This window comes from Podarcis vaucheri, assembly GCF_965113315.1.
Source record: "Podarcis vaucheri genome assembly, chromosome: Z".
Classification (NCBI taxonomy): domain Eukaryota; kingdom Metazoa; phylum Chordata; class Lepidosauria; order Squamata; family Lacertidae; genus Podarcis; species Podarcis vaucheri.
This window is the reverse complement of record NC_138758.1, coordinates 48,403,700-48,662,012: the sequence shown is the minus strand read 5'-3', so window position 1 is coordinate 48,662,012 and position 258,313 is coordinate 48,403,700. Positions and strand designations below refer to the sequence as shown.

Sequence of the window (258,313 nt, the reverse complement as noted above, 5' to 3'; positions counted from 1 at the left end):
AGTGGAAGTGATGGTATTCCAGCTGAACTGTTTAAAATTTTAAAAGATGATGCTGTTAAGGTGCTACACTCAATATGCCAGCAAGTTTGGAAAACTCAGCAGTGGCCAGAGGATTGGAGAAGATCAGTCTACATTCCAATCCCAAAGAAAGGCAGTGCCAAAGAATGCTCCAACTACCGCACAATTTCACTCATTTCACATGCTAGCAAGGTTATGCTTAAAATTCTACAAGGAAGGCTCAAGCAGTATGTGGACCGAGAACTCCCAGAAGTGCAAGCTGGATTTAGAAGAGGCAGAGGAACCAGAGACCAAATTGCAAACATGCGCTGGATTACGGAGAAAGCTAGAGAGTTCCAGAAAGACATCTACTTCTGCTTCATTGACTATGCAAAAGCCTTTGACTGTGTTGACCACAGCAAACTATGGCAAGTTCTTAAAGAAATGGGAGTGCCTGATCACCTCATCTGTCTCCTGCGAAATCTCTATGTGGGACAAGAAGCTACAGTTAGAACTGGATATGGAACAACTGATTGGTTCCAAATTGGGAAAGGAGTACGGCAAGGCTGTATATTGTCTCCCTGCTTATTTAACTTATATGCAGAATTCATCATGCGAAAGGCTGGGCTGGATGAATCCCAAGCCGGAATTAAGATTGCCGGAAGAAATATCAACAACCTCAGATATGCAGATGACACAACCTTGATGGCAGAAAGTGAAGAGGAATTAAAGAACCTTTTAATGAGGGTGAAAGAGGAGAGCGCAAAATATGGTCTGAAGCTCAACATCAAAAAAACGAAGATCATGGCCACTGGGCCCATCACCTCCTGGCAAATAGATGGGGAAGAAATGGAGGCAGTGAGAGATTTTACTTTCTTGGGCTCCATGATCAGTGCAGATGGTGACAGCAGTCACGAAATTAAAAGACGCCTGCTCCTTGGGAGAAAGGCGATGGCAAACCTAGACAACATCTTAAAAAGCAGAGACATCACCTTGCCAACAAAGGTCCGTATAGTAAAAGCCATGGTTTTCCCAGTAGTGATGTATGGAAGTGAGAGCTGGACCATAAAGAAGGCTGATCGCCGAAGAATTGATGCTTTTGAATTATGGTGCTGGAGGAGACTCTTGAGAGTCCCATGGACTGCAAGAAGATCAAACCTCTCCATTCTGAAGGAAATCAGCCCTGAGTGCTCACTGGAAGGACAGATCGTGAAGCTGAGGCTCCAATACTTTGGCCACCTCATGAGAAGAGAGGACTCCCTGGAAAAGACCCTGATGTTGGGAAAGATGGAGGGCACAAGGAGAAGGGGACGACAGAGAATGAGATGGTTGGATGGTGTTCTTGAATCTACTAGCATGAGTTTGATCAAACTGCGGGAGGCAGTGGAGGACAGAAGTGCCTGGCGTGCTCTGGTCCATGGGGTCACGAAGAGTCGGACACGACTAAACGACTAAACAACAACAACAACAATAATGCATCAAGCATTAAAAGCTTCCCTAAATAGGGCTGCCTTCAGATGTCTTCTTAAAGTCTGGTAGTTGTTGTTCTCTTTGACATCTGGTGGGAGGGCGTTCCACAGGGCGGGCGCCACTACCGAGAAGGCCCTGTGCCTGGTTCCCTGTAACTTGGCTTCTTGCAGTGAAGGAACTGCCAGAAGGCCCTCGGCGCTGGACCTCAGTGTCCAGGCTGAACGATAGGGGTAGAGATGCTCTTTCAGGTATACTGGACTGAGGCCGTTTAGGGCTTTAAAGGACAGCACCAACCCTTTGAATTGTGCCCAGAAATGTACTGGGAGTCAATGAATATCTTTCAGGACCAGTGTTATATGGTCTTGGTGGCCGCTCCCAGTCACCAGTCTAGCTGCTGCATTCTGATACCCTGTATAGCTGCTGCCAGTCAGTGTACAGAAGGTCCAGGCCAGAGAACTTAGAATCAACACTGTTGAGTTGGAAGAGATCCATAGGGTCATCTTTTCCATGCCCCTACAATGCAGGAATAACAGCTAGCAAAAAAACACACACCCTAAAATGAGCCCACCACCTTCTGAGATAGTCCATTCCACTGCCCAACAGCTGTTACTGTCAGAAAATTCTTCCTAATGTTTAGTCAGAATCTCCCCTCTTGTCATTTGAATCCATTGGTTTGGGTTCTCCCCTCTGGAGGAGAAAGCAAGCTTGCTCCGTCCTCCATGTGACAGCCTTTCTGCTTCTTTCCGTCAGCGCTGGTAGATGTACAAGGAACTAGACGCAAACATGGATGGAATCCCAACATTACAGGATTATAGCATTTATCTTTGTGGTGATTCCAACTCTCATCAGCTCAGCTGTGTGAGAGGACAGCTGCATGGCAGGAGTTATAAAGGAAACTGCCTTATGCCAAGTCAGAACGCTGGTGCATGTACCTCAATATTGTCCACTCTGACTGGCAGCAGCTCTCAAAGGTTTCATAATGACATCAGAAGTACCTATTGGATCAGGCCAGTAGTCCACCTAGTCCAGCCTCCTGTTCTCACAGTGGCTGAACAGTTGCCTGTGGGAAACCAGCAAGAAGGATTTGAGCGCAAGTGCCCTCTCTCTTCCCTCTTGTGGTCTCCAGCAACTGGTATTCAGAAGTGCTGCTGCCTCCAACTGTGGAAGCAGAGCAAAACCACAACTGCCCCTGAGGCAAGAGGGTAACTCCATCAAGTCCCCTCCAATGGGGATTCTAACTGCTTTCAAGACTCAGGCTCCATCATGGCAGGAGCTGGCCTCTCCTGGATCTGATCAGCTGTGGAGGTGGGTGGGTGGGGGCAGAGAGGATGCTTGTGTGGGGAGGGACTGCTCAGGAACAAGGCAGACGGAGCCACTGGCATGGGTTGCAACTTTAAGGACTGTAAGCAATAAGGAGAGCCAGTGTGGTGTCGTGGTAATAATAATAATAATAATAATAATAATAATAATAATAATAATAATAATTTATACCCCGCCCATCTGGCTGGGCTTCCCCAGCCACTCTGGGTGGCTTCCAAAAGAATATTAAAATACTATAATACATCAAACATTAAAAGCTTCCCAAAACAGGGCTGCCTTCAGATGTCTTCTAAAGGTCTGGTAGTTGTTCTTCTCTTTGACATCTGCTGGGAGGGTGTTCCACAGGGCTGGTGCCGCTACCAAGAAGGCCCTTTTCCCTGCTTCCCTGTAACTTGGCTTCTCGCAGTGAGGGAACTGCCAGAAAGCCCTCAGCACTGGACCTCAGTGTCCGGGTAGAATGATGGGGGTGGAGACGCTCCTTCAGATATACTGGTTAAGAGCAGTGGACTCGTAATCTGGGGAACCGGGTTCGCGTCTCCGCTCCTCCACATGCAGCTGCTGGGTGACCTTGGGCCAGTCACACTTCTCTGAAGTCTCTCAGCCCCACTCACCTCACAGAGTGTTTGTTGTGGGGGAGGAAGGGAAAGGAGATTGTTAGCCGCTTTGAGACTCCTGAAGGGGAGTGATAAAGCGGGATATCAAATCCAAACTCTTCTCTTCTTCTTCAGTGCTGGATTTATGTATAGGCTAAGTAGGCTGAAGCCTAGGGCCTCTAAATCTAGGGGGCCTCCCCAGCCCACCTCCCCCCCAGCAGGCAGCCTCCCCTCTCCCAAAATTGCAAACCCAAGACTTCACGCAAGGGCAGGGCAACTCAGGCCCAGCAACTATAAGACTCATAGCCAGCCAGTGGGGCCCAATTTGAACTCTGGGGCCCAACTTAAAAAAATAATAGTGGGCCCCCGTTCACAGCCCAAGTCTGCAGAATCTTAGAGATATAAATAAAATCCATCTAGATTGCCCTGGTGCAGGGGGGCCCTTAGGAGCGGCCTGCAGGGCCCAGTTTGGCCCCATTGCTTCAATTGCCTTCAGGCCAGCCCTGATGAGACTGTGCAGCAGTTGGACGGACAAGTCCTGCCCCTTTAGGTCCCTGGTGCCACTATTCAGAGTACAAACTCCAGGACTCCAGAGCTAGCAGGCTCAGAGTCAACAACCAGCTGCACAGCCTCAAGGGTCAGGTCTGTAGTGGTCAGTGGGAGAGTCGGAGTGGGGGGCCGGCTGGGGCAGATAGACCAGGCAAGCAAGCTCTGCCAAGTCCCTTCCATTCCTTCCCTCCTCCTTGTCTTGAACAGAGCAAGGCAAGCACATGTGACTGCATAGGCGCCGACTCCATGGGGCCTGAGGGGGCCCGAGCCCCCTCAAAAATTCGTTTGGGGGGCTCCGCCCCCCCAATAATCTTGGGCGCCCCTCCAGCAGAGCGCCACCGCCGCCCCTCCCCCAGCCCAAAATGCACAGGGTCGGGCTGCATGCCTCCTGCCCTCCCTCCCGAGCAAAAGCTCCACCCAATTTCCTTCAGAGCTGATTAATAGGCGCAGCACGCTCTCCCCTATTCGCTCACGAGGCGGCGGCGCCACTTTATCTGCATATTCATGAGCTTTATTATTATTCATGAGCTTTCGCGGGCTCCCCCAATATTTTTTATAAGTCGGCGCCCCTGTGTGACTGGCACTGGCCTCACCCCTCCCAGGCAAGGAAGTCTATGTTTCACGCTGCACAGAGCCCTGTCGGTGCCTGCAGCATGCACTGCAGATTGCTCACAGGCAGAGAGAGGCCTTGGGGATCAGGGAAGGCAGCAGTGGGAAGGGATCCTCGGAGGGATCCAGAACTACCTGTAGAAGGCAGGAGGCCAGGCTGCAGGTTGGTAACTGAACCTCATCCCGAGGGAAAATAAGTGTAGGGATCAGTTCAGGGACAGAGGAACTGTGGTTTTTGTCTTATTTTATTTGTGCCCGGTGGTGTTTTCCTTTCTGTGTTTGGTTTAAAGTGCCTTTTTGTGTTTAAAATCCTGTTACTTGTAAATAGTCAATAAAATCTTTATTCTTTGTTTAAAAGCCTAGTCTGGTGCTGCTCTGACCACGGAGTCTCCCCCGCTCTGTCCACTACCAGTGCCTTAATAAGGGTCCTGGGAGGGGGAAAGCCCAAAAATGTGCAGGTGCCAACCCTCCAGGAGAAACCCAAAGGGGTTTTCATCTCCAAACCCCAAGAGTCAGCCAGAAGGGTCTCACTGCCCCTCAAGAAAGGCATAGGGAAGTCAGTGAGTGGTGGCAGCTACTGAAGAGTGGTAGAAGCCCACCAAGTTTATCCAGTTGATATTTTTTTTAATTTTTAGATTCTAACCTGAGCAAGAGTAAAAGATTTGAAAGTGGTGCTAGCAAGTGCAAGAGACAGAGACTCAAAAATGCTATGGTGGTGAAGACCAGTCACTACTTTTGTGCATCAACCACCCATTGAAGCAACAAGAGCCAGCAGTGAAGCTATCCAGCCTGAGCCAAGTACTAGCATGCAACCAGAAAAAACCTCCCTGAAAGACTTAGCTGGATATATATTACCTTGAGTAATATCCCCATGTATGACTTATCTCGTGGGTAGGCAAACTAAGGCCCAGGGGCTGGATCCGGCCCAATCGACTTCTCAATCTGGCCCGCGGACGGTCCAGGAATGAACGTGTTTTTACATGAGTAGAATGTGTCCTTTTATTTAAAATGCATCTCTGGGTTATTTGTGGGGCATAGGAATTCATTTTTTTGTTTGTTTGTTTTTCAAAATATAGTCTGGCCCCCCACAGGGTCTGAGGGACAGTGGACCAGCCCCCTGCTGAAAAAGTTTGTTGACCCCTGACTTAGCTGGATATATTATATTACCTTGAGTATGACTGAAGTGTTAGTTCACCCTATAATTCTACATGGGAATATTATACAGTGATACCTCTGGTTACATACTTAATTCGTTCCGGAGGTCCGTTCTTAACCTGAAACCGTTATTAACCTGAAGCACCACTTTAGCTGATGGGGCCTCCTGCTGCCACCGTGCTGCCGGAGCACAATTTCTGTTCTCATCCTGAAGCAAAGTTCTTAACCCGAAGTACTATTTCTGGGTTAGGGGAGTCTGTAACCTGAAGCGTATGTAACCTGAAGCGTCTGTAACCCGAGGTACCACTGCACATCTCACTGTAGTGGAGAAGACTGCTCTGTGTGTTTGTGCTTAGTCTGCTGCCAAGGTGATATCTGTTGATGGGCAACTTCAGTGCCCTGCTCTTCCTTCTGTATCTTTCAGCCAGACCTGGAATGCACAGCCATTCAAATAGAGGACACCTTCATACAGAGAACTGTCACCTGTCCACATCTTAAGCCTCTGATAGCCCTGAAAATTGACAACTGTCTTCTGTAAAATAGGACTCCTGAGCGTCTTATATTTGCTGTTCTTCTGCTGATGAGTGAACGTGATGCCATTTCTCTTTCATCCCGGCTTTTTCCACATTCTGCATAATCTAAATAGGATCCATTTGTTTGTATATTTAGGTTACTTCCTAAACAAACAATGCAAATTAAGAGACAGTCTTTATATATATATATATAGTAAGTATTTTGTTCCCTGTGGCTGGGAGTGCTAGGATGAGAAGCACCCATGTAATCCACCTTGTCTTAGACACACACCAGTGATATATCAGGGGAGTACCTTGCTTGATTTAGTTTTTTTTGGGGGGGAGAGATGGATAAAGAGATAGAGAGATAGGTTGCATTGGAAGTAAGCAAGGGCACCGCAGGGACTTGAACCCCGTCCTGGAAACCAGGAGTGCCAACCACCAGCGCCTTTTGCTTTTTTTTGCTTTTTCTTTTTTTGGCAATGCAACAAGGTGAAAAGCAAAACCTGAGCGAACACTCTGAATATTGAATGTTCTCTCAGGAAAAAGAAAACCCTTAAGAGTTATGAAGTTGCAGACAGAACACAATCGAGGTTTTATCCCTTGCCAAGCAAGGGATATTCTTTTTTAAAAAAATATTTTTTATTTTTTTTTTTACAATACAAGGATATAAAAACACATAACACAATTTTTCACAAATACATTTTTTGGAGTTCCCTCAGCTTCTCTGCAAATCCTCCGTTTTAATCCTTCTTCCGCATTTCTTAATCTATTATTGCCTTTTATTAAAAGCCTCCTCCCTCTTATTCCCTTTTTTACAATATTTCAAATATTATTTTCACAGAGCCTCTTGCAAACCTACAAACGTTAATTGTTCATTGCAAATACTTTCCAAATAGTCTACAAATTTACTCCAGTCTTCAGTGAATCTGTGGTCTCGTAGGCCTCGGATCCTTCCTGTTAATTTATCAAGTTCAGCGTATTCCATTAACTTCATTCTCCATTCTTCCATCGACGGTAATTATTCTTGTTTCCATTTTTGGGCTAGCAGTATTCTTGCCGGCCAAGCAAGGGATATTCACCTAGATGTGTTTAAGTCACAGAGTGCCATTTTGACTGCCATTAATTTGCAGGGCAGCACAGAGAGAGAGGCTGGTTCCAGTCTTAAAACTCACCTTTTTGTTTGTCCCTCTGAAGTGTGAATTCATGGGCCTGGAAGTTCCTTCTGCTGGTCTGTGAAAAGCAATCTGGACTCATTAGCTTGTCCCCAGCCTATTCCCGCCAATTCCAGAGAAATGTTCTTACCAACCTGACTTCTGCAGGAGGAGCTGGCTTCCCCTGAGTATGGTGGGCTCTTGGACAGAACTGTGAAGAGATCAAGCAAACGGAAATGCAGAAGCCAGCACAAAAGGATTGTACTGAAAAAGATCACTGAATTGTGGAGTGTGAAGTTCACTTGCCGTTAAGTTTCCTGAAGGTTTGCAAAATTCAATTTCTTGTGTCACTGGGATGCACCTGGAAGAGACTAGGGTCTTCAGCAGCCCTCCCCTCCAGACACAGAGGAGCAAAAACAGCAGGTTACCTAAAGCAGTGCAGTCAAGACGCAGATATCTCTCAATCCTATGCTGCAGATGTTCACTTGATATATCAAGAGCTCTGACGCTGCCTCTTACTTGTCAGTTGAGCAGATCTGCTTCAGGCACAGGCAGCTCTGTGAGGTCTGTAAAAAAAAAAGCTGGAACAAAGCAAGGATGCCTGTCCCGCCAAAAGATGTACCTTATTGTGTGGTGATGGCACAGGAAAGGGCCTCCCTTGCAGTGGTGTCCCGACAAGAGAAGTCCCTCCAGGTAGAAGCACGGAGAGTGACTGCATTAGGCTTTCGAGTTTGCAGCTCTTCTGAAAAAGTGATTGAATAACCAACATTGCTCAATACAAGCTCTTTGGAATATTTAGTTTGCATATTTGATGTATTATTCCATTTGGAGCCTACCTTTTCTCTAACGGGCTCAGGGTGCTTGAATGGTCCCCCTCACTGCGACCTGAAAGTATCTTTGTACAAAGAGTTGCAGGCAGAACACAACACATATTTTCACCTCAGCCAAGCACAAGATACTCACCTAGTTGACCTTTAGCCAGAAGACACACAACTGTATTGCTGCTATAATTACAATAGAGCAGTTAGAGATTAAAGGTAAAGGGACCCCTGACCATTAGGTCCAGTCGTGGCCGACTCTGGGGTTGCGGTGCTCATCTCGCTTTATTGGCCGAGGGAGCTGGCGTACAGCTTCTGGGTCATGTGGCCAGCAGGAGTAATCTGCATCTGGCGAACAAGAGCAGCGCACAGAAACGTTGTTTACCTTCCCGCCGGAGCGGTACCTATTTATCTACTTGCACTTTGACATGCTTTCGAACTGCTAGGTTGGCAGGAGCAGGGACTGAGCAACGGGAGCTCACCCCGTCGTGGGGATTCGAACCACCGACCTTCTGATTGGCAAGTCCTAGGCTCTGTGGTTTACCCACTTGCGTCCCACTTAGAGATTACTTGTTAGTTATTATCGCCACCTCTGATAATACAAAAGTATTGCAGCTGAAGGTAACTAAGTGAGACGTTACAGACAAAGGAAGACAACAATCAACCCTATCATGCAAGTTATCACCAAAAAGCCAGTAATACAATTTTGGACAAATTAAATTTCTAATAAATGAATCGTGTTTCCGGCATTAAACAGACCTGTTTGCACCCCAGGCAAAGAAAATTGGGAGCTACATGCCTCCTTTATCTACAGGATAAAGGGGTACAGATCTCTATTCCAAAAAGTTTCACAAATGTGGGTTGTTATGATTTTGCGTGCCCCATCTGGTCACTAGTGGAACAATCAGCCACCCTCTTATTTATGAGTGAAAATGGCCAGTCAGGATTCCTAAGCTTTCAATAACTTCTCAGTCAGTTCAGCCTTATCTTGTGTGTCCCACCACACCCCCTCTGGTCATAAGTGGAACGTTCAGCCACCCTCTTATGTATGAGTGAAAATGGCCAGAGAGTTTCAAATATTTCAGCCTTACCATTAGCAGACAAAGTTTTCTGCCCTTTATGTACAGGAAAATATGGTCAAGGCTCATTCCTACTAATTATGAATTTGTATGTGCTTAAACGTTTGCTGGACTTTAGCATGTTTGTAGTTTTGCTTACAAATGGCTGACAAAATGGTGGAAACCCCTAAGTACCCACTCCAATCCTTGCAGACACATTTCCTTCCATACAGCCACAGATTTGTAGGGTTGGAAGAGACCCTGGGGTCACCTAGTCCAACTCTCTGAAATACAGAAAACCCAGCTGCCATCAACCCTATCATGCAAGTTTTCACCAAAAAGCCAGTAACACAATTTTGGACAAATTTAATTTCTAATAAAGTCTCAGCATTAATGGATCGTGTTTCCTGCATTAAACAGCCCTATTTGCACCCCAGGCAAAGAAAATTGGGAGCTACATGCCTCCTTTATCTAAAGGATATAGGGGTACAAATCTCTATTCCAAAATGTTTCACAAATGTGGGTTGTTATGAATTTGTGTGCCCCATCTGGCCATTAGTGGAACAATCAGCCACCCTCTTATTTATGAGTGAAAATGGCCAGTCAGGATTCCTAAGCTTTCAATAACCTCTCAGTCAATTCAGCCTTATCTCGTGTGCCCCACCACACCCCCTCTGGTCATTAGTGGAACGTTCAGCCACCCTCTTATGTATGAGTGAAAATGGCCAGAGTTTCAAATATTTGCACCCCAGGCAAAGAAAATTGGGAGCTACATGCCTCCTTTATCTACAGGATATAGGGGTACAGATCTCTATTCCAAAATGTTTCACAAATGTGGGTTGTTATGATTTTGCATGCCCCATGTGGCCATTAGTGGAACAATCAGCCACCCTCTTATTTACGAGTGAAAATGGCCAGTCAGGATTCCTAAGCTTTCAATAACTTCTCAGTCAGTTCAGCCTTATCTTGTGAGCCCCACCACACCCCTCTGGTCATTAGTGGAACGTTCAGCCACCCTCTTATGTATGAGTGAAAATGGCCAGAGTTTCAAATATATGCACCGCAGGCAAAGAAAATTGGGAGCTACATGCCTCCTTTATCTACAGGATATAGGGGTACAGATCTCTATTCCAAAATGTTTCACAAATGTGGGTTGTTATGATTTTGCGTGCCCGATCTGGCCATTAGTGGAACAATCAGCCACCCTCTTATTTATGAGTGAAAATGGCCAGTCAGGATTCCTAAGCTTTCAATAACTTCTCAGTCAATACAGCCTTATCTCGTGTGCCCCACCACACCCCCTCTGGTCATTAGTGGAACGTTCAGCCACCCTCTTATGTATGAGTGAAAATGGCCAGAGAGTTTCAAATATTTCAGCCTTACCATTAGCAGACAAAGTTTTCTGCCCTTTATGTACAGGAAAATATGGTCAAGGCTCATTCCTACTAATTATGAATTTGTATGTGCTTAAACGTTTGCTGGACTTTAGCATGTTTGTAGTTTTGCTTACAAATGGCTGACAAAATGGTGGAAACCCCTAAGTACCCACTCCAATTCTTGCAGACACATTTCCTTCCATACAGCCACAGATTCGCAGGGTTGGAAGGGACCCTATGGTCACCGAGTCCAACTCTCTGAAATACAAGAAACCCAGTAGCTATCTACCCTATCATGCAAGTTTTCACCAAAAAGCCAGTAACACAATTTTAGTCAAATTAAATTTCTAATAAAGTCTCAGCATTAATGGATCGTGTTTCCCGCATTAAACAACCTTATTTGCACCCCAGGCAAAGAAAATTGCCTGGGGTGCAGATTTATCTACAGGATATAGGGGTACAAATCTCTATCCCAAAATGTTTCACAAATGTGGGTTGTTATGATTTTGCGTGCCCCATCTGGCCATTAGTGGAACAATCAGCCACCCTCTTATTTATGAGTGAAAATGGCCAGTCAGGATTCCTAAGCTTTCAATAACCACTCAGTCAGTTCTGCCTTATCTTGTGAGCCCCACCACACCCCTCTGGTCATTAGTGGAACGTTCAGCCACCCTCTTATGTATGAGTGAAAATGGCCAGAGTTTCAAATATTTGCACCCCAGGCAAAGAAAATTGGGAGCTACATGCCTCCTTTATCTACAGGATATAGGGGTACAGATCTCTATTCCAAAATGTTTCACAAATGTGGGTTGTTATGATTTTGCGTGCCCGATCTGGCCATTAGTGGAACAATCAGCCACCCTCTTATTTATGAGTGAAAATGGCCAGTCAGGATTCCTAAGCTTTCAATAACTTCTCAGTCAGTTCAGCCTTATCTCGTGTGTCCCACCACACCCCCTCTGGTCATTAGTGGAACGTTCAGCCACCCTCTTATGTATGAGTGAAAATGGCCAGAGAGTTTCAAATATTTCCTCAATCATTTCAGCCTTACCATTAGCAGACAAAGTTTTCTGCCCTTTATGTACAGGAAAAAATGGTCAAGGCTCATTCCTACTAATTATGAATTTGTATGTGCTTAAACGTTTGCTGGACTTTAGCATGTTTGTAGTTTTGCTTACAAATGGCTGACAAAATGGTGGAAACCCCTAAATACCCACTCCAATCCTTGCAGACCATTTCCTTCCATACAACCATAGATTTGTAGGGTTGGAAGAGACCGTGGGGTCACCTAGTCCAACTATCTGAAATACAGAAAACCCAGCCCCCATCAACCCCATCATGCAAGTTTTCACCAAAAAGCCAGTAACACAATTTGGGACAAATTAAATTTCTAATAAAGTCTCAGCGTTAATGGATCGTGTTTCCCGTGTTAAACAGCCCTATTTGCACCCCAGGCAAAGAAAATTGGGAGCTACATGCCTCCTTTATCTACAGGATATAGGGGTACAGATCTCTATTCCAAAATGTTTCACAAATGTGGGTTGTTATGATTTTGTGTGCCCCATCTGGTCACTAGTGGAACAATCAGCCACCCTCTTATTTATGAGTGAAAATGGCCAGTCAGGATTCCTAAGCTTTCATAACTTCTCAGTCAATACAGCCTTATCTTGTGAGCCCCACCACACCCCTCTGGTCATAAGTGGAACGTTCAGCCACCCTCTTATGTATGAGTGAAAATGGCCAGAGAGTTTCAAATATTTCAGCCTTACCATTAGCAGACAAAGTTTTCTGCCCTTTATGTACAGGAAAAAATGGTCAAGGCTCATTCCTACTAATTATGAATTTGTATGTGCTTAAACGTTTGCTGGACTTTAGCATGTTTGTAGTTTTGCTTACAAATGGCTGACAAAATGGTGGAAACCCCTAAGTACCCACTCCAATCCTTGCAGACACATTTCCTTCCATACAGCCACAGATTCGCAGGGTTGGAAGGGACCCTATGGTCACCGAGTCCAACTCTCTGAAATACAAGAAACCCAGTAGCTATCTACCCTATCATGCAAGTTTTCACCAAAAAGCCAGTAACACAATTTTAGTCAAATTAAATTTCTAATAAAGTCTCAGCATTAATGTATCGTGTTTCCCGCATTAAACAACCTTATTTGCACCCCAGGCAAAGAAAATTGCCTGGGGTGCAAATTTATCTACAGGATATAGGGGTACAAATCTCTATTCCAAAATGTTTCACAAATGTGGGTTGTTATGATTTTGCGTGCCCCATCTGGTCATTAGTGGAACGTTCAGCCACCCTCTTATTTATGAGTGAAAATGGCCAGTCAGGATTCCTAAGCTTTCAATAACTTCTCAGTCAGTTCAGCCTTATCTTGTGAGCCCCACCACACCCCTCTGGTCATTAGTGGAACGTTCAGCCATCCTCTTACGTATGAGTGAAAATGGCCAGAGTTTCAAATATATGCACCCCAGGCAAAGAAAATTGGGAGCTACATGCCTCCTTTATCTACAGGATATAGGGGTACAGATCTCTATTCCAAAATGTTTCACAAATGTGGGTTGTTATGATTTTGCGTGCCCCATCTGGTCATTAGTGGAACGTTCAGCCACCCTCTTATTTATGAGTGAAAATGGCCAGTCAGGATTCCTAAGCTTTCAATAACTTCTCAGTCAGTTCAGCCTTATCTCGTGTGCCCCACCACACCCCCTCTGGTCATTAGTGGAACGTTCAGCCACCCTCTTATGTATGAGTGAAAATGGCCAGAGAGTTTCAAATATTTCCTCAATCATTTCAGCCTTACCATTAGCAGACAAAGTTTTCTGCCCTTTATGTACAGGAAAAAATGGTCAAGGCTCATCCCTACTAATTATGAATTTGTATGTGCTTAAACGTTTGCTGGACTTTAGCATGTCTGAAGTTTTGCTTACAAATGGCTGACAAAATGGTGGAAACCCCTAAATACCCACTCCAATCCTTGCAGACCATTTCCTTCCATACAACCATAGATTTGTAGGGTTGGAAGAGACCCTGGGGTCACCTAGTCCAACTATCTGAAATACAGAAAACCCAGCCCCCATCAAGCAAGTTTTCACCAAAAAGCCAGTAACACAATTTTGGACAAATTAAATTTCTAATAAAGTCTCAGCGTTAATGGATCGTGTTTCCCGCGTTAAACAGCCCTATTTGCACCCCAGGCAAAGAAAAATGGGAGCTACATGCCTCCTTTATCTACAGGATATAGGGGCACAGATCTCTATTCCAAAATGTTTCACAAATGTGGGTTCTTATGATTTTGCATGCCCGGTCTGGCCATTAGTGGAACAATCAGCCACCCTCTTATTTATGAGTGAAAATGGCCAGTCAGGATTCCTAAGCTTTCAATAACTTCTCAGTCAATTCAGCCTTATCTTGTGAGCTCCACCACACCCCTCTGGTCATTAGTGGAACGTTCAGCCACCCTCTTATGTATGAGTGAAAATGGCCAGAGAGTTTCAAATATTTGCACCCCAGGCAAAGAAAATTGGGAGCTACATGCCTCCTATATCTACAGGATATAGGGGTACAGATCTCTATTCCAAAATGTGTCACAAATGTGGGTTGTTATGATTTTGCGTCCCCGATCTGGCCATTAGTGGAACAATCAGCCACCCTCTTATTTATGAGTGAAAATGGCCAGTCAGGATTCCTAAGCTTTCAATAACTTCTCAGTCAATTCAGCCTTATCTTGTGAGCTCCACCACACCCCTCTGGTCATTAGTGGAACGTTCAGCCACCCTCTTATGTATGAGTGAAAATGGCCAGAGAGTTTCAAATATTTGCACCCCAGGCAAAGAAAATTGGGAGCTACATGCCTCCTATATCTACAGGATATAGGGGTACAGATCTCTATTCCAAAATGTGTCACAAATGTGGGTTGTTATGATTTTGTGTGCCCCATCTGGTCACTAGTGGAACAATCAGCCACCCTCTTATTTATGAGTGAAAATGGCCAGTCAGGATTCCTAAGCTTTCAATAACTTCTCAGTCAATACAGCCTTATCTTGTGAGCCCCACCACACCCCTCTGGTCATTAGTGGAATGTTCAGCCACCCTCTTATGTATGAGTGAAAATGGCCAGAGAGTTTCAAATATTTCAGCCTTACCATTAGCAGACAAAGTTTTCTGCCCTTTATGTACAGGAAAATATGGTCAAGGCTCATTCCTACTAATTATGAATTTGTATGTGCTTAAACGTTTGCTGGACTTTAGCATGTTTGTAGTTTTGCTTACAAATGGCTGACAAAATGGTGGAAACCCCTAAGTACCCACTCCAATTCTTGCAGACACATTTCCTTCCATACAGCCACAGATTCGCAGGGTTGGAAGGGACCCTATGGTCACCGAGTCCAACTCTCTGAAATACAAGAAACCCAGTAGCTATCTACCCTATCATGCAAGTTTTCACCAAAAAGCCAGTAACACAATTTTAGTCAAATTAAATTTCTAATAAAGTCTCAGCATTAATGGATCGTGTTTCCCGCATTAAACAACCTTATTTGCACCCCAGGCAAAGAAAATTGCCTGGTGTGCAGATTTATCTACAGGATATAGGGGTACAAATCTCTATCCCAAAATGTTTCACAAATGTGGGTTGTTATGATTTTGCGTGCCCCATCTGGCCATTAGTGGAACAATCAGCCACCCTCTTATTTATGAGTGAAAATGGCCAGTCAGGATTCCTAAGCTTTCAATAACCTCTCAGTCAATTCAGCCTTATCTTGTGAGCCCCACCACACCCCCTCTGGTCATTAGTGGAACGTTCAGCCACCCTCTTATGTATGAGTGAAAATGGCCAGAGAATTTCAAATATTTGCACCCCAGGCAAAGAAAATTGGGAGCTACATGCCTCCTTTATCTACAGGATATAGAGGTACAAATCTCTATTCCAAAATGTTTCACAAATGTGGGTTGTTATGATTTTGCGTGCCCGATCTGGCCATTAGTGGAACAATCAGCCACCCTCTTATTTATGAGTGAAAATGGCCAGTCAGGATTCCTAAGCTTTCAATAACTTCTCAGTCAGTTCAGCCTTATCTTGTGTGTCCCACCACACCCCCTCTGGTCATTAGTGGAACGTTCAGCCACCCTCTTATGTATGAGTGAAAATGGCCAGAGAGTTTCAAATATTTCCTCAATCATTTCAGCCTTACCATTAGCAGACAAAGTTTTCTGCCCTTTATGTACAGGAAAAAATGGTCAAGGCTCATCCCTACTAATTATGAATTTGTATGTGCTTAAACGTTTGCTGGACTTTAGCATGTCTGAAGTTTTGCTTACAAATGGCTGACAAAATGGTGGAAACCCCTAAATACCCACTCCAATCCTTGCAGACCATTTCCTTCCATACAACCATAGATTTGTAGGGTTGGAAGAGACCCTGGGGTCACCTAGTCCAACTATCTGAAATACAGAAAACCCAGCCCCCATCATGCAAGTTTTCACCAAAAATCCAGTAACACAATTTGGGACAAATTAAATTTCTAATAAAGTCTCAGCGTTAATGGATCGTGTTTCCCGTGTTAAACAGCCGTATTTGCACCCCAGGCAAAGAAAATTGGGAGCTACATGCCTCCTTTATCTACAGGATATAGGGGTACAGATCTCTATTCCAAAATGTTTCACAAATGTGGGTTGTTATGATTTTGTGTGCCCCATCTGGTCACTAGTGGAACAATCAGCCACCCTCTTATTTATGAGTGAAAATGGCCAGTCAGGATTCCTAAGCTTTCAATAACTTCTCAGTCAATACAGCCTTATCTTGTGAGCCCCACCACACCCCTCTGGTCATTAGTGGAATGTTCAGCCACCCTCTTATGTATGAGTGAAAATGGCCAGAGAGTTTCAAATATTTCAGCCTTACCATTAGCAGACAAAGTTTTCTGCCCTTTATGTACAGGAAAATATGGTCAAGGCTCATTCCTACTAATTATGAATTTGTATGTGCTTAAACGTTTGCTGGACTTTAGCATGTTTGTAGTTTTGCTTACAAATGGCTGACAAAATGGTGGAAACCCCTAAGTACCCACTCCAATTCTTGCAGACACATTTCCTTCCATACAGCCACAGATTCGCAGGGTTGGAAGGGACCCTATGGTCACCGAGTCCAACTCTCTGAAATACAAGAAACCCAGTAGCTATCTACCCTATCATGCAAGTTTTCACCAAAAAGCCAGTAACACAATTTTAGTCAAATTAAATTTCTAATAAAGTCTCAGCATTAATGGATCGTGTTTCCCGCATTAAACAACCTTATTTGCACCCCAGGCAAAGAAAATTGCCTGGGGTGCAGATTTATCTACAGGATATAGGGGTACAAATCTCTATCCCAAAATGTTTCACAAATGTGGGTTGTTATGATTTTGCGTGCCCCATCTGGCCATTAGTGGAACAATCAGCCACCCTCTTATTTATGAGTGAAAATGGCCAGTCAGGATTCCTAAGCTTTCAATAACCTCTCAGTCAATTCAGCCTTATCTTGTGAGCCCCACCACACCCCCTCTGGTCATTAGTGGAACGTTCAGCCACCCTCTTATGTATGAGTGAAAATGGCCAGAGAATTTCAAATATTTGCACCCCAGGCAAAGAAAATTGGGAGCTACATGCCTCCTTTATCTACAGGATATAGAGGTACAAATCTCTATTCCAAAATGTTTCACAAATGTGGGTTGTTATGATTTTGCGTGCCCGATCTGGCCATTAGTGGAACAATCAGCCACCCTCTTATTTATGAGTGAAAATGGCCAGTCAGGATTCCTAAGCTTTCAATAACTTCTCAGTCAGTTCAGCCTTATCTTGTGTGTCCCACCACACCCCCTCTGGTCATTAGTGGAACGTTCAGCCACCCTCTTATGTATGAGTGAAAATGGCCAGAGAGTTTCAAATATTTCCTCAATCATTTCAGCCTTACCATTAGCAGACAAAGTTTTCTCCCCTTTATGTACAGGAAAAAATGGTCAAGGCTCATCCCTACTAATTATGAATTTGTATGTGCTTAAACGTTTGCTGGACTTTAGCATGTCTGAAGTTTTGCTTACAAATGGCTGACAAAATGGTGGAAACCCCTAAATACCCACTCCAATCCTTGCAGACCATTTCCTTCCATACAACCATAGATTTGTAGGGTTGGAAGAGACCGTGGGGTCACCTAGTCCAACTATCTGAAATACAGAAAACCCAGCCCCCATCAACCCCATCATGCAAGTTTTCACCAAAAAGCCAGTAACACAATTTGGGACAAATTAAATTTCTAATAAAGTCTCAGCGTTAATGGATCGTGTTTCCCGTGTTAAACAGCCCTATTTGCACCCCAGGCAAAGAAAATTGGGAGCTACATGCCTCCTTTATCTACAGGATATAGGGGTACAGATCTCTATTCCAAAATGTTTCACAAATGTGGGTTGTTATGATTTTGTGTGCCCCATCTGGTCACTAGTGGAACAATCAGCCACCCTCTTATTTACGAGTGAAAATGGCCAGTCAGGATTCCTAAGCTTTCAATAACTTCTCAGTCAATACAGCCTTATCTTGTGTGCCCCACCACACCCCCTCTGGTCATAAGTGGAACGTTCAGCCACCCTCTTATGTATGAGTGAAAATGGCCAGAGAGTTTCAAATATTTCAGCCTTACCATTAGCAGACAAAGTTTTCTGCCCTTTATGTACAGGAAAATATGGTCAAGGCTCATTCCTACTAATTATGAATTTGTATGTGCTTAAACGTTTGCTGGACTTTAGCATGTTTGTAGTTTTGCTTACAAATGGCTGACAAAATGGTGGAAACCCCTAAGTACCCACTCCAATCCTTGCAGACACATTTCCTTCCATACAGCCACAGATTCGCAGGGTTGGAAGGGACCCTATGGTCACCGAGTCCAACTCTCTGAAATACAAGAAACCCAGTAGCTATCTACCCTATCATGCAAGTTTTCACCAAAAAGCCAGTAACACAATTTTAGTCAAATTAAATTTCTAATAAAGTCTCAGCATTAATGGATCGTGTTTCCCGCATTAAACAACCTTATTTGCACCCCAGGCAAAGAAAATTGCCTGGGGTGCAAATTTATCTACAGGATATAGGGGTACAAATCTCTATTCCAAAATGTTTCACAAATGTGGGTTGTTATGATTTTGCGTGCCCCATCTGGCCATTAGTGGAACAATCAGCCACCCTCTTATTTATGAGTGAAAATGGCCAGTCAGGATTCCTAAGCTTTCAATAACTTCTCAGTCAGTTCAGCCTTATCTTGTGAGCCCCACCACACCCCTCTGGTCATTAGTGGAACGTTCAGCCACCCTCTTATGTATGAGTGAAAATGGCCAGAGTTTCAAATATATGCACCCCAGGCAAAGAAAATTGGGAGCTACATGCCTCCTTTATCTACAGGATATAGGGGTACAGATCTCTATTCCAAAATGTTTCACAAATGTGGGTTGTTATGATTTTGCGTGCCCCATCTGGTCATTAGTGGAACGTTCAGCCACCCTCTTATTTATGACTGAAAATGGCCAGTCAGGATTCCTAAGCTTTCAATAACTTCTCAGTCAGTTCAGCCTTATCTCGTGTGCCCCACCACACCCCCTCTGGTCATTAGTGGAACGTTCAGCCACCCTCTTATGTATGAGTGAAAATGGCCAGAGAGTTTCAAATATTTCCTCAATCATTTCAGCCTTACCATTAGCAGACAAAGTTTTCTGCCCTTTATGTACAGGAAAAAATGGTCAAGGCTCATCCCTACTAATTATGAATTTGTATGTGCTTAAACGTTTGCTGGACTTTAGCATGTCTGAAGTTTTGCTTACAAATGGCTGACAAAATGGTGGAAACCCCTAAATACCCACTCCAATCCTTGCAGACCATTTCCTTCCATACAACCATAGATTTGTAGGGTTGGAAGAGACCCTGGGGTCACCTAGTCCAACTATCTGAAATACAGAAAACCCAGCCCCCATCAAGCAAGTTTTCACCAAAAAGCCAGTAACACAATTTTGGACAAATTAAATTTCTAATAAAGTCTCAGCGTTAATGGATCGTGTTTCCCGCGTTAAACAGCCCTATTTGCACCCCAGGCAAAGAAAATTGGGAGCTACATGCCTCCTTTATCTACAGGATATAGGGGTACAGATCTCTATTCCAAAATGTTTCACAAATGTGGGTTCTTATGATTTTGCGTGCCCGATCTGGCCATTAGTGGAACAATCAGCCACCCTCTTATTTATGAGTGAAAATGGCCAGTCAGGATTCCTAAGCTTTCAATAACTTCTCAGTCAATTTAGCCTTATCTTGTGAGCTCCACCACACCCCTCTGGTCATTAGTGGAACGTTCAGCCACCCTCTTATGTATGAGTGAAAATGGCCAGAGAGTTTCAAATATTTGCACCCCAGGCAAAGAAAATTGGGAGCTACATGCCTCCTTTATCTACAGGATATAGGGGTACAGATCTCTATTCCAAAATGTGTCACAAATGTGGGTTGTTATGATTTTGTGTGCCCCATCTGGTCACTAGTGGAACAATCAGCCACCCTCTTATTTATGAGTGAAAATGGCCAGTCAGGATTCCTAAGCTTTCAATAACTTCTCAGTCAATACAGCCTTATCTTGTGAGCCCCACCACACCCCTCTGGTCATTAGTGGAACGTTCAGCCACCCTCTTATGTATGAGTGAAAATGGCCAGAGAGTTTCAAATATTTCAGCCTTACCATTAGCAGACAAAGTTTTCTGCCCTTTATGTACAGGAAAATATGGTCAAGGCTCATTCCTACTAATTATGAATTTGTATGTGCTTAAACGTTTGCTGGACTTTAGCATGTTTGTAGTTTTGCTTACAAATGGCTGACAAAATGGTGGAAACCCCTAAGTACCCACTCCAATTCTTGCAGACACATTTCCTTCCATACAGCCACAGATTCGCAGGGTTGGAAGGGACCCTATGGTCACCGAGTCCAACTCTCTGAAATACAAGAAACCCAGTAGCTATCTACCCTATCATGCAAGTTTTCACCAAAAAGCCAGTAACACAATTTTAGTCAAATTAAATTTCTAATAAAGTCTCAGCATTAATGGATCGTGTTTCCCGCATTAAACAACCTTATTTGCACCCCAGGCAAAGAAAATTGCCTGGGGTGCAGATTTATCTACAGGATATAGGGGTACAAATCTCTATCCCAAAATGTTTCACAAATGTGGGTTGTTATGATTTTGCGTGCCCCATCTGGCCATTAGTGGAACAATCAGCCACCCTCTTATTTATGAGTGAAAATGGCCAGTCAGGATTCCTAAGCTTTCAATAACCTCTCAGTCAATTCAGCCTTATCTTGTGAGCCCCACCACACCCCCTCTGGTCATTAGTGGAACGTTCAGCCACCCTCTTATGTATGAGTGAAAATGGCCAGAGAATTTCAAATATTTGCACCCCAGGCAAAGAAAATTGGGAGCTACATGCCTCCTTTATCTACAGGATATAGAGGTACAAATCTCTATTCCAAAATGTTTCACAAATGTGGGTTGTTATGATTTTGCGTGCCCGATCTGGCCATTAGTGGAACAATCAGCCACCCTCTTATTTATGAGTGAAAATGGCCAGTCAGGATTCCTAAGCTTTCAATAACTTCTCAGTCATTTCAGCCTTATCTTGTGTGTCCCACCACACCCCCTCTGGTCATTAGTGGAACGTTCAGCCACCCTCTTATGTATGAGTGAAAATGGCCAGAGAGTTTCAAATATTTCCTCAATCATTTCAGCCTTACCATTAGCAGACAAAGTTTTCTGCCCTTTATGTACAGGAAAAAATGGTCAAGGCTCATCCCTACTAATTATGAATTTGTATGTGCTTAAACGTTTGCTGGACTTTAGCATGTCTGAAGTTTTGCTTACAAATGGCTGACAAAATGGTGGAAACCCCTAAATACCCACTCCAATCCTTGCAGACCATTTCCTTCCATACAACCATAGATTTGTAGGGTTGGAAGAGACCGTGGGGTCACCTAGTCCAACTATCTGAAATACAGAAAACCCAGCCCCCATCAACCCCATCATGCAAGTTTTCACCAAAAAGCCAGTAACACAATTTGGGACAAATTAAATTTCTAATAAAGTCTCAGCGTTAATGGATCGTGTTTCCCGTGTTAAACAGCCCTATTTGCACCCCAGGCAAAGAAAATTGGGAGCTACATGCCTCCTTTATCTACAGGATATAGGGGTACAGATCTCTATTCCAAAATGTTTCACAAATGTGGGTTGTTATGATTTTGTGTGCCCCATCTGGTCACTAGTGGAACAATCAGCCACCCTCTTATTTACGAGTGAAAATGGCCAGTCAGGATTCCTAAGCTTTCAATAACTTCTCAGTCAATACAGCCTTATCTTGTGTGCCCCACCACACCCCCTCTGGTCATAAGTGGAACGTTCAGCCACCCTCTTATGTATGAGTGAAAATGGCCAGAGAGTTTCAAATATTTCAGCCTTACCATTAGCAGACAAAGTTTTCTGCCCTTTATGTACAGGAAAATATGGTCAAGGCTCATTCCTACTAATTATGAATTTGTATGTGCTTAAACGTTTGCTGGACTTTAGCATGTTTGTAGTTTTGCTTACAAATGGCTGACAAAATGGTGGAAACCCCTAAGTACCCACTCCAATCCTTGCAGACACATTTCCTTCCATACAGCCACAGATTCGCAGGGTTGGAAGGGACCCTATGGTCACCGAGTCCAACTCTCTGAAATACAAGAAACCCAGTAGCTATCTACCCTATCATGCAAGTTTTCACCAAAAAGCCAGTAACACAATTTTAGTCAAATTAAATTTCTAATAAAGTCTCAGCATTAATGGATCGTGTTTCCCGCATTAAACAACCTTATTTGCACCCCAGGCAAAGAAAATTGCCTGGGGTGCAAATTTATCTACAGGATATAGGGGTACAAATCTCTATTCCAAAATGTTTCACAAATGTGGGTTGTTATGATTTTGCGTGCCCCATCTGGTCATTAGTGGAACGTTCAGCCACCCTCTTATTTATGAGTGAAAATGGCCAGTCAGGATTCCTAAGCTTTCAATAACTTCTCAGTCAGTTCAGCCTTATCTTGTGAGCCCCACCAAACCCCTCTGGTCATTAGTGGAACGTTCAGCCACCCTCTTATGTATGAGTGAAAATGGCCAGAGTTTCAAATATATGCACCCCAGGCAAAGAAAATTGGGAGCTACATGCCTCCTTTATCTACAGGATATAGGGGTACAGATCTCTATTCCAAAATGTTTCACAAATGTGGGTTGTTATGATTTTGCGTGCCCCATCTGGTCATTAGTGGAACGTTCAGCCACCCTCTTATTTATGAGTGAAAATGGCCAGTCAGGATTCCTAAGCTTTCAATAACTTCTCAGTCAGTTCAGCCTTATCTCGTGTGCCCCACCACACCCCCTCTGGTCATTAGTGGAACGTTCAGCCACCCTCTTATGTATGAGTGAAAATGGCCAGAGAGTTTCAAATATTTCCTCAATCATTTCAGCCTTACCATTAGCAGACAAAGTTTTCTGCCCTTTATGTACAGGAAAAAATGGTCAAGGCTCATCCCTACTAATTATGAATTTGTATGTGCTTAAACGTTTGCTGGACTTTAGCATGTCTGAAGTTTTGCTTACAAATGGCTGACAAAATGGTGGAAACCCCTAAATACCCACTCCAATCCTTGCAGACCATTTCCTTCCATACAACCATAGATTTGTAGGGTTGGAAGAGACCCTGGGGTCACCTAGTCCAACTATCTGAAATACAGAAAACCCAGCCCCCATCAAGCAAATTTTCACCAAAAAGCCAGTAACACAATTTTGGACAAATTAAATTTCTAATAAACTCTCAGCGTTAATGGATCGTGTTTCCCGCGTTAAACAGCCCTATTTGCACCCCAGGCAAAGAAAATTGGGAGCTACATGCCTCCTTTATCTACAGGATATAGGGGTACAGATCTCTATTCCAAAATGTTTCACAAATGTGGGTTCTTATGATTTTGCGTGCCCGATCTGGCCATTAGTGGAACAATCAGCCACCCTCTTATTTATGAGTGAAAATGGCCAGTCAGGATTCCTAAGCTTTCAATAACTTCTCAGTCAATTTAGCCTTATCTTGTGAGCTCCACCACACCCCTCTGGTCATTAGTGGAACGTTCAGCCACCCTCTTATGTATGAGTGAAAATGGCCAGAGAGTTTCAAATATTTCAGCCTTACCATTAGCAGACAAAGTTTTCTGCCCTTTATGTACAGGAAAATATGGTCAAGGCTCATTCCTACTAATTATGAATTTGTATGTGCTTAAATGTTTGCTGGACTTTAGCATGTCTGAAGTTTTGCTTACAAATGGCTGACAAAATGGTGGAAACCCCTAAGTACCCACTCCAATCCTTGCAGACACATTTCCTTCCATACAGCCACAGATTCGCAGGGTTGGAAGGGACCCTATGGTCACCGAGTCCAACTCTCTGAAATACAAGAAACCCAGTAGCTATCTACCCTATCATGCAAGTTTTCACCAAAAAGCCAGTAACACAATTTTAGTCAAATTAAATTTCTAATAAAGTCTCAGCATTAATGGATCGTGTTTCCCGCATTAAACAACCTTATTTGCACCCCAGGAAAGAAAATTGCCTGGGGTGCAAATTTATCTACAGGATATAGGGGTACAAATCTCTATTCCAAAATGTTTCACAAATGTGGGTTGTTATGATTTTGCGTGCCCCATCTGGTCATTAGTGGAACGTTCAGCCACCCTCTTATTTATGAGTGAAAATGGCCAGTCAGGATTCCTAAGCTTTCAATAACTTCTCAGTCAGTTTAGCCTTATCTTGTGAGCCCCACCACACCCCTCTGGTCATTAGTGGAACGTTCAGCCACGCTCTTATGTATGAGTGAAAATGGCCAGAGTTCTGCCTTATCTTGTGAGCCCCACCACACCCCTCTGGTCATTAGTGGAACGTTCAGCAACCCTCTTATGTATGAGTGAAAATGGCCAGAGTTTCAAATATTTGCACCCCAGGCAAAGAAAATTGGGAGCTACATGCCTCCTTTATCTACAGGATATAGGGGTACAGATCTCTATTCCAAAATGTTTCACAAATGTGGGTTGTTATGATTTTGCGTGCCCGATCTGGCCATTAGTGGAACAATCAGCCACCCTCTTATTTATGAGTGAAAATGGCCAGTCAGGATTCCTAAGCTTTCAATAACTTCTCAGTCAATTCAGCCTTATCTTGTGTGTCCCACCACACCCCCTCTGGTCATTAGTGGAACGTTCAGCCACCCTCTTATGTATGAGTAAAAATGGCCAGAGAGTTTCAAATATTTCCTCAATCATTTCAGCCTTACCATTAGCAGACAAAGTTTTCTGCCCTTTATGTACAGGAAAATATGGTCAAGGCTCATTCCTACTAATTATGAATTTGTATGTGCTTAAACGTTTGCTGGACTTTAGAATGTTTGTAGTTTTGCTTACAAATGGCTGACAAAATGGTGGAAACCCCTAAGTACCCACTCCAATCCTTGCAGACACATTTCCTTCCATACAGCCACAGATTCGCAGGGTTGGAAGGGACCCTATGGTCACCGAGTCCAACTCTCTGAAATACAAGAAACCCAGTAGCTATCTACCCTATCATGCAAGTTTTCACCAAAAAGCCAGTAATACAATTTTAGTCAAATTAAATTTCTAATAAAGTCTCAGCATTAATGGATCGTGTTTCCCGCATTAAACAACCTTATTTGCACCCCAGGCAAAGAAAATTGCCCGGGGTGCAAATTTATCTACAGGATATAGGGGTACAGATCTCTATTCCAAAATGTTTCACAAATGTGGGTTGTTATGATTTTGCGTGCCCCATCTGGCCATTAGTGGAACAATCAGCCACCCTCTTATTTATGAGTGAAAATGGCCAGTCAGGATTCCTAAGCTTTCAATAACTTCTCAGTCAGTTCAGCCTTATCTTGTGAGCCCCACCACACCCCTCTGGTCATTAGTGGAACGTTCAGCCACCCTCTAATGTATGAGTAAAAATGGCCAGAGTTTCAAATATTTGCACCCCAGGCAAAGAAAATTGGGAGCTACATGCCTCCTTTATCTACAGGATATAGGGGTACAGATCTCTATTCCAAAATGTTTCACAAATGTGGGTTGTTATGATTTTGCGTGCCCCATCTGGTCACTAGTGGAACAATCAGCCACCCTCTTATTTATGAGTGAAAATGGCCAGTCAGGATTCATAAGCTTTCAATAACCTCTCAGTCAATACAGCCTTATCTCGTGTGCCCCACCACACCCCCTCTGGTCATTAGTGGAACGTTCAGCCACCCTCTTATGTATGAGTGAAAATGGCCAGAGAGTTTCAAATATTTGCACCCCAGGCAAAGAAAATTGGGAGCTACATGCCTCCTTTATCTACAGGATATAGAGGTACAAATCTCTATTCCAAAATGTTTCACAAATGTGAGTTGTTATGATTTTGCGTGCCCAATCTGGCCATTAGTGGAACAATCAGCCACCCTCTTATTTATGAGTGAAAATGGCCAGTCAGGATTCATAAGCTTTCAATAACCTCTCAGTCAATACAGCCTTATCTTGTGAGCCCCACCACACCCCCTCTGGTCATTAGTGGAACGTTCAGCCACCCTCTTATGTATGAGTGAAAATGGCCAGAGAATTTCAAATATTTGCACCCCAGGCAAAGAAAATTGGGAGCTACATGCCTCCTTTATCTACAGGATACAGAGGTACAAATCTCTATTCCAAAATGTTTCACAAATGTGGGTTGTTATGATTTTGTGTACCCCATTTGGTCACTAGTGGAACAATCAGCCACCCTCTTATTTATGAGAGAAAATGGCCAGTCAGGATTCCTAAGCTTTCAATAACCTCTCAGTCAATTCAGCCTTATCTTGTGTGCCCCACCACACCCCCTCTGGTCATAAGTGGAACGTTCAGCCACCCTCTTATGTATGAGTGAAAATGGCCAGAGAGTTTCAAATATTTCAGCCTTACCATTAGCAGACAAAGTTTTCTGCCCTTTATGTACAGGAAAATATGGTCAAGGCTCATTCCTACTAATTTTGAATTTGTATGTGCTTAAACGTTTGCTGGACTTTAGCATGTCTGAAGTTTTGCTTACAAATGGCTGACAAAATGGTGAAATCCTCTAGAATCTAGATACTCACTCCAATGCCTCTACCAAGCTGCCTCTACCATTGCTATCAGTAGGTTCACCATCAAAATGCCTTATTTGTTTTTTTCACACTGAAATCAGCAAGGCAGCTGTTACAAGACAAAGGAAGCAGGTTGATGCATCAGATTTTAAAATGGCTATTCTAAATGTATTACCTTGGGAGCAGAAGTCCTTGTGAGGATCCAAACCATGTTTGGATCCTTCTGGATTTATACACATCTGATGGAATAAAAACTCAGCAATATTTTGGTGAGCCTCTTCTGCTGTTGCCCAGTAACTACAATTAGGTATAATACTCTCACCCTTAGTTGGTTGTTTTTTGCTGCTGCTTCTTTTGGCTTTCTCGGTTATTTCTTCCTTTTTTTGCTTCCCCCAGAACCTAGTGATCCTAGTGGCTTCCAAATCTTTTCTTGTTCAATAGTTTTCATGCCTTCATTCTGTTCTAACTTCACCAGTCTGAAGTGGCTCCTGGAATGCTTGTCAGTTGCCTTGATTCCCATCAGGGAAAAGGGTGGGGTATTAATAATAACAATAACAATAATAATGCCTCTTCCTAGCTTCATATGCCAAATGCCACCACTTTTAAGCCAGCTGCTCAAGAGGGTTTGTTATTCTATTCCTTGGAAGCCACATTATAAATAAAATGAAGTTCTGCCCATTAGCAAAGGAGCTTATCTATAGTCCCCAAGAAGGTATCACAAAATGGCTGCAAAGCATTTTTGTCAACAAGGCAACCTGAGATAACATAAAATTAAAAGGAACTATGTTGTCTTCTTCCCCTCTGCTTTGCTCTTTATCACATGCACAGCCTTCTTTCCCCCCGAATCTACCTACCCTTCTCACTTCTAAGTCTTACCTATGTTAAAATCTTCCCAATCTTGGTTTTTCTAACTTCTGGAGTGAAGTTCTGGAGTGAATGGCCGCAGACCAGATCCAGGTGTTCTTGGAAGAATCTGATTTTCTGGATCCATTTCAATCAGGGTTTAGGCCTGGTTTTGGCACAGAAACTGTCTTGGTCACCCTGTGTGATGACCTGTCAAGAGAGAGACAAGGGAAACATGTCCCTGTTAATTCTTCTCGACCTCTCAGCGGCTTTCGATGCCATCGACCACAGTATCCTTCTGGAGCAACTCTCTGAACTAGGAGTAAGTGGCACCAATTTGAAGTGGTTCCAGTCCTACTTGGATGGTCGCTCCCGGATGGTGTTACTTTTCAGCCCCATGGAACCTCCAACAGGGGTTCCGCAGGCCTCAATTCTATCCCCCATGTTGTTTAACCCTGGGAGGTCGCCTGCTCTGGATGGGGTTACACCGCCCCTGAAGGAGTAGGTTTATAGCTTGGGGGTACTCCTGGATCCTTTGCTGATGCAGGGTGCTTAGATCACCTCAGTGGCCCAGAGTGCCTTCCATCAGCTTCAGCTGGTGGCCCAGCTACACCTCTATCTGGACAGGGATAGCCTAACTACTGTTGTCTATGCTCTGGTAATCTCAAGGTTAGATTACTGCAATGCGTTATGCATAGGGCTGCCTTTGAAGAAGGTTCGGAAACTTCAGCTGGTGCAGAATACAGTGGCCAGGTTGCTCACTGCAGCAAGACGGTTTGAGCATATTACATCAATCCTGGTCCAACTGCACTGGCTACCAATTAGTTTCAGGGACCAATTCAAAGTGCTGGTGTTGACCTATAAAGCCTTAAACAGCTCAGGACCACAATACTTCAAGGAAAGCCTCCTCCCATATGAACCTACCCGGACCCTGAGATCATCTTCTGAGGCCCTTCTTTGTGTGCCTCACCCATGTGAGGTCCAGAGGGTGGCAACACAAGAAGGGGCCTTCTCTGTAGTGGCTCCCCACCTGTGGAATGCTCTCCCCAGTGAGGTTTGCCTGGCGCCTTCACTATATACTTTAGGCACCAGGCAAAAACGTCCCTTTTTTAACAAGGCCTTTGCCTGACCTGATCTACATCCTATACCCTTTTTAAAATGCTGGCTCTCTTGGGGGCGGGGGTTATTGGGCTGTTATTGTTTTAATTTTGTGTATTTGATATTTTATGTGAACAGCCCTGAGACCTTCGAGTATAGGGCGGTATAGAAAACAAACAAACAACAACTTCGGCAACAGAAATCCCAGCCTTCTATTTTCTGTATTTATTCTTCAATCTGCTTGAAGCAGACTTCATATCCACCTACCGTCATTTCCTGTGCTCCTTTTCACATCCAAAGACTTGTTGGCTGAAAGGTAAATAAAGTTGATTTCGCCCCTCACATTCTTTCATTTATTAGTTTTCCCTTGTGTCTCTTTTTAAAGTTGTAAATAATAATTTTTCTGTGCCTTACAATTCCTTTGTTTACTTTAAAAAAAAAAATACTAGTTATAGTTTTGAAAAGAAATCTAACCTAAGCTGGTTTTAGTTTCCATTTTAAACCTATTCCCCCAGCCTCCCTCTCTGTTATGTACTAAGCTTGGATCCTAGAACAATAGGCAGGTAGGATCCTAGAATGCAACAACCAGATTGGCCTGCAGGAGCAGCCCAGTCAGATCCCAGGAAGAAGTTAATCAGCCTATTAGGCTGGTAGGGTCCTAGGATGCAACAACTGATTAGCCTGCAGTAGCAGCCCAATCAGGCTCCAGGAGGGAAACATAATCAACCAATCAGATGGGAAAAAATTCCTTCCAGTAGCACCTTAAAGACCAACTAAGTTAGTTCTTGGTATGAGCTTTCGTGTGCATGCACACTTCTTCAGATACACTGAAACAGAAGTTGCCGGACCCTTCTATATAGTGAGAAGGTGGGGAGGGGTATTACCCTTCTGAGTAATACCCCTCCCCACCTTCTCACTGTATAGAAGGATCCGGCAACTTCTGTTTCAGTGTATCTGAAGAAGTGTGCATGCACACGAAAGCTCATACCAAGAACTAACTTAGTTGGTCTTTAAGGTGCTACTGGAAGGAATTTTTTTATTTTGACTATGGCAGACCAACACGGCTACCTATCTGTAACTGCAATCAGATGGGACTCATTGTGTAAATAAGCCTGAGGTTTGAGGGGAAATTCATTTGCTGTTTTTCAAGCTGCAATAAAGAGCGTGAAATCACTCTTTGACTCCGAGTATATTTCACCCTCCTAATTCCTCTGCTTATTAACTCCTTCACCTCTGACCAGTGAGAGGGCTAAAACCAGTACTATAGCCAGGGACAGTCTCACTCACTAGAATCTGGCTCGCTCCTTCCACCACCTGTTGGTCATAAGGACACATAAAAAAGTCCCTCTGCCCATTAATACAGTGGATACAAATGTGTATTAGTGCCCACCCCAGTCCCTAATAACAGGGTTGCTGGGGTACCAACTTGAATAAAATATGGGGGGGGGGCAGTAAGCACCACCCTCCATAATCAATCACATGACATGGCACCCCCCCTATTTGAATTGCAATACCCATCAACTTTTGGGGGGGTCCCAACCCCTTCAAATATTTTATTGGGGAGGGGGCTTAAGAAGAGTAAGCTCTTAAAGTTGGGGTACATGTCGTTCCTGGATCAATGTCTTTGCTTGCTTTGCTATGTGTAGCACCTGCTGTGCCTTTGAATGGCATTTTGTGCATCTATCACACTGATCTGAGCATTAAAGATTTTGGTAGACTCTGCAGCCTGAGTTCGAATTCTTCACTGAGTGGGAGACGGGAAACTCTCCTCCACAGTGTGCTTTTCTGGAGATTCTCTTGAGCCTCCCATAGCCAGTTTTTCTTGGGGGGGGATGTCTATGCTCTTCCCTTTCCCTATAATAAGATGTTCTTGTTCCTCCCATAATTTCTACCCAGTTGTAATTGAACGTGGCACCATCAACAAACATCTCCCAAGGGATCACAGGTAGAAAATTGTCTTTCTTGCTTATATTTTTTAAAATCAAAATCAAAATCAAAGACTTTTCAATTCCGAAATTGGAAATATTATTTAACACAATATGAAGAGGTGTTGATGTGCCAGGTACTGTACAGGGAAACATTTTTGTATTGGATTAATTCCCAAACCCAGATAAAATAAAGTAACGGTTTCAATTCCTTTTGCCTTCTTAATCTCCTGAATCAAGATCAAAAAATGTTCACAGCAGTCCTGGTGAACAGTTTGAGTTGTAGCGCTCCAACTATAGGAACATCGCCGAGCTGAGAGGTGTGGAGGCCTCTCCCTACAAGGCCCTTTCTACCTAGCCTAAGGGGCAGGGCCCACACTCACCAGCCCCACTGAAGAGGCTCCTCATGAGGCCGGAGGAACATCGCCCGGCTGTGGGGCATGGAGGCCGCTCTCTGCAAGCCCCTTCCACCTGTCCTAGGGGGCAGAGCCCACACTCACCAGCCCCACTGAAGAGGCTCCTCATGAGGCCGGAGGAACATCGCCCGGCTGTGGGGCATGGAGGCCGCTCTCTGCAAGCCCCTTCCACCTGTCCTAGGGGGCAGAGCCCACACTCACCAGCCCCACTGAAGAGGCTTCTCATGAGGCCGGAGGAACATCGCCCGGCTGTGGGGCATGGAGGCCGCTCTCTGCAAGCCCCTTCCACCTGTCCTAGGGGGCAGAGCCCACACTCACCAGCCCCACTGAAGAGGCTTCTCATGAGGCCGGAGGAACATCGCCCGGCTGTGGGGCATGGAGGCCGCTCTCTGCAAGCCCCTTCCACCTGTCCTAGGGGGCAGAGCCCACACTCACCAGCCCCACTGAAGAGGCTCCTCATGAGGCCGGAGGAACATCGCCCGGCTGTGGGGCATGGAGGCCGCTCCCTGCAAGGCCCTTTCCACCTGGCCTAGGGGGCATGGCCCACTCTCACCAGCCCCACTGAAGAGGCTCCTCATGAGGCTGAAGGAACATCGCCCAGCTGTGGGGCATGGAGGCCGCTCCCTGCAAGGCCCTTTCCACCTGGCCTAGGGGGCATGGCCTACACTCACCAGCCCCACTGAAGAGGCTCCTCATGAGGCTGAAGGAACATCGCCCGGCTGTGGGGCATGGAGGCCGCTCCCTGCAAGGCCCTTTCCACCTGGCCTAGGGGGCAGGGCCCAGACTCACCAGCCCTACTATGTTAAATATGTATTCTGTAGTTGACCTCCTTTGTAATGTTCTATTTTTAAATCTTTAAGATAATATTTAAGTTTTCTGTTATGTTGCTTTAACTTTATTCTCTACATTTGACTTTCTTCAGACTGTCTTATTTATGTTTTATTTATTTAATATGCTGTAAACCACTTTGAGATTTTTCTTAAAAATATAAAGCGGTATAGAAATTTATAAAATAAACATCTGCCCACTTCCAGGCTTGTGGTTCTTGAAGATTTTCCAAAAAGTGTAACTGTCAGAGCTGCTTCCAGATCCTAGCTCACAGAGGATCACGCTAGCCAGCAATCACTTTGTAAAAGTCTTTATTGAGTTACAGTTTCCATTCTCCAGCTGCTGCGTGCAACTCTACGTCTTATGGGTTAGACCGGCGAAGCTCCGTCTGAGTCTCCGCCCCTTGTACACCAACTTAATATCCTAGCCTTACTCCACCTTTTCCGCCTGCCTGTTCTTCTCTGGGTCCCTCTGCCCCCCGGGGTCTCTTCCTTCCTGGATTCTTCTGACGCCGACCCCCCGGACCCTCCTGCCTCCTTGCGCCGGGCTTTAGGACCTGGCTCCCTTTCCGGGCTGCTTACTGTGCCACCTTCCTGTGCATTTGAACTTGGCGCGCGCGCCCAACCTTCCACTTTCCGTCTGACCGTTTCTTCGCTCCCCGATGGAGGTGTGGCCACTCCTGACTCGTGCCCTCCCTCCTGTTGTGAGCTGCCAGCGCTTGATACCTGACGCCCTTCCTCTCCCCTGCTCTCTGTTGGTGACGCTGGTCCCGATTTCCAACTGCTCCCCTCTGAGCCCCCTCTGGCCCTTTCCTCCTGGGGTGTCCCCCTAGGCTCCCCCCTTGCCCTGGCCACTGGTGCTCCTTTCTGTGAATCTTCTGATTCACTGGAAAGACTCGGAGATCTCGGGTCGTCGTCATCACTCAGCCTTTCTTCTGCCTCCTCCCCCTCGCTCTCTGTTTCCTCCCTTGCCCTTGCCTCTGCTCCTGAACCCCTGACAGTAACTAACCACTGACATAATATCTGCAAGTTCCTTTAGTACCCTAGGGTGGCAATTCACCAGGCCCTGAAGACTTGAATTAGTTTCAATGGGCTAAGGCTTCCTTTATCACCTCTTCACCTATCTTGGGATGCAACTCTGTCCATTTATCACTTAATCTGCTTTTATGAGGTCAAGCACAGTTTCCATTGTGTGAGAAGACTGAAGCAATCCTGTCTGCTCCCTGTCACCTGCTAACACTTCTCTGTCCCTCACAGCGTAAACCTACCATTTCCTGAACACAGCAAAACACACACACACACAAAACTACCCTCCTTTTGGTTATTTTGAACACTTCTAATAAGCCTTACACACATTGTGAGCTTCAGCCCTGCTGATAATCTGTACAAGCTTTGGCTATTTATCTGAAATTGTCCTCAGTGATTTTCCCTTTCAGAACTCTTTCTTTCTGAAGCTCAAGAGAATACAGTCATGCAAGGGTGTCGCGCCTACAGGTAAATTTTACAAAGTCAGAAGTTATGTGCTTCAACACACCTCCTCACACCCAAAAAGAACTCATGAAGGTCACCAAAATAAAACTTTGCCACACCAAGTTCAGATACCTAGCGGTACAAATAACCAGAAACCTCAATAAATTGTACCTCTACAACTGCAAGCCCCTGTGGCGACAAATTAACAAAGACCTAAAGAGATGGAATAACATGAATTTCACTCTCTCAGGCAAAATAGCCATGATCAAAATGATCACACTCCCAAAAATAACCTACCTATTCCAAACCCTCCCAATCTGGATCCCCTCAACCCAACTCCACAGTTGGCAGAGAAAACTACACTCTTTTATCTTCTCACATAAAAAAAACAAGAATAAGCCCCAAATATCTGCACCTCACTACCTCAGGAGGATGGGGAATCCCCAACATAGAAGCATATTACATTGCCAACCAAATACGCCATATAATCCCATATATACTAGAAGATGAGACAAAACAATGGGTACACCTAGAGAGGGACACAATTGAAAATACCTACACCACAACATATCCACTCCCCCCAAACAAACTAAAGAAAATTCATAGAATCATAGAATCATAGAGTTGGAAGAGACCACAAGGGCCATCGAGTCCAACCCCCTGCCAAGCAGGAAACACCATCAGAGCACTCCTGACATATGGTTGTCAAGCCTCTGCTTAAAGACCTCCAAAGTAGGAGACTCCACCACACTCCTTGGCAGCAAATTCCACTGTCGAACAGCTCTTACTGTCAGGAAGTTCTTCCTAATGTTTAGGTGGAATCTTCTTTCTTGTAGTTTGGATCCATTGCTCCGTGTCCGCTTCTCCGGAGCAGCAGAAAACAACCTTTCTCCCTCCTCTATGTGACATCCTTTTATATATTTGAACATGGCTATCATATCACCCCTTAACCTCCTCTTCTCCAGGCTAAACATGCCCAGCTCCCTTAGCCGTTCCTCATAAGGCATTCCCACAACACTTAACAGGTACACACAGACCATGCTCAAAGCATGGAAAACAGAAATAGGCAAACTATCCCCAACCCCATCCCCACTAATCCCCCTGGCGTACCACCCATTATTCCACCACGCAGCACAAAACCTCCAGATAAGAACCTGGCGAACCAAAGGCTTATATCGCCTAATAGACTTTTAGAAAAATAACAAACCTTTGTCAACACAAGAAATACAAGACAAACTAGAAGACACCCAAATGCACAACACCAACTACATGCCCTCTTAAACAACCCAACAGTAAAACCAGCAGCAACTAGGCCCCTGACAACCTTCGAAAACCTCCTCCTAACAACAAAGGGAAATGGTAAAGGGACGGTATCCGCAATATACAAAATACTACTCCAAAATCCCGCAAATCCCCTAGATGCAATCAAAAAACAATGGGAGAATGACATAGGCTACGAGATTAACCCCACTCAATGGACCAGAATGTGGTCTAAAACCCCCTTTAAATCCATATCAATGAAAGAAAAGAACTCACACTGAAACTCACCTACAGGTGGTACCTAACACCAAGGAAACTAGCGCTAATACACCCAGGAACCTCACCAAAATGCTGGAGAGGGTGCACCTCCACAGGCACATACCTCCACATGTGGGGGGAGTGTCCCAAAATCCAACTATTCTGGACAACAGCCATATGAGAAATATGTAAAATAACTAAGCAAGTATTAGACATCACCCCAGAATTGGCCCTACTAAACATCTTCCAAGACAACAATGCCCATTTACACCACAAAGAACTCATAGCCTACCTACTTTCAGCAGCCAGAAACACCATAACCAGACACTGGAGAGACCTGTCAGGAGTAAGCATGGACCAATGGTACCAAATAGTATGGGAAACAGCCCTACTAGAAAAATTAACCAATAAACTGAAACTGACACTGGGACAAACAGAAGAAGATGCCTTCACCCCGGTATGGCTCCCCTTTATCACATACACAGCTCAACAGGACAATGACAATAATCTGCCAACAGCATACAAATCAATATGGCTAGCCTGATCCAAAACACCCACCCACCCCACTCACACACGAAAACAAAGATCACCACAGCCAATCACAAACAAACCAATCACACCCTAGGTCAACCCCAACCTCTCTCACCACCAAAGGAACACAAGTGAACAGCATAAACAACGCTGACACCAAACCCTACATACATTAAGCATAATAGAAACATCGCCACCCGACCCCACCCCCACCCATCTTCCCTCCCTCCACCCCCCTTTTTTTCTTCTTCTCCCCCTAATGTCTCAACAAATGAAATGGATTTGTAAAAATGTTACATGGAAAAAATACGAGGCATTACACTTACTTCTGTAAAACAAGAAAATCTTTAATAAAAAAAGAAAGAGAGAGAGAGTACAGTTATACCTCGGGTTACAGATGCTCCAGGTTGCGCATTTTCGGGTTGTGCACTGCGCTGAACCCGGAAGTACCAGAATGGGTTACTTCTGGGTTTTGGTGCATGCACAGAAGTGCTAAATCGCGCTTTGCGCATGCACAGATGTGCCGAATCACGACCTGCACGTGCACAGACGTGGCGCTGCAGGTTGCGAACGTGCCTCCCACACGGATCACATTCGCAACCCAAGCGTCCACTGTAAAGTGGTACCACAGGTTACAGAAGCTTCAGGTTACATACGGTTCAGGTTACAGACGCCGCTAACCCAGAAATAGTACCTCAGGTTAAGAACTTTGCTTCAGGGTAAGAACAGAAATTGCACGGCGGCAGTGGGAGGCCCCATTAGCTAAAGTGGTACCTCAGGTTAAGAACAATTTCAGGTTAAGAACGGACCTCTGGAACAAATTAAGTTCTTAACCCGAGGTACCACTGTAAATATGTTTGGGCTGAACATATTCGGGGTGTTTCCAGAGTGGTCTCCCTGCTCTAAAAATCTCCTAGAAAAAATATAATTGTCCATCAATAGACAGTTAAGAATGAATCCCAGACTGTTTATATGGTTGTATCTACATAGATCCTCACTTTAGCCAATAAACTTCTGTTCCACCCTAGAGAGTAAACCTCTTGAGATCCTCCTCTGCTTCCTGATGTTAATCCGAAGTTTTAACAAATTTATTAAGACTCCTTCAAAGGGGAAATAGGGGCATATCAATTATTGCTCTGGGGTTGTGCTCTGGGGCAGGGAGAGGCAGTTCTGCAAGTTTGCAGCCCAAACTGGCTGTGGATGAGGGCACACAGTCCCCATACCACTGGCATGGCTGTGAGAAAGAAGTTGGAAGCTTTTGCTTGTGTTTCAGATTAAGCACAGCTTGCCATGTTGTTCAAACCAGACAAACTAGGCTATTTGAAACAGGCCAACATCAAGCCAGAGTTTACCAAGTTAGCTTGTTTCAACTAGCCATAAAGGTAAAGGGACCCCTGACCATTAGGTCCAGTTGTGGCCGACTCTGGGGTTGCGGCGCCCATCTCGCTTTATTGGCCGAGGGAGCCGGCGTACAGCTTCCGGGTCACGTGGCCAGCATGACTAAGCCGCTTCTGGCAAACCAGAGCAGCGCACAGAAACGTCGTTTACCTTCCCGCCCAAGTGGTACCTATTGATCTACTTGCACTTTGACGTGCTTTTGAACTGCTAGGTTGGCAGGAGCAAGGACCGAGCAACGGGAGCTTACCCCATCGCAGGGATTCGAACCGCAGACCTTCTGATCAGCAAGTCTTAGGCTCTGTGGTTTAACCCACAGCGCTACCTGCGTCCCTCAACTAGCCATAGTTAGGGTTAATTATGCTGTGTTCACACGACAGGTGAAACTGCAGGTAATCTGAAATGGGTGTTTATGATCTCTTATTTGTGGCTGCCTTGGAGAGGGGCATGGAAGAAGCCAGGGCTCAATGGGGCTCATTCTTGTTCTGTTAAGCCATCTGTAGCACATGAAGGGAATAGAGTGGCAGTGGCATCCTTTTGTTATTGGTGATGCACTCACTGGGATGAAGTGTGGCAAGGTGGCAGCAAGGCTCAGGGTGTGTGTGGCATGTATGCTTGCAGGACACCAAGACTATCAGGCTGCAGCTCCCCAATTTCTCTGTCTCTGTCCCAGTAAACTCAATGTTGCCACCAGGAGGGTGCCACTGCCACCCCACCCTGTTCACATGCCACTGCTATGCTAAACTGTGGTTTAATGCTTTATCTGAAACACACTCGTTATGCCTATCTTTGCTCTATATCAAAATTGTACTAAGTGCTGAGGAACATATGTGCAGCAAATAAACATGAATGCATGTCTACTGCAGGAAGGTACTGTTTCTGTTGAAAGTCTCTCAACATATTTCTGTCCATGAACCAATACAGTTGGAGAGAAATAACAAGTCTTTTTGGAGAGCTGAAAGCAGTTTGAAAGAGGATCACTGTTTATCGCAAACTTCCTCAACCTCGGCCCTCCAGATGTTTTAAGACTACAATTCCCATCATCCCTGACCACCGGTCCTGCTAGCTAGGGATCATGGGAGATGTGGGCCAAAAACATCTGGAGGGCCAAGGTTGAGGAAGCCTGGTTTATTGTGTACACTATCATAAGAATATACCCGCCAACATTTCTTCGATGAAAATAGGGACATCCTATTCAATAATAATAATTTTATTATTTATATGCACACACCATGTTGCCTCTCAGCTGTTTAACTGTAATGGCAAATAGCTTATAATTGATCCATTCTCCATTGACTTTGGCCTGAAGTCTTCAAAGCCCTCCTGTGCTACCAGTTACCACCTCCTTTTGGATCAGTGAATCAAATAATGCATTATGTGAAATGTTCCCAGTGGAGGACTGCAGGATCATATTAACAAAACTGCTTGTGGCTGGTTGTTAAAAGCAATGGAAACCATGGGTTGGCATTACATTTGAACCAGCTCCAAGAAAGCCAGGGGTAAGAGTGAAGGGATTTTCATCAACTGAGTTAAAAGATACTGACAATATTTGCAGAGAGATTAGATGGCATTTGCACCACACTTTACAATGCATTATCCCAGTGCTTTTTTCTGGGTGTACGCAGGGGTACGCATACTCCTAAACATTTTGTGAATCTTTGTACTTTTGTCCATTTGCTGTATTTATTTTCCCGGATTTGAACTATAGAATGGTGATTTTCTTGAGTCAAAATGAGAGTACCCCTAAACATTTCTTAAGAAAAAAAGCACTGCATTATCCCATCACTTCACTTATCGCCGAAAGTCCAATCTTTTGGAGAAGAAGGTTGTTACGCAAGACCTACAAATCAACTACAATTGAACAGCTTGAATTTTCCAATACAGTGGTACCTCGGGATGCGAACGGGATCCATTCCGGAGCCACGTTCACATCCCGAACAGAACGTAAGACGCGACAACGTGTCTGTGCATGCGCTGGTCGCATTTCACCGTTTCCGTGCATGCACATGACATCATTTTGACCGTCTGTACATGCACAAGCGGCGAAACCCGGAAGTAACGCACTCCGTTACGTCCGGGTCGCCGCAGAGCGCAACTCAAAAGCGTTCAACCTGAAGTGTATTTATCCCGAAGTATGACTGTAGGTGTTTGTTCCTATTTTGGGGTGGGATTCTATCTGGAAGCACCCTAAAAGTCTATCAAATTCTACAGTAGGTTCAATAGTCACACCTCTGCAGCGAACACTCTGTAGCTCTGGTGAACAGATTAGGAGTCCCCTAACAGCTCTCATGGCAAACTACAGTTCCCACAATTCTTTTGGGGGAAGCTCTCACTGTTTAATAATAATAATAATAATTTTATTATCTATACCCCCCACACATCTGGTATCATAGTGTTTTAAATGCATGGTGGAGATGAGGCCTGTGATTGTGGGGGCCAGATAGCAGAAGCTACTTGATGATCCCGTTGCTTGAATATGATAGGTATTATGCCTTGTTTGTTGATAGCACAGATAATCCTCCTTTGTGGAAGTATGGAGCTATTAGGGTGATTTGTGTTTTTAACTACTTCCCCTCTCTTTTACCAGCATAGACCAGTGTTTCCCAACCTTTTTTGGGCAAAGGCACACTTGTTTCATGAAAAAAATCTTGAGGCACACCACCATTACAGCCCCGTGACGTCAGCGCGCAGCGTCACGCCGGGAGGGACATGAATTGCTAGCAAATTACATAATCACCTCCTTGAGGGCTGGCTCATCTTCTCCGAAGGCAGAACCCCATTAATTAACAGGACAGACTCACACCATAGCCAAGACGAGGGGGGAAAACCTCAGTCATGCACAGTCATGCACATGTGGGGGCTAAATGAGGACGAAGACCGGGCAGAGAGCAGGGTTCAAATCACCCCACCTGGCCAGGACAATCCCTGGATGCTCCCTTGGGCCACTCGCCTGACCCACCTTGCAGGGCTGTTGTTGCGAGGATAACATGGGGAGAACCACGCGCGCCCCTGGGAGCTCCTTGGAGGAGAAAGCGGGCGATAAATGCAATGCACGAAATATATGAGAGGTGACCAGGTTTTGCAGGTGAGGGGCCCCCGCCAGCCTCCGCTTCCAACACCCGGCGCAACGACGCCGAAGTTTCCCCCCGGGCTCGGCTCGGGGAGCAGCGCTGCTCCCCCCCGGCTCCCCTTCGCCCTCCCGGCTCTCTCTGCCGCCCACTGAGGACCCCCCTCACCTGCCAAGTCCGGAGCGCTGGTGGAAGTTGCATGCATGCATGCAGGGCGCCGCGTTGCCATTGCATTGCACTGCACTCCATGCAACGCCTGCACGCATGCATTGCCTTGCACGCCCGCCAAGGGGTCTCCCCGCGGTCCGATGCGTCCCCCCCGGCGCGGATGCAGCATTGCAAAAATAACCCCCCCCCGACTCAGCCCTACCTGGGGGGCAGCCTCCGCCTCCGCCGCTCCGCCTCCGCGGGGATCCCCGGGCTCCATCCTGCCGCCCGATCTCCGCGGGGGCGCAGGCAGGCTGCGCGGGGTCTGCGCGGAAGAGCCCCTGCCCGCCCAGCCGCCGCCGCTGCGCTCATTCCATGGCCGGGAGAAGAGCGCTTCAAACAAAACGCCCGGCCCGCCAGGCCACGCTGGGAAACATAGTTTGCGCACCCTGCGCGGGCGCGGAGCCCAAGGGCGAGGGGACTACGGATCCCGGCAGCCCCCGCGCCGGGGACGGAGGGGGAGAGGCCGGGTGCAGGGATGGAGGGACGGGTGGGCAAGCGAGTGAGTGAGTGGCAGCCGCCAAGCCTTGGCCGAGAGCCAGGAAGGGCCTCCCCGGAGGAGGAGGAGGGAGGCGCAGAGCGGGAGGGAGGGAGGGAACCCCAGGGGTCATCTAGTGACGGCGCCCCAATCGAAAATTTGACTTTTTAAAAAAAATCTTTCGAATTTTTTAATTTTTCCCGCGGCACACCAGGCAACATCTCGCGGCACACTAGTGTGCCGCGGAACAGTGGTTGGGAAACACTGGCATAGACAATGAGGCCTATGAGGCACCAGCATATGAGAAGGTCACTTATTGGGATCAACTATCTGGACCAGAGGTCAGCAAACCTTTTCAGCAGGGGGCCAGTCATAGCTATCAACATTTCCCTTTTTTTAAGGGAAATTCCTTTATTCTGAATAGGATTCCTCTCAAGAAAAGGGAAAAGTTGACAGCTATGGGGCCAGTCCACTGTCCCTCAGACCTTGTGGGGGGGCCGGACTACAGTGGTACCTTTGGATGTGAACGGGATCCATTTTGGAGCACCATTCGCATCCAGAAGTGAATGCAACCTGCGTCCACGGGTCACGATTCACCGCTTCTGCGCATGCACGTGACGTCATTTTGATCACCTGCACATGCGCAAGCGGCGAAACCCGGAAGTAACGCGCTCTGTTACTTCTGGGTCGGCACAGCACGCAATCCGAAAATACTTATCCCGAAGCTTCTTCAACCCGAGGTATGACTGTATATTTGGGGGGGGGGGGATGAACGAATTCCTATGCCCCACAAATAACCAAGAGATGCATTTTAAATAAAAACACATTCTACTCATGTAAAAACACCAGGCAAGCCCCATAAATAACCCAGAGGTGCATTTTAAATAAAAGGACACATTCTACTCGTGTAAAAACACGCTGATTCCTGGACTGTCCATGGGCCAGATTTAGAAGGCGATTGGACCGCATCCGGCCCCTGGGCCTTAGTTTGCCTACCTATGATCTGGACCATCACATCCAGTCCAGGAACAAGCCCAGTGGAGCCCCCTCCGTGCAGCGTGGTCATTGAGCCTCCTGCCCACAGAGAGACTGTGGTCAAGGCATTCAGTGTCTCGCTGGCCCCAGGCACACGGCTGCCTCGGAGGCAGATCTGCAGTTGAGGTTCCGGCTCAGGTTACTCATACCGCCAAAACTGCAGCGATTTGTCTCGGATACCCATGAACTCAAAGGTGTTGAAGAGCAGGTGGGATGCCTGGAGCCCCTCACACCCCCTCCTGCTTATGAAAATGCAACTGTGGAGGTCTTTGAAAAATAATTTCAGCCCCCCAGGCTATGAGAACAGTGCACCGTGGACACTTCTTTATCAGACTTCCTTCAGTGGTCATCTTGTTGCAATCCATATAAATTCAGTAAATAAATAAAATAAACAAACAGTGGATTTGTCCTGGGGAAAGTGGCAGGGCAAATGGCAAAAGCCGCTCTCAAGACCCTTGATGAACTTTTGCGCTTTCACCTATAGGCTTACAGCAGAGCACTCTCTGTCTCATACAGACCTTTATCAAATTACATACAACAAAAAAATTCAGATGGCCTTTCCTAATGTGGAAGCAATCTTGCGGCTATTTCTTAGCTTTATGGTCACTAACTGCTTGGGAGAGAGGAGTTTTTCAAGACTCAAAAGAATTTAAAATTAATTAATGGCCACGATGTCTGAAGAGAGGTCCGCACTGAGCATTCTGTACACTGAAAGTGACAAACTTAGACAAACAACTTTTGACGAAGTTTTGGATGATTTTGCTATGAGGAAGGCGAGAAAAAAAAAATATTTATAGTCTTACTGTATTTGATGGTTGTAGTTTACTTCTTAATATGTATTTTAAAACTGACTGTTTAATGAGAACCTAAAGTAGAATCTAAAAGTGCCGCACTGTCAAGCAATCATGATCATATTATTTACACTTCTCAGGCAATATAATTTGTAAACTCAATGTTGTTGTTTTTAAAATAATAACATTACAACTTCATTTTCCTAAAAAGTAATGCTGATTCCACAAAAGGTTACAAAGTTCGGTTACTGCAGAAGTTTTTCAGTGCTAATTTTAACATTTATGCATTTAATTTTTTTTAAATCACCATGGTATTTAACAATAACATCTTATGTCCTTTAGAGGAGAAAAAGGTAAATTGCAAAATTTTAAATACCTGTCATCATCCTTGGCTTGACTCAGTTTTGTTTATAACACTCTTCCATTTTCTTCTAGTCGTGAGCGTGTGGAGCAGCCTAGGACCTCTCTTCATCTAGATCCAGCGCTGACTGAGGGAAGCGGAGTTGTGTATAAGCCACTCTGACAGCCTTTTCGGCTTAAGGGTGGGGTATAAATTCTGTAAACAAATAAGCTGCAAGTAAGGGGGGGGGAGAGCAGTACCTCTTCAGACTGTAGACCAGGTTGCAGCTCATATCTCCCCCCCCCCACAAACACACACACACAGAGAGAAAATCAAGGTTGTCCTTGACATTTTGAGATGTAGGGGATTTAGTACAGGTAGGAACATTTGCTCATGTTTTTCTTCACTTGGCATTGGGCGAGTGATTATCATGAGTGGATCTGTGTGCATTGCTGTTCTTAATTATGTTTAGAAATTGCCTCTTCTCTGAGGAGTTGAGAGTGCAGTATGTAGCTGCCATTCCTCCCCTTTTATTCTCACAACGTGGGTGTGTGGCCAGTCTAAGAACACTCTGAAATCTTCATGGCTGAGTGGGATCTTTTTTTTCCTTTTAAAGGTTTTTATTAGGAATATCAACATAACATTTTATCAAAACACTTATCATCCTTAATTCCCCCCCTATTTTTTCCTTCCTCCCTCTCCATAAAAAGAGCCCAGTCTCCTTCCCCCCCCCAGACTTCTCTCAGCTCCTCCCTCTGATTTTTTCAATACATGTACTTCTCTGCATATTATAAAATTATAAAGATCCTTAATTTATCGACCTATGTGTTATTAAAAATAAATTTGTATATGTTTATTCAAAACCTGCCAAGGAGTCCAATTCATTTTGTTGTTTCTTTAAATACTTTGTAAAAGGTTCCCATTCTTCTTTAAAGTCACAGTTGTCCTTGTCACACAGTTTGTGTGTCACTTTAGCCAGTTCCACATAATCCATCAGTTTCTCTTGCCACAGTTCTTTAGTCAGGATTTCTTCCTTCTTCCATCCTTGTGCTATTAAGACTCTTGCCGCTGTTGTTGCATACATAAAAATGTTCTTAAATTTCCTTGGCAGGTCTTTTCCTACAATCCCTAACAAAAATGTTTCAGGTTTTTAAACAAATGTTAATTGGAACATTTTCTTCAACTCATTATATATCATTTCCCAGAATTTTCTAATTTTACTGCAATCCCACCACATAGGATAAAAAGTAACTTCTTCTTCCTTACATATCCAAAACATGTTTGAACCAGTTTTGTACATTCTTTCTATCTGCACTGGTGTTATATACCATCTATACGTCATTTTCATATAGTTTTCTTTCAACAAAGAGCAATCTGTAAATTTTAAGTCAGTTTTCCACAATCTTTCCCAGTCTTCAAACATTATATTATGACCTATATCTTGTGCCCATTTAATCATGACTGATTTCACCTCTTCATCTTTTGTTTCCCATTCTAGCAGAATACTATATGCACCTTTCAATAGCTTTACTTTCCCTTCTACAACTTCCTTCTGAAATCTAGATGTGGTATAACTAAATCCTTTCTTTTGGTCTTCTTTATAGATCTCATGTAGTTGCCAATAGTGTAACCAACTCTGAAAATGGTCTTTTATTTCTTCATAATCTCTTAATTGGGACATGAGTGGCGCTGTGGGTTAAACCACAGAGCCTACGACTTGCCGATCAGAAGGTCGGTGGTTCGAATCCCTGGGATGGGGTGAGCTCCCATTGCTCGGTCCCTGCTCCTGCCAACCTAGCAGTTCAAAAGCACGTCAAAGTGCAAGTAGATAAATAGGTACCGCTCTGGCGGGAAGGTAAACGGCGTTTCCATGTGCTGCTCTGGTTTGCCAGAAGCAGCTTACTCATGCTGGCCACATGACCTGGAAGCTGTATGCCGGCTCTCTCGGCCAGTAAAGCGAGATGAGCGCCACAACCCCAGAGTCGGTCACGACTGGACCTAATGGTCAGGGGTCCCTTTACCTTACCCTTTTAATCTCTTAATTTCCATTTTCCTTCTTGATCCTTTAACAGGTCAACATATGTAAGCCACTTTCCCTTCTTTCCAAGAGGTTTGAGCAGTAAAGATCGCTGAGTTTCCTGCTTGGCAGGGGGTTGGACTCGATGGCCCTTGTGGTCTCTTCCAACTCTATGATTCTATGATGAACCTGGATCTCCCCTCTTCTACTCAAATGCTCTGATCACTACACCCCACTGCTGTTACAGATTGCAGTGTCCCCATCATGCCAACTCTCTGAATAAATACCCCTGGGACTTGAAACAAAATGCTTCACTAGGGAATGCTCTGTGTTCAGGATTCTGGCCTCGCATACCACCCCCTGCCCATCCACTTGCTCTGGTCTCACTCCCCCACCCACCTTTTCCCTCCCTTAATGATGTTATAGATTGAGAGAGGAGGAGACCCCCAAACCCTAGAAATTAATGAATGGTAGAATTTTGATTATTTGGGATGTGAAGGGTGTGATGCAAACTGCAAAGGAATTCCTGGGCTAGCCTATGCCAAATGACCTGACCAAGCTAAGGCCATTGAGAAACAGTAGTCATTGAGGGCTATTGGAAATGTAAGAGAACTGTGTTCCCCCCTTGCCCTGAGGTGTAAACAGAGATCGGGGAATGGAAGGTTGCCAGGGTAGGTGGACCTGAGGGGACAGGAAAAGAGAGGTTTGGGCAAGGGTTCCTGGGAAGAAGAAGTGGGGGAGACTGGGATCCATCTTTGGGCAGGCTGGCTGAAGGCTGGCTGCACTGCTGTGGGGAACAAGCCCCTCTCGAAATGACTATGCGGTAAGGTCTGGACTCCCTCCAGGTGTAAATAGGTGAATAAACCTCATTTCTCAAACAGTCCCCGTCATTTCTCGATCCTCCAAAGGAACACAGACCCTGCGTGAGTGCCTGGAGCCCCATGGACTCTTGCCACCACTAAGCAGAAAGAGGGGGAGGCATCCAAATTTAGTAACAATATTTTTGGTACTTCTGCAAATCTTGGGATTTCCCCCAAATCTGCTGATATCTCCCTCTTTTGTGCTGATTGTGCTGTTTCATCTGCAGAGCCATCACCACTCCACAGCCTGAACCGCAGAAATAGTGGGAATGGCAGCCTAACTTCCCGACTGGCTTCCATCAAGAGTGGCTGCTGCAGCTGCCTTCTTTTATTTTATCAGACATAAAACAAAACAAAACAAGACCTCCAAGCTCTGTCAAAAGCATTGCTAGGACATTAAAAGGGTTGGGGCATAGTGCCATGACACAAATTTGCACAACAGGTGCCTGCGTAAATTCAGGAACCTTTTAGAAGGAAAGCCACACTGTGTCAGCAGAGTAATAATAATAATAATCCTAAGGAAAAGGGAGGTAGAGACGGGAGATCTAGGGCCTGGTGCAGAAGATCCTGGAGTTGAGATTCCCTGGGCCCATGCCCTCACATCACTTCTGAGGTTTCCACATGGGATGACACTCCCAGCTTCCATTCACATCCCCACTGCCTGCACCCTTGAACAAAACCAGCCAGTCATTCCAGCCCATCTTGACAGTGTATCAGCAGCAAAGGGAGATAAAGGGGAGCCGGAGGAGAAGGGAGCTGGATGTAGTTGTTTGCAAGGTGGGGTGGAGCCACTGCATCACCTCCTTATTAGGAGCAAGAATAATAGAACTGTAGAGTTGGAAGGGACTCAAAGGACCATCTAGTCCAACCCCTTGTAATGCAGGAATAGGCAGCTGTTCCATATAGGGATGGGACCTGCAGCCTTGGCATTATCAGCACCACACTCTAACCAACTGAGAGAGAGTGGGGAGGTTGGTGCAGTGCAGATGCACTAGCAGAACTGGCTCTGCTGGTGTGTTTGCATTGAGTCAACCTCCCGGTATGCAACAGGGATCTATCCTTCCAGGAAGCTGTGTCTCCAGTGGCTCCAACACTTCCTGCTGACCACTTCTAGAACTTAAATGTTGTTGGCAGAGTAGGTGAATTGAAGCTAGGAAGCCAAATCATATGCAATACTGACTCTTTAATTGAAATTAAAACAATATCCAAACACTTATTAAAATATTCAAAAGCCTATATACTTGCAGAAAAGCCTAAACTTGCAGAGGGGGAGTGGGTGGCACTGTGGTCTAAACCACTGAGCCTCTTGGACTTGCTGATCGGAAAGTTGGCGGTTCGAATCCAAGCGACAGGGTGAGCTCCCATTGCTCTGTCCCAGCTGCTGCCAACCTAGCAGTTCGAAAGCATGCCAGTGCAAGTAGATAAATAGGTACCACTGTGATGGGAAAGTAAACAGTGTTTCTGTGCACTCTGGCTTCTGTCACGCAGTGGCGTAGCGTGGGGGGTGCAGGGGGGCCGGCCGCACCGGGCGCAACATCGGGGGGGGGGGGCGCGCTCACACTCGCAGCTCTCTGCCCCTAGGGCAGAGGGGGTGCAAATTACTTGCCTTGCCCCGGGTGCTGACAACCCACGCTACGCCACTGCTGTCACGGCATTCCTTTGCACCAGAAGCAGTTTAGTCATGCTGGCCACATGAAGCCAGCTCCCTTGGCCTGAAAGCAAGATGAGCGCCCCAACCGCATAGTTGCCTTTGACTGCACTAAACCGTCCAGGGGTCCTCTTACTTGCAGAACGTATAGCTAAAGAATAATATATGCAAAGTATTTACATTCACATGGGCTTAGCTTTTCTTAGTTGAAGATTATAGCTTCTTCCTTAAACATTCAAACAGTGTCTTTCTATCTTTCCAATACTTGCACTCAGCCTTCGGCACGTGACACAGCCAGGCCAGGCAGTTCCTTCTGAGAGGTTCCCACTCCTTCCAGCAGACCTCTCCTTACTGCTTCATTGGGAGAACATCAACTTCTGTACTTATTTCTGTCACACACACTCACACAGAAACATCAGCACTCTTCTCCTCTGTTGCGTTTAAAGGTAGAGTCATCCAACATTGTCTAGGGGGAATTTTCCTTTTTAAAATATGGCAACCCTAACATTGTCTCTTCTGCAGTGTTCAAGGAGATGCAGCCATTACAGTCAAGTCACTCCCATGTGACCAAAATTAAACAATCACACTAGTTACTGGGGGACAATCCAGAATTAAACACACAGTAATGCATTTAAGCATTCCCAATTTCAGTAAAGTAAATAACTATACTTTACAAATGTGATACAGCTATTGTTACGCACCACCCCAACCTCTAAGTGGTGGGAGAAACCAGGTTCCAGGCGCTCACTCAGGGTTCAGCTTCCTTGGCGTTAAGGGTGGTGTACTGTGTATTCAGGATAAGTGGCTTTATTTACACATATACATACTCTGAGCATAGGATGGAGGGGCTCACTGCATGAACACCCCAACAGATATTGCTCCTTCATTCATCACAATTTTGGATCCAGGCCAGATCAAGCACATCTTTCTGTCTCTAGCTCCTTGTCTACCAGCCACATGTGGGAGAGAAGGTCCATGCATTTGTCCCATGGCATAGAGCAACTTATTTGGCCATGCTAATGATGGCACTTGACTAGTCAGCCACAGTCAGTGCCTAGAAGGGGCTAGTTTGGCAAGCTTCCTTCCTTCCTTCCTTCCTTCCTTCCTTCCTTCCTTCCTTCCTTCCTTCTTCTGCCTTTTTCCGTGACAGGGACTGAAGATGGCTTATAGATAAAATAAAAACAGCTTTAAAAAGTTAAACATTAATAGAATTAAAACAATATATATGATCTATTAGGGACGCGGGTGGCGCTGTGGGTAAAACCTCAGTGCCTAGGACTTGCCGATTGTATGGTCGGCGGTTCGAATCCCCGCGGCGGGGTGAACTCCCGTCATTCGGTCCTAGCTCCTGCCCACCTAGCAGTTCGAAAGCACTCTTAAGTGCAAGTTGATAAATAGGGACCACTTTCTAGCGGGAAGGTAAACGCCGTTTCCGTGTGCGGTGCTGGTGCTTGCTCGCCAGAGCAGCTTCATCACGCTGGCCACATGACCCGGAAGTGTATCCGGACAGCACTGGCCCCCGGCCTCTTAAGCAAGATGGGCGCGCAACCCCAGAGTCGGACACGACTGGCCCGTACGGGCAGGGGTACCTTTACCTTTATATGATCTATTAAAACATGCAGATCAGTACAATTTTAAAAAATCATAGCACCAGTCCTTTTATTGAAAGCCATCAGTTCCCAAAAGCCTGTTGGAACAAGTAGATCTTCACTTCCATGTGGAAGCACAGCAAGGAGGGAGCCAGTCTGGCTTCTCTAGGGAGAGAGTTCCAGAGTCTGGGAGTAGCCACCACTGAGAGGGTCCTCTCCTCCATCCCCACCAATGGTGGTGGGACCGAGAGAAGGGCCTCGCCTAAAGATCTCAGAACCTAGGCAGGTTTGTATGACAGAATGTGGTCTTCCACTCCCACTGGAAGGGGCTCTGGGCATCATACAGACTGACACCCACCCACCCAAACTCACAACAGTATAATCTGCAGGGTAACTAAATATAAAACAAAGCAAAATAACATTTTTTTAAAGAAGACCCTGGCTGGCAGATTCAGCCAGCCTTACTGCAGTCAGAACACTATGCCAGAATGACTATGTCACGCTGTGAGAATGATGTGAAACCCACAAGGCTGGCCACAAAACCACAGCAGAGAGTGTGCTTGTGATGAGCCCATCACTACTTCAAGCCTGCTTCCGCTTCACTCTGTGTCAGCAAGGCATGCTTGGATGGTCAGAGGGCATACAGCATGTGCCCAGGGCCATCTTTTAGTAGAGATCAGCATCTGAGGGTTGATATCTCTGTTTGATGCTCATCTCAAGGAGAATGCGAAGCAGGGAGAAAGCATTTTCCGTAGCGATGCTCCCTTGTGCTGTTTGACAGTGGAATGGATCTCAGGAGGTTGTGGACGCTCCTTCCTTGGAAGTTTTTAAGCAGAGGTTGGATGGCCACCTAGTTGTTGTTGTTGTTTAGTCGTTTAGTCGTGTCCGACTCTTCATGACCCCATGGACCAAAACACGCCAGGCACTCCTGTCTTCCACTGCCTTCTGCAACTTGGTCAAACTCATGTTCGTAGCTTCGAGAACACTGTCCAACCATCTCGTCCTCTGTCGTCCCCTTCTCCTTGCACCCTCCATCTTTCCCAACATCAGGGGCTTTTCCAGGGAGTCTTCTCTTCTCATGAGGTGGCCAAAGGATTGGAGCCTCAGCTTCAGGATCTGTCCTTCCAGTGAGCACTCAGGGCTGATTTCCTAAAGAATGGATAGCTTTGATCTTCTTGCAGTCCATGGGACTCTCAAGAGTCTCCTCAAAAGCATCAATTATTCGGCGATCAGCCTTCTTGATGGTCCAGCTCTCACTTCCATACATCACTACTGGGAAAACCATAGCTTTGACTATACGGGCCTTTGTCGGCAAGGTGATGTCTCTGCTTTTAAGATGCTGTCTAGGTTTGTCATCGCTTTTCTCCCAAGAAGCAGGCATCTTTTAATTTCGTGGCTGCTGTCACCACCTGCAGTGATCATGGAGCCCAAGAAAGTAAAATCTCTCACTGCCTCCATTTCTTCCCCTTCTATTTGCCAGGAGGTGATGGCCCAGTGGCCGTGATATTAGTTTTTTTGATGCTGAGTTTCAGACCATATATTGTGCTCTCCTCTTTCACCCTGAATTACAGGGGGTTGGACTAGGTGACCCTTGGTATCCCTTCCAGGTATAAGATTCTATGATGCAGCCTAGAATTAAAGACTGTGCCTGTGTGATGCTAATTTCTCCTCCATCCTTTCAAGCCTCTTCTGGTTCTGGGGAACAAGGTGGGAGAGGAGCTTGTCACAGCAGGAAGGCGAGACACTTGTGCCTCTTCAGCGGCCAGACTCATCTCTGCCTCTTGGCCTCTCTCCTCTCCTGCTTCAGCTTCTGCCTCTGATTCTGGACTGCTCTCTGCTGCACACTCTCCCTTCTCACTAAAGCCTGTTACCTCTTTTGCTTCCAACAACTCTTCCCATCTTCTCCTTCTGACCACTCATTGTCATTCCACCCCACTCCCATGGCTCTTCCCTGGGGGTTACCACAGCTAGTTCCTCCCACCATTCCTCTGTTTCCATTCAGTCCCTGACAATGACAGGATTGACTCATGCTAAGCTTGTGTTGCACAAAGACCCCTAGATCCTTTTCACATGTCCTCCTAGCAGCCCGGGTGCCTCTCCATCTTAGATTTGTGCTGTTGGTTCTTCCTGCAGAATCTGGCATTTGTTTCTTTTGAAATTCATTTTGTTAAGTTTTTTTATAATTGTTATTAAAGATTTCTTAGTTTACAAAAATAAGTGTGCTGTATTATTTTTTTCAGCTTGTGTTTTCTACAGATCAGTTTCATTTGTTGTGAGACATTGATGCTGCCTGCAGTATTAGGTCGAGAATAAAAGAGAGGGGAAGAGGGGGAGGGGTCAGGTGGTTATGCTTCTATTCTTCCACTGAGTGTATGTGTGGGGTTTTGTGTCAGTGTCACGTGTGGGTTATTCATTTTGTTAGTTTCATCCAGGGAGGCTCACCTGGCGCCCCCTTTTACGAGGAAAACAGGAAGCTGCTTTCTGCAGAATCAGAGCAGCAGTGAGAAGAGAAGGGATGGCAGTAGCAGAGCCCAAAGAGGCACAAGCTTTTGAGCTACATCTCAGAAAAAGGAACAGTGCTGATGAAGGCCATGGCCTTGGAAAGGATCTTGCTGGGCAGATAAAGAGGTTTGGAGGGGTGCTTTCAGCCCAAGGCCTTCTATCCCTGTTAAAAGAAAAACAGTGATGCATATCAAGGACATAGAATGCTCTGACGTGCTCCACAAAGGATCAGAATAAACAGTTTGTCTATTCAGTGCTCTAACACCAGACAGGCCCCCCCCCCAGCCTGAAATATGGGTACCTCTGCAACCCTCAGTCTTTTTTTGGGGTGTGTGGAGGTTCATGGTGGCATAGTGCCACAGAGATGTTGGGTAGCTGCTGGGGCATGACAGGAATTCCCGACTTCCTTTGGTCCAGGGCACAAACTGATCCATTGTTTTCGCATCAGAGCTGAAAGATCTGATGGAGTGGGGAGGAAATGTGAGCAGATTGGGCCCAGCCTGAAAGGAAGCCAGTTGGTTAGGCAACCAGCAGAGCAGAGCACCGGTCTGTCCAAGGGTCAAGAAGTCGGCAAGCAGCCTGAACCACCCCAGGGAAGGGCCAGCGATTCCAGGATTGGCCATGTGTGTTGCTCTAAATGGAAATTCCCCCTTGCTCTGCCAAGGAATATGTTTATTCAGGGGCAGTGCCTTTCACCACTTAGCCTTCTGCCCCAACTCCACAAAATTAATAGATGGGCGATTAAGAGCTCAACAACAACAAATCTTCACGAGCTACCTGTTTTGACCAACTCCCCTCAACCCAATTCAAGCCTCCTTTGCTGTGATTTCAGCTTACGCTGCATTTGTCTTGCAGTGGCTGTTCATAACAACACTGCAGAGTTTTATGTTTTTCTCACTTTGGTTCTTTTAATATAACAACAACAACAACAACAACAACAACAACAACAACAACAGTACCCTGCCCATCTGGCTAGGTTTCCCCGGCCACTCTGGGTGGCTTCCAACAAAGATTAAAAATACATTAAAATGTCACACATTAAAAGCTTCCCTAAACAGGGCTGCCTTCAGATGTCTTCTAAATGTCAGGTAGTTGTTTATCTCCTTGACATCTAATGGGAGGGCATTCCACAGGGTGGGTGCCACTACCGAGAAGGCCCCCTGCCTGGTTCCCTGTAGCTTTGCTTCTTGCAGTGAGGAAACCATCAGAAGGCCCTCGGCGCTGGGCCTCAGCATCCAAGCAGAATGATGGCGGGTGAGAAGCTCCTTCAGGTATACTGGGCTAAGGCCATTTAGGGCTTTAAAGGTCAGCACCAACACTTTGAATTGTGCTTGGAAACGTCCTGGGAGCCAATGTAGGTCTTTCAAGACCGGTGTTATGTGGTCTCGGCAGCCGCCCCCAGTCACCAGTCTAGCTGCCACTTTGTGGATTAGTTTTTTTTTGGTTTTCCCCCCATTCTGGATTAGTTGTAGTTTTCGGGTCACCTTCAAAGGTAGCCCCACATAGAGCGCATTGCAGTAGTCCAAGTGGGAGATAACTAGAGCATGCACCACTCTGCCAAGACAGTCTACAGGCAGGTAGGGTCTCATCCTGCGTACCAGGTGGAGCTGGAAGACAGCTGCCCTGGACACAGAATTGATCTGTACCTCCATGGACAGCTGTGAGTTCAGAATGACTCCCAGGCTGCGCACCTGGTCCTTCAAGGGCACAGTAGCCCCATTCAGGACCAGGGAGTCCTCCACACCAGCCCACTCCCTGTCCCCAAGAGCAGTACTTCTGTCTTGTCGGGATTCAACCTCAGTCCATTACTGCATCACTGTCCAGTACAACTGCTGCCTTCCCAGGCCAATGGCTCAGGGCTCTGGCTTTTGTGTGGCCAGCAGGGACAGGTAACATGTTGCCCTCCAGGTGTGAATGAACTGCAGTTCCCATCCGTGTTTGGCTACAGCAGGGGGATGACTCACACTCATTGCTCCTCCCACGTCTACCTCTGGCCACACCCACTTTTGCCTCTGGCCCTGATCACCATGGATGACAGTTGCCCACAGAGAAATGTAGCGCTCAGGCTAAACAAATAACAGAAACAAAACACAACTCATTTTATTTAGCCCATCAAAGTGTCACAAATAGCTTTTGGCATTCTCAGAAACTCTGGATCAAGGCTGGATGGTAAACAGGTTGGGAGATGGAAATAAGAGTTGCCTGATGGATGGATGAACCTGCCTTTTGAGGGTACAGCACCTGTAAATTATGCAAGGGGGGGGGAGAACCCGAGTTAAAACAGAAGCAGAAATTTACCAGGGTCAGCTCCCCCTATTCCGCCCCATCTCATCTGTTGAACCCCCACCTTTCCTGATAAAAGGCGGCTGTTTGGCTCCCTCTTGAGGCCTGCGCGCTGCACTGCAGGTCCCCCGGCGGGGCGGGGCTTTCCCTGGGACCCGCCCCGCCCCGCCCGCTCGCCCGCCTACAAAGCCCGGCGTGCCTCACGGCAGCGAGTTCCCGTATCCCGGAAGTGGCGTTAGTGGCGGCGGGACGAGTGGAACTGCAGAGAAATGGAGCGGCCGGGCGGAAGCGTTCCCGGAAACGTGCCGCTGCGCCCCTCGGACGGCGGCCGGCGGCAGCCAGAAGAGATCAGGGGCGCCGGCTCCGCCATGGCCAAGCAGTACGACGCGGTGGAGTGTCCCTACTGCGACGAGGTCTCCAAGTACGAGAAGCTGGCCAAGATCGGGCAAGGCACCTTCGGGTGAGGCTCTGCCGGGCGCCCGTCCCCCCCCTGCGGGGAGCCCCCCGCGCCCCCCACCTCCCCATGGACCCCCCCCGCCCCCAGCAGTGTCCCCCACCCCCGAAAAAGCTCCCTGCGCCACAGGCTCCCCCACTGCTCCAGCCCCACGGCCTCCCTTATGGGCTCCTAGCACAGGCTCCCAACAGACGTCCTTCATGCAGGCTTCCCTGGGGGGCCGCCCCCTTTCCTCTCCCCTCGGGTCTCCCATTGCCTCGCCTTCATTCTGGCCTCCTGTACGGTTGCTTCCTCTGCTCTTCCTGTTCTAGTCCCACCCCTCCTGATTAGTTGCCTCCCCAAGTTGCTCTCCGGTCAAGCTCCCACCGCGGCGGCCTGAGCTGCCCCTTCCTTTCCCCCTTTAGCTCCTTGCTGCCCTCCCCAAAAGTCTTGTTCCTCGCTCGTGTCTCTTAAATAACTCCCCAGCTTCACACACTGAATTGCTTCCCCCGCACCAGCTCCCTTCGCTGATTGCAGACAGCCTTTATTAATTACTGTACTGATACTAAAAATAAAAAAATTCCTTCCAGTAGCACCTTAAAGACCAACTAAGTTAGTTCTTGGTATGAGCTTTCGTGTGCATGCACACGAAAAAGCACACGAAAGCTCATACCAAGAACTAACTTAGTTGGTCTTTAAGGTGCTACTGGAAGGAATTTTTTTATTTTGACTATGGCAGACCAACACGGCTACCTATCTGTACTGATACTATTTGTCCCTTGGAAAAGACCAAGGCAGCATAGGTGGTTCAGACCCACCCCCGTTTTATCACCTTAATAATCCCAGGAAGTAGATTAGCTGGAGAGAAAGTCTTGCTTCTGGATGCATTTCATAGTGCCTCCACTCTGATTAAGATCATAAAAGAGGTAGAATGTGGCCTGAGGGGACCCAGGTTCAAATTGCATGAGAGAGCCACCTTACTTGGAGGGGGGCACAACAACCATCTAATCCAGAGGTTTACAACCTTTTTGAGTCCACGGCTCCCTTGACCAACTCCATTCTTTCTGCGGTACCCCTGTGGGGCTCAGGAGCCTGGTTATGTCCCCCCTTGCCTGCAGAGCTGGCAGCCCCTGAACCCTTTTCAAACACCCTCCCTTGTGGAGTGTTCCCTCAGCCTCCTCTCCTCTCCCCTTGGGAGTCCTCTGAGCAGCTGCTGCTGCTGCTGCCTGGTCTCTGAGCTGCCCACCCTGCCCCAAAGAGAGGTGCCTCCTCACACTGCCCCACAGGGGCCTGGGAAGAGGATGCCCCCAGCCTTAGTGGCCCAACGGAGACTGGCCAAAGGTGAATGTGAGGCCAGCACCAGGCACTCAGCTCCCAGACAGGCCTTGCACACAGCAAGCACAAGAAAGGCCAGCACAGAACCTGCCTGCCTGCCTGGCCTCCCACTTGTCTGTCCATTCCCAACAGCAAGGGCTGGTGGACTGGCAGGCTAGGCTCCTTCACCCGCTTGCTTGCTCCAGGGCTGCTACAACAAACAGCTGCACAAGCCTTTGGGAGGCAGAGACATGAGAGGGCATCAGAGAAAGGAGGAAGGAAAAAGGGGCAGAGGACAGTGTTGCCCATGGCACCCTGACCATCATTAAAAGCACCCCAGGGTGCCACGGCACACTGGTTGAAAACCCCTGATCTAATCCATCTTTGGATCCATCTAAATTAGGTGCCACAGCATTTTCCTTGTGACAAGGAGTTTCCAAAGCTGAGCTTTCCTCAGGCCAAATACGTACATTTGTTCTGGGTGTATTGCAGTTCGTTCTCCCCATTTTAGGCAGAATTTACTGAGCTTTTAAGTGCAAAAGGCCTTTTCTTTCGTTTTTCTTTCTTCTCAGTTACCTATCTCTTATACTTTTGTCTACCAGACTCCTTTCACACTCTGCTTGCACCTTATTCCCACCCATACTCAGACTGCCAGTTTTTTAAATCTCCTTTCTCTGATATCCCCTTCCTTTCTGTTCCCAGCTTGTTTATTAAATTAGATATTATTATTATTATTATTAACCTTTCATCTTGCTTTCTAAATTCTTTCAACACTACTGAACTTGCCCTTTCCCCTCAGAGTAGAGAGATCTCTCTCTCAAATTTCTCTCTCCAACCACCTTTACTTGCATACAAGAAGTTGCTGGTTTTCAGGCCTTTTTCCAGACCAAAAAGCTTCACCACAACTAGTGGGTGGGACTGGTAAGTGAGGAGGTAGGGGAGCGGCTGTACCACTGAGCCCCCCTGAAAGTTCAGCTGTGGGTCCTGGCCTGGTGCCTGAGAAACCCTGTGGAAAACTAGTTAAATTTTTGACTAGAAGTGCCAATTGAGGCAGTGTTGGGACAGTACCTTCTTGATGGTGGTATCCTGTTCTTTTGTCCAGTTGCTCTCAAATAACATGTGTCAGCTTGCTTGGATTCTTCATGTTTTGTGTCGTTCTGCAAAACCTTCCATGTGCCTGACACAGGATAGCATCTTAACACATCTGCCAGTTTCAAGTCTTTCCTTCCTTCCTTTTCTTATCAGCAGGATACTGTAGGATTCAACTTCCCTCCCACATGCACCTTCTTACATCGGGCACACATATACTTTACAAAAAAAAAGAACAAAACTCGAGTACTTTTTGAATAGTGCCTGCTTGTTCCAAGGGTACCTCATCAAGTGGCAGCTTCACTCCATGTACATGTACCAAAAAAGCCATTCATCATGTGTATACCTTGGTGTGGGCTTTTTTATTTTTAGGAGGGTAGCTGCACTTTCCCTGTTCAATTACATGAGGACTGCACAGGAAGATAAGGGAGGTGCTGCTGGATTAGGCCTGAAGCTGAGCACGTGAAGATAGCACTGTTGTTCGTCTCCCAGCAACTGGTGTTCTGAGAGATGTTGCTCTGGAACCCAGGAGTTCTAGTCAGCATTTATCCAGCAAGAGTTAGTCAGGCGTCTCTGGGGAGTTTGCAGGTGGAAACACCTCCAGGTCCTTGGTGAATCTTAACACTTCCCATTTTCTCTACAGGGAGGTGTTCAAAGCAAAACATCGTCAAACAGGCAAAAAAGTTGCATTGAAGAAGGTGTTGATGGAGAATGAAAAAGAGGGGGTAAGTTTGTGCTGTGTTGGGGGATGAGGGGGGCAGTGTGTAAGGGTGATTATGAGCATGGGAGGTAAAGTAGCTTTGAGGTGCATCTTTGGAACAGAATGTGGGTGCAAAATTGGGTGCAGCAACCTGGATCAGGGGGAGGTGGATCCATCTGTTGTAGTGTTGTGTTTCAAAGAGTGGTCAGGCAGATGCTTCCAGGAAGCCCTAATGCAACAAGTCAGTAGTCTTCCTTTATTATCCTTGTGTTTACCATTCAGCGGTATGTTGCCTCTACAAAGACCTTTGGCTACATACAATAAAGGTGACTGGCTGCCTGGCCTCCAAAAGGGAAAGTTTCGTTGTGGCTCTCAGGACTGATCCCACTTGAGAAACGCACTCTGTATGAATTTGTGGCATCATTTTTTTAAGGCCATCTAAGCCAGTTGCTGTCTCACCATCTTGCAGCAGTGGATTTATTTTGCTGTATCATAATTCCTTCTGTTTCTGGTGTTCATGCTGAGAGGGGTTGATGCTTGTGTTGCCCAAATGGCATGTGGAAGAGAGGGCTGAGTCTTGGCAGGAACCCTAAGGCTTGCGGAAGTAGAAACAAATCTTTTAGCCAAAACCCCAAAGAGGAGTCCTTTCAACAGCTGCCAATTAGTTACTGGATTAAGTTCAGAGTACTGGCATTGGGGTACAAAGTTCTATACAGCTTTGGACCAGGGTACCTAGAGGATCGCGTTATTCCTTGCATACCCAACTTAACATTGCAGATGCCATTCTGTAAGGAGGTCCATTCCACACAGTGTCAGAATGGAGTCTTTAGGTTGGTGGCACCTACCTGTTGAGACTCCCTCTGGTTTCATATCAGACAGGAGCCTTCTCTGTAATCGTTTTGAAGCCTGCTAAAGACTCTTTCAACAAGCCTTTTAGAATCTTTGTCCCAGTTGGCATCTGTCTTGAATACAAATTGGTTTTATTTACATGGTGTTTTTAAAAACTGATTTTAATATTAATAATTGTTTTAATATATGCAGTTGTTTTTCTATGTATGTGATTTTTTATGTACATTGTACTATAAACTCCTTTGGAAGCCCTCAAGGGAAGAGATTCATAGATAAAAGTAAATAAAACGAGAAGAATCTTTGTAACCATTGGGTTTTTTTCTGAAAAGAAACAAGCCAGGTTTTATAGTTTGCATGTCATGGTAAGTCAAAGCTTGTGGTTTGTTGCTCCTGGAAGGGCAGAGCAACATGTTACAAACTATAGGAATGTGAACTAGTGCACTGCTGTTTTATATTAAGCTATGGTTTAGCATAGATCTCTAGCATTTATTAAAGTTTTCTAACTGACTGTCCGGGTTATTTTTTAGTTCCCCATCACAGCCCTACGGGAGATCAAAATCCTACAACTACTCAAGCATGAAAACGTCGTGAATCTCATTGAGATCTGCAGGACCAAAGGTAAGAATTGTGGCTGCAAAAAAGGCAGTTTTTACGATTTGCAAGTTCTCACGAAAGCTGGAGATAATAATCGCAATCCAAAGCATTGAGAAATCACTATCCCACAACTCATATGACATGATATGATTGATTAGATTTAGGCGTGTGCCATCTTTCCACACTAAAAAAAAAAGTGTTCCAGGACTGCTTATAATATATGAATGTAAAAACAGCAGCACTATAAAGATATGAATTTGGAGCGGGTCCTGGTGGTTTCTGCATTTGCTGTAGAGAGGTGCAGATGGGGCTCATGAACCTGGAAAGGTAGCCCGTCCAGGAGAAGGAAAACTCTGATCTTAAGCCTGTGCTGCGTTGCAGGATATCTTTGGGAGAAGAAAAGGCTCAGGAGCAAACCCTACACAAATTCAGAGTGGAATCCCTAAGGCGGTTGGGTGGGGTCTGTACGCCTCTTTCTGGCAGCTCCTGCAGCGAAGCTGGTGCCACATCAGTGGGGTGGGGGTGGTGATGGTGGTATCTTGTCATCTGGGCAGCCCAGGACCTCCAAACACACTGCCCAGCATCTGGGCAGCAAAACTATAAATTAAAAGCATTTGTGGGTGACTTAGTATTAACTTTAGAACAACTGAGCAAGAGCATACCAGAAGCGATATACAGATTTGGAAAACTAGCTGCTTTCAAATTACCTAAAGAAAAACCCAGATGATTGTTGAAAATACGGACAACCAAGCAAAAATGATCTAGATCAGGCATAGGCAGACTCAGCCCTCCAGATGCTTTGGGACTACAACTCCCATGATCCCTAGCTAACAGGACCAGTGGTCTGGGATGATGGGAATTGTAGTCCCAGAACATCTGGAGGGCCCAGTTTGCCTATGCCTGATCTAGAAATCATGTATGGGTGGAAAGGAGAAAAAATATATCTGGGGATCTGGTTAACAATGAATAACTATAATATTTACCAAGATAAATACGTAAAGGTTTGGAAAGAAATAGAGAAATTTGGAAATAAGGGAAAAAATGAAACTATTGTTATTGGGCCATATTTCAGCTGTTGAAATGAATATCTTTCCAAAAATGTTATTCTTATTTAAAAAGATCCCATTCGTTGACAAACCCTATGCTTCAAAGAATGGCAGAAAAATACATCAAGGTTTATCTGGCAGGGAAGGAAGCCCTGAATAAAACATAAAGTCATGATTGATATAAAAGAAAGAGGAGGCTTCGCCCTACCAGATTTCCAAATCTACTTTGAGGCGTCATATTTATGGTGGATAAAAGATTGCATATTGTTGGAAAATATCAGAGGTTGAAATTTGGAACGACATGATACACAATTTGCTTATGGTATGGAAAGGCAGAAAATTTATAAAACCTTTACAAATCATGTGATCAGAAAAAAATTATAGAGAGAATGGAAAAAATATAAAAATCTATTGGAGGAAAACCCCAACGTGGATATCCCTGATTGAAGCCACTGCAAGGAAAAGGACAAATATGGTCAAACAATGGTGGACATAAAAATAAATCCCAGATTTTACAGGACAGGAACCAAAGTTGAAAGATCCCAAAAAACTAAAAAAAAAATTAACAGATACACCAGATTAACAAACTGTTTAAGATGGATTAAAAAATTGGATTTGCAGAACAAAAATCCCAATTCACAAGGGATTTATTAAATACAAAAGTAGAAGTATTATCAAAAATGTACAAACTGCTGCTAGAGTGGGATACAAAAGAGGAATTTGTGAAATCAGGTATGATTAAGTGGGCACAGATGTGGGTCATAACATTGGTTATGAGCTGTGGGAGAATTTATGGACAGTAAATATGAAGGTCACGGCATGTTACGCATTACAGGAAAATATGAAAATCACCCACAGATGGTATTTAACACCTGCCAAACTAGCGAAAAAAATATTTTAAGAAGAAAAAAGTAAATGTTGAAAAAGCAATGAAGTAGAGAGATCCTTTTTCCACATGTGGTGGTCCTGTAAAGTAATCAGGGAATTCTGGGAAGTAATTTGCAATGAATTAAAAAAGATATTCAAAATAACTTTTCCTCAAAACCCCGAGGCATTCCTTTTGGGAATGGTAACAGAAGTCCCAAAAAAACAAACAAACAAAAAAATTAAAAGCCACCACTGCAGCTAGAATCTAATTGACACAGAGGTGGAGAACAAGTACGGTACCAAGCAAGGAAGAGTGGAAGTTTAAAATGCTTGAATATGCTGAATTGGCAGGCATAACGAACAGGTAAGAGAAAAAGACGATAAAGAATATAAGGCGGACTGGAAAATATTTATTGAATATTTTAAGAACCAGTATAAACAAGTAAATAACCTAGCAGGTGTTGAGCAGAATAGAAGCTAATAGAATTTAACAGAAGAAGAAATTTGAATATTAAAAATATGCGATTTAATACACGATTTAATAGAAAACTAAAGAAACCAGGATAAGGGTGGAAGGGAAGTCACCAGGTATTTGTATATTGAGATTGATATAAAAGTTGCACAACCAGGGGGTGGAGGGTAGGGGATGTGTGTTTCTCCCCCCTGCAAATAAATAATAATAATAATAACAATAGCAAACAAACTGCCCTGGCTTGCACCCTGGGGAGGTCACCTTGGTGTTACTAATGCAGTGGTTTGGCTTCACCTCTGGAGGCACACTCCATTGTCTCAAGATGGATGCCAACACCAACAAGTCATATGGTGCCTTCCAGAGGTTGCCATGCTCAGTGTCCGAGGTAGCTTTGTGTGTAAATTGTATATATTGCGTGTGTTTTGGTCTTGAGTACTGGCATGCCCTAAGGGATGTGGGTGGCGCTGTGGGTTAAACCACAGAGCCTAGGACTTGCCGATCAGAAGGTCAGCAGTTCGAATCCCCACGACGGGGTGCGCTCTTGTTGCTCAGTCCCAGCTCCTGCCAACCTAGCAGTTCGAAAGCACGTCAAAGTGCAAGTAGATAAATAGGTACCACTCCAGCGGGAAGGTAAACGGCATTTCTGTGCGCTGCTCTAGTTCGCCAGAAGTGGCTTAGTCATGCTGGCCACATGACCCGGAAGCCGTATTCCGGCTCCCTTGGCCAATAAAGCGAGATGAGCGCCACAACCCCAGAGTCGTCCGCGACTAGACCTAATGGTCAGGGGTCCCTTTACATTTTTAACTGGCATGCCCATCCCTCCCGATTGTTGGTGAGACTGGCAAGAGCTGATGTGCATTGCATTCCCAACAGCTTCTGGGGGCACCACATTGGCTATACCTGCCACCTGTGGGAGGTGGTTCTGCGAGAGAGGGCTGTGCAGAATGGCAGCATGACAGAAGCAGTTCTCATTTGGGGAGCTGGGGAGGATAGACATTTTGCTTTGCATTTTTGGGTGGATCTGCGAGTACTAAATCGTTTCCTTCTCTGCCAGATGGTTTTTGATGCTGCATCATTGTGCCTTAACCTGCCTTGAGCCTTTGAAGGCAAGACTGTGATTGCGGCTGCTTCCTTTTAATTCCTACAGCCTCCCCGTACAACCGCTGCAAGGGCAGCATCTACCTGGTATTTGACTTCTGCGAGCATGACCTGGCTGGACTCCTCAGCAATGCCCACGTCAAGTTTACACTTTCGGAGATCAAGAAAGTCATGCAAATGCTCCTGAACGGCCTTTACTACATCCACCGTAATAAGGTGAGGGGGTCTTCTCTGGTTGAGACTCTCCCCTACTCCTAAGCTTCTTGACCTGAAGGAAGTTGGGAACTGTAGCTTTGGAATTTTCTGCCTGCTTCTCAGGATGCACCTTGTAATAAATCTTTTTTCTACATCTACCCAATTGTTTTCCTTCTCCAGATCTTGCATCGGGACATGAAAGCAGCCAACGTGCTTATCACCCGCGATGGTGTTCTGAAGCTGGCTGACTTTGGTCTGGCTCGGGCCTTCAGCCTGGCAAAGAACAGCCAGCCCAATCGCTACACTAACAGGGTGGTGACTTTGTGGTATCGTCCTCCGGAGCTGCTTCTGGGTAGGCAATAATTTGGGAGGAGAATTGCCTGTTTGTGCTTTCCCCCTCAACCTCTTAAAGGAGCTTTTTCTTACTTGTCCAAAACCCGCATTCACTTGTGGGCAGCCTTCCAGGGGCTGGCATTCCAGTGATGGGCACGGACAGAGGTGGGTGCAGGTAGAGCAACAGATATGATTTTCAGGGGAGTCCATCACAGCAAGGCCTGTATGGGAATTGACCTGAAGAGAGGGAGCCTGCCCTGGGCAGAGTTCAAAGGGATGGAAAGAGAAAGGGCTGGAGGGTTTCATACCCCTGAGATCTTACTCATATAATAAAAAGGTACCGCTGTGGTCATGCAACAGTTTGTTTGGCTGCCAGCATTGCAAACTACAGCTTGACTACGGACCTGCTGGGAGGGAGGAGGGAGCCGGGTTTAATAATAATAATTTTCTTTATACCCCACCCTCCCCAGCCAGAGCCAGGCTCAGGGCAGCTAACACCAGCAAAATCATAATGGGGGGGGGGGACAGGACACCAATTTAAAATACAGGTTAAAATGCAATTTAAAATGCAGCCTAGTTTTAAAAGTAGCCCATAGATCAAAAACATAAGGGGAGGAAAAACATAAGGGTCAGACTGAGTCCAAATGAAAGGCCAGGAGGATGAGGTTTACAAGTTCCTTTTTGTGTATTCATAGGGCATTACGTTTTTAAAAAGATAATCAACTTTACTCCTGCATTTAGAATTGTGTGGGTAAGGCCTGAAAAAATAAAATAAAGATGAACATGCCTGTTTGCCGCCTTTCTCCTCAGCATGGAGGTCTTCACAACCACATGAAGCAGTGTAGTGCAGGCAAGCACTTACTGTTTCTGGCAGAAGGGGTCTAAATTGTGCTCGTTACAACTAGCCTTTCAGTTGACTAGTGAAAACTTTGCCTTCTGCATAGGAAGCTGCCGCCTACTGAGAGACCAATGGCTCCACCTAGCTCAGAACTGGCAGCACTGACTGGCAGGCATCTCTCTAGGGCTTCAGGCAGGGCTCTGCTACTTGGAGATGCTGTCGGGGATAGAACCTGGGACCTTCTACATGCAAAACAGGTGTCCTGCTGCTGAGCTATAGCCTTTGTGCAAAGCAAGTCTGGGAAAAGGGTTCATCACTCCATTCCTTCTCTGCTGGCCTTTTGCATTTCCATGCTTCCTCCCCCATCCTCTTGATCTTCTGCATAGAATTCCTCATCACAAAGCATGATTAGACAATCTGTAAAAAGAGAAGACTGTTATCTTGATTCTTTTAAAATTTGCATTGTAAATTGCTGATATATTGTAAAGAGGTAGCCTACTTGTGCTTTTCGTTTGCCTGAGGAATCTATGCCCCGCCTACTAACCAAAGTTCTTGGCACAGTTTAACAACCGTATTTAAAATGCAACACAACAGACAGTTTTCTATGGCTTTAAAGATCCACACAATGGGTTGTTAATCCTACTTAGAGTAGACCCACTGGCTAACTTGGGCACCTTAGTTGGATGCAACGCTAGGATTTCCAGTTGAGACTGGAAGCAAATTGCTAATGTGTTTTTGAAGCCGTGTTGTGCAGCCCTGGTTTCTTTTAGATTAATTAATGGGTTTCCTTCTTTTTAGGGGAACGAGATTATGGACCACCCATTGATCTCTGGGGCGCAGGATGCATAATGGCAGAGATGTGGACCCGAAGCCCCATCATGCAGGGAAACACAGAACAGCACCAGCTCACTCTCATCAGCCAGCTTTGTGGATCCATCACCCCGGAGGTAGGTTTTCTAATCTTTCAGGTTAGAAAATGAGCCGCCCCCCCCCCCGCAACCTGTGATGAAATCCTGCCCATCCATGATGGGATATTGCTTCCCAAATGCTTGAGCAAGAGCTGAATTTAGTAGCTATGGCATTTGAATCTCTGGATCATATTTAAACTGCTGGCATGATCTTTGCTGTTTTTAGAAGCATGGGAAGCGGCCTTATTTACGGTCAGAGAATTGGTTCATCTACTTCACTGCACTGAGCCTCTCCAGCTGTTTATGCCCCTGTTGAGAAATGCGGGGTGGGGGGGAGTGAGCATGGTGCCTTTTCCATGCAAAGCACAGCAGAGGCCCTCACATACTTCCCACGCTTTGATTATTTTAATTATGAGATTCATACACTCTTTCCGTTTTTTAAAAAAAGTTTTTCCCAGCCTAGGATAATTCATAGCATTTAAGGCTGCCCTCCTGGTCTCGCTTTCCTAGAAGAAGGAAAGTGGAACTTACCACTGAGAAAACCATGTTCAGATTCTGCTGTGGGATAAAGCACTTTGTTGTACAGTACAGCACAGCAAAGTAACATCCAGGCTAATTACGCTTTTGTGTACTGTTTTCAAAATTAAATCCGAAGGAGGGTAAAATATAGAGGCCTGGGGAAGCGATACAGCATATCATGTGAACTTCTCTGGAGTGATCATGGTTAAGGTTTCATGACTGAGGGCCTCTTCTTGTCCTTGCCATCTGCCTCCCCTTTGCTGGTGGGGCATTTGGAAGAGGGTCTGCAAAGAAGGTTTTAACTTCACAGGCAAGCTAATAATGGGGATGGGTCATCCTTGGGGACCAGGCATGTGATGTAGGCATCACCACCTTGAATTGTGCTCAGAAGCTTGCCTTGTGACCAGTGTAGCTGTTAAAGTTAGGACTGGGCAATGAGAGTTATCCTCCAGATGTGATGGACTTCCAGCTGTTATCAACCACAGCTGGTGACAAGGAACGGTGGTGATTATAGTCCTGGAGGGAGGCAGCATCCTCAACACCCTGGGTTTTGGCACTAGCAAGGCGTGATTCCCATTGCCCTTTAGCAGTCCAGCAGCGCCTCTTGAAGCTCTTGAAGACTGCAGTTTCTGAACACTCTTCAAGGGAAGCCCCATGGATTGCTAGGACAGTAATCTTAAGTGACCACTTTCAGTGTTTCTGTTAGTTTCTTTACAACTAATGGGTTATACCCAATGTAGCACTAAGCTGAAGTCACTTTGTGGTACAAACCCACAATTTGTGTGTGGCCACATTTGGGGGGATTGTGTATAAAGCTGAAATCATGTATAGCCTGAACAACTGCCGTGCAAGCATCCCTACCTTTTTGAAGGTGGTGCACTTAGCAGGCCTTGTCCGCCATGCGAGGTGGAGAGCTTAGTGGCTGTTTCTGCATCAGGAAAACCTGGCACAGAGAAAGCTCTCTGCCTTGCATCCAGTTTGGTGGCCATTGCTGTATCATGTGGGAACAAACCATAGTTTGGTTGTTCGAAGGAGTGCTTCCTTTTGCCTGACCTGATGGGGCTTTTTGACACTTGGAAGCTGAAATGGGTTATCAGTCTCCTTCCTCTGGATTTAATCCTTGTCCGGTTACTTCTTAGGTGTGGCCAAACATGGATAAGTACGAACTGTATGAGAAGCTGGACCTTCCGAAAGGGCAGAAGCGCAAGGTGAAGGAGCGGCTCAAGGCGTACGTCAAAGACCCATATGCTCTGGATCTCATAGACAAGCTGCTGGTCCTGGATCCTGCCCAAAGGATAGATAGCGATGACGCCCTGAATCACGACTTCTTCTGGTCCGACCCTATGCCCTCTGATCTCAAGAACATGCTCTCCACCCATAACCAATCCATGTTTGAGTACCTGGCTCCTCCCAGGAGGAGGGGTGGACATATGCCACAGCAGCCTGCCAATCAGGGCAGGAATCCTGTGGCGACCAATCAGACAGAGTTCGACAGAGTGTTCTGATGGCTGTGGACCAAGAACAAGAATGGAGTACTGGTTTCCAATGGAATAACGCAAATGATTTGTTTCAGCTGGTTATTTTTTTTTACTGTTGCAAAGCAAAGCAAAACGAACAAAACAAAAACTGGTTAGGAAGAGAACAAGACAGCTGTAGGTCTGTGTTTTAAGAGCTTACAGGGCTAGATTAAACACTGGAAAGGTGTGTAGAGTTCTGCCTAGCTGGGCTATCACAGACTGAATTGCAGCTTTTCTGTGCTTGTTGATTTCTAAAGCACTGAAACAATCTCGATGAACTTTTTTTTTTAATTCATTTGTTTCTATGAATTTGCACTGCTATGAAAGTGTGTATCTGGTGTGCAGGAGGATGGAGCAGACTGGGTAGAGTCTTGTGTCCAAGAACGACTGCTGACTTTGAATCATACTGTGGGGCCTGTCCACTTCTGCCACACATGTGTTGTGGCAGTGGGTTGGTTAGGGTGGCCAGGAAGGAAGCTGCAGATCTCCCAGGCTTTGGTAACAGAGGTAGCCTTCCCATGGTAGCAGAGAAGAACGTGGACCCATCCTTGAGCCACTGTAGGATGGCCATCTAACCATTGTTTCTTAAATAAAACAGCTGTTGGACTACAAGTCCCATCATGCCTGGCCACTGGTCTTGCTATGGTTGATGGGAGTCGTAGTCTTAACAGGTGGTGAACCAAGTTTGAGAAACACTGAATTCTGATCTTTTTGCTGCACCACTACGTAGCTCTGCCACGGATTTTGTAGGCTTCAAGCTTTTTTTTATTATTATTTAAAAATCCCAACAGCAGGCAGTAAATGCTTACTTACTTGGACCTAACAAGGCAAGAGGTCTGATGACTTTTCACCCTGGGTATGGGTGGGATACTTATCTGTATTATACTTTTATCATGTTCTGGTCTTTTTTCTAAATAGCTCAACTGTAATAAAAGGTATTTGCATAGATATCTGGTACTGTGTAAGAGCTGCTTTATTTTTTAGATTGCAGAGTTAGCCAGCGGTGTGGTAGTTAAAAGTCTCAGATTAAGAGTGGAGAGAGCAGAGTAAAAATTCTCCCTTTTGGACCTGTCTGTCTCTCTCTCTCATATGTCTGCGTGCGCACTTGTAGGGTGGATGTAAAGATAAAATGGAACAACTATGTATGTCATCTTGAACTCCTCTGAGGGAATGTGGGATAAAAGAAATCAATAATAAATAAATACCATTCTGATCAGGAGGTCTGGAACGAAGAGGGCTGATTGTTTGATCTCCTCTTGGAAGTTACACCTGAGATCGTTCTGTCCAGTGGAACATCCAAGGAGAGGGCATATTGGGGCAGGGAGGGGGCCTGTTGGGAAGGGATACACAACCTCCCCTCTGTATCACATCCAACCACCTGCCAGCCCTCAGATGATGGCTTTCAGACAGTCAGATCCTACCTCCACACAGCTCTAAGGGAATTACAACTAGAATACTTTAAAAGGAGTTAACCCACATTAATAGTATGGTTATATTGCTAGACTTTATTTGGTATTGTAAAATGTATATTAACTCTCAAAAAAAAAAAATTGGCCTGAAATTAGTTTAGAAGGTCATGAATTTCTGCCTTTGTTTCTACCTTTGGTTTTTGGGTGGAGATGATACTGCCAGATTACTGCACTAAAATATACTGGGAACCTGGTTTTATTCTAGGTGGCAACAAACGCTTCCTCACTAGTGAACCCAGCCAGATGGGAGGGGCATAAATAATAAAGTTGTTGCTGTTAATCTATATCAAAATGAACCACCACCGGCAGACAAATGCTCCTCATTTGCTTATTTTCTCTGTGGCATGTACTTCTCCCTGAAACGTCAAATCATAGATTGGATGAGAACATGAAACTAGTTACCAGGGTATTTTCTTACACAGCTCTGACAGAATAGTGCCTCAACATTTTACTCAAATCCCTGCTGCTGTCATCTCCAGAGATGGAAAAAAATGTGGCCACTAGATGGTCTAAATGGACTTTGGGTGGTAGGGTTAAAATGTGCAGAAGCCATCCAAAGCCAATGAGAAATTTAAGGATTTCAAATAGGTTTGCTTTGCAAGGTTGAGCCAAAGTGGAGAGAAATGTGGGACAGCGCTCACCTTGTACAGGGGAGGAAGACTGTCTTGGTATGTCAGAGGGTATCAGAACACAGCAGTAGAGAGGTACAGTGTAGTATAGTGGTTAGAGCAGGCTTCCTAAACCTTGGCCCTCCAGATGTTTTTGGCCTACAACTCCCATGATCCCTAGCTAGCAGGACCAGTGGTCAGGGATGATGGGAACTGTAGTCTCAAAACATCTGGAGGGCCGAGGTGAAGGAAGCCTGGGTTAGAGTGTTGGACAGGGACCAGGGTTCAAATCCCTGTTGACCTTGGGCCAATCACTCTCAGCCTAAGCTTTCTCTTAGGGTTGTTGTGAGGATAAAATGGGGAGCAGGAAAACTATGCTGCTTGAAAAAAGGTGGTACAGTGGTGCCTCGCAAGACGAAAATAATCCGTTCCGCAAGTCTCTTCGTCTAGCGGTTTTTTCGTCTTGCGAAGCAACCCTATTAGCGGATTAGCGCTATTAGCGGTTTAGCGGCTATTAAAGGCTTAGCGGCTATTAAAGGCTTAGTGGCTAAAAGGCTATTAGCGGTTTGGCAGCTTAGAAAAGGGGGGGGAGTGAAAAAAATCGCAAGACTCGCAAGACGTTTTCGTCTTACGAAGCAAGCCCCTAGGGAAATTGGTCTTGCGAAGCGCATCGAAAAACAGAAAACCCTTTCGTCTGGGTTTTTCGTCTTGCGAGGCATTCATCTTGCGGGGCACCACTGTACACAAATGTAATTAATCAGTGCTTTTTTCTGGGGGGATGCAGGGGTACGTATACCCCTAAACATTTTGTGAATCTAATGCGAGAAGAAACTAAAAAAAAAATGTTCCCTAGCACGGTGAATTGTCAGTTCTGTTGCTACGCCCAATGGCAGCTTCATTTCCTGTCACAGTGTTTCCTGAGTCTCGGATGGAAGCGAGTGTTTAATGTGTGAAGTAGGAGTTGGAATCCAGCACGGTGATTGGTTAGTTTCGTTGTTACCACATCCAATGGCAGCTTCATTTCCTTTCTGGGTGATTTTTCTTGAGTCAAAGTTAGAGTACCCCTAAACATTTTTTAAAGAAAAAAAAGCACTGTAATTAATAAAATAAATAGATCAGGAACATGCCTGTTTACTGGTGAGTATTGACTCAGTCATCCTGACTTCTTGGCCATTCAACGCGTGGGATTCAGATATGCCTTAAAAAATTTCAATAGCCATATATGCTCTTATATTAAATGCTTGCTTGGAGCTTTCTATTATTATTTGGTATTCTGTGGTTTTATATCTTGATTTTATTCTGTGAACCACCCTGAGACCCCTGGGTATAGAAGCCAGGGTGGCTTTCTAAAGAACTTTTAACTGAGTTAAGATTAAAAAAGGATGTGTACAAAAAAATGGCAAAGGGGGGAAACCACCAAAGGGGAATTCAAACAAATAGCCAGCACATGTAGACACAAAGTCAGAAAAGCTAAAGCACAGAATGAACTCAGGCTTGCTAGAGAGGTTAAAAGCAACAAAAAAGGCTTTTATGGGAATGTTCGTAGCAAAAGGAAGAACAAAGAAACAGTGGGGTCACTCAGAGGAGAAGATGGTGAAATGCAAACAGGGGACACAGAAAGGGCTGAACTCCTCAATGCCTTCTTTGCCTCAGTCTTCTCCGATAAAAAAAACAATGCCCGACCTGAAGAATTTGGAGCAAATGATTCAGCAGAGGAAACACAGCCCAGAATAACTAAGGAGATAGTACAAGAATACTTGGCTAGTTTAGATGTATTGAAGTCTCCAGGGCCAGATGAACTGCATCCAAAAGTATTAAAAGAACTGGCAGATGTGAACTCAGAACCACTGGAAGTCATCTTTGAGAATTCCTGGAGAACAGGCGAAGTCCTGGCAGACTGGAGGAGGGCAAATGTTGTCCCTATTTTCAAAAAGGGGAAAAGAGAGGACCCAAATAATTATCGCCCAGTCAGTCTGACATCAATACCAGGGAAGATTCTGGAGCTGATCATTAAGCAAACAGTCTGTGAGCACCTAGAAAGGAATGCTGTGATCACCAATAGTCAGCATGGATTTCTGAAAAATAAGTAATGTCAGACTAACCTGATCTCGTTTTTTGACAGAATTACAAGCCTGGTAGATCAAGGGAACGCAGTGGATGTAGCCTACCTTGATTTCAGCAAGGCATTTGACAAGGTGCCCCATGATATTCTTGTAAAGAAGCTGGTAAAATGCGGTCTTGACTATGCTACCACTCAGTGGATTTGTAACTGGCTGACTGACCGAACCCAAAGGGTGCTCATCAATGGTTCCTCTTCATCCTGGAGAAGAGTGACTAGTGGGGTGCCACAGGGTTCTGTCTTGGACCTGGTCTTATTCAACATCTTTATCAACGACTTGGATGATGGACTCAAGGGCATCCTGATCAAATTCGCAGATGACACCAAACTGGGAGGGGTGGCTAACACCCCAGATGACAGGATCACACTTCAAAACGACCATGACAGATTAGAGAACTGGGCCAAAACAAACAAGATGAATTTTAACAGGGAGAAATGTAAAGTATTGCACTTGGGCAAAAAAAATGAGAGGCACAAATACAAGATGGGGGACACCTGGCTTGAGAGCAGTACATGTGAAAAGGATCTAGGAGTCTTGATTGACCACAAACTTGACATGAGCCAACAGTGTGACGCGGCAGCTAAAAAAGCCAATGCAATTCTGGGCTGCATCAATAGGAGTATAGCATCTAGATCAAGGGAAGTAATAGTGCCACTGTATTCTGCTCTGGTCAGACCACACCTGGAGTACTGTGTCCAGTTCTGGGCACCACAGTTCAAGAAGGACACTGACAAACTGGAACGTGTCCAGAGGAGGGCAACCAAAATGGTCAAAGGCCTGGAAACGATGCCTTATGAGGAACGGCTAAGGGAGCTGGGCATGTTTAGCCTGGAGAAGAGGAGGTTAAGGGGTGATATGATAGCCATGTTCAAATATATAAAAGGATGTCACATAGAGGAGGGAGAAAGGTTGTTTTCTGCTGCTCCAGAGAAGCGGACATGGAGCAATGGATCCAAACTACAAGAAAGAAGATTCCCCCTAAACATTAGGAAGAACTTCCTGACAGTAAGAGCTGTTCGACAGTGGAATCTGCTGCCAAGGAGTGTGGTGGAGTCTCCTACTTTGGAGGTCTTTAAGCAGAGGCTTGACAACCATATGTCAGGAGTGCTCTGATGGTGTTTCCTGCTTGGCAGGGGGTTGGACTCGATGGCCCTTGTGGTCTCTTCCAACTCTATGATTCTATGAGGTATATAAATTCAAGAAATAAATAAACATAACAATAACAACAACAACATTTGAAATATATCTCAACCATTGAGTTCCAAAGGTTTTATGTCTGGGTCATATTGGTTAACTCAGCAGTGGCCAGAGGATTGGAGAAGATCAGTCTACATTCCAATCCCAAAGAAAGGCAGTGCCAAAGAATGCTCCAACTACCGCACAATTTCACTCATTTCACATGCTAGCAAGGTTATGCTTAAAATTCTACAAGGAAGGCTCAAGCAGTATGTGGACCGAGAACTCCCAGAAGTGCAAGCTGGATTTAGAAGAGGCAGAGGAACCAGAGACCAAATTGCAAACATGCGCTGGATTATGGAGAAAGCTAGAGAGTTCCAGAAAGACATCTACTTCTGCTTCATTGACTATGCAAAAGCCTTTGACTGTGTTGACCACAGCAAACTATGGCAAGTTCTTAAAGAAATGGGAGTGCCTGATCACCTCATCTGTCTCCTGCGAAATCTCTATGTGGGACAAGAAGCTACAGTTAGAACTGGATATGGAACAACTGATTGGTTCCAAATTGGGAAAGGAGTACGGCAAGGCTGTATATTGTCTCCCTGCTTATTTAACTTATATGCAGAATTCATCATGCGAAAGGCTGGGCTGGATGAATCCCAAGCCGGAATTAAGATTGCCGGAAGAAATATCAACAACCTCAGATATGCAGATGACACAACCTTGATGGCAGAAAGTGAAGAGGAATTAAAGAACCTTTTAATGAGGGTGAAAGAGGAGAGCGCAAAATATGGTCTGAAGCTCAACATCAAAAAAACGAAGATCATGGCCACTGGGCCCATCACCCCCTGGCAAATAGATGGGGAAGAAATGGAGGCAGTGAGAGATTTTACTTTCTTGGGCTCCATGATCAGTGCAGATGGTGACAGCAGTCACGAAATTAAAAGACGCCTGCTCCTTGGGAGAAAGGCGATGGCAAACCTAGACAACATCTTAAAAAGCAGAGACATCACCTTGCCAACAAAGGTCCGTATAGTAAAAGCCATGGTTTTCCCAGTAGTGATGTATGGAAGTGAGAGCTGGACCATAAAGAAGGCTGATCGCCGAAGAATTGATGCTTTTGAATTATGGTGCTGGAGGAGACTCTTGAGAGTCCCATGGACTGCAAGAAGATCAAACCTCTTCATTCTGAAGGAAATCAGCCCTGAGTGCTCACTGGAAGGACAGATCGTGAAGCTGAGGCTCCAATACTTTGGCCACCTCATGAGAAGAGAGGACTCCCTGGAAAAGACCCTGATGTTGGGAAAGATGGAGGGCACAAAGAGAAGGGGACGACAGAGAATGAGATGGTTGGATGGTGTTCTTGAAGCTACTAGCATGAGTTTGATCAAACTGCGGGAGGCAGTGGAGGACAGAAGTGCCTGGCGTGCTCTGGTCCATGGGGTCACGAAGAGTCGGACACGACTAAACGACTAAACAACAACAACAACAACATATTGGTTAACAGTTTCCTGTAAGATGAAAAAGGGAAGTTGAACTAGACACTGAAACAGCTTGCGGTTTTTAACTACAGCGTTTTGAAGTCAGAAATAAAGGGTCATCTCTCTCTCTCTCTCTCTCTCTCTCTCTCTCTCTCTCTCTCACACACACACACACACACACACACACACACACAAACTCAATCTTAGTGGGTACTGTGAATTTCGCAGTAGATTCCTGCAGTTGTGATAGGTATTTTATGGTCCTAGATATTTGGTAATGTTCATAAGCGTACCAACCAAGCACGTACATAGATCAGCACAGGAAGACCACCTGGAACCATTTTGATTCCGAAACTGAGCAAATGTTTTCTCTGCAAGGTCAAAGTGGGAAACCTCCCCATTCTCTCTTTCCTCACAAATCCTGTCTTAAGGGCACATTTAAGATAAGAACAGGGTGTGAGCCTGTGACCTGGCCCAGGAACTAAGTATTTATCATTACAAAAGAATGGCAATCCATTGCCCCAGGCAATCCAATCAAGTAACCTGCCAGACAGGAGATAAACAACAATATTCTCTGGTTGGCCTCTGTTATTTTCTCCTACCAATAGGGAACCTGTTGTAAGGACTCTATATGGATACCCAAAAAGGGAAAAGGGCATTTTTTGTTACAACACAGTGTTTGTGCTAGTGGGGAAACTTGGTTCCTGTGACCATGACTGTCCAATCTGAGCATCACATTCATTCATCATTTGTAACCTGCTTAATATTTTTTTTAAAAAATCTATTTAAGTGGTGTACAGCTAAAAACAACAACATCTATGGTTCTATGACTATGACAAAAAACAAAATCAAAACCAATAAGATAGCAATACACACACACATATGAGAGAGAAAAACTAAAAAATGAAAGCATATGAAAGTGATTAAAATAAAAGTTGAGGGGAGTCAAACCTGTAAAACAGAGTCCAAGCCTGAAGAAAAAGGTTTAATTTTCCTTCCCCCCTCCCCCTAATGTCTCAACAAATGAAACAGATTTGTAAAAATGTTACATGGAAAAAATATGAGAGACATTACACTTACTTCTGTAAAACAAGAAAATCTTTAATAAAAAATTAATTTAAAAAAAGGTTAGGTTTTCTCAAGATATCTGAAGGGCATGATGGTTGCTGCTTCACATACAGCAGAAGGTGATGGCTTTCCATAGTACAAGGGAAACAGCAGAAAAATGCCTGTTTCCCAGGTCTATGATATTTTGCAGCGCCACAAGTAAAATTTCTCAGGAGGATCAAAGCAAACTTACAGGTCTATACAGAGAGAGATACATGGTCTTTCTGGTAACATGGACCCCAATTGTTCAGGGTTATGTGCATAAACAACAGGACCTTGAAACATGGTCCTGTGTGCAGTTCCCTCAGCACTGGTGTAATATGTACCTGTCCAGGTGATCCACTCAACAACCTGGCTGCAGTTTTTGGCTTTTGTGACATTGTTAACGGAGAAATCTGAGGGCTCCCTTGGACAAAAAACAAGGACATCAGCCAGGAATACCAGAGCAAAACAGCAGCCAGTAGGCTTGGTCTTGATTGAAGACTGTCGTGACAGGACTCCCACCTGCCACAAGGTGGAAAAAGATGGAAGCCCCAAACAAAAGAGCCCCCAAACTTTTATTAGCTGCTAATCCCCATGTTACACCCCCCAAACTACATCACTAATACATCACGGTTACATCATGAAAGGGGAGGTCTGGTGGTAGTAATCTGAGCATCCTGGACCCTGCCCCATGGTCCCCCTTGCCCTCCGCAAAACACCCATCCAGTGTAACAAAAAAGATATTTACATTTCCCTGTTTCCCAGCCAAGTTAATCACACCCTTTTGTCTTCATCTGGGTTTGTTATTTCTGGAATGGCTACCTGTCTGGCACTCAGGTATTAGGATGCCAGGGATTATCACTCAGGCAGAGGGGCTGCTGAGGAGCTGAGCTCACATGTCTAGATGAATTTCTGAAGTTTTCCCAGTGAGCCAGTACACAGATACATTTATCAGTTAATTCTTACATTTGGTATCGTGCAGCAGAGGCCCTTTGAATAGATAGGAAGAAACCGTGATGAAGTGTTTTGTGGGGACAAATCACAAAAGTCACAAAAGTGATTGTGCTGATTTTGGTAGTGGGCTGCATGTGCATGATATCTGCTGGAGGGGCAACCCCCCCCAACCTATACATAAATTCCTGCAACAACCTGGACAGTCACAACAGTCCTGTAAGGTGGGTCAATGTTATTACTTAGTAGAAGGGGGTGGGGCAGCTGAGAGAAGAGTGACTTGCCTAGTGTGATAGGAATTTTGAGGTCTTAGATATATGGTAATGTTCATAAGTATACCAACCAAGCACGTACATAGATCAGCACAGGAAAACCAACCTGGAACCATTTTGATTCCTAAACTGAGCAAATGTTTTCTCTGCAAGGTCAAAGTGGGAAACCTCCCCATTGTCTCTTTCCTCACAAATCCTGTCTTAAGGGCACATTTAAGATAAGAATAGGGTGTGAGCCTGTGACATGGCCCAGGAACTAAGTATTTATCATTACAAAAGAGTGGCCAGGCTACCCAGGAAATCCAATCAAGTAACCTGCCAGACAGGAGATAAACAAGGACAGGAGAAAAACATTCAAATTTCTGTTACAGATGGGTAGCCGTGTTGGTCTGCCATAGTCAAAATAAAAAAATTTTCTTCCTGTAGCACCTTAAAGACCAACTAAGTTAGTTCTTGGTATAAGCTTTCGTGTGCATGCACACTTCTTCAGATACACTGAAACAGAAGTTGCCAGATCCTTCTATATAGTGAGAAGGTGGGGAGGGGTATTACTCAGAAGGGTGGTGGGAATCGGAGATTGGCAGATAGCTGAGATGAGTCTGATGAGCCTGTTGACGACTCTTAAGGACTGTAGTAGGTCTTACAGGAAAAGGCAAGGGGTGAGAAGGTGAGAAGTGGCTTAGTCATGTATAATGAGATAAGAATCCAATGTCTCTGTTCAGACCAGGTGTCTCCATTGTTTTAAGTTTGGTAATGAGTTGCAATTCAGCAGCTTCTCTTTCCAGTCTGTTTCTGAAATTCCTTTGTAGTAAAACAGCTACTTTGAGATCTTGTATAGAATGTCCTGGGAGATTGAAGTGTTCTCCTACTGGTTTCTCTGTTTTGTGATTCTTGATGTCAGATTTATGTCCGTTTATTCTTTGGCGTAAGGTTTGGCCTGTTTGTCCAATATAGAGAGCTGAAGGACACTGTTGGCATTTGATGGCATACACAATGTTAGACGATGAGCAATTAAATAGTCCCGAGATGGTATGTGTGATGTTGTTGGGGCCAGTAATGGTGTTGTCCGGGTGTATGTGGCAGCAAAGTTGGCATCTGGGTTTATTGCAGGCTCTGGTGCCAGTGTCCGTGTTAAGTCTGGTTGTAGTATTATTGTGGGTTAGGAGTTGTTTAAGATTGGGTGGCTGTCTGTAGGCAATGAAAGGTCTTCCTCCCAGAGCTTGAGAAAGAGAACTGTCATTGTCCAGGAGAGGTTGTAGATCTCTGATGATGCGTTGAACTTTTTTAACTTGGGAGCTGTACGGTATAAGCTTTGCAGCAAGACAGACCCAAAAAAGAAAATAACAGAACACCACTAGTCATCACATACAGCTCCCAAGTTAAAACAGTTCAATGCATCATCAGAGTCGTCAACAGGCTCATCAGGCTCATCTCAGCTATCTGCCAATCTCCGATTCCCACCACCCTTCTGAGTAATACCCCTCCCCACCTTCTCACTATATAGAAGGATCTGGCAACTTCTGTTTCAGTGTATCTGAAGAAGTGTGCATGCACACGAAAGCTTATACCAAGAACTAATTTAGTTGGTCTTTAAGGTGCTACAGGAAGAAAATTTTTTTATTCAAATTTCTGTTTTAGACTGCCTTTTCTGTGATGTAGGTATGATGTATCTGAGGGTTGGTCTTAGGTTACACCCCTTCTGTGATGTATGCATGATGTTTCTGGGGGTGGTCTTGATCTACAGGGTGGCATTTTCAAAAGTCTTGATAAGGTCTTGCATGCCATTGTTCTGGGTTCCTCCTCTCTCCTGCGGGTGAGGGGAGCACCCTGTTGCAATGGATCAATAAGGATCAAGCTTACTAGCTGCTTTGCTTCTCAATATTCTCTGGTTGGCCTCTGTTATTCTTTCCTACCAATAGGGCACCCATGTAAGGACTCTATATGGGCTCTTGGATACCCCATAAGGGAAAAGGGCAATTTTTGTTTACAACACCAGGTCTTCTCACAAGACTGTGGCTGAGGTGAGATGATCTGAATGGCTTCTCCCAAAAGAGTCCTGGGAACTGCCGCTCACTAAGGGTGCTGGAAGTTGGAATTCTGGGAGGGGTATATACAGCAGCTCTCAGAGTTCTTTAAATGCATGGTGTGGATGTGACTGACTGTCTTTAAAAAGCACATCTGAGTAGCATTGTAGTAGGACATGGCTCAAGCATATCTGAGTCATAGGCTAACCAAACAAACAAACCCAGGGTGAGACTCTGTACCGAATGCAGCCTCCAGTGACCTCTGTTTAGTTGTAGTTTAACTAGTTTTGGGAACTGTTAGGCTGCCCAGCACGCGTTCTGCCACAGGGCAGAAGGAATGATCAGACCTTCCTTCTGGAGAGTCATAATGGAAAGAAGAAAGTTCAAAGAAACATACAAGGTAAATTTGCCTTCATCCTACCTAGGTGGAGGTCTGAACAATGTGAAATATATTTTTAAGAAGCTTCACCAATGTGAAATCTGCCCCTAGAGATAAAAAAACAACAGATTGTGGTCATAATAAATAGTTACTGGTGGCTCCTGCTCAGAAAGGTCTTCCTAATGCTTAGTCAGTATCTCCTTTCTTGCAATTTGAATCAGTTGGTTCCGGTCCTGTACTCTGGAGCAGCAAGTTGTCTTCCATGTGACAGCTCTTGAGATATCTGGAGATCTGTATCAATATAAACTGCAGAACTGGCTAAACTCAGTGTAAACTCAGAAGGTGGAGTGGACTGTTCTCTACCAGAGAGTGAGTTTTTTTGGGGTAAAGCATTATCATTATTATTTCATTTTATAAAGTATATAAAATAGAGAGAACAATTATAACAACGGGCAAATATTAAAAGATGAAAAACAATCAAACGGCATGTAGAGTGAGTTGTTGCACATGAGTTTTAAAAACAAAGCCCAAGAGAAGACTATCAACTTGTATCAGGTCATGAAGTCAAGTTTCAGATTTGCCAGGCTTTTGTGATGAAGGTTGTATTGAAAGTGGTGGTTCTGGTGTATATGTCATAAAAGAATGCCAAATCATCTAAAATGTGTCTGGAGCTTCTAGTCCTTGTAAAAATTTCAAATTATGTCTGATTTGCTCCATTATAGCTATTTTCCGTTGTAAGATTTTGGGCTGTTTTCCACTGAGTTGCAACCACTCGTCATGCTGCCAAGATCATACACAAGACCAATTCTTTTCACAATATATCATCAAAAATATCTGTCAACATTAATTTTGGGCAGCGAACAATGCTTTAATTTCTGTCAAAATTAAATCCCAAAAAATCTCACACCAACCGACATTCCTGCAAATGATAATATGCACCAATATTATCACCCTCCAAGAATTAGGTGATATAAAACATTTCTGACATTTGCAAAGGGGTAAAATACCATTTGTGTAGTAACTTTAATGAGTTTTCTCTAAGGATTTTAAGGGTTGCGATTCCCAAATTTTATTTCAGTCCCTGGGAATAATTTGCGTGCCAATATCCAGCACCCTAACTCTTTTTGAGGAGTTTCATAATTATACTAAGAAATGTGATGTACAGTTTGAAAACCAATCTCTTCTTCCCCCAACCGCCACCGTGCTTAAATAAATTTTCAAATTGTGTTACGGGTCTCAGAGGACCTTGCGTTTCCACATGTTCTTTTACAACACGAAACTGTGAGTTTGATTGAAACAAATCCAGTTTGTGTTAAATGCATAGCTGTCAAAGTTTCCCTTTTTTAAATGGGAAATTCCCTTATTCCGAATAGGATTCCTCGCAAGAAAAGGGAAAAGTTGACAGCTATGGTTAAATCTGATCTGACACGTCCGCGTCCCTTTCACGGAGAAGCAGCCCTGCGCCCGTGCGCGCACCTCTCTGCCATTTCCTACCTCTACCTGTGGTTTGATTTATGGCGGCAAGTGAGGGACGCGGGAGGGGGCGGGGCAAGAAAGGGAATCGCCCTTCCCAAAGATGGCCGGGTTGGCTCTACTGGTTGCTTCTGCGCAAAACGGCCTGGGGCCGCCCCCTCTACTACCACCCGCAAAGATGGCCGCTCCGGCTTCAGGGCCGCTTCCGCGCCTGCGCGCAGCCGGGAGGGTTTCGCGGCGTGGTGCGGCCGCGGCTTACGATCGGCTCGGGGAAGTTGTGCTTGGGGGGGAGGCGCCTGCGATGGGCTCGCGCCGGGTCCGCGCTCTGCACCTGGCCTTCCTCCAGCAGCGGGTGCAGGCTCCCCGTCTGGGCGCCCGGAGGTGGCTCAGCGCCCGCCCGGCCCACGCGCCCAGGATGGAGTACCAGGTGAGAGGCACCGCCGGGGCGCCGGAGACCCCCTTGCAAGCCCGGCGGGGGGTTGCGTCAGCCGGCGGGCAGGCAGGGATCCTCTTCCCACGCTCGCACCTGCTGCAACTATTGGTCGGTGGGCTGGTTCCGTGAAGCGGGGGTACAAGCGACCCCCACTTCAAAGAAACGGAAGCCTCGGAGAGAGGCAGTAAAACACACACATGCAATTTCCCCCTTAAAGTTAAAGATATTAAACAAGCAAACAAAAAGACCAGTTTTGAAATTCGCACCAGCATTTCTAAGCGCCCCGGGCAGCCACGAATAAGCAGGAATGCTTTTTGCGCGCGCCAAAAAGATTGCGGCGTGGACGCCTGCCTGATCTGCTTCCCTGTTTTGCATTGTTTTATATTTCGTTTCATTTCATTGGTGTGCGCGTGGTTAGTGACTTCTAACGCTGGCACCGAATTTTAATTCTATTTCTTTCCGTTGCATTAGCTTTCTAGGCTGCAGTCCCGTTTTGTTTTGTTTTATTGGTGTGTTCATGGGGCGGGGTGGATTCTAGTGCTGGGTATTAATTCGATTTCTTTGCGTTAGTTTAATAGGCTGTCGCCCTACCTTTTATTTTTCAAGTTCAGCCCTGGCGACTTGCAGACGCGAGGAATGAATTTCATTCCAAGCCGAATGTATTGCACATTGCGGGGGGACGGGGACCCGACTTTATACTGTACTTTCTTGTGTAGTAGATTCCGAGCCAGAAAGAGAAGGAACAAAACTATAGTGTGGAATCTACTACTATTACTACTACTACTACTGCTACTATTTTGAAATAGGTAGTTGTATTAGTTTTCCCACAGATAAAACAGTAACCGCAAACAAAAGAAAGCAAAATTGGAGTACACGTTTGTCAGAGGCAAATCACTTTTAAAACAAGGGAGAGAGATATAGCCAGGTGATCAGAAGACCTGGCTCTCTTGAGGCATGTGCTTCCACATGTTTTTGGACTCCAAATCCCATCATCCTTTGCTGCTGGCTTTTCTGGCAAAGCATGAAGGGAGTCCAGCAGCGCCTGGAAGGTTGCACGTTCCCTGCTCTTAAGACCTCAGCAACAGATGTCTGTGGTCTGGTTTTTTTTTAGGTGGCAATTCTAGGGACTGAACTTGGGGAGGGGGCTTTTGTATGCAAAGTGGTGTGCTCTTTTGTTGATCTGGCTGGCCCCACAACCCAGCCTTCGCCCTCCAGATGTTTTGAACTGTTTCCATCAGCCCCTAGCAAACACATTTTGGACTCAGGTGGCAGTAGTAGTGCTCTAAGGAATCATTCCCTGTTCTCAGTGGTCGATTTTGTTGTGATTTTATGCTTCCCACTCCACAATTGGCCCCATAGGGGTTTTTTTTGTAGCCACCTACGGTAACTTGTTTCAGGTTAACATTCAATGCCTTTTTGTGTGTCCGTCCACCCATTTTAAACCTGCCTGTCTGGTGTCCTCAATATGTTGTTAAACCGCATCTTCCATCATTCCTGACCTTTGCCCAAGCTGACTGGGGCAGATGGGAGCCGGAGTCCATCAATATCTGGAGAGCCACTGATTAGCCACCCTTGTGTCAGTTGAATTTTTCAGGCATTGTCCACAGGGCTGGGCAATATTTGGCTTTCAACATCGCGATAAATCACTACCTAAACATTGCAATATTCCAGTGTATCACAATGTCTGAAACAAGGATGGAGAGCAAGTATGGTAATGTCCTGACAACTGCTACTGCCGCTACTAAAGCAGATACATTTTTACTAACCTTTAATCATAGTGAATACAAATAATCTGGGAAAATATTGAGGGGGGGTGTGGAATTAAGTTTGATGCATAAATGAAAATAAACTCAATGCTTTCATGCTTTAGCTAAACCATTAAAGATTTCTGGAGAATATATTAATGTTCTATGCAGTTTTAAGGGCATTAAATTTAGTAAACTAATGTTAATTACACACATACAATTAAAAAATTATTTTCAACTAATTTAAGAGTTATTTAAGTACAGTGGTACCTCAGGTTACATACGCTTCAGGTTACAGGCTCCGCTAACCCAGAAATACTGCTTCAGGTTAAGAACTTTGCTTCAGGATGAGAACAGAAATCGTGCTCCAGCGGCGCAGCGGCAGCAGGAGGCCCCATTAGCTAAAGTGATGCTTCAGGTTAAGAACAGTTTCAGGTTAAGAACAGACCTCCAGAACGAATTAAGTTCTTAACCCGAGGTACCACTGTAATTTACACAAACCACACACCCCTGACACCCCCCACATCTCACATTCCCCCCCCCCCTTTTTCTTCCAAAACCACCACCACAACCTCATGAGCGGCCTCCTAAGCTTGGGTGGGTAATTCTGGTGAGAGCGACTCTGTATCTTAGGAAAACATTTGACGTGCAACCTGGTTTGTGAAGCGGGAGCTGGCAGCAGATCTGTGGTTTTTTATTTGTTTTTAAGCCTAACCGGCTTCTCCACTCCCTTCACAAAGTTGTTGGAGGCAGGGTGGAAAGGTGGAATGAGGGTGAAAGGGATTTCCTAATCGATCCATTGCCAATGGGAGAGGCGTTAATAGGGAGAGGAAGCCAGCTCTGACAAGGGGGCCACAGAGGGGTGCATGCATTCTCACACCGAGAGAGAGGAGGGAGGGGAAGAGGCTTAAACAACATAACCTACCAGCCTGGTGCCCCTAGCCTTCCTCTAAAACAAAAAATCAGTGTCTGCTCTGAGGATACCATAGTTCCCAGTCATTCTGCCTTCATTTGTGAGCACCTGCTCTTGTGGTTTGCTGCCCCCTGCAGGAGAGAGCTAAGCCAGCAAAGCTATACAATTTGTGGGCAAAGTGACAATCACCTTCACTGTTTCCCCCACATGATTAGCAATATATCTCCAGGTCAAATGTTATGAAACAACTATCATGATGTGGCCTTTTTTTAAAAAAATTGGGTTTTATAAACAAGAATAATGTTATGCAAACAAGTATGCCATTTGTATACAGTCATACCTCATGTTACGTTTGCTTCATGATACGCTTTTTCAGGTTGCGTCCCACGGCGACCCGGAAGCACCGAAGAGGGTTACTTCCGGGTTTTGCCGCTCGTGCATGCGCAGACGCGCAAAATGACGTCATGTGCAGAAGCGGCAAATCGCATGTGCACTGACGCACCACTGCAGGTTGCGTTCTATTCATGTTGCAAACGGGCCTCTGGAACGGATCCCGTTCACAACCAAAGGTACCACTGTATTCACAAAAATAGCATAATAAATGTGGAAAAGTATCTACAACATATGTTTCATTATTAGTAGTCCATGTACAGGTTCTTGGTTCATGAATTGGTTTAAACCAGTGGTGGCCAACCTTGGCCCTCCAGCTGTTTTGGGACTACAAGTCTCATCATTCCTGACCACTGGTCCTGTTAGCTAGAGACAACGGAAATTGTAGTCCCAAAACAGCTGGAGGGGCAAGTTTGGTCATCACTGGTTTAAACAATTAAGAAGAAAGAAAGAAAGAAAGAAAGATGGGAAGGGGGAATGGTGAGTGGGGTGGAGTGGGGTGATTATGCTTCTATTCTTCTACTTAGTGGCGGGGTCAGCGTTACTTATATGGGCTCTCTTACTATTCACTTGTTGTATTTCCTTGGTGATGAGAGAGGGTGGACTTTAAACAATATATAGAAAGATTGTCCAGGCCTAATTGTCTTATCTCCCCGCAGATAGAAACTACACACATCAGTAAGAGAGCATCGAGTAAAAATCTATACAGTGGTACCTCGGGTTACATACGCTTCAGGTTACATATGCTTCAGGTTACAGACTCTTCTAATCCAGAAATAGTGCTTCAGGTTAAGAACTTTGCTTCAGGATGAGAACAGAATTCGTGCTCCGGCGGCGCGGTGGCAGTGGGAGGCCCCATTAGCTAAAGTGGTGCTTCAGGTTAAGAACAATTTCAGGTTAAGAAAGGACCTCTGGAATAAATTAAGTACTTAACCCGAGGTACCACTGTACTGATTTTTATTTTTATTTACTACATTTGTATCCTACCTTTCCTGTCTGCTTCTGGGGAACTATTTTCTGCTTCTTTTTAACATTGAGTATTTTTCCAAATGTGCAGCCTTAAGCAGTATAGTCAGTGCATTGTCTCATGGCCCTGCATGTGAATTGGGTAAGGTGGTGGAGAAGTGAGAAAGTGATGGATGTGGCCAGAACTAGAAGCAAAAGTGCTTTTAGCACATTGCCTGCTCCTGGCCTATTGCCACCCGAGGCATCTTTATCAACTTGCCTTTACAAGCATGTCACTCCCTGCTGGGATATTCATGGTAACTACTCAATAGAAGTTATATTGGCCGTACTCAATAGATACGTCAAACTAGGATACAGTGGTACCTCGGATTAAGTATTTAATTCGTTCCGGAAATCCGTTCTTAATCTGAAACTGTTCTTAACCTGAAGACCACTTTAGCTAATGGGGCATCCCATTGCCTCTGTGCAACCGCCGCACGATTTCTGTTCTCATCCTGAAGCGGAGTCTGTAACCTGAAGCACTATTTCTGGGTTAGCGGAGTCTAACCTGAAGCATATGTAACCTGAAGCATATGTAACCTGAGGTACCAGTGTATAGGGACGCGGGTGGCGCTATGGTCTAAACCACTGAGCCTCTTGGGCTTGCTGATCAGAAGGTTGGCGGTTCAGATCCCCGCGACGGGGTGAGCTCCTGTTGCTCTGTCCCAGCTCCTGCCAACTTAGCAGTTTGAAAGCACACCAAAAAGTGCAAGTAGGTACTGCTCCAGCGGGAAGGTAAACAGCGTTTCCGTGCGCTCCTCTGGTTTCGGTGTTCTGTTGCGCCAGAAGCAGCTTAGTCATGCTGGCCACATGACCTGGAAAAACTGCATACTAAACGCCGGCTCCCTGGGCCTCTAAAGCGAGATGAATGTCATTCGCGACTGGACTTAACTGTCAGGGGTCCTTTACCTTTACCTTTTTAACTAGGGTATATCAATTTCAGTGTGTCTGCTGTCAAGAAAACTTAGTTGAGTGAAATCTAATGTTTTTAATTGTTTTTAGAAGTCTTTAAAAAGTCTTTAAAATTATTAATGATCTGGTTGCCACCTGGGGCTCCTTCAGAAGGAGCAGGATATAAATTGAATAAATAATAATAAATACATAATGTGTGCTTGGGGCCTGAGATCTTTTACATAGCTGGCTGCGGTGCCTGATAAATTTCAAGTTTCACATAATTGGTTTTTGTTTTTGTTTTGTAAAGGACATGGGCGGTGGAGGAACAGACTCTAAAAGAGCCATTATCAGTCTGATACGATCTTGTGTACATTAAACATTGTCATATAAGCTAAGTAAGAAAGAATAAGGTAGACAGATTGTTTAATTTGATGGTTCATTTTTTGTTGCATCCTCACCTCTGCATCAGTGCAAATGTAAATCAGTGTGTGTTATTCCGTGGGGCCTCTTAAACTTGACACAGCAGCACCTTGGCCCTCAGTATGCCCTCATCTGGCCAAAGGACTGCCTGCCTGAGGTGAAACTCAAAACCCAACGTCCGCTGTACTAAATCTAGCTGTTTCTTTATTAGGCCACGCCAGCTGATCATAACCTATAATTTGGAGGTGGGAGGAGAGATAAGAAGGAAAACAGGAGAACACTACACTAGTGACATGTTGTGAAGGAGTGGTTGGCTGCTGCTTGGTTGCGTAGGGCGTGCGGGGGGAGTAATAGCTTCCCCCAGAATGCAGGAAGTTACCTTATCCTGAGTCGGACCACTGACAGTCTAGCCTAGTGACTGGCAATGGCTCTCTGGAGTTTCAGGCAGGGACCTGCCGGGGCCTTCCACCTGGAAGCAGATGCTCCACCACTGAGCTATGGCCCTTCACTGAAGGAGAAAATAAAATTCCAGCCCTCTTGCTTCTGTATGGGTTGAAGCTGCCATATTCTGAGCCAGGGCATTTGTTCCATCTAGCTCAGCATAGTCTACACTAGCCTTTCTCAACCTGTGGGTCCCCAGATGTTGTTGAACTGCAACTCCCACCATCCCTAGCTAGCAAGGCCAGAGCTCAGGGATGATGGGAGTTGTAGTCCAGCAACATCTGGGGACCCACAGGTTGAGAATCACTGGTCTACATCATGGGTAGGCAAACTAGGGCCTGGGGGCAGGATCCGGCCCAATCGTCTTCTAAATCCAGCGCACGGAGAGTCCGGGAATCAGCGTGTTTTTACATGAGTAGAATGTGTCCTTTTATTTAAAATAAATGGGTTATTTGTGGGGCATAGGAGTTCGTTCATCCCCCCCCCCAAATATAGTCTGTCCCCCCATAAGGTCCGAGGGACATTGGGCTGGCCCCCTGCTGAAAAGGTTTGCTGACTCCTGGTCTACACTGATGAGCAGCAGCCCTCCAGAGCTTAAGGCAAGGGATTTCCACAGCCCTACCTCGAGAGTCCAGTAATTGGACATGGGACCTTTTGCCTGCAATGCCTTTCTACTGAGTCCGACCACTTTCGAGTGGAGCGCGGGAATAGCCTGATCTTCACCTCGTCTCGTGAGCTCAGCGTGCGTATAGTAATTCCACATCCCTGTGCCAGCAAGTACAGTATCTCACATGCAAGGCAAATGAGGAAGTCGCTTGTTATAGCAGTGGACAGCCCGTTACCCACCAGCTTGTAGCAGAGATATGCAGCCTATTTTTGAATAGGCTTCTATCCCTGTCCACTTAAATTGCTTTTCTGCAGAAAGTAGGTAAGGAGCTTGTTTCCCTCCAAGGTAAAAGGTAAAGGTAAAGGACGGTTAAGTCCTGTCAAAGGCGACTGTGGGATTGCGGCGTTCATCTCGCTTTCAGGACAAGGGAGCTGGTGTTTGTCCACAGACAGCTTTCCGGGTCGTGGCCGACAGAACTAAACTACTTCTAGCACACCGAAACCAGAGCAGGGGCACGGTTACTCCATTCAGGAGTAACTCCATTCAGGACCAGGGAGTCTTCCACACCAGCCCGCCCTCTGTCCCCCCAAAACAGTACTTGTGTCTTGTCAGGATTCAACTTCAATCTGTTAGCTGCCATCCATCTGCCAACTGCCTCCAGACACTCACACAGGACCTTCACTGCCTTCACTGTTTCTGAATTAAAGGAGAGGTAGAGCTGGGTATCATCTGCATACTGATGAACACCCAGCCCAAACCCCCTGATGATCTCTCCCAGCGGCTTCATGTAGATGTTAAAAAGAATGGGGGAGAGGACAAAACCTTGAGGCACCCCACAAATGAGAGCCCAGGGGTCTGAACACTTATCCCCCAACACCATGTTCTGGACACAGCCCAGGAGGAAGGAGCGGAACCACGGCAAAACTCTGCTCCCAGCCCCTGTAGATGGTACAGAAGGATGTTATGGTTGACGGTATCAAAACCCGCTGAGAGATCCAGCAAAATGAGGAAACAGCTTTCACCCTTGTCCCTCGCTCACCTGAGATGATCAACCAGCGTGACCAAGACAGGCTTATCTGGATCAAACTTCAGGTTGTTGGCTCTCTTCCAGTCCATTACCATTTAACTTTTAAGATGGCAAATTTAGGATGATTTTGGCATTCATGTGGGAGGAGGCAGTTCTCTGGGGAAACTGACCTCCCAGCTGTTCTCAGACTACAACTCCCAGTATCTTTAGCGATGCTGACTGGGGCTGATGGGATTGGAGTTGGGGATGATTTTCTACCCCTGGTGTACATCATTTTGACAGAAAAGGAAGCTGCACTATGAACATTTTAAGTCCTTTTCAGGTTTATTAAAAGGACAGAATGAATAGCTAGCTGAGCTTTCCTTCTGGTCCATCTGGGGGCAGTTATTCAACACCACCTCCTTCATGGAGTTTGTTCACCATAATTTCTCAATCCCACTACAAATCTCAGCATCAGGCAAGCCATTCCCCCTCAGGTTCTTGGCCCCAGGTGTAATAATAGTGCTGACGTACCTTACAGGGCTGTGTGTAAGAATTAATGTGGAAAAGCCTGTGAAGCACTTTTGAGGACTTTGGGGGGCAGCTGTGTAATGCATATCATATAATAACATGTAGCTACCTCCCAATGATAATCCTTACAAAAGCCTTGTAAGGTAAAGTTTATTAAATGTTCAGCCTGTTAGCTGATAGCCAGGTAAAGTGTCTCCAGGCAACTTACAAAACTTAAAAAAGCATAAAGCATAGCATAAAAGTATGTGTTTTTTGGGGTGGTCCATATACAGTGGTACCTCGGGTTACATACGCTTCAGGTTACATATGCTTCAGGTTACATACGCTTCAGGTTACAGACTACACTAACCCAGAAATTTTACCTCGAGTTAAGAACTTTGCTTCAGGATGAGAACAGAAATCATGCGGCGGCAGCAGGAGGCCCCATTAGCTAATGTGGTGCTTCAGGTTAAGAACAGTTTCAGGTTAAGAACAGACCTCCAGAACGAATTAAGTACTTAACCTGAGATACCACTGTATTACATTTAAAAGCATACAGAAATCTGCAAATTGTGCCCTGTAAAACAGAAGAAAAACTTGGGTAGCAAAACAGCTTGGACCTGTTTACTCATGAGATTTCCTTACCCCACCTGTGCCCACTCGCTTTGTACAGTGAATTGGTGCGGCTACAGGTGCCAAACAACACCCGTCTTGCAATCGCTTAGTGTGGCAATGCCAACACTATGGAACTCCTGGCCTATTCAATTCAAGCAGGAGTCTTCACTGTACTCTTTTTCGTGCTTGCCAAACCTACCCGGATGCTTAGAAAGTAGAAGTAATTTTAATCTGTTTTAGGATTTTAACTCCTGTATACTTTTTAAGGTTTGGCTGTGTTTTTTTCTTGATTTTACTTTTTTTTGTAAATGGCTTTGAGGGTTGTTGTTTTTTTGTACAATCAAGTGGTGTATAAATCTTATGAAATAAATATGTAATAAATTAAACACATCCTGCAAAAATCTTCATAACTCTTCCAAAGTGCCTTAGAGGGAAGATAAAAGTTTTGTCTTCGGTCAGGGTCTCCTCTCTGATGCTTCTCTTGATCATAGCTGTCAACGTTTCCCTTTTTTAAAGGGAAATTCCCTTATTCCGAATAGGATTCCTTGCAAGCAAAGGGAAAAGTTGACAGCTATGCTCTTGGTTTCTTCTTCCTCCTCCCAGTCATAAGATTACTTACTGTATTTTTCGCTCTATAACACGCACCCGACCATAACACGCACGTAGTTTTTAGAGGAGGAAAACAAGAAAAAAAAAACATTCTAAACGAAACAGTGGATGTATGATTTTTGTGGTTCATGCTGTGGCCACTGACATGTGATCTGACAGTGAGTTTGGAGTAGCCCAATGCAAAAATCCTGAGGATCCATGTGGATCCATGCTTTGTAACCACGTTTTTGCACCACTGCGGCCCCAGGCAACAGTGGGTGTGTGATTTTTTTTTGGTGCAAGATGTAGCCATGGACATGTTATGTGATCTGATGGTGAATTTGGGGTGACCCAGTGCAAAAATCCTGAGGATCCATGTGGATCTGCGCTTTGTAACCACGTTTTAAGTGGGGAGGGAAGGGAAAACACTCAAGGGACAAGGAGAAGGATGCTGCTAATAATGCAGAAGTGAGGTTTACGGGGTGAAGGAACACGCGTGGGGTGGGTGGAGAAGGATGCTGCTAATAATGAAGAAGAGGGGTATAAGGGGAGAAGGCTCCTCTCCTCTCCCACTTTGCTCCTTTAAAGCAAGCAGGCTCTTGCTTTTCTCCCTCCTCCCCGCTCATCCCCGGCTTAGCGAGCTGAAAAACTTTGCTGCTATTTAGTGAGCTGAGTGGGGAGGAGAGAGGGACAGAGAGCCTGCTTGCTTTAAAGGAACCAACCGGACAGGAGCCGCTTACACTCGTGTAAGCGGCTCCTATCCTCTCCCGCTTTGCTCCTTTAAAGCAAGCAGGCTCTCTGTCCCTCTCTCCTCCCTACTCAGCGGCTCTTCTCCCGCTTTGCTGTTTCAAAGTGAGCCACGGAGGAGGGAAGGAAGGGGAACCACGGATCCTCTGCTCACGACTGCAGCAGATCCCCCCCGCCACCCGCAGGCATTCGCTCCATAACACGCACAGACATTTCCCCTTACTTTCTAGGAGGAAAAAAGTGAGTGTTATGGTGCAAAAAATATGGTAGCTGCCTTTTAAAATGTGCCTTCATTTTGTTCACATCAGCAGCTTTGCTAATAGCCACTGGGTTCGTATCTTTTTGCTGAGTCCCCAGCTCCTTGCTCTTTGACTGCTCTGTAGCCTGAGTTCATTGATGGCCGTGTTGACAATGTGCCAGCTTCCCTCACTGCCCTTACACTTTGCTTGGTGGAGGCAGGAAGAGCCTGTGCTTTTTCTGTTTCTGGGTTTTTAAAAAAATGTTCTTTCAGTTAACTGGTACTTTACGCCTTTACGCCCCTAGACATGTGATTGAGCTGTTGAGGGAGAGGCACGTGTGTCATAAGCTACAGGAAGGTCATTATCTTGTTTGGTTGGGGGGGGGGTAAACACTGACCACGTGCATGGAACTACTGGTGCGTTCAGAGGAGCAAGGAAGGCAGATTCCTTTCCCAAGAGGGATAGGGTGTGGATTCTCCAGTGGACCTGCCGCCTGTGGCAGAATTCAGACATGAAAAGGCAGAGGACCAGCTGGAAAGCAGGCGTTAAGAAAAGAGCTTCCTGTGCTCCTGTCCCCTGCCTTCTTGCAGCCACTGGAGTGCGCAGTGAGAACCTGGAACCGCGGACAGGGGCATCACAATTCCAGGTTTATTTTTTGAATGGGGCAGAGAGGAGATTGTTAGCATTGACCTGGAGTGGCTGATTTCTTGTTTTCCATAACAGAAGGCTGAAAAACAGGTCTTGCGTTCAGGCACCAGCCTGGTTGCAATAGCCAACAAAGGAATTGTGTGCAGGCGAGTGAGTGGGTTGGTGGAGGAAAGATGGGGTGCTCTGATTCCCTTCTATGCCCAGGATAGAAAGCTGGTGGGCTATAGCTCAGTGGGTAGAGCATGTGCTTTGCTTGTAGTAGGTTCCCAGGTTCAGTCCTTGGGATCATTAGGTAGGGCTGGGAACAACCTAGGGAGCATCTGCCAGGCAGTGTAGACAACTCTAAGGTAAATTAACCCTGTGGTCTCTGTACAAGTAAGTTCCCATGGAAGAAGGAGTAGTGCTTCCCCTTCCTCCTCAGCCAGCCAGGCAACTGTCTTTGCAGGCTAGTAACTGCTGTGTGGTTATTTACAAGGCCGACCAAAAGCGGGGAAGCAATTAACCACTGCCTCGTACGCCTTCTAGGATGCCATTCGGACTCTGAATACGCTCCAGACAAACGCCAGCTACCTGGAACAAGTGAAACGAGAGCGAGGAGACCCCCAGGCACAGCTGGAAGCCATGAAAGGTTTTTTGGAACGAAGTGGATTGAAGGTGAGGAGGTTGGGAAGATTGTGGGAGGCCGCTGGCCGTGATGCGATGCAGTCTTGATTTTTCTGGGGTTACTGATGGGATGGGGGAGAGGGAGGGCTGTCTATTAGCAGCCATTGCTGCCTGCAGTGATGAGGTGGGGCGGCGGGCAAGTACCAGAACAGCTAAACTGAAAGGTTCATTCACTTTTTCTCCGGCAGGTCGAAGACCTGGATCAACTGAACATCATTCACGTCACTGGGACGAAGGGCAAGGTGAAAGGGGTTGCAGGGGGGAAGCAATACCTGGAATAGCTCCAAAGGCCTTGACACACGGGGGAAATGTGGGGCAGTTTCCTGTGGGGAATTGAGAGTGCTCAGTTCCAGAGTGTTTGGATGATGTATGGCTTGGTGATATATCAATATTGTCCCAAACCAGTCTGAAGTCCACCTCGTGGTAATGGTTTCGTAGTATTTGATGTGGTGATATATCGTGAATCACAATGCGTGCATGTGCTATGCAAAAATCACGATGTGGGGAAAACCGTGAGTTCGGTCATTGCTCCTCTCCTCATTCCTGCTGCCCCTCAACTCTCCTCTGCCTCCTGCAACGAATCATAAGAGCAGGTGCTGAAGAAAGCAGCCTACCTGGGAACTTTATCATGAGCTTTTTTTAAGTGCAGGTGCTAGGCTGGTAGGCGGTTGAGGGAGACGCAGCTCCAAGCTTCTTGCTGGGAGTCCCTTTCCTTCCTCTGAGAGCCAGTGTGGTGTAGTGGTTAAGAGCTGTAGACTCCTAATCTGGGGAACCGGGTTCTTGTCTCCGCTCCTCCACCTGCAGCTGCTGGGTGACCTTGGGCCAGTCACACTTCTGTGAAGTCTCTCAGCCCCACTCACCTCACAGAGTGTTTGTTGTGGGGGAGGAAAGGAAAGGAGAATGTTAGCCGCTTTGAGACTCCTTAAAGGGAGTGAAAGGCAGGATATCAAATCCAAACTCTTCTTCTTCTTTCTTTGGGCTGTCTCTGCCTGCCCACAAGACCTGACACCCGAGCCATACTGGGGTCCTCACAAGAGCAGGAAGCCCTTTCGGCCTCGCCTCCCCAGACCCCCCCTAAGTTGTTGTCCAGCCCTGCCATTTGAACTGCTGCTGCCCTCCGCTGGGGCTTTCTTGGAAGTTGCTGCTAGTCCCGTGGAAAAATAAACTGGGTTATTTACTTCTGAGTTAAAGAAAATAAAAATAAACCTTGCCCTCTTGTTTAAGCTTCTTTAACAACAACAACTGTTGTTGTTGTTGTTATTATAATATTTGTAACAACAACAACAACTGTTGAGGGGGAGGGAATCAAATTGGCTCCAAGCCAAAGGCCAGGCGGAGCAACTCTGCCTTACAGGCCCTGCGGAAAGAAATCAGATCCTGCAGGGCCCTGGTCTCATGAGGCAGAGCGTTCCACCAGGCCGGGGCCAGTGTTGAAAAGGCCCTGGCTCTGGTTGAAGCCAGTCTAACTTCCTTAGGGCCCGGGACATCTAGAGTGTTGCTATTTATGAACCTTGAGGCTCTCCGTGGGGCATACTGGGACAGGTGGTCCCGTAGATACGAGGGTCCTAGGCCGTGAAGGGCTTTAAAGGTCAAAAGCAGCACCTTAAATCTGACCCTGTACTCCACCGGGAGCCAGTGCAGCTGGAAAAGCACTAGGTGAATATGCTCCCATGGCAGAGACCCCGTGAGGAGCCTCGCTGCAGCATTCTGCACCCGCTGGAGTTTCTGGGACAGCTTCAAGGGCAGCCTCACGTAGAGCAAATTACAGTAGTCAAGCCTGGAGGTGACCGTCGCATGGGTCACTGTGGCCAGGTCAGGGCGGGAAAGGTAAGGGACCAACTGCTTGATGTGGCGAAGGTGGAAAAATGTCGCCTTGGCTGTTGCTGTAATCTGCGCCTCCATGGAAAGGGAGGCGTCAAGGATTACACCCAAACTCTTAAAGGAAGGCAGTGGCACTAATTGGGCTCCCGCAAGAGAAGGGAGTTGGTCCCTCATCCCCATGCCATCCCGACCCAGCCATAGGACCTCTGTCTTCGAAGGATTTAGTTTCAATCGGCTCCCACGAAACCATCCAGCCACAGCTTCCAAGCATCTGGTCAGTGTGTCCGCGGCCGAGTTGGTGTGGCCATCCATCAGCAGATAGAGCTGAGTGTCATCAGCATATTGGTGACAGCCCAGCCCTAACCCCCAGATTATCTCTGTCCATGGCTTCATATAAATACTAAGATGCATGCAGGAGAGGACAGAGCCCTGAGGCACCCCACAAGTGAATGACCAGGAGTCCAAACATTCACCCCCAACACCACTTTATGGACACAACCCAAGAGGAAGGAGTGGAACCACTGCATAACAGTCCCCTCAGCTCCCAACCTGCTTAGATGGTCCAGAAGGATGCCATGGTCATTGGTATCAAAGCCGCTGAGAGATCCAGCAGAACCAGGAAACAGCTTTCACCTCTATCCCTAGCCCACCAGAGATCATCGACCAGCACGACCAAGACGGTTTCCATCCTGTGATGGGGCCTGAATCCCGAATGGAAGGGATCCAAATGGTCCACATCCTCCAGACATACCTGGAGTTGTTCAGGGACCACACAATCATCTTGCCCAGGAATGAAAGATGAGACTGGGCAATAATTGGCTACAAACCACCTGAAAGAGTCTCCTAGTACTGTTTTCTGCAGATACAGTAGAGGTGGTGAAGAAGGTCCTCTTCACCATGACTTTCTCCACTTGGTAGGCTAGATATTGAGCTCTAACCTATGTTTGGTCCGATTTGGAATGAGTTTTTCGCCACTGGCCCTCTAGCCATCTCAACAATAGTTTTGTTGCCTTCAGCTCTGGGGGAAACCACAGGGGCCTTCGAGGCTCCATGCAATTGGAGGGCACTTCAGAGCCAGACAGTTTGCATTCCAGTGTGCCACCAGGGAATCAACTGAAAGGCAATCAGCATGGGATAATACATCCCCTACTACTCTCTGGGAGCCATTTGGATCCATTAAGTAGCAGGGATGGACCATTTGAATTGGTCTCACCTCTCTGTGTAGGGGAAGGGTCATAGAGAAGTCCAGTTGCACCAGGAAGTTCTCTGACCGTGGCACTTCTTTTGTTTCACTGGAACTTAGCATCAGATCACCCACGTCCACAGAGGCAAAAGCACCAGATCTAAGTCATGTCCATGGCTATGAGTCAGGCCAAACTTATTGAGGGACAGCCCCATGGAGGTCATGCTTTACACGAAGTCCCAAGAGGCCCCTTGTAAGGTTATGTCGGCATGGATGTTAAAATCCCACAGGACAATCAAACTAGGCATCTCCAGGAGAACATGTGTCATGACCCGAAGCAGCTCTGGCAGGGAATCCTTGGTGCAGCGAGGAGGTCAGTCCACAATAGGAATGCTGTACTGCTCCTATTGCCCAAGTTCTAGAACATGCACTCAGAAAACTGGGTCTCTCTCCCTAGCAGGACACCTGGTGATAACTAATAGCTTCCTAAAAATCACTGCCACCCCCCCCCTTCCCACTCACATGCCCTGGGCTGCTGTGCATAAGAGAAACCTGGTAGACAAACAGGAGCAAGAACATCTGCCATGTCTAACCAAGTTTCTGTTACACCTGCCAGGTCAACTCCTCCATCCATGTTCAAATTATGGATGGCAGTGGTCTTATGAATCTTTGACCTGGCATTGCACAGCAGCACCTTAAGGTCATGTAGGACACCCTTGTTGATACCTGCATCCTTCTGGTCAGGACCAGACCTGCAGGCAATGACTAAACCTGCCTCCTTGGTAATGACATGGTCTGGCCCTCGAGTAACTCCTCCTCCTGCCAACCACCGAGATTGGGTATCCCAATGCACCCCCCCCCCCGTGGAACTTCCCCCGGACATGTTGGCTAGGACCCTCTCTTGGGACAGCCCTGTCCCTCTCCCCTTAAATAACTTTTATAATTTAGCTAACATAAATAACTAAGCTAAAAATACAAACTACCATATGGACATTTCACAATTACCCCCACCCCAAGAAATACACCCCCCATTAAAACTCTACATTAAAACAATTGAAACAATTAAAAACAGTTTAAAATATTTCACAGCCAATGGCTCCTTCCTCCCTTCTCCCTTTCTGTGTTTGTGTCTCCCTCGTGTCTGTTAGGGAACATTTTCTCACCTTGCGTTTGATATCTATGCTACTAATTACTCCTACAGCTTTAATTTTTTTGAAAATGTGCTAATTTACAAATTACCTGTACTATAAAATAACAGTTGTAGCAATATGTTAAAGGGAAGTTAAATTTTGTAAGTTTTAGACCCCCAAGTAGTAGCAGTTGCCAAGGGATTACCCGGGTTGTCTCTACAGAGTTCCATCCTTATTTCAGACATCGTTCTGTATCGGTATATCGCAATGTTTAGCTGTTGATATATCACGATCCTGAAACCAGACATCGCCCAGCCCTCATGCAGCCCTTTTCCTTTCTGGCCTCTGTGTATGTCAGATGCTCATTTCGGTCTGTCGGTCTCCACGCCGTTTCAAGTAGCAGAGCCTTCTCTGTTATCTAGGAGAGAGCATACAAGCCCTGCTTTTCCTGTAGGTACTTAATGCTGTTTCCAGTCCACCATTCTGTTCTCATTTTGACATAGCGCTATGCTGTTTCAGCCACCCAAAAATCCTGACTGCCCCTCTAGTGGTGGAGCCCCAGAACTGTACAAAAAGGTCCAATGGAACTACTGCGCTTTATTGTGGTTCTTCTACTGATGGTTTCTGAGAAACGAAGGTGTCCTTCAGCTGTGGGGCTTTTCGGGGCTTCTGTTTTGTTACCTCAGGAGAGCCATCCCTTATCTCACTTTAACCGACACATGTCTCTCATGTGGAAGGGGTTTGTGAAGACGGAACAATCCTTACTCCCCGGACATAAGCAGCGGGGTGTGTGTGTGTGTGTGCATGCATTTCACTCTGCTATTTTGCTGCAAGTGTATTGCATCTCCTAAGGACGGACGGAGGGCTCTGGGACCCTGCAGCTTCCTTCCCAAAGCCAGGCGCCTTGCTTAGCCGCAGTGCGGGATTTGGAGTGCTGGATGTTTCTCTGCACATGGTGCTGACATAAGGTGGTGTGAAATTGAGACGCTCCAGTTGGGGGCGCAATTGAGACGCTCCTGTTGGGGGCGCCAGATATTGGCCTCCACAGGCCGCCATTTTATGGAAGATTACAAAGACCCTTCCATTTTGTTTGGCCTTGGGAGGACAGTGCAAGGGCTCTGGGATGCTGTCAGAGCCCTGACACCACCTTCCCAAAGCCGGAAGTGGTGTTGAGCTGCTGCAAAATTGAGAAGATCCACTTGGGGGCGCCAAATATTGGCCTCACAGGCGCCATTTTATGGAAGATTACAAAGGCCCTACCATTTTGTTTGGCCTTGGGATGACAGCGCAAGGGCTCTAGGATGCTGTCAGGGCCTTGACACCACCTTCCCAAAGCCGGGGCGCCAAATATTGGCCTCCACAGGACGCCATTTTGTGGAAGATTACAAAGGCCCTTCCATTTTGTTTGGCCTTGGGAGGACAGCGCAAGGGCTCTGGGATGCTGTCCGAGCCCTGGCACCACCTTCCCAAAGCCGGGGCACCAAATTTTGGCCTCCACAGGACGCCATTTTGTGGAAGATTACAAAGGCCCTTCCATTTTGTTTGGCCTTGGGAGGATGGCACAAGGGCTCTGGGATGCTGTCAGAGCCCTGACACCATCTTCCCAAAGCCGGGGCGCCAAATATTGGCCTCCACAGGACGCCATTTTATGGAGGATTACAAAGGCCCTTCCATTTTGTTTGGCCTTGGGAGGATGGCACAAGGGCTCTGGGATGCTGTCAGAGCCCTGACACCATCTTCCCAAAGCTGGGGCGCCAAATATTGGCCTCCACAGGACGCCATTTTATGGAGGATTACAAAGGCCCTTCCATTTTGTTTGGCCTTGGGAGGATGGCACAAGGGCTCTGGGATGCTGCCAGAGCCCTGGCACCGCCTCCCTCAAGCCAGAAGTGGTGCTGAGATGCCGCAAAATTGAGAAGATGCATAAAAGTGAGGATCCACTTGGAGGCGCCAAATATTGGCCTCACGGGGTCAATTTTATGGAAAATTACAAAATCCCTTTTGTCTGGTTTTGGGAAGGCGTCACAAGGGCTCTTTACAGAGCCAGGCGGATTCGGCACTTTGGAACTTTTCCTATACAGGGGCTGTACAGGAAAGCTTTTATGAAAGATTATTTTGTCTGTGTCTCCCTCGTGTCTATGCCCCCCCTCGGTATGTTTCCCATTTTCTTCCCCTTACGCTTGAACTCTCCTCAGTTCTCCCCTAGCCCTTCTGCTTTCTCACACATTTGTTCCCGAACCCTATGCTGCTTTATGCGCTCCCCCCCCCGCTTCCCTTCTCTTCCCTCCCAACCACCCCCACTAGCGATTACACAGGGTTGGGGGGAGTGATTTTTGTTTTTATTTTTCTTGTGTTTATGTTGTTTGGTTTCCCCTGAATAGCTTCCCTTCATATTACAAAGCAAGCCTTTATTAAAAAGCAGGTTACCTCCTTGTTATAGAGTTCCATTCTTATTTCAGACATTGTGATATGTTGGTATATAACGATGTTTAGCTGGTTGTATATCGCAATGTTGAAAACCAAACATCGCCCAGCCTTAGTCTGAAGAGCTGACTCAGTCTGGCTTTTCTGCGTGATTGGATGCAGACCTGGATTTATTCATTAGTGTGTATATACAAGGGGTAGCTAATGTGACACCACCGGACACTGCTAAAATACAACTCACCTCAGTCCCAACCAGCATTTCTAACCATCAACATCCGGAGGACACCATGTTGACTATCTCTGATATACATGGACACAAAACATACTCTTTTAATCCAGACACTGTTTTTAAAGAAATGCCGTTCTTAAGCAAAACGTTCTAAACATTTTTAGTGCTTCTAGTTTTTCCAGTTGTGTTTATGGTTTATGGTTAGGGTGCCAAAAGGGCAGGATATAATATTGTTGCTATGTATTGTATTTCTTGCCAGCCCTCCACCAGAATCACATTATTATTATTATTATTATTATTATTATTTCCTGGGCTGCCCATTGTTTGGTCCTGGGCAAAATCTTTATCTCTCTCAGTTCTCCAACTGTAAAAATGGGAATAATATCCTTTTTCTTGCGAAGAAAGAACAAAAGGAAGAGTTCATGAATGGAAAAGCACCAGATATGTCCTAAGAAAGGTGGGGTGGTTAGAAAACATCCAGATGGTGGTTGATTTGCAGGCTTTAACCAGGCCAGATGGCTCACAGTATTCTCACTCCCCCACCCTCCCACCCACAGTGTAAGTTAATGAGCAATTCTAAATGAACCCCCATTTGAATGAGTAGCTATGTATATGTATTACTTGGGCTCCTGTATCAAATCAGCTGAGTTGTCTTGGGTAGCAATTTTGTCCAGATTCCGCTTGCCAGATAGATGTGTCCCTGTCCCGATTTCTTTTTTAACCAGCAGTGTGTGGGTAGAACTTGAGCTTGCCTTCCTACTAGAAGAAGGGACACCCTCCCTTCTTGCCTTTGTCCACTTGTTAATTTATTTCGCGCTTCTCCCCCACCTCAGGGTTCAGCATGTGCCTTCACAGAACGCATTCTTCGCAACTATGGCTTAAAGACTGGTTTCTACAGGTAGGTGCTGCTGAGTTAGAATCATAGAATCATAGAGTTGGAAGAGACCACGAGGGCCATCGAGTCCAACCCCCTGCCAAGCAGGAAACAGAGGGCTGGACTGGCTTGGCCCCTCTTGGTTCACATTCCCACCATACATTAAAAGCACGATGATACCAGTTTTAAACAGCCATTGCTTCCACCCCACAAAAAAAGAATGCAGGGGGCTGTAATTTGTCAAGGGTGATGAGAGTTGTTAGGAGGTCTCTATTCCCCCTCAAAGCTGCAATTCCAAGGATTCCCTGGGAAGAAGGGTTGATCATTAAACCACTCTGGGAATCATAGTTTTTTAAATTCTGTCAATTCTTTGACACAGGCCAGTTCTGTGTCCAGGGCAGCTGTTTACCAGCTCCACCTGGTACGCAGGCTGAGACCCTCCCTGCCCGCGGACTGTCTTGCCAGAGTAGTTCATGCTCTGGTTATCTCTCGCTTGGACTACTGCAATGCGCTCTATGTAGGGCTACCTTTGAAGGTGGCCCAGAAACTGCAATTAATCCAGAATGTGGCAGCTAGACTGGTGACTGGGGGCGGCTGCCGAGACCACATAACACCGGTCTTGAAAGACCTACACTGGCTCCCAGGACGTTTCCGAGCACAATTCAAAGTGTTGGTGCTGACCTTTAAAGCCCTAAACGGCCTCGGTCCAGCATACCTGAAGGAGCGTCTCCACCTCCATCGTTCTGCCCGGACACTGAGGTCCAGTGCCGAGGGCCTTCTGGCAGTTCCCTCCCTGCGAGAAGCAAAGCTACAGGGAACCAGGCAGAGGGCCTTCTCGGTAGTGGTGCCCACCCTGTGGAACGCCCTCCCACTAGATGTCAATGAGAAAAATAACAACCAAACTTTTAGAAGACATCTAAAAGCAGCCCTGTTTAGGGAAGCTTTTAATGTTTAATAGGTTATTGTATTTTAGTGTTTTGTTGGAAGCTGCCTAGAGTGCTGGGGGGACCCAGCCAGATGGGCGGGGTATAAATAATAAATTATTATTATTATTATTATTATTATTATTATTAGGGAGCAGGTGGGTCAACGTGTAGTGGCCATGCTGAGACTGGGATGAGGTAGGACAGCGCCAAACGGGGCGGAGGGGAGTTTTGGGGGTGGCAGCAGATACAGATGTGCATCCTTTCACACCTGTTACCAACTTGTTGCTGCTTTGCATCCTGGCATGCGACAGCACTGCTGCAGCCACGAGGGTGCCCAGCCTCATGCCTCAGCTGCCCTTCACCAGTTTGTAGGAGACAATGCAGCAGGGCATGCAGTGATATCTGGGCTCTACTTGGTGGATTCGCACGGGGTCTAGGGCTTAATCCTCTCTGTCTGTTTCTCTCCAAAGTTCTCCACATCTGGTTCAAGTACGCGAGAGGATCCGGATTAATGGGCAGCCCATCAGCAAGGAGCTGTTCAGCAAGTACTTCTGGCAGGTGTATAATCGGTTGGAGGAGAGCAAGGTGAGTGCAGCAGAACCTGTTCGCCACCAGTGTTGCCGTGTGAGGGGCTCCTGTTCACTGTCCCTGATGGTCAGCAATGGCCTTTTCCCAGAATCTCCCATTCCTTTTTTAAAATAAAATATTTATTAATTTTTTTTGAAATATAACAGTAAAAATGAAAAAGGAAAAAGAAAAATACAAAATAAAAACAGTTAAAAACATACATTTTTTCTTTTACCTATTTTCTTTTAGCTTATTTCCCGGACCTCCTCATACCTCCCTTTTTTGTATTCCACTTCAATTTATTGGTTCAGCAAATCCTTACCATTAGATTTTAACCCATTTATAACCCTTTTTTTCACATTCTCTTAAATCATTACAGCTGGAAACCCCTTAGTTGCTATCAGGGGATGATTAGCTGCTTGTGCTTAAAAGGGTGCCCCTTCAGAGTTTGTGCGGCCCCACAAACCTCTGTGTGTGACAGAGCTCCTCAGACATGTCTGCTCTAGTCACTGTTAGAGTCCGACAGTGGCTGTTTGCGGAAACGCCTCCAACAAAGAAGTTCCTTAACGGAAACACGTCTCCTGGACTCACGACGTGACAGCTTCCGACGAAGCATGGGTCTCCCTGCAATTGCTTCTGACACCTCCCCACTATTTTCACTGGACGTGTCTCTCACCCCTTTCTCCCCCCTGCTTCCTGCCTGCGTTGCTGCATCTCTCTCAGTATCCCTGAGACCTTCCTCCCAAGACCCCGCGCTCCCCCTGCTGGTCCCTGCTTTGGCTGTTGAGTCTCTCCCAGTCTCTGGGAGCCCTATCACCTCCTTTCCCTCTGATGTCAGTTCCCTGACATCCACCTCCCCTCCAGGGCCCCCTTCCCCCCCGCCCCCTCCCTCTCCTCTGGGCGGTGAGGATCTGAAACCCCGAAACGAATCCTCTTCATCTTCCGACGTCTCGAACATCTCCCTCCATCGGTCTTTGTTCCGACTCGCTGAATCCTCCTCCACCTCGGAATCAGAGAACCCCTCCAACTCCTCTTCTTCGTCTGTGGTGGCGAAGTATTCCCTCCGGAACCTCGCCACTGGCTGGGGTTTTCGAGGGAATCTCTGGTGAAAAGTTTCAATTAGAACCTCGTCATCTACATCCTCTGCCCTGACCCAGGTGTTTTCCGACTCCGGTTCCCCTTCCCACATTACCAAATACTCTACTTGCTCTCCCCTCCACCTGGAATCTAGGATCTCCGCTGCATGGTAACTGTGTTCTTTTTCCTCCATCGCTGGTCCCCTATTGACCCTCCCCTCTCTGTCCCCTATATACGGTGACAGCAACGATCTGTGGAACACTGGGTGCAACTTCATGTGGTTCGGTAACCGGAGTCTGAAAGCCACTGGGTTGACCTGTTGCGTGACTTCAAATGGGCCCAGTCTTTTGGGTCTTAACTTCTTACAACCTCCTTTAAATGGTAACCCTTGGGTGGACAGCCACACCTGGTCTCCCACCCTAATGCTTTCCCCTTCCCTTCTGGTCTTGTCTGCCTGCCTCTTATATTCCTCCTTCGCCCGGTTTAAATTAAGTTGGAGTTGGCGATGGATCGCTTCCATTTCTTCAACGAACTGTTCTGCTGCTGGAACGCTCCAGTTCTCCCCCTCCCCCCCTGGGAAGGCTCGGGGATGACACCCGTGATTGGCCAAAAAAGGGCTCATCCCCGTGGACACGTTCTCTGCATTGTTGTAAGCAAATTCTGCCAACGCCAGCTTCTCCACCCAATCATTCTCTCTGTCATTAACATAACACCTCAAATATTGCTGGAGGACACCATTAGCTCTTTCCGCCTGCCCGTTGGTTTCTGGATGACGGGCAGTAGAGAAATTAACCTCTACCTGCAGTAAGCTCATGAGCTTCCTCCAGAACCTGGAAGTAAATTGTTTCCCTCGGTCCGAAACCACCCTCAAGGGGGCGCCATGCAACCTAAACACATTTTCCACAAACAATTTGGCGGTTTCTTCTGCTGTGACCGCATGTGAGCAGGCTATAAAGTGGGCCATCTTGGTTAACAGATCTACCACCACCATAATGGCTGTTTTCCCTTTGGACCTGGGCAGATCAGTCATAAAATCTATTGCCACTGCCTCCCACGGTCTTTCCGGCGTGGGTAGTGGTTCTAATAAACCTGCCGGTGCCCGCCTCTCCCCCTTGGCTCGTTGGCATCGGTCACACCCTCTCACATATTCACGCACATCTTCCCTGACCTTGGGCCACCAGAATTCCCTGGTAACCAGCCACATGGTTTTGTGTTGCCCAAAATGCCCTGCTGTGGGGTTATCGTGCAGTTGCTTGAGTACCTTTTCCCTCAATTCCCCTTCAGGTATGTATAACGCTCCCTTGTAGTACAACGCCCCATTTCTCTCCTCAAAACCCCCGGGTTTGTCTCCCTCCCTCCTAAGACTCATGAGTTTGTCCTGGGCGTATTCATCCTGCCCCGTTCCCTCTACCAGTTCCCTTTGCCCCACCAATGCCGCCCCACACACCCAGCGGTCCTCGGGAATGACATGGGTCTCTTCGGGTACACCCTCTCCCTCCAAATATTCAGGTTTGCGTGAGAGAGCGTCCGCCCTAACGTTCTCCGGGCCTGGTACGTAACAAATCTCAAAGTTAAATTTGGAGAACTCCTGGGCCCATCTCAACTGCCGTTGGTTGAGCACTCGCGCAGTTCTCCAATACTCTAGATTCTTATGGTCCGTGCACACTTGCACCTTCTGTTGTGCACCAATTAGTAGGTGCCTCCATCTCCGGAAGGCCTCATAAATTGCAAGAAGTTCCCGGTCGTACACCGTGTAGTTCCTCTCAGACTTGTTCAGCTTCCGCGAAAAGAAGGCACACGGTCGCCACTCAGACCCCTCCTTCCCCGGCTGCAGAAGAAGCACCGCCCCTATAGCTCTGTCCGACGCGTCTGTTTCGACCCTCAGCTTTTTTTGTAAATCCACATGTAGAAGTTGTTCGCCAGAGGCGAAGGCCCTTTTCAGTTCCTCAAACGCTCGCTCCGCCTCCCCCGTCCAAACAAACTTCTTTTTGCTGCTGAGACAGTCCGTGATGGGCGCCGTCAGGTGGGCGAAGTTGCGGATGAACTTACGATAAAAGTTTCCAAACCCTAGGAACCTCTGCACATCCTTCTTGGTCTTGGGTGTTTTCCATTCCAGCACCGCTTGAACCTTGCCGGGATCCATGGCCAACCCCTTATCTGACAAGCGGTACCCCAGGAATTCCACCTCCTTGGTATGAAACTGACACTTCTCCAGTTTCACCCACAGTCTGTTGGCTTGCAGCCTGCTCAACACTTCTCTAACGTCTCTCACATGTTGCTCCTCATTCTCCGAATACACCAACACGTCATCTAAGAAGGCCACGCAATTCTTGTAGAGCAAAGGCCCCAGTACGTGGTTCATGAAAGCTTGAAAACACGCGGAGCCTGTTTGTAATCCAAAAGGCATAACTAAGTATTCAAATGCCCCCAAAGGGGTGAACATGGTGGTCTTCCATTCATCCCCTTTCCTTATACGTATCAGGTTGTACGCCCCCCTTAGGTCCAGCTTTGTAAAAATCTTTCCCTTCCGCACCCTGGTCAAAATATCATCAATCCTGGGCATAGGAAAAGCCGCCGGCTCTGTCACTGCATTTAGGGCCCGAAAGTCACATACCAGTCTCGGCTTGTCCGTGTTTTTTTTATCCACAAAAAACACTGGGCTACCCCCCGCTGCTTTGGACTCTCTGATGAAGCCCCTCTTCAGGTTCTTGTCAATGAACGCTCGCAACTCCTGCATTTCCCTGTCTGACATGGCATACAACTTGCCTACAGGAAGCTGTGCTCCAGGGAGTAAATTGATCTGGCAATCAAAGGGTCTATGCGGAGGTAGTTGGTCAGCTTCCTTCTCGCTGAACACGTCGCTGAGATCAGCATACTGTGGTGGCACCTTTCCCTTCTCCACTACTTCAGTCCCTGCCAGGGTGGCTTGGGCCCCTGCTGACCCCTTTTCCCCCCTGCAGTGTTCTAAGCAATGTGCGGAACCGAAGGAAACCACTCTTTGATGCCAGCCCACCAGCGGATCATGTAGGGCTAGCCAGCTCATTCCCAAAATAATGGGAGCACCTCCCAAGGTGGCCACATTGAAAGCTATCAGTTCTGTGTGCCTTGCCACCCTCATTATCATTGGGATGGTCTGCAAGCTGACTCCTCCTCCCAACAGTTCCCTGCCATCAATCGTGGTCACCTGCAGGGGGTTGCTTAAAGGGATAGTCTGTATCTGGTGTTCAGCAGCAAACTCCTTGCTCATAAAATTGCAGGAGCTGCCTGAGTCCAACAGTGCCTTTATTTTTAGGGGGTGTCCATTTTGCAGCTCTAGCGACACTTCAATCACTAGGGCCGGTCGAGGAGCTTCTGGCACTGGCACTTGGGGAAGGGGCACTTTCACTGCTCTTTGGCCTGGCTGCAGTGCCCTGATGGCAACCAGGCGTTGACTTTTACCTGCTCCGTTTCTCCCTGCTCTTTCCCCTCAACAGCCCCCACCATTCCTTGCCATTCCTTCCTCTGGGGGCAGACTCTGGCAAAGTGGCCTGGCTGTTGGCAGAGATAGCATTTCCGGGCTCCCTTTCCCTCCTTCTTCGCCCCCTCACTGGGCTTTGAAACTGCGCGCGCGCGGGCTGTTCCGATTTCCATCGGCTCTGCCGGCGGGAAAGCTGGCTCAGGAATGTCTGGAATGCGTAACTCCTTCCAACGTTCCCCTCTTCCTTCCCGCCTCTCTAAGGCTCTTGCCTCCTGGCGCGCTCCAATGGTCAGCGCAGATTTGGTCAGCTGATCCATAGACACCGCCCTGGGGCTCCTGGCTAGCTCGTCTTTCACAGCTGAAGAAAGACCTTCTTCAAATAGCATCTGAATGGGTGCTGCCGATAAATCCCACCCCAATCTGTGAATCAGCATGGTAAATTCAGTCCAGTACTCACGGACAGATCTGCTTCCCTGCTTGCAAGCCATTAACTGTCTGCGCACCAACCCTTCCTCAACGTCGCTGGAAAACATGATATCCATTGCACGAAAAAATTTCATAGTGTCCTTTAGGATATCGTTGTGCGTTGCCATCAGGGGTCGAACCCAGTCCCGCGCGCCCTTCTCAAGATGCCCAATTACAAAAGCAACTCGAGATTCCTCATCAGGGAACTCATCAAACTGGACATTCAGGGCATATTGCATTTCAGTCCTAAAGGCATGGTAATCCTTGGGGTCCCCCCCAAACTTCTGCACCAATCCTGGTACCTTTCTGGGGAACTGAGTGGTTCTCCCCTTCTTGTCTGCATCTTGAGCCCTCCTCTCCTCGAGCCTCGCCGTCTGCAGCGCCAGTTGGACCTCCAATGCTCGGCATCTTTCTTCCAAGCTTGGATCAGCTCCTCCCCCTGCTCCGGCTGGGTCGCTCATGATGCTTTCTCCTGCACAGGCAGCGTACAAAGACTGTCGGACTGCTATCAGGGGATGATTAGCTGCTTGTGCTTAAAAGGGTGCCCCTTCAGAGTTTGTGCGGCCCCACAAACCTCTGTGTGTGACAGAGCTCCTCAGACATGTCTGCTCTAGTCACTGTTAGAGTCCGACAGTGGCTGTTTGCGGAAACGCCTCCAACAAAGAAGTTCCTTAACGGAAACACGTCTCCTGGACTCACGACGTGACAGCTTCCGACGAAGCATGGGTCTCCCTGCAATTGCTTCTGACACCTCCCCACTATTTTCACTGGACGTGTCTCTCACCCCTTTCTCCCCCCTGCTTCCTGCCTGCGTTGCTGCATCTCTCTCAGTATCCCTGAGACCTTCCTCCCAAGACCCCGCGCTCCCCCTGCTGGTCCCTGCTTTGGCTGTTGAGTCTCTCCCAGTCTCTGGGAGCCCTATCACCTCCTTTCCCTCTGATGTCAGTTCCCTGACAGTTGCTATCCAACATCATTCTATCATTCATTAATTTTACAATATTTCTGTAGATAGTCTTTAAATTTCTTCCAGTCTTCTTCCACCGACTCTTCTCCCAGCTCTCGGATTCTGCCAGTCATTTCTGCCAATTCCATATAGTCCATCACCTTCATCTGCCATTCTTCCAAAGTGGGTAGATCTTGTGTCTTCCAATACTTTGCAATAAGTATTCTTGCTGCTGTTGTGGCGTACATAAAGAAAGTTCTATCCTTCTTTGGCACCAATTGGCCGACAATGCCCAGAAGAAAGGCCTCTGGTTTCTTCAAGAAGGTATATTTAAATGCCTTTTTCAGTTCATAATATATCATTTCCCAGAAAGCCTTAATCCTTGGGCACGTCCACCAAAGGTGAAAGAATGTACCTTCCGTTTCTTTACATTTTCAGCATTTATTATCGGGCAAATGATAGATTTTTGCAAGCTTGACTGGGGTCATGTACCACCTGTATATCATTTTCATAATATTCTCTCTTAAGGCATTACATGCCGTAAACTTCATACCTGTGGTCCATAACTGTTCCCAGTCAGCAAACATAATATTATGTCCAACATCTTGTGCCCATTTAAACATAACAGATTTCACCGTTTCATCCTGAGTATTCCATTTCAACAGCAAGTTATACATTTTTGACAAATTCTTAGTTTTGGGTTCTAGCAGTTCTGTTTCTAGTTTTGACAGAATCTCCCATTCCATTACCAGACTGCCAAGTCAGTTGTCATTCTCTAGCTGCTGATCATGCATAGTCTTTGTGGGCCTGTTTTGGGATGGTTTCAAGAGAGTGTTGGGGGTTTCTTGTGATACTGCTGCAAACCTTGGGGGTTCCCCTGGTCTGCTGATCCACTTTGTCTTGTGCATGGATGGTGGTGTTTAGGCTACATCATCAACGCCACTCACAGCATGAACATTAGAAATAGAAGGATTGATAAGGCAAAATGATTGTTTTCCATTAGTAGATTTCTGCCTAGAGTTGTGATTTTGTGGGTTCAGAGCTGTCACTTTTGCCATTTTGTATATATATTTAAAATTATCTTGGTTTATTTAAAACATTTCTCAGCCATTCCTCTTTTTAAAAAATCAAATAAAAGTATTCAAAAGTTAGCAAAATGTTGCTATAAAGTATTTCTGGAACTGTGTTGCATAAAGTTTGAGTGAGAAAATAGTTCACATAATTCGGATGTGTGATTGTTTTTGCTGTAAAAGCATTTAAATAAAAAAGAAACTTTTGATTGTTGTATGCTTTGATAGATTTGTGGTTGGTGGCTTTATATTGACATAGCTGTATGGAAATAAAAGACTACTGTCTGGGGAAAATTTTTTTAATTCTAGCTTTGCTGTTGGACTAAGCACAACATTTTGAAAGTCTCCTGCACTGTGGAGCCCAGAGTGCACATCTCAAGGAAACCCAGTTTGGCTGATTAGTGGTGAACAAAGAGAAGCTTTGTTTTGGGGTATAGATTGCTCATTGGTGAATTGCAGTCCTCCTAATCCACATCTTGCTTTCTCCGAAGGTTTCTGAACATCCAGCCATGCCTGCCTACTTCCGTTTCCTCACCATCATGGCTTTCCATGTCTTCTTACAGGAAAAGGTACTCCTTGCAGACTCATTCGTTAACGTTGACCAGAGTGAGACTAGGCTTAGACTTGGGGTCTAAGCCACACTGACACCATACATTTAAAGTACTATGACTCTGCTTTGAACAGCTGTGGCTTCCCCCAAGGAATTATGGGAGCTGTAGTCCGTTCAAGGTGAGGTTTGTTAGGAGGCCTCTATTCCTCTCACAGAGCTGCAGTTGCCTGAGTAGTTTAAAAAATCAGTCCTTCTTCACAGGGAACTCGAGGAATTGTAGCTCCCATAATTCTTTGGAGGAAGCCATGTTTAAAGTAGTATCATAGTGCTTTAAATGCATGGTGTATGGATACATCCCAGTTATGACATCTCGGCCTTTAAGGTGCTGGGCCGGACATGGAGGAAGTGGTCGTGCTTTGGGTAGGCATGCAGAAGACCCCAGGTTAGTCTTCAGGTTGGGCTGAGAGAGAACCCTGCCAGAAATCATGGAGAAGATTGCTGCCACTCAGGGTAGACAATACTGAGATAGGTGGGACCAGTAGTCTGACTTGGTATAAGGCAGCTTCCTATGTTCCTAAGGAGCTTGGTGGCATTGCTCGCATGGCCCTTTAAAGAAGAGGAGATCAGACAGATTAGTGCAGGCTTCCTCAACCTTGGTCCTTCCAGATGTTTTTGGCCTACAGCTCCCATGATCCCTAGCTAGCAGGACCAGTGGTCAGGGATGATGGGAGTTGTAGTCTCAGAACATCTGAGGTTGAGGAAGCCTGGATTAGTGGAAGATAGAAGCCTGTCAATGGCTCCTAGTCGTGGTAAATGGGATTTACAGCAAAATATTGCCATTCCTCCCTGTTCCTCTTAGAAGAGTACTTCTGCTTAGGGCTTGCACAGCCTGGAACAGGAGCCTTGTTTTTATGTTCTGTCACCACAAAAGAGGGCATAGATGCATACATATTAGCACATGCAAATATTATATGAGTCCGTGCAATTTTAGAGATAATGGCTGTAATTTCAATGGAAAACTCACCTTAGTGTGGAAGACTGTGAATGTGTGATTGGTTGCTTACTCTGCTGTCCAGGTGCTAACTATAGATGAACAAGGCCCCATCCTGTTCTTCCTTTGTTATCAGATTTGACTGGACAACCTTCCAACAGACGACACTTTCAAACAGAGGACTGTCCTCTGTAGAGAAGGACATGTGGCCACCCTCCTTATAGTGTTGTTCAGGTCTATCCAGTTTTCAGAGCGAGAGAGGGATAAAGGATGCCCCTCCCCTTCAGATTCCATGTTGCACTTTATGGTGCAGGGGTAACCAATATGTCACCCTCCAGAAGTTGCTGGAGACCAACTCTCACTAGTCCCAGAAGGTGTCTTTAAGGCCAACCTTCCCCCAGCTTGGAGGATTTCCATAACTCTTGAACCCGCATCAGCTCCAGCCAGCATGAGCCAGTGGTCAGAGACAATGGAAGCTGCAGCCCAACTTCCCCTGGCGTGTGCCTGCTCTGTGTACATGCTCTGTGTACGTACTTTGCTGATACGCACCTTTCTTCTTCCCAGGTAGACCTAGCAGTCATGGAAGTTGGCATTGGTGGTGCATATGACTGCACCAATATTATCAGGTAGGGCATGTGTGTACGGTTCAAAATGGCCGTCATCTTCTTGGTGGGAAATTCTTGGAATGCCATCTCATTAAATAAAGAACATTGAGCAGTTTCTTGCTTCCCTAATGAGTGGGCATAGTTCACCAAGCAGTTTCCTACTGGTGTGTGCGCTCCATTTCTTAATTTATATTATTATTGTTATTTATTTCCTTTCCCACCTTTTCTCTAAGGGGCTAATGATGAATGCACATGGCCCTTCCCACTCCACATTATATCCTTATAACAACCCAGTGCAGTAGGTTAAGCAGAGAGACCATTCCTGGCTCAGGTCCACCCAACTGAGGTTCATGACTGAGTGGAGATACGCCCCCAGGTCTCTCAGTCTTTTGCCCACTGCATCACACTGGCTTTCAGCATATCAGCATGTAGTTGTCATTATATATATAATTGCTTACAGTCTTAAGGGACATGGTACAAAAGGCGAAACAAATGTGAAGGAAGAGAAAGACAGGCAAGTTCAGGCAGCAGAGTGTGACAAGATTACGTAACTTAAGATGGAGAATGACTGCTGATACTGGAAGTTTTGGCAAGGGAGGAACCAAATTGGACAGTCGGTGCCATGCTAGCTGGTACACCTTTCAGGCAGTTCTAGAACCGGGTCGCCTGCCCCACATAGCATAATAGCACCAACTTGCAGGAATTGTGGACTAGCTTGCAGCAGTCCTATTCTCATTGTATGGGCCTGTCATCACGCAAGCTACCTCAGCAAGGCATGGCGAGTAAAGGGGAGGTGGAATACTGACCTCGGGGTTTTTCTCAAATGAGGTGTGTGTGTGCGCGCACTTGGACCTCATTGCCATTCACTGAGACTTGTGGTTTGGATACAGTAGAGTCCCCAAGCCCAAGGAGAGGGGGTGCCTTTCTCACACCTTCTCTTCCTTGTAGGAAACCGGTTGTGTGTGGGGTTTCCTCTCTGGGTATCGACCACACCAGCATCTTGGGTGACACCATTGAGAAGATTGCCTGGCAGAAGGGAGGCATCTTCAAGGTAAGGCCTTAATGTCCTTAGGTGAGACGTCTTTATTACCTCAGGTGAAACACAGGGCAGGAAATGGATGGGGAGGGGTCTGCTGCTGTGGGGTTGCTTTTATTTAGGGGGCCTATTTTTCCGTACAAGATTATTGGTTAGCTAGTCCTTGTTTCAATGTTGGAGTGTTTTATCGGAATGAGAAATGAGTGGATGGAGGGATGTAGTGATTGTAAGGAGAGTTGTTGTATATGTGGGGTTTTTGTTTATATTCGTTTTGTGTAGTGTGAAAGGTTTTTTGTAATTTGGATTCATGCATATTTTGTAAAAAAAATTAATTATAAATTGTACTTATGCTGCATTGTTTGCACATATGTCCATTTCCCTTTTTCTTATCCTTTGAATCCTATGGAAATATTGTGTTTTTAATATTTGGTTGGGAGCCGCCTAGAGTGGCTGGGGAAATAATAATAATAATAATAATAATAATAATAATAATAATAATAATAATAATAATAATAATAAAATAAATAAATAAATAATAGTGATGTATCTATCTATATCTGTCTATCACCATGTCTTCTATCTCTAGCTAGCTAGCTAGCTAGCTATCCACACACATACACACACACACACACTGATGTTTCACATTTGAACTGTTCCATTGTTTCAGGGCACATTCACACCTCTTGAGTCTGGACCTTTGAATGCTTCCCCAGCCTCTCACCCCCATTGGACCTGCTTTGCCCGCGGAGTGTTTCCCCCTGGCTGGAATATATCCCTAAACTCTCATAATTCCTTTTGCTTCTGTGGATAGATGAGGATAAGAGAGGGCTCTGCAAGTGTGTGCATAAGCTAGCCTGTTGTGCGCCCCTGGCATGTGGCCCTCGGGAGGGTTGTCCAGAAGGAAAGGTGGCCCTTGAGCTGAAAAATCATTTCCTATCCCTGATGTAACAGAACCTGACTTCCCACTCACTCCAGCAGCCCACACAGAATGTATGTTGGCACCTCCTGCTCAGCTTTGGCGCACTGTGCAACTTGGTGGAATATGCTCAGGCTCCATTTGGGAGCAGAAACTGTGTGTGTCAAAATAAAAAAATTCCTTCCAGTAGCACCTTAAAGACCAACTAAGTTAGTTCTTGGTATGAGCTTTCGTGTGCATGCACACTTCTTCAGATACACTTCAGTGTGTGCATGCACACGAAAGCTCATACCAAGAACTAACTTAGTTGGTCTTTAAGGTGCTACTGGAAGGAATTTTTTTATTTTGACTATGGCAGACCAACACGGCTACCTACCTGTAACTGTGTGTGTGTGTGTCCCCTTTTCTAGTGTTCTGAGGCTGCTGCTTTATTCTTTCTCGGCTTGCTTTTCAGCCTGGAGTTCCGGCATTCACTGTTCCTCAGCCAGAGCGGCCCTTAGATGTCCTGAGAGAGAGAGCTGAGAAGAGTTCGGTAAGAAGTCCCACAAAACATACCCCTATGTCCTTAGCCTCCTTCTCAGAACATGAGTCCCTCCTGGGGTGTGAAAGGTGTGTGTGTGTGTGGGGGGGGAATATGGAAACCTAGTTCCATGAAGAAATGCCCAAGGGAGTGGACACCTTTAGCTTGGAGAAGAGAAAACTGAGGTGAACACGGAGGTGAGCCCTCTTCCTGCACAGCTGCCTTCACCAGCCCTGGTGTCTTCCAGATGTTTTGGACCACAACCCGCACCAGCCCCAGCCAGCTTTAACCCAAAACATCTGAAGGGCATCAGGTTAGTGAAGGCAGCTGTACATGAAGGACTGCCGTGCTTGGAATAGGGAAATATATTTTCTCTCTCTTTTTTTTAAAAAAAGATATTTATTAAAAGTTTTTAAGATATAACAAGAAAAAAGAAAAATAAACATACAAAATAAAAAACAGTTAAAAACACACATTAATTTTCAATAACATAACTTCCATACACTTATTTCCTTGGACCTCCTCATACCTCCCTTCTTTGTATTCCAGTTCGATTTGTTAGTTCAGCAAATCCTTACCATTAAACTTTTACCCATTTGTGAAACCTCTCCCCCCCCCCTTCATATCTCTTAAAGCATTACAGCTGGAAACCGCTTAGTTTCTATCCAACATCCTTCTAACATTCATTAATTTTACAATGTTTCTGTAAGTAGTCTTTAAATTTCTTCCAGTCTTCCTCCACCGACTCTTCTCCCTGGTCTCGGATTCTGCCAGTCATTTCTGCCAATTCCATGTAGTCAGTCACCTTCCTCTGCCATTCTTCCAGGGTGGATAGATCTTGCGTCTTCCAGGGAAAGATCTTTTCTCTGGTATCACCCAGGGGAGGATAGGTAGATTTCAGGTGAACATCTAGAAGCTTAATGACAACAACACCAGTTCAGCAATGGGACAGTGCATGTTTGCAGCAGGGGCAACGCGAAGTTAGGGTTAAAAACCACTGGTTCATGTAGGGTGTTATCCACATGGGCAGTCCAGTTTCCTACGTGACTGGTTGGGACGGCTGGCGTGGAGTGGATAACCGGAGGGTAGAAGCCTTTGTCTTCTGCAGCCCTGTTTAGGGAAGCCTTTAATGTTGAATAGACTATTGTATTTTAATATTCTGTTGGAAGCCGCCCAGAGTGGCTGGGGAAACCCAGCCAGATGGGTGGGGTATAAATAATAAATCATTATTATTATTATTATTCAGTGCCAGCTGTACCTGTGCCCTGACCTGGATGCCTTCGAAGAAGATGGGAAGCCTCTTCCACTGGGATTGGCGGGTGACCACCAGCGCTCCAACGCTGCCTTGGCCCTCCAGCTCTCTCACATGTGGCTTGGACAGCAGGGGTATCTGGGTGAGTGGAAGGAGTCATTTTTCACTTTTCAGGGCGGGGCGGGGCTGTGCCCCTCAGAACAACTTCCAATACATTACTGGAACGCTCCGGTAGAAGATGGAGTAGCCGTGAGAATATGTCATGCTACAATGTTGGAAAAGTATACAACTCCACTGTCGTGTCTGAATTGACTCTGTACATAGCAGCAAAGCAAGGGTGGGGATCCACAGGCCTGGGAGCAGAATGTGGCCCCCCAGGCCATTCTGTCTGGCCCTCAGCACTCTTTCTGGGACACAGCCCATCCCCAGCTACATGTCTTGCAAGCCCTACCTTGCAGCCTCTTTGAAAGATTATTCTTGCCATGCTGGAATGTGTTCTTGGACTCTGATAATGCCTCTCGCTTGCCTGCATGGAAGATAGAGGAGAATAATAATAATAATAATAATAATAATAATAATAATAATAATAATAATATATTTATATCCCGCCCATCAGGCTGGGTTTCCCCAGCCACTCTGGGTGGCTTCCAACAGAATATTAAAATACAATAGTCTATTAAACATTAAAAGCTTCCCTAAACAGGGCTGCCTTCAGATGTCTTCTAAGGGTCTGGTAGTTGTTTTTCTCTCTGGTGGGAGGGCGTTCCACAGGGCAGGTGCCACTACCGAGAAGGTCCTCTGCCTGGTTCCCTGTAACTTGGTTTCTCACAGTGAGGAAACCACCAGAAGGTCCTCAGAGCTGGACCTCAGTGTCCGGGCAGAATGATGGGGGTGGAGACGCTCCTTCAGGTATACTGGACCGAGGCCTGTGCTAAGCATGTTGTGTTGTTCTTGCTTGTAAAAGCAGTTGGTGGCTCTTGTCGCATTAGTCAATGGGCCAGAGTGTCCTTTACTTTGACTTGCTCCTACAGTGGTGAGGGTAGCTGATGGGTCTCAAGCCCTCAGTGAGTTAGGGACTTGTCTATCACCTGCATGCGAAGACAGGCTCTAGCAGATTGATTGAGTGGATGGGTAGGTCCAACGGTCAAGGCAGTTTTTATACATGCTGGAGAGAGAAGTAAGATGGGGCTCATCAGCCTGGGAAGGTAGCCCATATAGGAGGAGGAAATCTCTGACCCTAAACTTACACAGCCTTGCGGGACATCTTCAGGAGAAGAAAAGGCTAAGGAGTACACCCTACACAAATCCAGAGTGGAGTCCATAAGATGGTTGGACGGCACCTTGTACACCTCCTTTTGGCAACACTGCAGCCAAGTGGGGGCCATATGCTTCCCTTTCCTTTGGACTATATCAGCGAGGCCGAGGGGGGTTCTTGTCGTCTGGGCATCCCAGGACCTCTGTACACACTGCCTAGGCTTGCTCCTACAGTCCCTGGGGCAATTGGAGCTGAGTGTTTTTTTCAGACAAGGAGGGAGCAAGTGAGCTTCTCCTTTTGGAGTGGTGGCCATTGGTTGGTCTTATTCTTCCTGGGAGTGAAGGGCACGTAGCCTCCCAGCGTCCCCTGGTTACCAGAGATTGCAAGTGGAGAAAGCGCTCTTGTGTTCTGGCTCCGCTCACAGACTTCGCATTGTAGCATCTGGTTGGCCACTGTGAGAACTGGGTGCTGGAGTAGATGGGTCTGTGGCCTGATCCAGCAACCAGGCTCCTCAGATTGTCCTTAGACACCAGAGTATATGCTTCTCTTCTGGCCACTGGAGGCTAGGCAAGCAGGGCCACGCCCCACAACCTTAGTCTGCTCTCGGCCAGCACCCATCTGCCTGCTTTCCTACTCTCATTGAGGCCAGGGGTTGGTGCTGACGGCAAGCCTCCTCCCCTTTAGTCTCGGTGTTGCACCTTGTAGAACGGAGCAGGAGGAGAATGGGGACAAACTAAGACTAGTTGGCTGTGGCGCCACCTGCTGTTTGCCTCCCTGCCTTCCACCCTACCAGCTCTAACAGACACCACCCATCACTGCTTCTGTTCTTCAGTGTCTGGGCATGCGGAAGATCACAGGCTCGATCCCTGTCATCTCCAGGTAAGGCTGGGAAATAATTCTCTGTTTGAAACACTTGAGAGCCACTGTCAGTAAATGCTGACTACATACAGGGCAGGATGGGCAAGCGGTCTCACCCGAGTAAGGCAGCCCCATATGGTCCTCACTCAGTTATGTGTAAATTTGACTTATTATCTTGACATTGTTGTGTTTTAATTTTGAAATTAAAACCACGTGGAGGGGGCTGTGTCAGGGTCTTAAGCCCAGTTTGGTCCAGCAAGTAGAGACATCTGGCATTACATTAGCCTGCCTCCCTAGAGCACGTGGTCTTACATAAGTTGGTTATTGGGACTGGCACCATCCACAGGTGAAGATAGTTGGATGTGTTGGAAACTAACTTTCCTTGGGGCTGTAGTTGGGAAGAGGGCTAACTGATACCAGTCCGCTTTGCAAGGTTGTTATAAAGGTCATGCCTTTAATTTTAAAGATTTAGGTCCTACTTTTTCTGTTTTAATCACAAACGCTTTAAAGTGGTTAAGTTTGATATAATAATAATAATAACAATAATTTATTATTTATACCCCACCCATCTGGCTGGGTTTCCCCAGCCACTCTGGGTGGCTCCCAGCAGAATATTAAAAGCATAATAAAATGTCAGACATTAAAAATTAGAGCATGCACCACTCTGGTGAGACAGTCCACAGGCAGGCAGGGTCTCAGCCTGCATACCAGATGGAGCTGGTAGACAGCTGCCCTGGACACAGAATTGACCTGCGCCTCCATGGACAGCTGTGAGTCCAAAATGACTCCCAGGCTGTGCACCTGGTCCTTCAGGGGCACAGTTGCCCCATTCAGGACCAGGGAGTCCTCCACACCCTCCTGCCCCTTGTCGCCCCAAAACAGTACTTCTGTGTTGTCTGGATTCAACCTCAATCAGCTGCCATCCATCCGCCTCCAGACACTCACACAGGACTTTCACTGCCTTCACTGGTTCTGAGAGCTAGAGTGCGAAAGTCTGGAGTTTTTGTAGAGTTTTGTGCCTCTCAAAGACCTCCTCCTTGCTGATTTTTAAAAATATCTTTTTAACAGTGACTTAAATGGGGCTCAAGATATAAACTCTATTAATTTAGTGATAGCCTCATCTGCTGCCTTTGATTGCTGTTTTTGTCTTTCTCATTAGCGTGTTTGTGCTGAAGGCTTTGGGATATAAATAAATGAATTTTAAAAAATTGGGATTGCATCAAACACTTAAGTGTTCACTAACAGAGAAGAGGGTGGCTTTTTCTGTGTCTGGACAGATATTGGTGAGCTGAAGGCCCCCTGGTTGAGATCAGAGCTGCCGGCAAAGAGATCTCCGCCATTGGCCCCTGTCTTCAAGCCAGGAGAAGCCATGCTGCAAGGTGAGTTTCTCCTTCTCTCTTAGCTCCTCCAGTGCTCTAAAAAAGGGGGTCACGGGCCTTTCTCTTGGCTGTTTTCCCACACACTGCTGTTGCCTTTGACTTTTGGCAAGCGATAGTTTGACCCAGTGTGAACATTTTGCTTTCGCATAAACTAAACAACAGCGTAGACACGTTTAGCCTCCTTGGCTTTCCTGTCAATTACCTCAAAGGAGGCAGCTCCCACGCAAATGGATGCGGAAGGCAAGGCGTGATACGAAAAGAATGAATTCAAAAATATTTAATTGCTCAAGGCAAGGTCGCAGCAAGAATTATGGCTTACCTTCTCTCAGAACTTGAGGAAACCAACAATGCATTCTTTTGAGGTAGCGATTCCTATCTTGGTGTGTTCTGCCTCTGTTCAGTCAGTTCCCACATTAGACAAAGGAGGAAGAGTGCAGAGTACGTGCTTTTCCCAGTCTCCAGCATCCACAGTTAGCGCCACGGTGGTGAACTTGCAGCCCCTCCAGATGTTGTTGGATTCCCAACTCTCGCCCAACCCAACCAGCATGGCCAATGCTCAGGGATGATGGCTGTTGTAATTCAACAACATCTGGAAGACCACAGGTTATCCACACACAGACACAGATGTTTTAAAGGATTTTGTATTTTGTGTGACTGGCTGGTTGACTTTTAAAGCTCATTTTCTGGTCCTAATGTTATGAAGGAAAACATGTAAGAAACAACCTCTACACTGCTTGATCCAGACTTTTGCACTCAAGGAATGGTGGCTGTAATATGCTAAAATAGGTCTTGCTGTGAACCTTTGTTACTTTAGTGGTTTTTGTCCAGCTGACCGAGGAGGCATAGTATTGAAATGTATTTTTTTGTATTTTGTATGTTGCTTTGTTGTTACAATTTTTTTTTTTTTGTAGTGTTTGTCTCTTTGTTGTAGGCCGCTGAGCATGATTTTTGTGTGTGGAAAAGTGGTATAGAGATGAAATTAATGAACGCATGACTGTCTTGCGGAGCACTTTGAATGGGACTTTGCAGGCACTGCCGGTCGGTCATCTGCTTAGCGGTTCCTGCAAAACTCCTTTCAACCAGGTTTTTTATTTGCCCCACACTTAATGTCAAATATGCTGTTGGGTGTAGGGGAACTGGGCGTGGCTCAGCTGACGTGGACCAGTCCAGGCTGAGGCGGCAAAGACTCCTCACCTTTGCTATGAAACAACTTCCTCTCAGGAGCTCATGCGCCACAAACTTTTTGGTGCTTCCAGCCTCTGTTGGAAACATCTATTCACTAGTACATTCCCAGACTATTAATGCCCTGATTTTTAGCACCCTGATTTCTGTGATTGTTAATAATTTACTAACATTTTATGGGTGTGTGATTTATACATTTTTTTATTACTTAGTGTTTTGTTATAGCACTGGTAGCAAATGGCTTTGGGTCCTCTCTGGAGTGAAAGGCTGGGTTTTTTACCATATTTTTTGCTCTATAAGACTCACTTTTTCCCTCCTAAAAAGTAAGGGGAAATGTGTGTGCGTCTTATGGAGCGAATGCAGGCTGCGCGGCTATCCCAAAAGCCAGAACAGCAAGAGGGATTGCTGCTTTCACTGCGCAGCGATCCCTCTTGCTGTTCTGGCTTCAGAATATTTTTTTTCTTGTTTTCCTCCTCCAAAAACTAGGTGCGTCTTGTGGTGTGGTGCGTCTTATAGAGCGAAAAATACGGTAGTTTGTTTTTCTGTCTCATCATGTACTCCTTTCCTCGGGGAAAATGGGGAAGATGTGAACGTAGCAGCAGATAAAGATAAACCTTTGTAGGTCTTGTTTTACAGGGCATTGTTCCTGCTTAGCCTCCACCTCTGTCTGTTTTGCTCTCCAGGGCTGCAGGAAGCCGTGTGGCTTGGTCGAAACCAGGTGCTGCACCATGGTCCCGTGACGTGGTACATCGATGGGGCCCACACCACCAGCAGTATACAGGCCTGCGTCCGCTGGTTTCGCAAAGCTGCCCTGAATGAGGAGAAGCCTGCAGAGTAAGCGATGGTTTGGCTGGGGTCTCTTTCCATTCTGAGCCTCTACTGCTTAGAGTAGCCTTATCCTGAATAAGTTACAGATAGGTAGCCGTGTTGGTCTGCCATAGTCAAAATAAAAAAATTCCTTCCAGTAGCACCTTAAAGACCAACTAAGTTAGTTCTTGGTATGAGCTTTCGTGTGCATGCACACTTCTTCAAATACGATGGACTTCCATTTCATGCGGCTCAATGTGGTGCCTTCCATGGTTTCTGAAGAAGTGTGCATGCACACGAAAGCTCATACCAAGAACTAACTTAGTTGGTCTTTAAGGTGCTACTGGAAGGAATTTTTTTATTTATCCTGAATAAATTTGCCTGATCATCTTTTAAACAAGTTGGTGGCCATCCCTATACCTTGTGAGATCTTCTGGCCTTCTGAGTGTCTGTCTTCCACTGAGCTGGGGTGGTGGTGAATAGATAATGAGACCTGACTCTTTCCTTGCATTTGCAGTGGTTCTGAAGTCCGGGTGCTCCTCTTCAACGTGACAGGCGATCGTGATACTGCCGCTCTGCTTAAGCTGCTGCTGGTGAGTTTTCTTGTTTGCTTCCCTCCCCCTTAAAAAATAGGAGGGGGGGGGAGTGCCTCACTCTGCTTTAACATGGCTTTCAGGACAACCATCAAACCATTACAAAGATAATAATAGTAATATTAAATGATTTGGAATAGAATTTAGAAACAAAGATCAGCAGCCATTAAAGCAGCAGGGGAAAATGTAATTCATCAGCTTATGTGCAGAATAAATGTAAGAGCTCTGCTGACACTGTGAATGGTCTGGGAAATAATATATGCTTCCCTGGTGGCAAAAGGACATAAAGTGTGCCCTCAGCCACGACTCCTTGAGGAAAACATTCCACAAATGGGGTTTCCTCAACCTGACCTCCCCCTTTAGAGGCTCTGCTTTCTGGCCTATCAGTTAGATTTGAAAATGCCAATGCAGCCTTTGCCAAGCTGGTGCCCTTGAGATGTTTTGGGACTGATAGGAGTTGTAAATCAAGACTGGTGAAGGCTGCACCAGAGACGGGGCCTTATAAGAGGTGTCCCCCTCATGTGTGGAACTTCCTCCTGAGGGTCATAGGGCTGGCTTCCATCATAACTGGCTTCCAAGTGTTTCAGCTGAAATGCTTCTATCATTATTTAAAGGTTAAGGACCCCTGACAGCTAAGTCCAGTCGCAGACGACTCTGGGGTTGCACGCTCATCTTGCTCTATAGGCCGAGGGAGCCAGCATTTGTCCGCAGACAGTTTTTCCAGGTCATGTGGCCAGCATGACTAATCTGCTTCTGGTGAAACCAGAGCAGTGCACAGAAACGCCATTTGCCTTCCCGCTGGAGTGGTACCTATTGATCTACTTCCACTTTGACGTGCTTTCAAACTGCTAGGTTGGCAGGAGCAGGGACCGAACAACGGGAGCTTACCCTGTCGTGGGGATTCGAACCGCCAACCTTCCAGTTGGCAAGCCCAAAGCTCAGTGGTATACACCACAGCGCCACCCGCATCCCCCAATCATTATTTACACCCTTACATTTACAACCTTTCCTTCAGCTGGTGCAGGATTCAGCAGCCAGGTTGCTCACTTGGACAAGACGGTCTGAGCACATAGATACTGGGCAAACTGCACTGGCTGTTGATTAGTTTCCAGGCCCAGTTCAAAAGTGCTGGTTTTTATCTATAAAGCTGTATGTGGCTCAGGACCCTGATGCCTCAAAGACCACGTCTCTTCTTATGTGCCCCCTGTAGGCACATATGGAGGTCTGCTTGTAGGTTGGCAACATGAAAACAAGCCTTTTCAGTGGTGGCTCCCCATTTATGGAATGTTCTCCAATGGAGGCCTGCCTGGTGCCATTAGTACATATATTTAAGTGCCAGACAAAAACATGCATCTTTCATCAGGTCTATGGCTTTTTTGAACAGGTGGGATCTTTCAAGGATTTTTTAAAATGCTGGTCTTAATGCATTTGGGTTTGGGTTTTTGCTTAAAATATGGTAAGTCACTTTGAGTTGCTGTGGCAAACAAAAAGAAAAGAGTGACTAATAAATTTAATAAATAAGTAAGAAAACTTTATTCCTGACATGCTGTGTTTCCACATGTAAAGGTTTGTTCGGGGTGGGGAACCTGTAGCCCTCCAGATGTTGCTGGAATGCAGCTTCACCATCTCTGACCATTGGCCATGGTAGCAGGAGCTGCTGGGGGCTGGCATTCAGCAACACCTGGAGGGGCCACAGTTTCCCTATCCCTGCTTTGTATATACTGGGGTTCACTGAGACATAAGACATGCTGTGGGGCAGTCCAAGCCAGACTCAACTTTTGCTTTCTCCCTCACAGGTGTGAATCAGTGCAGTGGCTGCTTTTATAATCTTTATTCCTCTTACATTTTCAGCCTTGCCAGTTTGACTATGCCGTTTTCTGCCCCAATTTCACCGAAGTGTCCACCGTGGGAAATGCAGGTCGGTCACAGGGCAGGGTTGGTAAATCGCTAATGAAATGTGGCCACATGGAGTTGGGCTAGATCAGTTGTGGGGACCTTTGGTCCCTGCATTGCAGGGGGTTGGACTAGATGACCCTTGGCTCCCTTCCAACTCTATGATTCTAGATGTTGAGGTGCAGCTCCTACCACCCCTGGCCAGGAGCTGATGGGAGTTGTACTCCAACGACATCTGGAGGGCCAAAGGTAGACCTTCTTTGCTCTGAATTCTGGCTATAATTATAATCTCTCTCCCACTCCTATTTAAATAAACTGCAAATGCCCCTCATTGGTTTTCATTAGCTTAAGCGTGCAGGGTTTTAATGCTGTATTGATTTTGGAATCATACAATATGACTTTTGCTTTAATTTACTTATTTTTTAGTTGTTGCTTTGTTAACAGTGTTTTATAGATTGTAATTGTTTTGCCGATGGCTTGTTTATTATGGTATATGATTTACACTGTATTTGTGATGTTCTATTACATTCTAGCATGTTGTTAATATTTATTGTTTGTAAGCCACTTCGGGATTATAGAAATATAATCAGTCTGTCTAGGAAATCTAGGATGGGAAAAGTGACCTGTCTGAGAGAGAAATGGGTTACCTTGTTTTCTTCAGGCTAAGCAGTGGGTCCTATCCTTACTGATCCACAGGGCAGTGGTGGTGGACCTTCGGCCTGTAGGCCAAATACTGCCCCTCAGCCCTCTGCATTTCGCCAGCCAGACCACACCCACCTGCCTTAGACAGGCAGTGACATCCAGGTGTTGGGCAGGTAAATGATGGGGCTGCGCTGAAAGGTTTCCAGGTGCCACAGAGCAACTTGTGGAGTGCTGTACCTTTGCCCGTGCAGAGTGTTCTGTAGTGGCTAGAAATGCCAAAGGCTTTTGAGACCAGGGTTCGAAACCCTACTCAGCCACGAAGCTCTTTAGACCAGTTGCTATCTTTGAGCCTAACTTGCTGGCTGCTGAGAAGATAAAATTTAGGTGGGGGACCATCTGTGCTGCCCTAAACATACACACACACACACACACACACACACACACACACAAGCCTTTAGAGCTGGCCGTTTGTCTGTCTAGCCCATACTCTGTTTGGCAGCAGCTCTCCAGGGTCTTGGACAGAGACATCAGCTACTTGAACCTTCCCAGGGCTGACTGAACTTGAGACCTTGTGGCATGCAGTGCACATGCTGTGCCACTGAGCTATGGCCCTTCCCCATAAATAAGAGCTCACCTCAGTTTCTGTTGGGGGGTGGGATCTCCAGGGCCAATGAAGCCCACCATGCCTCCTTGTTTGGCCTTTCCAAGGCTATTTCACCCAAGCCGTGCCCACCTGTCAAAGACCCTCGCATCATATGGCGTCCAGTTCAGGAACAGGTGGAGGGGTAGCTTCCTACCGGAAGCAGGCGCAGCTGACCACTGGTGCTTGAAGAGCCCTGTGCAGGTGAAAGGTCACCGGGTCCTATTGCTAAGTCAGGTGATTGACAGGCAAGTGGTTTCGCCCACCAGTCAGTGCTGGCCCAGGTAGGGAAGGTGACGTGAGAATTTATTTAGTTATTTATTGCACCCCAACTTTTTCTCCAAGCAGCCCCAAGCGGCCTGCAGGGTTACCCCCTTTCAATCTGAACAACAGCCCTGTGTGGTAGGTGAGGCTGAGATGCAGTGACTGCCCCACAAGGTCGCACACAGTGAGCTTCACGGCCTAGTAGGGATGCGAACTCCAGTCTCTCCCAGGTCCTAATCCAGTACTCTAATCACTATACAGTGGTACCTCGGGTTAAGAACTTAATTCGTTCCGGAGGTCTGTTCTTAACCTGAAACTGTTCTTAACCTGAAGCACCACTTTAGCTCAAGGGGCCTCCTGCTGCCACCGCGCTGCCAGAGCACGATTTCTGTTCTCATCCTGAAGCAAAGTTCTTAACCCGAGGTACTATTTCTGGGTTAGCGGAGTCTGTAACTTGAAGCGTATGTAACCTGAAGCATCTGTAAACCAAGGTACTACTGTACTACTTTGGCCAGCCATCCAAGAGAGGCTGCCCCGAAGCCGCGTTAGTGTGGGGCTGGGCGGGTGAGTGGCCCTGGCATCCCTGTGACTCCACCTCCTCTTCTTTCTATTCTTTTCAAAATGGTTGTTGTGTTTGGCCTTGCAGATCAGCAGAACTTCAATGTCACCCTGGAGAATGTCCTGACCCGTTGCCTGCAGAACCAGAGCCACTGGAACCGCCTGATGGAGGCGAAAGAGGGCACGGACCCCTGGCTGTCTGCCTCGCCGGAAGTGGAAGGGGTGGCTGGGTGGCTGAAGCAGGCCCCCCTGCACGGCCCCCAGCTCTTCTTCCCACCCTCAGCACGCCCACTCAACGCCAACTCCTTGGTCTTCCCTTGCATTTCCAAGGCCTTGCAGTGGATCACCCAAGGCAGGGACCCTCACTTCCAGCCTCCAGCATCCCGGGGGCTCCACCCTCACCCTGCAGCCAGCAGCGGGGCTGTCTTGCTCAAGGAAGCGGCCACTATCCAGGTCCTGGTGACGGGGAGCTTGCACCTGGTGGGCGGTGTCTTAAAGCTGCTCAACCCATCTCTTTCGGAGTAGAGGGTGCTGTTGGACACCCCTCTCTTGAGACCTGGGTTTGCTGCCTACTTGAAATGCCATTGGGAAGTTGGATCATGCCTTCACACTGATTTCACTGCAGCATGCAGATGGCGGGCTGCCTCCTGAGTCCATGGAACCTCTAATTCCTCCTTAAATTTTTCCCCCTGAGGAACATGGCTTGACACCTGAACAATATGGAATCCTCCTGGTCAGACATGCTATGCAAAGAAGATGCCGCCTCCAGCAACATTCTAGATGCCAGAATTCTCAGCCCACCCCAGCACTGAAGTTCTACAGGTGGGGGAAATGGCCACCAGCCCACCACCCAGAGAAGGAGATTCCTCTTCTTTCTCCCCAATTTGGAAATCTTCCTCTCTTCCCTCACCCCCTGCTTGCTTCTTTGTGTGTGGCTGCTGCAGACAAAGCCCCCCTCCACTACAAAGCAGAGCTCACCCGCCTGCCCCCCCCCAGCCACCATCCTGGGCCAAGCACAGTGTGAGTTCTCACTGGTTTGCTGGCTCTTTGTTGTCATCTCTACTGGTCTGACCAAGTCAAATGCATGGCTGGTAGCCTTTAACTGATGACTCTTGCAATGTGCCTTTAGAAAAGAATCTTACTGCTAGCCTCTTTCCTTCACCACCTCATCATCTCTCCTTCTGGAGTACTGGGTATCAACTCAGCATTTTGGTACGGTTTTAAAACACTGTGTTGCTTTTTTCAGTTCTAAACAATTCCTCTTGAGCGAGGAACTCCTGACCTTGCTGTTGGCTTCTGAGAAAGCCATTCAGTGTCCCCCGGAGAGCAGGCTGTGAGGCCAAAGTGATTGACTTGTGTAGAGTTAGGTGCATCTGCACACCACACGCCCAAATCCTGGTCCATACGGGAGGCTACCCTGACCCATGCAGTTGATGTTGGCAGTTAAGGGGCTGGGGATCATGAGATGGCCAGAGATGGCTTCCCAGAGGGTGTGCTGGAGATACAAGTGCCTGTCTCTTTGGAGTGGAGTGGGAAGAGAGCAACCACTGTGCTCCTGTGTGTGTGCTGTCCAGTCACAAAGTGCAGAGCAATGACTGCCTGGTGACTTGACGGAGCAACCTTTTTCTTCATCATCTTTTTAAAATACACCTCTTGGAGAGCAGGGCTAAGTGTTTGAAATGAGAGGTTTTATGCTGTGAATGCTGCAAGCCATCTACTGCTGCTTGGTTTCAGAGGCACAGCTGCAGTCTTTGTGCTTTCTCTGGTTGCACTGGGAAGGGAGCAGAGTGGGGGCCTTTTGGCTCTCCTGGTGCTGTTTGGATTCCCAGCCTTCATCCGCTCCACCCTGCGTGCCCTGTGGCTCAGGGATGCTGGCATTTGTAGTCTAGCAACAATTGGAGGACCACTTTCCACCTGCCATCAAATTGCACACAGCGAACAAAAAAGGAAAGGCCCAGAATTTTTTTCTGGGGGGTGGGGCACTGGACTCCATTGTGTGCAAAGCAGTTTCAGGGAGGGGGTCACTGCTTCATGCAGACTTTGACTTCAAAAATAATAATATTTGATTCATATTTGAAAATCTTTGGGTTGTACCACCCTTGAATATTCAGAGAAGTTTTCCACCTTCTCCCTGGTGTCTTAGCTTTCTTTGCATGGGAATGCTTTCGATGGAGGCCTTTCAGTCAAGCCCCTCCTGCATTCCTGAGTCTTATGATCTGGCTGTGGGTCCTGTCCCTTGCTGGATGGATGGATATGCACATCTGTTTGGAATCTGCTTGATTTTGACATCTGCCTGCAGGGTGAGAATAAATATGCCACTGGGAAACTCTTGGGGTGGTAGCAGAAGCAGAAGGGGGGAAACACAAAACACAAGACTTCTCAGGGTGGCAGTGGGGGCTGTTTCAAAATGGTTACTCTCTGCTTGCGATACGAAACAAACGAGTAATATTCAACATTAGTCCTACTTAAAGTAGACTTGTTGAAATTAATGGGCATAACTATCTGAGAAATTAGTAAACCCCACCCCCTGGGAACTAGCAATAATCCTCCAGATTTTTGCTAGCGGATCCTTCTGGAGAACACCCCCACCTTTTGATGTTAACATTCATGCCTTGTCTCTGTGTCCCCACCCCTGCTCTCATGGAGCCAGATATGCAGCAGAAAGCATCACCTGCTAGAGTTGCAGGAGCTGGGTACGAGATTTATTTATCCTGATTTTGTCCATGGTACTGCACTTTAGAGTTCTTAGAGCATTTCCCCCTGGTGGTTCTTGTCTGGGATCCACTCAGCCAATACAATGGGTCCAGTGCTATGAGCAGTAGGTTTGGGGCATCTCTCCTGAGCAGCGTGATCTGCTCACTGCCCACATCCTTTGTTACTTTACGACCAAGCAAGTCTCTTCCCTCCTTTTAGCTCTGTGCGTTCTAGAAAGACTCAAAACTAGTTCTAACCAAAATTCAACCTGGTTCTGAATTCCTGTTGAAGGTGGTGGTCCAGTAATCTCTCAACCTTCATAGAGCACATTACAAATAGTGATCACCTGCTTTTTTAGTTATTGTACTGCTTTCCGATACAAACACAGAGAGCTTTCCGCCCCTCTTCCCCAACCCCACCTAAAGGGGGAGGAAACTTAAATGGATAGTTCTTAAGAAACACTTTTAAAACTGGATTTTAAATCTTGTAACTGTTTTTCAAGTTTCTTGACTTGTTTGTTCCTTTATAAAAACAAAAACAAAAAACCCTGACTTTGTGTGTGTGTCTTGGAATAATAAAAAATGTTGTTTCTGCCAGACATATGTCGAGTCAGGAACAGGTGCTTTGAATAAAGAACTGACATACTAGAACTCTGCAGTTTGTGTCTGTTTCTCTGCCCTTGGAGCACCGTGAGATCTGACAGGACAACGGAACTAAAGAGAGTTTCTCCACTCATCAGGTCACCAAAACCCAAGCCCAGAGCGTGCCCTGTACCATGAGCAAGGCCAGAAATTACTTTGGAAAGACCCATGATTGTCATGGCAGACATGAAGTCCTGAGCCACTCGTGACAGGGGAGCCTCATATTGAATGTTAAAGCCCACCCCCCAGTATAACAAGCCAGAGGGGCTGCAGCACTAACTCCCAGGCCACCCTGGTTAGCTCAGAAAAGGAAACTGTTGAGCAGTGGGGTGGGTGCTACACTCAACAGGATCCCTGTTCTGTCCTGGCCACCCGTCTTCAGATACACTCTTGAACCCAGCAGGCTGTGGCAGAGGACACCTGGTCAGGGGGATGCAATCACGATAGACGTTTGCAACTCCACCTCTTTCCCCCCTCCAGATCTTGGCTTCTGCTGTACAAAGAACCCTGGTGGGCAAGGCTAAGAGAGACATTGATGCCCCTGCTCTGTTTCATGCAGCCAGGTCTCAGTAATACAAGCCAGGTCAGCGTGTTCCTCCAGGACCAAGTCCTGGGTAGCTGTTGTTTTGCCATTCGCTGACTTGGCCATGAAAGCATTTTCAGTCCAGGGAGACTTGCCAAGACTATCCAGGCTATTTGGATATGGGGACAGGCAGCCAGCACCCAGTTGTGGTGCCCCCTTAGATGATCATTCTCTCCCCCGCCCCCATATATATCTCTGCCTTCTACAACTCTGGTGGCTCTGAAGGTTGTGTACATGTTAGACAGGTTAAGGTTTGATTGGCCCCAAGTCATTCACCTGGATGTGCCAAGTTCAAGTACAAACAGCCTTCCTAGGGTTGTGCACTAGGTCTGGCCAAAGCCTGAATCCTGAACTGAATTGCATTGATTCCAGGGGAGGAGGCGGGATCCTGCCTTCACCTGAGTCCGGTGGAGAGAGCACCATCTTGACCTATGCAGAGCAATACAGGGCCATTGAGAGACAAGGTGTCAGGCAGGAAGAGCAATGAAAGGGCTTTTGAACAGCCCTGGACTGAACTTTGGTTTCACGTGACTGTTCCCTAAAAGGACACATACACAGTCAAACTGAGCAGGATTGAACCCTCCTGTCACCAGCTGGTGAGCAGAATATTCAATCTCTAGCTACAGATGTCGGCTTCAGTAGTATGTTCTCCCTAGGATGCCCTGGGAAAGCAGCACTTAGCCAGCCTGAACCTTTCTGCTCTCTGCTGTGCAGTTGGGGAAGGAGATGCAAGGAGACGCCATTGCAAAGAGGTTTTGTGTTTAGAGTTTCACCCACTTTGCATGAGGAAAAAAACCCACACATGAACTTATAAGCAACCCACAAGATATGCAGCTATTATTAACTGTGCTGCTTCAGTTTATTAAAACTAGGCTGTGTTTCCTTCCATCACTTCCTGGACTGGAACAGCCAGCAGTTTTAAATGCACTTCGACTTGCAAAGCTTTGAATGGTCACTAGGTGTTGCTGTGATTCTTCTAGTGTGTATGAAAGCATGAGCATACACTTCAAAACCTGAAGCGCTGTCTGTGCAAAGACATGTTCTCAATGACCACATCTGAATAATAACATCACCCCATTGGCTTCCAGAAAGGGGGCCTGTCTTACATCTGGAAGGTCCCAGGTTCAGTCTGGAATTCCTGGTTGCAGGTGATTCTCTGCCTGAGACCCTGGAGATTGACTGCCAGTCAGAGGTAAAGATGTCTGAGAATAATTGAATCATAGAATTGGAGAGTTGGAAGGGATCTTGAGGGTCATCTAGCCCAACCCTCTGCAAAGCAGGAATCTTTTTGCCCAGTGTGGGGCTTGAGCCCGGAGCCATGAGATTAAGACTCTCAGGTTCTACAGACCAAGCTATAGAAGTAGACATTCCCAATGTTTACTTGTCCCATGTCCAGGATGGAAATCAATCTTTTTTCTTTCTTTTAAAATATTTTTATTAGTTTTTACAAGAACAAATTTAAAATAATAAGCAAGAAAAAACTTTTAACATAGCCATATATGAGATTCTATGAATCTCGTGACTTCCCCCCGTTCCCTGCATGAGTCCTTAAAATAATTTCCCTAAGACTACATATCATTACGTTCTCCACAGTTTTCATCTCTCTAAATTATCCATATATTTCGTTTCTTTATAAGTTATTTTTAAAGTCCAGCTACAATGGTTTCGTTTACAATGGTCTCCTAAGTTATGAATTTCCCCCATTCTCTTTTAAAGTCATTAAAGCCAGTGTGGTGTAGTGGTTAAGAGCGGTAGTCACGTAATCTGGGAAACCGGGTTCCTGTCTCCGCTCCTCCACATGCAGCTGCTGGGTGACCTTGGGCCAGTCACACTTCTGTGAAGTCTCTCAGCCCCACTCACCTCACAGAGTGTTTGTTGTGGGGGAGGAAGGGAAAGGAGAATGTTAGCCGCTTTGAGACTCCTGAAGGGGAGTGAAAGGCGGGATATCAAATCCAAACTCTTCTTCTTCTTCTTATCTTCTTGATTCCTGAGTCTCCCAGACAGGATGGAAATAAATCTAGCAAATATTATTAGCATTCATTGCCCGTTTTTCAGTCCAAAAGTGATACATAAATAGAGACACATCCACCCCATTTGAATTACACTTCCTTTGCATCAAGACCAATGGTGTGGAATAGTGGAATGAATTGTGTAAAATTCTGCCTCAGTGGACAGTTTTTGTTAGAAGTGTGGCAGAATGGAAACAGCGCTGCATGAATGGACATGGGCCAGAATGGAAATCAGGGCCTTGTTGCATCCCTAGTCAGATTTATGCATGTCCCACTTTTCCTCCAAGGAGTTCAGGGTATTACACAAGGTTCTCCTCCCCATTTGATCCTCGCGGCAGCCCTGTGAGGTACATTATTATGATTAAGTGGAGAGTGTGTGTGTGAATGGCGGGAATCAAGGCCATCCAGTGAGCAATGAGATAGGAAACCTGGCCCAGGGGTGAAACTAGGCTTATTTCCCCCAGGTGAAATACCCAGATTGGCACACACACAGAGGCTGGAGTCTCAATGGCGCCCCTCTGGAGGCTTCACCCATAGCTATGGCTTTGCCTGGCCAGAGAATCCTGCTGTTTGATTACAATTTCCAGAAAAGAATCCAGGTTCCTGGATCACCCTGGCGTAAGGGACACCCACTATGGAAGACAGACAGAAATGTTCCTATTCTTTTTTGACCTTTTAATTAAATTAATAACATTTATTTGCTGAATATCCTCACTAGGAAACCAACTTCTGATCTGGTTGGCTAGACATTTTAAACCAATACATCCCCTCCACAGACACCTCTGTGATGATGCTGGCATTAAAATATCCTGTTCCTCTTCAATAAAAGAGAAAAAGGGAGGCCAGATCATGTCAAAGGTATCTTTTTTGGAGATGCTCTTGATTACTCATCTATGGTTTTTGAGATGTTTTGTTAGAGCAGTGCTCCAGATGTTAATAACCAAAGCTTCTATGGGTATATTGAAAGTTTCCTTCTGTCGTTGGGCAACAACTTGTCTAGTTGCTGTGAACAGAAAGGAAGCTTTAAGAGTAGAATTGGGGGTCAAGTCTAGTGATGATAAGGCAAGTGCCAAATTAGGAGGGATAGACTGCTTTGTGATTTTGGAGGTCAGATAAAAAACTTTTTTTGCAAAATGTGTGGACCAAGGTACACTCCACCAAACATGAAAATAGGAACCTCATTCTCCAGAGTCTTCCCAACATAATGGTGAGCTTAAAGAATTTATCTGTGCAAGGCATGTGGTGGTCCCATGTCACCAAAAGATAATTTTAAGGGAAATTTCCTAGAGACGAGCTGTCTCACATGGAATGAGAAAACAATGGCAACCCATTTTTAAAAGTATCATTGGTGGCATTGGTGGACTTGGAACTCAGTATTGGCTCCATCACCACTGCTGCCTCTGCTAGATCAGCCCTTATTTAAACACACAAATTTAACCAATTTGTAGATCTTGAAACAAATGTTTTCTATAGAATTAGAGGTGTGTTTGTAAAAGGTAAAGCAATTTTAATAGAGGACCTGGGACTCAGCTACATTAGTCAAAATACAGCAATATAAATCCCTTATGACACTGTGACACCAGATGGCGTTGTAGGGCTGAAATCGCAACTCAATTATATTTTCAATTGTAACTTTACAACTGTTTTTTGCAGAGCATATTCAGAGAGTCTTTTATAGCGGTTTAGATCTAGCCACGGTGCCAAAGCTGAGAGGCATAAAATAGTCCTGGTTCCAACTACGCACTTTTGCAAAGTATCTGGAATGAAGGAGTGAGGGCTTGAGACCATTGACACCTTTTGACTTGCTATGTAATAGGCCTAGCCATGACACAAAAGCGGCAGTCTCAATAATATATGCTATGATATTAGACAGCTTTTTAGGAAACACAAAAGATATTTGAACGAGATGGGAAACTGACATGGGAACTGAAAGCGAAGCGAAGTGAAAAAGCATGGAAATCTATACAGCGTAATCCATCTTTAGAAATGTTTCTATTTGAGGCTTAGGCAAATTAATGGCACAGGTGCTCCACAGATAAAGATGATCTGTGACAACTCAAATTCAACATGTAATATATATTTATACAACCACTGAGCTTACAGGTTTGTTCTACACAGAAATATTTACAGACCAAAACACAGATGGACCCCTTCATTGGTGGAATAACTGGCCTTGATGCTGCCTGGGTTTCTGAGGAAGGGGCTTCCTTTGACCCCCCTGCAGAAGGTCTCACAATGTCTCTTGGGCTTGCATTCTGTGCTCTAAGCAGCTCTCCTGGGTGTATGTGGCCCAGGAGGCTTGCTAACAATAGAGCACATGACTGCAACAGAGCCCTTCCCTGCTGCCTGCTGGGCAGATCTGACCGTTCTGTTTTCTCTCTGTGCTCCCCCTCCAACCCCACTCTGAAGCTCAGTTCTCCACATTTCAACATGTCTGCATTTTTTTAATATTAAAAAAGGCCATGAAAGCCCCATCAACATTTTAGTGTGAATTTCTCCAAATATACACATTTTTGCAAAACATTTCCCCCTAACTGAATATACTTCTGTAGGTTATTTTCCCTAGTACTTCTTCTGTAGGTTATTTTCCCTATGTTTTCTAGTGCACTTTCTACCCTAATGTATGCCTCTTTCTACAAATTACCGGGCTTGAGGACTGCATCTGGAGAAATGTGAATTTGGGGAGGGGGATATCGAGGTCAGGTTCCACTGGCCGCTGATAAATTCCCACAGCTGAGTGGCAGAGCGCCTGCTTTCCATGCAGAAAGACCCCTGGCATCTCCAGGTGGGACTGGGGGAGATCCTTGCCTGAACCCCTGGAGAGCTGCTGCCTGTCATTTTAGACTGAGCTAGATTGTCCCTGGTCTGACCTGGTGTACAGCAGCTTCCAATGTTCCTAGGACTGCAGCCTTGCAGCAACTATTCATCCATAACTCTGCAGTTCCATTTGTGCAAAGCTCCTCCTACCCACAGCCTTCTTCCTGTGCTGGGGAAGCTAAACCTGTTTGATGTCCTCCCCACTCAGCACATCCCAATGAAGGTTCTGCCTGTCAGTCTAAATGTACTGGGCTGCTTTTCTTCCAGTTTCTGACCTGCATTGGGTCAAGCACTCAGCTCAGCAAAATGTTACAGAAGTCTTTTCACAAATTGCCCCACATCTCAATATCATAAAACATATCCATAAGTGATTAGACACAGAATTATTTCCTTGTATACATGATTACAAAACATATTCTATGTATAATTATTTATATTTATATCTATATCTATATTTTGGAATAGAAAGGGTCCGGACTCCTTGCCCTTTGTTTTGGTAAAAGGCAGTGCTACCTCCCTCTCCCTCTTCTTGGTCCAAACTTCTCTCCACCTACTTCCTCATCAGAAGATGGTGGGACAAATTTACTGGCTCTACTTGTCCCTCAGAAGGTTCTTATACTGAGTCTTGTGGATGTGTAAGACTCCCAGTTTTGCACTTGTATGCAATTTGAGATTATGGGCAGAGGTGGTAGCTTAAGCAACAATGGTAGCCCTCCCTGAAGCCTGTTCAGAAACTGGTTCCTGTCTTGCCTTTCCTTTTATTTTTGGAAGCTATTAAGAAGTGTCTCCACCCAGACCCCAAGTTGACGATGGGCCAACAGCTTCCTTGTCCAAATTTCTCAGCCCCTTAATCACAGGTATTGAACAAACAACCAGCTTCTAAAACCAAAGGCATGCTACATTCTGTTTGTTGATCAACTTGCTCACACTGTATGGTTCTGGGTAGACACTGGTTCTCCTGGGATAGGTTTGCAGCCTTTGCAGCCAGAGGCAGGCTACTCTCGCACCGCAGGAGGTACAGGCCAGATGTCTTTACTTGTGTGATTGCTCTGCTTCTCTTGGAGATCTTGATGGCAGTCCAAGGAGTTGGTTTAAAGTGCTGGCTGAAAATAGTTACCCCTGAGTATTAGGAGCTTTGGGGTGGGGAGGGGGGAAACCATGAAACCTCTTTGCTTGTTTTCAGCTCTTTTCATAAAGGCTTTTCCTGTGCCTGACCCAGAGGAGTTGTCCGCTGTTCTGACACTGCCCACAAGGAGGTGTCGAGAGTCAGTTGTGCCCAGTCCTTCGTTTGGGGCCCCGCTATGCCATGCTGCTGGTGGAACAGGGGGTGCTCTGAGTGCTGCCGATGCTGTGGTTGGTGCTGCTGCTCTCTGAGGCTGGAGGGTTTGCTGAGACCGGTTGCATCTTGGCCATCGGACCTGGAATTCAATCACCAAGTTGCGAAACATGTTAAGAGGGATGGGGTGTGAAAGGGATGCTCTACAGCTGGCCTGACTAGGGGTTGACAAGGGGACAGAAAACACATGGTGGCACTTCCTTATTTGGACCAGACATCACCCTCGCAATGCAGAGATTAATCCCCCTTGTTGTCTAAGGCCTCCTTTTCCCAAGAAGGCGGGGAGATCTTGGCCCAGCTAATTGAAAAGGAAGACAAACATTTCATGATTTCTCTTGGCACTTTTACAGAGATTAAGAAATCGTTCTGGGTTCCAACAAGATGTTGCTGTACTTGGAGGAATGGTGGGAAAGGAGCGAAGGAATGTGAGAGAGCAAAGATAATATAGGCCAGCTGTTATTTGACATGGCTCATTGGTAGAGCATGTTTCGATTACAGAAGGCTCCAGGTACATAGCTGTCAACGTTTCCCTTTTTTAAAGGGAAATTCCCTTATTCCGAATAGGATTCCTTGCAAGAAAAGGGAAAAGTTGACAGCTATGCCCAGGTATAATCCCTGGTATTTCCAAGGAGGGCTGGAAACGCCCCGTGTCAGAAACCTAGGACAGCTGCTGTGTAGTGAATCCTGAGCTAGATCAAACCAATGGTTTAACTCTGCATAAGGCAGCTATGTTTTTAATTAAACCAGACCTTTATTCTCAACAATGAGAACTGTAACCTTAATTTATTAAGGGAAGAGCTGTAGCTGAGTGGCAGAGAACCTGCTTTACAGGCAGAAAGCCCCAGACTCAGTCCCCTGGCGTCTCCAGGTAAGGATGGGGATCTCCCCTGCCTAAAACCCTGGACAGCTGCTGCCTGTCAGTGCAGACAACACTGATCTAGATGGATCTATGGCCTGACTGAGCATATGGCTCTCACCCCCTAATTTCAAAACATGCATGTACATACAAATTGTCTTTCTATGCTTTTGGCCGCTTGCTTTTCCCTTCAGGGAGCCTCCCACCTCAATCGAACCCCAAATATGGACCAGAAAGACTGGAGTGGCTTAGAGGTACCTGTACTTACGAGTGTGAGAGTAGATGTACCACAGCGTTGCGGTGAGCATGACTCCGATTAAAAAGGCACCGAAAGTTATTCCCAGCACAGTTCCGATCCCCAGGCCTTGATTTGCACAGGAGGAAAGCAACAGTTAGGGCTTTGCCATTGCATGCACGCAGCAGCCTTATTTATTCATTTACTTCATGAAATTTGTATCACCACCTGGTCGCAAAAAAACTCAAAGCGGTTCAGAAAAAGATAGAATCAGGAAAAGTTTACGATACATTAAAACATAAAAAGAAGTTAAAATACTAAAACAGATTAAAACTCATGCCAGCATTTTTAAGCATCTGGGTAGCCTTGTCTAAAGAAAAATGTTTTTAGCAGGTGCCAAAAAAAAGGACAATGAAAGCTCCTGCTTGATCTCAAGTGGCAGGGAGTTCCGTAGTATATGTGCTACCACACTACACAACTGAGTTCTTACAAATGCTGAAAGGATATTGTGTGGCACTTGTAGTAGTGCCAGTTCCACTGATCGAAACAGTCAAGTGGGCCCATTTGGGGTTAAGGGTAGCCTTGCTCTTCCTCACCACTGTGTGTTAATTAAAAATGTTCTCCCTCCCAGCCATTATTATCTGCTGAGCTTCAAACAACAGAACATTAAGTATTGACCAGAATATTATTTTTTTAAGGGGGAAAAATGTTTTAGTAATTCAACCATCCCACACAGTTGTGTTTTGCATTTCTTAGACTAATTCCACCCTGCCCTCCACTGATTCCCACAGAGTCACTGTAGATTTTTATTGCCATTTCACCCATAATCATGTATTGTTTAATTTTGCTCACATTTGAGAACTTTGGCCCTAGGACATAACCAAATGCAAGGTGGCAAAACATTTTAAAAAGCTAGTTACAGGTGAGACTATTTCTAGGCTGTTGCCATCTTGCGAGTGGGACTGAATCACCAACCAGATTGTGCAATTAGTCCTGGACTTTTTGCCCAAGGAAAGCAATAGAAAAATGTGAGAAAACAATGGCTTGATAACTTCCCCGCAAACAAATGAGAATGTATGCTCAGCAAATTGTTGATGTCCTTTAACCTCCCTGCAAACTTCATGTAATCAAATCAGGATGTACATTCAGTAAATAGGTTGGAAGCAACCTGAATTGCAGATTTGCACAAAGAATGGCATAGCAGTGAAACAAATTTGCAGGGAAGGACAATTAGAAAGTTCTAGCAAGTTAAGAAGCTAGGAAGAGTTTGGCTGCTGGATCAGGTCAAAGGCCCACCTAATCCAGCATTGTGTTTCAACAGTGGCCAACCAAATGCCTCTTGGGTTTCGCAGCGCTTGGTATTCAAAGGCACACTGCCTCCGACTTTGGAAACGGAACATTTGCAACCATGGCAAATAGCCACTGAGTTTGCCAAGGCAAAATGTGAAATTCTCTCTTCTGAACAACTAGCCAAGAGGCAGTAGCCCTGCCCTCTTTTGCATATGGCCACCCTATGCTATGGTTTCCCCAGTAGTGATGTATGGAAGTGAGAGCTGGACCATAAAGAAGGCTGATTGCCGAAGAATGGATGCTTTTGAATTCTGGTGCTGGAGGAGACTCTTGAGAGTCCCATGGACTGCAAGAAGAACAAACCTCTCCATTCTTAAGGAAATCAACCCTGAGTGCTCACTGGAAGGACAGATCCTGAAGCCACCTCAGGAGAAGAGAAGACTCCCTGGAAAAGACCCTGATGTTGGGAAAGATGGAGGGCACAAGGAGAAGGGGACGACAGAGGACGAGATGGTTGGACAGTGTCCTTGAAGCTACGAACATGAGTTTGACCAAACTGCGGGAGGCAGTGGAAGACAGAAGTGCCTGGCATGCTCTGGTCCAGGGGGTCATGTAGAGTCGGACACGACTAATTAACTAAACAACAACAACAACACCCTGTTTACTTTGCCATGAAATGGCCATCTCTGCAAATAACACTTCAGTAAAAGCAATATATTTTTATTTGCTTTATGTGTGTGTGTGTGTGTAACTAGATGACTTGCTTCTTATAAATGGTTTTCAAAGGAGATGTATTTCGCCTTAAAAAATCTAATCTAAAGAGCTAGTCATCATTTGTTTTTCAGGCTGCTTTGCCAGACCCCTTGGAAAGAGGTCTGGTAGGTGTTCAAGGTCCTGAAGAAATAATGACCTGGTTAAGCCAACGTTAAGCCATGGTTTATTTAGTGTGGTTTGATACTCGAATCCATTCGAATAGAGTAGACCAACCAAAGTTTGTTTCTTTGGAAACAAGCCATGATGTGAAGCCATGGTGTTATATCCATGGTATTATATCACTGCATAAATAGGATGACTGTTCTCTTCCTTTTCCCGACCCAATCTCAATCTACTTTAGTTGGATTTATCAGTGGCTTACAAACCATGGTTAGGGTTGCCATATGTCTGGAATTTCCTGGACATACCCGGAATACTGCAGTCAGAAGCAGTGTCTGGGCGGAAATCGGCAAAATGTGCGGGAAAATCTGGACATCTGGAAACCTATGCTCAGTGGTTGGTTTTTTTTTTTTTTTGCGATTTCCCTTAGAAATAGTTCAGAAATGGTGAATTTCTTTGGTGATTTTGCAAAAAAAGTTCAACAACTTTGTGCCTGGATTTTCACTTTTTGAAATATGGCAATGCTAAACATGTCTTGCTGTTATGTCCAAACCAAAACCCTTGCTTAATCATGGTTGGAGTACTTCACCCCAGATGTTTTCCAAGCTACAGATGCATGATGCAAGAGTACCTGGAAAACGAAGCAAGCTCATTTGTGACACAATTGGTGCCTAGTCAAACAAAGCATAGCTTAGCATTCATGGGTGAATACTTCCTCCCCCACTGCCAGGCCAAGTCTCCTCTCCTGCCTCAAAAGCCAATCTGACACTCAAGCCTTCTAGATAAAGTTGTAAAAAAGCACATACACAAACGAAGCAAGAGACTGAGGGTCTAATGAAAGCATGGCAGACGTGTGTGATGTGCCGGGTGAGTCCCCACTGGGGCTGGGTTCGTGTCAAAAGCTTTTCCTTGCTTTGTTATTTTCCCGTCCTGAGGGAGACGTGCAAAACAGAGGCAGGAAGGAGAAGATTTAAGGTAGCAGGATGACCAGAATCCATCCATTTTTGGATGAGGCCAGTAATTCAATCAATTCTGCCTGACAAAGGACAGTAAGCAAGGAGGGACACACTTCACCCTGTCATGCAATCACTGGCAGAAATTACTTCCGCAAGGCTGCAGTGGTGTCAGGGGCAGCAAGGCAGGAAAAGCAGGATGAGAGAGAGGCTGTCCTGAGAGAGTTTTGTGACAGAAACACTTGAGCATCTACATTCAAACTGAAAACGCAGAAGTCCAGCTACTTTGGAGAGCATAAATACATTGCCAGGGCTAGGGGGCCCCGGCAGCTTCAGACATGTTCCCTGAATGTTTAGCACATTTTCTTTCTTTGTTTTTTGGAAATCTGCAGCCTTTTCCCTTAGGGAGATACATGTAAAAACATACAGACAATATTCTGCTTGGTAACTTGGTAGAAATTAAATCTGTTTCCTGCCTTCTGCTGTTCTGGCCAAGGAATGCAAAAATTCTAGTTGATAGGGTTGTATCTACCTGGTTCCTTGAGATTACCTGTTTATCGATCATTCATCCTCATTTGCTTGAATAAAACTTATGGGGAGGGTAGTCTCTACATGGTTTTTACTGAGCATTCATTTTGATTTGCTTGCATTGCATATATACATCTTACTGTTAATCATTCATTCACCCTACGCTTGTTAATTCATTTTCCCTTCACTTTTCTAACTGGAGAATATATGTGCAGTTGTGTTTTTTTTAAAGTGCATTTGTTCTGCTAGGGTGACAGAGCACTTTAAACCACTTTAATTGGACAAACCTAAATTTCTATATGCAGTTGAAACCTCCCTCCCCCAAAAAACACTTGCAGTCTGGAAGTGACCATCAAAATGAACCCAAGATACGCCACTTTCACAACATGCATTTAAATAATTACGTCTTCCCTCAAAGAATTCTGGAAGCTGTTTGTTAAATATCCCGGAGAATTGTAACTCTGTAGTGGGAATAGGAGTCTCCTAACAAATATCACCATCCTTAACAAACAACACACCCCAGAATTATTTGGTTGAAGCTATGAGACACAGGTGGCACTGTGGTCTAAACCACAGAGCCTAGGCCTTGCTGATCAGAAGGTCGGCGGTTCGAATCCCCGCGACAGGGTGAGCTCCCGTTGCTCAGTCCCTGCTCCTGCCCACCTAGCATTTCGAAAGCACGTCAAAGTGCAAGTAGATAAATAGGTACTGCTCCAGCGGGAAGGTAAACAGCATTTCCATGCGCTGCTCTGGTTCGCCAGAAGCGGCTTAGTCATGCTGGCCACATGACCCGGAAGGCCAATAAAGCGAGATGAGCGCCGCAACCCCCGAGTCGTCCGCGACTGAACCTAATGGTCAGGGGTCCCTTTACCTTTACCTATGACTGTTTAAAATGTTATGATGGTGTTATAAATGTGGTGTGTGTGTGTGGCCTTAGACATGTCCATATAATGGATTATATCCAAGCTTACTCCACTCTGATTCACTGAAGGCATTAGACCAAAGTTAGTCATGCCCTTTAGTTTTTCAATGAATCTTCTCTTAGTATGTCTAATGTTGGATGCAAAGCTGTACTCCCCTGCCTTTAAGATGCAGTTTGCTATTGAAATATTACATGATACATACTAGTCTGTTTTAAAATCTAGATACCCGCATTTCCATCTCAACCTCAAGGTAGACTTAGACTTCCCTACTACAACTTGGCATATAAATTAAGTTCCTAGGGCAGTTCCAATTAGTCTCTGCTGCAAACACACTTGAAACGCTATGTGCGGATCATGCACCTCAGCATAGATATTGTAGAGCTAGTTTTGGACCAGATCAAAGTGATGGAGCCAACTCTCCTATGTGGTGAGGTTATAACATTATTTTGGGCGTGGGGTGGGGGGGGGCTAGTTTAGAAAAAAGGTGAGTAAGGCGGGATGTGATAGAGGTGTATAAAAATATGCATGGTGTACATAAGAAGCCTCCCACAAACCCACCCCATTCTATAACACCAGAACTGGGTAACATCCAATGAAGCCAAATTACAGAAGATTCACAGAAGACAAAAGGAATTGAATTTGTTCCCACAAGAGGTAGTGACAGCCACCCACGTAGACAGCTTTAAAGGAGACTAGACAAGCCCAGGGTTTGACTGAATGCCCCAAATGGCAGCTGCTGGGAATGGCAAGCAGAGTGCTGTTGTGATCAGGTTTCATAGGCAGGCTTCCCAGAAGCACCTGGTGAGTCACTGGCCTGATCCAGTTGATCTCTTGGTGTGTTAGTTGCTTCTCTTGCTTGTGAAATCTTTCTTCTTCCCTCCTTGTCTCATGTGGGGGAAATATCTGGACAATGAGAATGGAGGCAGCTCCCACTAATTTGGATCAGACGGCAGTGGGCTGGCCTCGCTCTGTGCAAAGAGACTCCTTAATCTCTTGCATACGCTTATGGCTACATCCCGTTCCTTCACCCTTCTCTGCCTACCATGTGTCTTCTTTATCTGAAATTGCACAGACTTCTGGATCAAAAACTGTGTATTTTACATGTTGTGAGCAGGCAAGAGCTGTCAAACTGTATCTTGAGGACAGGAAAGGGGGAAGATAACATTCTTTGTCTTGTGCTGTCACTGGGATGCATCAAATAACTGATTCCCCAGTGCCATCAGCTGTGTGCATTCCTCTCTCTTATCATGTCCGTTTACGTTGGTTCCAACTCATATCCCAACTTTGCTTCCTCTTTCTGCGCCCCCCTCTCCCCCTCCCCCCTCCGCCAGAATTTCACTTATACAAAGGTCATGGCACACACCTTCCGGAACGTGCAACCTAGTCGCCATCTGTGGCTCCCACCAAGCTGCTGCCATGGAGACACAAGCACCACACGGCTGTAGCAGTGGCAGCAAGCCATAATTGTGCGGGGGGGGGGCAGAGTGACAGGAAATGCCTCCTAAAGTGCGGGGGGGGGCATAGGGAGTGAAGGGAAATGCTATAAATGAGGGAAGATAGGCGGCCAGCTTCTCAGAGGGAAATGGCAGGGATTTTGGCCAACTCTGCGCTCAAACTGACATGGCAAGCTAGGAATCTCTAGGAAAAAAATCCAGGCTGTGTGAGTTGCATTCAGCCAAGTCCTGCCCAGAGTGGACCCATGGAAATTAAGGAGCCCAAGTTATTTATTTCAGTGGGTCTGCTCTGAGCAGGAGCTTTCTTTCTGCTCACAGGATGTTTCGCAGCATAGCTTTGTTGAGAAACAAACTCCGCATGGTTCCTGAAAAACATCAAGCATGCAGCGCCTCAAAGCATTTATAGAGTAATTTCTGCTGATAAAGGTAAAGGTAAAGGGACCCCTGACCATTAGGTCCAGTCATGGCCAACTCTGGGGTTGCGGCGCTCATCTCGCTTTATTGGCCGAGGGAGCCGGCGTACAGCTTTCTGGGTCATGTGGCCAGCATGACTAAGCCACTTCTGGTGAATCAGAGCAGCGCATGGAAACGCCGCTTACCTTCCTGCCGGAGTGGTACCTATTTATTTACTTGCACTTTGACGTGCTTTCAAACTGCTAGGTTGGCAAGAGCAGGGACCGAGCAACAGGAGCTCACCCTGTCGTGGGGATTCGAACTGCCCACCTTCTGATCAGCAAGTCCTAGGCTCTGTGGTTTAACCCACAGCGCCATAGCCTCCCTCTAATTTCTGCTGATACTATATAGGAAAAAATGTTTTTGTTGCTGGGAGGAGGCAGGAAGTGGGCCTAGGGACTGTACCTCTGAGAATGTGCAGAGTTAGGTTTCCCCACCAACTTAAAGGTTGGCATTCTGCGATATGTATTCCCAGTGGTTTCCCCCCCTCTAAAAAATAAAATTGTTTAGGGGTCCTCTCATTCCATCTGAGTCTCAGGAAAAACCGTGACAGGAAATGAGGCTGCCATCGGGGGTAGCAACGGAACTGACGATTCACCATGCTAGAGAAGAAACTATTAAAATTTTAGTTTCTTCTCCTGTTAGATTCACAAAAAGTTTAGGGGTATGCGTACCCCTGCAAACCCCCAGAAAAAGAAGCACTGTGTATTCCATTCCATGCAGTTGCCACCAGTCAATCAAGTATTGCGTAATGGTGTGATGATTACATACAAGATCCCTTAACAGCAGCGATGGGGAATCTGTGCCCCACCCCCAGTGTTGTTGACTACACCTGGTTCTGTCAGCACCAGCTAGCACAGCCAAAAGTCAAGGACAATGGGAGTTGTAGTCCAACAACATCTGATGGGCTACAGGTTCCGCATCTTTGTTGATGGACCCAAATGTTCTGTTAGACCAGGGGTAGCCAATGGGGTGTCCTCCAGATGGCACTCCAGCTCCCATCAGCACCAGTCAGCATGGCTGATGGTCAGGGATGATGAGAATTGCAGTCCAAAATTTCTGAAGGGTACCACATTGACTATCCTTATGTCAGATGGTTAACAGGTACTTTATAATGAGCTGTGAATCCTGTTTGTGAAGCATGGAGAAAACACAAGGCACCATAAACAATGTAAATGTTGTACTCATAACATGCACAACTCTAGCCTGATGGTCCTGATCTGAGTCTATATAGCCTAGTTCCTTTTATATTAAATATAAGGGTCAATTAACTCACCGTGAGATAGAGAGGCAGGATTCTTGAGCATCACCTTTATGGAAGCATTATAGGAGCCATGCTAGAAGAGAAAAAGAATGGAGGAGGGGGAAAGCTTTAAAACGAGGCGAATATTTAGCTCATTTAACACACAGCGGTTCTGCTTTCCTTAGAGAACATTTCAGGAGTAGGCCAAAGGGTTATCTCTCATTGCCTCTGTTAATCTAGCCAGTTCAATATACTCAAACAGTTTGTCTTGCCTTTCCCTTTTTGTTGGCACAATTTCTTTTCCCCAGTTTTTAGCAATTAGGATCCTTGCCACTCCTGTGGCATAGAGGAATATTTTCTGATCTTTGTGGATATTTAAGTTATAATTAGAAAAATCTTAATAATTATTCATAAAGGAAACAGCTTACAAGAAGTAAATGAGGAGGCCAGATACAGGATAAAGGAAGTCTTTTATCTGGTTGTTGTATGTTATGCTTATTGTATGTTATGTTCACGTTTAATGAGGGTGGATTTCTGTATTGGGGGAGTGGGGGGGTTATGTTATGTTGCAAATAAAAATTAAACAAACAAACAAACAAACACATAAATAATAAAAATATTGACCTGGTTCTCCTGATCTGCTTGGCAAAAGAGTGTGGCTGACAAAGTTGAACGTTGTTGTTCTTCAGCCTTGTAGATGAAACTAAAGCGGTTGGTCTTTGTGTTGGGGGGATTCAAGATCTCCACAGAATAACTTTTTGGCATGCCACTGCGGATCAGCATCTGTGGGGCTGCTTGGTCAGGGATTTGCAGGTAACAGTCCTGGAGTCGAAGTGGAGAGTTCCCATCAGCTGTCTGGAACGACACCTATAGAGAAGGGAGGCAGAGAAAAGGCAGAATGTGTTCAAACCTGGCCCTTGAATTGAGAATCTGGAACTGGGATTTAAATGACTCAGCTGCTTTACTCTTCGTTCCCATACCTTCATTGCGGGAGTTGGGCCATATAGCTCAGGACTATGTAATTCCCCCTCCCCCACAAGGGTTTTTGATGACCCTATAAAGCAGCTCAGCTTTTGACTGAAAGTTTTTTTTACAGATTTTTGAAACTTTATAAAGTGGACATTACTGGAATTCTGAGGCCAAGGGGGGGAGAATCTGCAGGAGCTGTAATTTAATGTCACAGTTATCTCAATCACATAGTCATCGTGGCCACCTTCAATAATACTTGGAGAGATCAATCCTATCCATGTCTACTCAGAAGAAAGCCCAAAAGTGTTCAGGGTTGCCTTTAAATATTAAATTTATTCCTTATCCCAATGTACAGGATCAGCAGTACCTGGACGTAGGTGACTTTGTTAACTTCTACCACAGTGGTGGATGGTGAGCTGAAGTCAGGTGTCTGATAAAGATGGAGAAAGAGCTTCTCTGGGAGATCACATTGAAATGGCACCTATGAGAGAAGATAAAGGGGCAACAGACAGGTCCCATATTAACGCATCATTTTCTCTAATATCAAACTTGGATAGGGAAGCAAAATGGGGCCACCCCAAAACAAGGTTGTGCTTTCAACATACTCCAGAGGCTTTCTAAGTATGCAGAATATCATACGTTGTAAATTTAAATTATTCTCTCTTGTGAATGTTTGCATGCAATTTTATTGTTTAAGTGCATTGGGTTATGTATTTAGACATTTTACTGACAATGGGAGGGTTTTTATTGGCAATTGCAAGCAACTTTGATGGGAACAGACTTTGGTAATATGATGCCCTAAGCAAGGACAAAATTTGCCCCCCATGGCTTATTTACATGCCCTCCTCCCTCTCGCCTTCCATTCTGCACATGCTCTCAAGTGCATTACATTATGGTTCTGGCAATTCAACTGCCCATCTAACCGGGGCCTGACTTTGAGTAGATACCACTGTATAAATACATGTTGTTGTTGCTGCTGCTGCTGCTGTTTTGCACCCCCTTGGCCCACACTGCCCTAAATCTGGTGCTAACTTTGTGGGGGATGTTCCTCATATGGTGGTGTATCAATTTTTAAGTAAACTTTTTATGCTCCTCAAAATGGCCCATGAGTTTCCAGGACCTGCAAAATATTGGGGCCATAGAGATAAGAAACATGCCTATTTGTAAATAACTAAGAGATTTTAAAAACACCGTATGTTTCCAATGCTTTTTCCTCACAGAGAAACAGACTCACAAGGAAAGGAAATATTTCAAAGGCTGTCTTTGGAGTATCCTTCTTGACTGGGAAAATGGCAGTACAAAACAACTGTTTACAACTAAGCCAGCCATGAATAAATTGCAAGCTTAGAATTTAAAAAACAATTATCATTTTTTTAAGAACAGTTCCACTGCCTGGTTAATTGGGAACCTGTTGTTAATCAATCAAAAGGTTTTGACTTAATCTAACCAATTAATTGACTAAAAGTTGCAGCCTTACTGAAATAGAAAACAATAACAGCACAATACAAAAGATGATGGTTTTCAGCAGGAATGTATTTCTTACCATAATTTTATCTGGATGCGAAGCCAGGGTCAGGACCAGCTGATGGGACAATGAAAAAGAAATGTTAAGTAAACTATTAGTCCATGGATGCAGATGTTGTTGGGTAGCTTTGCTTTAGAGCTCATAGCAAGGAGGGACGGTTGCTGCAGACAGACTGCAGAGACCTTGCTTGAGTTCATTACTCAGCAATGAAGTTCAGTTGGTGACACAGGAACACAGGAAGCTGTAACGCAGTGGTAGAACATCTGCTTTGCAGCAGCTGTCCAAGTTATAGCCCTTCAACATTTTGTGGGCCATGAAACTGGGGGAGGTTGGGAGCTCTTTGGAGGGGATGGGCATGCAAAGTTCATAGGTACCGTATTTTTCGCTCTGTAAGACGCACCGGACCATAAGACGCACCTAGTTTTTGGAGGAGGGAAACAAGAAATTTTTTTTCCTGAATCTCAGAAGCCAGAACAACAAGAGGGATCACTGTGCAGCGAGCGCAGCAATCCCTCTTGCTGTTCTGGCTTCTGGGACAGCTGCACAGCCTGCATTCGCTCCATAACACACACACACACACACACATTTCCCCTTACTTTTTAGGAGGGAAAAAGTGAGTCTTATAGAGCAAAAAAAAAACGGTACTTATCCCAACTCCTTGCTGCTGCCATTTCTGAAATAGGGGAGGAAGAGAAAAATGGAGTGCCTTACAGCAGGCAGCGTTATCAGACTCCAACTCATCAGCTCCAGCTGGCATGGATGTAATCCAACATCAACACATTGACTACCCCTTGGTTAGAGTACTGGTCTAGGGAGACCCTGGTTCAATTTCCCCCCTTATATACATATTATTAGTCTCCATATAATCGAGAGTCTTTACACCAGCCTTTCCTAACCTTGGGCCCCAAGATGTTGTTGGACAACAACTTCTATCAGCCCCAGCCAGTATTGCCCAATGTTCAGGGCTGATGGGAATTGTATTCCAACAACAACTGGAGACCCAATACTGAGAAAGGCTACTTTAGACAAAAGCATGATTAAGTTAAATAAATACAATTTTAAAATGCAGCAGTGGTGCAAATCCACATGCTCCCACAAGCATGTGTCTGAAAACCAACCATACACCTCGCTGGGGAATCCCTCACTGTGTGACCTTGGGCTGGTCATTGTCTTTCAGCTTAATCCACCTCAAAGGGTAGTTGCTGGATAATAGTGTATGTGTGCTGGGCAGTGTCCCATGAAATATTTGGAGGAAGGGCAGGATCAAAAAATGTGGCAAGCAAACTGAGCAGGAAGATGGTACCCAAAGACCATTAGAGAATCCTGCAAGCTTCTGTGCTGACCTGATTTTTGGCATGAATGCCCCCTTCTAAGTTGGTAGAGCAATCTTCTATGATGCTTTTTAGGACAAAGTGAGTCATGTTGTCAGTTGCTCTGCAGGCAGGGTCCTCCAAAGTCATCTCAGTGATGTCAACCTTTGCCATCTGTGGGGTTAAAAAAAAAGCAGCAAATGTTATTTTGGCTAAGTGCACCTACACACCTCCCTCATACACAAATTTGTCAGTTTCGTTTTCTCCTTGTTTCTCATTTTTCCAAGTCTTAAATTGAATTCTATCTCTTTTTCTTAGGCTTTTATTAGACATAAACATAAATACAAACTAAACCAACATGAAAGTACAGCAATGACCCCAGGGGAGGCAATACTAAATCTCATGTTGGTACTAAAGGGTTAAGAGGTAACAAGTCGCTCTAATCACTGAGCAGCTGGAAGTCATTAAGCAAGCATCCAGGAATCATAGAATCATAGAATCATAGAGTTGGAAGAGACCACAAGGGCCATCGAGTCCAACCCCCTGCCAAGCAGGAAACACCATCAGAGCACTCCTGACATATGGTTGTCAAGCCTCTGCTTAAAGACCTCCAAAGGAGGAGACGCCACCACACTCCTTGGCAGCAAATTCCACTGTCCAACAGCTCTTACTGTCAGGAAGTTCTTCCTAATGTTTAGGTGGAATCTTCTTTCTTGTAGTTTGGATCCATTGCTCCGTGTCCGCTTCTCTGGAGCAGCAGAAAACAACCTTTCTCCCTCCTCTATGTGACATCCTTTTATATATTTGAACATGGCTATCATATCACCCCTTAACCTCCTCTTCTCCAGGCTAAACATGCCCAGCTCCCTTAGCCGTTCCTCATAAGGCATCGTTTCCAGGCCTTTGACCATTTTGGTTGCCCTCCTCTGGACACGTTCCAGTTTGTCAGTGTCCTTCTTGAACTGTGGTGCCCAGAACTGGACACAGTACTCCAGGTGAGGTCTGACCAGAGCAGAATACAGTGGCACTATTACTTCCCTTGATCTAGATGCTATACTCCTATTGATGCATCCCAGAATTGCATTAGCTTTTTTAGCTGCCGCGTCACACTGTTGGCTCATGTCAAGTTTGTGGTCAACCAAGACTCCTAGATCCTTTTCACATGTACTGCTCTCAAGCCAGGTGTCCCCCATCTTGTATTTGTGCCTCTCATTTTTTTTGCCCAAGTGCAATACTTTACATTTCTCCCTGTTAAAATTCATCTTGTTTGTTTTGGCCCAGTTCTCCAATTTGTCAAGGTCGTTTTGAAGTGTGATCCTGTCCTCTGGGGTGTTAGCCACCCCTCCCAGTTTGGTGTCATCTGCAAATTTGATCGGGATGCCCTTGAGTCCATCATCCAAGTCGTTGATAAAGATGTTGAATAAGACCGGGCCCAAGACAGAACCCTGTGGCACCCCACTAGTCACTCTTCTCCAGGATGAAGAGGAACCATTGATGAGCACCCTTTGGGTTCGGTCAGTCAGCCAGTTACAAATCCACTGAGTGGTAGCATAGTCAAGACCACATTTTACCAGCTTCTTTACAAGAATATCATGGGGCACCTTGTCAAATGCCTTGCTGAAATCAAGGTAGGCTACATCCACTGCGTTCCCTTCATCTACCAGGCTTGTAATTCTGTCAAAAAACGAGATCAGGTTAGTCTGACATGACTTATTTTTCAGAAATCCATGCTGACTATTGGTGATCACAGCATTCCTTTCTAGGTGCTCACAGACTGTTTGCTTAATGATCTGCTCCAGAATCTTCCCTGGTATTGATGTCAGACTGACTGGGCGGTAATTATTTGGGTCCTCTCTTTTCCCCTTTTTGAAAATAGGGACAACATTTGCCCTCCTCCAGTCTGCCGGGACTTCGCCTGTTCTCCAGGAATTCTCAAAGATGACTGCCAGTGGTTCTGAGATCACACCTGCCAGTTCTTTTAATACTCTTGGATGCAGTTCATCTGGCCCTGGAGACTCAGGAATGTGAGTTAGTTTGTATAAATAGTCAGTTCACCTGTGTGTTTTCTCTCCCCCCCCCCCCGTGTTTGCTGATATGAGTTAAGTTTAGAGTAAAGTTTTCTTTATGCCGGAGATAAAAGCATGTGTGCTTTATCGCCAGGGTTTTTCTTTTGTAAATAAAGTTTTTTTTCTGAGTTCCAAAGTGCTTGCTCCAGCATTCTTCATTGAATGGTACTGACTCTCCTGCCTTCTTCAACCGCTGCACGAAATTCTCTGCTGAGATAAGATTTATGGCGTTGGAAGCGCACTGGACGTTTACTTAACATTAAACTAATTAAAGTTTAATGGACATCTCATATGATATATTCAATTTTAATAAGATTGCAAAAACAAAACCATAAATGATGCATGAGTGGTGGAGAAAATAAAAAGTAAAAACAAAGTAACATTTGAAGTCAGAGCACAGATTTCCATAGATACTGCTGAAAATGAATTTGTTTGGACTAACGCATACTTTTTTGTGTATAATTTAGAAATAGCCAAAATAAATGTGATAGGCAGTTTATAGATGTCTAAGGCTTTCATAATGCATCCTCACTCAATGCAGTCAAAATCCTTATAAGTATCTAGGAAGAATATTACACGTGGGCACCCTGCTTTCATAGCTGCAAAATAATATTAAAATGTCAGTATACAGGGTTAGAAATACGCCTTTTAGGAATAAATCCCATTTGACTGGAATGAATAATACTTGAAATCACCCTTCTCAACCAGGAGGCCAGGAGATAGATAGATAGATAGATATATATATTCTGGTTAATAGGGTAATGGTCTATAGGATCTTACTACTTCTAAAAATTAAAATTAAATTCAGTTCTCCATATTTATGCAGCAATCTGCAGTAAATCTACATGAAAACTCAGACTCTAATTAGTGCAAATTTTTCCTAATAAAATTTCCACGCAGCTTTTATTAATATATGTTTTTGCAAGCGTTATGTAAGAAACAACCTAATTCTAACCTAATTCTTATACTAACATGTGAACCGAAACACAGCTATCCTTCAAAATTCACAGTTCTCCAAATTTTATGATGTAGTTCTCCAACCAACCAGGGTGTATGAATATGTATATATTAGAGGAAAGTGCCCATAAAAATGCAAATATCAGTGAAAATAATATACAAAAATGCATTATATTAAAGGAAATTGCTTATAAGTTTTGGAAGGGCACAAAATGAGCAGAAAATCTCCTCACCTCCAAGAGCGACTTGGGCCATGCTACCTCAATGGCGTTCTCTGTGCACTTCCATGGAGGGGAAACTTTTATCAGCCCTTGAACCACATCGGACGGTTTTAAAATCTTGCTTTGTGGTGCTGTTGTCACCTCAGTTTTCTTTCCTTCTAAATTAACAACAACAATCTTTATTACGGTCCGGAGACCCAACAAATCGTTACAAAGCAATGCACAATTCAGACAGCCTACCTCCAGGTTAAACAAGCATTTTGTTCAGACTTAAAGATAGGGATCATTGGTTCTTGCAACCACCGATAAAAACTGCCACTGCTAATGTTCTAGCATTTGTCCGGTCTTCCAATAGGAACCTGACATAGTGAGCCTCTGATTTTCCCAGGAAAGGTACCAACAAGGGTAGTATCAGTTCAGCCCTGGCTTGCTCATATTTTGCACAGTGCAACAAAATATGTTTTATGGAATCGATGTCTTGAGCACACGAGCAAATTCTGTCCTGGTAGGGAACTCCTCTCAACCTGCCATCCAACACTGCAGAAGGAAAGACGTTTAGTCTGGCTTTGGTGAAAAGCCTTCAATAGTTTGGTACTGTCAGGTTTGTTTTTGGGCCGTAATTCAAAGTGTTGGTTTTGACGTTCAAAGCCCTAAACAGCTTAGAACCGCAATACCTCTCTAACCACCTCTCTCTATATGAACCAACCCAGACTCTGCAGTAATCATCTGAGGCCGTTCTTTGTGTGTCTACTCCACAAGAGGTCCGGAGCGTGGCAACATGAGAAGGGGCCTTTTCTGCAGTGGCTCCCTGTTTTTGGGATGCTCTCCCCAGGGGGGCTCACCTGACACCTCCTTACATATCTTTAGGAACCAGGCAAAAACATTCCTCTTCTCTCAGGCCTCTGGCTAATTAAACAAACGGGGGGGGGGGTGTATTGGTTTGTTTGATTCTTGTTCTTATTGTGATACATATTTTGTGTTTTCATTTTGTATTTTTATCCTGTAAACCACCCTGTGTCTTTGGATGAGGGCCAGCATATAATTATAATCAATCAATCAATCAATCACCAATCAATCATAATCTATAGTTCTATGTGAGGGGTGGCTTTTTTTAATGTGACCAAGGGAACATGTTGAGCGTGTCTAACTCAGGGATAGTCACCCTGTTGCCCTCCATGTGTGCTTGGACTGCAACTCCCATCATCCCAGGCCATTGGCCATAGTGACTTGGGCTGATGGGAGTTGTAGTCCAGCAATATCTGGAACACACCACATTGACACCCCTGGTCTAACTCCTGCGATTCTAATCACATGAGGTAGTGAATGCCTGGATAGGGCTTTTGTTTCACAGGATGGTGATTGTTTTGCTACTTTGAGCTCTAAGGAAAGGGGAGGGGAGGCCACAGTTCAGCGACAGCATGCAGAGGTCCCAGGTTCAATCTTCACACAGGGCTGGGGGGAAAACCCTGTCCCAAACCTTGAACTGCCACTGACAGTGAGTGTAAACATTGACAGAAGTGGACCAGTCAGTGTAAAGCAGCTTCCTATGATCCTTGGGCTTGCCAATCAGAAGGTCAGCGGTTCAAATCCCTGCAACGGGGTGAGCTCCCGTTGCTCTGTCCCAGCTCCTGCCAACCTAGCAGTTCGAAAGCATGAAGTGCAAGTAGATAAATAGGTACCACTCCAGTGGGAAGGTAAACGGCGTTTCCGTGCGCTGCTCTGGTTTCACCAGAAGCAGCTTAGTAATACTGGCCACATGACCTGGAAAAACTGTCTGTGGACAAACGCTGGCTCCCTTGGCCAGTAAAGTGAGATGAGCGCGGTAACTCCAGAATAGCCTGAGACTGGACCTAATGGTCAGCGGTACTTTTACTCTTATCTTTATGTTCCTAAGGCATAAGGATTTTTGAGGGAAGGCTTGTGAATCATAGAATTGTAGAGTTGGAAGGACCATGAGGGTCATCTAGTCCAACCCCCTGCAATGCAGGATTTTTTTGTCCATTGTGGGGCTTGAACCCACAACCCTGAGATTAAGAGTCCCATGCTCTCTATTAATGCTAGAGATGAATAGTATCCTGTAGTAGGACCTGGAACCCTCAAAAAATGATCCTGCAAGGTTTTTACTGCACTGGCTCTGTTCCAGCCAAGTGCCACCAACATGCTTAGGTCTGATGTAGCCAACTTGAAACTGGGCAAACTCACCACCACAATCCCTGACCAGCTCAAGGGTGATGCTTTTGGCAGCTGGAATTTCTGTGTAAGAAGCGATGAAGGTGAAGTCCTTGTCACGGGCTTCTTTGATCAGGCCTTCTTTGCTGTCTGGGAGGACAGTACCGTTAATTGGCTCCTTGGTTATTTTCTTAATGGAGTATTTTCCTGACACCTACAGGAGAAAAAGAAATGAAAGTTTAGCAAGGACCTTCTTCAGCGTATGTTTCCATTCATGGTAGTACACACGGTTGCCCAACAGAAGAATTATCTCCAAGCGTGTTCAGCTCAGAGTAAACTTACTGAAAGGAACGGAGCTAAGTTAGCCATGCCCTTTTCTTCTTCTGGTTATTTATTCTTTAGCAAAATTTTGAAAACTTAACATAATCAAAATCAAATGTGTAGTCACATACAGAACTGCAGGCTGTTATTGGACTTCATGACATATTGTAAATCTCATTTAAAAAAAATATCTTCAAGGTAAGTTTAACAGATGGGGATATTGCAATACCAAGTTCTGACAAAATAGTCATTTTGCAGTCATATAGCCGAAATCCTTATGTACGTTTCCTGAACCTTCCTGTTGCAGCTTGACTTGTGGTTCTTACAATAAAGTTGTACAGTTCACAGTGAAAGGGTGTTTCTTTCAACTTATATACGAAGCTTTTGAGTGAGTCTTTAATTTGAGAGCAACTTGGGGAATCCCTTTGGCCGTTCCACTAACATGCCATCAGAATCCTCAATACCACTAATGTAGGCCCTCTTAGATTAAAGAAGAGCACGTCTTCATTTTCCTCTGTGAATATATTCTGTGATGATAGCTGGGGAATTGTAACGGTTTTACCTATTATGTTGTTCCTCTCCTGAAAAACAGTGTCTAAGAATTTTGTTTCTTTAGCACATGACTACCAATGTGGCTGGCGCTGTGGTCTAAACCACAGAGCCTAGGGCTTGCCGATCAGAAGGTCGGTGGTTCGAATCCCTGCGACAGGGTGAGCTCCCATTGTTCAGTCCCAGCTCCTGCCCACCTAGCAGTTTGAAAGCATGTCAAAGTGCAAGTAGATGAAGGCAAACGGCGTTTCCGTGCGCTGCTCTGGTTTGCCAGAAGCGGCTTAGTCATGCTGGCCACATGACCCAGAAGCTGTATGCCTGCTCCCCTGGCCAATAAAGCGAGATGAGAGCTGCAACCCCAGAGTCATCCGTGACTGGACCTAAAGGTCAGGGGTCCCTTTACCTTTTTACCAATGCCCATTATTGTAGCATTGGCTACAATGTCCATGAGGCAACCGCCTCAGGCAGCAGGGTCCACCAGGGCAGTATCTCTCAATGTTGACCTTCCTTCCTTCCTTCCACCCTTGTTCCTGATATTGGTCTTCCTTGACCCCATTCTTCCATGGTGGGGAGGGGAGATGCCATTTTGGGGTTTGCCTCAGGGGCTGAAAAGTGTTGGGCCAGCCCTAATCAGAGTTTGGTGTGACTGGCAGATGTTTCACCCTTGCACCACTCTGTCTGCCTCTGAATACAAGTTCCTGCAGGGAGCTTCAATAGCAGAGGCCTTCATGCCCTACTTGTGGACTCCCCATAACCCTCTCATTGGCCACTGTGAGAAGCAGAATGGTCTTCTTATATGTAAGGCAGAGGTGGAAAATCTCAGTCCCAGGAGCTGAATGTCCCCCTTCATGCCCTTTTTGTCTGGATCAACACATCTAGCTTTGCGTTTATGAATAATAGTAATCATGAAGTTCTAAGCCCATAACTTCAGCAGCCAGAGGGCATTTCTCTCCCACTCTTACCATGAATTTCACATATTCAGGCATCTGATCAATGTTCCAAAACATCCTCTCGTGGCTTTTAAGCACTAGTAGTGTGGTCAGCTCCTTAGCTGGTTTTCCATTACTGCATGTCACTTTGATGTTCAGATCCACAGCCTGTGTGCTGGAGAACAAACCCAAGGATAAATGATAAGGTCTCATTGTTGAGCAAGGTATTTTTTTTAACAGCCCATGCAACACCTAGAAGATCCCCCTTTGGTAGATCAGACTGGAATAGCATGTTAATCACCAACATGACACCCGCCTTGCTATTCAACTGTGTTTGTCACCTGCATCATGTAAGACATTAACATCAGAGGCAGGCTGGCTTTGGTCTTGTCTAGTCTGCTCTGTTGTTATTTTCAACAAGACTTCTCATGGTCCCCTGGTGTGTTTTAAATTTATAAAGGCAAAGCAATACTCACGATCTCTCATGGTTCAACAGGCATAGCTAATCTGTGTTCAGTGATCCTGAATATGCACCTTTTGCTTAAGACAGGACTGTGATACAGCTTAGTCAAGGCCTCTTTGCAAAAATTTCCACAACTGGTAGACACCAGAAATTGTCCATTAGTCTCCCAGTTGACCATGGATCAGAATATGAATAGACTTTTCTTCTTCCCTACCTTTACTAATGCTACCTCGCTATTAAGCTGATCTATCAAAATTGATTAAGGCCCACCTATAAGGTTGATTGCTCTTTCTTTTTCATTAAGGTTATCAACCTTACAGTATCTATTGAGGCAGATCTTCCTATGTATCACTATGAATTCTGATCTAAAAGGCTAAGTTTCCTTCCCTTTATAATTATCAAGGTTAATTTATCTACTTCCTAATGTTGCAAAGTTAGGGAACCTCAGGCTTGGGCTGGCCAACCTTTTGATCATTATCAAGACTTATGTACTTCTATTAAGGTGGGTGTGTCCTTATTTTTTCTACTGAGTTGAATATAATATTCCCCATATCTATCGGCTTATCTGTTCCCTCCAATTTTTCAAGTCTGTGCCTCCTTGCCAATATATATTAACACCAGTATTCCCTCTTTACAGTTTCTTTCTTTTTGGGGAGCGCCAGGAAGCACCAAATGTTTATTGTGGTAAGTCTCTTAAATGGCTATACATTGTGGACCTGTACTATCAACTCAAGCCTTCTTCCTTTACCCATTTTTGCAGCCTGATCATTGCCAAGAATATCATAAGCTACACAAGAATATTGCAGGACAAAACTGGTGGAAATGTGAACATTATTATTTGCATAATTTACTCGCAAGTCAGAAGTTAGATCCATGCTACCAAATTACCCAGAGTCTGGAGGACTCTGCTGGAGCCACATGATGTGCGCCTCTTTTCCAGGGTGTACAGTGGAATCCAGACAGCTCTTGGTATTGTCAGAGTCAAACTCAGCCTCTAGGTAGGGCTCAGCATCAAAATAGCTCTTAGGTACACATTTCTCGGAGGAGCTGGGCTCTGAAGGAGACAAAAGAACAACTGTGGGAAACTGGCTCAGGAGATGGCTGATGCTCAATAAGAGAAAAACACATGCAATGATGTGACTGTTTATGTATCGTCAAAAAAGAAGAAATCATTCACTAAGAAAAAGAGGATACAGGTCTGCATAAAATTTGGATGTGCTGATTTAAATGCACTGATGGAATTTTAGAAAAATGACTATAAGAAGAAGCACAATACATCTCACCCTGGTGGGAAAGACTGGTCAGGTGACTAGTGTGCCTCCTGACTTTTCTGTTCAGGTGTTCACTCTGGATAGGCAACTTCAGGACCACTCATGCTTTCCCTTGGTCAGTGCTTCAAAGAGAAGAGCCCTTCAAATACAGGGCTGTCTTCTGATAGATTGTGATTTGCAAAGTGGACGTAAAGCCACCCATATATGGCCCGTTTTTCATTCATTCAGTGTTTTTAGTCAAATCCAAATTCATGCAGATCTAATCAATTAATACATCAATTGAACTCAATTTAATTCATTAGTAAAAGGTAAAGGTAAAGGGACCCCTGACCATTAGGTCCAGTCGTGCACAATTCTAGGGTTGCGGCGCTCATCTCGTTCTATAGGCCGAGGGAGCCGGCGTCTGTCCGCAAACAGTTTTTCCAGGTCATGTGGCCAGCATGACTAAGCCACTTCTGGTGAAACTAAAGCAGTGCACAGAAATGCCGTTTGCCTTCCCGCTGGAGTGGTACCTATTTATCTACTTGCACTTTGACGTGCTTTCGAACTGCTAGGTTGGCAGGAGCTGGGACAGAGAAATGGGAGCTCACCCCATCACGGGGATTCGAACTGCCAGCCTTCTGATTGGCAAGCCCTAGGCTCTGTGGTTTAACCCAAAGCGCCACCTGCGTCATTAGTAACTGCATGCAAATGATTTGAATCAGGTGGGGTAAGGTCCCCTTAGCAAGTCATTGTGGCTCTATAGCATTCCTCACCAACCTGGTGTGTTCCAGATGTTCTGAACTATTATAACTCTCATCAGCCTCAGCCAGCAATTGATGGGAGTTGTAGTCCAACAACATGCGGAGGACCACAGGTTGGGGAAGGGTGCTCTATAGGGAGGACTCCTGCTACACTTTGACTTAAGAAACACCATCTTAACAGAACTGACCTCTGTTGACTTGAAAGTTAATCTTCTGAGGGTCTTCCAATTCTACAAAGGTGCTGACACCCCCATATTTAGTTTTGGCCCAATTTAAGATCTCCGCATTGGAGGAAGGCAAATCAGTTTTGTTGATTTCTTTGTTGAACCCCATGACCGTGAGTTTATGCACATCCTGGAAAAGAAATGTACAGCAGAATAAAATCAGAGTGTTCCCCGTGCTATTTTTATAGAAAAGAGATGCTGGAGCTCATCATGAACACCTCCCTCATTTTCTTATAATAGCAATGGAGACCTGAGAGGTGCTAGAGCTGAGTTCCACAAAGTTCTGGCTGAAAAAGGGGCCCTAGTGTTTCCTTTTGGCAATGAGAGTTGCACTCTATAAATCCTCCATGTATTTCATGTCTGGATTCAAGCATAACATTGAGAGATAGTCCTTGGACAGCATTGGGTCTTGCAACTTTGGCCTCGCTTTTCTATTTTTAAAAGGGGAGTTCCACGCAGTCAGGAGACAGGGAGCTGGATGAGGTGATATATTGTCCAGTCACTCAGAGCAGTGGACAAATCAGTCATTTCTGGTTTCTTCTCAGTTTCTCCTTCTTTCCAGTCTTCATTTTTGCAAGCTATACCCCCTAATATAATCCATTTTAAATGTTATTTTCATGATTAAATGTATTTTTGTGCACACTTCCCATTAATAAATTCATGTTTATACTCATTTTTTGGTTGGAAAGTTGCATCACAAAATTTGCAAAGGGTGAGTTTTGATGGGTAGGTACATGTTGGTTTGCACACTGTTTTGTGAACTATCAATTTGTTAGTTTGCATTAAAATGCAAACCAAACAAAATTTCTCCCCCATCCCTAACTGCTCCACTTACACAGGGAGGAACAGGAGTGACAGCCTATGGGTGCCTTCCTCCCAACCTCACCTGCAGCACCTACTTTGACATCATTGGATCTCCATGTGAAGACATCATGCTCAAATAAGGGTAGCAGATTTCATAATTTAACTGCACACATTTTGCAAGTGATTGTACACTTTGAACCTACGTGCATTGCAAATGAGCCCTGTTTAAATTTTCTTCACTTCCAGAAACACCAATTGTCTCTGTGTGGAGGTGTAGTATTTAAATACAGCAGGGTAGGGCAACCGTTTTCAACCTGAGTGCTACATTCCCTTCTAGACAACCTCCTTGGACATGGGAGTGGGGGGGGGCACATAAGAGCACGAGGAGATCCTGCTGGATCAGGCCAGTGTTCTTACTGTGGTCAAGCAGATGCCTGTGGGAAACCCAAAAGCAGGGTCTAAACACAAGGGCACTGTGGTTTGCAGCAACTGGGATACAGAAGCATTTCTACCACCAACTGTGGAGGCAGAGGATAGCCTTTACGTGCATGAACTTGACTAATCCTCTTTTGAAGCCATCTGGTTTAGTGGCCATCAATGCTTCTGGTGGGAGGGAGTGCCATAGTCCTTTCTTTTATCTGTCCTGAATCTTCCAACATGCCTTCCTAGTTCAGGGACATCCCTGCTTTTTTTATCAGAGAAAGACTGGAGGCTGTAATGTCATTACAGTGGGTGTTTGGTCACTGCTCCATGATGATGCCTGTAACATTTATTTTATTTATTAAATTTCTATACAGCCCTTCATCTGGGGATCACAGGGCAGTTTAAAATATGAAAACACAAAAATACATAAAATAATAACCCCAAAGTTCCACAGGCCTGTGAGAAGAGGAAATCTTTTGCCTAGCACCTAAAGATATGCAATGGATGCACCAGGCGAAGCTCCCTGGGAAGAGCATCCCGCAATGGGGGGCCACCACAGAAAAGGCCTGTTCTCATATTGCCACCCTCTGCATGCCTTGTGGCGGAGGCACACGAAGAAAGGCCTCAGATGATAATCACTGGGTCTGGGTTGGCTCAGATTGGGAGAGGTGGTCTTTGAGGTACTGCAGTTCCAAGCTGTTTATGAGATGGCACTTACACTTTTGGGCATCCAAGAAGGAAACAGGAAATGATTTTTGGCACACCAATAACTGTGCAGTTACTTCTGTCAGCTACAATTTTCAGAATTTATTTTTACACTTTCTATCCCCCTGTAGGTTACGGAAAAGGAATGACACAAAGGCTCTCTGTGACCCCCCAGTCACCTTCTCAGCACAGAGAGGAAAGAACAAGTCAGAGAGGTCAGGCAGAAGCTGACAGCTAATCTCCCCCCACGATCAAAGGAATTTTATAACCTATTGTTGTCTGCCTTGAAAGCTGAAAAGAGTCAGGCGTCAAACAATCAGTCCTGTGAGGTTGGCCAGGCTCAAAAGGAATTCTTTGAAGGAATAGCTGCACAACCAACATTAGAAAGAGCAACATATTTGGGAATTTCCATTTTATTTTACTTTTAAATCCCGTTTGTTAAGAAAGATGAAAACATGGGATGGGGTTTGCATGGCTGACTTTGCCCTTCCTTGGCTGATATTAGTATAAATCAGACTCAGAGGTATAGCACGGGGGGGGGGGGGAGGAAGGCTGGGGGCCTGTCACCCTGAGCAGAATTTTTTGTGGGGTGCATTCCTCCACAATGCCCAGCCAGCCCCCAGGACTGCCAGGGTGTTGTCAGCTGTTGCGTCCTTCTCACACCAGGGCGCACTAAAAACCTTGTGCATTTTCACAGGGTTCCCCCCCCCCCAGTTGCCAGTTAATGCCAATTACTGCAGAATGTGGGGTGGGGGTTACTGGATTTAAGATAGGAAAACCGAGAAACTGATCGAAACAATATAAAAAAATTCCTTCCAGTAGCACCTTAGAGACCAACTAAGTTTGTTATTGGTATCTGAAGAAGTGTGCATGCACACGAAAGCGCATACCAATAACAAACTTAGTTGGTCTCTAAGGTGCTACTGGAAGGAATTTTTAAATTTTGTTTCGACTATGGCAGACCAACACGGCTACCTACCTGTAACCAGATTACTTACTAAGACTCCAAAAAGTGTGTTTTCTTTCTTTTCTTAAAAAGAAAAACCAACACAACTCTTCTCAGTCTTTCAGACTTTTCAAAAACCAGTATTTTGGAAGGGGTGGCTCACCAGGAAGCTAGTTTGGCCTGGCTTTGGGATTTTCCAGGGGATGGTGGCTCATCCCCCCACCCAATTTGTCACAGCCTAAAGGCTCCCTTTTGCCAGCCAACAATGCAAGGAATGGAAAGAGAAAAGGTGACTAAGAGCTGCCTTGCACACCTCCATCTCCCTCCTGACCCCATACAGGGCACGGAATGGAACGTCCAAGAAGGCAGTACAGTGGCGGCGGGGGTGGGGGGGTGGGGGCCTGCCCTCCAGCTTGAACTAATGGTGCCGTACTGCATCTGATTGTGCCTCTCGCGCCACTGCCCTCCCCCATCCCGCTTCCATTGTCAGCCCTTTTTTATTATTAGACACAAATAGGAAAAGGGTTTTATTTTGCTAACAAAGCTCACAGGCTCGGCTGAGCTGGCTGGAGCCAAGCACCATCCCTGACCCTATGCCAAACAGCCAGAGGAAATGGGAGATTTTCCCCAGGTTATCTGCGTCACAGAGCCTCCCGGCAGAGAGATCCATGGGCAGAGGAAGCGGACCTGCGGGGGCCTTGCAAAGTCATGGGTTGCGACACGACAAAGGGGCACAAAATTTGGCATGGAGTGGAGAGGGAGAGGTTTCCCTCCCTCTCTCCTAAATACAGTACTGGAATCCTTCAAGGTCTTCCAATAATGCGAAAGTGTAGGATATCCAGGGCATGCGCAAGGTAGTCCTTTTTCACACAGTGGCGGCAGACAGATAAGTTCTTGACATTTATTCGCTCCCCCAAGGTGTCTTTATGGCCACCAACTTGGACGGCTCTAAAAATAGGACTAGACAAATCCATGGAGGATAAGGTAATCAAGGGTAACATTCACCCAGCCATGCCAGAATCTGGTACACTGTGTCTGATGCAGGAGCTAAGATGTAGCTGTTGTGCTTATGTCCTCCTTGGGACTTCCCACAGGGACCTGGCTGGCCACTATAGGAATGGAATACTCCACTAGATGGGCCTCTGGTCTGATCCAGCAGGGCTCTTATTATGCTTCTGTGTGCTGAGACTGATCCTTGGTCTGTTCCAAGCATGAGTCCCATGCGCTAGTCAACCTGCATCTAGCTGTTTGGTAACTAAGTCACTAAAAAGGTGCCTGTGGTAACGGCGTTAACGGCACATCCAGGATAGCACTATGTAAGCCTGCATGGGCTTTTTTAGATGCCTGCATGCACTACTCTGCATCCCAATGGCAAGAGCAGGCTGGCACATGCTGTGCAATGGGGAACACTTTTTGCAGCCAGTGTTGAGCAGCCATCCTGATTCAGTGCCACTGACATTGCAGTCCCTTCCTGCGTGTATGCATGCTTCTACAACCCTCTCCCAGAATACCTGAGCAGCCTGTGCAATTGTAAACCAATAATGACTCTTGCTTGCCTGGTATATGAGTGTGTGTGTGTTTATATTTTATGGTACCTTGACAGGAGGTTCCTTCACCCACTCCTTTGGGTGAGCTAGGTTGGGGCTGTTGTGAATGGTGGGGTATAAATACAATCAAACAATCTGTCAGTCAATAGTCCAGTGACCCTATGGACTGATATACCAAGGAGAAAGCATCGTGCTCTAGCTCATCAATGGGGAACCAGTGGTCCGACAGATATTCTTGGATTCCCAACTCCCATCATCCCCGGCCAGCATAGCCAATAAGCAGGGATAGTGGGAGTTGTGGTCAAAGTGCTTTCCTTTATTGCTCCTCTGGTTAAGAACAAATGGAGAGCCCTGATGGATCAGAACAAAAGCCTGTCTGTTCAGCATCTTTTCCTCTCAGTTGGCTAAACTGATGCCGCAGTGAGAATCCCACAAGCAAGACCTGAGCCATGATGACTATGCTTCCAGTTGTAGGCAGAAATGCTTCTGAATATCAATTGTTGGAGACCACAGGCATCTGGCTAGTTGCTGTGAGAACAGGAAGCTGGACTAGATCGGGCATTGACCTGATCCTGCAGGTTAGCATTACGTTCTTATGTTCATCATGACTAGTAGCCATTGGTGGCCTTACCCTCAGTGGATTCTTCTCACCAAGTTGGTGGCCACTGTCACATTGTGTGGGAACAAATTCCACAGCCTGACTACATGCCCCATGAAGACATGCCTCCTTTCATATGTCTCAAACTTCCCGATATCCAGCTTCTCTGGATGACACCATTCAGTTTCCATGTTATGAGTTCCCCCAGTCCTGCTTCCCATTCCCCTTGAACTCCACTTTTGACAAGGATAATTTCTAAAGTTGGAACTGGAATATGAAGTTTGCCACAGCTTTTGACTCCCCCAGTCCATTTGCTTCTCCTTCCCACTCCAGACTTTTCCAAACTGGTGGCCTCCAGATATTTTGGACTACAACCAATGGGAATGTGGTCTAAAACATCTGGAGGTCACAGAGTTGGAAAGAGCTGCCCTGGATGCTCATGTGTCTGTTGAGGAAACACTGCCCCCATCAAAATGAGTAGTGTTGACATGACCACACATTATATTGCGATTCTGTTTGTACTGTGTTTTCCCCAGTACACATAGGTGCTCCTGCTCATCGGCAAAGCTTCACGTGACAGAACCATGTGCACAATCCCATTAATTTTGCTTTTTTCCAGCCTTTGCCAGCCTGGTGCCCTCGATATGTTTTGGTCTATGGCTCCCACCACTCCTATCCACCTGGAGAGTGAAGCAGGGCCAGGAACGCCTATGTCTCCCTGATGAGAGCGAAACTTGTGTAATATGCATTTTTGAAAAAGTACTTGTTACACCCACACTTAAAGGTTTCTGATGTATACTTAAAGCACCTGAAATGTAACTGCCCCCCCCTGCAAAATGCAGTGTGTTTCCTAGCCCCCCGCTGCCCTGCCCTGATTAACTCATGACCAAGAATCTTGTTTGCTGAGGGTCCTTTTTCTAGTGTACAAATTTGACTGGTCTTCTTCACTTTCTGGAATCCACATACCTTCCCCTTCTCTCAACTGCTAAGATAAAGAAAGACACCACCCCAGGATTAATACCCTCCCTCCATCTTCTGTAGCTTATCACTATCCTTAAAGATCTGGAATTTGGGAGATTTCTTCCAGCTGTGGAGAAGAAGACAGAAGGTCACAGACTCCTCTGGAGCCTGTTACAGCGCATGAAGCCATGTACCCAGTTATACCAGGTGGGTCAAGCTACTGGCTGCCAAGTCCCATTCGAGAAGGAGGGAAAGAGTGAAAGGACAAAGCAATGGAAGAGCATCAACTCTCACTCGTTCCCTTCCAGTCTATCACCACACTTCTTGTATGTTAGGCCCCAAAACCCTTCATGTCTCTCTCTTTGACCTCCAGGTATCTCCCCAGGCCACACCACTCACAGGCCTTGCTTCACCCCCTCCTTTCATGCTTGAAAATGGCTCCCCACCCTGATGTACATTATACAAGGTCTGCAGGATGTGGCTCAGCCCAGGTACTCACCGTGACGAAGGCAAGGTGGTGATCCCCTGTAGTTACATTCAGAATGGTGTGCTTGTTGGAGTTCACCACAAAAACCACCTTCTGGCCTCCTTTTGCTGCTGACACATTGACGCTGAACGGGGTCAAGGGCATCTGGCAGAGAAATGGAAAAGGGGATCATCAGTCAAGTGTTTCAGGACAGGTGAAGAAATTCCTGCCCAAGTGGTAGTCTTTAGAGTTGCAGGCCCTGCCCTGTGGAACCAGCAAAGGCTCGGCAGGATCCCTCCCTTCTGCCAGAGGTTTCTTGAAAACTTCTTTTATTAGACAAGCTTGTACAACATGATTTTTTTCTTCTTTTTATCCATCAATATTTGCTGATGTTTCAGCGATGTTTTCAAGGATCATTGATTGATTTTATCCTTTTATATGTTGTGCTCTGCCTCTCTGTATAGTTATGAAAGTGTGGGGTATAAATTTGTAAAATAAAACGTTAAGATGTAGGGTAGGTTTGGAGTGGTGAGAACCTCCAAGAGATATTGGACTGGGAGAAAGAGGCAGAGTGTGATGGCAGGGAGAGCCAGTGTGGTGTAATGGCTAGAATGTTGGACTAGGACCTTGGGGGGGGGGGTCCTTGGGGGGCTGGGAGCTGGGGAGCTTTTAATGTTTGATGTATCATAGTATTTTAATATTCTTTTGGAAGCCGCCCAGAGTGGCTGGGGAAACCCAGCCAGATGGGCGGGGTATAAATAATAAATTATTATTATTATTATTATTATTATTATTATTATTATTATTATTATTAGACCAGGATTCAACTCCCCACTTGGCTAGGAAGCTCACTGGGTAACTGTGGGCCACTCAGTTTCTCACCTTAGCATATCTCACAGTAAGGATGAACATACAAAAGGAGGAATGCAAATGAAATCACTAAATAGCTTTGAGAGGCATTGCTTCTTTATTTCTGGTCATTACTGTCCCAACACCAGAAGAGACCCCCCCCCTCTCCCAGTACATAGGATTGCCAGGACAGGAGCATCCTAGACTCTGCAATTTCAGGGCCCACACCTGAGACATGGGGGCAGCGCCAGTTGATATGGTGGGGTGGGGACCTAGAGGTGGAGGTTAGTTGGGAGAGGGGTGTGAAGGAGGGCAGACACTCCAACCCTACAACATTGCCCATGCTATAATTTGTAGCCAGATCCTGCCAGTCGTCTTCGTCTTCATCTTCTTCTCCTCACCATCACTATTACACACCTGAAGATTCAGCCTTCCCCAAACCTGGACAGGTCTAGGCAAACCTGGAGACTTCAGGTCAGACCTGGAGGCCAGTGACCTCAGTGGCACATGTAGCCTTGGACTGATCTGCCCGGCCCACCGCTACCAAAGCAGTTCTCTCCGAAATTTGTAGGAGGCTTGTGGTTGGCGGGAGCACAGCAAAAATCAAAACAAAAAACACGACCAGAGAGAGACCCAAGTGCTCTCTCTCTCTCTCAACACATTCAGCTCCATAGCAGTGGCATGAGCTAATGAATAAGCACGGCTCTGTGGGGGCGGCCACAGGACCCCTTGAGTCTCCGCCGTCCTGCCTTGGCAAAGGCCCGCATCTATTTTTAGCCCCCTGTCCTTTTTCAGAAGCCATTGTTTTCTCGCCCCCCCCAGAATGGCGGCAGGCTTTCTCCTGCCTGCTCGAGCACTGGGATCTGCTTATAGAAACCGGCTTCCAGTAATTCTTTTCGGGCTGGAGCCTGACCGCCCACCCCGGCCTCCCCTCCCCTGACGCTTGGTCGGGGCTGGGAGCCAGTTGTCTGGATGCCACAGTTGTGACATCAGGGGCCGGCTGCTACGCAACCACCCTCCCACCAACCCCTTTGTAAACACAGGAGGGGGATTTTTGCTCCCATCCTATTTACTGGCAGGATAGGGTGAATATCATTTCCTCCGCATCTAAGCCTCAGCCACTTCCGGGCCTGTCCGTCCACGTCGCCAGAGGCCGGTGGCCTGTTTAATGGCCGAGGGAAGAGAATGCAGGGAAATATGATATTGCATTTATTTATCGTTGCATTTATGTCCTACATTTTTCTCTTAGGAGCGCAAAATGAGTGGCACATGTGGTTCTTCTCCCCTTCCTCATTTAATGCCCACAATCAACCCTGTAGGGGTAGTTTAGGCTGAGAAAGATGAACTTCGCGACTTAGTGGGGGATTTGAACCTTGGTCTCTAGTCTGACACTCTTAACCACTATGCCACACCGGATGAAAATGGGTGCATATGGTTTGCCTCAAGCCCCCTTCAGAAGTGACCTTCCATGCCTTCCTCCAGAATAGTAACACAAGCGGGGCCAGACACACGTCACGGGGAAAGGGTTCCACAAACAGGGAACAGCCACCAAGAAGGCCCTATCACAGGTCAGTGCCAACATGGGTGCTGCCTCTTCGGCACTGTAAATGAATGCAGTGGAAATTTCCAGGAAATCCAAAGCAGCCCGTGCAGTTCTCCCTAATGCATGGACGGCAGTCACAGAGAAATTTTAACATGGGAGACTTTTCTGTCTCTTAAATGGCTGCAAGTTAAAAGAAAAGTGCTGCCTGTTGGCTTTTTGCAGTATAGTAACGCTGCAGAGAGCTTGCTGGGGAGATCATGCATTAAAAAGAAAGGACTCAAAAAGTACTTAGAGAAGGTTTTAATAAGAAAAACAAAAACTCCATTTACACTAAATACATCAACAAACCAACATGACCCAACCACCAACCCATCCCCCAGGGTAATGGGAGAGCTAGGTGCTGCTCCTTATATACTCTACCCAAATGCTGACACGCCTTAATCAAATACAACTCAGCAGCACCTGCTATGTTTCACAGCTGTAAAACTGGGTCTCATTAGTTTGCTCTGGCTCTTGCTCCGGCCCCTTAAAGACATACACATGGAGTGGAACAATGATGAACCTTTACATTTAAAGAAACCATTCAACATTTCCCCTGCGGTTCATCATTGTGGAACAAAAACATAAAGCATACTTTGTACATGTCTTTCATTTTAACTCTATAAACCCATTTTGAATCAATAAGTCTCATATCTGGGGTTTGTGGTACAAGAGACCAAGTGTTATGCTCTTTTAAAGAAGCTATCTCAGAGTTCATAGCTTTATACCAATTTACAGCTTGGTGCTTAGGTAAATTCTGAACATCATTGTAGCTTTTTGGCTCAAAAACCGCCTTATTGGCATACACAGTATTAAAATGTTCATCTGTGAAACGTTGTGGCTTCTGTCTCTTTCTATTTGAACATCTCAGTCCGGAAGGAGAGTCAGACTCCTCAGACTTAATGGGACTAAGTGAACCACTAGTTTCAGGTTGTAAATCAACATTGTCAGACTGAAGAGGTGCCTGTAGGCTAAGCTCACGGTCAGAAAACTCAAGAGAATCTAACCTCCCCTCGGGTGCCTGTGACTTTAAATCCTCAAACAAATTATCCGATTCAACAGGCTTTTTGTCTTTCCCCATTAATTCAGAAGCACCATTTTCTCCTGCTGCTGCTTCTTCCTCTTCTTCGTCAGTATCATTTATACCATCAGTATCTTGGAAAACAGCAACTCCATTCCAATTTACAGTTTGTATCATGCTTCTGGTAATATGAAATTTGCCAGTTGCTGGTATGTAAATTCTGTACGCCCCCTGCTGGTAGCCCATTAATTTCCCCTGAACACTACGCTCACCCAATTTCTGCTTCGCAGGATAATACATGATTACATCTGAACCCCAAAAGCGTAGGTATTTCAGATTAGGGCGTTTTTTAAACAACTTCTCATAGGGGGTGACATCTAAACCAGAATGATAACTGCGATTTCTAACATGGCAAAAGGCATTGAGTGCTTCAGCCCAAAATGCTTTGGGCAGATTAGCATCGTGCAGATAAGTTTTAACCCCTGCCTGCAAGTCACGCTGCACAACTTCAACAAGCCCATTTTGCCAGGGACTTCGGGGGCAAGATAACTCATGAGTAGTCCCCTGCGCTTCCAGGAATTTCTCAAAATCCTCAGAAACAAATTCCCCGCCCCGGTCAGAAAACAGGTTCTTAATAGGTTTGTTAAAGTGTGTTTTTACCCAGTTGCAAAAAACTTTGTACTTCTCAAATGCTTGGGACTTCTCAGCTATTGCATAAGTCCAACAATATCTACTATACTGGTCTATGAGGGTAAGCCAGTACTTAGAACCTCCTAATGATGGTGGGAGTGGCCCAACTAAATCACAATGTACACGCTCAAATGGCTCAGTTACTTTCCTATCTGAGCACCTACCCTTGCGTGCAACCTTAATCTTATTCTTGCAACAGGATAGACACTGCATAAAGAATTTACATGGTTTTAAGTTGAGGCCATTAACAATCTTCTTTGTCTTAATTACATCAGCAAAATTCAGGTGTCCCAGAATTCTGTGCGCCATGTGGACACACCCAGAATGTGGTCTTACATTCCTCAACCCCTGGCTTGACTGTGCTGCTCTGCAATTTATAGGCGATTGGGAGTAGGTGCGAAAATACAGTCTATATAAACCATCAGATTCCCGGGCATACAATAGACATTTGTTCCCCTCGAAAAACTCACACATAGACTTTAAGAAACGCACAGTTATGCCTTGACGAGCAAAACACCTTACTGATAATAAATTGTCCACTGACGGGCAGTAAATGCAGTTCGCTATTGTAATGTTTAAAGAGTCAAGTTTAACAGTACCCCTGCCAAGCGACTGCAGGACTTGTGAATTGGGTAAATGTACATTACCAATTTCCTCTTCGAAAGAAATAAACAAGCTTCGATCATTGCAGACGTGCTGAGACGCTCCTGAGTCGATAACAAAAGACTTCCACTTGGCACCTTTAGGTCTTTTACGATCTTTAGTCCGAGCGTGAAAAGCTCGCGGCTCATTTCTGTCTTTACGGTACGATGCCGGCTGCTGGGCTGACGACCGTGATTGACGAACAGAAACAGGCTTGGGAGTACTTTGCTTTCTTTTGGATCTGCAGTCCCTTGCAAAATGTCCTTGCTTATTGCAGAACCAACAACGCTTTGCAGCTTTAAATGCAGTTGTATCACCACAGGTTTGCATATGGTGTTCCTCATTCTTTCTGGAAACAGGAGTGCTTATGGCACAAGCCTCCCTTCTATCCAACTCGCCCATTAATCTTGCCGTTACGCCTTCCACAGTTAATTGTGCTGGTGGAATGGCAGATATCTGGCTAGCTATACCATCAAAGTCCTCATTAAGGGAACACAGGATGATAAAAACATACTGAATATCAGGTATCTCCATGTCCCTTCGAATTAATTCGCCGCGTATTGCCTCCAGACGTCTCAAGTGTGCTGCCAAATCACCACCAGGCTGCAACTTCGTCTGGTACAACTGCTTGAAAAACGTCAATGCAGACGCTGACTCTTTTCTAACATGCACTGCTGCAAGACTGTCCCACATTTCTTTGGCAGTTTTCTTATTTCTTATATAGACTACTTGCTGGTCGCTGACTGCCAAATTAATTATCGCCCTGGCTTTTGCATCTCCTTTCGACCAAGCATTAGTTACAGGGTCAGGAGGGTCATCAGTTACATAGGTCCATACTTCTCTAGAGGTCAAAAGCGCCTCCACCCGGAAAGACCATAAACTATAGTTCTCATCTGTCAGCTGTGGGAAGACCAGAGCCTTCTCAGCTTCAGGAACCCGGTCAACCATTCTGGAACTCTTCCAGACCCACAAAAACTACGCTAACAGGAGAAGGAGTTTTCAAACCTTTCTCAGAGTCCAAAAATATGCAGTCATCCACTCAGCAGCTGGGCCCATAACCAAAGATGTTGTCTTTTTGCAGTATAGTAACGCTGCAGAGAGCTTGCTGGGGAGATCATGCATTAAAAAGAAAGGACTCAAAAAGTACTTAGAGAAGGTTTTAATAAGAAAAACAAAAACTCCATTTACACTAAATACATCAACAAACCAACATGACCCAACCACCAACCCATCCCCCAGGGTAATGGGAGAGCTAGGTGCTGCTCCTTATATACTCTACCCAAATGCTGACACGCCTTAATCAAATACAACTCAGCAGCACCTGCTATGTTTCACAGCTGTAAAGCTGGGTCTCATTAGTTTGCTCTGGCTCTTGCTCCGGCCCCTTAAAGACATACACATGGAGTGGAACAATGATGAACCTTTACATTTAAAGAAACCATTCAACATCCATGATAAAGCAAGCAAACCACCATGATGGCCCCCAGTGTGATGCTGCTGAACTTTGTATGCACCTCATGCAACCTAGAGAAATCATTTGCAAATAAAGCACAGAGGACCTCAGGTTGTCACCAACCTGTCTCCCTCTCACTGCAGTTAATATAGGGGGTAAGCATCAGACCCAGGCTTCAAACACAAAGCTTGAAGAGGAAACCAACAATCCTGTGTGCCCTTGCCTGTATCGAAGCAGATTTGTGTTTGTTTCTGTGTGATATGCAGTGAGGGAGCTCAGAGGCCCAGCTCTTCGCTTTCCACAAGTGGTACTGAAATCTCTGATGCCGACCACAAATATTGTAGCCGTCTTGTACAAAGTTTAGTTGCCACCCTAGCACTATAATAGCCCCTCAACCTCTTGTTTAGAGGCTTGGGGTGCTAATGAATCACACTTAGCAGCCCACAAGAGAGACGGTGTGCTGTAGCGGTTAGGGTGCTCGACTAAGACCCAGGAGACCAGGATTCAAATCCCCTCTTGGCCACAAAGCTCGCTGAGAGGTCGATCACTCATGCTCAGGCTATCCTACCTCACAAAGTTGTTGTGAGGATAAAATTGGGGGGGGGAGGCAGAATTTTGTGTGCCACCTTGTGCTCCTTAGAGGAAAGGTAGAAAACAAATATATAAATGAATGAATGAATGAATATTAAACTGAAACAAAAAGTCCTCATAAAAATGCGAGCACTTTAGTGTGCCTTTCTCCCAATATGCATATACAACTCTTCCTGACATACAATTTTTGCAAGCAATTTCCTCTATTAACATAGAATCATAGAATCATAGAATCATAGAGTTGGAAGAGACCACAAGGGCCATCGAGTCCAACCCCCTGCCAAGCAGGAAACACCATCAGAGCACTCCTGACATATGGTTGTCAAGCCTCTGCTTAAAGACCTCCAAAGTAGGAGACTCCACCACACTCCTTGGCAGCAATTTCCACTGTCGAACAGCTCTTACTGTCAGGAAGTTCTTCCGAATGTTTAGGTGGAATCTTCTTTCTTGTAGTTTGGATCCATTGCTCCGTGTCCGCTTCTCTGGAGCAGCAGAAAACAACCTTTCTCCCTCCTCTATGTGACATCCTTTTATATATTTGAACATGGCTATCATATCACCCCTTAACCCCCTCTTCTCCAGGCTAAACATGCCCAGCTCCCTTAGCCGTTCCTCATAAGGCATCGTTTCCAGGCCTTTGACCATTTTGGTTGCCCTCCTCTGGACACGTTCCAGTTTGTCAGTGTCCTTCTTGAATTGTGGTGCCCAGAACTGGACACAGTACTCCAGGTGTGGTCTGACCAGAGCAGAATACAGTGGCACTATTACTTCCCTTGATCTAGATGCTATACTCCTATTGATGCAGCCCAGAATTGCATTGGCTTTTTTAGCTGCTGCGTCACACTGTTGGCTCACGTCAAGTTTGTGGTCAACCAAGACTCCTAGATCCTTTTCACATGTACTGCTCTCAAGCCAGGTGTCACCCATCTTGTATTTGTGCCTCTCATTTTTTTTGCCCAAGTGCAATACTTTACATTTCTCCCTGTTAAAATTCATGTTATTTCCCCAGCAGTCATTGATGTCCTCCACAGATTTGTCCAATCCTCTTTTAAAGCCATCGAAATTGGAGACCACCTCTATTTCTTGTGGGAATGAATCCCCAAATTTCACTATGCACAGTGAGAATTTTTCTTCTTTGTTTTCTGTGCTGAATCTTCCAACATTCAGCTTCATTCAAGTTCTAGTATTCTGAGCGGGGGGGGGGGGAGAGAATGTTTCTCTATTCACTTTCTCCACATCATGCACAATATTTTGAGGGAGGAGGGAAAGCCCCCTCCTGAGAGGATTTTAACTACCATCAGGCCTCAGGCCTCATCCACACCATACATTTCAGGTGCTAGGACAGCACTTTATAAACAGCCATGGTTCCCAACTCCCAAGAATTCTGAGAGCTGTAATTTAAGGGATTTGAGATGTTTTTGGAGGACACCCCCCATCCTCATCACGCGGTGACAATTTCCAGAGTAAATTAACAACTGATGCCTCTTCACAAGGAGCTTTGGGAACTGCAGCCCTGTGAGGAGAATAGGGGGTCGTCCTAACAACTCTCAGCACCTTAAAGAACTACAGCTCCCAGAGTTCTTTGGGGGAAGCTAGCACCCCAGTTTAAAGCAGGGGTCCGCAAAGTTTTTTTTGACTTGGGCCGGTTCACAGTCCCACGGTGGGCTGGAGTGCATGTGTGCACGCACACATGCGCAAACATGTGCAGGCATGTGCAGCTTACCATTGGCTACAGGAGAGCTGACTGAGCAGGCAACAGAGGTCCCTGAGCGGGCGGCGGGGGTCCATGGGCCGGTTAAACAACCCACATGGACCTCTTGTGGTTGCCGACCCCTGATTTAAAGTGGCATCCCAATGCTTTAAGTGTATAGTGTGAGGCAGGAGCTGATCTCTCCTCCTGGCCTGAGCAATTGTCACCAGCTCTGCTCCTAAATTTGTTGGTGTTTTTTTTTTTGGGGGGGGGGAGCTGTTATTTATAAAGGGCAAGACAGCCAGAACCACCACAACTGCAACTCTAAGAACTGTAACCCAAATAACTTGTGCTCAAGCTTGCATTCCACTCTTCCCAACCACTCTCTTTTTTCCTTATTTGCCATGCCTTTTTTTGCAGTTTCATTAGAACCAGATTTTGTCAGCTGCTGCAGGATGGGGTATAAATACTGTAAACAACTAGGTCAGTAAATGTTCAGGGAGGCACTTCTCCATCCCTGCCTCCTCCCCCCCCCCCCATGCCCCCAGCGGTGCCGCCACCACACAGGTTGTTTTTCAGTTGAAGGTTTTAAAGCCAATGGGAATCCTGCCTGTTTCTGGATCCGTTCATTCCAGATTTAAAAGGGGAACTGCCAGGGTTGGCCTGGGAAATCCGTGACCGCATCTGTTGTGTTTTCCGAAGCAGCTGTGGCCTGTTGGTGTGAAGGGCTCACACACACTCACAATACTTCCCTTTCCTCCTCAGAAGCTGCCTGTCTGGCAATTGCTAAAGGCCTGAGCAGCTGCAAAGAGAAATTTACAAGATTCCGGCTCTCTGAAAAATCTGTAAATTTCATTTTAACCGCCAGCGCAGACCATTAACTGGAGATGGAGTTGGAGATCAGAAGGAAACCGGGAGGCAGAGGGTGATCTTGGGCAAGTCACTTTTTTTCAACCTAACCTACCTAAACCGGGGCATTGTGAGGATCAATGCGCAAGTGGAATAACCACACATGCCACCTTGGAAGTAGGGTGCGATATACATGTAAACAGCGAATAAATATATCTAGTGTAAAGTTTAAGAACCTTGAAATTGCCTGTCCACAACGAGCTCTTTTTTTTTTTTAGCAAACAGAGCAGGTCAACCCAGACTTCCCTACCAGAGTGAGATGTATTTATTTCTATAAATAATATAAATGCTTTCTAAATGTGCATCCGTGCATATATACAACATAGGCACATTTTATGCAAAACCGCGTACCATACTCTTTTGTCCTTTTTGTGTGTTTTTTGTGTGTTTTTTGGAAGGGGCTGATGCTTATGTGGCTGTTCTGGGGGAAGCCTGTGTATAATGGTGACTAATTAGAGCTGTAGCTTGATTCCAGAAAAAAGTGCAATCCTATACATGTCTACATGAAGCAAATCCCACTGAGCTTATTCCCACGTAAACTGGGATAGGGTTTCAGCCAAGTTGTATGAATTTTTAGCCAATTAATTACACCAGCAATAAATCTGGAGGTTGGGTGGACAGACAGACAGAATACAATTGCTTTTATACATTAAATTGTTTTGTATACAAAATTGTTGTTAATTGTTTTTAACATTTATGCTTTTGTTCTTAAATTGCTTCAAGATATTTTGTATGTAAATAGAATGAAACAAAGAAAAATAAAGAATTCTGATGCTGTGACCGGTTTTAAGCATGGCTTGCCATTGAAAAGTAGCACGCAAACAAACAATTTCAACTGTGGTAATCCGTAACTCACAGGGTTGTGGTGACAGTAACACTGAAGATGGGAAAGAGAACACCTCCCTCACCTGACCTCACTGCTATTATCAAGAGGTTGAGAGACCTGGATGCAGATTAATAAAACTAACAGTGGCTGGGGAAACCCAGCCAGATGGACGGAGTATAAATAACATTATTATTATTATTATTATTATTATTATCATTATTATTATTATTATTAATTCATTTGAAGCTTACTGAGGCAGCTTACATAAAAATTGCCACCGTAGTTCATGCACCGGTTACTTAAATCCTGGATTTCTGCACTGTGCTCTATGTGGCTTCCCACACACTTGATCTGGAAGGTGCAGTTAGTGCAGAATGTTGCAGCGCAGTTGCTGACGGGAGTGAGACCTTGTCAGCATACAACAGCTGTGCTCAAAGGTCTGCACTGATTGCCAATTTGCTACCAGGTCAAGTTCAAAGTGCTACTATTAGTACATAAAGCCCTTAACAACTTGGAACCAGCTTATCTGAGAGATCGCCTTACCCCAACATGTGCCCACTTGACCACTTTAATAAGCAGAATTGGCACTACTACAGGTGACACATAATCCCACATCTCTAGAAGCTGGAACTCTCCCAAGAAAGAAGGGGGCATTTGTCTGCTGTATGAGCTGCTCACCTGTGAGGTGTTGTACTTCAGGTTAAGAATATGGACTTCCATGTTGGTGTCTCTGGGCCCACGGCCCACGCAACCACTCGTAACCCTGCTAGTTGTGTAGAGCATTTTGACCCGTTGGTCATTCCTGACTAGTTGAAGGGTGCAGCCTGGGTCATCCACTGGGCCTAGGAAGGGAGGAAAAAAGAACCAGGGTCAATATCATAAAGTGATCAGAAAGAAAACTGATTCAGCTAGCATTTTAATGAGAAAAAACCTATTTCATTTTACAGTGGTACCTTGGGTTACATACGCTTCAGGTTACATATGCTTCAGGTTACAGACTCCGCTAACCCAGAAATAGTGCTGCAGGTTAAGAACTTTGCTTCAAGATAAGAACAGACATTGGGCTCCGGTGGCGCGGCGGCAGCAGGAGGCCCCATTAGCTAAAGTGGTGCTTCAGGTTAAGAACAGTTTCAAGTTAAGAACAGACCCCTGGAACGAATTAAGTACTTAACCCGAGGTACCACTGTACTTGAACCATTACATAAATGTAAACTGCTCCCTCTCAAAATTCACTTCTGCAAATTTTGCAGTTCTCCAACACTATACAACATATGTATATTAGGGGAAATAGGATATAATGCATATATGTGTGAAGATGACATAAAGAAATTGCCTTATAAAAATGGAAATAGGTTGCTAAGATGTGTTTATCAAGAGAAATTAACACAAGAATGCTGACATATTTATGAGGATTTATTTTATCGGTGTAGAAATGCAGAGACCCGAATCTAAACCAGAGAAAATAAGAAACTGAAACCTCATTAGTGTAATGTCAGGATAATCCAGTCCATGTTCGTTTTGTTCCAGTTTGCCATGGTCTCTCTAGAGCACTTCCAGTCCATGTTTTACAGCCAGCAGGAGAGCACGAGAGTCTAGACCTGGGGGAGGTTTGAAGAATTTCTAATGGGCTTCCTATGTGTGTTAGTTTGCTCTCAGTGAAGTGGTTTAGTCACCATCCTTCAGATGAAGACTACATCTTACAGTCTGTCGCTTGTATTTCCATCAGTGGAAGGAGTATTGATAATCATGCTCATCCTAGGCATTTAAGGTCCGAATATAGCACTGGAACAGCACAGGGAAGCAATAAAGGGTTGTAACAACTAAGTGCATTTTCATCCATCCATACAAAATGAGTTTGTCATGTGAATGTCAACAATCCCCCTTCCACAACCAGAATGCTCTTCTGGGGGAAGGATTGTGTCCCAGTGTTGGAGCATCTACAGGCATTGCAGGCAGAAGGCTCCAGGTTTAGCCCTAAGCATCTATCTCCAGGTAGATAGAGACCCCAGCCTGCTACCATGAAGAGCCGCTGCCACTTAGTGTTCTCCAAATGGCCAATAGTGAGTGACAATGGGTGGTAGAGTCCGACAACATTTGCAGAGAAGCACATTAGCTACCCCTGTTGTAAATACTGAGCTCAACTGAAGACCAATGCTTTATAATTATCTTAAACAACTGTTGGTGGATTTGCTGCTTGATGAAGGAGTATTTATTTATTTCCCAAATGCTCTGCTTATATATTGGGTAATAAAGTAAATATTACAAAGTCACCATAAGTTCATGCTGATCTGTCAGCTAAACATTGCAGCATGCCCCTAGGACTTTTCATTCCTGGGGGAAGCAAGGAATGTGGGGAAATAGCAACATCTGCCTTTCTATCTGTTATTTCTATCCAAATAATAGCAGAGAGAAATTCACCTCAGGATCTCTCTGCTCGTCTCATAGAACACTGATTTGTAGTGGGCTATATCTTTCTGCTTAAGTTTCCTTTTTTAAAATAAAAAATAGAAACTTCCCCTCAATTGTCACATGAGCTGAATGAAACCTAGCATGGGAGACTTCCTGTCCCAACTCACCCCTGCTTGAAATCACATGATGCCCCAGACAAACCATTGAAACAACCGAGGAAGTTAACTTTCTCAAGGGAGGGCCCCATTCCACTAATTCCCAGACTGGGAAGGACTGGGGGAGGACTGTGGTGGGCTGAGAGGAGGAAATTGGAAAGCTCCTATTTGAGTTAATTGAGTTATTCCTCAGAAAACAGTTCTCTGGGAGTTTATCAAGATAATGGCAACAGAAGGTCATGGCTTCTGTTCAGTAGCCAAATAATAATAATAATAATAATAATAATAATAATAATAATTTATTATTTGTACCCCGCCCATCTGCCTGGGTTTCCCCAGCCACTCTGGGCGGCTTCCACAGAAACCAAAAAACACTAAAATATCATACATTAAAAGCTTCCCTGAATAGGGCCGCCTTAAGATGTCTTCTGAATGTCAGGTAGTTGTCCATCACCTTGACATCCGATGGGAGGGCATTCCACAGGGCGGGCGCCACCACCGAAAAGGCCCTCTGCCTGGTTCCCTGTAGCTTCGCTTCTCGCAATGAGGGAACCGCCAGAAGGCCCTCGGCGCTGGACCTCAGTGTCCGGGCAGAACGATGGGGGTGGAGACGCTCCTTCAGGTATACTGGGCCGAAGCCGTTTAGGGCTTTAAAGGTCAACACCAGCACTTTGAATTGTGCTCGGAAACGTACTGGGAGCCAATGTAGGTCTTTCAAGACCGGTGTTATGTGGTCTCGGCGGCCGCCCCCAGTCACCAGTCTAGCTGCCGCATTCTGGATTAGCTGTAGTTTCCGAGTCACCTTCAAAGGTAGCCCCACGTAGAGCGCATTGCAGTAGTCCAAGCGGGAGATAACTAGAGCATGCACCACTCTGGCAAGACAGTCCACAGGCAGATAGGGTCTCAGCCTGCGTACCAGGTGGAGTTGGTAGACAGCTGCCCTGGATACAGAATTGACCTGCGCCTCCATGGACAGCTGTGAGTCCAAAATGACTCCCAGGCTACCCACCTGGTCTTTCAGGGGCACAGTTACCCTATTCAGGACCAGGGAGTCCTCCACACCAGCCCGCCCCCTGTCCCCCAAAAACAGTACTTCTGTCTTGTCAGGATTCAACTTCAATCCATTAGCCGCCATCCATCCTCCAACCGCCTCCAGGCACTCACACAGGACCTTCACCGCCTTCACTGGTTCTGATTTGAAAGAAAGGTAGAGCTGGGTATCATCTGCATATTGATGGACACCCAGTCCAAACCCCCTGATGATCTCTCCCAGCGGCTTCATATAGATGTTAAAAAGCATGGGGGAGAGGACGGAACCCTGAGGCACCCCCCAAGGGTCTGAACACTCATCCCCCACCACCACTTTCTGAACACGGCCCAGGAGGAAGGAGCGAAACCACTGTATAACAGTGCCCCCAGCTCCCAACCCCTCTAGACGGTCCAGAAGGATGTTATGGTCGATTGTATCAAAGGCCGCTGAGAGATCCAGCAGAACTAGGAAACAACTCTCACCTTTGTCCCTAGCTCGCCGGAGATCATCAACCAGTGCGACCAAGGCAGTTTCAGTCCCATGATGAGGCCTGAACCCTGATTGGAAGGGATCCAAATGGTCCGCATCCTCCAAATGTGCTGCTGGAAAAAGAACCTTTACATTTCAGTGCTTAACTAGCAACTTGAATAGCTGGATGCAGTGGCGTAGCGTGGGGGGTGCAGGGGGGCCCGGCCGCACCGGGCACAACATCTGGGGGTTAGGGTTAGGGGGCGCAAATCCACGGGTTAGGGGGCGCAAATTACTTGCCTTGCCCCGGGTGCTGACAACCCACGCTACACCACTGGCTGGATGACATAGCTCAGTTGGTAGAGCATCAGACTCTTAATCTCAGGCTCCTGGGTTCCAGTCTCACATTGGACAAAAGATTCCTGCTTTGCAGGGGGTTGGACTAGATGACTCTTATGGCCCCTTCCATCTCTAGCATTCTATGATTCTATGCAGGGTTGCCATATTTCAATTGACTTGGACAAAGCACCGCCTTTGGAAAAATTTCCCCAGACGTCAATTCCCCTTTTGAAATCGTGGTTATGGCAACCCTAACATAAAGTAAAGGTAAAGGGACCCCTGACCATTAGGTCCAGTGATGACCGACTCTGGGGTTGCGGCGCTCATCTCGCCGATGAGATGAGCCGAGGGAGCCGGCGTACAGCTTCCGGGTCATGTGGCCAGCATGACTAAGCCGCTTCTGGCAAACCAGAGCAGCGCATGGAAACGCCGTTTACCAGGTGACCACTCACCAGGTGACCTAGGGCCAGTCGCCAAACTGTCAGCCTAAGCTACATCACAGGGTCACTGTGAGGATGAAATGAAGAAGGGACAGGCCATGTGTTCTACCTTGAGCTGCTTAGAGGCAAGGTGTGATGTTGGCACTCCTCTATCTCAAGGAACAATGGAGTTCACCTTCAGGGGTGAAGTCAAACCACTGCATTAGCAGCACCAAAGTGACCTCTCTGGAGCCCAAGCTTGGGTAGCACGTAGGGAGGTCCTGGGCATGCATAAATAATAAGGCTCCCAGTGTGGTCCTCTGAAATTTGCATCAAGATGCCACCTCCCTCTCTTCTTTCAAATCCTTTCTTCAAACCCACAGAAGAGCCTGGCTGTTTGATCAGACCAAAGGCATCTCTAGTTCAGCTCACAGTGATCTATGAGATGCCTCTGGAAAGCCTGTCAGAGGGCACCAGCACAATGGCACTCTCACAATTGTGATGCCCATCTGCTGGGACTCAGAGGCACACCACCTCTGATATTGGTGGTGACACAGCCATCATGACTAGCAGCCACTGATAGCCTTAACATCCACAAATGTGTCATAATTCCCAAGTTGATTTGGCACAACCCTTCAGAACTCATCTCCTGCTAGCAGGGGAGGGAAACAGTGGTCCTCCAGATGTTTGTTGGACTCCCATAATCATTGTTCATGCTAGTAAGGGCTGATGGGAGTTGGAGTCCAGCAATGTCTGGACAGCCACAGGTTCACCATCCCTGGTCTATGCTGACAGGTTGTGGCTCTCCATGCTTTCAGACCAGAGTCTCTGCTATCTCTACCTGAAGATGCGAGGGACTGAACCTTCTGAACACAAAGTAGATTCTCTACCACTGGGCTATAGCCTTTCCCCTGAATAAATACCATGCTTTAATAAATTTATGCTGGCAGGGGCTGATGAGCCCCAACAACATCTGAAGGGCCACAGGTTACCAATCCCACCCATACTAATCTTAATAACAAGTAACGGATCACATTGGAAGGGCATGAAGACTCTCTCGATTATAGCTTGGAGTCTGGCAATTAGCAGAATGGCACGTTAATCCAAGAATGCATGTGGGCTAGAGGAGAAGCATGGAGAGGCAGGCCTGGGAACCTTTTCCTCAACCTGAGGGCCATATTCCAGTCTGGGAAACCTTTTGAGGGCCATGTGCCAGGGTTGGGTGGGGCAAGAGGCAAAAGCAGGTGGAGGAATGAATGCTTATTTTACCTTTGTCACAGAAGTTCCTGCGCACACTCACACACCCCTCTCTGTCCTCCATCCAGGCAAGCAAGCAAGCGGCATTAGCAGATTTTGAGGGCAAAATTGCAAGCTGGCAAAAATGCTCAGGCATGAATGTATGCAGTTTTGTGCTTTTATATTATAACTGCCCTGGTATAGAAATGTAATTAATAGTACAGTCATACCTCGGGTTGAACTAACTTCGGGATAAGTATTTTCGGGTTGCGCACTGCGGCGACCCTAAAGTAACGGAGCGGCTTAGTCATGCTGGCCACATGACCCGGAAGCTGTACGCCGGCTCCCTTGGCCAGTAAAGCGAAATGAGCGCCGCAACCCCAGAGTCGGCCACGACTGGACCTAATGGTCAGGGGTCCCTTTACCTTTAAATGAACAATGCAGTAAACAGATCTTTTCCATTCTGCACGGTTTAGATGCAGACGCACCACTCACAATTCAATGTGTTCTCACAGGGTGTCAAATCCCAGTTTCCTGACCCCTCTGGATGGAGATGCATAATGTATACAAAATGCTGTGGGTGGGCAGCAAATGGCAACAAATGACACCTGACTCCTGAGAAGAAAAATGCACACAGCGGGATGAAGTAGAAGCCAAGCCGACACAGGACAGATTCCTGCGAGTCCCTTACTCTAAGGTCACGGCCCAGGCTGCTTCCATGACGCTGTGTCCTCTACCCCACCTATTGTCCCATATTTCCTCAGTGTACCAACCTAGGCCAACCCCACTGCCGGCAGCATCCAGAGGAAGACAAACAGTCGCTTATCTGGGCTCTACAGGCTGCGTCACCCTTCCCTTTTCTGGGTCCTGCACCACACAGCCTGTCTAGGAAAATGCTGTCGGGACAAGGCTGCGAAGCCTCAAGGCTGAGCAGTGCGCCACACAGACAAAAGCTTTATCTGTTTATGTTAATTCAGGGCCCGAGATCTCTGCTGGACCCACACACACAAAAGCAAAGAGATTAGATCAGCTCGGCGGCGGCAAACAGGAGAGCGGCACCAACCACTCACGTCTGAAGATTAACCAAAGCGGCCTGCCTTTGGCGTAAAAAAAAAGTTCCCACACAGGAGATGTGGCCTATTCATGCCAATTTGGGAGGTACTAATGCCTTGCATGGCTCAGCAAAACAGGCGATCCGCGTGGGCCTTCGTCAGAGAAGGCTTTCTGGCAGTGGGTTCATAGAATCATAGAATTGTAGCGTTGGAAGGGACCCCCCAGGGTCATCCAGTCCAACCCCCTGCAATGTAGGAATCCTCAGCTAAGGCATCCATGACAGATGGCCATCCAACCTCTGCTTAGAAACCTCCAAGGAAGGAGAGTCCACAACCCCCCGAAGGAGACCATTCCACTGTGGAACAGCTCTTATTGTCAGAAAGTTTTTTCTGATGTTTAGTCAGAATCTCCTTTCTTATAATTTGATCATTGGATCAAGTCCTATCCTCTAGAGCAGGGGTTGTCAACCTAGTCCCTACCACCCACTAGTCGGCGTTTCAGGATTCTAGGTGGGCGGTTCTACGGCACAAGCTGAATCCTCTTTCCATCGAGCACCGGTGGGTGGTAAGGACATTTTACCATCAAGAAAGATGCATTAGTGGGCGGTAGGTATAAAAAGGTTGACTACCCCTGCTCTAAAGCAAGATAAAAACAAGCTTGCTCCATCTTCCATGTGACCACGTGATATTTGAAGATGAAAGATCTCCTCTCAGTCTCCTCTTTTACAGGTCAAACATACCCAGCTCCTTCAAATGCTCCTCATACGGCTTGGTTTCCAGACCCTTGATCATCTTGGTTGCCCTCCTCTGCACACGTTCCAGCTTGTCAACGTCCTTCTTAAATTGTGGTGCCCAGAACTGGACACAGTATTCGGGGTGTGGTCTGACCAAGGCAGAATAGAGTAGTATAGTGGTACCTCGGGTTACATACGCTTCAGGTTACATAGGCTTCAGTTTACAGACTCCGCTAACCCAGAAATAGTACCTCAGGTTAAGAACTTTGCTTCAGGAGGAGAAGTGTTTGGTGGGGCGGCAGCAGGAGGCCCCATTAGCTAAAGTGGTGCTTCAGCTTAAGAACAGTTTTAGGTTAAGCACAGACCTCTGGAACGAATTATGTACTTAACCCGAGGTACCACCGTAGTACTATTACTTCCCTTGATTTGGACACTATACTTCTGTTGACACACAGCGTCAGCTTTTTTTTTGCTGCTGCATCACACTGTTGGCTCATGTTAAGCTTATGGTCCACCAAGACCCTCAGATCCTTTTCACAGGTACTGTGAAAGTAAGCCAGGTGCCTCCCATCTTATTTTGTGCATCTGGTTCTTGCTGCCTAAGGGCAGAACCTTACATTTGCCCCCACTGAAACTCATTTTGTTAGTTCGGGCCCAGTTCTACAATCTGTTAAGGTCATTTTGAATTCTGATTCTGTCTTCGACAGCATTGGCTACTCCTCACAGTTTGGGGTCATCTGCAAATTTGATGAGCGTCCCCTCAATACCTGCTGCTTAACCCTCCGCTTTTATCCTGAGTGTGGTTTCTCCCCCCCCCCTTTTAAAATTTATTTCCCAGGAGATCCACAAAAATGGTTTATGGAACCCTGCATTCCCATATACACACCACAACATACAATATCATGCATCTATAAAACACATTCTCGTATGTGAGCCTGAAGTTAGTATAAACTTTTGGAACTAGTCTTGGGTTTTCTGAGTGCGGTTTCTGAAGCATTGTTATTAAATGGTTAAATAAACACCTCCCAATTACATTCAGCTAAAAGCTCTGTCAAGTGCAAACTCATTTGCTGTTGACCAAGTTTGGTTTACTGTCCTAATGGTAAGGTAAAAGTAAAGGGACCCCTGACTGTTAGGTCCAGTCGTGGCCGACTCTGGGGTTGCGGCGCTCATTTCACTTTATTGGCCAAGGGACTGGCATACAGCTTCTGGGTCACGTGGCCAGCAAGACTAAGCCGCTTCTGGCGAACCAGAGGAGCGCACGGAAATGCCTTTTACCTTCCCGTTGGAGTGGTACCTATTTACAGTGGTACCTCGGGTTATAAACGCTTCAGGTTACAGACTCCGCTAACCCAGAAATAGTACCTCGGGTTAAGAACTTTGCTTCAGGATAAGAACAGAAATCGTGCTCCGGCGGCGTGGCGGCAATGGGAGGCCCCATTAGCTTCAGGTTAAGAACAGTTTCAGGTTAAGAACAGGCCTCCAGAACAAATTAAGTACTTAACCTGAGGTACCACTGTATCTACTTGCACTTTGACGTGCTTTCGAACTGCTAGGTGGGCAGGAGCTGGGAGCAATGGGAGCTCACCCCATCGCAGGGATTCGAACCGCCGACCTTCTGATCAGCAAGTCCTAGGCTCTCTGGTTTAACCCACAGCGCCACCCGCATCCCTAATGGTAAGGTAGTTCAGATCTAAGGTCTCACAAGAGGACTCTGCAACACAAGATCTGAGCATAACCAGCTTCAGTATTGTGCTCAGCGAAAGCTGAAGGAGCCGTTGCCCAAATATGAATGTTTCTGTCCATGGTTTCGAGCTGATGGGAGTTGTACTCCAAAACTTCTGGAAGACACCAGGTTGGGGAAGGCGACATTAAAGAGTTTGATGTGAAGCAGGACCTGAGAACAAGAGCACTCTGTGTGTGATTCCCAGCATCTGGGAGTCAGAAAGAGGGCAGAGAGGGAAATGTGAGTCTGTGTAGGAACCAGTCTACTTCACAAAGTTAAAGTTCATGTTAGTTGCTTCACGCACTTTTATTTGTTTAAATTGTTTGCACCATGTGTTAAATGCAAGCCCCTGCCAATCACAGACATGTGGCCCCTGGAAAGCAGCCCAGGAAGGAATGCACCCCCCCGGCTGAAAATTCCCTCACCCCTGCTCTAGCAGTTGATGCAAACAACATCTAGTCTAGTTTCATTCCTAGTCTCCCTTTTAATGGTTTGGGATTCAATTCCCACCTGCCCCTTGCCATTTTCTGTGGTTACTTAACCCAGTTCTGTGGGTGGGTGGGTGTTGGGGGGTGTATTATTCATAGGGAATAGGAATGATGGGAACAGGCAGTGCCTCTCACTTTTCACAGTCCAAATCCCTTCCCAGTTTATCTTTGCTCTTGCACTACTTGGCTGATTTTTCACCGCCTCAATTTTCTAAACACTTCAAGAAGGAATCCCTGCGGTTTCCCCTTTGCTCCACTTCCTCCATTCTTCCCCCTCCTCCTTCAGAAAGTGAAGAAAAATCTGCAACTTTGCAATTTCTCTTCTCTCTCTCTTTTGCACCCCGGGTGCTTTCCCAGCCCCAAAACTTTAAACTATTTCCTGTGAGCAGAAGCTCTTCTTCCCTTCCTCACCATGCAACTTGTGTGCTGGTGAAACCACAGCTTGGTTTCCAAAGAGTGAAAGGTCAGATAGTTGAGGGCAGGAGCAGGGCGTTTAAATCACTTTCTGGGGAGGATCACTATTCACTGAGCAAGACCTCATATGTGGGTTGGGCAAGAGTCCCAATTTTAATCTCTCCAGTTCAGCCACCCACGTATAATATGGGGATGACCACTGGCTTATCTTAATGGGCTGTTTTAGGATTACCGTATTTTTTGCTCTATAAGACTTACTTTTTCCCTCCTTAAAAGTAGGGGGGAATGTGTGTGTGTCTTATGGAGCGAATGCAGGCTGTGCAGCTATCCCAGAAGCCAGAACAGCAAGAGGGATCGCTGCTTTCGCTGCACAGCGATCCCTCTTCTTGTTCTGGCTTCTGAGATTCAGAATATTTTTTTTCTTGTTTCCTCCTCCGAAAACTAGGTGTGTCTTATGGTCTGGTGCGTCTTATAGAGCGAAAAATACGGCGCTTGATTTGCATTCACTCCAGTTGTCACCGTGTACCAGAGTGGGAAACCTTTCTTAGCCTGAGGGCCACATATCTTCCTGGGGGGCCACATACAAATACAGTTGTACCTCTGGTTACATACTTAATTCGTTCTGGAGGTCTGTTCTTAACCTGAAACTGTTCTTAACCTGAAGCACCACTTTAGCTAATGAGGCCTCTTGCTGCCGCCACTCCACCACTGCATGATTTCTGTTCTCATCCTGAAGCAAACTTCTTAACCTGAGGTAATATTTCTGGGTTAGCGGAGTCTGTAACCTGAAGCGTCTGTAACCTGAAGCGTATGTAACCCGAGGTACCACTGTAGTGAGTGAGGCCTTGTTCAGTGGATAGTGATCCTCCCCAGAAAGTAATTTAAATGCCCTGCTCCTACCCTCAACTATCTGACCTTTCACTCTTTGGAAACCAAGCTGTGGTTTCAGCAGCACACATGCTGCGTATTGTTTTGGGAAGTGTGAATTTGCTAGACTTGGCTTTAAAAGTGAACTGGATTGACCTCCCAGAGGTGTAACATGATGGGGGCTGGGGGAGCTGTCACCCCAGGTACAGTTTTTTTTGGGGGGTGCAGGGTGTCATGAGCTGTTGTGTCCTTCGCAGCTGCCCTCTAGGTGGAGGATGCCTGAGATGGACACAACAGCTCGTGGTGCCCTGCAAGTGCCGCTCAAAGCGACTGTGGGCTCACAGGGCACCGTGACTATGCCCCTCAAAGCCAGCTGGCCAGTGGGTGAAGGTTATTCCAGCAGCATGCACCACTCCCATGGTGTGCCCCATGTGCCCTGGCACACACACACTCGCCCTGGGTACTGGTGGGGAACACTCTGTCACTGCCTTCTCCCCATCCCTACCTGAGATTGAATTGGGGTGCCCAAACATTTTTCAAAGAGGGCCAGATTTGATGAAGTGAACATGCGCGAGGGCCGACCAAAGTTGCTGAGCTTTTTTTAAAGGATTTTACCCCATGACATATACTGCCACAGGGGCCAAATTCAATTGGCCAGTGGCCCGGATTAAGCCCCTGAAACAGACTTTGGGCATGCCTGGAGTATGGGGAAATTGACAGCTCCTGCTGTCCCCTGGAAGGCAGAAAGTGAGGGCTGGCTGGGAGCAGACTGAAGTTGGCAAGGCAGCGACTTATGTGCCCATAGGGTTCAGCCTCCATGGGGTGGTTTTTTACTGGAGCTGATGGGACCATGCAAAGTGGTTTTATATTAAGCCAGACTATTTGTCTTCCTTGCTCAGTATTAAAAAAGAATTTCAGAAATAGACTGGAAAGAGAAGTTGCTGAATTGCAACCTATTACCAAACTTAAAACCATGGAGAGATCTGGTCTGAATAGAGACATTGGATTCTTATCTCATTATACATGATAAAGCTGTTTTTAGCCATCTCACCCATTGCTTTTTCCTGTAAGACCAATTGCAGTCGTTAAAAGGTTTACCACACCTATCAGCCAATCACCCATTCCCACCATTCTTCAGAGTAATACCCCACCCCACCCTCTCACTATATACAGTGGTACCTCGAGTTAAGTACTTAATTCGTTCCGGAGGTCCGTTCTTAACCTGAAACTGTTCTTAACCTGAGACACCACTTTAGCTAATGGGGCCTCCTGCTGCCGCCGCGCGATTTCTGTTCTCATCCTGAAGCAAAGTTCTTAACCTGAGGTACTATTTCTGGGTTAGCAGAGTCTGTAACCTGAAGCGTCTGCAACCTGAGGTACCACTGTATAAGGGCCTGGTGACTTCTGTTTCAGTGTATCTGAAGAAGTGTGCATGCACACGAAAGCTCATACCAATAACTAACTTTGTTGGTCTCTCAGGTGCTACTGGAAGGAATTTTTAAATTTTGTTTCGACTACTGCAGACCAACACGGATACCTACCTGTAACTTGTTCAGTCTCGTTGACTGTAACTGGAAGCTGTCTGCAATGGCTCTGGCAATCTTTTAAATGAGAGATGCATGGGATTGAGCCTGTAGCGGTCTGCAAACATGGTCTTCCATAATGACACTTCCCTATACATTTGAGCCCAAAGCCCCTCTTCGCTAGATTTCCTGTCGAGGTTTCTGCAGCATGCAGCAACAAGGGCAGCTGACATGCAATCACAGGTGCCAGGTTGCCCCCAAGATTGAAGGGGTCCGGTGTGCACATGTGATGTCACACACAAGTCCAAACATTGCGCAGGCTGGTGCACCCTTCTGCTAGGCTTTGCCAGTACCTGCAGCATCAGGAGATGCTGTGCAGGCTGGTGCAATCCCACTTTGGTGCAGCCTTCTGCTAGCTGCAAGAAGGCTCAACAGGGCCTGGCAGGCATGGAATATTGAGGGGGGCCAGCCCTCTCCTTGAAAATTAGGGGGGGTTCTCGGCCCCCTTCTCCCCAGAGGGTACCCCTGCATGCAACATTTCTGCTTGTTGCAGAGGAGCCCCAGCAGCAGGGGATAAATGAACTGAACTGAAGACCTTATGATGCACTAGACGCATAATTCTAATAATCTATGGACTCTGACTTTCATCATGTCTCACCATTTAATGGGATCTGACACCTGAAGCGCCACATGTTCCCCATTCTTCTGGCAGAAACTATTGATTAATTCCTGTGTCCATGTGGATACAATAATAGTATGCAGCTCATAAGTATAGTTCTAATAGATCAAGCCAGTGCCCCATCTAATTCAACATCCTGTTCTCACAGTGGCCGGCAAGGTGCCCCACTGTAAGCAAGATCTGAGAGCAACATTAACTTTCCTCACAGCAAATAGTAATCATCATAGCTAGTAGTCATTGACAGCTGTTTGCTCCAGGAAATGGTCTAATTCTCATTTTAAAGTTTTAGGGTGCTTTCCAAGTGCGGCTATTTTTGTGCAGGAATCAGTCAAATTTCTGCAAATTCAGTTTGTGAAATTATAGTTGTTTTGGGGGCCTTGCACAACAAGTTTGCTGCCCCCGAAAAGGTTAGACCAAAGTGATGGGGACATGCGCTTGAAAATATGTGGGTAGGGATGCATGGATCTGTCAGGTTTGATTCTGTCAGTGTTTCATTTTTAAATTCAGTTCGCCACATTTCTCCAGCAATTTGCAATTTTTATAAAGGCCTCATGAAAACTGGTCAGTATTTTAGTGCAGATTTCTCCTAATAAACATGTTTGTGTGCAGTTTTGACTGATGTACATTTTTTTTTTTGCAATTTCCCCTAATACAATACATTTTTGTATGCTTTTAAAAAAACAAAAACCCTTTTATGCACACTTCCCCTTAATTTATACATTTTTTTGTGAACATTGTTGGGTTGGAGCCAAAATTAAGATAATTGAGAATTTCCATTCTCATCTTCTTTCGGAAACTGAAAATTAGGTGGATTCACCTTTAATTGAGAACTGAATCAAATTTATCCCCACTCCTTAGTGTGGGGTAACACACTGCTACCTAATCTCCCCACAAACAAATCCGGATGAGTGTTCAATAAACAGGATGCTTGGGAGCAGCACCTACGTGGTTATCAGAATCCACAAAAGATTAACCAAGGTTTGGCTCCCTTAGCTGTATTGAAATTTCTTGAGTTGGTATATTATGTATTAGCTTATTGACCTTTCTCTTTGCTGAATGATGCAGATAGCTCAGTCCGTAGAACAGGAGACATTTAATCACAGGGTCAAGGGTTCAAGCCCCAAATGGGGCAAAAGGATTCCTGCATTGCTGGGGTTGGACGAGATGACCAACGAAGAAGAGTCCACTCAGTGAACCTCATGACTGAGTGGGGATTTGCACTCTGGTCTCCCAGGCCCTAGTTCAACACTCCTGCCACTGTATTATATGGGAGATAGTGGGCTTTGAACCCAGGACCTCATGCATGAAAGCAGGGGCTTATGCACTGAGCTGTGAGCCACAGAGTTTCCCATTTTGGTCTTATCGGTCCAAGCATCCAGCAATGCAATTCTTTGCAAGGACTGAAAGAAGCGTCCACTCTCTGTGTGATTGACTTCCAAGTCATCACCTTTTAGGAGAGGGTTGCAAGTAACTGAGAAAGGTGGGAAACATCCCAAAACATCTTTTTTATGGGGTCTGAGAATTTATAGAGGCAGCTGTCCCCTTCTCCATAGCCCTGTTTCTTAACTACCAATATCCTACCTGGCTCAGTTCAGAATTTTGGCATATAAAGCTCTAAACAACTTGGAACCAAGTCACCCTGTATATCCCTGCCTGGCAACTGTTTTCCTCTGATGGACCACTTCTGAGAGCATCACATGGCGCACCAGAGATGCACACTTGGCATACACTAGAGCCTGGGATTTTAGTGTTGCAGCTCCAGCCCTCTAAATTACGTTACCAACCGAAATTTGTGTCTTAGTACTTAGGCCACTACTGAAAACATTTTTATTTTAAAAGGATCTCTGTAAAATATGATCCAGTTTTTAAATGGAATATAAACTGTACAATTGCAGAGACAGTCTTTTATTTGACAGTTTTATTGCTTTTAGTTGACTGGGCCTGTAACCTTTCGGTTTTTTCTTATTGTATCCTGTTTTGATGACCTTTGGCTGTGAAGCAGATTATGAATTTGTAAACAATAAACAGATTAAACCATGCGCCATTTACTGTCATGGAGACTTCTGAATGGGGCCAATTTCTACTGGCTCTCTGTATATCCACTAGGACTGAGAGGGATAAATTCAAATTTGTTTGCATTTTCATGAGAAACTACCTAATACACACTTCTCCATCCAACATGCAAACCGAAACACAGTTATCTTTAGAAATTCACACTTCTCTGAATTCTGTGATGCAGTTTTCCAACCAAACACCATGTGCCAAAAAGAATATATTAAAGAAAGTGTGCGTGCATGAAAAGTGTGGAAAAAACATACAAAACATGCCTTTTAACAGGAGAAACTGCTAGCATTAAAGTATGTCAAAACGGTATACAAGAGAAAGTTTATTAGGAGAAATTCACGTTAGAATTCTGGTGACCTTTTTAATTAAAACACAAAAGCAAAACCAGAAATTACTACAGAAATATGGAGGGCTAGATTTAAGATGGGAAGAATGCAAAACTAACAGACACCAAAACGGACAGATTTGTCCGTTTCTGACCGGCAACTTTTGAGAGAAAAGGCTGGAAGTTCTGGGCACTCGCCCCCTTCTCCTAAGCCCCTCCTGGGAAGATTCCCTTCTTCTTTATTTTTCTAACTTTAAGCCAGACTTGGACCAAGCAGTCCTTCAGGCAGAGGGCTGCCCTCTGTGGAATAGGTCATATGGCCATTCTACCCCCCATCCCACCCTGATTTACAGTTATCCGGCTGATAACTAAGGGAAAGCGATGTAGTTCAATGGGCCACAGAAGTGGAGCTGCTCATGTCCCCGGCCTGAAACAAAACACTGAGCTAAGTCAACCTATGTTTCAACTCGGTATGAAGAAGCTTCTTGCGTTCACTTTGGAGTCCCGTCGTCCCCCAATCTCTCCCTAAATACTAATTATTTTCCCAGTTTTACGCAAACCAGCAAAGTTAAGGCAGCAACCCAAGAACCAGTTGGTTTATGAAGTTGCGGCAGCAGATCTTCCCACCTGTCTCCCCCTCAGCACCGCCAAAGAGAGCCACTTACTCGCTCCTGCTGTCACAACGGTCCAGGTCAGAAAGAGGACCGCCAGACACCGTCCCGTCTCCATAGCGCCTGGACTCCTTGCTTCTTCTCCTCTTCTCTCACTCCTCTTAGCCCGTGTCTAGGAGCAGGGGTGATGGAGGGGAGCTCTCCGCAGGGCTGTGGTACTTGGTGACGGGACACGGGAGAAGCAGGCGGCTCAGCTCTGCCCTTCTCCGATCCAGCCTTGGTCCTGGTTTCCAGGGGGGTCGGGAGAGGCAGCAGGGAAACGGGTTGGAACCGAGCTGGCTTTGTCACAGAGACTCTCGCTGCGCCTCCTCGGAGCTGCCACTGCTTGAATGTTTGGAACTGGCTCGGCTCAGCCTTGATGACCAAGCGAGGCAGGAAATCGACTCCCTTTGGAGGGAGGCTTGCCAAGAACTCGTCTCTGCCAAAACAGCAAATAGGAAATGCTGCTGGCTCTCTCTCCCACCCACTCCCCCGCCTCCCTCTCTTTCTCTCTTTGAAGTTCTTCAAACGATGCGGGGGGTGGGGGGCGAAACATAGCAGCTGATCGCTCACTGACAGAGGGAGACCCTCGGATGTGGTCTCTCTCTCCCTCCCCCTCCCACAGAGAAGCAGCCCAGAGTCTTCACCTTTTGGACTGCCTGGGGATCAAGACTTGACCTGGTTGTGGGGTATGTGGGTGCCACATTCACACCAGACATTCACAGCTCTTGGTCATTGCTTGCCCTAAGGAGCAGTGGGAGCTGCAGTTTGTTAAGGGTGCTGAGAATTGTGAGGACACCCCCCTCGTTGTTGTTGTTTAGTCATTTAGTCATGTCCGACACTTCGTGACCCCATGGAGCAGAGCACGCCAGGCACTTCTGTCTTCCACTGCCTCCCGCAGTTTGGTCAAACTCATGCTGGTAGCTTTGAAGACACTATCCAACCATCTCGTCCTCTGTCGTCCCCTTCTCCTTGTGCCCTCCATCTTTCCCAACATCAGGGTCTTTTCCAGGGAGTCTTCTCTTCTCATGAGGTGGCCAAAGTCTTGGACCCTCAGCTTCAGGATCTGTCCTTCCAGTGAGCACCCAGGGCTGATTTCCTTCAGAATGGATAGGTCTGATCTTCTTGCAGTCCATGGGACGAATCGCAGAGTTCTCTGAAAAGAGAAATTGAGTGTTTAAACCACTCTCAGAAGCCCTTGGGGGAAGCTGTGACGGTTAACGTGGTATCACAGCCCTTTAAATGTGTGGTGTGAATATGGCCTAAGCCTTGTTTGCAAGGTATCTGGAGCAAAGAATTAAATTAGGGCGAGAAGTCAGAAACAAGGAGACAGAAGCAGGCACATTGTTTCTCTGACCAGTGGGGTCTGACCCATTTGTGCAAACAGGGCACTGCCCTACCAACCTCATTCTACCCTCAGCCAGCCCCCACTTGCCTGACCTCCTACTTAAAACCAGTCCATGGGGGTGCCATTGCCTGCTGGCGCCCTCCTCCTTAGACTCAGGGTTGCCCCTTGCACAATTCAGCAGGGAGAAGGGTTAAGCAGACCTCTCAAGTGTCCCGAATTATCTGGGACATCCCAAATTAGCAGAAGATACCCCTGCTTCTTCTCCCAATCCCAAATGTCCCAATTTTGCTCCCCCCCACCCCACCCCGCTGGTTGCACCAGAGTGAGGGAGCAGGATACAGGCATTTTTTAGTTCTGCTGTGGCACAAGTTCACAAAGAGAACCAAAAAACGGAAGGGGAACTTACCCTGACCTCGTCTTCCAGAAGTTCATTTGCAGTGCCGAGGAGGAGGAGGCAGAAGCAGATCCAGTCTGTGCCACATCATGGGATGCAGCGCAGACCAGTGCAACCTTCCCCAGGCCGCTTGGGTCTGTGCCGTGTCAGGAGATGCAGTGCAGGCTGGGCTGGACTTCTGGCAAGCCACACTGGGCCACACTGCTTCTCCCAATAGGGCTCAGGCCCAGCGAAACCTGCTGGAAGGTCAGCGCAACCTGCGCCGCTTCTCCCGAGGTGGTGGTGGAGGAGGACTACTGGAGAAAGATAGGTGGGGTGGGGGAGGGTTGGTAACACAGAGGGGGCAGGGGATGGTCTCAGCTGGGCTGCCCCAAATTACCCTCCCAAAATGTGGTATGGATTAGGGAGAAAGTCATTTAAAGCTGAACCTATCAAATCCACACATTCTGAAACAAAACTGAACTGCAAGGCAGCTGTCATTCAAAATCTGCACTTCCTCAAATTTTGCAATCCAGTTCTCCAGTCAGGCGATGTGTACAAGATTGCATATACTGGGGGGAAGTGCACGTTAAAATGCACAGGTCCTTGAAGGAAAGCGCTTTGCAAAAATGTGCATATCAGACAAAATTGCATGCAGAAATTCAGGCTAAAATGCTGATAACTTTTCATGAGGATTTTTTTTTTTTTAAAAAAAGAGAAACATATAGAAAATTGCTAGAGAAATGTGGAGAACTGAATTCAAGGTTGATAAATATGAGAAAAGGAGGGAACTGATATTGGCAAGTCCATTCATCCCTAACAGGGAAGAGGAGAGGGATAAAATTGGAATTAGTTGGCTCCTCCTGTCATTGGCTCTGGCTCTGCCTATCACTGGAACTGGATCCACTGTCCTCCCTGACTTCCCCGTGGACTCCTCTGTTTCTTCCTCTCTTTCTTAAAAAAAGGGACTGCGAGGTGGACACCAAGGTGGACATATTCGGAAAACTTGTGGGAATGAAGGTGATTTTTTTTCACTGGAGATAAGCTAGAAGGTCGGACTTGACTACTGGCAGCAGGGCTGATGGGTAAAGGTAAAGGGACCCCTGACAGTTAGGTCCAGTTGCAGATGACTCTGGGGTTGTGGTGCTCATCTCGCTTTACTGGCCAAGGGAGCTGGCGTACAGCTTCCGGGTCATGTGGCCAGCATGACTAAGCTGCTTCTGGTGAACCAGAGCAGTGCAAGGAAACGTCGTTTACCTTCCCGCCAGAGTTGTACCTATTTATCTACTTGCACTTTGACGTGCTTTCGAACTGCTAGGTTGGCAGGAGCAGGGATCGAGCAATGGGAGCTCACCCCGTTGCGGAGATTCGAACCGCCGATGGGCTGATGGGAGTAGGGGTCAAATAACACATGTAGGGATAATGCTTCTCCATCCCTGTTGTAGGGTGAACAGATGCAAAGCAGAACAGCCTTCCCTCCCCCCTGCCCCCATTCTTATAGGAGAGTGAATTTCAGGACGTGCAGTTTTGCAAATTCCATTTTCTGTGCAACTATTAAAGTTATTAACCAACTGGGTGTACAACAACCAGAGCCTCTTTTGTATTGAGGCCTCTCTGTACGTTGTTTTGTTTGAATTCCTGAAACCCTCTAGTTTATTATTTGTGTCTAAGTGCTTGATGCTTCTTGACTCCTTTCCTGTCCCTGGGGCTCCACAAATATTTCAGGAGCATCTGACAGGCCTGTAAACCTGTGTATTATTCACAATGGCCTTTCGCCTTTGATCCTGGGCCAGCCATTGATCTCAAGGGCCCACGGCTTCTGCTGATGGCCAGGGGTGCTGGTAGGTACTTGGAAGACTCAGGGCAGAACCTAGGAAACTTATTTACTTGTGGGCAAATTAAGCTGGGTGCGATGGTTGGGGTCTTACCACCACTGAGCTTTCTAGCACACACAGCCACCTTGGGCACAGTTTAAGCGTGTGAGGTAGGGGTTTCTTCTGATGCTGATGTTGTCCTCATCAAAATGCCATCCCATTCTGTTCCACCCCCACCTGGGATGGGGAAGAAATTTGATCTGGTTCACAATTAAAGGCGAGTCCACCTAATTCGCACTTTCTGAAACAATGCATTAACCAGAACACAGCCCCCACCCCCTTGAAATTCGCACTTGTCTGAATTTCGCAGCGCAGTTCTCCAGCCAGGTAACATGTAAAAAAATTGCATGGTCATGTAGGTCCCACTTCACACGTGTTCGCTGTGCAAAAAATGCACTCATCCAAACATGAGAAATTAGTATTCGAACTGTATCTCACCCTATTCAGGCTTCAAGACGCCCCTGAAATAGAGCTTGTGGTGGAAAGAGATGTCCATTAAATTTTCAATCTCTCACTATTTTTCATTCTTCCAGGCCCTGTGATTTTTTTTCTAAAGACTGCATCATATATATATATCACATTTATTTATTTAATCATTTGCAATTGTAATTCAAGATGCATTTTTGTGCACATTCCCCTTTCCTGAGTCTCTAAAATACCTAGCAATGTCCCTGCCCATCAATGGAAACTAGTGGCCTGTGGGGTCAAAACCTGGCCCAGGATTATCGAATCATCGAATTGTAGAGTTTGACGGGATCACGAGTGTCATTTAGTCCAGGGGTAGACAACCTAAAGCCCATGGGCCACAAGCAGCCCACAGGGGTGGTTTAACCGGCCCACGAGCCACCCCCAAACTGAGCTAAACCGGTGCGGTGCAGGGACTCGCTTCTGTGGTGCTGGAAATCGTGTCTGCGCATGCTCAGATGCCGGAATCACATCTGTGCAGATGCCAAAAATCATGTCTGTGCAGATGACAGAAATCACGTCTGCGCAGACACAGACGGCAGAAGTTGTGTCTGTGCAGACACCGTAAATTAGGGGTGCAAGCGCGGTCTGGCCCATGGAGGGATCTTTGCTGGAGTGAACTGGCTCAGGCAAAGTAAACCTTGCTGACCCCTGATTTAGTCCAACCCCCTGCAAAGCAGGAATCTTTTCTGCACAGAGATTTTCAAGCAAATTCCTCCCCGCCACTACAGTATCTGGCCACAGTGATGCATGCCTTAGTTACATCTGGTTTACACTACTGCAATGCACTCCATGTAGGGTTGCCTTTGAAAACTGTTTGGAAACTGCAGCTGGTCCATAAAGTTGCAGCCAGACTGCTGACTGGGGCCGCTTAAAAGGAGGATGTGATTCGCCTGCTAAAACAACTTCACTGGCTAACAGTCCGTTTCCAGGCACAATTCAAAGTGCTGGGCTTGGACCCAGACTACAGTGGTACCTCGGGTTAAGAACTTAATTCGTTCTGGAGGTCCATTCTTAACCTGAAACTGTTCTTAACCTGAAGCACCACTTTAGGTAATGGGGCCTCCTGCTGCCACTGCGCCGCCACTGCAGAATTTCTGTTCTCATCCTGAAGCAAAGTTCTGAACCTGAGGTACTATTTCTGGGTTAGCTGAATCTGTAACCTGAAGCATCTGTAAGCTGAAGCGTCTGTAACCCAAGGTACCACTGTATATGAAAAATCATATCTCCCTATATTAACCTGCCCAGGTGTTAGGCTCTTCAGATGAGCACCTTCTCTCAGGCCCATCCTATCAGCATAAGAGGTACGGTTAGCAGTTGATGGCCAATGGCAAGGGATTATGGGAGTTGGAGTCCAGCAACATCTGGAGTGCCATAGGTTCCTAACACCCTCTCTTATGGCATAAGCTCATCAGATGCATGGTTCGAAACCGAACCACATTTATTGGAAACAGCAAACAGCATTCAGAGGTCTCTGTTGCTTCTGACACAACCATTGTGGCTAGAAAAACAAGGGAGAGAAAATATTTTGGAGGTGAGTAAAAACAGCCACTTAAAATGCACTTGCCAGAACCAGCTCTTCACTTCTTTCCCCATCTCCCGTTGAGATCGTGCTAAGAATTTCCTGGATACCCTGTTTTTGTTTTTCTTGGAGAGGTAAAAAACAGCCTCTCTAGGTGCTTGGAAGTTCCTGGACTCCCTTGATGGCAATCATGTTTTCAGGCACTGGTTCCTTTGAGCACCTTCTCTTTCCTCCTTGGCTCAGCCAGCTGGCAAGAGAGGGGGAAGGATATGCTGAAGAGGTCACTGAAGGGTGCAATCTGGCTGGAGGTGTTGGTGAGAGGAGCAAGCCAGTGCTTACCAATCTTCTTTTGGCCATGCCCCACCTAAGCATCTCTAAAATCCTGGTGCACCCCCCACCCCACCCCAGAGCGCTACTCCCCCTGAATGCACCCAGTGAATTTTCTGTTTAGATAATCTCTCCATTGTCACCGCTGACCGCCGTGTACCTTCTGATTTTCATTTTAAAAATGTGTATGTCACAATATATATTTATATACTGTATACGAGGCCCCTAGAACCATAAGAAATGCAAATTCACTGTTAATAACTCATTCTTGAATTGCCCCCCCCCCTTAAAAATCAAATTGCCTCTTGTGGGAACCATGGGTTTAAGCCCCGGTGTCAGTTGTGAAATTACATTATCCCACTTCCTCCCAAACCTCAGGGCATGGCCTGCAACCACCATCTCACTTTCCTCCCTCTCCTCAGGTCAGAACACTGGAGAAGCTGCTATATTTATTAATTTGTTCACTGCTTAGCAGTTTTACTTACAGCTAAGTGGCACAATTTTTCCTTTGTTAAACATATTGGCTGGGAGCCCCAGAAGACCTGCTCCCCCCTCCTTGCTGGCCTTTCCCACCTGGCCTGGGAGGGTGGGATCCTGACTGACTCCAGCTGCAAAAGCTGAGGCTGATGAGCAGACACTAAGACTGGGATATTTCTTAGGGGGGGGGGTTATTGCTGCTGTTGATATTATTATTATTGTATCTTTGTTTTAAGATCTAATGATTTATGTGGAAATCGATCAATTTGGTTGTGGTTTTTTTAATGTGCTTTTTATTATTTGTTACTCCTTTTGTTGCAGTTCTTTCATATTTTTTAATTAAAAGTTGATTGGCATAAACACATACAGAATGCAATAAAAATGATGGGTATGGTAAATAAAAATAAATGTGAAAGTAGAAAAATAAAACACAGACACAGAGAAGGGATCAAATACCAAGAAACTTCTGAAGTTACAGCGCCACATTCAGTTGTCACATATGAGAAGAAAAAGGTGGGTCGATTCAGTTCTCATTTTTCATATTGTAAGCCACCTTGAGCATAGTTTTAACCATGGAAAGATAGCATGCAAATAAAATGATGATGATGAAATAAATTAAATGCCCCAAGAATTTATAACCTTCCCTTCCAAAGCAAATGCCAATTGCATGGAGTTGGACTAGATCCCTTTCGGCTCTACAATTCATATACAGTGGTACCTCGGGTTACAGATGCTTCAGGTTACAGACTCCACTAACCCAGAAATAGTACCTCAGGTTAAGAACTTTGCTTCAGGATGAGAACAGAAATTGTGCGATGACGGTGTGGCGGCGGTGTGGCGGCCATTAGCTAAAGTGGCGGCGGTGTGGCGGCCATTAGCTAAAGTGGTACCTCAGATTAAGAACGGTTTCAGGTTAAGAACGGACCTCCGGAACGAATTAAATGGTACCACTGTATTCTAGGCTTATACTCAGAAGAGGCTGGGGTAGAGTCACTACTTCAGCTTCCTGCCAGGTGGGTCGCTCTTGCTTCCCAGAAAGGAGAAGGGCAAGGAGGTCAGCATGGTGCAAACACACCGGTGGAGCCAATCCAGTGTACATACTGGTGCATTTGTTCCAGGTGCCCTTCTCGCCACCATACTACATGTTCTCTCCCTTCCAGGAATCAGCAGTGATCCGCCTGCTGGGAAGCTGACATCGCACGTCTACTGTGTGGTGAGGCCTCTTTTGCTCACAACCATTTTATCATTTTTACTATGAAAAAATAAATATAACCCAAAGCACTCTATTACGAGCTGGTTTTTAAAAGCCTTATTCATAGGCACATCAGCAAAACTGACCCACCAACTGCAGGTTGTCAGTGGGGAAGCAGACTTTGTGGATGTCTGGTGGGGTTTTTTGTAGCTTATTTTAACAACACAGTCACAAGAATGGCAAATTCCATCTAAATATGATTTCATCCAGCGCTGTTTTTGATCATGTGAGTTTTTGATCCATTGTTTATGTCTTGTCTTGGAATGCTACAGTACCACTTTTTTGAACAATTCTCCCTAGAATCTCCTTACCTTATATGTGACCATGCTAAATTGTTTTCCTTCCTTTCTTTGAAATGTTGGGGTGCTTCGTTAGTCTTATTATACACTTAATAAAAAGCAGCCACTATGGAGAAAGTACATTAATGCTTTCATTTGTGGCACAGCAGAACCCCTGCTTATGTACCCATACACTGTGCACATCAGTGGAAAATGTGCTAGTCTGTTCTGTCCCGTTCTGATCCACCCTGTTCTTCCCCACCCCCTTTCAGCACCAAAAATGTGCTGATCGTGTGCAAATGGGGAATTTGTCTGTATATCCTGTGGATGTGAGCTTAACCTGTCACATAAAAGACTTAGCATTCAAGACTTAGCATATGTACATGTATTTGTCTTAGAAGACAACACTTTGGGTTTGGTAATTGTTTTCAACAAGACTTGCAATGAATAAACATAAAATAAATGGGCAATGCGGGGGCTCAATGCACCACTCCAGGAGAGTTCATTTTGTGATCTGGGGGCCATAACTGAAAAGGCTCTGCCTTTTGTCCCCACCAACCGAACTCCCCTAGGGCAGCTCGCATTGCAGCACTTGCGGCTTCAGAATTTCAGGAACAAAGTAGTACACTGGGGGGGGGCTTCTTTTCTTCCTGATTTTGCAGGCACAGTGGGCCACTAAAACATACCTGGCTGGATTGGGGGGGGGGGGTCCAACGTATGTGCTGCGCTTGTTGTAGGGGCCTTCTGTCGTTCATCTGCACCAGGTGGCAAAGAGATGGGGAAAGACTGGCAACTGTAGGTGCAATAGCGTTCTTGAGGCCTTCCCTGGGTACCCACAAACCCTCTGAGCCCCTCACTCGTTTGCTCCTTGGTCATGAGGGTGTTTTACCATTTCCTCCCTCTAAAAGTACATAAAGTGAAAAGAGAAAGGTCACTCTTTCTCACTTCCTCTTTCAGCTCCATGTGCTTCTCAAGTCCACTTAATTCATTTGGGTTTGACTTTCAGCCAGATCCTTTGGGAAAGCCAAGTGTGCCTATTTATCTGTTTCTCTCTCTCCATCAGGGTGGAGTGGGGGTGCTGATCAAGGGGAGAGGCTATAGAAGTCACCAGAGGGACTGGCGCTTGCTACTATCACTCCCCAAAATCAAAATGTGCCCACTGGCCTAATAAGAGTGACGGTGACCCCTGTGCGAGGAAACCCCACCAACCACCACCTTCTTCCAAGTCTGCCCCTTTGGCTCATCTCTGATGGCTGCCCCAAGGAGATGTGTTTCCTGTGCCTGTTGAAATGTGGGGTGAGGAATGTGTGTGTGGAGAGAGAGGGCTGTCATATCCTTCCCCCTCCCAACATTCCAGGCACGCGCCATCTCCCACTGAGGCTTCACCGGCTAGAGGGGGGAGGCTCTCTTTCCTTGCTACAGACGCACAGCCTCTTCCTGTTTATCACCTCAGGCTCCTCGACCTCATTTGATGACTTCGACATCTGAGCATGTTTTTACAGTCAGCTTCCTTCCCCGTCCGGCGTCTCTCTAACTCCAACTACAATACAGTGTGCAATCTTCATTATACAACCACCGACCTCCATGGTAACTCCAGTTTCTCCTCAAAGCCCTACAGCTCCCAACCACAGATTGCCATCCTTTTCTTCAGCAGCCTGCATTTGATGAGGAGGTCTGTTCTTCTCGCACTTGGGACCTGCTCTCAGCAACCTTCCTGGGAGGTTCAGAAAAGTATCCTCTGACGGATCCATTGGCTAATGGCCACAATGAGGCCAGCCCGGCCCAGCAAATTTGGTGCCTGAGACAAAGGGCAAAATGGCCGCCCACTCCATATTCCACTGACAAGACTCATAGCTGAATCTCATCTCAACTCTGGCAATGGGACAACATCCTGCACCACACCTGAGGCTCCAGTGTAGCTTAAGGGAGGCAGAGCGTGCTAGCTTAGGGAGATTCAGGGGGAATGGCTGGGGGACTACTGCCACCACACCCATCTGCCACCTAAGGCAACTGCTTCACTCAGTGCAAATTTTAGAAGATTCATTGACTGTTTCAGGGCATAACCCTATACCTGAAATGAGAAGGTGAGAAGAGTTTGGATTTGATATCCCGCCTTTCACCCCATTTAAGGAGTCTCAAAGTGGCTAACATTCTCCTTTCCCTTCCTCCCCCACAACAAACACTCTGTGAGGTGAGTGGGGCTGAGAGACTTCAGAGAAGTGTGACTGGCCCAAGGTCACCCAGCAGCTGCATGTGGAGGAGCGGAGACGCGAACCCGGTTCACCAGGTTACGAGACTACTGCTCTTAACCACTACACCACACTGGTGAGGAGGCCTGCTGGATCAGGCAAAGGGCGCATCCAGCCAGCATCCCGTTCTCACAGTAGCCAAACTGATGCTGCAATGGGAAGCCTGAAAGTAGGACCCGAGCGCAACTGTACTTTCACCCCCTGAATACCACAGCAAGTGGGATTCAGAGACATATTGCAGTGGAGAGAGAAGATAGTCACCATGGCTAGTAACCGCTAATAGCCTTATCCTCCATGAATTTGTCTAATCCTTCTTTAAAGCCATCCAAGTTGGTGGCCATCACCACAAATTCCATACTTTTATGCACTGTGTGAAGAAGTGCTTCATTTTGTGTCCCGAATCTCCCAAGATTACAGCTTCACTGGAGGTCCTGGAGGCCCGGTATTAGGAGGAAAATGCCCACTTTCTTCAACACCATTCATCCCTTTAGATGCTTCTATGATGTCTCCTCAGATACCCATTAAGGGACGCTCACAAGCAGGGCCTGTGCCAAACAGGGCAGTCTCCACCTGTGATTCAGCGGGTGTTCAGAGGCAGACTGCGTCTGGCGGTGGGGGGAGAACAGAGCCTTTGTGGCCAGTAGTTCCAACCAAGAGAGGAAATGCCAGAAAGGTTGGTGATGACATAATGCGCGCACACACATTACATGGTTGCCATGTTTTTTACTCTTTAATAATGATATGATAAATACATTCGGACATTAGGCCTGCGGACAGAGGGCCTTTAAGACTCTGGGTGGGATGCAGGGGGGCTTCCCCCCTCTCCCCACTTATATAAATATTAGAAATCATTGTACAAAAGAACTGGATACCGTTATAACGCATCAGGGTGCATGCGAAATGCTATCTGTGAGTTTGGAGTGCTCCAGTAATCAGAGAGAAAGAAAATGAGGCACAGTGTTCACATTACAAAATCCCACCCGAGTTCAGGTACACCATCCCGGGCTTCGGTTGTGTCCCACCCCTCCCCACTCCCAAATCTCTCTCTCCCTAAAGCATAGGGAGCGGGGATGGGAGGCCTTCAACCCTCCAGATGGACTCAAACTCTCAATCAGCCCAGGCCAAATTGCCAATGGGCAGGGATATCGGAAGTTGTAGTTCAGTAATATAAAGATGGCCAGAGGCTCCACCTGTGACATAGAGCCATGCTCTTCAACCTTAGGTCCCCAAATGTTGTTTAACTACAACTCCCATAATCCCTGACCATGGGTGAAAGCTGGCTGGGGCAGATGGGAGCTGCAATCCAGCCATATTGGGGGCCCAAGGCTGAAGAACTCTGGATTCAAAGTCTCCCTACAGCTCACACAGGAAACCTGTGGCTCTCTAGATACTGCTGGACTACTAGTCCCATCATCCTTGTTGCCTGGGGCTGATGAGAGCTGGGCTCCAGCAAGTCCCCCATTCCTGATCCACAGAGACAGAGAAATAAGGGAGACTGGCAGAGATGGGCTCCTACTAAAATATTTTCATCAGCAGACCAAAGAAAAAGGCACATAGAAGCTGTCAATCTGTAGTTTATGGCTGCTAAGGGAATGAAGTGGTAAGGGATGAAATGGGGGCAAGGGGTTGCCTGGCCTCCAGCCACCTCCTTTCATAGCCCACTCTAGAATGAAAGTTTACATGCCTGTTTGTCTCCTTCTTTCAAGGGAAGAAATCTCACTGCAAATTAGTTTTCTGTTGGGATGGGTAACACAAGATCCCCTTAATTTTTCTGTGATTATGTTTTTAGAAGCCCAGCAGTCTCCAACTGGAGATATACCACTTCAGAGTCTAGGTGGGGGCTTACTTGAAGGAATCCTGCTTGACCTCCAACCCCCATTGTACACAGAACAAAGTTTTCCCTCGTGATATGCTGCTTTCTAGGTATACAGTCTGGAGAGTGGGGAACTGAGGGGCATTTGGTCACAAGGATCTCACTTGCAGCCCACGAAGCCGTTAAAAGCCTCCCATTGTACTAGAGAAAAAGGACCACCTTTCATGCACTGAAAAACTGGGTCTCTTATTTCTGGTTGTGTTTCTGGGCAGGGGCATTGATAGGAGATGGCCCAGGGGTCCCCAAACCCCAGGCAGTGGGTCCCCTGTCCACATCCCCACCTTTAAAACTAAAAAAAAAAAAGTTTTGCTCATAGAGTAGCAGGTTACCAAGCTAACCAACTTAATTTCCCAGAAGTGTCTATCCGTATACATGTGTGTATGGGGAAATTTGTGCCAATTTTCATCATGGGCCTGGGCAAAAGTCCTTTAAGTCACAGTTGGTGGACATCACCACACCCCCTTCCTCTATGCCACCTTGCCGTGCTATGGCACAAGCAGTGCTATTTTTCTAGAAAAAGAGGTGCTGGAACTCAACATGTTCTCTTAGAATGGCAATGGTGCCCATCTGAGAGGTGCTGGAACTGAGTTCTGGTAAGTTCTGGCTGAAAAAAAAGCCCTGATATCAAGTAACCACATAAAAATCACAGGGGTTTCTTCCCTTGGGGTGGAGCAGCTTTCCTTGCAGAAGCAGAAATACGGCATTCAGAGGGTGCATCTGTAAACTAAATAGGGATGGGAAAATCTGCCACTTTTGGTTCTCTTGGGTTCTCATTCCCTGCCTCTACCACATTGCAAATTCATTTTCACATCACATCAGTTTGCAAGTTTTTAGATTAAAGCCCCCATCAAAAATTCATCAGCATTTTAGTGCAGATTTATCCCAATACACACATTTTGTACGCAGTTTCCCCTAATTACATATTTTTACAAAGTGATTTATTGGGTTACATTTTCAAAGGGTGGAGAGAGGTTCCCAGTTATCAGCAGCACCTCTCCTGTCATTGATGAGAAACATCAGCCAATCATTTCAGAGCATTATAAAGTGTTGGTCTTCACTAAAGATGGTTATCTCAAACAATGGGTAGAAAGCATGTTATAACCATCCACTGCCACATGTTGCAAGCCAAGCACTTTAAGTTCTTATGTTCCACCTTCCACGTGACAAGTTATTTTGACTAATATTTGTGTTTATATTTGCAACAGACAGGTGCTGTTATCCTGCATTATAGGGGGAAACTCTAGCTGCATTTTCAAAACAGGCTCTGGGTTTTTAAAAGATCATGACCCAGCCTTAGCTTTTCTCTGACATTCCACTGAATTACTAGGATCAGAGAACGTCCCCTTTGCAGCCTCATTTTACATGCCACTCATCCAGAGAAAATAAGATCTCCTTCTCTGGATACTCTGCAGTGGGATAAACATGCAGTTTCCTGCCCTTAATCAACCTCTGAACATAACATGAGAGCTTTTCCTGTTAAAGAAGAAGAAGGGGGGAAGGGGGTAAAAGATAAAAAAAATAACATCTCAGCTCATGAAAGTGAACTTTACTTTGGAGAGAAGGTTAGGGAGCCAAACATAATGTCCTTGAAATTTCCTCCAACGAGGCTCCTTCCACGAAAACAGGATAACACCACTTCCGCTGTCACAACCCCTGAGATGAAATCGGAGATGAAGCAGGCGAGAGGAGGGGGACTAGAGAGGCTCACGTGGGGAGGCAAAGAGGGGGCTCCTCTGCAAGGATCTGAGGCAAGATTGAGTGGGAAGGGGGAGAGGCATCAGGGACGGAGATTCACTGGTGGTGGGGAAGAGAGTGAGAGAGGAGGGAGCTGTGGGGGAGGGGGAGGGTGGAGAACCAACAGGTGCTCTTGCCTGCGATTTTACTTCAGGGCATCCAGGTGAGTGCAGACCTGTTGGAACACTTCGTCCACTGAGCCTTCGGCATTAAGCTGAGGAGAGAAGGGAGATGCATTTAGCAATTTGGCCCCCGGGGCAGCCAAAGCCTTGCCGCTAGTGCAAAACACTATCATCACACTTTGAGCAAAATGAAAATCTTAACTCACACACCCACCTCCCATCCCTCAGCTGACAGCCATCGCCAGCAATTCTAAGCCATTCTACTATGCACCCACCTTAATTTTGTGATGGTAAAAATTGTTTTAAACTGTTTTCCGTATTGCTTTTTAATGTTCAACCTTAGGGTGGAGGGCAGGTAAATAATAAAGCAGAGCCCACCAACCTGCTTTGATTTTTTTTTGCATCCTGGTCATGGCAAGAACCCTTTAAAAATAAAACCACTTGATGCATTTGTATAGACCACAAGTAGAAAACACCTGTGCGCCCTCCAGATGTTGCTGGACGCTGACTCCCACCAACCCCCACTGCCATGGCCAATGGGCAGAGATGATAGGAACAGGAGTCCAACAATATCTGGAGGTGCTCCATCCCTGGCACAGAGAATTGTAGGAAGGGGTGTTTTGCCAGTGCACAGGGCAGCATGTGTGCATCACTAAGTCTCCAGTACAGATTCATGTGCAACGTCTGTGTGTGTGCCCAAAAAGCAAAGGAAGCCAGCCAGCAGGTGGGTCCATAAGAAAAGATCCAAAACCCACCGTCGGACAATACCTCTATCAGGACCAACATTAAAAAGTCCCAAAATAGCAAGCAAGAATTCATGTCCTCCAGAACTCTTCATAAGGCTAGATGTGACACAGCGAAAGGTGGGGAGGTGACAGACAAAGAAGAAAACTATTAAAAAATTAAATAAAGGAAATTACCAGGGTGTCACAAGCAGGGCTGAACTGGGGCGAATGACAAGAGGGTCCTTCCCCTCCCCATCAAGGAGACAGGTGGTCAGTTTCACTTGTCTAAGCAAGCTGTCCACGTCCTCTGAGGTAACAGGTTGAAGTTGATCCCATACAACCTAACTAGACAGAGCTCTGGCACTTTCCCACCCTGACCCTGCTACCATGACGCAGTCTACTTCTTTCCAAATCTGAGCGATTTTATCTGCAAAAAACTTCGCAAAATCATTGCAAGAGATCTTGGGGTCCTCACCAGGCCCCAATGGTGGAGGTGGTTCTGTTAGATTGCAAACCACCTGAAAGAGTCTCCTGCTGCTGTTTCCTGCAGATGCAACAGAGGCAGCAAAGAAGGTCCTCTTTGTGTCACTATAACCACTTGGTAAGGCTCAACATTGAGCTCTAACCAGTGTCTGGTCCAATTGAGAATGTGTTTTCTGCCACAGGCGCTCTAGCTGTCTCAGCAATTGTTTCATTGTCCTCAGCTTCAGGGGAAACCACGGGGCTGTTTGGGCTCCATGCAATCGCTGGTTAACTCCGCATTCCAGCAGACCACCAGGGAATCAGCTAAAAAGCCATCAACATGGGATAATACATCCCATATTGCTCTCTGGAAGCCATTTGGATCCATTAAGTAGTGGGGGAGGACCATTTGAATCGGTCCCACCTCCCTGCAGAAGGGGTTACAGAGAAAGCTAGTTGTACCAGGTAGTGCTCCTGGTGTATCCAGGAGAACATTTGTCACGACGCAAAGCAACTCAGGAAGGGAATCCTTGGTGCAGCCAGTGGCGGAGCTTCATGCTCCAGCACTGGGGGGCGGAGAGCAGGCAGGGGAGGGGCTGGCATGCATCCCGGGGGTGTGGCGTGCCGCCTGCAGGGGCATGGCACATGTCCTGGGGGTGTGGTGTGCTGCCTTCGGGGGCGTGGCACCCAGTGCAGGTGGGGAGGCAGCCATGATGGCACCTCACCAGGATTGCGCTGCCGGGGGCGGTGCGCTCCCTCCGCACTCCTCTTCCTCTGCCAGTGGGTGCAGCAGGGAGGTCGGTCCACCAATAGGAATGTGTACTGCTCCTTTTGCCCAATTTCTAGACATGCACTCAGAAAACTGGGTCTCCCTAATAGGACACCTGATGATAACTAATGACTTCCTAAAAATCAAATGCAAACCACCACCACCCCTCACATGCTCTGGGCTGCTGTGCATAAGAAAAATCTGGTAGACAAGAAGGAGCAAGAGCACCTGCCAGATCAACTCCTTCATACATGATCAAATTATGGATGGCAGTGGTCTTATGAATCTTTGACCTGGCATTGCACAGCAGCACCTTAAGGTCATGCAGGACACCCTTGTTGATACCTGCGTCCTTCTGGTCAGGACCAGACCTGGAGGTAGGGATACTCTTCAGATAATGACTAAACTTGGGCAGTGGGGTTGCGTTTCCTCTGAACAGTATGGTACTAGTTGAAGAAGTCCAGCTTTTGCCCTTGCTTTTTAAAATTTAAAGTTTCTATCCCTTAAGGATGCAAAAGTAAGCTTCAACACTTGAAATGGTTTACGGGTGTCTCAGAAGCCAGAGGAGGCTCTTAGCAGAATTTCCAGTGGCCAAAGGTTGACTGCCATGCTCTTTGCTTTTGTCCATGAAAACCAGAAGCAGGATTAAACAAATGGATCGATGTTACCTTGATTTGCATGATTTATACAAGTTGCAGCTTTGGGGGTAGAGAGGTGCATATCTGCAGAATTTCCATTTTAATAATAATAAATCCTCCTTTCCATGGAAGCGCAAGTTACAGCAACATCCAAGGCGACATTTTTCCACCTTCGCCGCATCAAGCAGTTGGTCCCTTACCTTTCCCGCCCCGACCTGGCCACAGTGATCCATGCGATGGTCACCTCCAGGCTTGACTACTGTAATTCGCTCTACGCGGGGCTGCCCTTGAAGCTGTCCCAGAAACTCCAGCGGGTACAGAATGCTGCAGCGAGGCTCCTCACGGGGTCTCTGCCATGGGAGCATATTCACCCAGTGCTTTTCAAGCTGCACTGGCTCCCGGTGGAGTACAGGGTCAGATTTAAGGTGCTGCTTTTGACCTTTAAAGCCCTTCACGGCCTAGGACCCTCGTACCTACGGGACCGCCTCTCCTGGTATGCCCCACGGAGAGCCTCAAGGTCCATAAATGACAACACCCTAGTGGTCCCAGGCCCTAAGGAAGTTAGACTGGCTTCAACCAGAGCCAGGGCCTTTTCAACACTGGCTCTGGCCTGGTGGAACGCTCTGCCTCATGAGACCAGGGCCCTGCAGGATCTGATTTCTTTCCGCAGGGCCTGTAAGACAGAGTTGTTCCGCCTGGCCTTTGGCTTGGAGCCAATTTGATTCCCTCCCTCCCTCTCTTTCTTTTTTCTTTTCCTTCTCCTCCTGCGATGAGGCTACATTTTAATATTTTAATGTTCCATTATTTTAATGTTGTATTTTATTTTTGTTTTTAAGTTGTAATCATTCATCTTGTTTTTATTATTGCTTGTAAGCCGCTCTGAGCCTGGCCTTGGCTGGGGAGGGCGGGGTATAAATAAAAAAATATTATTGTTGTTGTTGTTGTTGTTATTATTATTGACCAAGCATAAGCCCTGGCTTCATGCTGCCCATGTGTCCTGGGAGTGTAGTCAAAAAATGATATGCTGCTCAAGAGATCTGGATGCTGGATCAGCCCACAGACCCCTCTGGTCTATCATCCTGTTCTGACAGTGGCCAACAAAATCCCAACAAGAAGTCAGGGCCAGAGTGCAACAGTGCTCTTCCGTCCTCTGACTCCCATCAACTTGTGTTCAGAGGCATACTGCCTCTGTAGCTGTGGATAGCCTTATTCCCCATGAATTTGTCTAAACCTCTTATAAAGCCATCTTTCCAAAACTCTTTTTAAAGCTAAGTTTCTCACTACTTCTCTCTCTCTCTCTCTCTCTCTCTCTCTCTCACACACACACACACACACACATACACACACTTTTTAAAGTAGCATCGGAGGACTCTAATTTTGATCAGAGTAGCAGCTTGAAAGGATATTTAGCCCCTTTAGGAATTTTTTTTTGAGATTTTACCAGGACTTGTATACGGCTGGAAAAGAAGACTTAGGAAAAAATTGAGGACTATCTAAGGAGAATAAACTACCAAAGATTCCAAAAGAAAAGAAGGATCAGTTGAATGCACCAGTTACAATGGTGGAGGTACAATCAGCAGTAGGACATTCCAAATTAGGCAAATTGCCAGGCCCAGATGAACTTACGGCGAAATATTATTAAAAAAACTAAATGATCAGCTGGCGTTACCATTGAAGGATGTTATGAATAATATAATGAATAAAGGAAAACTACCAAATTCATGGAAGGATGCCTACATTTCATTAATTCCAAAACAAGACACTGATCTACTTCTGGTTGAAAATTACAGGCCGATTTCACTACTGAACAATGATTATAAACTTTTTACCAAAATATTAGCAAATAAATTAAAAGATGTATTAAAAGGCATTATTCGTGATGATCAAGCGGGTTTTCTTCCTGGTCAACAAATGAAAGATAATATAAGGCATATAATAGACGTAATAGAATATTTGGAGACCAGGAATGATAAGCAAGCAGCATTGATGTTTTATTGATGCAGAAAAGGTCTTTGACAATATTTCCTGGAATTTTATGAAAAAGAACTTAGAGATGATGGATGTAGGGCAATCCTTCCTTACAGGTCTAGGGGCTATATACTCTGAACAGAAAGCCATGCTGATTGTTAATAATGTTATAACTGAAAAATGTGAAGTTACAAAGGGAATGAGACAGAGATGTTCTCTGTCACCATTATTATTTATTACTGTTTTAGAAGCTCTGGTGAGAGCTATAAGATCAGATGAAGGTGTAAAAGGAATCAGGGTGGGGCAGAAAGAATATAAATTGAAAGCCTTTACAGACAATTTAGTAATAACAGTAGAATATCCTTTATCCAGTGTACCAAAAGAACTGGAAAGAATTCAGGAATTTGGACAAGTAGCTGGTTCCAGACTTAATAAAGTAAAAATGAAAATGTTGATCAAAAAATATGACTGTACAATTGAAAGAAAAGTTTCAACAGATCACAGATATAAATCCCAAAGACCAAATATTTAGGGGTATAGTTAACTGCCAAAATTATATATTTAATGACAATTACATACCTATGTGAAAAGAAATAAAGAGGGATTTGGAGGTGTGGGGATGGATGAAATTATCATTTTGGGGAAGGATTTCTGCTGTGAAAATAAATGTGCTTCTGAGAATGTTGTTTTTATTTCATTCAATCCCTGTGGTGAGCAGGGTGGGACACTTCAGGGAACGGCAAAAAGTAGCATCTAGATTTATCTGGAAAGGGAAGAAGCCAAGAATAAAATATAAGTTTTATATATATATAACTTAAAAATAAGAGGTGGCTTCTCCCTGCCAGATCTTATATTATGAGGTTTTGTGTCTTTGCTTGCTACGGGATTGGATATTGTTGAAAAATACGAATTTACTAGATCAGGAAAGTTATGACAACAGATTTGGGTGGCATGCATATTTATGGTATGAGAAAGTAAAAGTATGCAAAGGATTCCTGAACCGCATAATAAGAAAGGTATGGAATAGATATAAAAACTTACTGGAACGGAAAACACCTTGGTGGCTCTCACCCTTGGAAGTGATTTCAGTTAAAAAGGTTAAATATGAAAAGAAATTGGGCCACCTATAGGGATTTGTTAATGGAGGCAGAAGACCAGTTAAAACTGGGGAAAAATTGAAGACGTAAAAGAATTTATGACGTATTGGTTATAATACCACCAGGTAAATGATATTTTTAAGACAGATAAAAAAAATGGGTTTGATACAATAAGATCAAAGGTTTGAAATAGACCTGTTGCACAATAATGTGAAAGTATTATCGAAAATGTACAAATTATTGTTGAAATGGCATACAAAGGATGAGGAAGTTAAAGCCGTAATGATACATTGGGCTAGGGATTTTGGGAATCATGTTGAAAAGAAATATTGGGAGAAGCAATGGAGAGAAGAAATCAACTTCCCTGCATGCTGTTTGTTGAAAGAAAATTATATGAAAATGATGTATCGTTGGTACCTTACACCAAGTAAAATTGCAAAGATGTATAAGGTGAGTTTGAAATTATGTTGGAAATGTAAGGAGAAGGAAGGTATTTTTTAACCATATGTGGTGGGCTTGTAATAAAGTAAGGGGGTTCTGGGAGATGATTTACAATGAATTAAAGAAAATGTTTAAAAAGACATTTATTTTAAAAATGAGAGGCCTTTTTGTTAGGTATAGTAGATGAAGAGATACCTAGAGAAGGTAAACGACTATTTATGTATACAACAACACCTGCGAGAGTATTGCTAGCCCACAATTGAAAAAAAGAAGAGGTACCATCGAAAGAAGAATGGTAGATGAAACTGATGAACTATGCGGAGATGGCGAAATTGACAGGAAAGATCCGAAACCAGGAAGATCAAGTATTTGAAAAAGACTGGAATAAATTTTTACACTATCTAAAGGACCACTGTAAACATTTAAAACCACTGGCAGGAATGTAAAGACGCTCGTAATCTGAAATTTATTGTATGTTTTTTCTTAATGGAACAATTAGTAGTTGGATAATTTAAAAGGATGAAGATAATTTTGTATTATAGTAAGAACCCATGGAGGGAGGGTGGGAAGTCTGATGGTTCAAAGGAACCTTTTATTTATTTTTATTTTTGGATATGTGAAATGGTTAATGTAAAGATATATAGAAATGTGAAAACTAATAAAAAATTAATTAAAGAAAAAGAAAAAGAAAGTATATTTAGCCCCTTCTTGCCTTGCACTGCTTTCCTCAAGCCTTCTAAATATTCAAAGTAGAAATATACATTTACAAAAAAACCAGAAGCCTTCCTATTAGGTATAGTAGGTAGAGAAATACATAAGTAGGATAAAACACTGTTCTTATATGCAACAACTGCAGTGAGCATATTATTACCCCAAAGATGGAAATAGGAAGATTTACCAACGAAAGAAGAGTGGCAGATGAAATTACTGGACTACGCCGAATTGGCAAAACTGATGGGAAAATTTCGGAACCGTAAGGATCAGACTTTTCTGAAAGACTGGAATAAATTTATGTTCTATTTGAAAGACAACTGTAAAGAACTAACATCGCTAGTAGGGTTACTGGAAGTTTTGCAAGGTTAAAATGATTATGATTTAAGAAATATAGGAAAATGGGTATATAGAGAACAGGTTTGAAAGCCATTGGCCAGGGAGGAGGGAAGTCACGGGCTTATGAAGCCAAATGTTGTATTTATCTTTGTTTATATGATGTCATGCATGAAAATATTTCTAAAACCAATAAAAAATATTTTTTTAAAATAATATTCAATGTGTTCTTATGTCACTTTCAACAGTCATGGCTTCCTCCAAAGAATTCTGGGAAGTGTAGTTTGTTAACAGTGCAGGGGATTTCCAGCTCTGTGAAGGGGCCCTCCTAAAAACCCTCAGCCCCTATTACTAACGACACTCCCCTTGATTCTTTGGCATAAGCCATGTTTTGAATCTGGCTTGTCTCTAAACTTGCCTGTTTGCATTTTATTTCATTCTCGTTGCTTTCTGTATAAAGCATCTAACAAATGTAATAAATAACACTAGTTTAGCAAGAAGTCCGACATCTCCTTGAGCTGCTCTTCTCAGGGAGGATTCCAGCTCAAGGCACCAAACGCAACCACCGCTCTCTGTGCCAAAGTGCTATGGATCTTGGGAGTCACCTTCCTCCCCGCCCAGGCACAGCTTCCTCTATTCTCTGTCCACTTCTGCCCCTAAATCCTCACACTGTCTCCATCGGCCTGGCGCCCCCTCTTCCGTCCTGTGGGGCCTGTGGATTACTCACTGCCTTGCTATGCCAAGCATCTGGAGGCCTGGTAGACACTTCCTTTGGAGTTATGAATGAAGCCAGGACATCTTCAAGAGACACAGTGAGGCATCCCATGTTGTGACTGGACTCCCCCTCACCCTCACTTTAAGATGAACCAGAACCTCACTGCCCCCTGCTGAAAGGAAGGGCTCCTCCAGAAAACCCGTTTATCCAGCATCCATCCTGATTGGCTTGCACAAAGCTTGCTCTGCAGGTAGACAGTAAAAAACCCTTTCCATTGTTCATTCAGGATTATTTGTACTCATGATGGCATCTGGCTTTCAGTGCTGTTTGTACCTGGAGACATTTCAGGGTGCACATGCTGCTTTGTTTCCTTACAGTGAATATCCTGTAACTTTTCATAGCACAAATGGTCCAGTTCATTATTATTTTTTGTCCCACTTTTGTCATGCTGTAGGACAAGGGTGCCAGGTTCAAATAATGCAGCCACCTTGGGGAAAGTGTTGCAGGACCACTGACAAAAGCAGAATGATGTGAGGACTGTCTAATATAAACCTGCTTGAATCCCCCTCACAAAATACTGAGAGTCTAGAGCAGGCATAGGCAAACTCCGGCCCTCCAGGTGTTTGGGACTACAATTCCCATCATCCCTGACCACTGTCCTGTTAGCTAAGGATGATGGGAATTGTAGTCCCAAACATCTGGAGGGGCTGAGTTTGCTTATGCCTGGTCTAGAGGTTTACTAAGCCTAAGTAAGTGCAAACTGGGGCCCAGTTCATGGGTTCCATATACCCATACCACCCCCATTCCCTTAAAAAGCTGCAACCTGCAAAAATGATGCAAATCAAGCCAGCTTGCATCCATTTTATTTAATTCTAGCTTCTGTCTTTCATGGGAAAGGGGAGTATTGTGGAACATGGAAGCTCCCACCCTCCCTACCCCTGGCTGCTGGAAATCCTGTACCAGGGAAACCAAATTGGTGGCCAATTTGCCCAAAGAGAGACAGAGAGAAACAGAGAGAAGCTCTGCTGTTTCCGAGCTAAAAAAAAAGAAAAGAAAAGAGAAAAAGACGTCACTGCAGCTCATGGTATCTCCTCAAGCTGGAACTGTTGAACAAACAAAGCATCTCACCCCCAGAATAATTATCTGGACAGACCAAGTTCATCACCCATGAGTGGAGTGGCCAACCTGGAGAAGTGGTGGCCATTTTGCAACACTTAGTTGCTTTCTGCTGTCCTGCATCCTATGTCTTTGGGAGCGGAGGGAGACAGATGGGTGGACGATGGGACTCACCTTACGGACAATGCCCCTTTTCTCATAGAAGGCAATGACAGGCTCCGTGGCCTTGTAGTACGTCTCCAGCCTCTTCTTGATTGTCTCCTCGTTGTCGTCGACTCGTCCGCTCGTCTCCCCGCGCTTCAGCAGGCGCTTCACCATTGTTTCCTTGCCAGCGTCCACGTAGAGCAGCAATGTTGGGGGTGCGATCTGAGCAGGGAGGCAACATGGAGGGGGTCAGGGAGTTTGGGGGGGAGAGGAAGAGAAGAAGGAAATGATAACTGCGCCGGCCTAAATTCTCCAGTCCCAGCCAGCACAGCAGCTAAGCAACATCTGGAAGGCCACAGGCTCCCCAGGGTCTGGTCTAACTCAAAGTTCCGTATGTGGTTCTTCACCCTCATTTAATCCTCACAACAACTTTGTAAGGCAGGTTAGGATGAGAGGCAATGACTGGCCCAAGTTCACCCCATGAGCTTCATGGTTGAGTGGGAATTTGAACCCTGGTCTTTCAGGTCACAGCCCAGAACACTGGAAATGGCTGGAGATTCAATCTGGGAGCTCCACCTGGGGAGAGTGGGGTTGGACCCCAAGCTGCTAGTCACCTTGTCCAGGTTTTTTCAATCTGTGCTCAAGTCTTGTCTGCCCAGGCTTCTAGGAATGTGGAATAAACCAGCAGTTATTTGCCAAGCTTAGACCAGGCATGGGGAACAATGCTGCCATCTTGTGCTGTCTCAGGGAATCCCAGTCAGGAAACGCTCAAAATAATACTGCTTCCAAACCACCACCACTGATGCACAAGAGGGAAGCTCACTTTCCCCGAATATACACACCACTGTGCACACTCTTGGGCTGGAAAACTGCATTGCAACGCCTGGAAAAGTGCAAAAGTTGAAGGATAGCTGCATTTCAGCTTGCATGTCATTTCAGAAAGTTCAAACCAGGTAGGTTCAAATCAAAATCCGTAGCAAATACCTCCCCACTGAATGTTTAGGGTTACAACCAGAATGAAGGGTCTCTCTTTCCATCCACCCCACTCTGGTTGAGTCAATCATCCTCCGGTTCAGCCCTTCCCAAACTCATCCCACCCACTCCACTCTTACCTTCTTCTCGAACTCCTCGCCTTGCTTCACTTCCCGGGGGTAGCCGTCAATCAGGTAACCCTTGGAGGTGTCTGCCTTGGCCACCATGGCGTCCCTCAGCATGTCCAGGACGGTGTCCTGTGAGCAGAGAAGGGAAATGCCATGAAGTTAACACCGCAGGAGCGCTCTGCAAACTGTGGGGGTCTGTGATCAGGAGAGGTGCCCCAGCAGTGGCTGGTACCCATTATGACTGGCAAAGCAGGAGGGCAACAGTAGGTGGCGCCAGAGTCAATGGCCTCTGAGGTCCCTTCCAACTTTATGATTCTGTGATTCATTTCAGTTGCATACAGACTTCCTTTTAGTAAGAGAGGACAAATGGGTTGGAGGGAACTCAAGTAAAAAAAAAAAAGTGGCTTTATGCAAGTATTCTTTGAGGCAGCTCCCGTCATAAGGCATAGAGTCATTTGCAAGAGACTTTCTACTTCAACAGGTGGTAGAGCTGATATAAACACTGATATAGAGACCAAGGAATTATTGACTGTTCTTGAAATGGTTGCTTAGCTACCTATAGCTCAAACCTGGAAGGTCTTACAAGACCTGTCCCTGGTATTATGGTGTAAAAATGTTTTGCAATCAGCTACCACTGAGAAAATAACCCATAACTTAAAAGTGATAAATGGAACAGTAAAACTGGGCGAATTTTATGCAATAGGGTGGCCATTTATCACAAGCGCTCAAATTGGAGAACAGCCTTTACCACAGGTGTCATGAACTTTGAAGACGCCCAAACTCAGGACGAAAGGGGGAAACATGCTAAGAGGAAGGCACATTTGGCAAACCCTCACCTTGATCAACTCCTGCCTGGAAACCTATGTCTTCACTGAGGAAGGATGTGTGGATCCAGAATTAGCCTCCACAGTCCTCCACAGTCACTTTAAGACCATGTTCATGGAAGACAATCTTACTCAACTACGAGTGATTGCCAAAGAAGAATACTGTAATGCACTGGCAGTTCCCTCACTGCATTCTTGGTAGTGGCATCCGCCCTGTAGAACGCCCACCCATCAGATGTTGAGGAAATAAAGAACTACACAACTTTTAGAAGACATCTGAAAGCATCCCTGTAGAGTGGTGCCCCACAAAACGAATGCCTCGCAAGACGAAAAACCCGCTAGAAGAAAGGGTTTTCCGTTTTTCGATGTGCTTCGCAAGACGAATTTCCCTATGGGCTTGCTTCGCAAAACGAAAAAAGTCTTGCGAGTCTTGCGATTTTTTTCGCTCCCCCCTTTTTTCTAAGCCGCTAAGCTGCTAATAGCCTTTTAGCCGCTAAGCCGCTAAGCCTTTAATAGCCGCTAAACCGCTAATAGCGCTAATCCGCTAAGCCGCTAATAGGGTTGCTTCGCAAGACGAAAAAACCGCTAGACGAAGAGACTCGCGGAACAGATTAATTTTGTCTTGCGAGGTACCACTGTATTAGGAAGTGTTTAAAGTTTGATATTATATCATGTTTTTATATGTGTTGGTAGCTGCCCAGAGTGGCTGGGTAGGGCAATGACTTTTGGATAATTTGTATGGATGAATAAAAATCAATTGTGTTACTGTATAACCTGATACCTGTTTTGGAGGTAGTGGTGGAGGCGAATGTTATGTTATGAGGAATGTTATGTTATGGGTTTGTTATTACATATGTATATATAACACAATAAAAACTATTTAATTGGAAAAGAAAGGTGACAGAGTGGTAGAGGGAAGAACTTAACTAGGTAGAAAAAAGAGGGAAATTGGGTATGTTTAGCCTGGTAAAGAGGAGACTGAGAAGAGATATGATAGCCATCTTCAAATATCTAATGCGCTGTCACATGGAAGATGAAGGAAGCTTGCTTTCTCCTGCTCTGGAGGGTAGGACCCAAACCAAGGGCTTCAAGTTTCAAGAAAGGAGATTGTGGACTCTCCTTCTTTGGAGGTTTTTAAGCAGAGGGATGCTTTAGTGGAGATCACTGCAGAGGGTTGGAAGAGAACTTTGGTCTCCCTTCCAACTCTACAATTCTAAGAAGAGCATTGAAGGCAGGGCCCTGTCAGAACTAACCCCGTTTATTCCCACCATAAACTCACCAGTGGGACTAACTCTCCCTTCTCCATGATGGCCGACAGTTTCTTCCCCCTGTCTGAGCCAGAGCTGACCTCTGCTCTCAGGAGGTCGCCAGTGGATAGGTGGGTGTAACCATACTTCTGAACAATCCTCTCGCACTGTGTCCCCTTTCCTGAGCCAGGCCCGCCTGCAACACAACACAAGACATTTCCGCCACAGAGTCTAGGAAGAGAAATGGCTTAAGGGAGGGAGTGGCACATCATGAAACCTTCTCAGGCAGTGGCGCCTGGTACCCACTGGGACGGATGAGGTGGAGGGAATGGCAGGTGCAGCCAGAGCCAAAGACAGGCAGAACCAACTAATTATATACCCCCCCATCCTCCTCCCTGCTTCTCTTTTTCCAGTCTTAAGTTCAGTTTCTCACATGGCCACATCAGTTTGCAAAAAAAAAAGAAAGAACCTCATGAAAATTCCTCAGTGTTATTGTGTGAATTTCCCCTCATAAACACATTTTTGTATGCACATTTTCAAAACAAACGCAATTTCGCAAAGCAATTCCCCCTAGCATAATGCACATCTCTATGTTACTTTCATTAATATACAGTGGTGCCCCGCAAGACGAATGCCTCGCAAGACGGAAAACTCGCTAGACGAAAGAGTTTTCCGTTTTGGAGGTGCTTCGCAAAACGAATTTCCTATGGGCTTGCTTCGCAAGACGACAATGTCTTGCGAGTTCCTGCTGGTTTTCTTCCCTCCCCCCCTTTTTCTAAGCCGCTAAGCTGCTTATCAGCTGATCCGATCAGCAGATAAGCCGCTAAAAGCCGCTAATAGCGCTAATCCGCTAATCCGTCAATGGGCTTGCTTCGCAAGACGAAAAAACCGCTAGACGAAGAGAATCACAGAACGGATTCTTTTCGTCTTGCGAGGCACCACTGTACGCAATTTAATGGACACTTCCCGCCCCCCCAGAATGTAAGTGCATTTTTGTAACACATTACTCGGCAGGAGAACTGCATTGCAAAACTTGGATAAGAATGAGTTTTAAAGCTCTGCTGCATTTTGTTTCGTGGTGCTGTTTCTGAAAGCGTGGATCAGACAGGTTCACCTTTAAATGCAAACTCCCCTACCCCTACTCCAACTGTGACTGCCTACTGGGGAGAGGTAGGCTGAGGACCCCTGGAAGGAGGGAAGCCTGAAGAGCTGGGGGGGGGGGCACCAGGAAACCTCTGCTTCCTTACTATGTTTTTACTCTTCCTTGGGATTTTAACATGCCCCAGATCAGGGGTCAGCAAACCTTTACAGCAGGGGGGTGGCCCACTGTCCCTCAGATCTTGTGTGGAGCAGGAGTATATATTTTTTTTTGCGGGGGGGAGGAAATGAACAAATTCCTATGCCCCACAAATAACCCAGAGATGCATTTTAAATAAAAGCACACATTCTACTCATGTAAAAACAAGCTGATTCCTGGACCGTCTGTGGGCCAGATTTAGAAGGCGATTGGGCCAGATCCGGCCCGCGGGCCTTAATTTACCTACCCGTGCCCCAGATCCTTCCTTAACATACCCCAGCCAACCCTTCAGTGGTAAGTTCCTCACTTTTATTAATGTTCCTGTTCCTGTTTGTTTGGAAATCTATGAGCTGGATGAGAGAGATCTATTTCTGCATCAGCCTGACCAGCAACTTCTCCTATACTTACCAACTACAAAGATGATCTTGTGGTTTTTCAATTTTTCTGGGAGGGGAAAAGAAGGAACAAGACAACGTTAAGCTCTGGGAAGGAAGCACTTGTGGACATTTACCAGATGCCCGCCCAGGGAGAGATATTCAGCAGAAAGCAAGCGCTGATTCACACACACACACACACACACACACACACACACACACACACACACACACACACACACACAAATACACACATGCTATTGCTGCTGCTCTCCACCCCAGCCCCTTGCCAAATGGAAGGCATTCAACCTCTGCTTTTGGGCAATGTGAACAGAAGCCAGCTTTCAAAGGATTTCAGACAAGCCCTAAGGCCGTCAGATGCAAAGATTGCTGCCTTCCCTCGCAGGATTACCTTTGCCAGCTTTAACTATGGGATCTTCTACACAGGAACACTGGGCACCCATCTTCCCTCCAGCACTGGTAGCTCCTTTTTGCTGCTTTGATTCCCGCCCTGTCCTTCCTCCTTGTTCCCGCCCCCCAGAAAGCCTCTCTTTTCCTGCTTAGTACATTTTTTGTCCATGAGCCTCTGGGCACCTGCCCTCCACAGCTGGGGCTGGGCTGGGCTTAGGCTGGGCTTTTTAGGGAGGCCTTGTGGCTCAGAGTCCAACACAGGTTGCCATGGAGACCGTTGCTAAGGGCCAGTAGATGCCAGGGCTCAATTGTTTCATGCAGCATCTGCAGGGGGCCAAGAATCCAATACGGGTGGAGGATTCCAGATGTGCTCCTTTTTGCAAACAGAGCCTGGATCCAGCCCAGGAGGACCCAGAGTCATCGAATCATAGAGTTATAGGATCATAGAGTTCAAAGGGACTGCTTCATGTTAGTGTAAGATGATCTGTTGCTTTGAAGGCTTCTCCAGTGGCGTAGCGTGGGGGGTGCAGGGGGGGGCCGGCCGCACCGGGCGCAACATCTGGGGGTTAGGGTTAGGGGGCGCAAATCCACGGGTTAGGGGGCGCAAATTACTTGCCTTGCCCCGGGTGCTGACAACCCACGCTACGCCACTGGGCCTCTCCTCAGCACAATTCAAACTTGACTCTTGAGAGAAGCTGGAGGAATCTTGAACTGTATCAGATGTATTCCAGTTACAGGAAGAGGAAGCAACTTGAGGTGAGGCAAAATAAAATCCAGAAATATGGGGAGACGGTATTCTTTATAGTCTAAACTCCCAGCAGCACTAGCTGTGGGAAGCTTGATTTGTTTTGGGTAGAAGGAAACAGAACTTCTACAACAGAAACCAACACAAGAAGGACCCGTTACATTCACAGCTCGCTAAAGTGCCAGTTACAGTGGACAGCCTTAAAATCTGAATATAATTTAAATCTAAAAATAAAACAATCTAATTGGAGGAGGCCGTCTCACTATGAATCTTTTTCAACTCCAATCTGCACTCAGAATCCAAGAGAGGCTCTTGCTAAAATTAGTAATAATGTAAGATGGTATGAGACTGAGCAAAGAGAGCTGGAGAAACCCCCCCCCCTCAAGGACAGGTTTCGATGGTTAGGGGCTTGCGTGCTTGTTTGTTTTGTTGCATTTATATCCCTCCTTTCCTCCAAGGAGCTCCAGGTGGCATACAACGTTCTAATTTCATCTCACAACAACCTGGCAAGGTAAGATAGGTTGAGAGCAAGTGACTGGCCCAAGGCGACCCAGTGAGCGGGGATTTGAACCCAGGTCTCCCAGGTCCTAGTCATACCTGCTATACCACACTAGTAAGGGTGAGGCATGATAGAGCCATACAGAATTGCTCGTGGTGCAGAGCTTCTTCTCCGACTCTCATAATGCCAGAACCCTGTGAAGTCAACTCAGTGAAGCTGAAAGGTGGGTGATACAGGCCTCCTTCCATCATTACAAAATTATAGAATGGTAGGGGTGGAAGGGAACACCAAGGGTCATCTAGTCTAACCCTCTGCAATGCGGGAGGCAGCATGCTTCTGAAAACCTAGAGGCAGCATGCTTCTGAAAACCAGTTTTCTGGGGAACCAGAGCAAGAATAGGGCTTCCCAGATGCATTTGGTGGTCTGCCGTGGAAAACAAGATGCTATTCTGATGTTCTAATTTTTATGCTGTCTTTCCTCCAAAGAACTCAGGGCTGTGTACACGGTTTTTCCTCTGTCCTCCTAGTGTATCCTCACAACAGCCCTGTATGGTAGGTCCAGACTAAGAGAGAATGACTAGCCTCTGTGAGTTTTTTTGGCTCAGTGGGGATTTGAACTTGCGTCTCTGTAGCCCTAAAGCCCAGAATATCCACGGTGTTACGCTGGATGTAGTCAATGCTATTTTTCCTAGAAAAAGAGGTGCCGGAACTCACCACGAACACCTCCCTTGTTCTCTCAGAATGACAATGGTCTCACTGAGAGGTGCTGGAACTGAGTTCCCCTGAGTTGCTGCTGGAAAAAAAGCCCCTTTAAAAGGGTAACCTTGCCCACAGACTGACCCCAACTCCTTACTTAAAATGCATTGGTGCAGAGGATATTTTTTGCTCACATACACCCTTTTTAGGGCTGGAGCAGGAGGAGTGAGAACTCCTGAGCCCAGTCCTTTTGTAAGCCCCAGGTCTCAGATGCGAAGTAAGAATGAAAAAGAGTGCTTCAGGAGAATTTTCTCTCACAACTGAAGGACAATTTCATGACTGCACTTACCCAGCCATGGGCATAATCAAGTAAATAAAATAAAAACACTTAACTAAAAGTAGAAATTGTAGAAAGATTTTGACTAATTTTTCTGAGCACTTGGGGTCAAAAGAAAGTAATTTAAAACAACTGATGTTGAGACATTTCATTCCAAAACTGTTGGATTGAGCCAGACAGAGGATGATGACAGGGGGGTGTCCTGCCCCAACCCCAATAAATCCTGGTTATGTCCATGTACCCAGCTGTTAATTTCCACGTTACAAAAATGTGGAGTCATCAAAGTTCAGGAATCTGTTCTTTTTATCATCATCTGTTCATATTTTCTGTGCTTTTTTTAATAATAAAAAAATGCATGTGGAATTGTGGGAATGGTATTATTTCTAGTCTGCAGGTCTTGCTGGCACCAACAGTGTCCAACCTGCTGCCTGACCTGGATGTACAAATCTGCCTCCATGCACAGAATTAAGTCTGGATTTGTGTTTTAGAAGCACAACACTGCAAGAGTGTTGGCATTTGGGGCACTAGGCCACAAATCCACAGCAGGATGGGATTTTGCATGTCCCTTGCTGGGCTTCAGCCAAATTTCAAACTACTGAAAGTTTAATTTGAATTTAATTTAATTTATTCCTTTATATGGCATCCTTCCTCCTGAAGGAACCTATGGCAGCAATAACAATATAATGAAGAACTTAAGAAACAACCACATTCCCTCAAGCCAATGATTTCAGAGTACAGGAATTGTTTTATATTCCTTCTGGAATTGAGTAATGGTTTTTTTGTCAGGGTGCAGGCAGTTTCACCCCCATCTCTTGCATTTTAGGGCAGTGGTGGCCCCCCGGGCTTCCTTATCTGGCCCTCAGAACTTCTCAGGCCACGTCCTTCACTGGCTCTACTTTTGCCTGCCTGGGATGTGTCCCAAATCTCTGATTGTGCCCATTCCCTGCCGGGACAGAAGTTAGAGAAGGGGGTGGGGTGGGGGAGTCTAGAAACTAGACTCTGGCCCCACCCACTGTTTGCACGTGGCCCCTGGAAGATTGCACTGGATGGGTGAAAACCTAACGACAGAGAAGGCAGCAGAGCTAAAAATAAAAAGGGTGGGTTTTGGAGCAGTCCACAGCTCAGGGCATCATCAGCAAGCAGCAGGGTGAGGTCTCCTTTAATTACAGCTTTCTAGAATTACAACTGCCTACTTGGGGACATGTGTGGCTTGGGGAAATCTTTTGATGTGCCTGAACCAGAGATGTTTATGTTCTGGTTTCCGTACTGCGGACCGACCTAAAATGCAGAGGGGGTGTTCCGAGGAAAGCCACGTTTGCAGCTAAGAAAGGACAAAGTTGTCTGATTATCATGGTCTGTTGTATATTATGGGCATGCTGATTCCCATGGGCCAGTCATTCCCAGTGTAGGATAGTGCCCCTTGGGACTGGTGGGCTGGAAGGCAGGGAAACCAACAGTAGGTGGCGCCAGAGCCAATGGCAGGCACAGCCCAGTAGTTCTAATTTTGCTCCCATCCTCCTCCCTGTTGAGATATACAAAGGAAACACTAATGGGGAAGAAGAGGTCAGTGAGCGCCACCCCCTGGACCGGTTGCAAAAAGGAAGATGAGCAGCTGAGGACCAGCCTTCTTGTCCCAACAGACCACCCCCCGCTGACCTTACTCCTCCTCTAGCACAAGAGGAAGAAATAAACAAGGCAATTTACCAGCCATGCTTTGCTTGTCCCTAATGAGCTAGGATTTACGAGCCAGTGGCAAACCATAGTTTTAAGGCATGCTAGCAGCACTGGGTTGTCAGGGAGGAGCAAACCTTGATGCTGTGTTTCGACATTGTGGGAAGCCAAACTTAACTTTGGCTTCCTGTGTTGCTTCTCTGACATGTAGCAGAGGAAAAGCACACTAGGTGTTGTTGGGCAGCCAAGACCATCACACCAGCAACCAGCAGCCCTTGCTTATCATGACATGTGGACATGGCTGGTAGTGGCTGCAGCTCAGAACAGAGCAGCTGCTTTTCCTATGGAGGGTCCTCAGTACAATCTCTGTTTAAGGGGATCTCAGATGCAAAGGCCAGGAGAGAGCCTCTGCCCAAGAACTGATATCTATAGAGAAACTTTCAGACGTGTGAGCCTCCTTCTGAAGTGGCAAAGCCCAGACACAGGCTGACCACCTCAGGAAAACCAGTCAGGCCCACACTTTCTGGGCACAGGACAAGTGCAAGTCTGGGTGAGACACTGCTCTCCTCTCATCCCATGTGGTTTAGCCTTTGCCCTTCTGCTTCCCCTCAGGAAACCTGCTCCTTAGTGCTAAATCAAAGCAAATGTCAATCTGGAGAAAACCCGATAGACATTTGTTCCAATTCTGTAGTAAAGATTGAGTTTTCCTGGGGGAAAGCGGTGGGGAAAGCAGAACTGTGGATGAGCCCTAAGTTTGTGCAGTGAACTCACTTTTGTCAGCAAACCAGGTTCCCATTCATTCATTCATTCATTAAAAAACAGAGGCGGGCTAATACAGCCAATTGTATTTGAAGACATGACAAAGGCATCCAAAAACAATGGTACTCTCAGCCTACATGGTGCAGATCAGATGGCTGAGCTTGCAGAGACTAAGGCAGCGGTGGAGCAATCTGGCAGGCACAGACACCCCCAAGGCTGGTTGTAAGAAAGAAGGCAGGCAGACAGGTGGAGGCTGGCCGAGGGCAAGCTGAGATAGTAGGGTGATGCCCCTTTCGCCTTGATGCACCAGCCTCCACTGACACCCATGTAATGCAGCTAGAGCAATGCTGCAAGGCACACACCTACTGGCAAGATGGAATACAGTGTATTTGGACTGTCAAAATGTGTCCTAATACTATTCAAATGACATGTAAGGCCAATCAGAAGGCATGAGAGTCGACCCCAGGTTTGAGGGGATCCCACGGCAAAGGGACCCCTCTGGGGGGGGGCACCAGGGCTGGCTGGCATATGGGGGGCAGAGTGTGGTAGCAGTGCAGTCCAAAATGCCACCATTGGATTCCTGACAGTGCCTCTGATGTAACATCGCAATGGGATGTTGTGCAAAATTTGCATCACAGCTCTTGGTCACCTGTGCTGTTTGTGGGTACCATGAAAGGTGGTGTGGGCAGAACAGGTGTTGATGGGCTCCACTGCAGACCTGAAGCTGAGTCAGGCCAAAGGGGTCTCATGTAGTCCAACATCCTGTTCTTACAGGGCCCATCCGGATCCCCCTCCTGGGAAGCATTCAAGCAGCAACTCAAGTGCAATAGCATCCTCTCCACTTGTGATTCCCAGAAATTGGTGTTCAGAAGCTTCCTGCCTCCAACAGTGGAGGGAGAAAAAAGCTACCATGGCTAGTTGCCATTGCTAGCCTTATCCTCCATGAATTGCTCTAACCCCATCCGAGTTTTGCAGCCATTGCTACATCATAGTTCATGCGCTGCTTCCTTCTGTTTGTCCTGAAGAGCCCAACATTCAACTTCACTTATGCACCTCTATCACGCCTCTCTTGCCTCAATCAAGCTGCAGTCCTCGTTCCTCAGTTGTTCTTCTTACTCTCCTCTCAAACCCCTTTCTAAAACCAAGTTGGTGGACATAACATCTTGTAGCTGGACAAGAGAGGGAGGTTGGATAAGAAGACCTGAAGGATAATAATAGAGCTCACTGGATCCGGCCCGTGGCCCACCTAGTTTGCCACCCTACTATCAGAGTGGCCAATAATGGGAAGTCCCCCAAAAATGACCTGAACACAAGAGCACTCTCCTCCGCAGTTGCAATTGCCAGCAACTGGTATTCAGAGACCTAAACTCAGAGACCTATCCCTCAATTCCAGTTTGTGTGGGCTGGTCTGTGAATTGGGCCGAAAGAGCAATAAGTCAGGGAAAGAGTAAGAGGATTCACTTACCAGCTGCCATCCTGAAAAATTCTGGGACAAAGAGTTCTTCTGCCTGGAATTAAAAAATTAAAAAAGACAACAACAACAAAGGGCTCAGTTAGGCTGAAGGCTGCAGAGCTTGGCAAAGGCCACCCCAAAAGCACTTGGTCGAGATCCTTGAGGAAGCTTCAGTCTCCTCTTTCGCAACTGAGGGGAGCAAAATTTCAGTCAGCTCCCAGCTCGGCCTAGACTGCAAAACATAAAGATGCTGCTGCTTTGCTTCTTAACCTTTTCCCTTCCTGAGCAACCTCCTTCACTCTTTCTCTGTTCTCCTGCGAGATAAATGGAGGGGAGGGAGGGAGAGAAGAAAGTACCACATCAACAGCATAGGTGGTTGGGCAGGGGAACTTTTTTCATCCCAAGGGCCGCACTTCTTTCTAGGCAACCTCCCAGAGGCCATGTGCCAGTGGTTGGCAAGGCCAGAGGCAAAATGGGCAGAGCAATTGATATCAATTTTACTTTTGCACGTAGGTTGGTTTCTCCACCCATCCATGCCTCCCTCCCTGTCCTCCTTCCAGAGGCATGACTGGAGTACAAAGACACCTTCCAGCGAGGTATGGCTGCTCCCAATGCTAAGCAGGATCAGTGAGAGGTGTGGCTGGTAGAGCCAGGGGATGCGATCCGGAAGAGTTACGAGGGCCAGAAGTGAGGCCTGAAGGACCACATTCATCCTTTGGGCCTGAGGTTCCTCACCCCTGTGGTGGGGGAAGAAGCTGTCCTATTACAGATTGCCTGCACAAACACACTCATGGGACTTGGTGCGTCAACCCAAATAACCATTTGCTGACTCTGCTTCAGATGAGAGGCAAGAGCTGGAGAAGATGGTTGATGCCCCAGAGGTTCTTCCCGTAACCCACAGCATTTCTCAAACTTGGGTCTCCAGCTGCTGTTGGACTACAACCTCCATCATCCTTACTTAGCAGGACCCAGTGGTCAGGGATGATGGGAGTTGTAGTCCAACAACAGCTGGAGACCCAAGTTTGAGAAACACTGCTCCGACACTTGCCATCTTCCACCCCACCAAAGATCCAGGACTAGAGATCCTAGCCTAGGACATGTGCAGACTTCCTGCCTCAGAGGAGCAAACCCAAAGCGGCATGTCTCCAACAACGGTGGCCAGCTTTGCAAGGCAAACAGGCAAGATACCCACCGGTCTGGTTGCAGCTTCTGAGAGAACACAACAGCCCTACACAAACATATCTAGGAGAAGCAGGGAAGGGGAAACGGTCGCACCACAATGGGGATTGCAGATGCCTTAGGATGGAGTTCCCATGGCAACAATTACCTGGCGGCGGTGCTGCCACCGTCAGTCACCAGGAGACGGAGAGCAAAGCAGAGCCAGCCAGCCAGAGTAGATAAAGGCAGACATTCAGTTCCACAGGTGGAAAGCAGAAAGAGACAGAAAGCCAAGGCGACATAAGAAAGGAGCAGGGAACATTTTGTTCTGAAGTTGGTGAGAGTTGGAGCATAACAACATCTGGAGGGCCACGGGTTAGCTGCCCCTGGAGTAGAACATGCTGGGCTGGGTGGACAAATAGTTTGACCTGCTGTGAAGCAGTTTCCCAGGTAACTGGTATCAAGTTCAAACCCTTAGCATCTTTATTTAATAGGCTCTGAGGCTGAGGGAGTGGGAAAGACCAATGCCGAAGAAAGGTGTGGGGAACTTGTGGCTCTCCAGCCATTGTTGGGCTCCGAACTCCCATGAGCCCTGGGCAACATGGCAGGGATGATGGGGGCTATAGTCTGACACCAGAAGGAGCACAGGGTCCTCACTCCTGGTAATACCATGGAGAGCGGCTGCCAATCAAGTCCTAACCTCTAAAACAGCATGTGCATAAACAGGGATGGGGACTTGTGGCTGGACCACAACTCCATCTCTGACCATTGGCCATGTTGGATAGGGTTGATTAACTTTGTAGTCCCAAAAAATCTTTGGAGGGCATGGGGGGCGGTGGTTTTGTTTTTGTTTTGGGTGTGTGTGTGTATTGGACTTAAGACCTGGACAGACTCCGTTCCAAATCCCCATGAAGCTCACTGGAAGACTTTGCCTCAATTGTCACCCCCCTGCCTACCCTTCCCTACAAGGCTACTGTAACATAGCTGTCAACTTTTCCCTTTTCTTGCTAGGAATCCTATTCAGAATAAGGGAATTCCCCTTAAAAAATGGGAAACGTTGACAGCTATGTACTGTAATGACAAAATAAAAATAAAAACGTGTGTGGTGGGGGCTTCTCTGAGCTCTTTGGAGAAAAAGCTGGGATCCGTTACTGTGGTGTCTCTTAACCTGAAGCCTTGCTGCGGTTGCCTTGGAGAGCAGCTGCAATTGCTTCATATTTAATGGAGGGAGGACAGCTTGGATTACACCACTAGCTCAAGTCCCCAGGACCATGAATGCCTCCCCTCCAACAGATGAAAATAGAGACACATACCACAAAGCACTGCCAAAAACCTCCCCAGCTCCCACACCAGCGGTGCTGAATCCTTTTTTGGCGCATGGCAGGGGCAGGATGCTCAGGGCCAACAGAACCCCCCTGCACTAGGCCAACCCTCGCCGCCAACGCTTCTGGGCACAGGTGCATGGGGGCCAGAGGGCGCACGGAGCCCATGTACCAGCTCAGCCCTGGCCACCGGAGCCAAATGGGACTGCACTGCGCCTCTGCCCATCCATGCATGGAGGAGTATGCCCAGTCAATGTGGCCCTGGGCAGGCAAATCCCCACCCCCAACACTGACCAGGCGGCCATTTAGCAAGGGGGCCAGCGACGCGAAGGCCAGGCCAGCCAGGCCAGGCTCTGGGGCTCACAGGACGGAACAGGGATAATTGTGTGGGGGTACGTGGCTCATGCTCCCTAAAAATCATGCACCCAGAGCTACGCCCACTTGTCCCCCCCCCATACTACGTCTCTGCCCCCACACTTCTGTTCTTTTTTAATTAAGAAACTTTCTGGTGCAAAAGTATAAACAGAAAACAGCTCAGGAGCAAAACAGCTTTGCATTTCCCCCTCTTTTGTTACAAAGGGTAGATCAACACCGCAAGGGTGCTGGGAACTATAACTCTGTGAGGGGAAAACTACTGTCCCCATGATTCTTTGGGGCAGTCATGGGCTTTAAATGTGCTCTGCATGTGGTTAAAATATGAGGTTTGCGTCTGCCCTTTTGAAGACAGCAAGAGAATACCCTTTCCCAATTCTTTTCTGCTGACATCAACAACCGCAAATTATAATGCTGGCTCCACAAGTCCGAACCTAGACATTAACCCCAACAATTTCTATTTGTGGTATTTGCCCACTGTCACTATTTTGAGGAGGGGGAGCTCATTGTATTCTATCCGCCCTCCCCCGCATGGAATAAGAAATAAAGATACAGCCTAATACATTTCTGGTTTGGTTAGCCCCTTTGATCACACATTTTTGATAGGGAAGCTTTTCTGCTGCTTTCCAAAGCTCCCTGCACCAACAATCTATGGAAAATGGACACGGCACTTGCAATTTGGTGCAGTAACAAGTCTAGCTGCAACCAGCAGGCTCTTTTGACCCCACATGTGTGTTGTCTTCCCAAAACATGAAGGAGCGTCTCCACCCCCATCATTCTGCCCGGACACTGAGGTCCAGCTCTGAGGACCTTCTGGTGGTTCCCTCGCTGCGAGAAGCCAAGTTACAGGGAACCAGGCAGAGGGCCTTCTCGGTAGTGGCACCTGCCCTGATGAACACCCTCCCACCAGATGTCAAAGAGAAAAACAACTACCAGAATTTTAGAAGACATCTGAAGGCAGCCCTGTTTAGGGAAGCTTTTAATGCTTAGCTGACCACTGTATTTTAATATTCTGTTGGAAGCCACCCAGAGTGGCTGGGGAAACTCAGCCAGATTGGCGGGGTATAAATAATAAACTATTATTATTATTATTAAAAGCAAATATTTGTTTTGCACTTCTCACCATCATTTGCCTATTTGCAAGGGTTACTTCATTTGGCCCATGAGGCCATTTCCCCCAAGCCACTCTCACCTGCCCGAAAACTGGCATCATACATGACATCAGGAGTAGCAGGTAGGGCAGGTAAATATGCAGTTTGAAAGTAATTACCTGGGGACTTAGGCCTCACCCAACTTCCTTTTGTGCTGTGTTTCTAAGCACACATCTGTGCTGTAAGGCACTGCATCAGAGTGCTCCCCTGCCCCACGGCGCTTTCCCCATGGAAACCCATTCTTTACCGTTGAACTGGAACAAGCAGCAATCCACAGAAAATCCAAATTGTCACTTGTTCTGATTCACTGTTAAAGAGCAGGTTTTCATGGAGGAAATGCAAGGGAAAAGAAGAAGAGCTCATGGACATAGTGCTTTACAGTGTGGACCTGTGCCCAGAAAGGGGGAAAGCTAAGTGTAGATAAGCCTTTAACAGCATCCCTCATTTTTTCTTAGCATGCTGTATTTGTCACTTTTTAAAATTTGGTGCTGGGATTGGTTCCATTCAGGAGCTCCTGAATGGAGTTTCCAAGTGGAGTTCACCCCTGCCTAAAATGCAGTTCACGGTTGGTGGCAATGAGCTGATCGCCACTGACGGCACACTCCTTTTCTGCTCCACCCCACACAATTCACTGTTTTAATGTCTATATTCAGAGCACAAGAAAAGCCTTCTGAATCAAGTCCAGGGCCTGCTACTCAAACACCCTGTTCCCAAAGTGGCCAACCAGATGCTACAAGGTGAACCCCAATAGCAGGACCTGAACACAACAGCATACCCATCAACTGCCCTGGAAAAACCGGGACTTCCCATTTTTTCCCAGGTGAGCAAGGCAGCCATTTTGGGTGCCCTGCTTTCACATGATTTCTGGCCAAGATCTAACCCCCCAAAAAAGTAGGAATTTGAGGGGTCTCATTCACTGCCCCAAAATGTGTGTTTTTGGGTGCCATTCCTTTTTTCACATCTGTGATTTTATGCGGGTCTTGTGCATCACACAGGATTTCAGACCTGGAAGATGATGTCGCAGATTTGGGCAGCATCACATTGGAGGTTATGCAACAGCGCTCTCCAACAGTGGAGGCAGAACACAGCTATTATGTCTGGTAGCCACTGATAGTCTTTATTCCCATATGAGAATTCCTCTGTTGTTTAGTCGTGTCCGACTCTTCGGGACCCCCTGGACCAGAGCACGCCAGGCCCTCCTGTCTTCCACTGCCTCCCGCAGTTTGGTCAAACTCATGCTGGTAGCTTTGAGAACACTGTCCAACCATCTCGTCCTCTGTCGTCCCCTTCCCCTTGTGCCCTCCATCTTTCCCAACATCAGGGTCTTTTCCAGGGAGTCTTAGAATTCCTCTAATCTGCTTCTAATGCCATTCTAGTTGGTGGTCATAGTGAATCTTGTGGGAGTGAATTCCATAGTTAAACTAGGCACCCTAAGAATAATTTTTCTTCTTTTTCTCTGTCCTGAATCTTCCGCCAACATTATAGCTTCATTATTTGTCCACAGGTTCTAATATTACGAGGGAGGGAGAAAAATGTATCCCTATCTACTTTCTCCAAACCACACATAATTTTATACACAACTGTCGCATGTGCCCAATGTTGGGGGCAAGGGACAAAACCCTGAGGAACAGCAAAAGCTAGCAACTCATGCCAAGCTTCCCCCACCCTTTTAATAAGGCATCCCAGTGATTGACAAGATTAAAGTTTGGCAACTCTAGCAATAGATAGGAGCCAAAAGGGTAAGTATGTTTCCGAGCACAATTCAAAGTGTTGGTGCTGACCATTAAAGCACTAAACGGCCACAGTCCAGTATACCTGAAGGAGCGTCTCCACCCCCATAGTTCTGCCCAGTCACTGAGGTCCGGCGCTGAGGGCCTTCTGGCGGTTCCCTCCCTGCGAGAAGCCAAGTTACAGGGAACCAGGCAGAGGACCTTCTCGGTAGTGGCACCCGCCCTGTGGAACGCCCTCCCACCAGATGTCAAAGAGAAGAACAACTACCAGACTTTTAGAAGACATCTGAAGGCAGCCCTGTTTAGGGAAGCTTTTAATGTTTAATAGGTTATTGTATTTTAATATTCTGTTGGAAGCCGCCCAGAGTGGCTGGGGAAACCCAGCCAGATGGGCGGGTTATAAATAATAAATTATTATTATTATTATTATTATTATTATTATTATTATTATTATTATTATTAGGCATCATTCACAGTCCCTTCTCCCTCTCTGTCTTCCTGTATTCCAGGGATACACTTTATGATATGGAGAACAAATACCTCATGCAGCAACAAAAATTCAAACTCCTGTCTCTAAACAGCACTGACAATGCCTTCCTGCTAAGGCTCTGCTGTCTTATTAGCTTGTCTCTGTTTTGTTTGCATTCAGGGTAAGACATGGGATTTGAAAACTGGAATTAAATAGCAGCTTCAGGCAGTGATTACCACTGGGGAAATGGTACGATGGGGGCGGTGATTCAAATGTCTCTCCCCCCCCCAGGGATTAAAATATGTACTCTCTTTCATACAAACAGTGTTTATGAAGCATAAGCCAGAATGCTCCAGGAGCCCTGTTGTACCCAGCCTCCCGAAAAAACCCTTCTGTCTAGGAAGTCTGACTTCAGTCCCTAGCTCTGCAAGTCACTAATATTTCTGGCCTCAGTCCTCTATCTGTAAAATGGGAATGCCCTGAGGGGGAACACTATACAATAGATAGTTTTGCTGGCAAACACGTGGCCACACCTCATTCCTGCACCAAAGTAACAGCCTTGCTTTTGGGAAGAGTCCCAAAGGAGCAGGCACTGAAAATAGACCTGTGGTTCTTTGCAAAGATCACTGCAACCCACCTCACTGGTCTGACTGAAGAGGGAAGGAGTGGGGTCCAGTTACACTCCGCAACAGACACACCTAATAAGGCCAGATGACCTTGAGGTTTTGCTGGCTTCAGAGTTCTAAGTATGGGGCACCCATAATAAATCTCAGAGGGGTCGCATCCTTGCGATGGAGAAGACACACTGGTATTGTACAGCAAAGTGGAGGTTTTTCTAAAGTTAAAAATGACCTGTGCATATGGATGGATGGATCTGTCTATATCTGGCCCATGTCAATTTTGCATGTGCTCATTCACAATGTGTTCAGTCTCATTTCCACATTAAAAAAAATGAATGGAAAAGCATATCTAAATATGTTATTTAACTAAGTAACCTCCTCTCCACTGATACAGAGAAAAAGAACACCACAAATTATAAACAACACACCATATGTGAGAGGTGTGTGTGTGTGTGTGTGTATCAATCACACACACACAGAGACACAGACACTGTCAAATAAACGAAGAAACTATAAGCAACAAAGGGAAAAACAATAATCTGACAGTAATCAACACAAAACACATTTATAAATACATGGGGCAGCACGCCTGTTCACTTAACTCACCAATTTCTCTCCACATTCTCTCTAGGGAATTACTCTCCCTAGAGCACCCCTTCCCACCCCATGGGGTTGATACCGAATGAAGTGTCAGCTTCTGGACATGAAAGCTCCATAAAGCCATCGTGATTAAATGGCCACAGTTAAATTGAGCATCTTCCATGAATTTGCCTCATTCGCCTTCAAAGCCATGTTTAACCGCATTTAAACACACACCTGCAGAGTCATTTGGAACATCCTCCTCCTCTGTTATCCAGGGTTGCCAATGTAGTGCCCTCCATAAGTTGATGGACAACTCCCATCTTTCCACATTGGCTACCCCTGCTGTGCACACAACTAGCAAACTTATTGTCCAAGTGTCAGCCCACCTGCTTGTTCATCTACCCAACAGTAGGGTAGTGTGGTATCAGATCATCAGAACCACAAGCACAGAACCTTCCCATCGGCTGGTTCTTTTTAACTGGGAAGGAACCTGAGGCCCTTTGCCTACACAGATCTGTAACTGAGTTATGGGCCAACCGCATCTTGGTAAACTTTACAAGGTAGCTATGAATCATTATTCCCATAATTGCATGGAGACCATCTCCATGGTGAGGAACGGGAACTCTGCCTATCCTCAGAAGTGTGCTTGACTTTGTTATAAGCACCCACTGCTAACCCAATGGTAGATTCAGAATAACACTCTGATATCATATATTATATAATATAACATATGCTTGGTAATATCCACAAATTGGCTCGCAGGGGGTTAGATTTGTCAGATGCAATTGCCTTGCACAAGATGAAGAAGAAGAAGAGTTTGGATTTGATATCCCGCCTTTCACTCTCCTTCAGGAGTCTCAAAGCGGCTAACATTCTCCTTTCCCTTCCTTCCCCACAACAAACACTCTGCGAGGTGAGTGGGGCTGAGAGACTTCACAGAAGTGTGACTGGCCCAAGGTCACCCAGCAGCTCCATGTGGAGGAGCGGAGACACAAACCCGGTTTCCCAGATTACGTGACTACCGCTCTTAACCACTACACCACACTGGCTCTCAAGCTGATGTTCTTCAGATATTTTGGCCTACAACACCTTTACACAGAATTATAGTTGGAAGAGACCATGAGGTTCCCTGCATTGAGTAAATCTTTTGCCCGAAGTGGGTCTTTGAACCCACAACCTTGGGAATAAGAGTCTCATGCTCTACCAACTGAGCTATCCCCAGCATCATACAACCATGCTGGCTGGAGTTGACAGTCAGACTCCAAAATGTATGTCACCTCAAAATTTCCATAAAAACTGAGACCCTTCCTAAAAAAAACAAAAAAACATAGGGGGCTTGCAAGTGCCTTAGAGTACTTTGCAGTGCCTTGATTCACATGCCTTCCAAATCCCCACAATGGCTACCATCAGGTGAGCTGGAAAGCTGTTATTTGGGACACATGCTCCAAGACACCTTGATGACTAGAGGAGTCTAACAACTGACACCTAATGTTCAAAGCTTACATCAGGGATGAGGAGCCTCAAGCATGGGGGGGGGAAAAAGGCAAATTTAGCCTTCCAGGCCACTGTATTTGGCCCTTAGGACTCCAGCCAAGCCATGCCCCCACCCCAGCGGCTACATTCCTCACAGCTCCTGCTCTGCACCTTCCCTGTTTTTGATTAGTTGCAATATGTCCTTGAACGCTGACGGTGCCTCTTGCCTGCCAGGGTGGTGATGCCCATCTTTGGATGTGCGTACAAACACCTGACTTTGGAGTGGGTGGAGCACAGCCTACAGTGCAAAGTTTAAGAGTCATACTGGTTGCTCCACCCACTTTGGCTTTGGTCCCGCCCACAAGGGGATGATGCCCTTAGGCTTCAAAAGAGCCAGATCATCTTAGACCGGCTCAGGGGTGCCAATGTTGAACAAAATATTTTTTTGGGGGGAAGCCCGGCCCTGTATAATCTATCACATGATGTGTTGTACGCATGCCATTTGAATGGCAATACCCATCGACTTTGGAGGGCCCCGGCCCCCTCAAATATTTTAGGGGGCGGGGACAAAGCCCTCTCGGCCCCTGGGAGTTGACTCCTATGGACTGGCTAGAGTGGGCCAGCCCACCACTGAACAAAATGCTGTGGCAAGGAAGTTCTTCCTTGATTCATGCATTTAAATCAGCCTTGGGTGGATTTTGTGCAGCAGTCAGGAATTTTACACACACACACACACACACACACACACACACACACACCCCTTCTCAGAAATGGGTTTCACCATTAGCTTCTCGCTTTCCCCCAAAAGGTTTTGGTTTGGTTGCAAAAGCCTGTCATGCCAAGCCTTTGGCACCTTAATTTGAAATGGCTGAATCCAAAGTTGGTTCTCTTTGTAGGAGACCCACTGAAATTGATGGACATGACTACTCAGTGGAATTTAGTTGTATGAAAGACATATATATGTGTGTGTTTGTACACACACACACTATTTTTAAAACAACCACCACTCTACAGGTGACAATAATAAAATAATAATAATAATAATAATAATAATAATAATAATAATAATAATATAATTTATTATTTATACCCCGCCCATCTGGCTGGGTTTCTCCAGCCACTCTGGGCGGCTTCCAACAGAATATTAAAATACCATAGTATATTAAACATTAAAAGCTTCCCTTTTTCCACACACCCAGGAGGAAAGCATATTTCTAACATGATGCTACGACACATGAGCGCACCATCAGAAAACAATTCAGCACTTTTCTTCTTTCAAGCTATTATTTGTTTATCTTTAACCATAGCCAGCTGCCATATCCAAGGTCGAACTCTTTGTTCACCTAATCCTGGAAGCAGCATTGACTATGGACTCTGACTTGCAGCAGGTCTCCAAGGTCTGGGGTGGGCAGGGTTTTCCACCTGTTGCTCCTGGGTCCTTCCAGCTGCAGATGATGGGAACTGCAAAGCAGGTGCCCTACTACTCAGCTACATTATGGACACAGAGAGCTGCCCTACACCAGCTCAGGCTGTTTGCCTGCCCACCCCAACACCCTCTATCCTGTGGACTGACACCAGTTCCCAGCATGGTTGATGGTCCGGGATGATGAGTGATGTAGCCCAGAAGCATCTAGTTGCCACTAGTGTGCACTGCAGCTGGTAGGGCAGAAGATAAGGCCAACAAACAGTAAGTGGTACCACATCCAATAGCTGGAGGAGCCAACTAATTTTGGTTTTGTTCCCATTCTCCCTGCTGTGTCCTACAAGGAGCAACTCTGAGAAGGAGGAAGCTGGCAGGCAGGGCTACCCCCTCAGCTGAATAATGACAAGGATGTAAGTAAGAAAGCAGGTGGTTGACAACAGACTGAGGTTGATGGAGAAGTACCTTGTTCAGCCTAATGGACCAGTCTCTGCTATTTTGGCATCCTCCAAGAGGCAGCTGTTTTGCAAGGACCTGGACCAGGGAGCCTTCTCCGTGTCCTTTCATGACAGGATATAAACTCTGGAGCTTCTGTGTGCAAAGCAACTGCTCTCCTGTTGGCTTACTGCAACCAGTCAAGCTTTCTTGTACAAACGCACACCTCAAGTGCATTTGCACATCCTGAGCAGCAAAACCCCACATACCCGTTTTAGGTACATAAACAGAAATTTCATGTTCACCTGCCGGTTCCCAGCTTGCAAAGCACCCCACTTTCTTCCCTCCCGTTCTTGCTGGCTCTTTTCAGTCTAGCATTTCAATAAGCTGCAAACATTGGCTGCCACTCTCTCTCTCTCCCCCCCCCCCCGAAGTTTCTTAGCAACTAGCAAAGCGATTCAACATTTCCAGCCAGACACCGGTAAAAAAAAAACCCAGAACGTGCCTTTCACAGGGATCTCCCTGTGGCTGGAGGTGTGAGGCTGGCCATGGGGGCGGGGGGCGGGGAGCGCATACACACTGCGATTTCTCTTAATGGCATGACTTGTGGGGGGTGGGGTGGATATCCCAGCGATGCAAGATGGAAGGAACACTGACCTTGAGCGAATTAACAGGGGAGATTCCTAATGATCCCAGACGCACAACCCAAGCAAGACATGGGTGTGTGTATTGCACACACCAGCGCCACCACAACAACAGCAGCACGCACGACTGACAAACCAGCCAGAGGGATCAAATTCTGAAAAGCGCACAGCACTGCATAGTTCCATTGTTACTTGTCTGCAAGCAAAAGGGACTTAGCAGCCAGCCGAGGGTTTGTACCCTACTACTGAATCCCTGACGACGGCGACGACAGAGACCATGAGCAACATAATGAAAATATCTGCCCTGCTTCCTCGTTCTGCCGGGTGGTACCCAATGAATGAAAACAATAAAAACAAGAATTGCAGCGTGCGCTCCCTGGCTGCATTAAGCGGTTGCGTGTGTGTGTGTGTGTGTGTGTGTGTGCGGCGGTGTGTCCTTTCCCCAGAATCCCTGCCCCAACAAAAGATCCGTACGTACCTCTCTCAGCGCTGGGGTGCAGGGGGACAAGAAAGGGGGGTCGAGGAAGACGAGGGCTCTTTCTCGCCAGAAGCTTGCCCCTGCATGGGATATCCAGCTATTTTTACCACTCTATATACACGGCTGCCAGGCGCGTGGCATGCTGGGAGCAGGGGGGGGGACACACTCTCGCTGCCTGACACCCGATGCCCGGAGACCTGAGCTGCATAGAAATGCTATGGGGATCATTGGGCAATAGCTGTCAACCTTCCCCCTTTTTTTGCGGGAAATTCCCTTATTCCAGCGCCGTTTCCCGCTGCTATCCCGGATTGTTAGATATCCCGTAGACTGTCCCCGGGACAGGTGAGGCTGCAGGTCCGTTATTTTGGCTGCTGGTCCCTTATTTTCGAGGCTGCTGATCCCTTATTTTCAAATCTGAAAGTTGACAGCTATTGGGGGGCGCACACAAAAAGAGTGGCAAGGAAACCGCAAGAAGGTGCCTGAGAGGGAAAGGGAGACGCCAATAAGGAAGCGAAGCTCTCCCTGAGTTTTCTATGTCATCACAATGACAAGAAAGGTATTGGGGGGGGGGAACCTTTATCAAATTAATGTGTTATTATATTTATCTGGGTTTTGGGGTGTGTTTTTTTCTTTAAAAAAGAATGCTGTCTGAGATCCTTTTTCACTGGAGATGCTGGATCTTTATTTACACTTCGATTTGTTTGGTTTCATTGATAATCTTTATAACTATGTTATGGGTAATGGAGCCTTTTTTGCTACCTGTCCCGACCTCCGACCTCCGTGGGCTGACTTTGGCAGGTGAGTGGAACATCCCACCTGTCAGTTGCCTGATGCCATTATGATGTCAGGTAACTGACAGGTGGCTTTCCAACTGCCAAGTCATGTGCGTAAAACTTCATATAACTGGGTAAAAGAGTGTAGAAATGGGTTTATCTTAGTGAAAAGTAGCTTGCCAAAAAAAAAAAAAAGGATTATATTAGGATTAGGCGCATGAAAAATGTATGGTTTGCAAAACTGTGATCAGAAATCTTTTATCTTAGGAGAAATTAGCACCAAAATGCGAATGAGGAAAGCTCTTTTTCAGACAAACAAACAACAGAAACTTATGTGGAGAACTGGAATTAAGATTGGGGAAAATGAGAAACCAGAATTGACAGGTTCTCCCATCCAACCCAGAAACCAAAATGGACAGGGCATTTGCCCTTCCAAACTACATTATGCAGATGCAGGGGGGGGGGCTAAGAGGAGTGAGGGATAGTGGAAAGTAAAGGAATGTCAATGAAGGAGTGAAGGGCACAGTGACCTGGCTGCTTCTGGGAAGAGCCATATCTCAGTAGCAGGACACCTGCTTTGTATACAGAAGGGCCCTGGTTCAATCCCCAGCATCTCCTGTTTGGAGTGGGGGCTGGAAATCTCACACACTGGAGCTAGCAAAGAGAGCCACTGTTGATCAGCACACAATGTCCTGGGCTAGACATATCACGGGTCAGACGTAGAGCCCCTGTGTTGCATGCAATATTTGTTGTTTTTCCCAGTTGTGAGCCCAGAGTAGCGAAGGTAGGAAGAGATGGAGGAAGATGGATCTGTCTCTGGGACCCTGGAAAGATGCCAGTCTGGGTGAAGGCTGTCTGAACAAATGAACTCCTCAAAGGCAGCTTCTTATAGTACTAGTGCAGGGATGGCGAACCTATGGCCTTCCAGATATTGTTGGACTCCACCTCCTACTGGTCCCAGCCAGCATGACCAATGGTCAGGGGCAATGGGAGCTGCAGTCCAGGGGGCCACAAGTCTCCCAAAGCTGCCCCACACAGTTTGTAAACTAGGACCCTCCAAATGATGTTGAAATCAATTTCCATCAGCCCCATACACCTTTGCCATGGGTCAGATGATGAAAGATGGAAACCATTATGAGGGGAAGGGCTGTAGCTCAGTGGTAGGAGTTTACTCTTTGCATGGTGAAGGTCAGGGGTTCAAATACTGACATTTCCAGGTGAGGCTGGGGGTAAAACTCAGAAAGCTGCTGCCATCAGAGCAGGTAGTATGAGGCTAAATGGACCAATGGGTGCAATGTAGGCAGCCATATGTGTTCATAGGGGCTGGGTCTTATGGAAGAGGAGGGCATATTAAATTGGGTCCCCACACAAAAAGGATCAGGGAAATGTTTCAAGAAGCAATAGGGCAAAGGCACCAATCACCAGGCAACCTTTCACCAAGGTCCTCATCCTTGGCTCCTCCCGGTGGGAACGGGAACATCCCCCATCTGAAACCCTGGAAAACTGTGAATTAGATGGGCTAATGGGTTAACCCCTGCTCAAAATGGATGAATGGCTAACTTAGGCAAATTAAATGGGTCTACTCTGAGTAGGACTAACACTGGATACAACTCCCCTCCCTACTCCACAGGGGCATTTGAAGGCCCATCTTGCCCTGAGGGGAGAAGCAGCAGTAACAGCTTTTTTCTAAACAAGCATGTTGCCTTTCCCATTTTTTTGAAGCTCATCCCCCACCTCCCAAAAATAAGAGTAATCTTGTGTAAACCACTTTGTCAAGGTCCACCTGAAAAGTGGCATATAAATCCTGCAAGCAAGCAAACCGAGCAAAATAAAATAAAAGCAGCCTCCGGTTGCATCCAGTACTTTACTTTCTGCTTAATGGACAGGGGTTAACTGTCAGCCAGTAGTTGACCAATGCCAGTTTTTTACCTCCTGGGCATCTGACTCTGCTGTTTTCCCGTTGTGAAGTCCCGCTTCCCACCCCTTCCCGTTCCTGTTTTTGACCCAGAAAAGAGGAAGTGGGGCTCCAATCCGGCCTCAGCTCTGGAAGCAAGTTGGGAGGCTTTCTGCCAAGAAGCCAGACCTATGACATGCCACTGCTGCAACCTTACCTGCCCCCAGTTCTGTTCTTCCTTCGGAGAGTCTTGGCTGGGGCTAAACAGATTGTCCAACGACGCCAGCAGCGGAGACTCTGAATCAAGAGACAGAAAACAGGAAACAAAAGATGCCTGGAAGGTTCCATGTGGTGGCGGGCGGCAGGGGGAGTAACACAACACACCAGGGTGCTGACAGAATCCTCCCAGGTGGTAAAAGCAAGTCTCGGTCTCAGCTGCCATCGTTTTGGGATACTGGAAAGCAGAAAGCTACATGGGGCTTTGTAGAGCTAGTCCTTGAAATTTGTCCACCATTGTCCCCAGGCAACCTGAAGCTTCACATGAGAAGAGCCCCGTTGGATCAGGCCAACGGTTCTGTTGGTTCATCATCCTGATTCCAAATGGCCAACCCAATTCCTCTGGGGAAGACCGCAAGCAGGGCACAGGAGCACAGCAGCGCCACCCCCTGCCATTCCCAGCAACTCTCATCCAGAGTAGACACTGTGTTTAGGACCAGGAAAATATCTAAACTCTGCAGCTGGAGTAAAATTAGGCAAACATTTATATTAGACGCCCTACTCACTGCAAAGCAACTCACAAGTGCATGGGCAGTAGCCAAGGGAGTGGGTGGTTGTCCCCCCCCCCAATCAATACAAATCAGTACAAATCTGAGGTTCTGCCCCCCCCCAAATCCTGGCTATGCCCATGTACAAGTGTGGCATCAGCCAAGGACCTGGGAGGTAAAAGGTAAAGGGACCCCGGACCATTAGGTCCAGTCATGACCGACTCTGGGGTTACGTGCTCATCTCGCTTTATTGGCGGGGGGTAGCCGGCGTACAGCTTCCGGGTCATGTGGCCAGCATGACTAAGCTGCTTCTGGTGAACCAGAGCAGCGCATGGAAACGCCGTTTACCTTCCCGCTGGAATGGTACCTATTTATCTACTTGCACTGCGTGCTTTCAAACTGCTAAGTGGGCAGGAGCAGGGACCGAGCAACGGGAGCTCACTGCCGACCTTCTGATCAGCAAGTCCTTCTGATCGGTTAAACCACAGAGCCACCCACATCCCAGGACCTGGGAGACCAGGGTTCAAATCCCTCACTTGGTCATGAAGCTCATTGGGTGAACTTGGGCCAGTCACTGCCTCTCAGCCTAATCTACCACACCAGGTTATTGTTGGGATGAGATTATAAATTAGGGTCAATTTCCTCTCATCTCCCACCCTCCTGCAGGTTCTCTGATGATGTTGTCTCCCCCACCCACACCAGAACTCAGGGACAAACTAGAGGTGATGAGAGGCATCTCTCTGTTAATTTCATGGGCATGACTGCCCTGCCTATGTGCATGGAGGGGAGGCTGTTGAAGGCTACAGCTGAAGGCCAGAGCTCTGCCCCTGCCCCTTCACGGCCTAGGACCCTCGTACCTACGGGACCGCCTCTCCCGGTATGCCCCACGGAGAGCCTCAAGGTCCATAAATAGCAACACCCTAGTGGTCCCGGGCCCTAAGGAAGTTAGATTGGCTTCAACCAGAGCCAGGGCCTTTTCAACGCTGGCTCCGGCCTGGTGGAACGCTCTGCCTCATGAGACCAGGGCCCTGCAGGATCTGATTTCTTTCCGCAGGGCCTGTAAGACAGAGTTGTTCTGCCTGGCCTTTGGCTTGGAGCCAATTTGATTTCCTCCCTCCCTCTCTTTCTTTTTCCTTTTTCCTTTCTCCTCCTGTGATGAGGCTGCATTTTAATATTTTAATGTTTCAATGTTTTAATGTTGTATTTTAATCTTGTTTTTAAGTTGTTTCCATTCAACTTGTTTTTATTATTACTTGTTAGCCGCCTGAGCCCGGCCTTGGCTGGTGAGGGCGGGGTATAAAGAAAAATTATTATTATTATTATTATTATTATTATTATTATTATTATTATTATTACTACTACTACTACTACTATTATTACAGGTGCAGGCAGCAATGCTCCCAAACACCAACTGCTGGAAGCAGCAAGAGGGGAGACTTGCTCTTGTGGCCGGATCCTGTTTGCAGGCTTCCCATTGAGGCATCTGCTTGGCCACTGTGAGAAGAGGATGTTGGGCTAGATGGGTCACTGGCCTCATCCTGCGGGCTTTTAAGGTGTAACTCTTTCTCCTATCACATTTCTCTATTGCCCCTGGCACTTTTCACCTACCTTCCCTTCTTTTATTCCTTTGCGTTCTGATACTGGAAGGGAGGTTTTTTCACCCTTTACTCTTCCAATATAAAAAATTAGGCCCATCTCTTCTTGCCTCCCCGTCACTCCCTATGCCTTCATCAATGAATGGGGGAGACACATGAGCAGCAAAGGTGCATTTTGGCTAATGGTCCCCTTTCACTTCAGTTTTGTTATTTCCTCTCCTGGCACTTGGGTTTGTGCACTTACTCTCCCATTGAAAATTCAGCTTTCCAGCAGAATCCGAGACCAGGGAGAAGAGTCGGTGAAAGAAGACTGGAAGAAATTCAAAGACTACTTACGGAAACATTGTAAAATGAATGAATGTTAGAAGGATGTTGGATAGAAACTAAGCGGTTTCCAGCTGTAATGTTTTAAGAGATATGAAAAAAAGAGGTTTCACAAATGGGTAAAAGTTTAATGGTAAGGATTTGCTGAACTAACAAATCGAACTGGAATACAAAGAAGGGAGGTATGAGGAGGTCCGAGGAAATAAGTGTATGGAAGTTATGTTATTGAAAATTAATGTGTGTTTTTAACTGTTTGTTATTTTGTATGTTTATTTTTCTTTTTTCTTGTTATATCTTAAAAACTTTTAATAAATATCTTTAAAAAAAGAAAAAGAAAATTCAGCTTTCCAAATTGTAGCCACAGGTTTACGATTATTGCCTTCCTTGCCATCAGAACATTTTGTAGAATTGTGGGCTCTTGCTGCCAGGACTGAGGCATAGACAGGTGGCGTCCAGGTCCAGATCCAAGCTGAGCAACCAACAGATTCACCAAGTCCCAAACTGGGAGTCTTTTCAATCCTCCCAGTCCTGGGCAACTAATGACCAGCCAGGGTGAGTGTGTGACTCCAGACTCTGAGTTATACCTCACTGTCTGGGATGAGGCTCCAAGCCACCATAATAATTGCTCCCCAGACACAACAGGTACACAGAGAGCCAAGGAATGCCAGCTCTAGTCCTGGCTCCTCTTCAAAGCACCTCTCCCACCTGGGAGTATTGGGGGGGGGAGCCCTGAATAGAAGGAAGCTCTGCCCCCTAAGGCAACCATGCAATCACAGGCTTGACTCGAGCTTTTTTTTTTTTTTTTTTTACAGAGTGCTGTTCTCCTTACCTTTCAGACCCCCACCCTGATGCAAACAGGTGCCCCCCTGCTCTCACCTGGAAACTCCATCCTTTCCAGGTGCAGCCGCTGCTGAACATAGGAGCCAATGTCTTCAAAAATCTCCTCCTCCTCTCTGTCTGCAGCAAACTGGAAAGAGAAAGCAGGGGGAGGGAGGAAGGTGCTGTTAAATCTTTCTCAGGCTGGTTACAAAGGAGGAGCACAGGGCTTGCTGTGTTCATTTTGAGAGGCCCCCATCATGATGAAGCGAGGTGTGCCTTAAGGGATCAGGCCAAAGATACCATATTTTTCCATGTATAAGACTAGTTTTTTTCCCCCTTTAAAATAATGTCAAAAATTAGGGAGCGTTTTATGCACAGATACATCCCCTCCTTTTCCTAAACCTGAGTCCCCCAAAACAGGGGGCGTCTTATACATGGGGGTGTCTTATAGATGGAAAAATATGGTATGTCTAGGCCAGCTGCTTCTGACAGGTCATAGATGTGTGATGCCACCCTTGATCGCAGAGGCTGCCCACCAATGGAGTAGGACTACATATCCCATCATCCCTGTCTATTGGCCATGGTGGCAGAGGTGGATGGGAGTCCAATAACATCTAGAGGGCTGCAGATTTGCCTATCTGTGATCTAAGAAGATACCTTCCCTGCTGTCTCGAGGAAATGCCTCTTCCAAGCACAGACATTTCATCCATTTCTTGCACACAGTAGGAATTGCTGCTTCTTAGATCTGTAGCCTGTTTCTGCTTCTCTCCTCACTCTGCCCCCCATCCTACTCTCCCTCTTTCTCTGTGGGTGTTCACAGGTTACCCTAGAGAGTTTAATAGTCTATATCCCTATGTAAACAATAGCTAAACGTGTGAAAAAGTCTCCTCTCAGTTTCTCATTTTTCCAACCTTAAGTTCAGTTCTCCCTGTTTTCACATCAGTTTGCAATGGTTTTGAAAAACAAGGCCCCCATGAAAATTTATCAGCTTTTTAGTGCAGCCTTTTAGACATCAGCCTTTGCCTTGCATTGGTAATGGACTGGATGAGAGTCAACAGACTGACACACAATTCAGATAAGACTTGAGGCACTGTTAATGGGTGGTTCCCTAGACCGGATGGCTGGGGGATCACCTGCTCTGGATGGGGTTACACTGCCTCTGAAGGAATGGGTACTCCCAGATCCTTTGCTGTCAGGTGGCCTCAGGGTGCAGAGAGAGTGCCTCCCATCAGCTTTGGCTGGTGGCCCAGCTATGCCCCCATCTGGACAGGAATAGCCTAACTACTGTCATCTTTGCTCTGGTAACCTCTAGGCTAGATGACTGCAATGTGTTGTATGTAGGGCTGCATATGAAGATGGTTCAGAAACTTCAGCAGCCAAGTTGTCCACCAGGACAAGATGTTTGGGGCGTATAATGCCAATCCTGGCTTGACTGCACTCACTGCCCAATTCAAAGTGCTGGTTTTGACCTATAAAGCCTTAAATAGCTCAGGACCACAATTACCTCAAGGACCGCCTCTCTCCATAGGAACCTACCTGGACCCTGAGATCATCTTCTGAGGCCCTCCTTCGTGTGCCTCCTCCATGAAGAAGAAGAAGAAGAGTTTGGATTTGATATCCCGCCTTTCACTCCCCTTCAGGAGTCTCAAAGCGGCTAACATTCTCCTTTCCCTTCCTCCCCCACAACAAACACTCTGTGAGGTGAGTGGGGCTGAGAGACTTCACAGAAGTGTGACTGGCCCAAGGTCACCCAGCGGCTGCATGTGGAGGAGTGGAGACACGAACCCGGTTTCCCAGATTACGTGACTACCGCTCTTAACCACTACACCACACTGGCTCAGAGGGTGGCAACATAAGAAGGGGCCTTTTCTGCAGTCTGTGGAATGCTCTGCTCAGCAAAGTTTGGCTAGCACCTTCATTACATATCTTTATGTGCCAGGTAAGTATGTTTCTCTATAACCAGGCATTCGACCAATTCCATGGCCTCTAAAATGTGTTTTGGGGGGAACGAATGTTTTGGGCTTGTTTCTATTTTATTATGTATTTTGTGTTCTTGTTTTGTATTTTTATGTTGTGACCTTTGGATGAAGGATAGTATACAAATGTAATGAATATTTTTTTTGGGTATGCTATTTTCTCTAATAAAACATTTCTGCAAAGAAATTTCCCCTTGTATAGTGGATTTTGTACATTATTTTCATCAATATATGCATTTTATGCATGCTTTGTACTAGTATATGTATTTTTGTATGCATTACTTGGCTGGAGGAAGTGCATTGAAAAATTCAGAAAAGTGCAAATTTTGAAGGATGTCTGTGCTGCAGTTTGTGTACTGCATCAGAAAGTGTGAGTTGCTTCAGCTCGCCTTCAAATGCCAACTGAAATTAATTCCTGCTCTGTCTCCAGTCCTGATGAAAGCCAATTCTCTTTCCCAACGCCTTAGAGCATCCCCACCAACTCAGTTCAGGAAGGTCCTTACCCGGACAATGGTTCCCTTTTCTTGGTAATACTTCACTATCAGTGGCACATTCTGCTTGAATGTCTCCAGCCTGCGCCCAATGGCATGGGGGTTATCGTCCAGGCGTCCCTGCTCCTGGGCACGCTTCTCTAGCCTCTGCCGGAGCTTCTGGCTGGGGCAGGCCAGGAAGACGACAAGATCTGGGGAGCCGATCTGCCAGAGAAGGGAGACAAGTGTCAGGTTTTAAACATGGCGGCCATCCTCTCACCCTTTTTGCTGCCCAGGGTATGTCTGGAGCACTACAAATTGCCGCTGGTTTCATCCTTGTTCCCAGTGTTTCCCTTCTCTTCGTTTTCTTCTCTATGTTCCTCCACTTTGGTCCATCTAGCTCAGTAACGTTTGCAATGACTGGCAGTGGCTTTCCCAGAGTTTCTTTCACTCTGCCTGGTTTGTCTCCTACCTGCTCCTCAAAGGTTAACACCTGGCCAATGTCTCGGGGAAAGCCATCCACCACAAAGCCTTTCGCATCTGGCTGCTTTATAAATTGTTGCTTCAGCTCCTCAATTGTTGTTTCCTGAAAGGCAAAGAGAGGCATCACTGGGAAGGCTGAGGCTCTCAGCTCCTTGCTTGTGGGCCAAGCAAGATGAACAGGAAAATAACAAAAAGTGAGCACCTTTTTAAAACAGTGGAGTTGCCAAGTTTCTGTAAGCCCTGGCTGGGAAAAGATGAATGACGGTGACTCCCAGTGTTCCAGTCAATTACACACTGAGCATCACAGGCTAAAGTTTTTAATCTGAGCCAGAAAAGAATGCAAATCTGTCTTCTCACCTCCAAAGCCCTTCCTTCTCCCTCGTCCACTCATTTCCTTTCCTGCTGCTGCTCCAGCAATTGCAATGGGAGGGAGATAAATTCTACCCCAAAAAAATCCTCTTTCTCACAAGAGGTGGTAAAGGGGAAAGACACTGTATTCCCTTCCACCCTTCCAAGCAAGTTTAATTATTATTATCTTTAGAGACAGTCAAGCCTATTTGTGCCAGCTTGTGACTGCAGGTGCCTGGAACCATGCATCGCCACTGGGGGCATGCCCTACATCATCACACCCCCGGTGTGCCAACGTCACTCATGCACGTAGAGTATGGGTATAGCGATGTAGCGCACACACGCCGGGGGGGGGGGCGTGATGATGTAGTGTGCCCAAGCCCCGCAGCATGCACATGTGGCCACGCCACACTTTGTGGAAGCCATGGCACCCAGGGCCCTGGGACTTGGTGCCTATGGCCAAACCTATGCCAAAAATGGTCTTAGACATTTTGGTCCACCATCTTGGTTCAAAATGGTGGCTGGCATCTAAACATCGAGGAAGACTGCTGCCCCCCCAGCTCAGGAATCCCCGTGCCAAGTTGGTGATTGATATCTCAAGAACAGATGGACAACCAGATGGACAAAGCACTTTCCAAAACTTATAGAAGATCCATCCTAATTTGCTTGTGGAAAGCTTACACTGAGTCTAGACTATGTCTGGTCTTGACTTCAGTGTTAGTTCTGATTTGTGATTTGTGGGGCAATTGTACAGTGATGAGCATTCATCCTGATCTGCTTGCGGTGAGTTTGTATGTCTTCCTGTTAGCCAGCTGCTTATCCTATACATTTCAGTGACTTGAATCCACCTCTGAAAGTATTGAAACAACATTGGTTGCTAAAATTCTGAAAGCCAATCATTCTTACCGGTGGGGCCAGCTCCCCATTGGCGATGATCTTGGCGATCAGCTCCCACTTCCTGTCGCTGTTGGCATGATGAATCATCTGCTTGCGCAGGATCTCACCAACAGAGATGCAGGTGAATCCAAAATGGGAGGCCATCCTATTGCTCTGAGTTCCCTTCCCACTCCCAGGGCCCCCTGCAATCCAAAAAGACAGCTGAACAATGCATGTAGAGCAAGGAGTAGAAAACCTTTTCAGGTGCTGTAACCATAAACAATAACAACCAAAACACATTACAAAGTACACAACCAAATGGAACCATATCCACATGAGATCTAAAAATAAATATACAGAAAGTAAAATCAGTAACAGCAGCAAAAACAAAACGAAAACGTATCCCCCTAAGCAATAACCCAGACCACGAGCCTGTTCAGCAACCGCAGCTTTTGCAGCTGGAGTCAGTCAGGGCCAAAATGACACACACACACCCCAGGCCAGGTGGAAAAAGGCCTAAAAGGCAGGTCTTCCGGGGCAGCCAAGAAATTGATCAAGTGCACCAAAATAACCACAAATGGCTCTAAGCTTTAGAACAGACTTCCCCAACTCTGGGTCCTTATTTGTTGTTGGACTATAACTTCCAACACTCCTAATCACTAGCAATGCTGGCTGAGGAGGGTGGGGTACGTGGTGCAACAACATCTGGAGATCCAGCATTGGAGAAGGCTGCTCTGTAGAAATAATAATAATGATAATAATAATATTTATTATTTATACCCCACCCATCTGACTGGGTTTCCCAAGCCACTCTGGGCGGCTCCCAATCAAATATTAAAAACACAATACAGCATTAAACATTAAACATTAAAAACTTCCCTAAACAGGGATGCCTTCAGATGTCTTCTTAAAGTAGGATAGTTGCTTATTTCCTTGACATCTGCTGGGAGGGCGTTCCACAGGGCAGGCACCATTACTGAGAAGGCCCTCTGCCTGGTTCCCTGTAACCTCACTTCTCGCAGTGAGGGAAACTGCCAAAAGGCCCTTGGAGATGGAGCTGAGTGTTTGGGCTGAATGATGGGGGTGGAGACACTCCTTCAGGTATACAGGACCAAGGCCATTTAGGGCTTTAAAGGTCAGCACCAACACTTTGAATTGTGCTTGGAAACTTACTGGGAGCCAATGCAGGTCTCTCAGACCGGTGTTATATGGTTCTGGCGGCCACTCCCAATCACCAGTCTAGCTACCAAATTCTGGATTATTTGTAGTTTCCAAGTCACCTTCAAAGGTAGCCCCACACAGAGCGCATGGCAGTAGTCCAAGTGGGAGATGCATGCACCACTCTGGCAAGACAGTCTGCGGGCAGGTAGGGTCTCAGCCTGCGTACCAGATGGAGCTGATAAACAACTGCCCTGGACACAGAATTGACCTGCGCCTCCATCAACAGCTGCAAGTCCAAAATGACTCCCAGGCTGCTCACATGGTCCTTCAGGGGCACAGTTACCCCATTCAGGACCAGGGAGTCCTCCACACCAGTCTGCCCCCTGTCCCCCAAGAACAGTATTTCTGTCTTGTCAGGATTTAACCTCAATCCGTTAGACACCCTTCGTCCTCTAACCGCCTCCAGACACTCACACAGGACCTTCACTGCCCTCACTGGTTCCGATTTAAAAGAGAGGTGGAGCTGGGCATCATCTGCACATTGATGACTGTTCCCACCATACACGCACACATATATACACACTCCTCTCCTTGTACCCTGTGGTGGTACAGTCCATTAGGGACACGGGTGGCACTGTGGTCTAAACCACTGAGCCTCTTGGGCTTGCCAATCAGAAGGTCGGCGGTTCAAATCTACTTGACAGTGGTGAACTCCTATTGCTCTGTCCCACTTTCTGCCAATGTAGCTGTTCAAAAAAACACCAGTGCAAGTAGATAAAAGAATTTACCCAAGTCTCCAAGCAAGCATTTGCCCCTCTTCCCACCGAAGAACCATTCCTCCTCATCCCAGTTAACTTCTCACCTATTACAAATATGATCTTAGGACGAGGTTGACCAGGGACAAATACATCATATTCTTGGATCAGGCCACTGAATTCTGTCATATCTGAGTCACTCTCAATGGAGAACTGGCTTTCAATGGGTGGTAGGTGCTGGTACTGGTTGTATGGTGCCACGCCTAGTCCTGCAAGGATATAAATAAATCAGAATGTCATTGCAAATTACAGGGGTTGCCACCATGGAATCCATGGGTTCGATGGTGTCCTTGAGGTGCCTTCACCATGGAGCCTCTGAATTCTACCCCCAGCCACTGTTGAAGTTGGATGAAGTTGCAAGAGATGCTCTTTTCCACTTCCTCCAACTTTATACGAAAAGGGCCACAACTCAGTGGTAGAACACACGCTTTGCATACAAAGTCCCAGGTTCAGTCCCCACTGGCATTTCCAGGTAGGGTTGAGAAAGATCTCCTCTGAGATCCTGGAGAGCCACTGCCCATCAGTGCATACTAAACGGACCATTGGTCCAACTCTGTATAAGGCAGCTTCCTGTGTTCCTGTTTAAGGCTCAGATACGGTAAATCCTATTGGATCAGACTTCTAGCTAGATGCTTTAGAGAAGCAAAGAGAGATTGAGAGAGAGAGAGCATGCTTGCACTTCCTTCCTTCCCCTTCAGTTGGAGGATCCAGGGAAAGGGGAGAGAGACACCAATTCAAGGTGGCACCCACAGCACTCATCAAAAATTCAAATGTGCCCACAGATTTAAAAAGGTTGGTGACTTCTGACCTAAGCTCTTAAACATGCCATTCAATGAGGGGGCATCCAAACCTGTGCAGAAGAAGGTTTTCTTGCCTTGCCCACTGCTGCCATCGCTGTGCATGGCCCGTCGTTCCTGAGTGATGAATGTATCCCATTGCACCATCTTGGGTCCACCCAGCTCCCGGACTTTCTGCAAGCAGTGCTCCAGATAACTGACCGGGTCTTCTGGTCGGTAGTACATGAGGCCCGTTAACATGCTCTGTGGAGAAGCAGAAGTGGGGGAGGAAAGCACAGGTTAAAATTATCCGTATTTCAGAAGGTGTGAGGGAGTACATGGCCAAGTCTCAATTCTCTTCCCAGATCTATGTTTTGACCTCACCAGCTCCAAGTCATAGCAGAAAGTTATGGCATAGGGGCTAGTAGCACTAGCTGCCCAGTCACTCCCACATCACATTCACCTGGCTCAAGCAGCTGAAGCAAACGAGAAAATCACAATTACAACTCACTCGGTTTAGAACGCACAAAACCCCTGGTCTAAAACAGCAGCACTGGTTGCTAATTTATTTCCAGGCCCAGTTCAAGGTGCTCACATAAGTTTAAAGCTCTAAATGACTTAGTCCCCACAACCTAAACTTCCTCCCAGGAAGTCGACTTACCCACCCATTTGTCATTAGGGTCTAGGGCAGGTCACAATATAAAAAGACAATATTCCTCTTGTCCTAGGTAAAGTGGTGTGTCTTAAGTATTATTCTTATTCTTATTCTTATTAAAGTGGTGCCCCGCAAGATGAATGCCTCGCAAGACGGAAAACTCGCTAGACGAAAGGGTTTTCCGTTTTTGAGCTGCTTCGCAAAACGAATTTCCCTATGGGCTTGCTTCGCAAGACGAAAATGTCTTGCAAGTTTGTTTCCTTTTTCTTAACACTGTTAATACAGTTGTGACTTGACTTTGAGGAGCAACTCATAGAACGCGGTGTGGTAGCCTTTTTTGAGGTTTTTAAAGACTTTGGTGATTTTTTAAGCTTTTCCAAAACTTCTTTTGCAGCCATTTGGTAAGTTAAGCTTTTAAAACTTTTTTTGGGGGGGTTGGATTTTGGGTTGGGGTGTTTGGAATTCAAGGACTTGGTGTTGGGAAGGGGTTTGCAAGAATCTGGAAGCTTGTGTGTTTCCCCCCCTGCATTTTTATGATTTTCTGTGACCATTGGGCCACTCTGCTGTTTTTTTAAAAAAATTCTGGGTTTGAATTTTGAAATGCTCTTTACAGTATGTGTCACTTTAAAGAGCACTTAATAAACTCTTGTTGTACCAAATTTTGCTTTGTTTGGACTTTTTTTGACCATAGGAACGCATTAATTGATTTTCAATGCATTCCTATGGGAAACCGTGCTTCGCAAGATGAAAAATTCGCTAGACGGAAAAATTCGCGGAATGAATTAATTTCGTCTTGCGAGGCACCACTGTATATACCCTGCTCATCTGACTGGGTTGCCACTCTGGACGGCTTCCAGCATGCATAAAGACATGGTAAAATGTTAAACCTTAAAAAGCATCTGATGAAAGATAACAATGAAGATACCAGGTGCACCTCTTTGGGGAGGGGATTCCACAGGGGTCAGCAAACTTTTTCAGCAGGGGGCTGGCCCACTGTCCCTCAGACATTATGGGGGCCCAGACTATATATTGGAAAAAAAATAAACAAATTCCTATGCCCCACAAATAACCCAGAGGTGCATTTTAAATAAAAGCACACATTCTACTAATGTAAAAACACGCTGATTCCTGGACCACCCACGGGCCGGATTTAGAAGGATATTAGGCTGGATCCAGCCCCGGGCCTTAGTCTGCCAACCCATGATATAAAAACATAATAAAATAAAAACATAATAAAACTACCTGATACAGGGCTGCCTTCAGATGTCTTCTAAAAGTTGTGTAGTTTTTTATCTCCTTGACATCTGATGGGCGGGTGTTCTACAGAGAGGGTGCCACTACTGAGAAGGCTCTCTGTCTGGTTCCCTGTAACTTTGCTTCTCACAGTGAAGAAACCACCAGAGGACCCTCTGAGGAGGACCTCAGTGTCCAGGCTGAGTGATGGGGGTGGAGGCGCTCCTTCAGGTATATTGGGCCGAGGCCGTTTAGGGCTTTAAAGCTCAGCACCAGCACTGTGGTGCCAAATGTAATCTTGTTACATTGATCAGTTTCTGGTTGGGCTAACCTTTATGTAGCAGTCAGAAACAAAACATTAATAGTAATAACACTCAGAAGCTGGGTATGTAGGTGAGGAAGCAAGAGCATTACATTCTCCCTGGATGTTTTGCAACAGATTTGAGTTCCAAAAGAGAAGCCCCACTGTAGAACTGCTGAAATTGGGTTGGGAATCATTTGCAAATGTGACACCAACAGATTTTGGCTCAATAGAAACTGGAAACTCGGGGGGGGGGGGGCAAAAACAGGAGAATAGATTATTTTCAGGTCTGTTATCTCTAGGAGCAACTTGTTGTCGTTTAGTCGTGTCCGACTCTTCGTGACCCCATGGACAGAGCACGCCAGGCACTCCTGTCTTCCACTGCCTCCCGCAGTTTGGTCACTCATGTTTGTAGCTTTGAGAACACTGTCCAACCATCTAGTCCTCTGTCATCCCCTTCTCCTTGTGCCCTCCATCTTTCCCAACATCAGGGTCTTTTCCAGGGAGTCTTCTCTTCTCATGAGATGGCCAAAGTCTTGGAGCCTCAGCTTCACGATCTGTCCTTCCAGTGAGCACTCAGGGCTGATTTCCTGAAGAATGGAGAGATTTGATCTTCTTGCAGTCCATGGGGCTCTCAAGAGTCTCCTCCAGCACCATAATTCAAAAGCATCAATTCTTCAGCAATCAGCCTTCTTTATGGTCCAGCTCTCACTTCCATACATCACTACTGGGAAGACCATGGCTTTAACTATATGGACCTTTGTTGGTAAGGTGATGTCTCTGCTTTTTAAGACGCTGTCTAGGTTTGCCATTGCCTTTCTCCCAAGGAGCAGGCGTCTTTTAATTTCGTGACTGCTGTCACCAGGAGCAACTAGTTTTCTACAGAAAACTGTCAGCTTGTTTGGATATTCATGAGCACCAGGGACAGAGACTTCTCTGAGCCCAGATGTGGCCCTCCAGAGGACTCTGCGTGGCTCTCAGAACTCTCCCCAGGCCACCCTTCTCATTGGCGCTCTCCTCAAGTGCTTTTGTCCAGCTGGAAATTGTCCTTGAATTGTGGTAATGCCTCTAGGGTTTTCTGGGTGGAGAGAGGTGTGTGCAGAAACCTCTGAGCTGGTAGCTCAGTTGGCAGAACCTGAGACGCATAATCTCAGGGTTGTGGGCTTGAGCCCCACACTGGGCAAAAGATTCCTGCATTGCAGGGGGTTGGACTAGATGACCCTCATAGTCTCTTCCAACTCTACAATTCTATGATTCTAACTTTAGCGTAGCTGGAATGGAGGCTCTTCCATAAGGGTCACCTCCATTGCTCCTCCCACTTGTGCCTCTGACCCCACCGTGAGCTCAGAATGGTGTACATCAGGGCATCTTAACCTGGTGCCCTCCAAATGCTGCAGGCTTCCAGCTCCCACCATTCCTGACCTCTGGCCATAGTAGCTGGGGCTGACGGGAGCTGGAGTCCAACCACACTCAGAGAGTGCCATGCTGACGTTCCCTTCCACGAAACCTTCCAAAGGCCACATGCCAGTAGGGGGCAAAAGTGGGAAGGACAATGTTTTCTGATGCACTTTAATTAGATGTCTTCTGCATTGCATTGCAACAATGGATAAAGCCCTAAACGGCCTCGGTCCAGTATATCTGAAGGAGCGTCTCCACCCCCACCATTCAGCCTGGACACTGAGGGCCTTCTGGCAGTTCCCTCACTGTGAGGTTGCAGAGAACCAGGCAGAGGGCCTTCTCAGTAGTGGCACCCGCCCTGTGGAACTCCCCCCCATCAGATGTCAAAGAGAACAACAGCTACCAGACTTTTAGACGACATCTGAAGGCAGCCCTGTTTAGGGAAGACTTTAATGTTTTATGCATTACTGTATTTTAATATTTTGTTGAAAGCTGCCCAGAGTGGCTGGGGAAGCCCAGGGTATAAATTAATTATTATTATTATTATTATTATTATTATTATTAGTTGTGGAGGTTGTGATTCTTTGAAATGAACTGTAGTGAGTTGCAACTGGTCATTCAAAAAAAATCTTTAAAAAAAATAAATCAAGGCTGTAGATTTATGATTCCAAAACATGTGTGCAGGTAGGAATAGTGGACAATTGCATATACATTTGTAAACAAACTGACCCAATGCGCATGTTCCAAATGAACAGGGCAATCCAACACACCCGTAGCGTCCCCCCTTCCAGTCGTGCCAGCTAAGCAGGCCTCCCACCAGCTGCTACTGATGGGGTGAGGCCACAGTGAGTGCAGAGTTCCCCTTCTGCATGCCAAACAGGCAGGATTCTCACCAGCAGTGGCCAGTGGAAGCCCCCAAGGGGATCCATTGGATCCTGAGTTGGCCCCACCTGATCAAGACCCGGTCCCTGTGCTTCCCCACTTCTGCCCAGTGGCGTAACGTGGGTTGTCAGCACCCGGGGCAAGGCAAGTAAGTTGTGCCCCCTAACCCGTGGATTTGCGCCCCCTAACCCGTGGATTTGCACCCCCTAACCCCCAGATGTTGCGCTCGGTGCAGCCAGGGCCCCCCCGCACCCCCACGCTACGCCACTGCTTCTGCCACAGCCACCATGTGTCTGCAGATGTGGCAGCAGCCCTGCCACTCCATGAAGTCATACAAATCCGTGGATGGAGTTTGGGTTGCAGCCTAATTCACATATTGAAGATTGGAGTATACTTAACCTTTGGATTTCCCACTTCTCCAGATTTTGCAATACTGATTTCAGCTCCAAAAAAAAGGGGGGAGGTACCAAGATACCCCCCCCTTTTTAAGGATAAAGTACATTGCGGGTGGCGCTGTGGGCTAAAGCCTCAACGCCTAGGGCTTGCCGATCGAAAGGTCGGCGGTTCGAATCCCCGCGGCGGGGTGCGCTCCCGCTGCTCGGTCCCAGCGCCTGCCCACCTAGCAGTTCGAAAGCACCCCCGGGGGCAAGTAGATAAATAGGTACCGCTTACCAGCGGGAAGGTAAACGGCGTTCCGTGTGCGGCTCTGGCTCGCCAGAGCAGCGTTGTCACGCTGGCCACGTGACCCGGAAGTGTCCCCGGACAGCGCTGGCCCCCGGCCAATAGATGTGAGATGGGCGCACAAACCCCAGAGTCTGTCAAGACTGGCCCGTTCGGGCAGGGGTACCTTTACCTTTACCTTTACATTTAGAAATGCATGTGCTGGAATATAAATAAATAAGTAACTGGCACAGTCTAGGTCCACGCATATTGTGTTTTTCCTCTGCTGTGGCTGTCTTGATAACCCTATACTGTATCAGCGCTGGATTTAGGGAGATGTGGGTGGTTCTCCTGCACAGGGTGTGAAGCTGAGGGGGCACAAAATTTTTATTAGTAATATTACTAATACTATTAGTAATAATAATAATAATAATAATAATAATAATAATAATACCTCTATTTATATGGGTACCTACCAAGGATGTCCAGTAAAAAAGCAACAGTACCAAAAGAAATTATTGGGGGGGGGAGGAATTTTTTTTTTGGGGGGGTGCCAAATTTTGTCCTTGCTCAGGGCGCTGTATTACCAAAGCCTCTACTATATCTGATGTTTATCATCTTGAACCAACTTGAAATTTAAACTACGGCTTATGATAAAATATGTTTTGTTATTATTTTATTGCATTTATGTCCCATGTTTTCTCCAATAGCCTCAAGGTGGTATACATGGTGCTCCCCCTCCTCATTTAAACCCTACAGCAACCCTTTGAGGTAGGTTAGGTTGAAAGGCAGTGACTTGCCCATGATTGTACCCACTGAGCTTCTTGGCCAAGTGGGGGTTCGAACCCTGGTCTCTCCCAGGTCCTAGTGTGACACCCTTAACCACTGTCCCACATTCAATGTATTTAACATGCATTTAAAAACATTTTGCAACCCATAACTAATGACAGAAGTTGCATTTAAGTACATGTTCCAAGCCATATTGAAATATGAATGTATGTAGCTTATTTGAATGACACAGATTAATTGATGTGGAAACAAGAATGGAGCCAAAAACTTACGGTTCCTTTTGCTGTTTTACCCCTGCAGGGGTGGTTGGGAATGTGGTGTTCTACAGAAAAAAGGTTCCTCACCCCTGCCTCAGAATAAAATAGTCCTGTCCCTCACTTTGTATGCCCTGGTAAGAGGTGTGTCTGGGACAGTGGAATCCAGGGCTTAGCCATGGAGACAGTTACTGTGTTGGGATGCTACAATGCTGTAAACACACCTTGAATTACTACAGAGCAATGGAAAGAGGGATACATAATCATATCATCCATTATAACAGGGGCATGGGGGGAGGGACCTGAGGTCCAGGGGCCCAAGTCTTTTTGTTTGACCCTTGAGATATTCCCCATGCCTCTCCCCAGCTGTACTCATGATGCTCCCTTTTTAGGTGTTGTTGAATGGATGTATGGCAGAGCAGGGTGCTGTGAGCAGGGGCGCAGGGCGGTGATCTGTGCACAGGGGCATGGTGGTGATCTGCACAGGGGGCGCAGCGGCAATCTGTTTAGGGAGCATGGTGGCAATCCATTCGGGGAGCTGCCACGGCGATCCGCACATGGGGATGTGGCGGCGATCCACCTACAGAGTCTGCCTGGCAGATGCAAGCCCCACACTGCCGTTTTGGGCACCATGGGGGCCCGAGCCTCTGTGTCACTCCCAGGAGAGATGTGTGGCTCAGGCGTGCTGCAGGTCAGGCCTTGCGGTAAGTGCCCCCCCCCAATGGTGTGACACCCAGGGTGGGCCACACACCCCACACCCCTTCCTATGCCCCCCTGGCTGTGAGAGGCTGTGAAAAGTAGCCTACCAGACTAAGGTAATATTTACATTCCTTGCTCTGCCAGCTCTTGTCTCTGGCCCTGCCACCACTGGCCTGTGCCCTCTACCCATCAGAAGAAGACAACAAGGTCCTCAGATTTTAAAAAAGTTCCCCATTGTTGTTGTTGTTGCTGTTGTTGTTGTCATCCGTCTGTCTTGAGAGACAATGGAGTGTGTCTCCAAGGGAAGTCAAGCCACTGTGTTGGCAGTGCTAAAATGCCTCCCTGGGCAGTGTGTCTGGACTTAGGCTGCCCAGTTGGCAAGACCTCCCTCTTGGCTTCACTGAGGTGGTCCAAAGGAAAGCAGAGCAATATGTTGGCACCTATCCTGCATTATAAAATCTGTTGCCCCAGGGTGTGAACTGGCTTGCGGCTTCACAAGGGGATTTGACACATTTGAAGAATGGGGTTTGTCAGTGGCTGCTAGCCACAGTAACCAAGACTGCAGTCCTATACCTGAGAGTAAGCCCCTTTGAAGTCAATGGGACTTTAGACAAAGTTTTTCCTCTGCCCTAGCTGGAGATGCCAGGGGTTGAACTTTGGACCTCCTGCATGCAAAGCTAATGTCTTTCCCTATTAAATGCTATGGGAATTTTTTTTTATGGGGCACCAGCACTTGTGCAAGTCAACACATACAGTGGTACCTTGGGTTAAGTACTTAATTCGTTCTGGAGGTCCATTCTTAACCTGAAACTGTTCTTAACCTGAAGCACAGCTTTAGCTAATGGGGCCTTGTGCTGCTGCCGCGCCGCCGGAGCACGATTTCTGTTCTCATCCTGTAGCAAAGTTCTTAACCCGAGGTACTATTTCTGAGTTAGCAGAGTCTGTAACCTGAAGCGTATGTAACCTGAAGTGTATGTAATCCAAAGTACCACTGTATAAGAAAAGCATTCTGTAAGTTCCTCAGCTGTGTTTACACCCCTGGGAATTGTGTTTTGAACTGGAGCCTCACATTTCCTCTTTAATTACTGGCTCCGTGGGGACCTCCAATGATTGACTGTGACCAGGAGCCAAATGCAAAACCAGCCATATGGAGAAAGTTCCTCTCAACTTCGCTCTGGACGTTGATTTGTGTCTTGTTTATTAAAAACAGCTCCCTGGGTCTCACAATAATGGCAGCTTAACAGCTTGATCACACAGGCTCCCTTTCAAGAGGGCAATAATTGAGTCAATTCATTTAGCAATCAATACAGGTTAATGCCAGCTAGTTGCTAAGCTGTAGAGGCATCAAGCAGGCACATTTCTTCTCCATGCAAAGGTGGTCAAGAAACAAACACCTGAGGGCATAGGGGGCGGGGCATTATCCCTCACTCTCCTCTGCCAAAGGGAATTTTCCATGCTGCTCAATGATTTCTCAGAGGTGACTCATACTAGGTTCTCTTGACCCAGAAGCCGTCTGTTGTAACCTCAAATGCATGGTGGAGCGTTAGCACTTGGCACATGCTTAGATACTTGCTTGTTCTTCATATTAATACTTGGGACACATCACTCCTCGGTCTTTTTATTTATTACGTTTATATCCCCCACCCCCTCCCAGGACCTCAGGGTGGTTTACGTGGTTACCAACCTCCCCATTTTATTGTCACAACAACCTCCCTGTGGGGCATAGCTGTCAACGTTTCCCTTTCTCTAAGGGAAATCCCCTTATTCCGAATAGGACTCCTCGCAAGAAAAGGGGAAAGTTGACAGCTATTCTGTGGGGTAGGTAAGTTAGGCTGAGAGGCTGTGTCTGGCAAAAGGTCACTCGGGAAGTTTCATGGCTGGCCAAGCAAAGATTTGAACTCTGCTTTCCCAGATTTTAGCCCATTATAAAACAGGGGTGAAGGCTAACACGAGGCATAATTACTCTGGACATACTTATGGGGCATCTTCCCACGCAATTTTTAACTCACCAGCGCGGACTTAATTTGGGGGCTATCATTTGTCAGGGTGTGGAAACAAACCTTCCTGAACACCTCCCTCAGTTGAAGCCCCCCGACAGGTCTGCCTTTTGTGGCCAGACTCCAGGGGACCCAGCCCTGGCGTTCAAATCAGCGGAGAACCGGGCGAGCTGCCCGCCCGCCTCCCTCCTGCCCCGACCACGAGGCAAAGGGGCGTTTTGTGCATGCTCAGAGAAGGAGGAGGAGGTGGCGGACGCGCTCTTCTTCAGCTGCGACCGCACACATGGCAAACAGGTGGCAAGGCTACCCCGGGAACGCTACCCCGAAAGGAGACCAGCAGAGAAGGAGCGCACAGGCGATCCCAGTGGCTGGCTCACCTCAAAAAGCTGCGGGATCTCCCGGTGGGAGACGTAGTCGCGGGCGTCGGCTGTTTCGCTCATGGCGATGGCAGTGTCTCTGAGCTGGGCAGGCGCCGGCGACAAGCAACAGCCAACCTGTTCGTGGGTCCGTCCGTCCGTCCAGCCAGCCAGCCAGCCGCTGCCTCCCGCCTTCTTCCTCCTCCAACCGGGTCTACTTGCTGCGGCGATGGGCGGCCGCTCCTCCGCCCGGGGACTGGAGGCAGGAGGCTGCGCAGCGCGCGCGCCGTCGAGCAGATGGCGCTGGAACAGCGCCTGGTCCTTGGTGGAATCCCCCGAGGGTGGGAGGGCAGACAGAGCGGGACGCGCCGGGGGGGGGG

General features: G+C 46.3%; 4 protein-coding genes and 2 long non-coding RNA genes across 11 annotated transcripts; 2 read left to right on the top strand and 4 right to left on the bottom strand.

Moving 5' to 3' along the window:
* Window positions 1-6,914: 6,914 nt before the first annotated feature.
* LOC309523667 lies at window positions 6,915-30,274 on the bottom strand. Its single transcript, XR_014215506.1, has 6 exons — window positions 29,982-30,274; window positions 28,610-29,307; window positions 27,719-27,895; window positions 7,511-8,254; window positions 7,381-7,438; window positions 6,915-7,287 (listed from the first exon to the last, which is right to left on the bottom strand). It is a non-coding gene; the product is annotated as an uncharacterized lncRNA (long non-coding RNA).
* Window positions 30,275-53,481: 23,207 nt separating this feature from the next.
* LOC309524404 lies at window positions 53,482-56,864 on the bottom strand. The gene is made up of 2 exons (XR_014215887.1): window positions 56,499-56,864; window positions 53,482-53,641 (listed from the first exon to the last, which is right to left on the bottom strand). It is a non-coding gene; the product is annotated as an uncharacterized lncRNA (long non-coding RNA).
* CDK9 (cyclin dependent kinase 9) lies at window positions 53,905-67,405 on the top strand. Its single transcript, XM_082208962.1, has 7 exons — window positions 53,905-54,143; window positions 57,163-57,244; window positions 58,596-58,686; window positions 62,195-62,361; window positions 62,521-62,692; window positions 64,310-64,458; window positions 66,078-67,405. Exons 1-7 carry the CDS (start codon window positions 53,953-53,955, stop codon window positions 66,441-66,443), a joined length of 1,218 nt encoding a protein of 405 aa, XP_082065088.1. The 5' UTR covers window positions 53,905-53,952; the 3' UTR covers window positions 66,444-67,405.
* A 10,559-nt stretch (window positions 67,406-77,964) lies between these two features.
* FPGS (folylpolyglutamate synthase) lies at window positions 77,965-126,812 on the top strand. 3 transcript variants are annotated; one of them, XM_082208913.1, is made up of 15 exons: window positions 77,965-78,045; window positions 91,224-91,352; window positions 91,550-91,603; window positions 98,982-99,046; window positions 100,419-100,533; window positions 108,019-108,096; window positions 109,633-109,694; window positions 110,622-110,724; window positions 112,080-112,157; window positions 113,392-113,539; window positions 116,788-116,889; window positions 118,755-118,905; window positions 119,396-119,471; window positions 121,323-121,389; window positions 123,557-126,812. In XM_082208913.1, the coding sequence occupies exons 1-15, from the start codon at window positions 77,983-77,985 to the stop codon at window positions 123,991-123,993; spliced, it is 1,728 nt and encodes a 575-aa protein (XP_082065039.1). In that variant the 5' UTR covers window positions 77,965-77,982; the 3' UTR covers window positions 123,994-126,812. The 3 variants fall into 3 exon arrangements, with proteins under 3 accessions (XP_082065039.1, XP_082065037.1, XP_082065038.1); XM_082208911.1 differs by lacking the exon at window positions 77,965-78,045 and adding an exon at window positions 79,663-79,924; XM_082208912.1 differs by lacking the exon at window positions 77,965-78,045 and adding an exon at window positions 90,467-90,696.
* A 4,644-nt stretch (window positions 126,813-131,456) lies between these two features.
* On the bottom strand, window positions 131,457-189,726 carry ENG (endoglin). Of its 2 annotated transcripts, none has more exons than XM_082208897.1 (15): window positions 189,369-189,726; window positions 173,454-173,617; window positions 162,556-162,687; window positions 156,038-156,203; window positions 154,724-154,889; window positions 153,406-153,547; window positions 151,607-151,787; window positions 149,417-149,559; window positions 146,194-146,334; window positions 144,869-144,907; window positions 143,693-143,806; window positions 142,981-143,223; window positions 142,390-142,450; window positions 134,673-134,768; window positions 131,457-133,630 (listed from the first exon to the last, which is right to left on the bottom strand). In XM_082208897.1, exons 1-15 carry the CDS (start codon window positions 189,430-189,432, stop codon window positions 133,512-133,514), a joined length of 1,971 nt encoding a protein of 656 aa, XP_082065023.1. In that variant the 5' UTR covers window positions 189,433-189,726; the 3' UTR covers window positions 131,457-133,511. The 2 variants fall into 2 exon arrangements, with proteins under 2 accessions (XP_082065023.1, XP_082065022.1); XM_082208896.1 differs by having other exon boundaries at window positions 149,417-149,562; window positions 189,369-189,725.
* An 11,963-nt stretch (window positions 189,727-201,689) lies between these two features.
* On the bottom strand, window positions 201,690-258,073 carry AK1 (adenylate kinase 1). 3 transcript variants are annotated; one of them, XM_082208934.1, is made up of 14 exons: window positions 257,955-258,073; window positions 248,784-248,973; window positions 247,981-248,142; window positions 245,988-246,160; window positions 244,723-244,836; window positions 244,284-244,475; window positions 241,862-241,952; window positions 238,520-238,599; window positions 223,794-223,836; window positions 217,246-217,281; window positions 215,573-215,736; window positions 213,482-213,598; window positions 212,400-212,591; window positions 201,690-203,339 (listed from the first exon to the last, which is right to left on the bottom strand). In XM_082208934.1, exons 1-14 carry the CDS (start codon window positions 258,015-258,017, stop codon window positions 203,271-203,273), a joined length of 1,686 nt encoding a protein of 561 aa, XP_082065060.1. In that variant the 5' UTR covers window positions 258,018-258,073; the 3' UTR covers window positions 201,690-203,270. The 3 variants fall into 3 exon arrangements, with proteins under 3 accessions (XP_082065060.1, XP_082065062.1, XP_082065061.1); XM_082208936.1 differs by lacking the exons at window positions 238,520-238,599; window positions 241,862-241,952; window positions 244,284-244,475; ... (3 more) ...; window positions 248,784-248,973; window positions 257,955-258,073 and adding an exon at window positions 235,640-235,752 and having other exon boundaries at window positions 223,794-223,838; XM_082208935.1 differs by lacking the exons at window positions 223,794-223,836; window positions 238,520-238,599; window positions 241,862-241,952; ... (4 more) ...; window positions 248,784-248,973; window positions 257,955-258,073 and adding an exon at window positions 217,624-217,868.
* Between the last annotated feature and the right edge of the window lie 240 nt (window positions 258,074-258,313).

Excerpts from the sequence above, each read along its gene's own strand:
- CDK9 (XM_082208962.1), top strand. The coding sequence starts at position 53,953 with ATGGAGCGGCCGGGCGGAAGCGTTCCCGGAAACGTGCCGCTGCGCCCC. Across the intron at positions 62,693-64,309 it reads TCCTCCGGAGCTGCTTCTGG|GGGAACGAGATTATGGACCA; the intron begins GTAGGCAATAAT and ends CCTTCTTTTTAG. Across the intron at positions 64,459-66,077 it reads GTGGATCCATCACCCCGGAG|GTGTGGCCAAACATGGATAA; the intron begins GTAGGTTTTCTA and ends GTTACTTCTTAG.
- FPGS (XM_082208911.1), top strand. The coding sequence starts at position 79,676 with ATGGCCGCTCCGGCTTCAGGGCCGCTTCCGCGCCTGCGCGCAGCCGGG. Across the intron at positions 100,534-108,018 it reads ATCGGTTGGAGGAGAGCAAG|GTTTCTGAACATCCAGCCAT; the intron begins GTGAGTGCAGCA and ends CTTTCTCCGAAG. Across the intron at positions 110,725-112,079 it reads AGAAGGGAGGCATCTTCAAG|CCTGGAGTTCCGGCATTCAC; the intron begins GTAAGGCCTTAA and ends CTTGCTTTTCAG.
- ENG (XM_082208896.1), bottom strand. The coding sequence starts at position 189,432 with ATGGAGACGGGACGGTGTCTGGCGGTCCTCTTTCTGACCTGGACCGTT. Across the intron at positions 149,563-151,606 it reads GCTGGTCAGGGATTGTGGTG|AAGGAAAGAAAACTGAGGTG; the intron begins GTGAGTTTGCCC and ends TTGTTAATTTAG. Across the intron at positions 133,631-134,672 it reads GTACATCTACTCTCACACTC|GTCCGATGGCCAAGATGCAA; the intron begins GTAAGTACAGGT and ends ATTGAATTCCAG.
- AK1 (XM_082208934.1), bottom strand. The coding sequence starts at position 258,017 with ATGAGCGAAACAGCCGACGCCCGCGACTACGTCTCCCACCGGGAGATC. Across the intron at positions 244,837-245,987 it reads ATGGGGAGCTGGCCCCACCG|GAAACAACAATTGAGGAGCT; the intron begins GTAAGAATGATT and ends TTTGCCTTTCAG. Across the intron at positions 217,282-223,793 it reads ATTTTTCAGGATGGCAGCTG|AAAAATTGAAAAACCACAAG; the intron begins GTAAGTGAATCC and ends TTCCCCTCCCAG.